The 286752-nt window shown below is 39.6% G+C and overlaps 17 protein-coding genes, 2 long non-coding RNA genes and 1 other non-coding gene across 28 annotated transcripts in view; 16 read left to right on the top strand and 4 right to left on the bottom strand.

Moving 5' to 3' along the window:
• slc5a10 (solute carrier family 5 member 10) overlaps positions 1 to 11686 on the bottom strand; it is a 52897-nt gene extending 41211 nt beyond the window's left edge. The window contains exons 1-2 of the mRNA XM_046837767.1: positions 9788 to 11686; positions 9346 to 9517 (exon numbers count right to left, since the gene is read on the bottom strand). Of these exons, the coding sequence (XP_046693723.1) occupies positions 9346 to 9476 (131 nt within the window). The 5' untranslated portion in view covers positions 9477 to 9517; positions 9788 to 11686. The remainder of the gene's footprint in view (positions 1 to 9345; positions 9518 to 9787) is intronic.
• The window catches only part of si:dkeyp-9d4.3 (caskin-2), a 27534-nt gene extending 7762 nt beyond the window's left edge, over positions 1 to 19772 (top strand). The window contains exons 2-22 of one of the 2 annotated variants that reach the window (XM_046837763.1): positions 1949 to 2000; positions 3262 to 3359; positions 3444 to 3589; positions 4831 to 4926; positions 5011 to 5132; positions 6949 to 7057; positions 7662 to 7770; positions 8261 to 8355; positions 8898 to 9012; positions 11716 to 11955; positions 12896 to 12997; positions 13294 to 13475; positions 13564 to 13633; positions 13843 to 13952; positions 14097 to 14207; positions 14484 to 14585; positions 14692 to 14830; positions 14930 to 15714; positions 15817 to 16402; positions 16532 to 17255; positions 17392 to 19772. In XM_046837763.1, coding sequence (XP_046693719.1) covers positions 1949 to 2000; positions 3262 to 3359; positions 3444 to 3589; positions 4831 to 4926; positions 5011 to 5132; positions 6949 to 7057; positions 7662 to 7770; positions 8261 to 8355; positions 8898 to 9012; positions 11716 to 11955; positions 12896 to 12997; positions 13294 to 13475; positions 13564 to 13633; positions 13843 to 13952; positions 14097 to 14207; positions 14484 to 14585; positions 14692 to 14830; positions 14930 to 15714; positions 15817 to 16402; positions 16532 to 17255; positions 17392 to 17488 — 4190 coding nt within the window. In that variant the 3' untranslated portion in view covers positions 17489 to 19772. The remainder of the gene's footprint in view (positions 1 to 1948; positions 2001 to 3261; positions 3360 to 3443; positions 3590 to 4830; positions 4927 to 5010; positions 5133 to 6948; positions 7058 to 7661; positions 7771 to 8260; positions 8356 to 8897; positions 9013 to 11715; positions 11956 to 12895; positions 12998 to 13293; positions 13476 to 13563; positions 13634 to 13842; positions 13953 to 14096; positions 14208 to 14483; positions 14586 to 14691; positions 14831 to 14929; positions 15715 to 15816; positions 16403 to 16531; positions 17256 to 17391) is intronic. The other variant, XM_046837764.1, reaches the window with a different exon arrangement.
• Positions 19773 to 24298: 4526 nt separating this feature from the next.
• LOC124377920 (interferon-induced protein 44-like) lies at positions 24299 to 32662 on the top strand. 2 transcript variants are annotated; one of them, XM_046837301.1, is made up of 9 exons: positions 24299 to 24841; positions 27416 to 27507; positions 27773 to 27806; positions 28136 to 28334; positions 28829 to 28978; positions 30939 to 31110; positions 31390 to 31490; positions 31650 to 31811; positions 32248 to 32662. In XM_046837301.1, the coding sequence occupies exons 1-9, from the start codon at positions 24621 to 24623 to the stop codon at positions 32260 to 32262; spliced, it is 1146 nt and encodes a 381-aa protein (XP_046693257.1). In that variant the 5' UTR covers positions 24299 to 24620; the 3' UTR covers positions 32263 to 32662. The 2 variants fall into 2 exon arrangements, with proteins under 2 accessions (XP_046693257.1, XP_046693258.1); XM_046837302.1 differs by having other exon boundaries at positions 24704 to 24969; positions 27773 to 27804; positions 28134 to 28334.
• Positions 32663 to 35530: 2868 nt separating this feature from the next.
• On the top strand, positions 35531 to 42279 carry LOC124377922 (interferon-induced protein 44-like). The gene is made up of 7 exons (XM_046837303.1): positions 35531 to 35611; positions 36025 to 36058; positions 36902 to 37100; positions 37497 to 37646; positions 39897 to 40068; positions 41610 to 41710; positions 41867 to 42279. The coding sequence occupies exons 1-7, from the start codon at positions 35566 to 35568 to the stop codon at positions 42032 to 42034; spliced, it is 870 nt and encodes a 289-aa protein (XP_046693259.1). The 5' UTR covers positions 35531 to 35565; the 3' UTR covers positions 42035 to 42279.
• A 3210-nt stretch (positions 42280 to 45489) lies between these two features.
• LOC124377905 (interferon-induced protein 44-like) lies at positions 45490 to 47390 on the top strand. The gene is made up of 5 exons (XM_046837277.1): positions 45490 to 45711; positions 45968 to 46166; positions 46434 to 46583; positions 46767 to 46938; positions 47386 to 47390. Exons 1-5 carry the CDS (start codon positions 45701 to 45703, stop codon positions 47388 to 47390), a joined length of 537 nt encoding a protein of 178 aa, XP_046693233.1. The 5' UTR covers positions 45490 to 45700.
• Positions 47391 to 51266: 3876 nt separating this feature from the next.
• Positions 51267 to 68841, top strand: LOC124377904 (interferon-induced protein 44-like). The gene is made up of 15 exons (XM_046837276.1): positions 51267 to 51353; positions 53833 to 53915; positions 54028 to 54057; positions 54993 to 55026; positions 61757 to 61955; positions 62423 to 62569; positions 62669 to 62834; positions 63740 to 63814; positions 64120 to 64129; positions 65811 to 65893; positions 66719 to 66891; positions 67083 to 67254; positions 67766 to 67866; positions 68402 to 68669; positions 68724 to 68841. The coding sequence occupies exons 2-14, from the start codon at positions 53858 to 53860 to the stop codon at positions 68594 to 68596; spliced, it is 1443 nt and encodes a 480-aa protein (XP_046693232.1). The 5' UTR covers positions 51267 to 51353; positions 53833 to 53857; the 3' UTR covers positions 68597 to 68669; positions 68724 to 68841.
• Positions 68842 to 90973: 22132 nt separating this feature from the next.
• LOC124377903 (interferon-induced protein 44-like) lies at positions 90974 to 97282 on the top strand. Its single transcript, XM_046837275.1, has 8 exons — positions 90974 to 91031; positions 91242 to 91310; positions 91749 to 91782; positions 94010 to 94208; positions 95473 to 95619; positions 95793 to 95964; positions 96532 to 96632; positions 96850 to 97282. The coding sequence occupies exons 1-8, from the start codon at positions 90974 to 90976 to the stop codon at positions 97036 to 97038; spliced, it is 969 nt and encodes a 322-aa protein (XP_046693231.1). The 3' UTR covers positions 97039 to 97282.
• Positions 97283 to 106658: 9376 nt separating this feature from the next.
• On the top strand, positions 106659 to 118421 carry LOC124377902 (interferon-induced protein 44-like). The gene is made up of 12 exons (XM_046837274.1): positions 106659 to 106802; positions 108953 to 109027; positions 110414 to 110447; positions 112280 to 112478; positions 114056 to 114097; positions 114835 to 114910; positions 115299 to 115332; positions 115539 to 115737; positions 116477 to 116626; positions 116818 to 116989; positions 117503 to 117603; positions 118145 to 118421. Exons 2-12 carry the CDS (start codon positions 108982 to 108984, stop codon positions 118337 to 118339), a joined length of 1248 nt encoding a protein of 415 aa, XP_046693230.1. The 5' UTR covers positions 106659 to 106802; positions 108953 to 108981; the 3' UTR covers positions 118340 to 118421.
• Positions 118422 to 129491: 11070 nt separating this feature from the next.
• Positions 129492 to 141158, top strand: LOC124377842. The gene is made up of 8 exons (XM_046837153.1): positions 129492 to 129560; positions 135277 to 135357; positions 136714 to 136747; positions 138627 to 138825; positions 139308 to 139452; positions 139623 to 139794; positions 140371 to 140471; positions 140680 to 141158. The coding sequence occupies exons 4-8, from the start codon at positions 138755 to 138757 to the stop codon at positions 140863 to 140865; spliced, it is 675 nt and encodes a 224-aa protein (XP_046693109.1). The 5' UTR covers positions 129492 to 129560; positions 135277 to 135357; positions 136714 to 136747; positions 138627 to 138754; the 3' UTR covers positions 140866 to 141158.
• Positions 139596 to 143210, bottom strand: LOC124377843. Its single transcript, XR_006924120.1, has 3 exons — positions 143152 to 143210; positions 142265 to 142403; positions 139596 to 139725 (listed from the first exon to the last, which is right to left on the bottom strand). It is a non-coding gene; the product is annotated as an uncharacterized LOC124377843 (long non-coding RNA).
• Positions 143211 to 146565: 3355 nt separating this feature from the next.
• LOC124378608 (tripartite motif-containing protein 16-like) lies at positions 146566 to 151756 on the top strand. The gene is made up of 5 exons (XM_046838338.1): positions 146566 to 147193; positions 148678 to 148773; positions 148947 to 149180; positions 149971 to 150133; positions 150238 to 151756. Exons 1-5 carry the CDS (start codon positions 146609 to 146611, stop codon positions 150777 to 150779), a joined length of 1620 nt encoding a protein of 539 aa, XP_046694294.1. The 5' UTR covers positions 146566 to 146608; the 3' UTR covers positions 150780 to 151756.
• A 1038-nt stretch (positions 151757 to 152794) lies between these two features.
• Positions 152795 to 160346, top strand: tuba8l2 (tubulin, alpha 8 like 2). The gene is made up of 4 exons (XM_046838340.1): positions 152795 to 152920; positions 157564 to 157786; positions 158818 to 158966; positions 159166 to 160346. Exons 1-4 carry the CDS (start codon positions 152918 to 152920, stop codon positions 160138 to 160140), a joined length of 1350 nt encoding a protein of 449 aa, XP_046694296.1. The 5' UTR covers positions 152795 to 152917; the 3' UTR covers positions 160141 to 160346.
• Positions 160347 to 161508: 1162 nt separating this feature from the next.
• On the top strand, positions 161509 to 169820 carry stk16 (serine/threonine kinase 16). Its single transcript, XM_046838341.1, is given in 9 exon segments — positions 161509 to 161620; positions 164952 to 165073; positions 165199 to 165418; positions 165614 to 165747; positions 166359 to 166479; positions 166573 to 166668; positions 167332 to 167422; positions 167425 to 167452; positions 167952 to 169820. Coding segments are annotated over 8 exon segments (918 nt in total). The 5' UTR covers positions 161509 to 161620; positions 164952 to 164987; the 3' UTR covers positions 168094 to 169820.
• Positions 169821 to 172163: 2343 nt separating this feature from the next.
• mnx2b (motor neuron and pancreas homeobox 2b) lies at positions 172164 to 180115 on the bottom strand. Its single transcript, XM_046837272.1, has 4 exons — positions 179878 to 180115; positions 174896 to 175210; positions 173267 to 173427; positions 172164 to 173165 (listed from the first exon to the last, which is right to left on the bottom strand). Exons 1-4 carry the CDS (start codon positions 180113 to 180115, stop codon positions 172875 to 172877), a joined length of 1005 nt encoding a protein of 334 aa, XP_046693228.1. The 3' UTR covers positions 172164 to 172874.
• A 7069-nt stretch (positions 180116 to 187184) lies between these two features.
• atic (5-aminoimidazole-4-carboxamide ribonucleotide formyltransferase/IMP cyclohydrolase) lies at positions 187185 to 193656 on the top strand. Its single transcript, XM_046838337.1, has 15 exons — positions 187185 to 187316; positions 188198 to 188324; positions 188809 to 188952; positions 189134 to 189222; positions 189320 to 189471; positions 190586 to 190742; positions 190902 to 191027; positions 191140 to 191247; positions 191362 to 191447; positions 191655 to 191744; positions 191826 to 191951; positions 192029 to 192121; positions 192380 to 192562; positions 192884 to 193039; positions 193284 to 193656. The coding sequence occupies exons 1-15, from the start codon at positions 187301 to 187303 to the stop codon at positions 193401 to 193403; spliced, it is 1773 nt and encodes a 590-aa protein (XP_046694293.1). The 5' UTR covers positions 187185 to 187300; the 3' UTR covers positions 193404 to 193656.
• An 819-nt stretch (positions 193657 to 194475) lies between these two features.
• cpo (carboxypeptidase O) lies at positions 194476 to 254652 on the top strand. Of its 3 annotated transcripts, XM_046837177.1 has the most exons (10): positions 194476 to 194588; positions 194691 to 194754; positions 250706 to 250766; positions 251624 to 251725; positions 251895 to 251999; positions 252079 to 252195; positions 252518 to 252611; positions 253454 to 253656; positions 253795 to 253879; positions 254190 to 254652. In XM_046837177.1, the coding sequence occupies exons 1-10, from the start codon at positions 194489 to 194491 to the stop codon at positions 254453 to 254455; spliced, it is 1197 nt and encodes a 398-aa protein (XP_046693133.1). In that variant the 5' UTR covers positions 194476 to 194488; the 3' UTR covers positions 254456 to 254652. The 3 variants fall into 3 exon arrangements, with proteins under 3 accessions (XP_046693133.1, XP_046693135.1, XP_046693134.1); XM_046837179.1 differs by lacking the exons at positions 194476 to 194588; positions 194691 to 194754 and adding an exon at positions 243672 to 243739; XM_046837178.1 differs by lacking the exons at positions 194476 to 194588; positions 194691 to 194754 and adding an exon at positions 250534 to 250631.
• fn1b (fibronectin 1b) lies at positions 195542 to 221061 on the bottom strand. 5 transcript variants are annotated; one of them, XM_046837172.1, is made up of 45 exons: positions 220734 to 221061; positions 217969 to 218097; positions 217457 to 217594; positions 217051 to 217182; positions 216067 to 216204; positions 215330 to 215500; positions 214385 to 214573; positions 213965 to 214147; positions 212971 to 213147; positions 212233 to 212385; positions 211338 to 211466; positions 210951 to 211091; positions 210476 to 210588; positions 209665 to 209833; positions 209294 to 209470; positions 209068 to 209196; positions 208408 to 208497; positions 208122 to 208316; positions 207621 to 207902; positions 207270 to 207536; positions 207011 to 207105; positions 206485 to 206653; positions 206314 to 206400; positions 205622 to 205813; positions 204657 to 204935; positions 203665 to 203853; positions 203329 to 203418; positions 202976 to 203242; positions 202766 to 202882; positions 202468 to 202641; positions 201800 to 201955; positions 201571 to 201690; positions 201266 to 201471; positions 200966 to 201053; positions 200074 to 200253; positions 199845 to 199934; positions 199568 to 199756; positions 199323 to 199412; positions 198344 to 198783; positions 198093 to 198231; positions 197863 to 198024; positions 196968 to 197093; positions 196630 to 196736; positions 196441 to 196533; positions 195542 to 196334 (listed from the first exon to the last, which is right to left on the bottom strand). In XM_046837172.1, exons 1-45 carry the CDS (start codon positions 220879 to 220881, stop codon positions 196257 to 196259), a joined length of 7173 nt encoding a protein of 2390 aa, XP_046693128.1. In that variant the 5' UTR covers positions 220882 to 221061; the 3' UTR covers positions 195542 to 196256. The 5 variants fall into 5 exon arrangements, with proteins under 5 accessions (XP_046693128.1, XP_046693129.1, XP_046693130.1 ...); XM_046837173.1 differs by having other exon boundaries at positions 198102 to 198231; XM_046837174.1 differs by having other exon boundaries at positions 215345 to 215500.
• Positions 202111 to 202182, top strand: trnak-cuu. Its single transcript has one exon. It is a non-coding gene; the product is annotated as a tRNA-Lys (tRNA).
• On the top strand, positions 209848 to 210944 carry LOC124377854. Its single transcript, XR_006924121.1, has 3 exons — positions 209848 to 210275; positions 210387 to 210439; positions 210804 to 210944. It is a non-coding gene; the product is annotated as an uncharacterized LOC124377854 (long non-coding RNA).
• Positions 254653 to 257597: 2945 nt separating the features above from the next.
• On the top strand, positions 257598 to 271716 carry efnb2b (ephrin-B2b). The gene is made up of 5 exons (XM_046838207.1): positions 257598 to 258072; positions 262068 to 262357; positions 267321 to 267413; positions 268629 to 268724; positions 269475 to 271716. The coding sequence occupies exons 1-5, from the start codon at positions 257963 to 257965 to the stop codon at positions 269837 to 269839; spliced, it is 954 nt and encodes a 317-aa protein (XP_046694163.1). The 5' UTR covers positions 257598 to 257962; the 3' UTR covers positions 269840 to 271716.
• The last annotated feature ends 15036 nt before the right edge of the window (positions 271717 to 286752 follow it).

Here is a 286752-nt window from a genome sequence, read left to right as displayed (position 1 = left end):
ATCATCATAATCAACATCCTCCTCATCATCATCATAATCAACATCCACCTCCTCATCATCATAATCATCATCCTCCTCATCATCATAATCATCATCCTCCTCATCATCATCATCATAATCAACATCCTCCTCCTCATCATCATCATAATCATCATCCTCCTCATCATCATCATCATAATCATCATCCTCCTCATCATCATCATAATCAACATCCTCCTCCTCATCATCATAATCATCATCCTCCTCATCATCATCATCATCATCATCATCATAATCATCATCCTCATCATCATAATCAACATCCTCCTCATCATCATCCTCCTCCTCATCATCATAATCATCATCCTCCTCATCATCCTCCTCCTCCTCCTCCTCCTCATCATCATAATCATCATCCTCCTCATCATCATCCTCATTATCATCATAATCAACATCCTCCTCATCATCATCCTCCTCATCATAATTATCATCCTCCTCCTCATCATCCTCATCATCATCATAATCAACATCCTCCTCCTCATCCTCTTATGATAATCACCACCATCGTACTCAACATCATCCTTATCACCACAATCATCACTGTCATGATGAAGGTCAAGGTTTCCATGGAAACCGTCTCCTAGAAACATGTAGTGATATAAATGTGAATAATTTATCATGTCTGACTGTTTCACAGACGCTTCCTGCTGAGGGTGCATGTGTTCACGTGTGTGTGTGTGTGTGTGTGTGTGTGTGTGTGTTCCTTTCCTATTTCTACCACTGACACACCTATGTTGATGTCTTAGGTGGTGTGTGTGTGTGTGTGTGTATTTCTCTCACCTCAGTACATGTGTAAGTGTGTAACTGAAGATATTTATATATATTGATGTAATACTTTTAAACATATGTAAAGCAATATGACATCCTTCTTTAACCAAATATTTCATTAATTACATATTCCTCCAATCTTCTTTCCTCAACACACACACACACACACACACACACACACACACACACACACCCCATCTCACTCACAATTTCAGTCTCGCACTCCCTCGGAGAAAGCCGCCATCTGGACCACTCTCATTTTGCGAGCAAACACTCACACACACTCACACACACACACACACACAGCAAATTTGGCATGCTGTGTTCACATCTGGAGACTGGAGTGATTGGGAACGGAATCTGATTCTTAAATATGAAATGCCGTTCTGTTCTGGACCATCGGGCGTTTTTACTCAAACGGAACTGTTGTGTGTGTGTGTGTGTGTGTGTGTGTGTGTGTGTGTGTGTACATGATGCCAGGTTCCTGCATGTGACATTAATAGAAAGCTCCACCTGATGCTGTAGGATTCCCTTGAGTAGCTAGGAGTAGTAGCTAAAGACTCACATCATCTGGATGTTTTAAAACTGAACATCCTGTTTTTATTTCCTAAAAATTGTTTCCTGATTATTGATAAATTACTACATTAATACTAAAAGATGAAAAGCACTGGATCAGCATTATATAGTCGCACTCCTCTAAATCATTTATTCATCTTAGCGCCCTCTAGTGATGATGATGTAGAACATCTTCCCAGAAGAGTGAAGGTTATAATTGTAAATGGGCAGGAAATGTGGAATGGGATGTTCAGGTTCCACTTCTGAAAAGTGCAACACTGCAGAATACCATGTGCTGCATCAAAGTGCTCTTCAAATAACAATAACTATCTGCCATTGTTTATATTGCGCGCTGAGAGTTAATTGTAGTTATGAGATACTAAATCGAGGTCATGAAATGATATAGTGTGCAGTTTTGAGATTTTGCAGAATAAAGTTTCTACAGGTCGAAGGACAAACTGACCTGCAGTAGGAACATCTCACACGAGATTCAGCAGCTCAGATTAGTTTACAGTTTACTGAAATCTCGTCATGTAACAAAGCTTTACTTTTCTTTGACTTTTCCTTCCTTGTTTCTCCGATTCAGAGCTCCTGGGTTCAGCCAAGCGGATCAACGTGAATTTTCAGGACACAGACGGGTAAGTTTATTTTGAACGAGACGTCGCAAAGTGATTGGTTTATTTTCCAAATGAGCACATAAAAAAAAATTAATAAATAAAAATCCTTGAGTTGCAACGGAAACAGAATTGAGAAGTTCACCTCTCGACTCTTCTAGTCCAAGTTGTTTGATCTTTTTTCACGTGACTCCTATATGTGTTATGCAGTTAAATACACGTATATCAATTATTGGACCTACAGTTAAAGTTGATGTATGTAGATGTGTTGGGATCTGATTATTGATAGCGTAACATTCTTATTTCTGATCAAAGAAATGAACTAAATGACAAAAAAAACAAAAAAATAGTCACTAAAATGATCCGATCTTCACATCACTACTTTAAAAACATTTACCATCAGTCCTAGTGCTCTGTGCGTAGTGGGCGGGGTCTAGTAGAAGAAACCACACCCACCCGGATAGAACCATTTGATTATAGCGTACAGTTCATCAGTCAGGTGGAATTTTTCTTCATTTACTTTTACGAATGGAGGCAAAGTAACGCAATGACATGAATAAGTGCCTCCTGCAGCAGAACAGAATCTAATCTAATCATTATTATTATTGCTATTGCTATTAACTCAACATTTGACAATAAAGATTATTTTTACATAGTTTGTTCTTTTTCTCAAAAAAATACAAATAAAAAAATTTGCTTCCTGGTTGCAGTGTTTCAATTTTCTAGTGTCTGATGATCTGATGCCTACTGTACAAACCTCATCGAAATCATTCGTGATCTGAGCAGACCTGCATGTCCGAGCTTGTAGCTGAACATAAAAAAAAAAAAAAAAGCTTTGGTCTTTTCAAAGCGCGAGATAATTATTAACACTTCACATGTGAAAATGACATTTCCTTCCTGAGAAGTGGACCGGCGCAGTAAACGCGAGGGTGTGCTCGTCTGGGTCGAACAGCAAATACAGACATTTTTAGAAAAAATAAAAAAGCATGTTGCATTAAAAACCCTGCTGAAGAAAGCGTTTCATTGAGATTTGGGGAAATCATCTACTCTGGAGCGGTGACTTCATTTTGCTACATAATAAGTGGTTAATGGGGTAATGAATAAAAGTAGGATGTACAGTGTGTGTGTGTGTGTGTGTGTGTGTGTGTGTGTATGTTTCTTGCTAATGGAAGTAGGTCAGAGTCTGGTGCTCAGTTTGTTTGAGGAAAAGAACAAACAAAACTCTGTACAAAAAAATGTTACAATTTCATTTGTTGGGGAAGAAAATAATTGTGTCACATTGCAGATTCTCGGCTCTTCATCATGCTGCTTTAAACGGTAACGTAGAGCTGATCGCACTGCTGCTCGAGTCCCAAGCCGTCGTTGATATCAAAGATCAGAAAGGTGAAAGCAATGGACACACACACACACACACACACACACACACACACACACACACTGTTTACGACCTCTCCTTCTCCTCATCAGGGATGCGGCCACTGCACTACGCTGCCTGGCAAGGAAAATGCGAGCCAATGAAAATGCTGCTAAAGGCGGGATCTTCGGTCAACAGCCAATCAGATGAGGGACAGATTCCGCTGCACCTCTCATCCCAACACGGCCATTACGATGGAGTAAGTACTCAGTGTATGTGTGCAAAAAAATTTTTTATATAATGCAAATGTTACTATGTAAAACTCAGACTCTATAAATAAAAGTGCACAATATTACTAGGGGCGTTCAAGTCAAGTATAAAAATGGATGCTAGCATGGCGGCACTACACGCAGTAGTAAGTGGTTAGTGTGCATTACTGATCCAGAGGTCAGTCCAGAGACCATTAATTAAAAGGTCAAGGAACAGTTTTGGTGCCTAATGGAACAGCTTGTGGTGAAGTTTCTTGCTATAACTAAGGCATAAAAGTTGCGGATATCTACAGAAGGAGCACTGGTTGCTTTAGGATGGTTCAGGTGTCATGACAAATCTTTAGTTAAACACGGGGATGAGTGTTGAAATGTAGCAGGGGAGTATGTAAAAAAAAAAAGAAATGCAGTTTCCAAATTTTTGTTATTTTCTTGTTTTGACTTAAACACCCCCTTATAATAACAGGGCTGAGACGTGATGGAGATGACAAACTTATCTGCAAGCGAAAAATGTATAATTCGTCCGTAAAAAAAAATCTAAAGTGTGACCACAATGTTCATATAAAGAAGATAAAAAAAAACAAAACAGTGTTAACCACAAAACCATGAAAAACCATTTTTTATAAATACACAATGCAAAAATTCTCCTTAGATCAACAGTAAACTAACAGGAATTTATCCTGGAGGCAAAAGGAGCATACAAACAGCTGAACTTATTGCACATTAAACGTGTGGAAATAAGAGACACGTGGCGATAATGGTAGTAAATTAATAGAAAAACGCGGAAGCACATCAGAGAACAATGGTGGCCTCTAGTGTCCAAAATATGATACAACAAGCCCTGTATCAGGCGCTATTTTAGAGTCTGCAGATTAACAAGTGTGGAACCCATATTGTTTAAATAAACCCAGAATGCTCCTAATGCAACATTATACTCGACTCCAAATGAATTTAGTTCATTGTTATTTTTATCTAGTTGTTATTTTGTATTATTTGATAGAGTAAGATGTGAAATAATAAATAATCTCCTTTTACAGTCCATATTTTCTATCCCACAAGTGCTTGTGATTAATATTTGTGTTCCAGACACTTAAACCTGCATTTTCTGTTAAAGAAAATTTCTATGAACTGCATGATGATTACAATAAATTCTCTGATACCCACATAATACGTAAACCTGCTTCTGAATAGAAGGAACTGAGGACAACTAAGGATTGTGGTGATGTTCTTGCAGAGCGAGATGCTGTTGCAGCACCAGTCCAACCCCTGCATCAGAGATCAGGCTGGAAAAACCCCTCTGGACCTGGCCTGCGAATTTGGACGCGTCTCGGTCAGTGTCTCTCAAATAACTGACTTTTAAGGTCATCTAAGCTGAACTAAAAGAATTCCCTGTGTGTGTGGGGGTGTGTTATAGGTGGTGCAGCTGCTTCTGAACAGCAATATGTGTGCCGCGATGTTGGAGCCGAAGCCTTCAGATCCCAACGGCATCAGCCCTCTTCACCTGGCCGCCAAAAACGGACACATCGACATCATCAAGTGAGACACGAAAGCTAAACATCTCAACCTGATATAACTGCAGTGACAGCAAATGTACCTGGCTATCATCATTAGAGGTCGAATGATAGTGGATTTTCCCGATAGCTGGTTTGGATCGTACTTGCCGATAAGCGATTAAACAACCGATAGATTTAATAACCGATAAAATGGATACTGGATTAAAAATAACACTCCATGTAAAATAGTACTGATATTTATTACAAAACTAAAAATGCAGTACTGAATCAAGAAAATGTGCTAAAAAAATATTCATTAATAAATATAATTATATAATAAATGATGAATAATAAATAGTAATAATAGGGCTCTCCGTGCAGCACGCGGTCTTGTATATTAAAACAAACAGCACGTGACCTCAGTGATTCGCCTCTAGAGGCCGGTGTGTTAGAAAAGTGCCCATATTTATTTATGATTATAAATAGTTAAAAATAAGCATACATTTTATAGAATTATTATTTTTATTTATTTATTTATTTATTTATTTATTAAATGAGTTTCCAGTTTTGGCATTTTGCAGCAGTCAGTACATTTTTCCCGCCCCACACTTCATCGTCTCTCGAAACCCCCCCACACTTTATATCATTGCATTAGAGTGAATAAGGTCAAGTGAATAAACGAATGAAATCTCGGAGCAGAGGCCAAATTAAAACCATTTCGAAGGCCTGAATAAAGAGGCCGTGGTTACAAATAAAGGCGTTCTATAAATAGAGCGCTGGCTAATTAGTGGTTTGTACAAGCTAGTGCTCTAAATAAATGAAAAACCCTCTCAGCTGAGTGATGCAGAAAGGGTTGAGGAAAGAGGAACAAGTAGAGTGAGGGCATAAATCTAAATAATACTGAAGAATATTAAATGTAGTTGTAATAAAACTTCTCTATAACTCGTCATCTCACACTATTTGGATAAAAGAATTCTGACACCTGACTTTCCATATATATGTGGTTTATCCCCAAATTGTTAACACAAACTTAATTGTGTAGGACGCCTCTGGATGCAGTAACAAAATTTTCCCTTCACCTGAACTAGGAGACCAAAGAGCACCATGATCAGGTGTCCACAAACTGGTCCATATAGTGAATGTGTGACTCGAGGTGATCTGTGACCTCATCTGCTTTAAATCCCATATGATTTGGTGAAATGGAATGAAACAAACATGAAATGTTATCCCTCTGGTCAAATGTTCCATTAAATGCAGGGTTGCCAGGTCACAGCAAAACTCATAATTACAAAACCTCAAATTATGAGAGTTAAAACTAGTCTTTGAGTCTTAGCCGAACAATAACCTTAATTTAAAAAATACCATAATTTAAGGGGTAAATAAGTCACACCTGGCAACCCTGGAAGTAACCCAGCTCTCAGTCACTAGAATGTCCTTTTGAATTCTGCATTTTCCTCCAAACACACACACACACACACTATATTTCAGCTGAAAATTGCGAGCAGGGGTTTTGCACCATGCCTGTAGCAGTAAGCTAGCATAGTACAATCAGCATGTCATTTCATTTGAAATGTTTCCTCCTGCCAGCTGACCCAATATAACCTGCATTTTAAACTCTAAGCCAATTTTCCTCAAAGATCACGGATCGAGGTATGATACCGTGTACCGTATCGTTAAACCTGGATTCAGATTCTATTTTAAATTATTCTTTGCTCTAATTCCGATAGCTGCAGGCGCAAATGCACTCGGAGGCTCAGTGGGTTTGCAGTAGATATGAGAATAAATCCTGAGCTGTGTTTGTTTTTTGTGGTGGCGTGTGTGTGTGCGTTTGTGCTTGTGTGTACGCACACTTGTTCCAGGTTACTAATCCAGGCTGGCATAGACATAAACCGACAGACGAAATCTGGAACGGCCCTGCACGAGGCTGCACTCTGCGGAAAAACCGACGCTGTTCGTCTTCTTTTAGACGTGAGTTTTCACATGTTTGTGTTCTTTATATTAAAACAATAGCGCTTTAGTGCCACATTTAAAAAGTCTAAGATTACAAGATTAAATTTGTAGCAATGTGGAAATATTTGAACCGCAGCTGAAGCACGCCAGTGTTTAACTCCTTTAAATCATCATCATCCTCATAGTCTCTGAGAAACAACAAATCTCCTTCAAATAGCACACAGATGTAACACTCGATATCCTGCAGCCTGCACAGACGAAGAGATTTTTATATTCTATATTTTATATTTTTTATATAAGTTTCCCACATAACCGCTGCAGTGTCCGTTTACTACTAATACCAACAACAACTTCCTTATTGTTTAACCCAAAGTGGAATTTAATTAAATCCTCCAAATCCTTTCAAAATATCACCACTTTAATCTTGTAATTGCTACAACATTATTCTTAAACTATTTTAACGTTATTCTTGTATTCAGGTAATCTTAGATTCGTGTTTTTACATCAACATTTCATCTACATTAAAAAAATTGTAATAATTGTGTAAAAAAAAGAAAAAGGTTTCTCAAGGTGCTATTTTTAGCCACAGTTTGTTTTTGATAAAGATCTTGTTTCTCCTCAGAGCGGTATTAGTGCCAGTGTGAGGAACACATACTGCCAGACGGCACTGGACATCGTAAACCAGTTCACCACCACACAGGCCAGCCGAGAGATTAAACAGATGCTGAGAGGTAAGGGAGAGAGAGAGAGAGAGAGAGAGAGAATAGATTTGACTCAGTAAAACAGTATATAGTAAATTGCTATATAGAGGGTTTCATTTCCTTTTGTATCCTTGTACCTTTATATATATTTACATTTAATATTTAATAATACAAGTTTTGTATGTTATAATCATTTCCATACATTCTCTTGAGGTTAGAAGAAGTTCAGACACTGGAGACTCCTTCCATTTATGTTAAACATGCCCTACTATTTCTTTCATTTTTATATTTATATTATATATATATATTCTATACAACTATAACTATTGCTACTATAGAAACAGTAATGTATATGATCATGGTATGCTATAAAAGCAGGACATTTGGTCCAATCAGCATCCAGAATTCAACCAGTAACACACAATTCAGGTGTACACACTGGTATACATGCCTACATGTTTCAAGATGCAAATAAATTAGTTTTCTACACAAAACCTTGTGTGCGTTTGTGTGTGTGCAGATGCCTCAGCAGCCATGCAAGTAAGGGCTCTCAAAGACTACTGCAACAACTACGACCTGACGAGCCTCAACATCAAAGTAGGCGACATCATCACGGTAATTACCCAGAGTGCAACACATTTAGGGAGAGAAACTCCACTGAAAATAGCCTGATGTTATGCAAGTAGAGTTTCGGAAGGTGCCTTTTTTTTCCAGACTTGGTGCACAGTGCCCTCTGGTGGATCTTTTTTTTAAACACCCAAATTAAAAAAGAAAACAGGCACAGTTGGTGGTAAGTAATAAGGTGATGGGATATGAATATGTATGAGAAAATGTACGAGTGATACAAATAGTCATACAAATAAATTGAGTTTAGTGTGATGCTAATGTATCGCTGCATAAGTAATCTTATTAACTCAAACCATAATCATAGAAAACAGCTTCTATACCAATTATTCAGCAGTGTAGAGAATAGCACATGCCCTCATGGTAATTGTATGCAGAAAGATATAAATGTTTATGGTCTGAAGGCTAATCTAAACAAGTAATGCTAACAGCTCACGATAGCATCATTTATATTTTTATTTTCTCATCACGTGTAGCTTCAGGTGACCTCTTGTAGTTAAATATTTTTTTTTATATCTGCGTTTTATTTTCAGGTCCTGGAACAGCACTCTGATGGCCGCTGGAAAGGCTGTATCCATGACAACCGGACCGGGAATGATCGTGTCGGCTACTTCCCCTCCAACATGGTGGAGGTCATCAAGAGGGCAGGTGCGCCAGCGCGTAATCACATGACCTTCGTTGTCATGTGACCTACGCTACTGTCCTAGATCGGACTAACTCATCTGCACAACTTCAGTGTTTGTTTGTTTGTGTTTGTGTGTGTGTGTGTGTGTGTGTGTGTGTGTGTGTGTGTGTGTGTGTGTGTGTGTGTGTGTAAAAATGCCTTTGAGTCCCACACAGATTTAACTGGAAAAAAAAAACAAAAAAAAAAATTTTTCTTCAAATAAATAAATAAAAATAAATATGGTGAATCTGGGTGTGGGAAGATACAATATAGCTTTGTGTGTGTGTGTGTGTGTGTGTGTGTGTGTGTGCACTCACCACCTCTTGAGCGTGCAGCACTTCCACGCAGTGATTTTAACTAGAACGGTCAGCCAGATGGGAGGAGAGAGAGAGAGATGGAAAGATGATGACGAGAGTCCATTTTTATTCAGTCGTGTCTTCATTTCCATTCTTCCTTCTTCCTCCTACTCACATTTCACCATCATTCCATCTAGAAGCACACGTCACATCATAATGCACAAAGACACACATTCACTGTCAGGTACAGGAGAAGGACAAATTCATTAGAGGTGCTTTTTAGGGTGTCGGTCTGTTTTCTTCTGAGCTCAAATCAGAGTTTGGTTCGATTTGGATTCCTATTGCATATAATTATACAGTATAGTAACTAAAAGATGAACACGTTTTTATTAAGTGGGTGTAAATCATCCATGGAGAACATTTGAATAATGAGAGTAAATGATCATGCGCAGCAATGACTTACCGGAATTTTTAACCACTTGGTAGTTTTGGAGGACGTCCTGCTGTTATGTCTTTCGGCTTAGTTTTTGTTTCACAGGTCACTTTAGCAGCTTGCATCTTAAAACATTATGCTGAAGCTTAAAATACATGGCATATTTGGTTCAATTTATGCAGCTGAGTTTCAGCGCCAAACTGCTCTCAGTCAACTGTGCTAGAGTTTACTTGGAACTTGATTGAGACCACCTGGAGATACTTGAAATGGAGTGATTGGGTGGATGGTCTTCCTGGATCTGAACCCAAGTGATGAAAGATTATTAAACAACCCGTTTGAACACACTTGTGTGTTCTGTTTGAACTATTTTGATTTTGTGATTGTGCCATCAGATTTGGAGCAAAGATGAGTTGAATTTGACATGTATTACTCGCCCCAGATTTACCTGTTAAGTTAAAACCAACGTGATCCTCCCAGGTTGGCTGAGAGACTGACAATGAAACGTCAATGAATCACAAAATGAAACAAACCCAATAAACAATTTCTCCAGAATACCAAGAGGCAGTTGTAAAAATCTGACTGGTGTAACCTCTGCACATGCTGGTGAATGCTAAATGGTGCCACTGGTGGGATTTTGGAATTTGGATCTGAAGGTCATGAGTTTAAACCCCAGCCACACCAAACTCCAATTCCAGAACTCATGAGCAACCCCATAGCAGTCTCAGTTGTATAAATGTGATAGATGTGAGTTACTATGAATAAGGGCATCTGTCAAACTCCATCAAATTAATATAATGTTAACGCCATCAAGTTAAAGAAATTTCCAAGTACTGCTCTTCTGATATAAGAGCCAGATGTCTGCTGCAGAAGCAGTTGCAGAAGTTAAAGCTCAGGCATGGAAAGAGCTAGGAGATGCCATAAAAGGCGGTTTTTAAGAGCGGTTTGGACTATGTACCCCAGTGATCAGGTCATCACGTCATGTGGCATTGCTATAAATCTCTGATGTTTTAGAGTAACCTCTTGTTAAGGTTACTATGGTGGTTAGTGGTATCCTTCATTACTACATTGGAGTAGGAATTGAGAAGCAAAGATACTGGACCAAAAAACTGCTGTTGTGTTATTAGCATGTCTCTTCAGAGATCTTGATCTGATTTATTGGCTCTGTCTGACACGCCTTTACCATTCATGGCTCACAATAAAACCTCTGGCATGAAATTTACCATCTTCAAGTCAGAGGCCACGGTTCTTTTCCAGAATCAAGCGAGAAATTCCCATTAGATAAGGGTGGAGACCTTCACCTTTCTGGATGAGTTTAAGCATCTCGAAATTGGGTCATAAATCGGGTATGTGTCAGTCATGTCCTTCTAGAGGAAACCTTGTACAAATAGAACTTGCTGAACAGATTATTGTTGGCTTGAAAAGATCTGGGGATGCAAACAATTCAGGATGTGATCGAACACTCCGTCTGGGAAGAGAAGAGTGTGGAGCCTGCTGCTCCCGAGGAAAAGTGTAGGGAAATAAACAAATTCATTAAATGCCATTTTGAAACCAAAACCTCCAGTATCGCTCAGTTTGAGCTCGGAAAATAAACAAATAGTTGTGAAAAAGACGTTCACTTATAAATCCATGCATTTCCTCACCTTTTCTCTGTACATACATGACTCTAGAAGGCATGCTATGCTACATTTTGTTATGGTTGATTGCCATACGTGTGTCTTTTGCATCGGAATGACTGTCATTTTATCGTAGCACACATATGCGCATTTTGATTTCCTCCTCGCATGCTATTCAAAAAGCTCTATTTAATTTGTTAAGTTTTTAGGATCTGTAAAGTTTAGTGGCTAGCACTAGCTGTTTATTTTCTTGAACATGTTTTATTTTGTGTTTCCTTTTCCTGTCGTGTCGTATTGTGTCGTGTTTTTTGGTGTCATTTGTCTTATTATTTCCGTCGTGCCCAGGACCCTCTACTCAGCAGTATCTTAAGATACACATCCGTCCGCCGGCAATTTCCTCAGTTGCCATGGTGAACGGTGACTCCCACATTCTCTCTCTTCCCCTGAACTCCCTGCCCCCTATTCCCTCCCTGATCTCTTCCCATCAGCCCCTGTTCACCTCATTCGGGTATAACACACCCACCTGCAGCTCATTTGTGTTCGAACCGCCCTCCTCGCGCTCAGAAGGGCCGAAAAGAGAGACAGGTACAAACACACACATGAGTGGACACACACACACACACACACACACATAATGGGCTTGTAACATGAATTATTCTATCAATTTCAATTCTCAGTTCTTAACCGTTCTATTTTGTAATAACAAAAATGTGATTGAAAGAAAAGTGTTTATATGTATATGCTGTAGTAAACCTGTGGAGGGCATTTACTTTTACACGCTCACACTAATCCCTTAATTATAACATGCCAAGGTCATGCTGAGGCCCCTCCCACTCAACTCTGACATCATTTGCATGTCCAAACCCCACTTTTTGCAGCAGTCCCCATGTTTTGGATTTTTTTTTAAACAATATGCCTCCAACGGTATCAGTCACTCCTTGTGGGGTGAAACTTAATAAAGTCAAAGCTCTGTAACTTGACTAGATTGAGAGTGTAGTCTTGTATAAGGGGTGGAGTTATGCTTAAATATACTGTTGTATGTGTTGCTCAGTATGGTAATTAGCAATGAATACGGAAACAGACTGAAAACGTCGGCAACCCTTGATCCATCCCCTCGCCAAGCACGAGCAGTTCCGATCTGACTGGGAGACGTGACTCATTTCAAGGCCTGAGTTGAAATTAATATGGAATTGAAATGCGCCATGTTTTATGCTTATGTTTAAACTTGACCTGATTGTGTGTGGTCTTTTAAACCTTTAAACTAAAGATAACACCCAATAAAAAGTCATGGTAGGTGGGCTTTAAAACTTACAATAAGGGTTGAATTAGATGCTTTTGCTAAAGGTAACCTCTAAAAGGCATAGAGCACAAGTGTGTATATATTATATTAATATATTGTAATCTATAAAGTTGTATTCTGCTCTTTGCTTCACCTAATACGATTATTTTTGTATAGAATTGTTGGCAGTGGAATCCTGGGGTGTGTATAAATATTTCCGTGTGTATGTATGTTTGTGTTTTTCAGGTTCACGAGGTTCTGTGTCCAGCCCCCATGGCTCCCCGACATTAAGTGGGCAGCAAAGCAGTTCCAGTGAGGAAATCTGGGTCCTGAGAAAACCTTTAGCAGGTAGAGAGATACACATACACACTGTGGACTGTATTCAAAATCAACATTTTAAGTCCAAAATTTGTTAATAATTGCATGTGGAAATTTCCCAGTGTTGAGAGTTGAATTATGCACTTGTTTTTCTGAGCTCCTGTGTTTAGTGTACAGTAGTTTATGCCTCCAAATAAAATAATGCTCATTAGTATTTGGAATATTTAGAAGTGGAGTCAAGAAAATACAAAATGGAGACAAAAGGCAAACTATGTCTTCTTTGGTTTCTTTGCTTGCATGTTATTTGTTCCTAATTTGGTCATTAGGTGCTGGCAGTACAGGGAGTCTGACCAGTGGGCGATCTTCAGTCAGTGGTCCAGCAGACAACGCTAATGCACATCTTGCAAGCTCACCAGTGCCCGCCCCAACCACCCCAACGCATTCTCCAGTGCTTAACACACATGGCGTAAATGTTCCTGGGCTGCACGCCCAAGCAGAGGGGGTAAAGGTGCGCCAAACACATGCAAACTCCAAATCTTAGAGTCTTCCAGGTGACTGTTGCTCTCATTAAAAAGGTTGGTTTTGTTGTGTTGTAGCTGTTGGCCACTGTGCTGTCCCAGTCTGCCAAAGCAAAAGAACATCTCCTGGAGCAGGACCCCAGTGCAGGTATCCTACAGTCTGGTCCAGACCACTGCTAGGAACTGTGTCTATTTATTAGATATATATGAGTTATAATTATTATTCAGAATTAATTTAGCGAGACCTCAAATGTAAATTAGACTCTATTAAAATGTTACACAAGCTTGAACTTCTGTTAATTTTTCTTGCGTGAAATCCGCTGGTCTGAAGCAACATTATTTTGTTGTGTACTGCAGCTTCCTCACAACTTACCCAGAGTGCACCTGGTGGTCCACATCCAGAAAAGAAAAAAAAATTTGTGGATCCTTTACTACAGAGAAAAGACAGTGCTGCAACAGAAAGCAAGGCAAGTTAATGTGTTTTTGTCCAAATTAGTGGTTTACGTATTTAAGAATTTTTTTTTATTAAATAAAATGATAAGCAAAAGCAACAAAACATGTGTATATGATAAGGAAATATATTGAGAATTTCTGAATTGTTTGCAATTTAGAGCTCAGAAGCCGTGGCTGAATGGCTTACTAGCGCTCAGCTGCAGTTTTACACAACAAACTTCCTGACAGCTGGTTATGACCTCCAGACCATCAGTAGGATGACACCAGAGGTACTTGCACTTACTTACATACTGTATATGTAAGCTATACCATTAGCAACCACCTAGCAACCTCTAAGCAAGCAAATGGAAATCCACAGCAACCACATGGCAACCCTAATGCCCATCTAAAAAACTAGAACACCTGGGGTATCATAGTAGCTATGCAGATATAGCATAACACCATAGAAACCATTTAGAAACCCCAAAGCTATAACTTGGAATCCACCTAGCATCTCTAAATGATAAAGAAAATTGTATTATGTTAACAATATTTTTGAATGCCAGGATCTCACAGCAATTGGGGTGACAAAACCTGGCCACAGGAAAAAGATGCTGTCTGAAATCACCAAGCTGAGCATTCCTGACTGGATACCTAAAGAGAAACCAGTAAGATGTTTAGGAAAAGAAAAGTTAAAAGTAGTGAATGTTATGTTTTCCTCTCATTGTGGAGACAGGTGATCTTCATGGCCTTCTTATCTTCATGTTCTTGTAGACCAGCCTAGCCGAGTGGTTGTCACTGATTGGACTCAGTCAGTACTATCAGACTCTTGTCCAGAATGGCTATGACAACATGGATTTTGTCAGTGACATCAGCCTGGAAGACTTACAGGAGATTGGCATCACCAAGCTGGGTACTAAGGGTCTAATGCTGGCACTAGTATTAGTTTACTGTACTATTAACTGTAAAACTATAGCAACAATGTATTTTTGTTTAATCCATTGCACTGCAGGACATCAGAAGAAGCTAATGTTAGCTGTTAGCCACCTGGGAGAGCCTCTAAAAGAGGAGGATGTTTACAGTAAGGAAAGGCAATCAACCGAAAGCACAACTTTGAAACACCATGCTGCTCCAGAATCCACCCCTGCTCCAAAAACACGGCGAGGAATGGAAGGGCATGGCTCTCCTCGGCACACCACACATGGGCGAGGTATACAGAGAGCAAATGCCCCGCCTCCTTTAAAAAAGCCTTTTTCATGCAGCAGTCCATCCCACACGCCTCCACATACGCCCACTAAAGTCAAAAGCTCCTCCCCTCGCTCGAATTCTCAAGCCCGCCCAGTCCCTTTGCTCTGCCTTCCCCAAGAAAGCCCAGCTGAGGAAGATGAAGATGGCACACCTCCTTTACCCAGACGAAAAGACCCGCCATTTCCCGACTCATCCATGAAGTATGCTACGGTGAGTGGAAGCAGCCGTAGTGTGTCCTCCCTGGATGTTGGAGGAGTAAACCGTAGCCAGTCCTTCGCTACCACCCGACCTCGCAGAAAGACACGCCCTCCAACACCGCCAAAGCGATCTTGCTCCTCCATCTCCACAGGGAACCTGCAAAATGAAGATGGAGTTAACCAAGGAGAGCATTGTGATTCATTTCTTAGCGTGACCTACAGAGAACGGCGCCGGAGTGACTGTGGCCCTGCATCCGAATCGGGGGTTTTAGGAGGAAGCGTTCGAGACATTGCTGCTATGCTGGAAATGTCTACATTAGGAGGCATAAGTGCTACTAAGAATTACTTACAGGTAACACAGTTTGTAAGTAAAATTGTTGATGAACTAATACTAAACCATTTCTATATTTAAGGTTATGATTTGCTAAATTTTTATATTTCCCCCTATCTCCAGGCAAGCCCGGACATCCTCAGACGAAACCGTGATGCTCTGAGTTTAGATGAAGAGATCCAGAATCGCCGTCGCACCATCAGTGGCCCCTTAACTGATTATGAGAACCCCGTTGCACAGCAGGATGGCACCCAGCAAGAAGTTACAAAGCATCCACCAATTACTGACGAAGCAGTTGAAAACCTCCCTGTGAGACGAACCCCAGAGCCTCGCCCACGCTCCATGCTCACTCAAGAAGAGTGGTCACGTGTGGATGCCACGGCCACCCTGAGGAGGCCCCGCCCACCTCACGACTCAGCTGACGAGAGATTCCAGCTTACAGAGACCAGCACTGTGAGACGACGGCCAAAAGTAATAGCTCCCTCTCAGAGTGATGATGTAGCTGCAAATGCTCCAGATACTACTATTTGTGTAAGACCTGTATCAGCGGTGGAAAATTTATATCGGGAAGGTGATATGAGTGACGAGTTCAGGCGAGCACTGAAGCCCCCAGTTTCCCCTAAACCAGCTGTGGGCCCCAGGAAGCCTGAGCCTCCTACACCAACTCGGAGAGTCCCACTTCCAGGACCAGAAAACCATCACAGCACAGGTATTGCTAGAGGAAAGTATATATTATTTGGATAGAAAAAATCAGTGTTGAATATACATACCAATATTTAAGCTCATACCATTATTTATGATTGTATATCTTAACCCTGTTATTTTTTTGTCTCTTTAGCGGAGATTAAGAAAGTTCCACCGCCTGTGTCTCCAAAGCCAAGCCCTCCTCCTACGCTTCCAAAGCCAATCAAAATTAAGCCCTTACCAACACACACAATTACCCCACCCAGTGACCTAAATACACACCCCACCTTGCCTAACATTCTCCATGAGCAAGTGGAGCATTCTATACTCAGTCCATCAAGCTCACAACCCGCAGAATCTCACACTTTGTCCCCACGACCTTTAACATCTCCAGTTCAGAGCCCACAAACCCCACAAACTCCTTCTACCCCAGGGTGCGGATCTGCACCGGTCAAACCGCCGAGGTCTTCCATGGCAGGGCAGTCAATGGACATTCCCAGCCCTTTTGAGGCAGAGCCTCGAGAGGTTGAAAAATACAATGATGAGGATGAGCAGCAGAGACAGAAGGAAGCAGTGGTTAAGAGGCAAGAGATGGAAAATAACATTGAGGTCACAAGGCCTACAGAGGGATCAGGGCAGATGATAATCAGGCGCAGGAAAGTGGGTGTTGCCAGACAGATGCCGATTGAGACTGAAAGTGAAAGTACTACAGAAGATGAATGTGTAATTGCAGAGAGAATTCGACAGGGGGCGCCAAATGCCACAGGAACAGATGAAGCCAGAGACGAAAGAATAAACCAGAGATGGCTGGATGAGACCAGTGCCTCCTTAGCTGCAGCGTTTGAGGTTGTAGAGGAAACCATCATGACTGAAGACAAGTATTTTCTTTTCATTTTTTCATTAAATATTACAATAAATTAATAAAATTTGTTATTGCTAATATTTATTTTAAACATTAAGACAATATTGGTGTCTTGTTTATTATGTAAATTCTTGTTTGTCTCTGTTTTACAGGTCTGCAAAAGAGAATAAAAGCACAGTAAACATTCTTGATGACATTGGAAGCATGTTCGATGACCTTGCTGACCAGTTGGATGCCATGTTGGATTAAAAAAAAAAAAGCACAACATAAAATACTAGAAAAGCACAGCATAGTCTTCATCTGAGCACTGGATCTGTCAAATGATCAAGCTAACGCAAGGAAACACGAGAAACAATACGATAAACACAGAATTGTTGATTTGTACGTCACAGATAAAATGTATGGATCATCTGGAAGGCTTAGCTCATGGGTTTCAATTGTTAAATTCCGAACCATTCATGTTCGGTGAAGATTTTGGAGCCGGGACTGCTCTCATGCCGCTTCCAGAGATAAGCACAATTAAATGCTAAACTATTTAAACATTGTTAAGGTCAAGAAATGCTAGCAATGTGTCAGAGTGTGTGTGTGTGTGTGTGTGTGTGTGTGTGTGTGTGTGTGTGTGCTTATGTTTGTACTATGTTTGGGCTTTCCTTCACTGGTGATCAACATGTGTGTATTCATTTTTCAATAATAATTGGAAACATCATTTTTTTGTGCTTTAATGTGAAACCATCTACAAGGTTTGGCAATTATTCAGTTTCAAAGGGGAACATGTGACAAAATTAGAAAAAATTTAAATGATGTTTTAAGGAATAAGGTTGAAAAACATTAGCTAGCTAAAAGTATAACAAAAAAGAATGACAAGCCATTTAATGGGTTCCCCTTTGAATCCATATTTTAAAGCAAAAAAAAAAAGAGATATTGTGATCCTTATGTTGTCACCGTAGTTGTTTGTGTGCGTGAATGTGTTTAATTGTGTAGTTTCTGCATTGACAAATCCCAAATTTAAGCAGATACAGCGGTGTAGTTTATGATTTATCATTAATAGATGCTGTGTGATGTAGTGTAAATGTGACATATAGGTTACAGAGTAGGATTTGGAATGCAACAAAGCGCCCATTCAGTCCCAAATAATGTGAACGAGAATTACGGGCCGCATTCAGAGTCCAAAATTCATGCAGGGAAAGTTACTCATATTCAGAGTCAAGTTACACACCTGCCTAAGTCCAAGTTCTGATTGTGAGCCATTCAAATGATTCAAAATCACCTGGGTTTAGTTGTGTAGTTAACGCCAGAGGTCGAGCGAAAGTGGATTTTACCGATACCGATAGGATCGTACTTGCTACCGATTATTCAAACCGATGGTTTCAAATAGATACAAAAAACTCCATGTAAAATTGTACTGAACTTTATTACAAAAAGTTAAATAAATAAAATACATTAATTATATCAAAAAATATTAAGGGGAAATAAAAGACGTGTTTAAACCGAAACAAAAAGTTATAAATAAAATTAGTTACATCCAAAGCGTGGTCGCTCTCATACCATATAACACAACCCGGAAAAACTATATCGGTATGGATTTTCGCTGATAGTTGACAGTTCCAGCAATCAACTATTTGTGCTGATTAATAGCAAAACCAATCGGTTCACCTCCAGCTAACACCTTTAAGGTTGCCAGATGTTTCTTAAGTAGATATTTTTTCACATGTTCCAGTTCACTGTATTATTTTACATTGTATTTTTAAAAAATTGTTCTCAGAATATTAACCGTGTGCAAGATTTAACGTGATATTGAACAGAGGCCATGAAATCTCAACATCTGGACAGAATGAAAATTAATTTGAATGAATAAACACGACAATATTTGATAATCCAATTACAATTATAAAGAAAAAATGAAGGATAAGATGCCACAATTTATGCTAGGTGCTGTAAACAGCGTCTCTGATTAAGATGCGTCTCCTCCAATGTCATCCATTAAGAAAAAAATCGTAGCTTGAGTTTTAGGTAAACTCTGTGTACAATTACACTCTATATGAGCAATTTCAATAGTAAATCAGTACTTAAGTCTGAATACAACCCCCTGAATGCGTGTTTAAAATGCAAAAAAATAAATAAAAAAAATGATATAAGTATTTTTATGTTTTGCATATGCAGTGGCCCACTGGAGAGAGCTTGCTGTCCAGACAGTAGTGGCCAACAGAACATTGTTTAGTGACATGTTCTCTAATTACAGAGCAATATTTCTATCAACTCTCCATGTTGGTAATTTTAGTTTTATGACAATCCTTTATCATATTTGTTTAATTCTGCTAAAAGTAAACATTAGCAAGTTAAACCTTATGTCCTGTAAAAATATATAAATATAAATATATATATATCTATATATGTAATATTTGAGTTATTTTGTGTACATGCTCGACTGGATAATGTGTTTAACCCCGGTGAAATGATCCTTGGAGACAGCGTCCATGAAAAGCATATTGAGAGTTATGTGGAAGTACGATAAATAAACTTTATGAATTATGGACACCATGCACAATCATGCATTTATTTATCCTGGTCTCTGTCATGATCAAACCGCAGTCTATCCAAGTATTGAGGGCCAAAATGGAACCTGGTTGGAAAATTTTGGTCATCAAAAACAATAAGCATGCAACTTTTTTTACTGCTAGTGGCAATTTCTCATAACAAATCCACCTGCTGGGAGGAAACTTTAGAATCCAAAGGAAACATCCTGTGGAGCTTTTTAAATAAACTAAATATACATTCCTGTCGAGAGGGAATGGCTGTTTGTAGCTGCTATAGTGTAAATTTTAAGACGGACTGAACCAGAATTCAACCACATGAATTAAACTTTTTCACGCAAATCAAAATCCATTACAGAGATGTTGATCCGCTCTTCGCATAAACCTTCTCTTTGCTCCGAAAACATCTTACTTTCCCGAGAAATAAATCTGGATTTTTTAGGGCTTTTATTTAGGGTTCTAAATTTTTTTTATTTTAAACCCTAACCTTTTAAGTCTAAGAGAATAATTGAATGGCTACCGGAAAACGCCAAATAATTATTTGCAAATTCCAACAATGTAACAGCAGAAACTCCTGAACCAGAAGCTGGTCCAAATCTTCTATTCAATGTGACCATGCAAGTGAACACCACATTACTGTTCCCAGGTGAAAGACAACTATTAAAGATAACATTACAAATCCTACCACAGTCACAAGCACTTTGTTTTCTTTTTTTTTTTTTTTACAAATCTGAAGGAATTACATGCAAAACAGGAATAGACAGAAAAAATTCTCTAAAGAGGGAATCCATTTATGTGAGGTTCTCTTCCAGAACTTATTGTTCTTGACTCTCTCCACAGAGAAGCTGCTGATGTTTAGTAGGAAGTGAACACTGTGTGTCCTTCTGAAGTCAATAACCATGTCTTTGGTTTTATTCACATTCAGAGATGCAGCAGTCTGTTAACCTCTGTACTAAAATATACATTTTCCCCCTCACCTTCATGTACTTTAATACACACACACACACACACACACACACACACACACACACAAACACACATACAAAGCATGTGCAGAATATTACACTATAACAAAGCAAAATACGGTATACTATACATCAGTACATGCTGTTCCTGATGATCTATTTTAACATGAACTACCTTCACCACCTGGAGGATGTGAACAGAGGAAATCTGTTGGTGGGATCTGCAGGGCAACTGCTGGAGAGTAGAACATTTCTTTTGGGGCAGTAGTTGAGATTTTAGGGGTTGTGGTGGAGAATGTGCAGACTTTGAGGACAGGACAGTGTAGGTAATTTCTTTGAAATTACGGTAAATTGTTATATCAAATCAAATTTTATTTGTCAGATACACATACATACAGGGTACGACATGCAGTGAAATGCTTATTACGACGGTCCGGCATGAGGGAATAGGATGGGGAGAAAAAAAAGAAAGAGAAGACTAATAAATAAAGTATAAAAACTATATAAAATAAAATATAAGAATATGTGAAGATATAAAGAGATAAAAAGATGTACAGTGGAACCCGGTTATATCGATGTCCTAGGGGGTCGCTAAAAAGCATCGAGGTAACCAATGATCGAGATAAACGAAAATCAATATGGCGGCAATATATTAACATGCTTGAAATTTCTTTATGTACATGATGTGCGTTAATAAATGAGAATGTGCATGCACGTGTTTTTGAAGGGTTTTTTACACAACAGCCTTGCCGCGATTTGTTTGATGAAGGCATGCTATAAAAATACATACAGTACATGTCTGTTACTGTCAAAAATCCGAAGGGGGCGTGGCAGGTGTTTTCTCGGCCGCTTTCTCTAAAGTTCCCGGCTTCAATCGCGCTCATTTGGTGCTCGTTTAGCATCATTACCAGCTCCTATTTAAACTTCCACACTCTTACTGTCCGTTATTGTTGGTATATGTTGGTTCACGGCGGTCGTTGTTATCGCTCATGCGTATCCCGGTACGTGTCTTCCCACCGGCACTCTCTCAACGGCTGCTCTTTTCTTCCCAAAGCCCATCGCGGATTTCCCCCTGATCCTGCCGTTGTTCATTCTATGCTTTTGCTGCTAAGCCCACGTTCTCCCGTGTGCTGTTCAGCGCCGTGCTTCTACTTTCGCCTCCCGTTCATCGCATAACATTTAACAACAAAAGACATATGTGCACTAACTAACAGCAGAGATTCACCAGTATACAATACAACACCTGTAGCGGCTGCACCGAGATAACCGACGTTAAATGGCAAATTTTTTCCCCCTTGTGCTCGAGATATTAGGGTTCGGCGACATAAAAAAGTCGACATAACCGATAAAAAATGCTTGGACAAAGCGAGAATTTAGCGGTTCCACTTCAAAAACGTTGACTTAATAGGGTTGCCGAGATAACCGAGGTCGAGATAACCGGGTTCCACTGTATATACAAAAAATTTAAAAAAATTCCAACAAAAAATTTTTATGGCAGTAAACAGTGAAACAGTAAAACAACAGTAAACAATAAACAATTCAAGGTGGTTTAGATTGTCCATAAAGTGTCTGTGAGCGGTATGGTGTGGTTTAAAGTGTCTGTGAGCGGTATGGTGTGGTTTAAAGTGTCCGTGTGTGGTATGGTGTGGTGTAAAGTGTCTGTGAGCGGTATGGTGTGGTGTAAAATAAAATATAAAGTGCACTGTGCTGTGCGAGTCCAGAGTTTAAAGTGTCTGTGAGCGGTATGGTGTGGTGTAAAGTGTCTGTGAGCGGTATGGTGTGGTTTAAAGTGTCCGTGTGTGGTATGGTGTGGTTTAAAGTGTCTGTGTGTGGTATGGTGTGGTGTAAAGTGTCTGTGAGCGGTATGGTGTGGTTTAAAGTGTCCGTGTGTGGTATGGTGTGGTGTAAAGTGTCTGTATGCGATATGGTGTGGTATAAAATATAAAGTGCACTGTGCTGTGCGAGTCCAGAGTTTAAAGTATCGTGGTGCGAAAGGTGAGATATGTACAGAGAAGAAGTGTGATGATGGAGAGAGTGGGCCAGTTTGCAACATCTTGCTGACGTTCAGGAGAAGGTTGTTCTCCTGGCACCATCTCTCCAGGTTTTTAACCTCCTGTAAGTAGGCCATCTCGTCGTTGTTGAAGATCAGGCCCACCACAACAGTGTCGTCAGCAAACTTGATAAAGATGGTGGAGTTTGAAGTGGCCACACAGTCATATGTGTACAGTGAGTACAGCAGGGGGCTCAGAACACAACCCTGGGGAGCTCCAGTGCTGAGGGTGAGGGTGGATGAAGTGTGTTTTCCCACCTGTACGGCTTGTGGTCTGTCTGTCAGGAAGTTTGAGATCCATTGACACAGCGGCAGGCTGAGTCCCAGGACCTCCAACTTAGAGGTAAGTGTGGAGGGAATTAGTGTGTTAAATGCTGAACTGTAGTCCCAAACAGCATCTTTGTGTAATTCCCATTTCTTTGGTCCAGGTGGCTTATCGTGGTGAGGAGGAGATGAGCAATGGTGTCCTCAGTAGAAGAGTTCTGATGGTACGTGAACTGTAAAGGGTCCAGTGTGTCTGTTAGTGAGGCAGTAATGAAGTCTCTGACCAGTCTCTCGAAGCGATTGATCACTACTGAGGTCAAAGCTACAGGGCGAAATTCGTTATGGCTGGGGTTTCTTCGAGACAGGAACAATGGTGGACTGTTTGAAACATGAGGGGACAACAAACTGTTCCAGTGAGAGGTTGAATATCTCAGTGAACACCGGTGCTAGCTGGTCAGCGCAGGCTTTCAGAACCCAACCTGTGATGCCATCTGGTCCTGCTGCCTTCCTGGTATTCACACTCTTGAATGCCCTCCTCACGTCATGTTCCGAGATGGCGAACGTGTTTACCTCTCTGGCTCTCTCGGTGTGCACGCTAGTTGTGCTGCTAGCGTGGTTAGCTGCAGCCTCAAAACCAGCGTAAAAGGTGTTTCGCTCGTCTGCCAGAGAAGCTTCAGCATTTACAATCCTTGAAGATGGTGTTCTACAGTCCGTGATTGTTCTTAGTCCCTGCCACAGGCTCGTAGAACCACCATGTTGAAACTGTGACTCTAGTTTCCTCCCGTAGCGCCTCTTTGCCTCCTTTACCGCTCTGTGAACACTGTAAGATGCAGACTTGTACTCTTCCACGTCCCCGGAGGCGAGCCCCGTGTTGTAGGCAGCGGAGCGGGATCTCAGAGTGTCGCAGATGGTTTTATCCACCCACGGCTTCTGGTTGGGAAACGTCCTGATTGTGTTGTTTTGCACCGTATCATCCGCGAGTTTCCCGATGAATCCCACAACCGCTTCCGTAAACATGTTGACGTCATCAGAGCTGCACCTGAACATGTCCCAGTCTGCGTCATCCAAAGCGTCCTGCAGAGCGGCCACCGATTGGTCAGTCCAGCGTGCGACCTCCCTCTGAACCGGAGCTTCCTGTTTCAGCCTTTGTTTGTAAACAGGCATGAGAAAGATGGCGGCTTGGTCCGATTTCCCAAACGGTGGACGTGATTGTGCCTTGTAGCTGTTCTTTAATGTTGTGTAACAGTGGTCCAGTGTCCTTTCGCCCCTGGTGGGGCAGGTGATGTGCTGATGAAAGTTCGGTAGTGCACGCTTGAGGTTGGCACTGTTGAAATCTCCTACCACAATAAGCGCAGCGTCCCGATGCTGTGTTTGTTGAAGTGTTACTGTCTCATGTAAATCCCATACTGCAGTGTCCATGTCCGCTTGAGGTGGAATATAAACGGCACTGACTATGACCGAGCTGAATTCCCAAGGTAGATAAAAGGGCTGACATTTGATGGTCAGTAGTTCCAGGTTTGGTGTGCAGTGTTCTGTCTATGCGGTAAACTGAGAAGAACTCGGCCGGCTGGATGTCGTGGTCAGGTACCGCTGGATTCAGCCATGTCTCAATGAAGCAGAGAAGGTTGCAGTCCCGAATGTCCCTCTGGAACTTGACCCTTGCCCTGAGGTCATCGAGCTTTTTTTCCAGTGAGTGGACGTTGGCTAACAGGATACTAGGTAAGGGAGCGCGGTGTGCACGTGCCCTCAGCCTGTTCCTGATGCCGGCTTGTTTCCCTCGCGGACGGATGGGGTGAGACATCGAGCAGGATTAAATTTATTGCAAGTGAATTTCCATCATCATAAAAGCAGTATAAATCTGGGGGTGAGTGGAAGAACGGGAAAGTCCAGAGTGCAAGATGATGCAGAAATTTGATTAAGGTAAGAAGTAAACATGGAAACTAAGCATCTCAGTAAAATGAAGGGGCTCAACTGGATGATGCAGCGAGCACAGTCATGGTGTAGTTTATGTATTGTAGGGAAATTCCAGGGCATTTCTGGAAGAGAACCAAGAGGAGCAATTGGACGAGGACGTGATGTCCAGTATAATAATATTATTATTATTATTATTATTATTATTATTATTATTATTAGATTAGTTGATATACATTACTGTGCAAAAGTTTTAGGCAATTGTGGATGAAATGCTGTAAAGTTAGAATGGTTTAAAAAATAAAATTATTAGTTTTTAATAATTATTTTTTTATTTTTCTAAAATTAATTTTTTTATTAGTTTACCATGAAAAGTAAATGAACAGAAGAGAAATTCAAAGCAAATCAATATTTGGTGTGACCACTGTTTGACTCAGTTCTCACACTTGCACACTTTTGGGATTTTGTAGGATCAGAGTAAGGTTTATGATTAGCAATTCTACCAAGCAGGTTCTATTGGTCAATTTTATATGTAGGTTGAACTAAAACAGACAGTAGGAGCTGTGGCAGACTGGGGTTTCAAGATGTGCTGTTCAAGCTATTTTGAAAATGCACAAAGTTGCTCTGGACAAGAGCGTATTTATAGAATGTATGTTTTTGCAATATTGGTGATATGATTTTCAAAGAAGAAAATGTTGTGTCTAAAATAACTCCCATGTCTTTTACTGTTAAACTACTAGTTACAGAACCTCCTTCTACATGCAAGTTAAAATGCTGGAGCTTCTGTGTATTGGTTTTTGGGCCAATGAGCAAAATCTCTTATCAGAATTGAATAATAAAAAGTTATGTGTCATCCAATTTTTTTAATTCTTTAACACACTCACATTTTTGGTGTTGAAAAGATTTATAATTAGGTATCATCAGCATAACAGTGAAAGCTAATCACATACCTTCTAATAATATTTCCCAATGAAAGCGTGAATATTGTGAAAAGCAGAGCTCCTAGAACTGAACCTTGTGGCACACCATATCTAACTTGCATTAACCTGCATAGTTCTCCATTGAAATCTACAAAATGGTAACAATCAGACAAGTAGAATTAAACACAGCGTAATGCCTGTCCCTGAATGCCGATGTAATTTTGTAATTGATCCAGGAGGAAAGTCATGATCTATAGTGCCGAATGCAGCACTAAGATCTAATAAAACTAACAGAGAGATGTAGCCTTGGTCTGAACTACAAACAGGTCATTAGTGATTTTAAATAGAGCAGTTTTGGTGCTATGATGGGGTAAAACCTGACTGAAGGAACAGAATTAGACAGACACAATGTTTTCGAAAATCTTGGACATAAGCAGAAGTTTAAAATGGGTCTGTAAATTTGATAGTTCGTTTGGATCCAAATGGGGTTTCTTAATGAGGGGCTTTATTAACTGCCCTCTTGAGAGGTTTAGGGACGTGACCTAAAGATAGTGAGGAGTTAATAATATTCAGAAGATTCTTACCAGCTGTATGTAACACTTCTTTGTTTATTTGGAATGGGATCTAACAGACATGGTTGATTTGATTTTGGTAATAAGATCACACAGCTCTTCCTGTCCTATACTTGTAAATAAATGTAGTTGTGGAGCTTTAGGTGAGATTAGATCACAAGATGATCTCAGAGGTTGGACATCCACAATTGTGTTTATAATACTTTACATTTTCTAAACTGTAATGGAATATAATTTTTAGATATCTGATTTGTAGTTAATTTAGACACTCCACTAAAAAGGAACCTGGGATTGTTTTAGTGGTTTTATGAGTTTATTTAGGTGCTCAGTACTATATCACAGTACTATATCTGGGTTTAAACTGGGAAAACTCCTGGTTGCAGATAAGTACCCAGCAAAACTGGGTTTGTTGCGGAGAAAAGCTCAGATAAGAAATTGTGAATATAATTTTATTTTAATAGAAAATGTACATATGCAGAATTAGAGCTTGCTTTGAACAACAGATTGTCAGTTATTAAATTTTCTTCATTAACAGTCTAGACCAGTAACACCTCAGCACAACAGCAGCTGATGTAAAAGCTGCCAAAATGTTTGCCAGAAAAATACATGAATTAATAAATAAGGGCAAGTCATTATTTAACAGTAAAGTTGGAATTCTGATTGTCTAAAATACTTTCACTTTCAGTTACCATTAAATTGTGTTCTTCGTGGATAAAGCAAGTGTGTGTGTGTGTGTGTGTGTGTGTGTGTGTGTGTGTGTGTGTGTGTGTGTGTGTGTGTTTAAGTGAGTGGGAGAGAGAGAGAGAGAGAAGGAGATACACATCTGTAAATTAAATACTATTATATTATTATTTATTTATAGAATATTTGGAGTTAATTTCTGAAAATGTCTTGGTTTTGACTACATTTACATTGTTGTTGCTGGAATTAACATCTTTCTATATTCTCTATTTTTTACATCAGAATTGTTTTTCTGGAAATCACTAGATTAAATAAAATGGGATCTGCCGAGTCCAAATCTCCTCCACCTCCACCTCCACCTCCTCCACCTTCAGGTGAGTTTAGAGAGACAGACACCATAGCTTTTTAAATATATGTGAGATGATGTTCAATGTGTTTAAATTAATGTTATATATTGCAAAGTTTTATTATTCCCTTATCATTTGTCAATTTTTTTTTTTAATTGTAATTAGAAAATAAAACAGTAGGCATCTAGTGATCAGGTCCAGGTACTGAAAACTTTGTATTTTCACTGACTTTAAAACATACATGCTGGTGAAATTTCTCATATTAATGCAAAACTGGCATTTCTTTCCCTAGAATTTGAAAAGCCATGGAGGACAATAAATTGGGAGTAAGTTACATTAATGTCCATAAAATGTCTGTCATCATTTAAGCAACCACCTGAGATTAAATAGAGATTAAATCGAGAGGACTGGGGAAAAAACTGGAGACAGATAGACAACAAATATCTGTTTATTTGAACCTTTGGTAACCTTTATTTTTAACACCTTTAGAGATTTCTAAAGCTACATTGTATTTCTATAAACCAAGAACCTGAATATGTTAAAATGGCACAGCCAATCTGATAAAATATTAAAAACCCTGGACATTTGTCTTTTAGAAAGAACTATTTTACCCGTGTTAATGTTTAAACTGTGAACTTATTTTCCTCCTAAACAGCACAAAAAAACTCCTGAAATCTGAATTACGCGAGATTCCTCTTAACTGTCCAGAACTCAGCCATTTCAGAATACTGCTTTATGGACAAGTTGGAGCTGGAAAATCCTGCTTCATAAACTCTGTGCAGAGTGTCTTCCAAGCAAAAATTGCAATCAAGGCAGAGGAAGAGACATCTGCAGGAAAAAGCTGTACAAAAAAGGTAAAAACTTTTACTGTGATGTACAGAAAATATTATTCTCATTATGTTGCTTTATTAATGAGGAAAGTATAACAAATAAATTTGATTTAAATCATTAAAATCTGAAAAACTTGGGTCATGTCTCACACATATTACAATCATAGTGTATCAATAATATTCAGCCATTGTACTATACATGTACTGAACTATTTAACATGCACAGTATCTGAAAGGTTTACTGTATTTTCTGAACCACTGACATTTTTTTCTTTTAAATATTTCTCTCAACATATTTTTCTTTTCTCATCAGTTTCTTGACTTTTTTGGACTTCACTTACTTATGAGAGGGAAAAAATAAAAATAAAAATAAAAACTTTTTCCCCCAGCAGGGAATATGAAAACTAAACTCATTCTGAATCTCTTTTGTTAAGAAAATTATTAGAATGTTTCTGTGAGAATGATCTCAGTCTACAGGAGATTTTGTGTTATGTTACATTTTGCTTTTCTCTTCGCAGTTCAAAACGTACAAGATCACTGATGTTAAAGGTGCGGCTTTGCCATTTGTCCTCAATGATGTTATGGGTTTGGAAGGTTCTGAGGAAAATGGAATTCATCCTGATGACATCATTAAAGCCCTGAAGGGTCACGTTAAAGAAGGTTATACGGTAGGAAAAAACAATCATTCCAATCAATCATTCATCTGTGCTTTAGATATTTACACAGGACAGAGTATAACCAGCCAACACAAACCACTCCAGACATACAGCTAATGATGCAGTAAGGTAGAATATTCATGCTATTTTTGTTCAACATTTACATTAACAGCATTTGGCAGATACTCTATTTTATACTTCTTTTATTTTACGGTGACAATAGTAATACAACAAATTTGTACAAATAATACAATATTTAATATTTGATTCACATAACCCAGCCATTAGGGTTGCACAAGCCCGTGCACTCTTAGTGCTGGTCCCAAGCCCGGGTAAATGGGGGGGTTGCGTTAGGAATGGCATCCAGCGTAAAACATGCGCCAAATCAAACATGCGGATAACGAAAGAAAATTTCATACCCAATTGGTTGATGCCTGGGTTACCAAAGACCGCCACAGGTATCTTGGCCAACAGGATACCGGTGGAAATTGGGCAAGGAAGGTGCACAGAAGATGCAACCTGAAGGAGATTGTAGACTGTAAGGTGTTGGCAAAGGACAGTGTAGCTAGACAGCATCGGATGGTGGTCTGTAGGATGGGTTTGGAGGTAAAGAAGAAGAGGAGGAGAGCGAGGACTGGAAAAAGAATAAGATGGAGAAAGCTGAAGGAGGAAGACTGTAGTGAGAGATTCAGGAAGAGGTCAGACAGGAGCTCGTGGTGGTGAAGAGGTGCTGGATGATTGGGCAACTACTGCAGGAGTGATAAGGAGACAGAACAGTACTTTGTGTGTGACATCTGGAAATAGAAAGGAAAACAAAGAGATGTGGTGGTGGAATGAGGAAGTGCAGGAAAGCATAAGGAGAAAGAGGTTGGAGAAACAGAATTGGGTTTAACAGAGTGATGAGGAAAGTAGGCAGGAATACAAGGAGATCAGCAGCAGGTAAAGAGGGATGTGGCGAAAGCCAAGGAAAAGGCATATGAGAAGCTCTATTAGAAGTTGGACACTAAGGAAGGCAGAGGAACCGAGCTGGGAAGGATGTACTGCAAGTTAGAGCAATACAGGATGGAGATGGAAATATGTTGACTCGTAAGAGAGTGTGTTGAGAAGGTGGAGGGAGTATTTTGAGCAGCTGATGAATAATGAGAATCAGAGAGAGAAGGTTGGATGATGTGGAGATGGTGAAGCAGGAGTGAAGTATGTTAAGGTGGTGCAGGACATGTATGAGGACAGTGTGACAGCAGTGAAGTGTGCAGTAGGAAAGACAGACTGGTTCAAGGTGGAGGTTGGACTGCATCAAGGATCGGTTTTGAGCCCTTTCCTGTTTGCAGTGGTGCTAGACAGGTTGACGGACGGGGTCAGACAGGAGTCTCCATGGACTATGATGTTTGTGGATGATATTGTGATTTGTGGTGAGAGTAGGGAGCAGGTTGAGAAGAGACTGGAGAGGTGGAGGTACACGCTGGAGAGAAGGGGAATGAAAGTCAGTAAAAGGCAGGTGTAGAGGACAGGGGGGTATGGAAACGGATGAATCGCTGTAGCGACACCTAATGGGAGAAGCCAAAAGAAGAACAAGAAGATTTGATTTACATGGCAGGCAAACGTAACAGTTTAGTCTCCACCCTCCACTCACAAACTAGCGCTCATCCATGCACCCGCTTCCACATACATATATACTGTATAGTTTACAGTACGACACTATAAACTTTTTTGTTTAATTATGCACAGTAATTTGTTAAAGTATAAACAGTAGACTACCCCATACTGATCACTATTTATTAAGACTCCTGGGGTGGCTAGGGTATTTCTAGAAGTTGAGGGTCAATGACTTGCTCAAAGACCCAGAAGCAGCAGCTTGGTACTGCTTGGGTTTGAACTCATGACCTTTTAATTTAATTACTCCCTCTTCAAGAAATTATTGATAAATTTAATGATGATTCTGTGAATTCTTTCTTTTAATTTTCTTTGTCCTCAGTTTAATCCAGTTTCTCCACTGAGTACGAATAGCCCAGACTACATAAAAGAACCCAGTCATAATGATAAAGTCCACTGCTTAGTGACTGTAGTGGCTGCAGACACCATCTCCCAACTAAGTAAAGAGGCCTTGCAGAAGATGACAAGAGTCAGAAATGAAGCAGTTTTATTGGGTAAGTTAATAAAAGATGAAATATTATGCATATATGACATCATCATAGTGAGATAAAAATGGGAACATGGGCACCTAATGACTCATAAAGCAATAAGAGCTTAGTAGGGGTGTAATCAGAGCATAACATAAATGTGATGTGATGTGGCTGATGGGTAATAATGCAGTAATAATTTTTGGATGAGTTTTGGGTTTTTATAGTTTCTCTGTGGTGTTCAGTTTTATTAGTGACACACTATAACAAAAATGCCTACATTTTAATTTTACCTGTGGTTGCCAGGTATCCCTCATGTGGTTCTGATGACAAAAATTGATAAAATCTGCCCCCTGGTTAAGGAGGATCCAAACAAGGTTTACACTAGCAGGAAAATTAAAGAAAAGGTTCATTGAAACAGATTCTTGTTCTTTATTTGCAAATCATTTTCTAATAATTAGCACATAATTGTTCCTGTTTTTTACTTTCTTGTGGAAATTACAATGTTATTTTTTTATTATCTTTTACTATTTGTTCATGACTATTTGTATTTCCTCTTTGCATAGATGGAGGAGTGCAGCCAGAAACTTGGTCCACCACTGAAATGCGTCTTCCCTGTCAGTAACTATCATGAAGAAAGTGAAACAAATGACAAAAAAGATGTACTTATTCTGATGGCATTAGAGGGAATTGCAGACATTGTTCAAAATTACTTCGAAAATGATAACGTGAGTTACCTGCTGATGTATTTTATTTAATATATATATAACAATCTCATGAAAAGTGGTCAAAACAGCTCTAGATCACAATTCCTTAAAATAATATATATATATATATATATATATATATATATATATATATATATATATATATATATATATATATATATATATATATCTAGAGCTGTTTTGACCACTTTTCATGTGTGATTGTTAGTATCACAATATAACAGCATTAATTTTACTCCAACTCCAGCTTACATTTATAAGTCTATTGTAAATTGTGAATTTGAGTACCTGTAACTGACTCTGAACAGATTTCAGTGCATACTTCCATATTGACACTTGCAATGATTTTGTTCATACTGCATAGATTGTTTCTTATGATTATAATATTGTCCAGATATACCACAACTAATTGTCTAATTGTCTTGACTCCTTACAGCAACAACTGGTGTGATACAGGATGTGTGTCAAAGTAGAAGAGGCCTGCAATGGCAACTGGTTGACTCCGGGCCACACCTGGACAAATCGGAATGTATGGTAGACAATTAATGTCTTCTAAATAGAGGGGGATTGTAAATAGAGGAATCCCCCTTTATTTAGAAGCCACTTATTGTCTACCATACATTCTGATTGCTCTTTGTGTAATCTGTTTCTATGTGTAATCTGAATAGGCCAATTTTCCACTTGCTAGCCCGCACACTCATACAGAGTGCTTGATGTCCACAGCAGTGACTTGTGGTTGTGTCTGTGCTCCCCCTGCTCCCCTATCCTCCACAACAATGTATTTGATGCTATATTTGTCTCACTGAACTCCCGTAACCTCTTGGTCTTCAATAAATTTCCCTTATATTCAACCTTTGAATTTGTGTTCTACTCCTGGGTCCTGATCACAATTAATGTTTCACAATGCAAAAATAGTAATCATTTAAAATGCTGACAAAGGTCAAAAACTACTTTCACTTTCAGTGTAGAGGTGCGTGTCTGTGAGGCATACAGGAAAAAAAGGAAGAAACTGAATGATAAGAATTTATTGTCACTGTACTGCTGTTCAGCTACTTAAAAACAAAGTAAAATGTAAAGGTTTTATGATATAATGGTATTAAGTTACTATACGGATCAAAACAAACATATTTTTATAACATTAAAAGTAGTTTTGATCTGAACACAAGGACATGAATTAGCGGACAGTCGACATGCCTGTGAGTAGAAATGGTGTGTTCTTACAGATTTATGAATTGACAAACCATACTGCATATTATATATGTTGTCCCTCTAAACCATCAAGGCATGGACTCCAAAAGCACCCATTCATGCAAGATCTTTATGTATCTGACTTTGTCTAGCACCATTCCACAGACGCTTAAGCAGATTGAAATTTACAAAATTTGAAGACACTGTGAAGTTATGACCTTTAAACTCATGTTCCTCAAAAATTCCACAAAAGAGTGTGCCACATCCTGCTGAAATAGACCCAGCATGTACATGAGTTTGAATAGGCACTCTTTACATGTGAGATCTTCAACATCTCCCTGAGCAGCAACTTTGTTCCAACATGCCTCAAGATGACAACCATTGTCCCTGTGCCAAAGAATTCTACTGTCTCCTGCCTCAATGACTATCGTTCCACCACACTCACACCCATCGTGAATAAGTGCTTCGAAAAGCTCATCATTAGGCACATCAAGGCCCAGCTTCCCTCACTGGAACCTATGCAGTTTGCGTATCGTCCAAACCTCTCAATCGACGATGCCATCTCCACAAACCTCCTTTTGGCCCTCACCCACCTGGACAACAAGGACATGTATGTATGAATGCTGTTCATAGACTTCAGCTCAATCATCCCTCAGCATCTGATTGATAAGCTGAGCCTACTGGGCCAGAACACCTCCGTCTGCACCTAGATCCTGGACTTCCTGACTAGGAGACCTCAGTCAGTCCACAACCATCTCCTTGGTTTTGTCAACATTCAGAGAGACTTTGATGATCTCCTCACTATCCTCTGTAGGGTCTTGCAATCCGAAACGGTGCAGTTCACAAACCAGGCAATGAAGCAGCTTCTCAGGATGCTCTCAATGGTCCCTCTGTAGAAAATAGTTAGGATGGGGGAGGAAGATGAGCTCTCCTCAGCCTTCTCAGGAAGTAGAGATGCTGCTTAGCTTTCTTAGTGAAGGAGCTGGTATTGAGTGACCAGGTGCGGTTATCCGCCAGATAAACAGCAAGGAATTTGGTGCTCTTGACTATCTCCACTGAGGATCCATCGATGATCAGTGAAGAATATGGAGAATACGGAGAATGGCCGCTCTGTGATCCCCTGAAGTCCACAACCATTTAACACCCTGGTGTTTAGTCAACAACCTGTCTCTGAACGTTGACAAAACCAAAGAGATGGTTCTGACTTCAGGAGAGCACAGAGCGGCCATTCTCCACTGATCATCGATGGATCCTCATTACTCATCTTAATCCATTCCACCACCATTTATATATTATTTATACTTAACCATATTACACCATTTACATGCTTTTTGTTCTTTGCACCTTTCGACTGCTCCATTCGATGAACTTTATGTAGCTCTATGTTGTTTAGTGTAGCACCAGGGTTCTGGAGAAACGTTGTCTCGTTTTTACTGTGTACTGTGTACCACTGTGTATAGTAGAAATGACAATAAAAGCCTATTGACTTGACTTGGTTATTCCTGCCCTTGTATTTGCAGAACTTTATTACTTTCCAATTGACCAAAGGCCAAATGATAGACTACATGTCCATGTATGCAATAAAAAGAGTGGACTAGAGTTCATGTTGGAGTAAAATATTTAAAGTGACTTTTGTAATATGTCTGCATGATTATACATTAATTATATAAAAAAATATTGAGGGGAAAATAAGACGTGTTTAAACCAAAACAAAATGTGAAACTCCAGATAAATATGAAGGTCTTCATTCTTGTCTTGATCTCAACATCATCGATTCTGTCTGATGCTGTTTTGCAGGCAAGGGGTGATTTGATGATATTGATTTGATATGGATTTCTCTTCTGTATTTATTGTATATTTTGTTAATTGATAAACTATTTAAGTGTTCTTACTTTACACCATATTTCCCCATTCGCCCAAAACGTCTCCACAGTACAATATCTGGGTTAAATCTGGGAAAACTCCTGGTTGCAGATCAGTACGAGGGTTGGATCAAAGCCAGGTTGTTGAGGTATAAGACCTCAGATAAGACATTGAGAATATTACAATGTTATCATTATAATATATGATATTATTAAATGTATATATGCAGTATTAGAGATGTGTTTCTAACAACAGATTGACAGTTATTGCATTTTCTTTATTAACAAAAGACCAGTAACACCTCTGCACAACAGCAGCTGATGTAACGTCTGCAAAAGGGGTCACCATTAAAACACTTGAATCAGTATTAAAGTCCAAGTCATTATTAAAGAGTAAAGTTGGAATTCTGATGGTCTAAAATACTTTCACTTTCGGTTTATTTTAAATTGTGTTCATGGGTAGAGCGCACGTGTGTGTGTGTGTGTGAGAGAGAGAGAGAGAGAGAGAGAGAGAGAGAGAAAGAGAAAGAGAAAGAGAAGAGTATAAATTTTGGGAGTTTTATTAAGTAGAATATTTAGAGTTAACTTAATACTTTTTACTTAATATTTCTTAGTTTTGACTACATTTACATTGTTGCTGGAATTAACATATTTATATTCTCTACATCAGAATTGTTTTTCTGGAAATCACTGGATTTAAGGAAATGGGAAAGATTTGGTCCAAATCTTCACCACCTTCACCTTCTCCAGGTAGGTTTTGAGAGCAATAGGACAAACACCGTAGCTTTTTAAATGCCTTTAAGATTATGTTCAATATGTTGACTTTTATGTTAGATACAGTACTGAAACTTTTTATGTTCCCATACAATTTGTCAACTTTTTTTTTAACTCTAATTACAAAATAAAAGTCAGACAAAGCATAGAATTAACATGATTTAAAACATTATTATATCACACACAGCTGTTTCTATTGCTTTATGGGTAGAATAGAATTTCAGGAATAGAAACTATTCCTCTACAAAAACAACAAGTACATTGCTTGTGTTAACAAAATATAATCACAAATTGTTGGGATCTAGTAACCAGGTCCAGGTACTGAAAACTTACATGCTGGTTAAATTTCTCATATTAATGCAAAACATTTCTTTCATTTCTTTCCCTAGAATTTGAAAAGCCATGGAGGACAATAAATTGGGAGTAAGTTACATTACTGTCCATAAAATGTCTGTCATCATTAAGTAACCACCTGAGATTGAATACCATTTCACCCAGAAACACCCCATCATCAACTGAAATCACACAACAACCATCTAGAAAACAGCTGGAATATCACACAAACTGCCAAGCAAATACTGGCGTGGTAAAACAAATAACTAGCAAACATACTGGCAGACCAGCAGGGACAAAGCAATCAACTGGGACTGCGCATCATCCACTATGAAAAAAAACAACATATAATCAAGAGTTTAGAAAGATCCACGGCTTATTTGATGGAAGCTGTTAAAGTATTATTGGCCAGATGCCACACAAAGCTGGGGTTTATGGGTAGTAATTAAAAAAACATTACTGAAAAAAGAATATGGAATATTTAACAGAATGGAAACATGATCACTGTTCTGATGAGAACAAAACACTGCTCATCACACTGAAAGCATGTTAGTGGTCTCATCAGATTGTGGACTGCTTTTCATCAGCAGAAACTGGGAAACTGCTCAGGGTAGATGGGAAAACGTATGCAGACAAAAACAGTTATAATCCTTAAAGAAATCCTAAAAGTGATCGAGGGGACTGGGGACAAAACTGAAGACAGGAAAAGATCAAATATCTGTTAATTTTAACCTTTTGTAACCTTTATTTTTAACTAACTTTAGAGATACATTAAAGCTACATTGTATTTCTTTGAATTCTTTGAACCTGAATATGTTAAAATGGCACAGCCAATCTGATTAAATATTAAAAACCCTGAGCATTTGTCTTTTAGAAAGAACTATTTTACCTGTATTTCAGTTTAAACTGTGAACTTAATTTAATCCTAAACAGCACAAAAGAACTCCTGAAATCTGAATTACGCGAGATTCCTCTTAACTGTCCAGAACTCAGCCATTTCAGAATACTGCTTTATGGACAAGTTGGAGCTGGAAAATCCTGCTTCATAAACTCTGTACTAAGCGTCTTCAAAGCAAAAATAATAAACAAGGCAGACGAGGAGTCATCTGGAGGGAAAAGCTGTACAAGAAAAGTAAGAACTTTTACTGTGATGTACAGAAAATATTCTCATTATGTAGCTTTAAAAAATTAGGAAAATATAACTAAATTTGATTTAAATCATTAAAATCTGAAAAACTTGGGTCATGTCTCACACAGTTTACAATCATTGTGTATCAAAATTATTCAGCTATTGTACTATACATGTACTGAACTATTCAACATGCACAGTGTCTAAAAAGTTTACTGTATTTTCTGAACTAGTGACATTTTATCTTTTAAATATTTATAACATGTTTTCCTTTTCTTGTAAAGTTCTTGACTTTTCCCCCAGCAGGAAATATGAAAACTAAACTCATTCTGAATCTCTTTGTTAAGAAAGTCTACAGGAGATCTTGTGTTCTATTACATTTTGTTTTTCTTCTCACAGTTTAAAACGTACAAGATCACTGATGTAAACGGTCCGGTTTTGCCTTTTGTCATCAATGATGTTATGGGTTTGGAAGGTTCTGAGGAAAATGGAATTCATCCTGATGACATCATTAAAGCCCTGAAGGGTCACGTTAAAGAAGGTTATACGGTAGGGGAAAAAAACAATAATTCCAATGAATCATTCATCTGTGCTTTAGATATTTACACAGGACAGAGTATAACCAGCCAACACAAACCACTCCAGACATACAGCTAATGATGCAGTAAGGTAGAATATTCATGCGATTTTTATTCAACATTTACATTAACAGCATTTGGCAGATACTCTTTTCAGAGTCACAATATTTATACAGATGGTCCCTAAGTTACCATGGTTCTTATGAATTTTTTATCTTATGATGATGATCATGAAAAAAATATTTGTACAATTTTGTTGCAAGTGTCACATATCAGGCAAACCAGTGCTCCTCCATGCACCTGCTGCCACATACATATATACTGTATAGTTTACAGTATGTAACTACAGTGAGGAAAATAAGTATTTAAACCCCCTGCTATTTTATAAGTTCTCCCACTTAGAAATCATGGAGTTGTCTGAAATTGTCATGGTAGGTGCATGTCCACTGTGAGAGACATAATCTAAAAAAGAAATCCAGAAATCACAATATATTATTTTTTAACTATTTATTTGTATGATACAGCTGCAAATAAGTATTTGAACACCTGAGAAAGTCAATGTTAATAAGCCTTTGTTTGCAATTACAGAGGTCAAACGTTTCCTGTAGTTTTTCACCAGGTTTGCACACACTGCAGGAGGGATTTTGGCCCATTCCTCCACACAGATCTACTCTAGATCAGTCAGGTTTCTGGCCTGTCGCTGAGAAACACGGAGTTTGAACTCCCTCCAAAGATTCTCTATTGGGTTTAGGTCTGGAGACTGGCTAGGCCACGCCAGAACCTTGATATGCTTCTTACAGAGCCACTCCTTGGTTATCCCGGCTGTGTGCTTCGGGTCATTGTCATGTTGAAAGACCCAGCCTCGACCCATCTTCAATGCTCTAACTGAGGGAAGGAGGTTGTGCCCCCAAATCTCGCAATTCGTGGCCCCGGTCATCCTCTCCTTAATATAGTGCAGTCGCCCTGTCCCATGTGCAGAAAAACACCCCAAAGCATGATGCTACCACCCCCATGCTTCACAGTAGGGATGGTGTTCTTGGGATGGTTCTCATCATTCTTCTTCCTCCAAACACGTTTAGTGGAATTATGACCCAAAAGTTCTACTTTGGTCTCATCTGACCACATGACTTTCTCCCATGACTCCTCTGGATCATCCAAATGGTCATTGGCAAACTTAAGACGTGCCTGGACATGTGCTGGTTTAAGCAGGGGAACCTTCCGTGCCATGCATGATTTCAAACCATGACGTCTTAGTGTCTTACCAACAGTAACCTTGGAAACGGTGGTCCCAGCTCTTTTCAGGTCACTGACCAGCTCCTCCCGTGTAGTTCTTGGTTAATTTCTCACCTTCCTTAGGATCATTGAGACCCCACGAGATCTTGCATGGAGCCCCAGTCTGAGGGAGATTGACAGTCATTGTTTAGCTTCTTCCATTTTCTAATGATTGCTCCAACAGTGGACCTTTTTTCACCAAGCTGCTTAGCAATTTCCCCGTAGCTCTTTCCAGCCTTGTGGAGGTGTACAATTTTGTCTCTAGTGTCTTTGGACAGCTCTTTGGTCTTGGCCATGTTAGTAGTTGAATTCTTACTGATTGTATGGGGTGGACAGGTGTCTTTATGCAGTTAACGACCTCAAACAGGTGCATCTAATTTAGGATAATAAATGTAGTGGAGGTGGACATTTTAAAGGCAGACTAACAGGTGTTTGAGGGTCAGAATTCTAGCTGATAGACAGGTGTTCAAATACTTATTTGCAGCTGTATCATACAAATAAATAGTTCAAAAATCATATATTGTGATTTCTGGATTTTTTTTTTTTAGATTATGTCTCTCACAATGGACATGCACCTACGATGACAATTTCAGACCCCTCCATGATTTCTAAGTGGGAGAACTTGCAAAATAGCAGGGTGTTCAAATACTTATTTTCCTCACTGTATAAACTGCTGTTTTGCTAAATTATGCACAGTAATTTGTATAATTATTAACAGTAGACTACCCCATAGTGATCACCAAGACTCTTGGGGAGGTGAGGGAATGTAAAGGACATGTCTAGACAGCTAAGCAGTTGAGGGTCAATGACTTGCTAAAAGGCCCAGCAGCAGAAGCTTGGTAGTGCTTTGGTTTGAACTCATGAGCTTCTAATTAAATTACTCCCTCTTCAAAAAATGATTCATTCAATAATGATTCTGTAAATCCTTTTTTATTTTCTTTGCCCTTAGTTTAATCCAGTTTCTCCACTGAATACGGACAACCCAGACTACATAAAAGAACCCAGTCCAAATGATAAAGTTCACTGTTTGGTGACTGTAATGGCTGCAGACTCCATCTCCCTATTAGATAAAGAGGCCTTTCAAAAGATGATAAGAGTCAGAAAGGAAGCTCTTTCTTTGGGTAAGTTAATAAAAGATAGAGGATTATACATATTTAGCAGCATCATAGTAAAGCCAAAATGGGCATATGGGCACCCAATGACTCATAAAGCAACTAGAACTTAGCAGGGGTGTAACTTATTAGAACATAACATAAATGTAATGTGATGGGGCTGATGGGTAATAATGCAGTAATAATTTTGGTGTGAGTTTTCGGTTTTTAATAGTTTTCTGTGGTGTGGTTTAGTTTTATTACAGTGGAACCCGGTTATGTCGATGTCCTAGGGGTTTGCCAAAAAGCGTCGAGATAACCGATGATCGAGATAAACGAAAACTAATATGGCGGCAGTATATTATCGTGCTTGAAATTTCTTTATGTACATGGTGTGCGTTAATAAATGAGAATGTGCATGCACGTGTTTTTGGAGGTTTTTTTACACAACAGCATTGCCGCGATTTGTTTGATGAAGGCATGCTATAAAAACGTTTGTTAACAACAAAAGGCATATGTGCAACAACTAACAGCAGAGATTTACCAGTATACAATACAAACCACCGTCGATTCTCAATACTGTCAGGCTGAAAGAACGAGCAGAAGCCAAAGTTCAACAGAACAAAGATGTGTTTAATAACGAAGGGAATGTTAATAAACCAACCCAGCATTAAGCATGGGAAGACAGCATGCACAGGCAAAGAGCAGTTCAATAGATATATCCACTGAGGTGAGTCTCAACGAAAGAAATCCTTGGTGGTGATCTAATACGGAATAGTCCAAGGAACAGAGCAGTCAAAAGGTCCAGTGAAGTTCTCCAGACTATTCGGTAGCACAGACAGGGAGTGTTTGGAAGTGTGTGCTTATGTAGCGTGAGCTGATGATAGTCAGGTGTGCATGATAGTAGGACGGGGAGCTGCTTGGAGGAATGCGTGAGGGTGTGGCTGGTGGATCCCTGACAAATACAAACCTTTATTATATTCTCCAACATTGCAAACACATAGATCACTCACAAAATCACAAAAAACGTGCGGGGTGTAGTTCGTTTTTACAAAAACCTAACCAGTGTCAAAATAAAATTCTCGAGTCATTTCACTCTGACACACAGCTCTGAAAAGTAACCTACACTTCCAACATAGCATCTGTAAGGCTTGATTTTTCCACCACTTCCGCGAGTTCTTCTGCGGCTGCACAGTGCCGTCTCACTACCGTATTTTCGCGTATATGAGACGCACCCTGGGTGAGGGGTATGTAAAAATTTCTATAAGACGCGTACGGAAGTGAGATGGTGACGTGGCAAAAGCCAGCGATTGGTCATGCGGATTGAGATAACCGACATTAAGTGGCAAATTTGCCCCCCTTGTGCTCGAGATATCAGGGTTCGGCGACATTAAAGAATCGACATAACCGATGAGAAAATGCTAAGGCAAAGCGAGAATTTGGCGGTTCCACTTCAAAAACGTCGACTTAATAGGGTTGGCGAGTTAACCGAGGTCGAGATAAGTGGGTTTGACTGTAATGACGCACTATAACAAAAATGCCTACATTTTCATTTCACCTGTGGTTGCCAGGTATCCCTCATGTGGTTCTGATGACAAAAATAGACACAATCACCCCCCTGGTTAAGGAGGATCCAAGCAAGGTTTACACAAGCAGGAAAATTAAACAAAAGGTTAATTGAAACAGATTCTTGTTCTTTTATTCAACTCATTTTCTAATAATTAGCACATAATTGTTCCTAATTTTTACTTGCTTGTGGAAATTACAATGTTTTTTAAATTTTCTTTTACTATTTGTTCATGACTAGTTGTATTTCCTCTTTGTATAGATGGAGGAGTGCAGCCAAACACTTGGTCCACCAACAAAATGCGTCTTTCCTGTCAGTAACTATTATGAAGAAAGTGAAACAAATGACAAAAAAGATGTACTTATTCTGACGGCATTAAAGGGAATTGCAGACATTGTTCAAAATTACTTCGAAAATGATAACATGTAAATTACCTGCTGATGTATTTTTTATATAATTTTTTTTTAAGGAATTAGGATTTAGAGCTGTTTTGACCACTTTTCATATGTATTATTGTGAGTATCAGTGACCAACTAACAACAAACTGTTAACATGTCATCAATGGTGTTCTTTTGTTTTTGATTTGTTTGTATTAAGGCACTTGCTGTTTTTCTATTTACTTTTTCTATTCGCTATAAACACTATACAGATCAAAATAAATTGAAAAAACTGAATTAATATTTTATTTGTCTGTTATCACATGCTCTATTCAGAGTTAGCAATATATTTATATTAAGTTTATATTAGATGGTCGAATAGGAAAATGGCATAAAATAACATTTCTTTTACTTTCTGTTTGCAAAAACGGCTCTTTTCTAACGGCGCAGTTTTCTGATTTAATGCAAGAGCACTTTACATTCAAACCACTGAGCAACCGCAGCTGAAGATGTTGCAGATTACAGAGTTCCATGTGACTTTCAGTAAAAAGAAAGTGAAAGTATTCTGAGAGCAGCTTTAAAAAAACATTCGTATTCAGTGTCCAGTAAACCATGTCAAGGTCTCGTAAACAATGTGTGGCCAAATATATGTTGACAACTGTTAAATTACACCTCGGCATACTTGAAGATTACATTCCAAAATTGTTCCCCTTTTTGCTGTAATAATAAGCGCCACATTTTTGCAAAGACTTTCCAGTAGATTTTAGGACTAGGTTTTGTAGAAATTAGGCATTGATGCTGATGTCTTCCGGTTCATCAACCTATTTTATCAAATGTTGCATCAATATTAAGTTTCAGTAGGTCATCTACTACTTTACCCAGAGCTGTAATAAGACTACGCTAAGGATATGTTATATGCTATGCTCATATCCTGCTGTGCTACAACCCATTCTATGGTCTTAGAAATCCTTGAAAGGGGAGGCTTGATATTGGCCTATAAATATAACATTACTCAAAGCTGAAGAAAAAATAAATAAATAAATAAAAATAAAAAAATCAGCACCTTAATGTCCTAAGCTTGTTATTTATTCCGAAAAATGCTGGGATACTCTCTAGACCATGCTACACACTGATAAGTGCATCTTATTATTGGGGAATAGACAACATATTGCCAAATAATACAGGTAACATTGTACTGACATTATCAGAGAGTCCCGCCGACTAAACCCTGGAGTTATGTAACTTTTTGTCTTAAAATTAACAAATATATTTCCACTTAAAATCAGTTTGTTTAAAGATCTGTTTGTTTTCAATATTTATACCAGATACAAATAATAATAATTAACTTTAAATATGGTTTCATATGTACTACATAACTTTATATATGTGCTCTGCTTCTGGGTCTTTATCACAACTAATGTTGCACAATGTAAAAATAGTAATAATATAAAATGCAGACAGTGGTGAAAATAATACTTTCACTATCAGTTTAGAGGGTGTGTCTGTGAGGCATACAGGAAAAAATAGAAAGAAACTGAATGCTACTTAAAAAACAAAGTAAAATGGTAAGGTTTTATGATCAAAATGGTATCAATTTGCTATATGCATCAAAACTACCATGTTTAATAACATTCAATGTAATTTTCTTAACACAAGGACATGAATTTGCTGAGTCAACATGCCTGTGTGTAGAAATGGTGTGTTCTTTCAGATTTATGAATTGACAAACTAGGTATCTATGTTGTCCCTCTAAACCATCAAGGCATGGACTTCAAGAACACTTATGCAAGGTCTTTATGTATCTGAATTTGTCCAGCACCATTCCACAGATGCTGGAGCAGATTGAGATCTGGAAAATATGAAGGCACCTTTAAGTCATGACCCTCAAAATTTCTGAAGTGTGTCACATCCTGCTGAAAGAGACTCAGCAGAACATCTGTTTTGCTGTATATGTACATGAGTAAGAATAGGCACTCTTTACATGTGAGATTTAAAAAGACTGGTTAGGCCTCACTCACCAACTTGCATCAATGAGTCTTGGGCATCCATGTTTCCATCACTCGTTCACTGCTTGTTCTTTCCTGTACTACTTTTGGTAGCTACGACCCAATACTGCTATTTTGTAAATTCTTTGGACCGCCCAACCTCCAGCCATTAAAGTACAAGTTACAGTGCATACTAGTTTGTGATGTCATAGATTGTTTACTTTCGAATGCATTTCGTAATAAAAAAATAAACAAAAAATTTACATTCATATCAGACCACTATTAGATTAATGCACAGCAGCAGATCTACAAGCACACCGGATAGTGTAAAGTGCGAGTAAAGGTATAAATGTGCATTTAAAATGCTAATAATGATGGTCATGTGGTACACAAATGTTTATTACCTGAGGAAACTCCTGTTTGAAGGAGCATGATTTACTGTAATCCGAGAGTGAATGTATTTTAGACCGTGTGTTACTATTAGTGGGCAAGAATTCAGAAACTGAAAGTATAAAAGTGAGAGCTGGGAAAAGCTATTCCACAGTCAATCCATTCAGGAGCTGTGAGTAAGTACAATATCTTCATTTAAATGGAAATGAAAACAGTTCATTTTAAAGCATATTATTTGTTATTTAATATAACATGTCTGGAATACATCTTTTACATCTTTTAATTACATATGTTTATGCATATACATTTATAGAATTCTTTATAAAATAAATAAATAAATAAATAAATAAACTATTTTTTACATTTCACAGCAGGTTTGTTCCTTCGAATTCATTGGATTAAATAAAATGGGAGGGCAAGCATCCAAACCTGCAAGTAGACCTTCTACACCACCTCCATCTCCAGGTGAGTTTAGTGAGCAATAAAACAAACATGAATTATATTATGTCTGCCAGATGATGTTCAGGATGTTACCCCTATTATTACACACTATGGCTATTTATTATTTACTATTTTTGATAGTTTGATTATTGCTCCACTTATGGACGTTAATGCAGAAGTACAAATGTGTAATTCACAAGCAAGTGATCTAATAGTAGTCTTTTAAAAAAACTGTCATGAATGACATGAATCTAGCAAACAGGTGCCTCTTCATTTCATGGTCCTGAACATATAGTGCATACACATTTTTTTACTTTTAAAATGGAATACAGTGGTACCTTGTCCTACGTGTTTAATTCGTTCCGTGGTCGAGTTTTCCCCATTGAAAATACTTATAAGGGCATTAATCCATTCCAACCCTCAAAATGACACCCCGTTTTTATGTTTCATGTTATTAAATTAGGAAAATACATTTCTAAATAACAAATCTCGTATAAAAACATAATAGAGAGAGTATGTAAAGATATAATAAAGTTTTATTCAGTGTATTTACCTTGGAAATGAGATGACTTGAGCTAACGAAAATGGCGGTGGAAGGGGGGGGTATTGGTAGAGGCGATAAGCAGAGGCGGAGGGAAAACCCGTTTTTTTACTATCACTACTGTACACTACGTATCCCTAAACATTTAATTTTGTACTTTTTCTTCTTTGCCTATCTTAATTTTTGTCACAATCTTCACTTTCTGGCTTCGCTTCACCATCTAGCAGCAGCGTGTCGAGCTCGTACCTCGGAAAACTCGTACATTAATGCATTCATAGGTCAAAGTACCACTGTTTAACCATAACCAGAATGACTGTTTTTGTTGTTGTTGGCTTTAGAATTTGAGAAGCCATGGAGAAAGATGCCTTGGGGGTATGTAGTATTAACATTTATAAAATAAACCAGTCTGCATTCATTTGTTTATTTGATCTCTTATTTACTGTTACATCTTTGAAAGTTAGCCACATGTTCTTATTTCAGGTTCAAAACCTGTCAAATCTCAAAACTATTTATGCTTACATTGATATATTATCATTTTATTTTATTCATATTTTGTTTCATATTTCCAGAGAATTAAATTGTAAGATGTTATTATAGATCTATTGTGACTTTCTGCATTTGTGATTAGGAGCAAAGACATTTTAGAAGAGAAACTGAGGAACTTTGAGCCCTCCACTCCTGATGCTGAGTTTGTCAGGATTCTTATTGTTGGTGAAATTGGAGTAGGAAAGTCCAGCTTTATCAATTCTGTCAATAATGCTTTCCAAAAGCGAATCACCTGTGGGGCTCTGGTTGATGTGGAGGGTGGACACAGTTTCACAAAAATTGTAAGTAAATTTGTAGGTATAAAACATTGTGTTTTAGGTGAACAGTAACGCAGTCCAACCCTAACTATTGAAGTGTTTTGTCTCTGACTTGACTGTAAATGTCTGGTACAAAATAATCAAATTGGAATTATAAATATTATAATTATAAAATATTATAAATTTGGATGTACTAAAGGCACAACAAATGTATGTACATGTATTCTGAGACAGAATGCACAGCAAAAACATTCCACTACATCATATATAATTAATGTCTTTGTGTTGCAGTTTAAAACCCACTACATCAAGCGGAAAAATGGCTCCAATTTGCCTTTTGTCTTCAATGATATAATGGGACTGGAATATGAAGACGAACATGGTGCACGTGTACAGGACATTATCTCAGCCTTAAAGGGCTGTCTTAAAGAAGGATACAAAGTAAGGAGAGAATTCAACATTTACTACATGAGCCAATTACATTTAGCATTCTGACAATATATCAGTTAATGTATATCATAAACATGATACTAGAATGTTATTTAAAGTGTCACTGTGAGCTCTGTGGTAACACCCACACATTGTAGAAATGAAGTAATTTTAAATTCTTTCACCAATTTTCAGTTTAATCCTGCTACGGCCGCATCTAAAAACGACCACAACTACAAAAAAAATCCCAAAGTTTCTGATCAAACCTTCTACGTGGTCTACGTTATAACAGCACACAAAGTGTCATTCATGAGGAAGGAGGTTATTCAAAAGCTGAGAATGATTCGTGAGGAAGCTTCAAAATATAGTAAGCATTCAAAGTTTCAAATGTCTTGCTATTGCAGTTTAAAATAATACTCAAACGTTGTTTTGCTCAGGAATGGTTTTTCACTATAATATCTTGGACAATTGTTCTAACTGAAAAGCAAATCCTGGTCTGCTTTTAGAAGAACTGGCTGTATTTTAAAATATTAATAGAAGGATTCTCTAGAGTCAGAACTTACAGGTTAAGCTCTAACAGTTTCTGATCTTTATGACAGAAGTTCATACTTTGTGGTTTCCCTATAACATGACAATCTACATATATTATCTTACATTAGCAGAGATAAAATAAATGCTGTAAGAGCATTAGTAAAACTTGTTTTATTTTTTTACAACACTGACTGCAACTTATAAATAAAACGTTAATTACAATTTTTATGATGTCAAATTATAATAAGAAAAGAATTAAAGACTGTGGGGTGTGTGGTTACAGGATAAATGTGAAATATATTTGGAGTGGTAACAGTTACAGGAATTCTGCATGAACATCCCGCTTGACTATTGTCCCATCAGAGCATGCTCTTACTGTAGAACTTTATTTCTATTGTACAGATTTGCCTCAAGTTATCATTATGACAAATGTGGATCGTGCCTGTCCACTAGTTCAAAAGGATCTAAGAAAAATCTATACCAGCAAGAAGATCAAGGAAAAGGTAACAGATTGGATTGATGTGTTCTAAAAGAATGTAAATAAAAAAACAACTATTCATTTGCAACTCTGTTTAATCAAATCAAGTTTTATATCCTATTTTTTCCCAATTTGATGATAATAAGCTGTCGTTATTAGAAGGAAACATTTATTAAAATGTAATGATTTATTCAGTCCAGTAAATTTTTCTAACATTTCTGGAATGCAAAACCCACAAACTGACAAAATAAATTACAAGGTAGGTTGTGTGAATTAAAATATATTTGTAAAAGCCCTTTTTACAAGTGTTGCTATTTTACTGTTTAATTCCTAAGTACAGTGGAACCCGGTTATGTCGATGTCCTAGGGGGTCGGCAAAAAGCATCGAGGTAACCGATGATCGAGATAAACGAAAATCAAAATGGCGGCAGTATATTAACGTGCTTGAAATTTCTTTATGTACATGATGTGCGTTAATAAATGAGAATGTGCATGCACGTGTTTTGAAGGGTTTTTACACAACAGCGTTGCGATTTGTTTGATGAAGGCATGCTATAAAAATACATACAGTACATGTTTATCTGTCAGGAATCCACCTGCCACGCCCCCTTCGGCCCCCTTCAGCGTGTTAGTTGTTAGTTAGCGGTTAGTTGCCGCTTTCTCACATATGGTGCTCGTTTATCATCATCACCAGCTCCTATTTAAACTTCCACACTCTCACTGTCCGTTATTGTTGGTATATGTTGGTTCACGGCGGTCGTTGTTATTGCGCATGCGTATCCCGGCACGTGTCTTCCCACCGCACTCTCACTCTCTCTCTCTTCCCACCGCACTCTCTCACTCTCTCTCTTCCCACCGCACTCTCTCACTCTCTCTCTTCCCACCGCACTCTCTCACTCTCTCTTCCCACCGGCACTCTCTCACTCTCTCTTCCCACCGGCACTCTCTCACTCTCTCTCTCTCTTCCCACCGCACTCTCTCACTCTCTCTTCCCACCGCACCTCTCACTCTCTCTCTTCCCACCGCACTCTCTCACTCTCTCTCTCTCTCTCTTCCCACCGCACTCTCTCACTCTCTCTCTTCCCACCGGCACTCTCTCACTCTCTCTCTCTCTCTTCCCACCGCACTCTCACTCTCTCTCTCTCTTCCCACCGCCACTCTCTCACTCTCTCTTCCCACCGCACTCTCTCTCTCTCTCTCTCTCTTCCCACCGCCACTCTCTCACTCTCTCTCTCTCTTCCCACCGGCACTCTCTCACTCTCTCTCTCTCTCTCTCTTCCCACCGCCACTCTCTCAACGGCTGCTCTTTTCCTCCCAAAGCCGCACCGTGCCCCTACTAACACTACGAACACTAGCACTAACTAACAGCAGAGATTCACCAGTATACAATACAAACACCTGGAGCAGCTGTAAGACTTGATTTTTCCGCCACTTCCTGAGTTCTTCTGCGGCTGCACCGAGATAACCGACGTTAAATGGCAAATTTTCCCCCCTTGTGTTTGAGATATCAGGGTTCGGCGACATAAAAAACATAACCGATAAAAAATGCTTAGAAAAAGCGAGAATAGGGTTGTCGAGGTAACCGAGGGCGAGATAAGCGGATTCCACTGTAAATAAATGGTTTAATATATTTGGGTGTTTTTACAGATGCAAGAGTGTAGTAATCTGCTGGGTGTTCCAATGTGCAACATCTTCCCTGTGAAGAACTACCACGATGAGGTGGACACAGACAATTATATAGATGTTCTGATCCTCAAGGCACTTGATCAGATTGTGAATCTTGCCAATGATGCTCTAGTAGAACAAACCTCTTCTCACATGCATGAGTAAAGGCTGTTTTTCACTTCTATACTGGTGTAAAGTGTCCAAAGAAAAAAAAATGATTAAGTGTAAAATGTAGTGTACATCATAGATAGCATCTTAGACAGGATGAATAGGTTTACAAGAACATTCAGAAGCACTGTGTTATATATAAATACAAATATATAAACCAATAGCATGTGTAATGTAGATATTATCTAAGTAAATCTAGAAATGTTTTATGCTTAACTAATAACTGTTTTGTGTTTCTGTTTACTGACATTATCACTGAGTTATGCCGACTGAACCCTGGATTTAAGTAACTTTTTCTCTTAAAATGAATAAATATAATCCACTTAAAATCAGTTATGTTTAAAGTTCTATTTGTTTTCAATATTTACACAAATATGTATATCAGATACAAATAATACAAATAATTCACTTTAAATATTGTTCTATATGTACTACATAACTTTATATATGATTATTTCAGAAGTAGAGAAAATAGCTAAAACCATTAGAAACAAATACCTCCAAAGCAGGGGAATACAAAGTGTTACAGCCCACAAAGTGTAAATTTAATGTAATTGATCAAAAACAAACACTCACTTTCAGTTTACTGTGAATTATGCTCTTTCAAGGAGTGTGAGTGTGTGTGTGAGTGTGTGTGTGAGAGTCTGAGAAAAGAGGTGGGGTTTGTAAACAGGGTTCTTACACATTTTTACCAATAAAATTCCATGACTTTGGGGTCCTAATGTTTTATGAAATGTCTGTGTACATGTTAAATAAGAAGAAATCCATGTTGAAATTTACTTAAGCATGGCTGTGTTACAACCGGTTGCACATAAAAATCTATGTGACAGGCAGGGCAATTGTGGAACAGGCAATACAAGTGAGTGTGTTGTGTTCATGATCTGGGAGCAGGTGTCAAGTCAGTCACACAGGTGAAAAAGCCAGTGATCGGGTTGGTAACGGTCAACCATGCAGCTACAACAGCAGACTGGTGCATTGCATCTTTAGCATGGCTACATAGTGCTGTTCAAAATGTCGGAAGTTTTTACAGCACAGTGAACATTATGCACGTCCAGGCTCTGGATCTCTCTCAATTCAACCCTTTTTTATCCTATTTCCTGAGTTTACACAAGTACAAGTTGCAACTGCGAGTTGCCAGTACTGCACACAGAGAACATCATGTGAGGTCCCTCCTCTGCACATGTCCAAACCATCTCAATCACAACTCCCTCACCTTGTCTCCAAAACGTCCTACATGAAAAGCTAATTTACAAAAAAAGATTTTAGTGATGCTTTTGTTTAACAGTGTTAAAGACATAGTAAAAAAGACCACACCCACTAATCACAAACACATATGAATATTAACAACAGTTGAACTGTTGGTACAATGCAGTGTTCTTGGAAATCCCCTGACTTCCAGTAAACAGAAAGTGAAACTATACTGATAACAGTTTAAAAAAAAAAAAACATTTAATATTCTGCAAAGAATTGGCCCTAGAGCAGGGCTTTGGAGATTTGTTATCATTCACCAAAATCAAGTATTACAAGTATATTTTTCTATGATGTTGAAGATGGTATGAAATTGGCATATGCAGACAGCTAAGAAGGGTCAGCTCCAAAGTGCCATAAGAGGCAATTTGAAAGACGCATAAAAAAACGGTAAAATCTTTAAGTTGCAACATTAAATACTGCAAATAGAACTTGATAAAAGTATGCATGCCTTTAGATATAATTACATTTAGATCTAAAGGCATGCATACTTTTATCAAGTTCTATTTGCAGTATTTTTACAGTATTGAAAGGATTATTTTCCTTTTGACTTTCTGAGACTGGCTGCAGGGGCGGAGCTTAGTGCAGAGGAAGACAAACAACTCAGTCTAACCACACTCTAGACAAGCATAAACATTCAGAAAGTCCAAAAGAAATATCATTTAGGCAAAGAAAACATTTAACTTCACCTGGTAAGTACAAACACTCATTCTTCCATGTCAGACACTTAAATCAAGATAGCATTATTTTTCTGTTATTGATTTCATGAAAAAGGGGGCAGGAAACTTTTATATAAAGAGTTTAACAGGCAGGAGAGATGAGGCACAGTGACAGTTTAACCCTCACGCTCTTTCTTCTGTATTTAATGTTGCAACTTAAAAAAGATTTTACCTTTTTATGCATTTATAGATCAATATCATCATGACCCACAACACTGTGCTTAAACAGTGCATCCGGATAGTATTCACAGCGCTTTGCTTTTTCCATATTTAATACATTTACATTTGCGGCATTTAGCAGACGTCCATGTCCAGAGCGACATACAAACGTGCTTTGAGCCTCCAGTAATGAATAAATCTACACTGGTATGCTAGATTACAAGCTAAAATAAATCAGTTGATACACTCTGTTAAGGGAATTTTTTATTTTTTATTTTTTTTTTATTTTACAAAGCATACTTGGAAAAGTGTTTGTTCAAATGTTTTAGGAAGAGGAAGGTCTTCACCCGTTGCTAAAAGAGCAGCAGTGGGGTGGTGTGGGAGAACATGGACAGATTGTTTTGGATCATTTGCAGTGGACGAATATCGTTTAGTGGAAGGCCTGGCAGCAAAGAGGTGCAGTAGTCTAAAATGACGAGACTAAACAAGAACCTGAAGAGCATGTGTGGACAGAAATAATCGAATCATTCGGATGTTGTAGAGAAAAATCGACAAGAACAAGCCACATTAGCAACATATGAGAAGACGGACAGGATTAACCATGGTCACCCCAAGATCATGAGCAGTGGCTGAATGGGAGAGCAGAGATGTAGTTGATAAACATTCATCCATAAAAGATATGTCTGTAAGGTATTTCGAGATTTGAGAGGAAGCAGTGATATCTGAGGGAGGGAAAGAAAAAATGAGTTGAGTGTCATCAGCATAGCAGTGGTAAGAAAAACTATGTAAGGATGTAAGGATGACTTCACCAATGGAGTGGGTATAGACAGAGAAAAGGATTTAATACCTTTGCAAATGTATTATAAAATAATAATAATAATTAAATACAACATAAAACCCACATGCACATAAGTTTTCACAGCCTTTGCCATGACACTCAAAATTGAGCTCAGGTGCATACTGTTTCCACTGATCATATTTTAGATGTTTCTAGAAACTTGATTAAAGTCCACCTGTGATAAATTCAGTTGATTGGACATAATTTGGAAAGACACACACCTGTCTATAAAAGGTCCCACAGTTAACAGTGCAAGTCAGAGCACAAATCGAGGCACAGATCTGGGGAAGGGTACAGAAATATTTCTGCATCATTGACTGTCCCAATGAGCACAATGGCCTCAATCATCAGTAAATAGAAGAAGTTTGGAACCACCAGGAATCTTCCTAGGGTGAAGCCACCCGGCAAAACTGAGCGATCATGGGAGAAGGGCCTCAGTCAGAGGTGAGGTGATCAAGAACCCGATGGTCACCCTGAAATTGCTCCAGCATTACTCTGTTGAGATAGGACAACCTTACAGATGAACAACAATCTCTGCAGCACTCCATCAATCAGGCCTGTATGAAAGAGTGGCCAGACGGAAGCCACATCACAACCCACTTGAGTTTTCCAAAAGGTACCTGAAAGACTCTCGGCCCATCAGAAACAAACACTGAACTCTTTGGCCTAAATGCTAAGCATCATGTCTATATGAACCCATTCACCGCTCATCACCTGGCCAACACCAATACCATCTTTCAGCAGCAGGAACTGGAAGACTCGTCAGGATCTAGGAAAGATGAATGCAGAAATATACAGAGATGTCTATGATAAAAACAGAGCACACTGGACCTCAGACTGGGGTGACTTCCAACAGGAAAATGACCCTAAGCACTCAGCCAAGATAACAAAGGAATGGCTACAGGACAACTCCGTGAATGTTCTTCTTCCAGCCAGAACTCAGACCTTAACCCGATTGAACATCTCTGGAGAGATCTGAAAATGGCTGTGCACTGACTCTTCCCATCCAACCTGATGGAGCTTGAGAGGTTCTGCATAGAAGGAGAAAACTGCCCAAAAATATAGGTGTGCCAAGCTTGTAGTATCATACTCAAAAAGACTTGTGGCTGTTATTGGTGCCAGAGGAGCTTTAACAAAGTGTTGCTGCCTTATAAGGCGAATGAGTTCACCCTATGTCAGAGCTCGCCTCAGGCTGGGTCTGAGTTTGCCTCGTAGTTTGGCTCCATTGTCAATTTTGTGACCATTTTAAGAATAAATTTGCATGTGAATGAGGTCCTAATTTTTTATTACTAAAACTGTAAATATTATATCGCACACGCACACACACACACACACACACACACACACACACACACACACACTTTCAAAATAAACCATGTTCAGAATATTAGAATACAGAGCTTTAGTCCATTCTGTTCACTATTTACCAATTTAACATGAAATAACCATCACCAGGTGGATCTGAACAGAAGAAGGGGACATGGCAGGAATATTTAACTTTATTCGTGACCTTTTGGGTGACACTCGACCTTCCTGTGGTAATTCAACTACAGTTATTGTACACAGATTTTTATTTATTCCTGAGTTTTAATATTCAAACATTTGCATTGTTGTTCAAACTTTTACATTTTTGACTTTTTGGATCCTCAGACTCAGAAAGCAGTCCTCCAGCTTCTAAAGGTGAGTTAGCTGTAGAGTCTGTAGAGTTTGGATGTGCCAGGAATGTGCATTGCTTCATTGTTACTTGGGGATTGCTTCAGTATTAATGCTCTTGAGGAGGGTCACTGCCACAACATATTGCAGGTTAAAGGCCAAATCAAGCCGCTAGCTTTTACATTTCTTCCTTTGCTTTATTTTCTCCCTGATTACTTTTTAATTCTAGACAATGTTTAATAGACACTTTTGTCTATGGTTACAGGAGTCAGAAGATCAAGCTTCCCTTAAGGTTTATTCAAATAAAGAATATATATATATATATATATATATATATATATATATATATATATATATATATATATATATATATATATATATTACAGCAAAACATGTATCCATAATATCCTAGAGAAAAGAAAAACAAATATGAAAGGAATGAAACAATGGACAGAAAAAGGGGACCACTGGGGTCTAAGCGTATCACTACCGGTACATAAATTCAACTTTTACAATAAACGTGTGGTTATTGTAGATCATTTGCTAAGCTGCTAAAACCAGTTGATATTGTAGCAAACACTTATTGTTATTCTAGCATTTTATTTAGAAATCTGATAAACCCGTAGAAAACAAATTTGTGTAAATTAATAGAATATGTTTTTTATTAAGAATTTTCACAGTAGTGATTTAAAGACAAAGTGCTGACTGGCAGTGTACAAGAAGATTGTGTTTGCTTTCTTATAAATTTTATATACCTAGATATACGCCTATATTTTATTTTTTAAAGTCAAAGACAAAAATGCAGACGTTTTTATATATTAAAAATAACAGTGCGAAAACCATGTTTAAATAAATGTCACAAAGTACAGCTAATATTTACTGCATATGAGCAGTGCTTAAAATGTTGTGAAATATACAAGTTCAGTAAATAGCAATAATACTGTATATTATTTATTTTTCAGAATTCGATCAACCATGGAGGACAATGCCTTGGGGGTAAGTGCTTAGGTTTTGTTGAAGAAAAGGGAATTGAGAATAATAGGTTTATAGTTGTTTTTTTTTTTATTTAGTTATTAAATAATGAAATAAATATAAGTAACTTAATTAAGATGGTTTATACAGATAAAATGTAAGACCATTTCAGAATAGGCCTGTGTGTTCCTCTTAGGTATTTATGTGTGCTTCTGTCTGTATGTTTTGGAATATCATGTTGAGAAACTCATTAGCTGCCTTTGTCAGACACAGCAAAGCAGCTACAACCTCTAACAATAACAAATCAGGAAGCAATGCCATAGAACAGGGGTGACATCTTTTCTATAAAGGTTCAGTGTAGACCATAAGCATCTTCCTGCCTTGGTCCAGTCCCATCTGTTGTAGATAGACAGCAGGTCAGGGAGGGGAGCTCCTTAGCTTATTGTACCAGCCTGTCCTGTTTGGTGCTGTTGGTCTGTCCTGATTGGGGGTGTTCCCAAACCAGGTGTCTTAGAGGGTGTTTGAATTCTCAGTCATCCAAGGTGGAACAGATTTTGATAATCCTCCTTTACCAGGGTGTTGATGTAACAGTCATCAGAAACTGTCCATGCCCTCCACTTGGTTCACACTGATCTCAAGTGGGTGGCTGTTCCTTTCTTTTACCAAGCTACCATCCACTAGCCTTCAACCAACCAACTGGGATACAATAGCAACCACCTGTCAAACATCTTGCAACTAAATAGTATATCAGTGCCAAGCAAACACATTGAACTACAACACCCTAGGAGCATTTCTGATATTGTTTACAGGGCTCTGCCAAGCCAACATCAAAGCTTCACCAGGTATGTACCCATACACAGAGCACCTCCTTGGCATTAGCATAAGATGGAATGTATACTGCAAGTATGATAATGGTGGTGAATTCCCAGAATAAATAAAAGGGTCTACATCTCAACCCTAGACTTCACTAGCGGTGAGCAGTAGGTGTAGACGAGGGCAAAGTTCTTACACCATTTCGTGTTGATGTAAACACACAGTCCGAAGCTGTGAGTCTTACCGCACAGTGCTGCATTTCTGTCTGCACGAAACGCGGCTAGCCCATCCAGCTGAATGTCAGCTTCTGAAACTCTGTTGCTCAGCCACGTCTTCATAAAAAAGACGGAGCTGCATCTGAACTCATGCCGTGTAGCTTGCTGGTGTCTTTATTGTCCAGGGAGCAAACAATTGCTATCAGGATGGATGGTAGAGCAGGCCAGTTAGGGTTAGCTTTAGCCTAGCATTAGCCCCCATTCACTTTCCGCGCTTTTGTTCCCACGTGCACCTGGACTTGCAAGGCCTTCCCTTATAAAGTTTTCTGGATGGAAGCATTTGTTGCTCTAAAATGGGGAAAACATTGTATTCTTTTTTTCTTTATATTTTACACAGTGCCCCAATGTTTTTAGAATTAGGGTTCAGGAACTCGAGCTGCGTCGAAACGCTTTGGGAACGAGTGTCCAATCACGCCAGACTGACCAGTACCTGCCCAGTGTGTATGTGACCACAGCTAGAGGAGGACCGAGGGGCCAGGAGTGGCACTGCGGTCCAGGTTATAGAACCGCACAAAGGTCAGTGGGGCGGACCAACCCGCAGCGTCACATATGTCCTGGAGGGGAACTCCAGAGGACCAAGACTTAGAGGCAGCCACACCGGGTGGAGTGAGCTCTGACCTCAAGGGAGCGGGAGACCAGATGACTCATAAGACGACGTGATAGCGTCAACAGTCCACCTGCTCAGAGTCTGCTTATTAGCAGGCAAGCCTCTCTTGTGAGGGCCGTAGCAGACAAACAGCTGATGGGACCTTCTCCAAGGACCCGTCCTGCGGACGTAAGTGTCCAGAGCACGCACCGGGCAGAGCCGGTTAAGCTTCTCCTGGTCTGGGGCCTGGAATGGAGGAGGATAGAATGCCTGTAGCCTAACGGGCCGTGGGACGACCGAGGGCACCTTGGGGATGTAACCCGTACGGGGTAAAGGAGGGCACCAGCCATACCTGGGGTAAACTCCAGGAAGGAGGGGGCCATGGAGAGGGCCTGCAGGTCCCCCACCCTTTTTTTAGAGCAGATGGCCAACAGGAACGCGGTTTTGATAGACAGGTGCCTCCAAGATGCCTCGGCTAGAGGCTCAAAGGGGGGCTCAGAAAGGGCCCCCAAGACGACGGCCAGGTCCCACCCAGGCACTCTAGGCCGTACCGGGGGCCTCAGCCTCCGGGTGCCGCGAAGGAAACGCGTCACAAAGGGGTCTCTGCCCAGAGATTGCCCAGCCACGGAGGCATGATTTGGCCGAAATGGCAGACGCGTAGACCTTTAGGGTGGAAGGAGCCAACCCCTTGGCGAACTGTCCCTGGAGAAAATCCAGCACTGAACCAACTGGGCAGTGGACTGGATCCAGCCGGTGGTGCTCACACCACGAGCAGAACAGACGCCACCTGCCGGCATACAACCTCCTAGTGGAGGGAGCTCTGGAGTGGAGAATGGTCTCTACCACCTCGGTGGAGAGACCAGAACCTCGGAGCCGTGCCCCCTCAGGGGCCACAGCTTCCACAGCTCCGGGCGGGGGTGAAATATGGCACCCCATAACTGAGAAAGGAGGTCCCTCCTCAGAGGAATCTCCCACGGAGGGTGCTCGAGGAGAGCCACCAAGTCTGCGAACCATGGTTTGCGCGGCCACCTCGGAGCTACCAGGAGGAGCCTGACTCCATCCCGGCGAACTCTCTCCAGAACTCCCGGAAGCAGCGCGACGGGGGGAAAAGCGTACAGATGCAGCCTCGGCCACGCCCAGAGGGGCCGGAGGCATAAGGGAGAACCAGAGGGGACAGTGCGACGTCTCGAGACGCGAACAGATCCACCTGGGCTCTGCCGAATTTCTCCCAAACTTGTTCCACCACATCGGGGTGCAGCCGCCATTCCCCGGGCCTCAACCCCTGCCTCGACAGGGCGTCCGCTGCCTCATTCAACCGGCCCGGGATGTAAACCGCTCTTACAGAGAGGAGTTTCCCCTGGGCCCAAAGGAGGACCTGGCGCGCCAGCCTGTACAGGGGGCGTGAGCGCAGACCTCCTTGATGGTTGATGTAAGAGACCACCGAAGTGTTGTCCGTACGGACCAACACGTGGCGACCTCCGAGGTCTGGGAGGAAATGCTTCAAAGCTAGAAGCACGGCCAGCATCTCTAGGCAATTGATGTGCCACAGTAAATGGGGCCCCTCCCACAGACCCCTGGCGGAGTGACCACTCATGACCGCTCCCCACCCTGTGAGGGATGCATCCGTCGTTAGCATTAAGCGACGACCGGGGACTCCCAGCACAGGGCCTAGAGATAGGAACCGGGATCTCCAAACATCTAAGGCACGAGGCATCGCCGCGTGACCTTGATGGTACGGAGCGGATTGCCCCTCCGTGAGAACCCGCGGGTCCTGAGCCACCACTGAAGGGGCCTCATGTACAGCAGGCCAAGTGGAATCACACTGGACGCAGCTGCCATAAGCCCTAGCAGTGTCTGGAACTGCTTGACAGTGAGAGGCTGCCCCTCCCTGACCTTCCAGACAGCCGCAAGGATGGCCACAATGCGGGCAGGAGAAAGCTGCGCACGCAAAGTAGTCGAATCCCATATGACGCCGAGATAGGTGGTTCTCTGAAAAGGAGTAAGCACACTCTTCTCGGCGTTCAACCGAAACCCCAAAGCCTTCATGTGGGCGAGAACGACATCTCGATGCCGGACCGCCAGCTGCTCTGACTGAGCTAGGATGTAGTTGAGGATGCGGATGCCCTGAGACCTCAGGGGAACCAGAGCCGCATCCACACATTTCGTGAAGGTACGGGGCGAAAGGGCAAGGCCAAATGGAAGAACCCGATACTGGTAAGCTTCGGCCCCGAAAGCGAACATCAGGAACCTCCTGTGAGAAGGTAGGACGGACACATGAAAGTACGCGTCTCTCAGATCCACCGTGACAAACCAGTCCTCGGATCTGATTTGAAGCACGACCTGCTTGAGGGTCAGCATCTTGAACCTGAGTCGCATGAGAGAGCGGTTCAGCTGACGTAGATCTAAAATAGGACGCAACCCCCCGTCCTTTTTGGGAACTATGAAGTACCGGCTGTAGAACCCGGACTCGCTCTGAAGGAGGGACCACCTCGATGGCCCCTTCCTGAGGAGAGTAACTACTTCCTGTTCCATGACCAGAGCCTGCCGTCGTCCCACCAGAGTGGGAAGAACCCCATAAAAACGGGGCGGAGGAGACCCGAACTGAATCGAGTAACCCCGCTCTACAGTACGCAGGACCCATCGAGACACATCTGGGAGAGCTTTCCAAGCTCCCAGAAATGCCTCAAGGGAATCAGCCTCGAGACTGACCTCCGAACGCCCAGAACCAGGGCCGTGCCCTGAGATGGTCCTAGGGGAGGCGAGATCTCCTGGACCACAGCGATGCCGGGTGGAGACCAAGGAGAGAGCTCGCTGGAGCTGGCCGCGCCCTGAAGCACCGAGGGTGGCAGGGTTAACGGACCAGGTCCCTGAGGGGGCTGGGACAGGGCGGGCACCGGAAAAAGCGGTGTGACACGCCCCCCCACAGCCAGATCCCCAGAAAGTTCCGTGTCAGGATCTTCTTGCCGAAGCCTTTTTGTTGGAGATGACAGTCCTCAGATCTGTCACCTCACGAGGCTTCGACGCCGAGCGCCGCGCAGGATTCCTCACAGGGGGAGAGCGAGTCGCGACACTGCGTTTCTGAACCTCCCGATGGGAGGCGGAGGGCTGCGGCTGGGGCTGAGCCTGCCGAGCAGCCCCTTGCGAGCGGCGTGGGAGGTAACGCTGCCGCCTGTTTCCTATTTTCCTGAAACCTCTCGACCACCGAATGTACGGAATCGCCGAAAAGGCCAGAAGGAGTTAGCGGAGCGTCCAGTAACACGGCCCTGTCCCTATCAGACATGTCTGACAGTGTGAGCCACAGGTGCCTTTCCGTAGACACCAGGGCAGCCATAGACCGGCCAATAGCCCTAGCGGTCTCCTTAGTGGCCCTGAGAGCCAGATCTGCCGTCTGGCGCAGCTCATCGAACTGGCCATCCACAGCACCCCCACATCCAACTCACGCAGCAGGTCAGTTTGATATGCCTGCAACACCGCCATGGTGTGCAGGGAAGAAGCAGCCCGACCCGCCGAAGCATAGGCTTTACCTACGAGCGCAGAAGTGCTGCGTAGGGGCTTTGTAGGCAACGTCGGGGTCTTAAGGGAAGAGACGACTCCGGGAGAAAGATAGGTGGCAAGTGTCTCTTCAACCTGAGGCATAGCCTCATAACCATATTCTCCGCCCAAATATGTGGGAATACACAGTAGAAGCGGGGGTGAAGGGGCGGGCTGAGTAAGGTCTAACCCACGACCTAGACACCTCGGTGTAGATCGGGAAAAGGAAGACCCCGCGCGGAGGTTGTGACACAGGTGTCAGAAAGCGCTCATCTAATTTACTGGATGAAAGCACTTCCTGCTCATGAGCCGGCCAAGTTATATCGAGCTTGGCAACAGCACGCGTCACAACCTCCGTAAGCTCCTCGGCTTCCGTATCGCAGCGCCCGGCCCCGCCCCGCGGCAGGGGGAAGAACCCGCCGAAAGGCGTGCTTCCGAATCCTGCGAGCGAGCGCTAGACAGAGCAGGTGAGGCTGGAGATAGGGAAAAACCCGTCTCGAAACCCTCTGCAAGGTCCATCTGCGAACCCCAGGATCTGGCACGCCGCTCTGCCTCAGCGAGAGCGGGACCAGACCCAGAAGGAGTTAGAGCACCCATTTTATTGAACAGAGCCGAGCGAGCGCGGAGCGAGCGCAAAGACATGCGAGCACAGTGAACACACTCAGCTCTCTCTTCGAGAACCGATCTCGCATGCTCCGCACCCAAGCAAGCAACACACAAGCTGTGCGAATCACCCCCGTAATATAGCGGGGGCAGGAAGAACGCACGGCCGAAAACTGTGCTTAATTTTTCCGCCTGCTTTCATGATTTCTCCGCTTTTTTTTTTTTTTTGACAGACAATATGACGAACAATCACACAAACACACAGAGCGCTTTCTGAAAACACAGAAGCTGCCGCTGGCTTCTCTCATATGCGTTTTATACTCCTGGTCGTGACGTCACCTCATCGATAACGGCCAGCGTCCAATTTTTGACTGATTACACACGTTATTCAGAGCACGAACACTCAGGCGCGTTCCCAAAGCGTTTCGACGCAGCTCGAGTTCCTGAAAGGGAACTGGAGGTACCTCTGAAAGATCTCCAGACTGTGGCAGCAGTGTAGTAGGAAGTAGAAATGATACCCTAGTGCACAAGGAAAGGAAAGGATACTAAGTGATTAGTATGGATAAATACAGTAGGTTATCAAGTTTTGGGCATATACTGTATTACCAGTGGCAGGAACGGACTGCAGTCCTACCGAATTAGTTACATACAGTTTACATACACCTAAGATGAAACCTCCATTATTTAGTACTACACACATTTCATGCTAATAGAATACAGATTTTTGTTTTCTATCATACATGGACTGGTTGGATTTTATTTTAAAATACTTAGTCTGGGTGATCAGATGCAAACTTCATTCTGCTGTTTAATGCATTTTTAGAATAGGAACTGCTACACATTTATCTACATGCATGCTTACTGGCTGTATTTACACTGCAAAAACCTACCTGCATGTTTACAATTTTGTTTTACATCAATTATGTGTATTTATTTATTTATTTAGACAACAAGATGAACTGAAACAGAAACTGAGGAACTTAAGGATCAACCACCCAAATGTTCAGTTTGTGAGGATTCTGCTTGTTGGCGACGTTGGAGCAGGAAAATCCAGCTTTATAAACTCGGTCAATAATGCTTTCCAAAACCGAATTACAAGTCAGGCTCTTACTGATGGAGTTAGTGGAACAAGTTTCACAAGAAATGTAAATATTGTACTAATTACTTTAATATATATATATATATATATATATATATATATATATATATATATATATATATATATATATATACACACAAACATACATATATATATATATATATATATATATATATATATATATATATATATATATATATATATATATATATATTATTTTATTACATTTTTATATAAAACAAGTTGCTAAATAAAACAACAAAATTTAGCTGTATAGCAACATTAAATTGAATACAGAAGCTAAATTAAATGTTACATAATATACTTTATAATTATTTTTTTAAAAGTATTCACCACTAGACAATAGCTACTGTACTGATCTGCTTTGTCTCAGATACGTCTCTATGAACTTTGCATTGGTACCATTCCCCCAGCAAAACAAAACAAAAATCACCACTTGGTGAATACTTTCTAGAACATATTATATTTAATACCTTTGACTTTGTCTTACAGTACACAACCTTTTACATTGAAGGAAATGATGGTTCCACTCTGCCTTTTGTTTTTAATGATGTCATGGGATTTGAAGAAGGTGAAGCTGGTGCATATTCAAAGGACATCATCAAAGCCTTAAGTGGCTTTCTTCAAGAAGGATACAATGTAAGATATTATTATTGATTATACCTTGCATTTTAAACCACTGTTCACATATCATGTGATTTATGGGTTGTTGTTTTTTTCTCTATGGCATGCATTTAGTTTGAGCATGCCTCTGCTATGAATAACCCTGGCTACAGAAGTAACCCAAGTCTTCAGGATCAAACCTCCTGCCTGGTCAATGTTATGGGAGCATCTACTGTATCGCTGATGTCACAGGACATCATTAATAAAATGAGAAAAATACGTGAGGCAGCTACAAAACTGAGTAAGTAAAATATCATCAACTATAATTTTGTCTTAAATATAGAAAATATCAGCGTGGTAAAATTTCCACTCTGAGATTTAGTTTGGTTTTGTTTACTCAAGTTATGATTATGCTTCTTCTGAGCAAGTCTAAAACCTATTAAGCATGTTCAAACACCATCTACTTTTTACTACTGCAAAGGTAAAGTGAGAGTAACCCCAACAAAACAGGAGCTGCCACCCATCTCCCCCACAAATAAATAAATAGATAAATATTTTAATAAAATGTATTTATTTATTTGTGGGGGAGATGGGTGGCAGCTCCTGTTTTGTTGGGGTTACAATATTATATTGAACAACATTGTATTAAAATATTTATTCCCTTATTATTTATTCTTAAGTGTCAAGAAAGTGATAATGTCCTAATAATAAATCAAGTATGTTTAATAGGCTTTGAAACACATGGGTGCAGGCCAATATGGGGTCTGTAAAAGGGTTGAGCTTGTGAAGGTACAAGCCCCTGTGAAAATCTAAGTGTTTGCCTGATCAAGTCAATCACCACAGTGGAGTTTCATGGAAAAACTAAAATTTCTTTCATTCAAAAATATTCAATAGAAGATTCTAGAGCACGGACCAGTGCCAGTCAACAGCCCGGGGGTTGGGGACCACTGTTCCACAGAATCTATTCTCTATTCTTTAATGCCAGTTTCTGCATGCATTAATTTCAGACTCAAACATTTGTTTAGAAATGCACTCAAAATAAACATGTTTGTATTTTGCAGTAGGCCCGACATCTAAATATATATTGGTGCAGTCGTTATATAATCTTAACTCAATATAGCAGTCAGTGCAAACTGAAATACTGCCAATAAGGATTCCATAGAAAGTTGTTCATGTTGCATTGATTGCAAATCTTTTATCATTCAGACATACCACAAGTAATCATTATGACGAAACCGGATGCAGCATGCTCACTGGTTAATCGCGATTTAAAGAAAAAAGGTAACTGTCTGGTTATGTACAGTGCTTTGCAAAAGGTTTTGGCCTGTGTGATAATGTTATAAAGTAAGAATGCTTTAAAAATAGAATGTTCATTTTGATAAACAAATCTGTATTTGGTGTGACCACCCTGTGCCTGCAAAAATGCAACAGATCTTTTAGGTACACAGTTTTTGAAGGAGCTGGGCAGGTAGTTTGTTTGTTTGTTTAGCCTTCTTCTGTAAATCACATGCAGCAGTGAGTAAAACAATTATGGAAAGCCTTCACTGGCCTTTAGCATCAGTTGCTATATGTTTGTATTTATCCAGATGGAAGAGTGTAGGAATCTGGTTGGTGTTCCAATGAATCACATTTTCCCAGTGAAAAACTACCATGAGGAGATGGACACAAATGATGTCATGGATGCTCTGATACTCAAGGCACTTGATCAAATTGTGAACATCGCCTGTGACGCAGTGAAAAAAAGACCCTCTTACCATGTTGACGAATCCGAGGTAAGGATTTAGATCTCAAAGCCTCAGGGACATCAATATAACACTGTGTGGCTTATGAAGTATAAATATATTCGTATACACACACACACACACACACACACACACAGTATACAGTATTATCACGGTAAAAACAAACCAACTTCAGCGTTTTCTTCCTACAAACAATTTTAATTATTTTAAATTAAAAAGTACCTCCAACATTTTTTTATTTGTTTTTAAATATATTTAATAGCAAAATAAAACAACTCTAAAATATCAACAAACAAACACTTCCAATCAATTCCTGGTATCTCTTCTGGTCTTCCATAGCTAGTGGAGTTCTAGGTTATTCTTAAACTACGCTGAAACAAGCTACATGTCAAATGGAAATAAGAGTTTATGTAATTTTAACATCCTGTACTTCAACTAGTTTTTATTTACACGGGAAAGAGCAGAAAAACAGCAGTTAACCTGTATTTCCCTGAACTGCACTGGATGGTTGTCGTGAAGATGAGGAACATGTTACATGTGTTCCTGTGTATGGCTGCCACTTTCCGTCCACATGTCTAACATGTCTTCTTCCACTAGCAGTCAGTAGCAGTAAATTTTACATTTGGATCTATAATTATTCACGGTATCTTTAAGTGTCCGCGATAACAATACCGTGCATTTTCATTACCACATATATATTCATTACCATAACCTCGTGAGATGTTAAAACCTCTCTACATGTAATAACAGTGTGAAGTGTGGAACATAAAAATAAGAATGAAAGCTGTAGGAATTTATTTTTGGAATATGCTTGTGTTTGTATCATCAGGAGTGTTCATCTCGATTCAGTGGATTAAATATAACGGAAAAGTTCAAACCTGCAGATGAACCTTCTCCAGTTCCAGGTAAGTTTAGTGAGCAATAAGACTTTTTAGCCTTATGTCTTTTAGATGATGTTTAATATTTTAATTTTACGCTTGTATGAGAGTTAGTCTGTGGCAGGAATGTGTTAGGGATAAATATTCATCAATAAACAATTCATTTAAAATGTATATTTGGATACTGTTTCTATGAGATTTCTATGGGCCTTTGGGAAAATGTCTACTGTTAAATGTGCTATACAACTACAACTGAATTAAACTGAATGTCTAATTCACAAGGAAGTGATGTGACTTGACTAAAACCATGGAGCACATTTAGCATTTTCAGATGTAACATCTATGTTGGCTTTATTTCATAAATTTTTATAAATGAACAAAAATATATAATCTGTGTAACTTTTGGTTTGTTTTTTAGAATTTGAAAAGCCGTGGAGGAAAATGCTTTGGGAGTATGTTGTATTTACATCCATACTAGAAAAGTCTACATCCTTTTGATCAATTGAGCAAACTTAATTAACTATGTGGTTTTGCTGTGTTTTTATTCAGCCTCAAAAATTGTCATGTCTAAATTTATTAATACTTTTATGCATGAATTTTATTTTGACATTTGTCTTTCTCTTTGGTAACATTTTTTGTGACTGTGTTCGTGATTAGTAAAAAAGACACTTTAGAAGAGAAACTGAGGAACTTTCAGCTCAGCTCTCCTGATATTAAGTTTGTCAGGATTCTGGTCATTGGTGAAATCGGAGCAGGAAAGTCCAGCTTTATAAATTCTGTTAATAGTGTATTCCAAAATCGAATCACCTGTGAGGCTCTGGCTGATTCAACATCCGGAACCAGTCCCTTAACCTACACTGGTTTCATTTTTAATTCAAACAAATGTACTACAGTTTTATTTAAACAAAGATCGTTTTCACAATTACAGACAAAGGATGATTTATGAAGTGTAAAAAAACATCTTAAGCTCAGTAGTGATCCAGATAAGCAATCTTTAGTTCTCTTAAAAAAAAAAACGGTGCTCTAGAGCTCATTTTAAATGAACACTGGAGCAGTCCAATGTCATGCCGTTTAATAAAATGTTTCTATTTTGCTTAAAAACAGTAACAGTGAGTTAAAAAATGATTTTATATAAAAGCAAACTCTGGGGACTCTGGTCTCTGTTGTAATGCAGCTCTGTAGTCTAGTGTAGTTTGGAGGAGGACACAACAGTACATCCAGGTCCAAACACACACAGTGACGAGGTGCTGAAGTAGAATTGTTTTGACTCCGAATTAACTAAAACTTTGGCTCAAACTAAATCAAACATCAAATTATTAAAATGTAAATATTTTAATTAATGTATATAAATTTTGATCCAATTCATGGCTAACGTTGCTAGATGTAACTAGATAGAGGAGCATCTTTGTCTTGTGACATAAAGAAAGGACAGGCAAAAGTTTATTTATATAAAAGGCAAACAATCCAAATCAGCAGGCATGAATATAATAGAACTGTCTACGCCCGAGCTAGAATGAGCAGCAAATAAATGTCATTATATATACTGTTACAATACAAATCATATATAATTTGTGTCTTTGTTTTGCAGTATAAAACCCACTATATCAAGGGGAAGGGCCGCTCCCATTTGCCTTTTGTCTTCAATGATATCATGGGACTTGAACCTGCAGATGGTCATGGTGCCCATGTAGCAGACATTGCTGCAGCTGTAATGGGTAGCCTTAAAGAAGGACACAATGTGAGAACAGTCTATAGTCACAATATAAAACATGATTACTTTTAGCATGGTTTGCTATACAATGTTAATATACATTGCCTGTTAAAACATTGTCCAAATAGTCAATATCAGAGTACAACTGCAGTTCTGTAGAAACCTGCCAAATGCACAGAGGAATGTCACTAATATTAATTTTTTTCACTAATTTTCAGTTTAATCCTGCAACTCCCGTGTCAAAGGACGACGTAAACTACAGAGGCAACCCTAACATTTCTGATCAAACTTTCTGCTTAGTCTACGTCATGGCAGCAGACAAAGTGTCACTCATGAAGGATGAAGTTATTCAAAAGATGAAACTGATCCGTGAAAAAGCTTCAAAGTACAGTAAGTATTTACTATAGAAGCAGCCCTGAAATAACTTCAAATCGTATGTTTGTAGTTTCTAAAGTAACAACTCAAAAAGGAACCTTTAACATCGATGGAAGGAGTCACCAGTGTGTGCACTTTGTAACAGTCAGAAGTAAAACTAACAGATCTCTGACCTTTAGGAAAGAAAAGTTTATACTTTCTGGTTTCTCTGTAACATGAAAAGCTGGACTGTTTGTATTAATTACACCAGGAAGAGTATATAAAAGAGGACTGCAAGGAGATCTGTTTATAGCTGCTACAGCATTAATGATAAACCTATCTTATGGATCTTTCAGAATGAAGTTTAATTGTAATCATTGATTAATTCAATTAACGTAATTGGACACAAGAGGAAGACACTGCAGGAAGTACAGTTTTAACATCCAGCATTTGATACTTTTCCAATAATAGCATTTTTCACAATCATTTACTCGTTTCATATCTTATAATAATTATTAGATTTTAACTTGTTCTTACTACTGTACAGATTTGCCTCAAGTGATCATCATGACAAAGGTGGATGATGCCTGTCCACTGGTTCAAGATGACTTAAGAAAAGTCTACACCAGCAAGAATATCAAGGAAAAAGTAAATGGGATTAAATAGTTATGGTCGAAATAAACAAATTATAAATGAATAGAAAATGTATTTTTTATCAAATCAACATACCACATTATAGAATATTACCTTTAACATGCCATCATTAAAAAAAGAAACTCCTGTAAATCATAAAGGCTTTAAAATAGACCCCAGTTTGGCTCTTTGCAGCACTGCATCATATCTTTAGGGGATTTTGAAAAAGTTCAAAAAACTTCTGACATTTATTTATTGTGAGAAACCCCTGAAACTATTTAATTTAATTATAAAGTATTAACTTTTTCAATGAATTTTTATTAAGTTGCTGCTGTGACCAGAAAAAAGCTTGTCAGAATGTTCCACATCCGGATAAGAAGTTCTTTTCAGTTTACAAATGCATTTTGCTTTTAATCATTTGTGAATGAACCTGTTTAAAGCTCTGTTTTGTTCTAGTGTTTGGAGCATAGTGGTAAACTTTTTTTACATATACATGCGCACACACAAATATAAAAATACATAGTAATGCTTTTTGTTTGTTTTTTAACAGATGAAAGAGTGTAGTAATCGACTGGGTGTTCCAATGAATAACATTTTCCCTGTGAAGAACTATCATGAGGAGGTGGACACAGATGATGATCTGGATGTTCTGATCCTGAAAGCACTTGATCAGATTGTGAATATTGCTGATGATGCTCTTGTAAAAAAAATGTCAGAACAAAACACTCCTGAACAATATGAGTGAAGGCTGATTTTAACTGATACAGGAACATTTACAAGCTTAGCACTATTAAAGCTATTATATATATTATATATATATATATATATATATATATATATATATATATATATATATATATATATATATATATAACTATACTAAGTTTGTGCTATTAAAGTTAAACATTTTTATGCTTAAAATCATAACTACTGCACACTGAACATGTGTAACTTTCTGCCATTAAATGAATAAATGTCTGTCAAAATCAGATTATGAGTCCTACTTATTTTTACCAGTACACAAAGCATGTTTTGTGATATAAATAATAGGTACACAAATAACTTTGTAGTATTGCTTTACAGATATTACTTGGCTCCCATAGATATAACGTTGGAAACCGAAGCATTTAAAAAGTCATTTTTATGAGCTACCAATAAGATTTACGCATTGAGTATTATATGCCTAGAGAAGTAGGAGTAGGCCATTGGAAATAATCTTAGAAAAGAACCCAAGGTACCCAAGACTCGAGAGTACTAAGAAACTTCCTTCAAATCTTCTTTTTAATCATTCATTTTCTGTATCAGGTGGGAAATTCATTGATTACATCAGCACAATGTTAGATTTGTGGGGGAGGTGGAAGCTTAGTGGTTAAGGTATTGGACTTTGGATCCGAAGGTCGAGCAATCAAATCCCATTCACACCAATGTGCCACACTCCTGGGCCCTTGAGCAAGGCCCTTAACCCCACTGATATAAATCACGTCTGCCAAATGCCATAAACATAAATGTCAGATACATAGTTATATTAAAAAAATATGTACAAATATAAGAGTGAACACATTGTAAAGCCGTGGCCAAAAGTTTTGAGAATGACAAATATTATTTTTGTCAGTTTTTATAATGCCAATTTGCAGAATGTTATGAAAAGATATCAGATTCGTTGCAATTAATTGCAAAGTCCCTCTTTACCATTAAATCAAACACAACCCCAAAAGATTTTTCCAGAGCATCTCAATCGTGCCACAAAAGGACTAGCTGACATCATGTCAGTGATTCACAAGGATATTGCTGGTAAAATTGAACCAAAGTCAACCAATTTTCTAATCATCAAAATCTTGAGAGAAAAGGTTCAATTGTTGTAAAGAAGGCTTTAGGGAACCCAAAAAAGTCTGGCAAGCACCAAGACCATTTCCTAAAGTTGATTCAGCTGCAGGATCAGGGCAACACCAGTGCAGAGCTTGCTCAGTAATGGCAGCAGGCAGGTGTGAGTGAATCTGCATGCACAGTGAGGCAATCATGTGTGGGGTTGCTACTCAGCCAAGGAAGTGGGCTCACTCAAGAGCATAACCATGAGTAAAGAATGGTACAAAAACAACCTGAGAGCAACTTCTCTAAACCATCCAAGAACAATTTGATGACCAACAATGCCTTTTCTAACCATAAGGCAAACGTGATGCCTAAGCTTCTCGGAAAACAAAAACATCTTAATTTTGGGTCCATGGCCAGGAAACCTGCAGACCTTATCCCCATTAAGAACATCAAGAGGCAGAGGGACAAACAAAAGCCAACAAATTCCTTCAAAATCCAAGCACGGGCTGCTATCAGTCAGGATATGACCCAGAAGATGACCGACAGCATGTCAGGGTGAACTGCAGAGGCAAACATCCACACTTTTGCATAAACTTAATGTAATTGTCAATAAAAGCCTTTGACAGTTATGAAATGTTGGTAAATGCCTGATACTACGGTATACCACATTAACGTCAAACAAAACAATCTAACAACAATGAAGCATCATTGTAATAATTATTACTATTTTGCATGTATGTCAGTTTATGACTAGGGATGGGTATAATTTACATTTTATCAATACTGTTACTGATACGTAGATACTGTTAGCAATTCCATTCTATACTTTGGTGCAAAAGACATGATGAAATGGAAAGTGAAAAGAAAAATGCTGGGTAAAGAAAGCCAATGTGGTGTTAGCTTTATTTTAACTGCACACATCCAGCTTTGTTTATGGTCTCAACCAGAGCTCAACTGATATGGGTTTTTCTTTGGCCAATGCCGATGCAGATGTTTAGAAATTAGCCTCAGTTTGTCTCATTTTGTCTTTTATGCTCAGGTTTATTGTCTTATGCATGTGCCTAGATATGTTTTCTAGAACATTTCTCTGAATACAGGTGTATTATCTGACACACTGACTTTCTGCAGCTCCTGTATGTAAATATATCTGAAAAGTTGGAAACAAATTGGAGGTTGTGCAATAATCAATATTAATCTTAAAATTATTTTTAAAAGAATATGATTAGTAAATTAACTTAAATTCATTTTAATTTACAGAATTTACATTTACTTTCACTTTCCATTTACAGGAAATGGTCCATATTCCAGAAAAACTGCCAATAGGTGGTACTGCAGATGTCTGGGGGGCCGGGGGAGGGTTTGAGAGTGCTGCAGGATGAGACTGCACTACTGCAGAAGGAGGAGGAGGAGGAGGAGGAGGAGGAGGAGGAGAATTCTAGAATGCATACAATAAAACTGCATACTGAAAGTGTCACTAACAGTGGAGCTGCTCAGCCATATACAGTAAGTACATTGTTTACTATTTTTTAATAACAGAATAACTTTTATAAATACTGTATTCCTGATTTCTTTTTTCAATTTCTAATAGATATTTTACGTTAAAGTTGACTTCTTACTCTTGTAGTATTTGGTGTGTCAATGAAACCTTCTTTTGCACTTATTATTTTTCTATAAAGCAAAAAAGTAACATACATTTTAGACACAACCGCAAATAATTTAGTTTATCTTTGCCTCCATAAGAAAAATAACTGCCCTGAATGCTGCAGCTGGATACAACATTGTACATCATGAGATTGCACTGACAGTAAATGTAGATACAGTTTCAGTTCAATAACCCACAATTGGAAATATGTAAAATATGTAGTATTAAATTACTATAATGCTGTCAACAACCAAAACCTTTTTGTTTTGGTCTGCAGATAGTCTTGCACAGTTCAGGGAATGTTGTGTTTGTTTCTTATCTTAAACTCCTATAATTGCTTATATTAGAGTTTAAGAAAGAACCAGGGTTAGTGGGGAGCCAGATGTTCTCCACCCTGCTGTTACTTGGAGCTCCTGTTATATGCTCCGCTCTGCTCCAGGAGGGTGAGGAGCGACTGCTCTCCTTATCAGAGACCAGCCATATCTGATTCAGTCACCCCTCCCCTCTGTCATGTGTGGGCTTTCTTAAACACGGGTGCTGAAGTGGCGCTGTCCTTTCAGCAACCATCTGAGAGCCGTTTGCGGAGCATCTGACATTTTTGAGTGTTTACAATAAACAGGAAGATAACCCAAAGGGAGAATGGTTACCATAATCCAGGTATACCATAACTGTTGCATTTCACTGCATGTCGTACTCTGTATGTATGTGTATGTGACAAATAAAATTTTATTTGATGTTTAATCTAATCCAAACGCAAGGACAAACAGTGAGACTGTAAGCAATATCAAAGCTGTAAAAAAACAGCAGCTATTGGTAGTCACTTGGTAGTTGCTATGAAAGAAGTTATTTACAAACACAAAAAGCTAAAGAAGGAGAATTTAATCATTTAATCATTAGGAACAGCTATGTAAAAAGACACATGATTAGAAGGACCAAAGATGGGGTGGAGAAGTGACATGAACAAAAACATCACCACAAATACATCAAAACGTAAGTAGAAAAACAAAAGCACATTGCCAGGATGGGCTGTGTTGTCGGCAGTGCAACATGGGTTGTAGGCAAAGAAGAATGAGAAGCCACACAGTCAACCGCAGGTGTGGAGCAGGCATGCAGCGTTATGTAGGAAGGATTTTGCCTCATTAGTAAATTTAATTTTATTGATGAGCCTGATGGAACTTTCCTGCTGTTTTATGAGGAAAAGAGAGCAAACAGTTTGGACTCATTTCCATCTTGGCCAAAAAACCTAAATGAGCAGACTGACAAACCCAATCCACAGTGCCAGCCTTCACATTACCTTGGGTTATCCAGATACCACTGACGAGCTATGCTGAAGAGCTCTAGTCCAGTATACTCTCATAACAAACCCACAACTGCATAAAAACCCGCAGTTGAAACACGCCAATATACTGAGCTGCAGATCTTAAAAACATCCACTGTGGGAAACAGAGTCCTGCACAGGCATGAAGATTATCCTGTGCTTAGCCACTGCATCTAATTTAATGGCCAAGTTAACCTTCACATTTTTGTGCATGAATCTGTGCAGAACACACAACAGCAGAAAAGGTTTCAAGTGTTTATTAGAATATAAACAGGAAGAAATCCAATCAAAAATGATCAGGCAGATTTGTAGATGTAATTCAAGTCAAGTCAAGTTTATTTGTATAGCGCTTTTCACATTGTCTCAAAGCAGCTTTACAGAAATCAACAGTGATGGTGAATGGTGTGCATTTATCCCTGATGAGCAGCCGTGGCGACTGTGGCAAGGAAAATCTCCCTTAGATGTTATGAGGAAGAAACCTTGAGAGGAACCAGACTCAAAAGGGGAACACATCCTCATTTGGGTGACATCAAGAGTTTGATCATAAATCTTTTAACAATACAGAACACTGGAGAGTGAGAACTAACATGAGTACTGGAGTATAAGATTATAAGTAAATGTTCTTTCAACAGTCTTTGGTATAAAAGTAGGAACAACTGAGCTCAACATTTGCGATCATCACAGATCCAGCTTCTCCACGCCAGAGCCTTTAAACACTCCAGGAGGTCCAATGTCAAACTCCACACATGTAGTGGGATCCAATTGGCACTGGTATGTCTCTAGATGGTTCGGGATGTTTGCGAGTTCAGCATCTACTTCTTTAAAGTCCATAATCATCATGAGGTGGGACGTGACTGGAGCTGGAGCAACCTCAGGGTGTCTCGGGATGGGGAGAGAAAGAGAAGCAGTGGAGAGGAATTAGCGTAGCTGCTGTTCATGATATTAACAGCACAAGATGATCATGTGCATGTGATCAGATGTTCTGGAGCACAATGTTATGATGTGATGTGTGTTATGTGTAGGCTTTGCTAAAAAGATATGTTTTTAATCTGCACTTAAAGGAAGACTATTCCAGAGTTTAGGAGCTAAATGTGAAAATGCTCTACCACCTTCAGTGGACTTTGCTAAAGACCAGAGTTTTGAGATCTCAGGGAGCGTGACGGATTGTAGCGTGTTAAAAGACTGGAGAGATACATGGAGAAACCATTTAGTGCTTTATAAGTGAGAAGCAGTATTTTGTAGTCTATTCGAAACTTAACAGGAAGCCAATGTAGGGACGATAAGATCGGGGTTATATGATCATACTACTAGAGATTTAAAGCACGTTTGTACGTCGCTCTGGATAAGGGCGTCTGCTAAATGCCGCAAATGTAAATGTAAATGTAAATCATATTTTCTTGACCTTGTAAGAACTCTGGCTGCTGCATTCTGGACTAACTGAAGCTTGTTTATTAATGATGCAGGACATCCACCTAGTAATGCATTACAGTAGTCTATTCTGAAGGTTATGAATGCATGGACAAGCTTCTCTGCATCAGATATAGACAACATGTTTCTTAGCTTAGAAATATTTCTAAGGTGAAAGAAGGCTGTTTTTGTAACTTGGTTGATATGATTTTAAAAGATAAGTTGCTGTCTAAAATAACTCCCAGGTCTTTTACTGTTGAAGTCAGGCTAAGATCAGGCAATGATCAAACTATACTAAAGCAATTTTGGGATGAATAGTTGTATTTTTAGACACATGAATAGATTTTTTTTATAAAAAAATAATATAAATTTTTTGTAACCCGGCATTAAAAAACTTTCTATATTCTCTATTTTTTCTCTGCAGGATTGTTTACTTGGATTCATTTGATTAATATGGGACAATCTGCACCCGCGCCTCCACCTCCACCTCCACCTCCACGTAAGTGTAGTGAGCAACAGGACAGACACAATCTGTTAGAAGTCAGCAAATAAAACAGACTAAAACTGCTTATTTAATTACTTGGGTCTAGTACAGACATGGGCAAACTACGGCCCGCGGGCCACACACTGCCCGTTGGGTTTATTAATCCGGCCCGCCAAACGTGACTAAATTCTATTAAAATAGGTACGGGTAAACCTTGTTCAATTTACCTTTCCCCTGTAATGCCCACGTTTTCCCTAAAGATGTCGCACTTCAGCTACATTGACCTTGTTCACGTGTATTACTCTCTTCTCTTATGAGCCCTTCTGCAAAAATGATCTTATCAAAGAAAAGTGGATCGTGAGCGCAGAGTGTTTAATACGGAGCGGACAACAAAGTATTTTTTCACTGAAGTTTGATCAAAGGCTGTATGCCTAATATGCCAAGAAACTGTTGCGGGTTACAATATCAGCAGTCACTTTGCACTTTTCAACTGGTCCCCTGTCCCAAGATCCTGAAACCCCACCACAAGAAGTGCAATTGGAACTGATCGATCTTCAGTCTGACTCCGTCTTAAAGGAGAAGTTCAGCTCTCTTAAACTGAATGACTTTTATGCTTCACTTAACGAAGCCATGTTCCCAAACCTCCGGAAGACGGCACAGAAGATGCTGACTTTGTTTGGTTCAACCTACGTATGTGGGCAGACATTTAGCGTCATGAACATCAACAAAGCCCCTCCAGATCCTGACCAACACCTCGGATCTATCCTAAGAATTTCCACAACAAAACTTACTCCAGACTTTGATGAACTGATAAAATAAGGAGTTCAACAACACTGTTCCTACTGAATCTGAACTTGAGTTTTTCTGCTGTATTTATTGATGCACCGGCAAAAAAAAGATCAAGTTGTTGATCTTTTTTGGCACTTGATGAAAGTGAATTTGCCAAATCTCTTATGTTACATACACACACACACACACACACACACACACACACACACACACACTCCCGGCCCCTCTGTCAAATTTTAGAACCCATTGTGGCCTGCGAGTCAAAAGGTTTGCCCATCTCTGTTCTAGTCTTTTATTCTAATTATGAGAGTGTAAGTGTAGGAGTGAATAATTTAAAAAGTGAGGGATATGACAAACTGTAAAAAGCACAGTCTAGAATTAACACAACCTGTTTCTGTGTTGATCATTTAAGGGTTTTTAAAGGTAGATATTTTTATTAGAGTCACTGTCTCTGCTGTAAATGAGAAAAAATGCAGCCACAAATTGTATATGTGTAGAAATGCATTTTTTAAACTTCCTCACAAATATACTGAACACTGTTTCCCTAACAAAAACAATAGCCATCAAATTTGTTTTTTGTTTTTAAAGAATTTGATAGACCATGGAGGAATATGCATTGGGAGTAAGTTGCATTAATTTCAATTTAAAAAAGTAACCATTTTGTCATTTAAGCAAACATATTCATATCAACTCATCTAGGTTTTCCCAAACATCTTGAAGAACTAATCACACATCTGTGGATGTACGCTACCTCAAATCCTTCCGTTTCTTCATGTAATCCCAGACAGACTCAATGTTGTGATCAGGGACAAAACTATCACTTCCAGGACTCCTTGTGCTGCTGCAGAACTAGTTTGCGCCAATCAGACCCAGTAGGGTCAGCTTCTCAATCAGGTGCTGATGGATGATTGTGTTGCATGCTGAACTGAAGTCTATGAACAGCATTCGTACATATGTGTCGTCATTGTCCAGGTGGGTGAGGGCCAGATGGAGGGTTGTGATGATGGCATTGAAGTCCATGCCTTAATGGTTTATAGGGAAAACATAGATAATATGTAGTATGGTGTAGGCGTGTGCACAATGGGCGAATGTGACGGGACGATAGTCACTGAGGCCAGAGACTGTAGAATTCTTTGGCACTGGGATGATGGTCGTTGGGTTAAGGAACATAGAAATAACTGCTCTGCTCAGGGAGATGTTAAAGAGGTCAGTGAAGACATGCAATTCGTGATTGTTTAAAATGCCCTGTCGCATGCGCCAGGTGTCTCCGCTGTCCTGAAAGTGGCTGTGAATTCTCTTTGTGTACACGTTCACCTCTCCAATGGCTCGGGACAGTTTGGCCCTTGCTGATCTTAAAGCAGTCTTGTCCACTTCTCTGAAAACAAAGTCTCTAGACTTTAGTAACGCCTGCACCTTCATCAACAGCTTCTGCATGGATGCACTTGTCGATGTAAGGGGAGGTAGCTCAGTGGTTAAGGCTTTTGACTTTGGTTTGGAAGGTCACAGGATCAAATCCCACTATCACCAAGCTGCCACTGCTGGGCCCTTGAGCAAAAGCCCTAAGACCACCCCCTGCTCAGTTGTAAGTCGCTCTGGTTAAGGGTGTCTGCCAAATGCCGCAAATGTAAATGTAATGTAGCTGGTCACTGATTGTGTGTGCTCTTTCAAGTCAGTGAAGTCTCTGTTGGTTGCAGCCTCCATAAACATGTCCCAGTCAGTGCATTCAAAGCAGTCCTGAAGAGCAGACATGGATCCTGCTGGCCAGGTTCTCACCTGTTTTCGAGCTGGTCTTAAACGACTGTTGATTGGCCTGTATGCTGGGATTAGCAGTGTAACAATGTAAATGAATTGGTAAACAGGTTTTGGGGATATAATGCACATGGAGCAATATATGAACAGGTGCACTGGTCAGTTTAACCCATACAATTTACACAGCTAAAATGGTGCTCCTCAGATTAAGATTCAAATTTTTTTCTCCAAAAATGACAGAGATTGGCTTCTTATGACCAAAAGAGACCTCCTCCAAAATACTAGGGATCAAACTTCAGTCTGCTTTTGAATGTAGGTTTTAGAATGGATATACATCCATCTACTTGCATAACAAGTCTGTGTATTTACACTACAGAACTCACTTGAACATTCCAAATATGGTTTTATCCTTCATTAAAACGCCATGTGAGGCTGCTCAGATTAAACGAATGCTTAGGTGGTTTTTAAATGATACATACTCCTTGTGGGTCAGTATGGAATCTTTTGCATGTGCGCCAAGACTGCTAACATCCCTTCCATTTATCCATAACTTTAAGGAGGTCCGACCAGTAGCTGGGAATTTTATGCTTTTGAACACTCTTTTGGCTTAGGATGATGTCAGGAGATATCTCAATGTTGCCAAGAGTTGTCCATTCGATCCCCAATTGTTTTGAACCCTGAATTCCCTGACTCCTTAGCCGGTATTGGCTTTCTGGCCTGGGCAGAAAAGGGTATATATAATTTGGCTGATTTATTTACAGGGAAGGTCTTTAAATCTTTTGAGACACTTAGGATAGATTACCAGATCCCCAAAACAGATTTTTTAAAATTTCTCCAATTACGTCATTTTATTCAGTCTAAAGGGAGACAGGGAAAAATTTGCTGGGAACTTTCTGATGTTGAAGATAATCTTCTTCTTCCAAGCTCTGTGCATGAACAAAACTTCAAATTTATATACAGGATATATCTTACCCCGGTGCGCCTCCACAAAATGTACCCAAATGTATCTCGGATGTGTTTTAAATGCAAATCTGAAATAGGAACTTTGATGCATTTATTTTGGGACTGTAAGAAAATTAAACCTTTTTGGCAGGAGGTACATGATATGGTTTAGAAGACGCTGGATAGACAATTTACTTTGTCTCCAACTATTTATTTACTAAACTGCAAAACATCATTGGATTTCTCTACTGACTCTCAGTCTTTGTTAAATATAATTACTTATCTGGTGAGGAAATGCATACTTATTCTCTGGTCATTTCCAAAGGTACCAACTTTAAAGATGTGTTTAGCACAAATGGCTAATCTTCTCCCTTTGGAAAAACTTACGTACGACTTACAGAATAAATCTGATGTATTCTGGCGGATATGGGCCCCTTTGTGGGATTTACTGACTCTGTAGGCAAGACCCTAGCCCTGATTTATGTTCTAATTTTTTGTGTTTTGTTTTGTTTACCCATTTGTAGTTGTTTCCATCCTGTTTTTATTTGCCCTTTGCCTTTCCATGGTCACTTTCCTATATTAGCATTATATTGTTGTTATTAATGTGCTTGAGTGTGTGCTGTGTGTGTTGACTGATCGGCTCTGTTGTTATTTTGTTTCAGTGAAAAAAATATATATATATAATTTAAAAATAAAAATAAAATAAAATAAAAAAACTCCATGTGATTTATCTTTTTACTAGTAATAAAGATGAACTTGAAAAGAAACTGAGGAACTTCAACATCAACCAGTCAAGTGTTCAGTTTATCAGAATTCTGCTTGTTGGTGATGTTGGTGCAGGAAAATCCAGCTTTATAAATTCAGTCAATAATGCTTTTCAAGGAAGAATCACCTAACTTTCTCTTGCTGATGCAACTGGGGGAACAAGTTTCACAAAAAAAGTAAGTATTTATCACATTTTAAAGAAAAAAGTGAGTGCGTTATTGTACTGGTAACAAAAAAAGACTACTGTGGACAGATGACAGTTTTTGATATTCTTCATATTCTGTGTAGTTGTCAATCATAGCAGTGACAGTGATCAATCTTTTCCAATTGGGGTGTGTGTGTGTGTGGGGGGTGTCCTTATAACAGTGCAAGTCACTTCAGTAAGTAGACTTCACAAGCTACTCCAGCAATGTTAGCCCCCCATCTCATACTAAACCTATAACTACTACAGCTCTAAGTGAAAAATAAAGAAAAGGAGACAGGATAAGACATGGTTAATTTGTGCATGATTGTAATTTTCAGTCTTTATTAAATCAACACTTACGGCATATGCAAACTAGAAAAGTGTTAAAGTATATAATATCTTTATGTATGCAGTACAAAACCTGTCACATTGAAGGAAAAGATGGGTCACCTCTGCCTTTCATTTTCAATGATGTTATGGGACTGGAAACAGGTGATGCTGGCGCACATTCACAGGACATTATCAAAGCTTTAAGTGGCTTCCTCCAGGAAGGATACGATGTGAGAAAATACAATTTAATGACTTATTTTTAAATTATATTGATTAAACATTGCATTTTGGCCCGTTATAGCTGAAGTTGCTACTGAGAGACTTTTTTATATTATTAGATGCTCTATTTAAACAGATTAATTTCTTTTTTGCCTCCTGCCCCACAATAAACACATTTAGTTTGAGAACAAATCAACAGAGTGTATGAACAGCCCTGGCTACAGAAGCAACCCGAGTCTTGATGATCAAATCTACTGCCTTGTGAACATTATGGCAGCAAACACTGTAACACAAATGTCACCGGAGGTCATTATGAAGATGGAAAAAATACGGGAGGCAGCTGCAAGATTGGGTAAGTCTAGCTGGTCTTGACTAGTTTCCTATAGAAAATCTAAATATTATCATGCAAGTTTTCCCTCATAGTTTCCTCAAAATTTTACTATGCGCTTAATGTCCTGCAATAACGGAGAGAAATACAAATAAAGATTTAGAAAATTAATTAAATGATTAGCAAAACAGCCAAGGTTCTGATTTAATACAGATTTCACACAAGTTATTCATTATTAACAATGGTATTTAATAAAAATAATAAGTAAAAGTTTTTATGAAGCATTGAAATCTTTACAGCCTATTTTAAGTTAATTCATATCCTTAGTTTGAAAACTGTCTTTGATAGTTAACATTTGACATTAAAGTCAGTTAATGTAATATGAGCATTGTAAGCTATTCAAAATGCTGCTGAAATTAAAGCTGCTCATCACTCAAACAAAATCACACGAAAAAATACATACACAACTCTTCTCAAACTTCTGAACTTAAATCCTTGCTAATTGTGCTGTACTGTGAATATAGAACTCAGTACACATTTGCAATACTGTCTATAAAGGTTTCCATAGAAAGTTGTTCATGTTGCATCTTGTGTCGTATCATTTAGACATTCCTCAAGCAATAATCATGACAAAACCAGATTTAGCATGCCCACTGGTTCATGGTGACTTAAGGAAGATATACACCAGCAAGAAGATCAAAGAAAAGGTAACTGTAATTAAAAAAAAAAAATTAAAAATCCAACAAATACCATATTTATTTTCTTTAACCACATCTGAAGTAAGCTTTATTTTATATTAAAATTAAACAGAAAAAAAAGAAAAGTTATTCTTTGATCGAGTGTGAAAGTGAGTAAAACAATTATGAAAATCCTTCACTTGCCTTTAGCATCAGTTGTTATATGTTTGTATTTTTCCAGATGGAAGTGTGTAGGAATCTGGTTGGTGTTCCAATGAATCACATTTTCCCAGTGAAAAACTACCATGAGGAGATGGACACAAATAATGACATGGACACTCTGATTCTCAAGGCACTTGATCAAATTGTGAACATTGCCTACGATGCAATAAAGAAAAAAGCTCCTAATTCCCATGATGAATCTTAATAACTCAAGATTCCAAAACCTCAATGACAATATTACAACACTGAGTTTAGGATTAGGTATTTGTAAATGGAAAAAGTGTACCAATGTTGCATTGCTACATAAAGTATCATGTAAAATTAAGGTATTTATCAGGTTCATTATATTATGAATAATTCTGTGCAAATAAACACCTTACCATTAAAAAATAAAGTTCTTCTCAAATTAAATTGTCCATTAAGGTCTGTGTTTTACTCCATTTGTCTGCGGTTCTCCATGTTTTAAGAAAATTGCCTTTTATTATTTATTTTAATTTCCATCTTTATCCACCACGTATGAGATGTGAACCGATAATAAAGACATTTTTATTTTTACATTATTATTTATTTTCATTAACAGACGTACTTTGTGCTGCTTTTAGATTTTATGGCTTTATTCAAGAATTTCTATACATTAGTTCAGTGTCATGTATGTGATGTTTTAAAATGTATAAAGTAAAATTATTAACAACTTTTAGTACAAAGCCTCGTTATATCTATGATAATTATGATTAACACATCATATCCCTTCTGTGCTCTAAAAAAACATTTAGAGTTTATATTTAGATCCAAACAACTAGTTCAGTGTAGCTGATCAGCCACAAAATAATCAGAATTAACCAGATTTGTGCCCGTCATTGGTTTAAAATTGTTCCCTCCATTTTGTATTCTTTTAAGGATTTATTCTTTTTCAGCATTCATCATAAATTACACAAACAAATAATACCGGAGAAATTAAAACTCAACCATTTTACGATCATCACTGCACAGAAGTGACTGATGTAAAAGTACACTGTTCACGTGGAAGACATCAACTAATGTAAAGTTTAACCGTGCATTTGGTAATGGTTATTGTGTGTGTGTGTGTGTGTGTGTGTGTGTGTGTGCACGCATTAGTAAAATTGGAGGCAAAAGGACAGAAAGAGGAAACCGGGTAATGCTCCATTGGTATCCGACTGTGTATAATTTCTATGTTTAATATGATGTAACTTACCTTACAAACTTACCTGAAACTTTATACACATTCAGAGAAGTATTGGGAGTAAATAAGTAAATTGTGGCTTGAATTATTAACAATTTACTCTTCACACACAATGACAGTGTTAAAAAATGTTAAAAATAAAAGTAATGATAGCACAGGCTGAATAATAAAATCTATTTTCTGATCTGTAAAGTAAGGAGAGTAAACGTCATTAGATTAAACTAGTGATTTGTTATATTTATGTTCATGCGGTTCAGTGCTACAGTTAATGCTCATATTAATGTGATTTCAGTGAATGTCGAGTGATTTGAAGGCATAAGCAAAAAACAAATCTTTTTTTTTAACATTAAAATAGATACACATGATTGTTAAGATGGATTGTATAAACCTCTGGTGAATATGAAATTACATCTCATCCGTAAGAGAAGAACACAAATGTGTAGAGAAGTGTATGTAAAGAGTTGCATCCTACCTTGGAAGAACACTAGGAACCTGGTGCTTCGAGCTTGGAACTTCTGGTGGAGGCCAGTAACCTACCTTTGAAGAATGTGATGATACTGGTCGGAATCATCTTTCAAGGATGAAACACCTGGAGAACCCTTTTGGAACATCTGGATTCATTTCCACAAAAACAGATGTAGGTGAACATGTAAAATATTATCTGGCATTAGATAAACACACTTACAGCTCGAAATGAGTAAAAACTAGAAATATATATTTGCTAAAACCTACTGTACAGCTGCAGTAATGTGGAGAAATGATCAGAGCATCATTAGTTAATAAGTTGATTAATTACTGAACTTTATAAATTTGTTACCAACATGTAAATCAGACACACAAAACAATAATGTGATTATTTCTGTATCTTGTACAATTCATTCCAGACAAAATAGCGTGCGCACACAACCCCCCCCCTTAGAATCTTCTAGAACCACGGCGCCATCTTGTGTCGTTTCCTCACAGAGCTTCAGCTTCTCCAAATATTCATATCGTCTCAAATATTCCCCAGAAATATACATAATAGCTTCAAAAATAACAAAGCCATTAAACTTGAAATTATTTCTTAAATAAATATGAGCTAAATCGTTAAGATCAGTAAGACATGTGCAAAAAAATACCTCACGAGAAAAACATTTATATGAAACGAAATATAAAAAATATGACATTAAAAACTAACAATTTGCCAATTTTTTATGTGTAAAATGTACTTTATTTCGGTTTAACTCATTACTGGTTCATTCATCAACCACAAGACACTTTTGTCAACCCTCAAGAGCCTTGGTATCTGCAGAACAGCATGGGAATGGTTTGCTTCCTACCTGGAAGGTCGCTCATACCAGGTAACATGGAGGGGATCCACATCTGCCCCGTGCAGACTCACCACTGGTGTCCCACAAGGCTCTGTACTTGGTCCCCTCCTTTTCTCCCTCTATACCCACTCCATTGGTGAAGTCATATCCTCAAATGGGTTTTCTTATCACTGCTATGCAGATGAAACTTAACTCATCTTTTCTTTCTCTCCATCAGGTACCACAGCTTGCGCTCAGATCTCAGCATGCTTGTCAGACATATCCTCATGGATGAGTGCTCGGCAACTAAAACTCAAACCCCAGCAAAACAGAACTGCTGGTCATTCCAGGTGATTCATCTCCAGGTCAAGATCTCCAAATAACACTTCATGTCTCTCTGCTCTCCCCTTCAGCCACTGCTCGTAACCTTGGGGTAACTAGGGACAATAAACTGTCTTTCTTCCCACATGTCCCTAATGTTGCTCGTTCTTGTCAATTTCTTCTCTATAACATCCGAAGGATTCGACCATTTCTGTCCATACAGGCTGCCCAGATGCTTGTTCAGTCTCTTGTTATTTCAAGACTGGACTACTGCAACTCTCTGCTGGCAGGTCTTCCCCTGAACGCTATTCATCCACTGCAAATGATCCAAAACGCCACTGCACGACTTGTGTTCAATCAGCCCAAGTTCTCCCACACCACCCCACTGCTGCGCTCCCAACACTGGCTTCCAGTAGCTGCACGTATCAGATTCAAAACACTGATGCTTGCCTACAAGGCCAAAAATGGACCAGCGCCATCATACCTCAGTGACCTCATCACATCTCGCACTGCACCACGCTGTCTGAGATCCTCCAGCACTGCTCATTTTAGAATGAGAGGTAAGTACACTTCAAGGCTCTTCTCTGTTCTGGCACCGAGGTGGTGGAATGAACTTTCCCTAGATGTCCGTACAGCAGAGTCCCTGATTATCTTCAAACGACGACTGAAAACCTACCTCTTCCTGAAATACCTAAATTAGCACTTTCCAAGTTTGTAGAATTCGAGTTATATTTATATTAAGTTTATAATTTTGTGTACAGTGTAGATTTATTCATTACTAGAGATTTAAAGCACTTTTGTACGTCACTCTGGATAAGGGCTCTGCTAAATGCCGCAAATGTAAATGTAAATTTAAATCCGAGGCTACCTGCTAATAATGGATTTACCGTCCAAACGTGTATTTTTTTTTTAACAACTGTATTTTTAATTCAACCATACAAAAGTGTCATTTTATGTAAACTTTAAAAACATACCCTTTTAATGGAAAAGGAAGTGTTCCAGTCGAGACTGTAAAATCTGAAGCACTCAATCAGTCAACACTAAGATCTAATTTTTCATGCACATTTTTATATCAAGGTGCGAATGAATACTTGATTCTGATTGGCTGAAGGTGTGCATTCAAATTGTTGCACTCAAAAGTAGTTCTAGTCATGTTAATCACCGTTCAATATTAATGCGCTGCCTCAGGAACTACTGGTGCTGTAGTAGCAGGCAGTCAGAGCGGAATACAGAGTGACTGGGGTGCGTTCACATTCATCCTAAAGGTGTTTAATAGGGATGAGATCAGAGCACAAGGAGCTCACTTTGTGCACAGGAACAGGTTTCCAAGTTCAAGTGAATGCAAAATTGTATTATAGTGCATCTAAAGACGTTTTTGTCAGGATTTTCCGGGCACACAGCTCGCACTTCCGGTCGGCGGGTATCTTGCTGTTTTTCCCCACGCCACCTGGTTTATAAGGGCATCTAGACTTTATCTCGAGGCCAGATTATTATTCTTTTTTTTTTTTTTACTACTTTTCTAGTCCATGAGATGATTCCTTTTATAACCTGACCCCGACCTTGACCATGAACTCTGTACTGCTCCTGGATGGACTCTGGAGCCTGCGTCTCAGCCTGCATTACTCTGTGTTTTGACCCTGGACTGTTTTATTGGACTTTGTTTTTGACTTGCCCTGTTGCTTAGTTTGTTTTTTATTAAAGCCTGTATTTTCTGTGCCCCCTGTCGTATCCTGCGTTTGGGTCCTCACTCACCGTGTCACCCTGCAGTTTCTGACACTTCTATAGAATTTAGTTCCTCCAGCTTTGTGGTAACAGTTTGAAAAAGAACACCTATAGCAGGAAAGGTCAGGTGACCCAATACTTTTGGCAGTATAGTGTACCTGGACACTGTGCACCTCTCTGCTGTATTTTGTCAGTAGAAATGAAAGAATAAAACATGAATGTTAATTTGATTGTAATTTTGAAATCCAGACAGTAGAAACTAGTTTTATTATCAGAAACTGCAGCTGTGTGATCTTTGTGGTAAATTAAAGAAGGGTAACTAACACAGGAACTACAGAAGCCAAACACCTCAAAACTGACAAAATTACAGAATACAACCCTCATGAGACTTCCTGACAAGTAATGCATCTACTACCCTTAAAGTCATTCCATTTAACTTCATTTGTAATTATTTTGTTTTCTTTACCTCCTTGCACTGTTGTTTTTCTTTTGTATCTCATACTTATTCACCCACTAACTGTATACTGTAGTCAAACCTATATTGAATTTAAGTGGTTCAGGTTGGAGTTTCCACATGCGTCTCACTGAGCAGCACAGAGCACAACGGTTCCTATTAATGCAACAGGAAATCATTAGTTTGTACTTACAAAATCACACCCTACAACCATACAGTATTTAGTTATTGAGTTCCAAATTTAGAAATATTGAGTATAAAAAGCATATTGTATGACCAAACTGATTAAAATAAACTATATTTTTTGTTTACAACCAATCAAAGGTATTTTTAATGTACTAATATAAATGTATTATATATATATATATATATATATATATATATATATATATATATATATATATATATATATATATATATATAAAGAAACACCTTGCAGTATTCTGCATGTTATTTGTCAGAGTAATGGTCCTAGATTTATGTAAATATATACACTACAAATATCTTATTTCTTTAAAAAAAATCTGCAACATCTACAACCATGTTCACAAACATGAACCAGCAGAAGCTTTTTTGTTTGTAGAGCAGGATTTCCTGTTTTCGCTTCCTCTCGCTTACCCTCAGTCTTTCTCTCCATACCCCCACCCTCACAAATGAAACCAGGAAGCCACATCTTCTGATTTCAGAGAAATTCAGGCTGATCTCTAAATGACACTCTCACGGTCTCAGTGTGTGAGCACAAGAAAATGGCAGAGGCCAATATTGTAGAATGGTTTTCAAGAGATCAATTCAGTTGTCCACTGTGTCTTGAACTCCTGAAGGACCCGGTGACTACCCAGTGTGGTCACAGTTATTGTAAGGTGTGTATTAATTGTTTCTGGGATAAAGAAGATCAGAAGGGTGTCTACAACTGTCCTCAGTGCAGAGACATTCTTCTCTATGCAGAAACAACATGCTGGTTAAAGTGGTGGAGAAAATCAAATCGAATGAAATCCAAGATTCTGTTTGTTGTGCTGAAGATGGAGATGTGGAGTGTGATTTCTGCACTGAGAGAAAGCACAAGGCTTTAAAGTCCTGTCTGATGTGTCTGGCCTCCTTTTGTGAAGATCATCTTAAACCTCATCTTGAAAGACCTGCTTTTAAAAAGCACACCTTAATCGAAGCTTTGTCAAAACTTCAAGAGAAGATCTGCTCTCAACACGGAAAACTGATCGAAATGTTTCTATTTTGCTTGAAAACAGTAACAGTGAAGTTCAGAAATGATTTTAAAATAAAGGCAAACTCTGGGGACTCTGGTCTCTGTTGTAATGCAGCTCTGTACTCCAGTGTTGTTTGGAGGAGGACACAACAGTACAACCAGGTCCAAACACACACAGTGACGAGGTGCTGAAGTAGAATTGTTTTGACCCCGAATTAACTAAAACTTTGGTTCAAACTAAATCAAACATCAAATTATTAATGTAAACATTTTAATCCAATTCATGGCTAACGTTGCTAGGTGTAACCAGATAAAGGAGCATCTTTGTCTTGTGACATAAAGAAAGGACAGGAAACAGTTTATTAATATAAAAAGGCAAACAATTCAAATCAGCAGGCGTGAATATAATGAAACTGTCTACGCCCGAGCTAGAATGAGCAGGAAATAATGCAGTATAAAACCCACTATATCAAGGGGAAGGGCGGCTCCTATTTGCCTTCAATGATATCATGGGACTTGAACCTGCAGATGGTCATGGTGCCCATGTAGGAGACATTGCTGCAGCTGTAATGGGTAGCATTAAAGAAGGACACAATGTGAGAACAGTCTATATTTACAATATAAAACATGATTACTTTTAGCATGGTTTGCTATACAATGTTAATATACATTGCCTGTTAAAACATTGTCCAAATAGTCAATATCAGAGTACAACTGCAGTTCTGTAGAAACCTGCCAAATGCACAGAGGAATGTCACTAACATCGATTTTTTCCACTAATTTTCAGTTAAATCCTGTAACTCCCGTGTCAAAGGACGACGTAAACTACAGAGGCAACCCTAACATTTCTGATCAAACTTTCTGCTTAGTCTACGTCATGGCAGCAGACAAAGTGTCACTCATGAAGGATGAAGTTATTCAAAAGATGAAACTGATCCGTGAAAAAGCTTCAAAGTACAGTAAGTAATTTCTATAGAAGCAGCCCTGAAATAACTTCAAATCATAAGTTTATAGTTTCTAAAGTAACAACTCAAAAAGGAACCTTTAACATCGATGGAAGGAGTCACCAGTGTGTGCACTTTGTAACAGTTAGAAGTAAAACTAACAGATCTCTGACCTTTAGGAAAGAAAAGTTTATACTTTCTGGTTTCTCTGTAACATAAAAAGCTGGACTGTTTGTATGAATAACACCAGGGAAGAGTATATAAAAAGAGGACTGCAAGGAGATCTGTTTATAGCTGCTACAGCATTAATGATAAACCTACCTTATGGATCTTTCAGAATGAAGTTTAATTGTAATCATTGATTAATTCAATTAACGTAATTGGACACAAGAGGAAGACACTGCAGGAAGTACAGTTTTAACATCCAGCATTTGATACTTTTCCAATAATAGCATTTTTCACAATCATTTACTCGTTTCATATCTTATAATAATTATTAGATTTTAACTTGTTCTTACTACTGTACAGATTTGCCTCAAGTGATCATCATGACAAAGGTGGATGATGCCTGTCCACTGGTTCAAGATGACTTAAGAAAAGTCTACACCAGCAAGAATATCAAGGAAAAAGTAAATGGGATTAAATAGTTATGGTCGAAATAAACAAATTATAAATGAATAGAAAATGTATTTTTTATCAAATCAACAAACCACATTATATAATATTACCTTTAACATGCCATCATTAAAAAAAGAAACTCCTGTAAATCATAAAGGCTTTGAGAAATCAAATAGACCCCAGTTTGGCTCTTTGCAGCACTGCATCATATCTTTAGGGGATTTTGAAAAAGTTCAAAAAACTTCTGACATTTATTTATTGTGAGAAACCCCTGAAACTATTTAATATATATTTTAATATATAATATATTTTAAATATTATATCTATTTTATATATATATATATATATATAACTATACTAAGTTTGTGCTATTAAAGTTAAACATTTTTATGCTTAAAATCATAACTACTGCACACTGAACATGTGTAACTTTCTGCCATTAAATGAATAAATGTCTGTCAAAATCAGATTTTAAGTCATACTTATTTTTACCAGTACACAAAGCATGTTTTGTGATATAAATAATCAGTACACAAATAACTTTGTAGTATTGCTTTACAGATATTACTTATTTTTATGAACTACCAATAAGATTTAAATCATTGAGTACTACATGCCTAGAGAAGTAGGAGTAGGCCATTGTAAATAATCTTAGAAAATAACACTTTCAGAAATGAGAAAAACAAAAGGTTTATTGCCGAGCCCAGTGAGCTACCAACCTGGCACAAACAAATCAAGAAGAGAACACATTTAGAAATATTTCATAATATAGCCGTCACAAGACTCCAGGGTACTAAGAAACTTCCTTCAAATCTTCTTTTTAATCATTAATTTTCTGTAACAGATGGGAAATTCATTGATAACATCAGCACAATGTTAGATTTGTGGGGGAGGTGGAAGCTTAGTGGTTAAGGTATTGGACTTCGGATCCGAAGGTCAAGCAATCAAACCCAGTCACACCAATGTGCCACACTCCTGGGCCCTTGACCAAGGCCCTTAACCCCACTGATGCCCCGCTGTATTGATATAAATCACTTTGGACAAGGACGTCTGCCAAATGCCATAAACATAAATGTCAGATACATAGTTATATTAAAAAAATATGTACAAATATAAGAGTGAACACATTGTAAAGCCGTGGCCAAAAGTTTTGAGAATGACAAATATTATTTTTGTCAGTTTTTATAATGCCAATTTGCATCTGCTCCAGAATGTTATGAAAAGATATCAGATTAGTTGCAATTAATTGTAAAAGGGAGGAGGAGGAGGAGGAGACTACTAGAATGCATACAATAAACCTGCAAACTGAAAGTCATGAACAGTGGAGCTGCTCAGCCATATACAGTAAGTACATTGTTTACTATTTTTTTTTATAACAGAATAACTTTATATAGGAATACAATATTTATTAAAGTTTTTCAATTTCTAATAGATATTTTACATTAAAGTAAAAGTTGTAAATTAAAAAATTAAAAAGTTGTATTAAGTCTTTTGCACTTTTTATTTTTCTATAAAGCAAAAAAAAATCAGAGTAACATACAATTAAGACACAACCGCAAATAATTTAGTTTATCTTTGCCTCCTTAAGAAAAATAACTGCCCTGAATGCTGCAGCTGGATACAACATTGTACATCATGAGATTGCACTGACAGTAAATGTAGATACAGTTTCAGTTCAATACCAGACAAGTGGAAATATGTAAAATATGTAGTATTAAATTACTAAAATGCTGTCAACAACCAAAACCTTTTATGTTCTCTGGTCTGCAGATAGTCTTGCACAGTTCAGGGAATGTTGTGTTTGTTTCTTATGTTGAACTCCTATTATTGCTTATATTTGAGTTTAAGAAAGAACCAGGGTTAGTGGGGAGCCAGACGTTCTCCACCCTGCTGTCTCTTGAAGCTCCTTTTATATGCTCCGCTCTGCTCCAGAAGGGTGAGGAGCGACTGCTCTCCTTATCAGAGACCAGCCAGGTCTGATTCAGTCGCCCCTCCCCCAGGGAAAGCCCCAGGGCTTTCCTAAACACGGGTGCTGAAGTGGCGCTGTCCTTTCAGCAACCATCTGAGAGCCGTGTGCAGAGCACCTGCCATTTTTGAGTGTTTACAATAAACAGGAAGATAACCCAAATCAAGGCAGAATCGTTACCATAATCCAGGTATACCATAACTGTTGTATTTCACTGCATGTCGTACTCTGTATGTATATGTATGTGACAAATAAAATTTTATTTGATGTTTAATCTACTCCAAACCCAAGGGCAAACAGTGAGACTGAAAGCAATATCAAAGCTGTAAAAACCAGCAGCTATTGGTAGTCACTTGGTAGTTGCTATGAAAGAAGTTATTTACAAACACAAAAAGATAAAGAAGGAGAATTTAATCATTAGGAACAGCTATGTAAAAAGACACATGATTAGAAGGACCAAAGATGGAGTGGAGAAGTGACATGAACAAAAACACATCACAAATACATCATGACGTAAGTAGAAAAACAAAAGCACACTGCCAGGATGGGCTGTGTTGTAGCCAGTGCAACATGGGAACAAGAAACCACACAGTCAACCGCAGGTGTGGAGCAGGCATGCAGCGTTATGTAGGAAGGATTTTGCCTCATTAGTGAGGTTTAATTTTATTGACAAGAATAATAGAACTTTCCTGCTGTTTTATGAGGAAAAGAGCGCAAACAGACTCATGTCCGTCTTGGCCAAAAAACATAAAATACATTTTTTGGAAACCGGCATTAAAAATCTTTCTATATTCTCTATTTTTTCTCTGCAGGATTGTTTACTTTGATTCATTTGATTAATATGGGACAATCTGCACCCGAACCTCAACCTCCACCTCCAGGTAAGTGTAGTAAGCAGCAGGACAAACACAATCTGTTAAAAGTCATCAAATAAAACAGAATGAAACTGCTTATTTACTTACTTGGGTCTAGTACATAATTTATTCTAATTATGAGAGTGTAAGTGTAGGAGTGAATAATTCAAAAGCAAGGAATATGACAAACCGTAAAAAACACAGTCAAGAATTAACATTACAAGGGGTTTAATACGACCTGTTTCTGTGTTGATCCTTTAAGGGTTATTTTATTTATTTATTTTTTAATTAGTATCACTGTGTCGGCTGTAAATGAGAATCCATAAATTAAAATAATACGTCCACAAATTGTATAGAATGTAGAAATGCATTTTTTTTTCTTCAGAAATATACTGAACACTGTTTTACTAACAAACAATACCCATCAAGTATGTTTTGTTTGGGTTTTTTTGTTTGTTTTTAAAGAATTTGATAGACCATGGAGGAATATGAATTGGGGGTAAGTTGTATTAATTTCAATATAAAAAAATTTAACCATTTTATCATTTAAGCAACCATGTGATCATATACAATACGGTGTAAAAGGCAGGTTTTCGGCATGTGTGGAAAAAAATGCAAAGTAAAACTTCTGTTAAATGTATTGTCTGTTTTTGGTAATTGATAAAATGCTTTAAAAAAATAGAAAAATCCAAACCAAATATTTTGTGTGACCACCCTTGCAAAACAGCAGCAACTCATCTAGGTTTATCCCGAAACATCTTGAACTAACATCTGTGGATGTGCGCTACCTCAAATCCTTGTCTCTTCGTGTAATCCCAGACAAGACTCTATGTTGTGATCAGGGAAAAACTTCCAGGACTCTTTATCCTGCTGCAGAATTAGTTTGTGACAATCAGACACCTCCCTGGTGGTACTGCATGATGGACCAGTATCTGCCTGCATTTCTCAGAATTAAGGACACCACTATTCCTGACCTAATCTCCAACTCCATTTGTAGATATGCAGCCCCAAATAGGAAACCTGCATTATGCTTCACTGTTGTCTGCAGGCACTCATCGCACTAGTTGCAAAATTTATCAATGAAGATCTTTGTTGATGGCACTGCAGAGACCTGATGTCGAGGGGAAGTAAGCACAATGGGTGTTTCATCCACTACATCAAGTTTCCTTGAACTATCACTGCTTCTACAGTCTTCAATCCTGCCTTTGTTGTGCTTTTTTTTTTTTCCAAACAGCTTAAACAGCTCGTTGAAAAACAACTTTGAAATCTTTGCCTGAAAGAGACCTTTCTGATCAAGTACAGCTACTTTGTGTCTTGTTAAACGGCCTCAACCATTCACGACCTCACCTCAAAACCAGAGTTTGGCTGTTTTAAACCTACTACACAGCTGTTTCACTTTCAGTTACTGACTGCACTTACATTTACAGCATTTAGCAGAGCCCTTATCCAGAGCGACGTACAAAAGTGCTTTAAATCTCTAGTAATGAATAAATCTACACTGTACACAAGATTAAACACTTAATATAAATATAACTCGAATTCTACAAACTTGGAAAGTGCTAATTTAGGTATTTCAGGAAGAGGTAGGTCTTCAGTCGTCGCTTGAAGATAGTCAGGGACTCTGCTCTACGGACATCTAGGGGAAGTTCATTCCACCACCTCGGTGCCAGAACAGAGAAGAGCCTTGAAGTGTACTTACCTCTCATTCTGAGAGAAGGCGGCACTTCAACCTCCATATGAAATTGCAGCAGCTTTGTATGATTACCTAAATCACACACTTTATTCTAAACCTACAAAATGCTCGACTGTTGGTTGCAGCCTCCCTAAACATGTTCTAGTCAGTGCATTCAAAGCAGTCCTGAAGAGCAGACATGGATCCTGCTGGCCAGGTTCTCACCTGTTTTAAAACTGGTCTTAACTGCCTGTTGAGTGGCCTGTATGCTGGGATTAGCGCTGTAACAATGTAAATGAATTGGTCACCTGGTGCAATATATAGACAGGTGCACTGGTCAGTTTAATCCAGAAAATTTATGCTGCTAAAATGGTGCTCTTCAAATTGGAATAAAAGATTTCTTCAAAAAGGATTGTGAGATTTGCTTCTTATGACCAAAGAGACCCACGTCAAAATACTAGGGATTTATTAAACTTCAGTCTGCTTTTGAAAGAAGGTTTTAGAATAGATATAAATCCATCTAATTGCATAACAAGTTTGTGTATTTACACTACAGAACTTGTAGAAAACGACTCGGGAGTCACAGAATTTGCTTCCAGAAGATAGCAGCCTTTATCAGTCAACAAAAGCCGGAGTTGGTCTGCAGAACGACTGACTCTCCAGTCACAATCCAACTTTATTTATACCTGGACCACAAATGCATGTCTATACATCCCACTTCTCCATCCATAAATTGTTTACCCAACATCTGTGTCTTATTTGGGGCCCCCTTATTATATAATGGTGGTGCGCAAATGTCTAAAACACACACACACACACACACACACACACACACACACACACACACACACACACACACACACAAACTATACTATTTCATGCATAAATACCACACATGGCACATTCCTGCATGCACACATCAGACATATATTTTTAATAGAAGTTACAAGGACATATTTGATTTGATTAAACTGTGTTCTTCCACAAACTCACTTAAAAATTCCAAATATGGTTGTCATTCATTAAAACTCCATGTGATTTATCTTTTTACTAGTAATAAAGATGAACTTGAAAAGAAACTGAGGAACTTCAACATCAACCAGTCAAGTGTTCAGTTTATCAGAATTCTCCTTGTTGGTGATGTTGGTGCAGGAAAATCCAGCTTTATAAATTCAGTCAATAATGCTTTTCAAGGAAGAATCACCTCACTTTCTCTTGCTGATGCAACTGGGGGAACGAGTTTCACCAAAAAAGTAAGTATTTATCACATTTTAAAGATAATAAAATAAATATATAAAATTGGGAAAAGATGGGACAGCATACCAAAAAAAAAAAGAAAAAGAAATTGTTCTGGCACAGTCACAATTTAGCCTTTTCTTTCAGGGGTGTGAGAAAAAATTTTTTTTTTTTTTTGGGTTTTATGAATAATGATAATCAACTATTTTTTGCTGAGTGCGTTATTGTGCTGGTAACAAAAAAGGACTACTGTGGACAGTTGACAGTTTTTGATCTTCATATGGTCATATTGTGGTTGTCAATCATAGCAGTGACCGTGATTAATCTTTTCCAATAAGGGGGGGCCTTATAACAGTGCAAGTCACTCACCGCAAATGGGTAGATTCATGAACTACTCCAGCAATGTTAGAAAATTATAAAGAATTTATAAAAGGAAGTTTTAGTTAATTTTTCCCCATCTCATACTAAACCTATAACTACTACACCTCTAAGTAAATGATAAAGAAAATGAGACAGGATAAGACAGGGATGGGCATACTTTTTGACTCACGGGACACAATGGGTTCTAAAATTTGACAGAGGGGCCGGGTCATTCATACACACACACACACACACACACACACACACATTATATATATACATACACAAACACGCACACATATATATATATATATATATATATATATATATATATATATATATATATATATATAAAAACATTAGAGATTTGGCAAATTTAGTTTCATCAAGTGCCAAAAGATCAACAATTTGTTGATTTTTTATTCTTTTTGCCAGTGCATCAATAAACACAGCAGAAAAAGAAGTTCAATTTCAGTATGAACAGTGTTGTTGAACTCCTTATTTTGCCAGTTCATCAAAGTCTGGAGTAAGTTTTGTTGTGGCAATTCTCAGGATAGATCCGAGTGACAGAAACTGTTGCAGTTTTTATAGAGTATCAGATTAAGCTCGCTTAGAGAAGAAGAGAGTATTGCACGCGAACGTCAATTGAGCTGAAGTGCGACATCTTTAGGGGAAAGGTAAATTGAACAATGTTTACCTGTACCTATTTTAATATAATTTGGTCACGTTCGGCGGGCCGGATTTATAAACCCAACGGGCCGTGTGTGGCCCGCGGGCCGTAGTTTGCCCATGTCCGGGATAAGACATGGGTAATTTGTACATGATTATTATTTTCAGGTCTTTATTAAATCAACACTTACGGCACATGCAAACTAGAAGATAGAGTGTTAACGTATATAATACCTTTCTTTATGTTTACAGTACAAAACCTGTCACATTGAAGGAAAAGATGGGTCACCTCTGCCTTTCATTTTCAATGATGTTATGGGACTGGAAACAGGAGATGCTGGCGCACATTTACAGGACATTATCAATGCTTTAAAGGGCTTCCTTCAGGAAGGATACGATGTGAGAAAATACAATTCAATGACTTATTTTTAAATTGATATCGATTAAACATTGCATTTTGGCCCATTATAGCTGAAGTTGCTACTGAATTTTTTTTTTTTTATGTTATTAGATGCTCTATTTAAACAGATCCATTTCTTTTTTGCCTCCTGCCCCACAATAAACACATTTAGTTTGAGAACAAATCAACAGAGTGTATGAACAGCCCTGGCTACAGAAGCAACCCAAGTCTTGACGATCAAATCTACTGCCTTGTGAACATCATGGCAGCAAACACTGTAACACAAATGTCACCGGAGGTCATTATGAAGATGAAAAAAATTCGGGAGGCAGCTGCAAGATTGGGTAAGTCTAGCTGGTCTTGACTAGTTTCCTATAGAAAATCTAAATATCATCATGCAAGTTTTCCCTCATAGTTTCCTCAAAATCTGACTATGCGCTTAATGTCCTGCAATAACGGAGAGAAATACAAGTGGAGATTTAGGAAATTAATTAAAAGTTTAACAAAACAACTAAGGGTCTGATTTAATACAGATTTTACACAAGTTATTCATTATTAAGAATGTTAGTCAATGAAAATAATGTATCTTTTTGTATCTTTACAGCCTATTTTAAGTTAATTCATATCCTTAGTTTGAAAACTGTCTTTGATAGTTAACATTTGACATTGAAGTCAGTTAATGTAATATGAGCATTGTAAGCTATTCAAAATGCTGCTGAAATTAAAGCTGCTCCTCACTTACACAAATCACACAAAAAAAAATACATACACAACTCTTCTCAAACTTCTAATCTAAATCCTTGCTAATTGTGCTGTACTGTGAATATAGAACTCAGTACAAAATTGCAATACTGTCTATAAAGGTTTCCATAGAAAGTTGTTCATGTTGCATCTTGTGTCATATCATTTAGACATTCCTCAAGCAATAATCATGACAAAACCGGATTTAGCATGCCCACTGGTTCATGGTGACTTAAGGAAGATATACACCAGCAAGAAGATCAAAGAAAAGGTAACTGTAATTAAAGAAAAATAAAATAAATATATAAATAAATCACAAGTTCCACATTTATTTTATTTAACCACATCTGAAGTAAGTGTTATTGTATATTAAAATTAAAGAGAAAAAGAAAAGTTATTCTTTGATCGAGTGTGAAAGTGAGTAAAACAATTATGGAAATCCTTCACTGGCCTTTAGCATCAGTTGCTATATGTTTGTATTTTTCCAGATGGAAGTGTGTAGGAATCTGGTTGGTGTTCCAATGAATCACATTTTCCCAGTGAAAAGCTACCATGAGGAGATGGACACAGATGATGACATGGACACTCTGATTCTCAAGGCACTTGATCAAATTGTAAACATCACCTACGATGCAATGAAGAATAAAGCTCCTAATTCACATGATGAATCAGTTTAGGATTAGGTATTTGTAAATGGAAAAAGTGTACCAATGTTGCATTGCTACATAAACTATAACATAAAATCAAAGTATTTATCAGCTTCATTACATTATGAATAATTCCATGCAAATAAACACCTTACAGTTAGAAAAGTTCTTCCCAAGTTAAATTGTACATTTAAGTCTGTATTTTACTCCATTTGTCTGCGGTTCTTCATGTTTTAAGAAAATTGCCATCTTTACGTATCAGGTGTGAACGATACTAAAGACATTTTTAATCATATATAATTTATGTTGTCACCAGGTGTATTTTAAATTCTGTATAATTATGCAGAAAGATTTGAGAAATTAACAGACGTACTTTGTGCTGCTTTTAGATTTTATGGCTGTATTCAAGAATTTCTATACATTAGTGCAGTGACATGTATGTGATGTTTTAAAATGTATAAAGTATAATTAATAAAACAACTTTCAGTACAACGCCTCGTTTTTTCATCTATGATAATTATGATTAACACATCATATCCCTTCTGTGCTCTAAAAAAACATTTAGAGTTTATATTTAGATCCAGACAACTAGTTATATTGTGTTAGACATGTCAGTTATGAACGCTTCATAAGGAACCTGAATAAGTACCATCACCGGCACACATTTCTTTATTCCTAGAGGACAGATTTGTTCATTGAATTAAAGCTACAATAAAAATATTATCTACTCTCCCATTAAAGTTAAATAAGTAAAATAATTACCAAGAAGCCATGTGTACAGAAATTCAGTGTAGCTGATCAGCCACAAAATAATCAGAATTAACCAGATTTGTGCCCGTCATTGGTTTAAAATTGTTCCCTCCATTTTGTATTCTTTTGAAGATTTTTTGCATTTACAAAACCATTCATCATAAATTCCACAAACAAATAATACCGGAGAAATTAAAACTCAACCATTTTACGATCATCACTGCACAGAAGTGACTGATGTAAAAGTACACTGTTCACGTGGAAGACATCAACTAATGTAAAGTTTAACCGTGCATTTGGTAATGGTTATTGTGCGTGTGTGTGTGTGTGTGTGTGTGTGTGTGTGTGTGTGTGTGTGTGTGTGTGTGTGTGTGTGTGCGCATTAGTAAAATTGGAGGCAAAAGGACAGAAAGAGGAAACCGGGTAATGCTCCATTGGTATCCAACTGTGGATAATTTCTATGTTTAATATGATGTAACTTACCTTACAAACTTACCTGAAACTTTTTACACATTCAGAGACGTATTGGGGGTAAATAAGTAAATTGTGGCTTGAATTATTAACAATTTACTCTTCACACACAATAACAATGTTAAAAAATATTAAAAATAAAAGTAATGATAGCACAGGCTGAATAATAAAATCTATTTTCTGATCTGTAAAGTCTTCTTCTTCTTCTTTCGGCTGCTCCCATTAGGGGTCGCCACAGCGGATCATCCGTCTCCACACCACCCTGTCCTCTACATCTGCCTCTTTTACACCAACTACCTGCATGTCTTCCTCACCACATCCATGAACCTCCTTTTGGCCTTCCTCTTTCCTCCTACCTGGTGGCTCCATCCTCAGCATTCTTCTACCAATATAATTTATGTCCCTCCTCTGCACATGTCCAAACCATCTCAATCTCGCCTCCTCACCTTGTCACCAAAACATCCTACATGCGCTGTCCCTCTAATAAACTCATTTCTAATCTTATCCATCCTCGTCACTCCCAACGAAAACCTCAACAACTTTAGCTCTGCTACCTCCAGCTCCACCTCCTGTCTTTTACTCAATGCCACTGTCTCTAAACCATACAACATCGCAGGTCTCACCACAGTCCTATAAACTTTCCTTTCAATTTTGCAGATACCCTACTATCACAAATCACTCCTGTCACTCTTCTCCACCCACTCCACCCTGCCTGCACTCTTTTCTTCACTTCTCTAACACACTCTCCATTACTTTGCACTGTTGAACCCAGGTACCTGAATTCCTCCACCTTCTGAAGCTCTTCTCCTGCAACCGCACCACTCCACTGCCCTCCCTCTCATTCACACACATGTACTCTGTCTTACTCCTACTGAGTTTCATTCCCTTCTCTCCAGTGCATATCTCCACCTCTCCAGGCTCTTCTCAACCTGCTCCCTACTCTCACAACAAATCACAATATCATCCGCAAACATCATAGTCCAGGGAGACTCCTGTCTGACCTCGTCCGTCAACCTGTCCATCACCACTGCAAACAGGAAAGGGCTCAGGGCCGATCCTTGATGCAGTCCAACCTTCACTCTAAACCAGTCTGTCGTACCTACTGCACACTTCACTGCCGTCACACTGTCCTCATACATGTCCTGCACCACCCTTACATACTTCTCCGACACACCTGACTTCCTCATACAGTACCACAACTCCTCTCTTGGCACCCTGTCGACGCCTTCTAAATCCACAAATACACAATGCAATTCCTTCTGTCCTTCTCTATACTTCTCCATCAACATTCTCAAAGCAAATATGGCATCTGTGGTGCTCTTCCTCGGCATGAAACCATACTGTTGCTCACAGATGGTCACCTCTTCTCTCAGCCTGGCTTCCACTACTCTTTCCCATAACTTCATGGTGTGACTGATCAACTTAATACCCCTGTAGTTACTGCAGGTCTGCACATCTCCTTTATGCTTAAAGATCGGTACCAGCACACTCTTTCTCCATTCCTCAGGCATCTTCTCACCTTCCAAAATCCTGTTAAACAATCTGGTCAAAACCCCACTGCCATCTCTCCTAAACATCTCCACGCTTCCACCGGTATGTCATCTGGTCCAACCGACTTTCCACTCTTCATCCTCTTAATCGCTGCTCTCACTTCCTCCTTACTAATCTTATCTACATCCTGCTTCACCATCTCCACATCATCCAACCTTCTCTCTCTCTGATTTTCCTCATTCATCAGCTGCTCAAAATACTCCTCCACCTTCTCAACACACTCTCCTCACTAGTCAACACATTTCCTCTCCATCCTTTACTGCTCTAACTTGCAGTACATCCTTTCCAGCTCGGTCCCTCTGCCTGGCCAATCGGTACAAATCCTTTTCTCCTTCCTTAGTGTCCAACCTCTCATACAGCTCCTCATATGCCTTTTCCTTGGCTTTCGCCACATCCTCTTAACCTGCTGCCGCATCTCCTTGTACTCCTGCCTACTTTTCTCATCACTCTGTCTATCCCACTTCTGTTTTGCCAACCTCTTTCTCCTTATGCTCTCCTGCACTTCCTCATTCCACCACCACGTCTCCTTGTCTTCCTTTCTATTTCCAGATGTCACACCAAGTACTTTTCTAGCTGCCTCCCTCATCACTCCTGCAGTAGTTGCCCAATCATCCAACACCTCCTTAACACCACTGAGCCTCTCTCTGACCTCTTCCCTGAACCTCACACTACACTCTTCCTCCTTCAGTTTCCACCATCTTATTCTTCTTTCAGTCCTCACTCTCCTCCTCTTCATCCTCGCCTCCAAAACCATCCTACAGACCACCATCCTATGCTGTCTAGCTACACTGTCCCCTGCCAACACCTTACAGTCGCCAATCTCCTTCAGGTTGCATCTCCTGCATAGCACATAGTCCACCTGTGTGCACCTTCCTCCACTCTTATACGTCACCCTATGATCCTCCTTCTTTTAAAATAAGTGTTCACCACTGCCATTTCCATCCTTTTAGCAAAATCTACCACCATCTGCCCTTCCACATTCCTCTCCTTAAAACCATACCTACCCATCACCTCCTCATCACCTCTGTTCCCTTCACCCACATGCCCATTAAAGTCCGCCCCAATCACTAACCGTTCTTTCCTAGGTACACCATCTACCACTTCATCTAATTCACTCCAGAATCTTTCCTTCTCCTCCATCTCACAGCCAACTTGTGGAGCATAGGCACTGATGACATTTATCATCATCCTTCAACTTCCACCTTCACGATCATCACCCTATCAGAAACTCTCTTCACCTCCACTACACTCTTACTGTACTCTTCCTTCAGAATCACCCCTACACCATTTCTCTTTCCATCCACACCATGATAAAACAGTTTAAACCCACCTCCAATGTTCCTGGCCTTACTCCCTTTCCACTTGGTCTCCTGAACACACAACATATCTACCTTTCTCCTCTCCATCATATCAGCTACCTCTCTCCTTTACCCGTCATAGTACCAACATTTAAAGTACCAACCCGAACCTCCACTCTCCTACACTGCTCCTTTCCCTGCCGTCTCTGTAGACGTCTTCCTCCTCTCCTTCTCCTCCTTCGGCCAACAGTAGCCCAATTTCCACCGGTACCCTGTCGGCTAACGATACCTGTGGCGGTCGTTGTTAACCCGGGCCTCGACCGATCCGGTATGAAATTCTCATTTGTGATCCGCATATTTGATTTAGCACGTGTTTTACGCTGGATGCCCTTCCTAACGCAACCCTCCCCATTTACCCGGGCTTGGGACCGGCACTAAGAATGCACTGGCTTGTGCCTCCCTAATGGCTGGGTTATTTTCTGATCTGTAAAGTAAGGAGAGTAAACGTCATTAGATTAAACTAGTGATTTGTTATATTTATGTTCATGCGGTTCAGTGCTACAGTTAATGCTCATATTAAAAATGTGATTTCAGTGAATGTCGAGTGATTTGAAGGCATAAGCAAAAAACAAATCTTTTTTTTACATTAAAATAGATACACATGATTGTTAAGATGGATTGTATAAACCTCTGGTGAATATGAAATTACATCTCATCCGTAAGAGAAGAATACAGATGTGTAGAGAAGTGTATGTAAAGAGTTGCATCCTACCTTGGAAGAACACTAGGAACCTGGTGCTTCGAGCTTGGAACTTCTGGTGGAGGCCAGTAACCTACCTTTGAAGAATGTGATGATACTGGTCAGAATCATCTTTCAAGGATGAAACACCTGGAGAACCCTTTTGGAACATCTGGATTAATTTCCACAAAAATAGATGTAGGTGAACATGTAAAATATTATCTGGCATTAGATGAACACACTTACAGCTCGAAATGAGTAAAAACTAGACATATATATTTGCTAAAACCTACTGTACAGCTGCAGTAATGTGGAGAAATGATCAGAGCATCATTAGTTAATAGGTTGATTAATTACTGAACTTTATAAATTTGTTACCAACATTTAAATCAGACACACAAAACAATAATGTGATTATTTCTGTATCTTGTACAATTCATTTCAGACAAAATAGCGCACAAGACAACCCCCTTAGAATCTTCTAGAAACACGGCGCCATCTTGTGTTGTTTCCTCACAGAGCTTCAGCTTCTCCAAATATTCATATCGTCACAAATATTCCCCAAAAATATACATAATAGCTTCAAAAGTAACAAAGCCATTAAACTTGAAATTATTTCTTAAATAAATATAAGCTAAATCGTTAACATCAGTAAGACATATGTGCAAAAGAAAATACCTCACGAGAAAAACATTTATATGAAACGAAATATGAAAAATATGACATTAAAAACTAACAATTTGCCAATTTTTTATGTGTAAAATGTACTTTATTTCGGTTTAACTCATTACTGGTTCATTTAAATCCGAAGCTACCTGCTAATAATGAATTTACCGTCCAAACGTGTATTTTTTTTTTAACAACTGTATTTTTAATTCAACCATACAAAAGTGTCATTTTATGTAAACTTTAAAAACATACCCTTTTAATGGAAAAGGAAGTGTTCCAGTCGAGACTGTAAAATCTGAAGCACTCAATCAGTCAACCTCAGAGCAATAAGATCTAATTTTTCACGCACATTTTTATATCAAGGTGCGAATGAATACTGATTGGCTGAAGGTGTGCATTCAAATCGTTGCACTCAAAAGTAGTTCTAGTCACGTTAATCACCGTTCAATATTAATGCGCTGCCTCAGGAACTACTGGTGCTGTAGCAGCAGTCAGTCAGAGCGAATACAGAGTGACTGGGGTGCGTTCACATTCATCCTAAAGGTGTTCAATAGGGATGAGATCAGAGCACTAAAGATCTCTCTCTTCCAATGAACCCACTTTGTGCACAGGAACAGGTTTCCAAGTTCAAGTGAATGCAAAATTTTATAATAGCGCATCTAAAGACGTTTTGTCAGGATTTTCCGGCAGACGGCGCCACTTCCGGTCGGCGGCCATCTTGCTGTTTTTCCAGCGCCACCGGTTTATAAGGGCATCTAGACTTTATCTCGAGGCCAGATTATTATTCTTTTTATTATTAATAATATATATATATTTTTTTTAAACTGGCTTCCTAGTCCTCTAGATTATTCCTTTCACACCCTGACCTTGACCCTGACCCCTGTACTGCTCCTGCTTTGGACTCTGGACTGTTGTTTTTCTGTTTTTGTGTCTGCTCTGTCCTTCCATGTTCTGTTTTGCTGGCTTTTGGTTTTGGACTGTTTTTGGATTTGTTTGGATCTCAGCCTGCATGTTTGCCTGTGTTTTGACCCTGGACTGTTTTATTCGACTTTGTTTTTGACTTGCCTCATTGCTTAGTTTGCTTTTTATTAAAGTCTGTATTTTCCGTGCCCCCTGAAAAGAACCCCCTATATCAGGAAGGATCAGGTGACCCAATACTTTTGGCAGTATAGTGTAACTGGACACTGTGCACTTCTCTGCTGTATCTTGTCAGTAGAAATAAAAAAAAAATAAACCATGAATGTTAATTTGGTTGTAATTTTGAAATCCAGACTGTAGAAACTAGTTTTATTATCAGAAACTGCAGCTGTGTGATCTTTGTGGTAAATTAAAGAAGGGTAACTAACACAGGAAATAATCTGTAATTTTTCTGAAACATCAGTGACGGGAGATACTACAGAAGCAAAACACCTCAAAACCTGACAAAATTACAGAATACAACCCTCATGAGACTTCCTGACAAGTAATGCATCTACTACCCTTAAAGTCATTCCATTTAACTTCATTTGTAATTATTTTGTTTTCTTTACCTCCTTGCACTGTTGTTTTTCTGTTGTATCTCATACTTATTCAGCCACTAACTGTATACTGTAGTCAAACCTATATTGAATTTGAGTGGTTCAGGTTGGAGTTTCCACATGCGTCTCACTGAGCAGCACAGAGCACAACGGTTCCCATCAATGCAACAGAAAATCATTAGTTTGTACTTACAAAATCACACCCTACAACCATACAGTATTTAGTTATTGAGTTCCAAATGTAGAAATATTGAGTATAAAAAGCATATTGTATGACCAAACTGATTAAAATAAACTATATTTTTTTGTTTACAACCAAAGGTATTTTTAATGTACTAATTTAAATGTATTATATATATATATATATATATATATATATATATATATATATATATATATATATATATATATATATATAAGCCACATCTTATGATTCCTTCTCTACGCAGAAACAACATGCTGGTTAAAGTGGTGGAGAAAATCAAATCGAATGAAGTCCAAGATTCTGTTAGCTTCTGCTAAATGCCGCAAATGTTTGTTGTGCTGAAGATGGAGATGTGGAGTGTGATTTCTGCACTGAGAGAAAGCACAAGGCTTTAAAGTCCTGGTCTGATGTGTCTGGCCTCCTTTTGTGAAGATCATCTTAAACCTCATCTTGAAAGACCTGCTTTTAAAAAGCACACCTTAATCAAAGCTTCGTCAAAACTTCAAGAGAAGATCTGCTCTCAACACGGAAAACTGATCGAAATGTTTCTATTTTGCTTGAAAACAGTAACAGTGAAGTTCAGAAATGATTTTAAAATTAAGGCAAACTCTGGGGATTCTGGTCTCTGTTGTAATGCAGCTCTGTAGTCCAGTGTAGTTTGGAGGAGGACACAACAGTACAACCAGGTCCAAACACACACAGTGACGAGGTGCTGAAGTACAATTGTTTTGACTCCGAATTAACTAAAACTTTGGTTCAAACTAAATCAAACATCAAATTATTAAATGTAAAATGTAAATATTTTAATCCAATTCATGGCTAACGTTGCTAGGTGTAACCAGATAGAGGAGCATCTTTGTCTTGTGACATAAAGAAAGGACAGGCAACAGTTTATTAATATAAAAAGGCAAACAATCCAAATCGGCAGGCGTGAATATAATGAAACTGTTTACCCCGAGCTAGAATGAGCAGGAAATTATATTACATTAAATATACTATTACAATACAAATCATATATAATTTTGTGTCTTTGTGTAGCAGACGTTGTTGCAGCTTTAATGGGTAGCCTTACAGAAGGACACAATGTGAGAACAGTCTATAGTCACAATATAAAACATGATTACTTTTAGCATGGTTTGCTATACAATGTTAATATACACTGCCTGTTAAAACATTGTCCAAATAGTCAATATCAGAGTACAACTGCAGTTCTGTAGAAATCTGCCAAATGCACAGAGGAATGTCACTAACATCGGAGTTAAACTTTCTGCTTAGTCTACGTCATGGCAGCGGACAAAGTGTCACTCATGAAGGATGAAGTTATTCAAAAGATGAAACTGATCCATGAGAAAGCTTCAAAGTACAGTAAGTAATTTCTATAGAAGCAGCCCTTCAAAATCGTAAGTTTATAGTTTCTAAAGTAACAACTCACAAAGAAACTTCTATTTAACATAAATGGAAGGAGTCACCAGTGTGTGCACTTTGTAACAGTCAGAAGGTTGGAAACAAATTGGAGGTAGCGCATGTTAAATAATAATCAATATTAATCTTAATTTACTAATCATATTCTTTTAAAAATAATTTGAACTTAAATTCATTTTAATTTACAGAATGTATATTTACTTTCACTTTCCATTTACAAGAAATGGTAAATTTTCCAAGAAAACTGTCAATAGGTGGTGCTGCAGATGTCTGCACTACTGCAGGAGGAGGAGGAAGAGGAGGAAACTACTAGAATGCATACAATAAACCTGCAAACTGAAAGTCACTAACAGTGGAGCTGCTCAGCCATATACAGTAAGTACATTGTTTGCTATTTTTTAATAACAGAATAATTAATATAGGAATACAGTATTTAATAAAGTTTTTCAATTCCTAATAGATATTTTACATTAAAGTTGGTTTCTTACTCTTGTATTTAGTCTTTTGCACTTTTTATTTTTCTATAAAGCAAAAAAAAAAAAATCAGAGTAACATACAATTAAGACACAACCGCAAATAATTTAGTTTATCTTTGCCTTCTTAAGAAAAATAACTGCCATGAATGCTGCAGCTGAATACATCATTGTACATCATGAGATTGCACTGACAGTAAATGTAGATACAGTTTCAGTTCAATACCAGACAAGTGGAAATATGTAAAATATGTAGTATTAAATTACTAAAATGCTGTAAACAACCAAAACCTTTTATGTTCTCTGGTCTGCAGATAGTCTTGCACAGTTCAGGGAATGTTGTGTTTGTTTCTTATGTTGAACTCTTATTATTGCTTATATTTGGGTTTAAGAAAGAACCAGGGTTAGTGGGGAGCCAGTTGTTCTCCACCCTGTTGTCTCTTGTAGCTCCTTTTATATGCTCCGCTCTGCTCCAGGAGGGTGAGGAGCGACTGCTCTCCTTATCAGACACCAGCCATTTCTGATTCAGTTGCCCTCCCCGCCATGTGCCCCAGGGCTTTCCTAAACACGGGTGGTGAAGCGGCGCCGTCCTTTCAGCAACCATCTGACAGCCGTGTGCAGAGCACCTGCCATTTTTGAGTGTTTTACAATAAACAGGAAGATAACCCAAATCAAGGCAGAATCGTTACCATAATCCAGGTATACCATAACTGTTGTATTTCACTGCATGTCGTACTCTGTATGTATGTGACAAATAAAATTCGATTAGATTTTTTATCTAATCCAAACACAAGGGCAAACAGTAAGAGTGAAAGCAATATCAAAGCTGTTAAAACCAGCAGCTATTGATAGTCACTTGGTAGTTGCTATGAAAGAAGTTATTTACAAACACAAAAAGCGAAAGAAGGAGAATTTAATCATTAGGAACAGCTATAAAAAAAAAAATAAAAAAAAAGACACATGAATAGAAGGACCAAAGATTGGGTGGAGAAGTGACATGATCAAAAACATCACCACAAATACATCAAAACGTAAGTAGAAAAACAAAAGCACATTGCCAGGATGGGCTGTGTTGTCGGCAGTGCAACATGGGTTGTAGGCAAAGAAGAATGAGAAGCCACACAGTCAACCGCAGGTGTGGAGCAGGCATGCAGCGTTATGTAGGAAGGATTTTGCCTCATTAGTGAGTTTAATTTTATTGATGAGCCTGATGGAACTTTCCTGCTGTTTTATTAGGAAAAGAGAGCAAACAGTTTGGACTCATTTCCATCTTGGCCAAAAAACCTAAATGAGCAGACTGACAAACCCAATCCACAGTGCCAGCCTTCACATTACCTTGGGTTATCCAGATACCACTGACGAGCTATGCTAAAGAGCTCTAGTCCAATATACTCTCATAACAAACCCACAACTGCATAAAAACCCGCAGTTGAAACACGCCAATATACTGAGCTGCAGATCATAAAAACATCCACTGTGGGAAACAGAGTCCTGCACAGGCATGAAGATTATCCTGTGCTTAGCCACCACATCTATAGTGTGCATTTATCCCTGATGAGCAGACTGTGGCAGGGAAAAACTCCCTTAGATGTTATGAGGAAGAAACCTTGAGAGGAACCAGACTCAAAAAGGGGAACCTCATCCTCATTTGGGTGACATCAGGAGTTTGATCATAAATCTTTCAACAGTACAGAACACTGAAGAAAGAGAACTAACATGAGTACTGGAGAATAAGATTATAAGTAAATGTTTTTTCTACAGTCTTTGGTATAAAAGTAGGAGCTACTGAGCTCAACATTTGTGATCATCACAGATCCAGCAACAGCTTCTCCATGCCAGAGCTTTAAAACACTCCAGGAGGTCCAATGTCAAACTCCACACATGTAGTGGGATCCAATTGGCACTGGTACGTCTCTAGATGGTTCGGGATGTTTGCGAGTTCGGCATCTACTTCTTTAAAGTCCATAATCTTCATGAGGTGGGACGTGACTGGAGCTGGCCAAACCTCAGGGTGTCTCGGGATGGGGAGAGAAAGAGAAGCAGTGGAGAGGAATTAGCGTAGCTGCTGTTCATGATATTAACAGCACAAGATGATCATGTGCATGTGATCAGATGTTCTGGAGCACAATGTCATGATGTGATGTGTGTTATGTGTAGGCTTTGCTAAAAAGATATGTTTTTAATCTGCACTTAAAGGAAGACTATTCCAGAGTTTAGGAGCTAAATGTGAAAATGCTCTACCGCCTTCAGTGGACTTTGCTAAAGACCAGAGTTTTGAGATCTCAGGGAGCATGACGGATTGTAGCGTGTTAAAAGACTGGAGAGATACATGGGAGCCAAACCATTTAGTGTTTTATAAGTGAGAAGCAGTATTTTGTAGTCTATTCGAAACTTAACAGGAAGCCAATGTAGGGACGATAAGATTGGGGTTATATGATCATATTTTGGCTGCTGCATTCTGAACTAACTGAAGCTTGTTTATTAATGATGCAGGACATCCACCTAGTAATGCATTACGAAGGTTATGAACGCATGGACGAGCTTCTCTGCATCAGATATAGACAACATGTTTCTTAGCTTAGAAATATTTCTAAGGTGAAAGAAGGCTGTTTTTGTAACTTGGTTGATATTATTTTAAAAGATAAGTTGCTGTCTAAAATAACTCCCAGGTCTTTTACTGTTGAAGTCAGGCTAAGATCAGGCAATGATCAAACTATACTAAAGCAATTTTTGGGATGAATAGTTGTATTTTTAGACACATGAATAGATTTTTTTTATAAAAAAATTATATAAATTTTTTGGAAACCGGCATTAAAAATCTTTCTATGTTCTCTATTTTTTCTCTGCAGGATTGTTTACTTGGATTCATTTGATTAATATGGGACAATCTGCACCCGCGCCTCCACCTCCACCATCACCTCCACGTAAGTGTAGTGAGCAACAGGACAAACACAATCTGTTAGAAGTCAGCAAATAAAACAGACTAAAACTGCTTATTTAATTACTTGGGTCTAGTACAGACATGGGCAAACTACGGCCTGTGGGCCACACACTGTCCATTGGGTTTATTAATCCGGCCCGCCAAACTTGACCAAATTCTATTAAAATAGGTACGGGTAAACCTTGTTCAATTGACCTTTCCCTGTAATGCCCACGTTTCCTCTAAAGATGTCGCACTTCAGCTACATTGACCTTGTTCATGTGTATTACTCTCTTCTCTTATGAGCCCTTCTGCAAAAATGATCTTATCAAAGAAAGTGGATCGTGAGCGCAGAGTGTTTAATACGGAGCGGACAACAAAGTATTTTTTCACTGAAGTCTGATCAAAGGCTGTATGCCTAATAAGCTGTAGAGTCTGTAGAGTTTGGATGTGCCAGGAATGTGCATTGCTTCATTGTTACTTGGGGATTGCTTCAGTATTAATGCTCTTGAGGAGGGTCACTGCCACAACATATTGCAGGTTAAAGGCCAAATCAAGCCGCTAGCTTTTACATTTCTTCCTTTGCTTTATTTTCTCCCTGATTACTTTTTAATTCTAGACAATGTTTAATAGACACTTTTGATTATGGTTACAGGAGTCAGAAGATCAAGCTTCCCTTAAGGTTTATTCAAATAAAGAATATATATATATATATTACAGCAAAACCATGTATCCATAATATCTGGCTGGGACAACAGGATATGGTTTAGAACATATTTGAAACTGCTCAGCCATATATGTTACACCATAAGAATCCAAGATAATAAGGCAAATCTAGACAGAAAAGAAAAACAAATATGAAAGGAATGAAACAATGGACAGAAAAAGGGGACCACTGGGGTCTAAGCGTATCACTACCGGTACATAAATTCAACTTTTACAATAAACGTGTGGTTATTGTAGATCATTTGCTAAGCTGCTAAAACCAGTTGATATTGTAGCAAACACTTATTGTTATTCTAGCATTTTATTTAGAAATCTGATAAACCCGTAGAAAACAAATTTGTGTAAATTAATAGAATATGGGTTTTATTTAGAATTTTCACAGTAGTGATTTAAAGACAAAGTGCTGACTGGCAGTGTACAAGAAGATTGTGTTTGCTTTCTTATAGATTTTATATACCTAGATATACGCCTATATTTTATTTTTTAAAGTCAAAGACAAAAATGCAGACATTTTTATATATTAAAAATAACAGTGCGAAAACCATGTTTAAATAAATGTCACAAAGTACAGCTAATATTTACTGCATATGAGCAGTGCTTAAAATGTTGTGAAATATACAAGTTCAGTAAATAGCAATAATACTGTATATTATTTATTTTTCAGAATTCGATCAACCATGGAGGACAATGCCTTGGGGGTAAGCGCTTAGGTTTTGTTGAAGAAAAGGGAATTGAGAATAATAGGTTTATAGCTGTTTTTTTCTAATTTATTTATTAAATAATGAAATAAATATAAGTAACTTAATTAAGATGGTTTATACAGATAAAATGTAATTATTTGGCAAAGAACCCAGGAGATTTGTTAGAATTATGTCTCGTGAATAATTAGCTTGTTCTTTTTTACTTATTTATTTGTTTGTTTGTTTGTTTTAAAAGTAGCAGTGTTTTGTTACACAAGCCTTCCCCAGACCCCATGTTCCAACTCTTTCCATATCTGCTGAATAGGATTTAGATCAGGGCTCAAAGAAGACCATTTCAGAATAGGCCTGTGTGTTCCTCTTAGGTATTTATGTGTGCTTCTGTCTGTATGTTTTGGAATATCATGTTGAGAAACTCATTAGCTGCCTTTGTCAGACACAGCAAAGCAGCTACAACCTCTAACAATAACAAATCAGGAAGCAATGCCATAGAACAGGGGTGACATCTTTTCTATAAAAGGCTGGTATGGACCATAACCATCTTCCTGCCTTGGTCGAGTCCCATCTGCTGTAGATGGACAGCAGGTCAGGGAGGGGAGCTCCTTAGCTTATTGTGCCAGCCTGTACTGTTTGGTGGCGTCTATTTGTCCTGATTGGGGGTGTTCCCAAACCAGGTGTCTTAGAGGGTGTTTGAATTCTCAGTCATCTAAGGCGGAACAGATATTGATAATCCTCCTTCACAATGGTGTTGATGTAACAGTCATCAGAAACTGTCCATGCCCTCCACTTGGTTCACCACTGATCTCAAATGGGTGGCTGTTCCTTTTCTGTTTTGTACTAAAACCCACAGCCACTTCGGTTGTCTTGAGGATGTTCAAGGAGACTGTTACCAAGCTACCATCCACTAGCCTTCAACCAACCAACTGGGATACAATAGCAACCACCTGTCAAACACCTTGCAACCAAATAGTATATCAGTGCCAAGCAAACACATTGAACTACAACACCCTAGGAGCATTTCAGATATTGTTTACAGGGCTCTGCCAAGCCAACATCAAAGTCTGTTCATAAACATTTGCCAGCTTTTCATTATCTTTGTACGGGACACAGTTAGTACATTCAAAGCAGTCCTGAAAAACAGAGATGCCTCCTGCTGGCCAGGTTCTCGCCTGCTTTCGAAATGGTTTTCAATGGTCTGTTGAGGGGTCTGTATGCTGGGATCAGCACAACAGAGATGTGGTCCGAGTAGCCGAGATGAAGTGGGGCTTGGGAGTGCTCCAATGTTTTTAGAATTAGGGTTGTAGAGATGACAATTTAATGAAAGAATCTCTAAATACAAATAATCTGGAGGTACCTCTGAAAGATCTCCAGACTGTGGCAGCAGTGTAGTAGGAATGAGAAATGATACCCTAGTGCACAAGGAAAGGAAAGGATACTAAGTGATTAGTATGGATAAATACAGTAGGTTATCAAGTTTTGGGCATATACTGTATTACCAGTGGCAGGAACGGACTGCAGTCCTACCGAATTAGTTACATACAGTTTACATACACCTACCCATACACTCCATTATTTAGTACTACACATTTCATGCTAATAGAATACAGATTTTGTTTTCTATCATACATGGACTGGTTGGATTTTATTTTAAAATACTTTGTCTGGGTGATCAGATGCAAACTTCATTCTGCTGTTTAATGCATTTTTAGGATAAGAACTGCTATACATTTATCTACATGGATGCTTACTGGCTGTATTTACACTGCAAAAACCTACCTGCATGTTTACAATTTTGTTTTACATCAATTATGTGTATTTATTTATTTATTTAGACAACAAGATGAACTGAAACAGAAACTGAGGAACTTAAGGATCAACCACCCAAATGTTCAGTTTGTCAGGATTTTGCTTGTTGGCGACGTTGGAGCAGGAAAATCCAGCTTTATAAACTCGGTCAATAATGCTTTCCAAAACCGAATTACAAGTCAGGCTCTTACTGATGGAGTTAGTGGAACAAGTTTCACAAGAAATGTAAATATTGTGTACTAATTACTTTATATAATTATTATTTTTATTATATATATATATATATATATATATATATATATATATAAAATATATCAAACAAGTTACTGATTAAAACAACAATTTTGCTGTATAGCAACATTAAATTGACTACATAAGCTAAATTAAATGTTACATAATATACTTTATAATTATTTATTAAAAAGTATTCACCACTAGACAATAGCTACTGTACTGATCTGCTGTGTCTCAGATACGTCTCTATGAACTTTGCATTTGTACAAGTCTAAAACCTATTAAGCATGTTCAAACACCATCTACTTTTTACTACTGCAAAAGGTAAAGTGAGAGTAACCCCAACAAAACAGGAGCTGCCACCCATCTCCCCCACAAATAAATAGATAAATATTTTAATTAAATGTATTTCTTTATTTGTGGGGAGATGGTAGCTCCTGTTTTGTTGGGGTTACAATATTATATTGAACAACATTGTATTAAAATATTTATCCCCTTATTATTTATTCTTAAGTGTCAAGAAAGTGATAATGTCCTAATAATAAATCAAGTATGTTTAATAGGCTTTGAAACACATGGGTGCAGGCCAATATGGTGTCTGTAAAAGGGTTGAGCTTGTGAAGGTACAAGCCCCTGTGAAAATCTAGGTGTTTGCCTGATAGTCTGCGGCATCAAGTCAATCACCACAGTGGAGTTTCATGGAAAAACTAAAATTTCTTTCATTCAAAAATATTCAATAGAAGATTCTAGAGCACGGACCGGGCCAGTCCACGGCCGGGGTTGGGGACCACTGTTCCACAGAATCTATTCTCTATTCTTTAATGCCAGTTTCTGCATGCATTCATTTCAGACTCAAACATTTGTTTAGAAATGCACTCAAAATAAACATGTTTGTATTTTGCAGTAGGCCCGACATCTAAATATATATTGGTGCAGTCGTTATATAATCTTAACTCAATATAGCAGTCAGTGCAAACTGAAATACTGCCAATAAGGATTCCATAGAAAGTTGTTCATGTTGCATTGATTGCAAATCTTTTATCATTTAGACATACCACAAGTAATCATTATGACGAAACCGGATGCAGCATGCTCACTGGTTCATGGCGAAAATCTATACCAGCAAGAAAATCAAGGAAAAGGTAACTGTCTGGTTATGTACAGTGCTTTGAAAAACTTTTTGGCATGTGTGATAATGTTATAAAGTAAGAATGCTTTAAAAATAGAATGTTAATTTTGATAAACAAATCTGTATTTGGTGTGACCAACCTGTGCCTGCAAAAAAGCAACAATTCTTTTAGGTACACAGTTTTTAAAGGAGCTGGGCAGGTAGTTTTTTTGTTTAGCCTTCTTCTGTAAATCACATGCAGCAGTGAGTAAAACAATTATGGAAAGCCTTCACTGGCCTTTAGCATCAGTTGCTATATGTTTGTATTTATCCAGATGGAAGTGTGTAGGAATCTGGTTGGTGTTCCAATGAATCACATTTTCCCAGTCAAAAACTACCATGAGGAGATGGACACAAATGATGTCATGGACGCTCTGATACTCAAGGCACTTGATCAAATTGTGAACATCGCCTGGCCTCTTGCCATGTTGACGAATCCGAGGTAAGGATTTAGATCTCAAAGCCTCAGGGACATTAATATAACACTGTGTGGCTTATGAAGTACAAATATATTCGTATACACACAGTACACATAAAGGCATGTGCAGTATCACATTTTCATGCTGCGATTAATTGATTAAGATTTTATCCTGGTATACAGTATTATCACGGTAAAAACAACCCAACTTCAGCGTTTTCTTCCTACAAACTCTTCTATCTTCCTACTATCTCTTCTGGTCTTCCATAGCTAGTGGAGTTCTAGGTTATTCTTAAACTACGCTGAAACAAGCTACATGTCAAATGGAAATAAGAGTTTATGTAATTTTAACATCCTGTACTTCAACTAGTTTTTATTTACACGGGAAAGAGCAGAAAAAACAGCAGTTAACCTGTATTTCCCTGAACTGCACTGGATGGTTGTCGTGAAGATGAGGAACATGTTACATGTGTTCCTGTGTATGGCTGCCACTTTCCGTCCACATGTCTAACATGTCTTCTTCCACTAGCAGTCAGTAGCAGTAAATTTTACATTTGGATCTATAATTATTCACGGTATCTTTAAGTGTCCATGATAACAATACCGTGCATTTTCATTACCACATATATATTCATTACCATAACCTTGTGAGATGTTAAAACCTCTCTACATGTAATAACAGTGTGAAGTGTGGAACATAAAAATAAGAATGAAAGCTGTAGGAATTTATTTTTGGAATATGCTTGTGTTTGTATCATCAGGAGTGTTCATCTCGATTCAGTGGATTAAATATAACGGAAAAGTTCAAACCTGCAGATGAACCTTCTCCAGTTCCAGGCAAGTTTAGTGAGCAATAAGACTTTTAGCCTTATGTCTTTTAGATGATGTTTAATATTTTAATTTTACGCTTGTATGAGAGTTAGTCTGTGGCAGGAATGTGTTAGGGATAAATATTCATCAATAAACAATTCATTTAAAATGTATATTTGGATACTGTTTCTATGAGATTTCTATGGGCCTTTGGGAAAATGTCTACTGTTAAATGTGCTATACAACTACAACTGAATTAAACTGAATGTCTAATTCACAAGGAAGTGATGTGACTTGACTAAAACCTTGGAGCACATTTAGCAATTTCAGATGTAACATCTATGTTGGCTTTATTTCATAAATTTTATAAATGAAAAAAATATATAATCTGTGTAACCTTTGGTTTGTTTTTTAGAATTTAAAAAGCCGTGGAGGAAAATGCTTTGGGAGTATGTTGTATTTACATCCATACTAGAAAAGTCTACATCCTTTTGATCAATTGAGCAAACTTAATTAACTATGTGGTTTTGCTGTGTTTTATTCAGCCTCAAAAATTGTCATGTCTAAATTTATTAATACATGTATGCATGAATTTTATTTTGACATTTGTCTTTTTCTTTGGTAACATTTTTTGTGATTTTGTATTCGTGATTAGTAAGAAAGACACTTTAGAAGAGAAACTGAGGAACTTTCAGCTCAGCTCTCCTGGAGTTAAGTTTGTCAGGATTCTTGTCATTGGTGAAATTGGAGCAGGAAAGTCCAGCTTTATAAATTCTGTTAATAGTGTATTCCAAAATCGAATCACCTGTGAGGCTCTGGCTGATTCAACATCTGGAACCAGTTTCACAAAAACTGTAAGTCCCTTAACCTTATACACTGGTTTCAAACAAATGTACTACAGTTTCATTTAAACAAAGATTGTTTTCACAATTACAGACAAAGGATGGTTTATAAAGTGTAAAAAAACATCTTAAGCTCAGTAGTCATCCAGATAAGCAATCTTTAGTTCTCTTAAAAAAAAAACGGTGCTCTAGAGCTCATTTTAAATGAACACTGGAGCAGTCCAATGTCATGCCGTTTAATAAAATGTTTCTATTTTGCTTAAAAACAGTAACAGTGAGTTAAAAAATGATTTTATATAAAAGCAAACTCTGGGGACTCTGGTCTCTGCCGTAATGCAGCTCTGTAGTCTAGTGTAGTTTGGAGGAGGACACAACAGTACATCCAGGTCCAAACACACACAGTGACGAGGTGCTGAAGTAGAATTGTTTTGACTCCGAATTAACTAAAACTTTGGCTCAAACTAAATCAAACATCAAATCATTAAAATGTAAATATTTTAAATAATGTATATAAATTTTGATCCAATTCATGGCTAACGTTGCTAGGTGTCACTAGATAGAGTAGCATCTTTGTCTTGTGACAAAGAAAGGACAGGCAAAAGTTTATTAATATAAAAAGGCAAACAATCCAAATCGGCATGCGTGAATATAATGGAACTGTTTACCCCGAGCTAGAATGAGCAGCAAATAAATGTCATTATATATACTATTACAATACAAATCATATATAATTTGTGTCTTTGTGTTGCAGTATAAAACCCACTATATCAAGGGGAAGAGTGGCTCCCATTTGCCTTTTGTCTTCAATGATATCATGGGACTTGAACCTGCAGATGGTCATGGTGCCCATGTAGCAGACATTGCTAAAGCTTTAATGGGTAGCCTTAAAGAAGGACACAATGTGAGAACAGTCTATATTTACAATATAAAACATGATTACTTTTAGCATGGTTTGCTATACAATGTTAATATACATTGCCTGTTAAAACATTGTCCAAATAGTCAATATCAGAGTACAACTGCAGTTCTGTAGAAACCTGCCAAATGCACAGAGGAATGTCACTAACATCGATTTTTTCCACTAATTTTCAGTTTAATCCTGCAACTCCCGTGTCAAAGGACGACGTAAACTACAGAGGCAACCCTAACGTGTCTGATCAAACTTTCTGCTTAGTCTACGTCATGGCAGCAGACAAAGTGTCACTCATGAAGGATGAAGTTATTCAAAAGATGAAACTGATCTGTGAGAAAGCTTCAAAGTACAGTAAGTATTTACTATAGAAGCAGCCCTGAAATAACTTCAAATCATATGTTTGTAGTTTCTAAAGTAACAACTCAAAAAGGAACCTTTAACATCGATGGAAGGAGTCACCAGTGTGTGCACTTTGTAACAGTCAGAAGTAAAACTAACAGATCTCTGACCTTTAGGAAAGAAAAGTTTATACTTTCTGGTTTCTCTGTAACATGAAAAGCTGGACTGTTTGTATTAATTACACCAGGGAAGAGTATATAAAAAGAGGACTGCAAGGAGATCTGTTTATAGCTGCTACAGCATTAATGATAAACCTATCTTATGGATCTTTCAGAATGAAATTTAATTGTAATCATTGCTTAATTCAATTAACGTAATTGGACACAAGAGGAAGACACTGCAGGAAGTACAGTTTTAACATCCAGCATTTAATACTTTTCCAATAATAGCATTTTTCACAATCATTTACTCGTTTCATATCTTATAATAATTATTAGATTTTAACTTGTTCTTACTACTGTACAGATTTGCCTCAAGTGATCATCATGACAAAGGTGGATGATGCCTGTCCACTGGTTCAAGATGACTTAAGAAAAGTCTACACCAGCAAGAATATCAAGGAAAAAGTAAATGGGATTAAATAGTTATGGTCGAAATAAACAAATTATAAATGAATAGAAAATGTATTTATCAAATCAACACACCACATTATAGAATATTACCTTGAACTTGCCATCATTAAAAAAAGAAACTCCTGTAAATCATAAAGGCTTTGAGAAATCAAATAGACCCCAGTTTGGCTCTTTGCAGCACTGCATCATATCTTTAGGGGATTTTGAAAAAGTTCAAAGAACTTCTGATATTTATTTATTGTGACAAACCCCTGAAACTATTTAATTTAATTATAAAGTATTAACTTTTTTAATGAATTTTTATTAAGTTGCTGCTGTGACCAGAAAAAATCTTGTCAGAATGTTCCACATCCGGATAAGAAGTCTTTTCAGTTTACAAAAGCATTTTGCTTTTAATCATTTGTGAATGAACCTGTTTTGCCAAAAGCTCTGTTTTGTTGTTTGGAGCATAGTGGTAAACTTTTTTTTTTTTACATATACATGCGCACACACAAATATAAAAATACATAAAGCTTTTTGTTTGTTTTTTTAACAGATGAAAGAGTGTAGTGATCGACTGGGTGTTCCAATGAATAACATTTTCCCTGTGAAGAACTATCATGAGGAGGTGGACACAGATGATGATCTGGATTTTCTGATCCTGAAAGCACTTGATCAGATTGTGAATATTGCTGATGATGCTCTTGTCAAAAAGTTGTCAGAACAAAACACTCATGAACAATATGAGTGAAGGCTGATTTTAACCGATATAGGAACATTTACAAGCTTAGCACTATTAAAGCTATATATATATATATATATATATATATATATATATATATATATATATATATATATACACATACATACATACATACATACACAGTGGAACCCGGTTATCTCGCCCTCGGTTATCTCGACAACCCTATTAAGTCGACGTTTTTGAAGTGGAACCGCCAAATTCTCGCTTTTTCTAAGCATTTTTTATCGGTTATGTCGACTTTTTTTATGTCGCCGAACCCTACTATCTCGAAAACAAGGGGGGAAAAATTTGCCATTTAACGTCGGTTATCTCGGTGCAGCCGCAGAAGAACTCGTGGAAGTGGCGGAATAATCAAGTCTTACAGCTGCTACAGGTGTTGTGTTGTATACTGGTGTTAGGCGTGGTGCGGAGGCGTAAGCCGGAGTAACGGCAAACAGAAACTTTATTTAACAAAGGCAGAGCCAACACAAAATACCCGCGTAGATCGGGATAATCCGGCGAACGGCAGTCCAATGACAACATCAACGGTGCGTTATCGAGGAAGCGCGGCGCAGAGGAAGCGACGGGGAAGCGTCGAAAGTCCGAGGTGCGCTGGGGAAAGAAAACGCAGCCGTGGAGTGAGCGAGGAGTCCGGGAGGAGACAGTATGTAGCGGGTGCAGCATACACACGACCACGCACGAACACATATAATAACGGACCCCGAGAGTGGGTGAGTGAGCGGTTAGTATGGGAGCCGGGAGTGAGTGAGTAACGCGCTTCAGCTGTGCATGATTTGCGCTGCGAGCTTGTTAGCGCGCGGAGGCAATGACAGCCTCTGAAGAAGGCGTGGCAGGTGGATTCCTGACAACTGGTGAATCTCTGCTGTTAGTTAGTGCACATATGCCTTTTGTTGTTAAATGTTATGCGATGAACGGGAGGCGAAAGCCGCGCTTGGCGGCGCGGAACGTGTTATGACCATCCAAAAGCATAGAATGAACACCGGCAGGATCGGGGGGAATCCGCGGTGCACTTTGGGAAGAAAAGAGCAGCCGTTGAGAGAGTGCTGGTGGGAAGGCACGTACCGGGATACGCATGCGCGATAACAACGACCGGCGTGAACCAACATATACCAACAATAACGGACAGTGAGAGTGTGGAAGTTTAAATAGGAGCTGGTGATGATGATAAACGAGCACCATATGTGCGCGATTGAAGCGGAGCTTCAGAGAAAGCGGCCGAAAAGGCACTTGCCACGCTAAAGGGGGCCGAAGGAGGCGTGGCAGGGTGGATTCCTGACAGATAAACATGCACTGTGTGTATTTTTATAGCATGTTTTATATATTTATATATATATATATATATATATATATATATATATATATATATATATATATATATATATATATATATATAAATGATTGTGCTATTAAAGTAAAACATTATGCTTAAATCATAACTACTGCACACTGAACATGTGTAACTTTCTGCCATTACATGAATAAATGTCTGTCAAAATCAGATTTTGAGTCCTACTTATTTTTACCAGTGCACAAAGCATGTTTTGTGATATAAATAATAGGTACACAAATAACCTTAATATTGCTTTACAGATATTTCTCGGCTCCCATAGATATAACGTTGGAAACCTGAAGCATTTAAAAAGTCATTTTTATGAACTACTAATAAAATTTACTCATTGGGTACTATATGCCTAGAGAAGTAGGAGTAGGCCATTGGAAATAATCTCAGAAAATAATACTTTTTCAAAAATGAGAAAAACAAAAGGTTTATTGGCGAGCCCAGTTAGCTACCAACCTGGCACAAACAAATCAAGAAGAAAACACGTTTAGAAATATTTCATAATAAAGCTATCAGTCACAAGCCTCCAAGGTACTAAGAAACATCCTTCAAATCTTCTTTTTAAATCATACATCAGCACAAATGTTAGATTTGTGGGGGAGGTGGAAACTTAGTGGTTAAGGTATTGGACTTCGGATCAGAAGGTCGAGCAATCAAATATAAGAGTGGACACATTGTACAGCCGTAGCCAAATGTTTTGAGAATGACAAATATTACGTTTGTCAGTTTTTATAATGCCAATTTGCACCTGCACCAGAATGTTATGAAGAGATATCAGATTAGTTTAAAATCAATTGCAAAGTCCCTCTTTGCCATTAATCAAACTTAACCACAAAAGATTTTTCAAGAGTATTTCAATCGTGCCACAAAAGGACTAGCTGACATGTCAGTGATTCACAAGGATATTGCTGCTAGTAAAATTGAACCTAAATCAACCAAATTCAATACATTTTCTAATCATCAAAATCTTGAGGGAAAAGGTTCAATTGTTGTGAAGAAGGCTTTAGGGTGCCCAAAGAAGCACCAGGACCATCTCCTAAAGTTGAGTCAGCTGCAGGATCAGGGCACCACCAATGCAGAGTTTGCTCAGGAATGGCAGCAGGCAGGTGTGAGTGAATCTGCATGCACAGTGAGGCAATCATGTGTGGGGTTGCTACTTAGCCAAGGAAGTGGGTTCACTCAAGAGCATAACCATGAGTAAAGAATGGTAAAAATAAACCTTATTCCCATTAAGAACATCAAGAGGCAGAGGGACAAACAAAAACAAATTCCTTCAAAATCCAAGTGTAGTGGGACGAACTGTGGGTGTCCCTTTAAATTGTCATGAAAGCATCAGTTGTCCAATCAGATACATGCAAGACTATATAAAAGGGGACTTTTAATGCACCATGTTGTGTGATCACCGCTTGTGTGTCATTGCCCGAGGCCCGCCCCTTCCTGGTTTGGACTCTTCCTGTCTCACAGTTTCCAACGTGTAATCATTCCATGTGGCTCGGCGACTGCTTTTAAACATGAACCCGCCGTAATCCTGTGCCTTCTTGCCGGTTTGATGTCCATTTGCCTGTGCGGCTGGACTTGTGGTCGAAACGACAATATTAAGGTGGAATAGTTTTAAGAGGAGTCATTCAGTGCGGCCTGCGGGGCAACGTACTTTGATGCTGCTGCTTTGTTTTTACTCTGCTTTGCTTTATTTAACTTTGTATGCTTTTGTTTTACTTAACTTTGTCTGCTTTGCTTGCTTTGTTTGCTTTGCTAGCTTTATGCTTGTTTGCTCTGTTTATGCTTTGTTTCTTGCTTTTGTTTTACTTTACTTTGTTTGTTTAGGAACCGAGGCTTCAGGCAGACGGCTAGTTGGCCTTCGCGTGCGGTGGTGGGACTCTATCACAGGGTGCAGTGTGTTCACGCTTGGTCTTACCGTGTTTGTGTGAGTGTGTGTGTGTGTGTGTGGTGCGTTTTGTGCACTTGGCGTTATGCTCCTGGCGATATAGTAGCCGCATACTCATTAAGCTAGTTTACCTGCTTTAGGTAAGCCTCGGTTTCCTTTTTGTTTTTATGCCTATTTTATTCCAGCCCATAGTCATGTTTTAAAAGTAATACCCATATTTATTGTGAAATAAAACATTTTTTGTATCTTTGGTATCCACGTCTCTTGCCTCTGTTTATTGAAACCACGTACCTGTGTGTCTTTTGTAGATGATTAATCTATAATAGTGTTCCCTGTTAACAGGGTGGCGTAGTCAGCTGAGTTATAGTTTCTGTCTAATTAACGTCCGCCACACTTTGGCGTAGTCGGCAGGATTGCGTTTCTCTTTGTTGGGCTGAGACGTGGATGCTTATTGTTATTTTGTTAAAGGTTTTAGTTGTGACTTGTGGATGGATTAGAGGTTTTTTTTTTGTATTTCTTGTGTGCTTTTCTTTCTTTTGTTTTTGTGTTTAGAGTGTGTGGAACAAAGCAGCAGTGTCATTTCAGTGGACTTGGAGCGTTCCAGCAGTGGGTTTCCATAGCTTTTACTGACTTTGTTCGTTAAGTTTCCCGTAAACAAATGGAAGCGGAATTGCAGGAATTAAGGGAGCTTGTTGCTCAATTAAGGGCGGATAATGACAAATTGCGCCAGGAGCAGAGTCATGCTGCTCCATCCAGTCCCATAGCTGGCCCCTCTCGAGAATCTGTGGTGCCACCTATTGATCAACCAGTTAGTGCTGGTGCCACGTTAACGAACGCCTTGTGTTTATTCCAAGGGATAGAAAATGTCCAATATTCGATGGTAGATCGGGCATTGGCATTAATGAGTGGATCGAGGAAGCAAAAGCTTGTATAAGAACTCGTCATTTGTCAGTGGCAGACCAGGCATTTTTCCTATTTGATCATTTAGGAGGGAACGCACGTGAGGAGGTTAGACATCGCCCTGTTATTGAGCGGAGACCCAGAGAGAATTTTTCCATTTTGCAAGAGTTATATGGATGCTCCCAGTCTTATGTTGCCCTGCAGGAAGCCTTTTTTTCTAGGAAGCAACAGGAAGGCGAGACCTTGCTGGAGTTCTCTTTGGCCTTATTGAGCCTCTTGGAGAAAGTGAGGCAGAAGTCCCCAAATGCCATGCCAAATGCAGAGATTTTATTAAGGGACCAGTTTGTCGAATATGTTTGTGACCCTTCTCTTCACCGTGAATTGAAACAATTGGTTCGTCGACAGCCCATTCTACACTCTTGGAGGTGCGTGGCGAAGCTATTCGTTGGGAGCGGAGGAATGCCGGGCGGAGCAAGGGGTCGAAGTCTTTCTGTCCCTTTGGCGCACGGGTTTCAGTATGAAGTTCAGGGCCGTTGTAGCTCGTCTGAGAAGTCTGGAATAGGGGAGCTTAGAGAAATGTTAAAATTACAACAAGAGCAATTAAATCAGCTTACCCAGAATATTGCCCGTTTGCAAGGACCCCATTCTCGTCCTCGTACCCAAACTTTTCGTAGTGGGCCCATGATCTGTAGGCGTTGTCAAAAACCAGGCCATTTTGCACGGAATGCGAAGGGGAACGTGTCATGTCCCGGTCACCATTACGTTCTCGTGTTGATCAGGCCATTGGAGGTGTGCAGTCGCAAGCTAATGTGTCGGAAAACTAATTCCGGCCGTGCTGAAGAGTCACAGCTCGGCTGGGAAAATGGCTGACTCAGATGGTAAGAAATCTAGTTCAGTTCCAAACTTAATGTCTTCTTGCCCGCATCTGAATGTTTCAATTAGTGGTGTGTTAGTCCCTTGTTTAATTGACACTGGTTCGATGGTATCAACGATTACGGAAAGTTGTTTTATTCAACATTTTGAGCCATGGGGTCAGGAGCACTTGAGGTCGTGTTCCTGGTTGCAGCTAAGAGCTGCAAATGGGCTCTCAATTCCATATATCGGTTATATGGAATTGGATATTGAGCTCTGTGGTAGGATAGTTCAGCGATGTGGGGTGCTGGTGGTCAGGGATCCTCCTGGTGGCTTGCTCTCAAGTCCCTGGTGTGTTGGGGATGAATGTACTTGGGCGATGCTACCAGGAGCTCTTTGGACAGCATGGCCCCGCTTTGTTTGATTTTCCTCCGGTTTCTGGTGCGCCACTTTCAGTTTTTCAAGCCCTACAACACTGCCATCAAGGTAGCGAGCAATCTCGCGTTGAGTGTATGACTAGGGTAAGAGTGCGTGGTCCTCGGGCATGTCGTGTCACAGGTGGTACTATTAAGTTGGTTGCGGCAACTTGTGCAGAACAGTTGGCAGGTAGTACTGTACTGTTCGAGCCCATTGAGTCTGGGTTACCCGAAGGGTTGCTGGCATCCCCCGCCTTGGTGCAAGTGATTGGAGGCTCAGTTTATGTGCCAGTGGTCAACATAGGCACGTCTGATGTCCTCCTTTTTCCACGCAGAGTATTAGGTACCCTGGGTAGAGTGCATGTTGTCAGTTTGCCAGCAGGTGTTACTGAAGTTAGATCCACTACAGCAAATGTGTATTCTCAAGCCACTCTAGCAGTTAGTGCCCCTGTTTTAGAGCAGATTGCAAAAGTAGACCTGACTGCATTGCCAGAACTGGAACAGGGCAAGGTGAGGGCCTTGCTTACAAAATATCAGACGGTATTCTCCGAACATGATGGTGATTTGGGATGTACAAGTGTTATATCTCATGATATCCCCCTCTTAGATGATATCCCTGTGCGGCAGCGACATCGCCGGGTACCTCCCTCTGAGTATGAGGTTGTTCGAGCCCACATCAATCAGCTGCTGGAGTCTCAGGTAATTAGGAAAGTTGCAGCCCATATGCCTCCCCAATTGTCTTGGTAAAAAGGATGGTAGTCTACGCTTATGTGTTGACTACCGCCAGTTAAACGCCAAGACCAGGAGGGATGCATTTCCTTTGCCTCGGATTGAGGAGTCGCTGGATGCGTTGACGGGGGCCTGTTGGTTTTCCACTATGGATCTAGCTAGTGGTTATAACCAGGTCCCTGTCACAGAGGGGGATAAGCCAAAGACCGCTTTTTGCACCCCATTTGGCCTGTTTGAATGGAATCGTATGCCTTTTGGGTTGTGCAATGCCCCTCTACCTTCCAGCGACTTATGGAGAGGGTATTTGGGGACCAACAGTGTCAGTCCTTACTTTTATATCTAGACGATATCGTGGTGTTCTCCACCTCAATTACTCAACATTTGGAGAGGTTGGAGGTTGTTTTAAGCCGTCTGGAGCAGGAAGGGTTAAAGGCTAGGCTAGAGAAGTGCGCCTTTCTTCAGCAAGAGGTGAAATATTTGGGTCATGTTATCTCTTCCAGGGGTGTGGCAACTGACCCTAGTAAGATCGAGGCTGTGGCCCAGTGGCCTCGTCCTCTAGCGTTACAGAGTTAAGATCCTTTCTGGGTTTTTCCAGCTACTATCGGCGGTTTGTGGAGGGTTTGCCAAGTTGGCTGCCCCACTGCATAAGCTGGTGGGGGAATTTGCTGGTGTAAAGGGTAAGCAGAAAAGTAGGAGTTTTGCTAGTGCCTGGAGTGAAAACTGTCAGGTGAGCTTTGAGGGGTTAAAGGAGAAACTGACTACCGCCCCAGTACTTGCGTATGCGGATTTCTCTAAACCGTTTATTCTGGAGGTGGACGCCAGTTATCAAGGGTTAGGGGCAGTCCTTTCCCAGGAAACTGAAGGCAAGGTAAGACCAGTGGCATATGCTAGTCGCAGTTTAAGGCCCACTGAGCGCAACATGTCAAATTATAGCTCTATGAAGTTGGAGTTTGTTGCGCTCAAGTGGGCCATGACGGAGAAATTCCGTGAATATCTGTTGGGTAATAAGTGTGTGGTATTCACAGATAATAATCCCCTTAGCCATCTGACCTCTGCAAAGTTGGGGGCGACTGAGCAGCGTTGGGCTTCTCAGCTGGCGGCTTTCGATTTTGAGATTAAGTATCGCTCTGGTAAGAGTAATAGAAATGCAGATGCGCTGTCACGGAGGGATCCCTGGAACCTGGTGGGTTGGATGGGTTGACCCCCGGCACTGCAATTCCTGAGTCTTTGTGGCCATTAGCTGGGGTAGATTCTGTGGGTATAGCGACCCAGTGTATGGTCTCTACACTTCCTGGTTATTCTGCTGGTGACTTGCGTTCTTTGCAGGCAGCTGATCCAGTTATTTGGGAAGTGTTGCGATTTTGGAGACAAGGAAATCGCCCAGGACCTAATGAGCGCGCCAAATGACTAAGGCAGCCTTAACCTTGCTCCGCCAGTGGGATCGGTTGAGGAGTTAGATGGTATGCTGTATCGTCGGGTTCACTGCCCTAATGGTAAGGAAGAGATGTTGCAATTGGTTTTGCCTGCTGCCTTGAGACCAGAGGTGTTAAGGCAGTTGCATCAGCAACATGGACACCAGGGCAGGGAGCGCACCATGGAGTTAGTGCAACAGAGGTGTTATTGGCGGGTGTGTCCTCGGATGTGGCAAGTTGGTGTCACGAGTGTGACCGGTGCCAGGCAGCCAAAGACACCCAGCCACTGGCTCAGGCTTTTATGGGGCGGTTAATGTCATCTAGGCCAAATGACATCTTGGCAGTGGACTTCACAGTGTTAGAGCCCACAAGCTCTGGCATCGAAAACGTTTTGGTGATGACTGACGTTTTCAGTAAGTATACCCTTGCTGTTCCAACGAGGGATCAGCGGCGGAGGCGGTGGCACAAGCCCTGGTGACCGAATGGTTTTACAGGTTCGGTGTTCCGGGCCGTCTCCACTCGGACCAGGGTCGAAATTTTAAGTCTTTGTTGATACGTCAGTTATGTGAGCTTTATGGTGTGGTGAAGTCTCGTACTACCCCCTATCACCCGGCCGGTAACGGCCAGTGTGAACGCTTTAACCGCACTCTACATAATCTGTTGCGTACTCTGCCAGTGTCCAGGAAACGAGACTGGGTAGCGTGTCTTCCCCAGGTAGTGTTCAGTTATAATAGCACCCCTCATCAGAGCACAGGGGAATCGCCACACTTCTTGATGTTTGGACAGGAGCCACGATTGCCTGTAGATTTTCTGTTGGGGAGAGAACCACAGCTAAGGGAGGGTAGTGTGCATGACTGGGTCTTGGAACATAAAACGAGGCTCCAGGTGGCCTTTGCAGGTGCAGGAACGGTTGCAGGTCATGGCTGATAGGCGCAAGGCCAATCATGATCAGCACGTCCGAGATGAACCATTGGTGGAGGGTCAACTGGTGTACCTCCGTGATTATGGGGTAAGGGCGCCATAAAATCCAGGACCTATGGAGCCCAGTGGTCTACCAAGTGATAAGGGCACCCAAGGAAGGTGGTGTAGTGTACACCATTGCGCCTGTAGATGACCTGACCAAGGTAAGGAACGTGCATCGTTCACTGCTAAAGAGAAGAGTCTGTAAGGACACAGTTGGTACTAACCATGGCAGTCCTTTACCTGACCCAGTTGTGGGCACATCATCGTTAGCTGAGGAAGAGGATGAGGTAGATTTATTAGCTTTGGTCCAAGAACGGGATCAAGTTGATGTCGAATTAAGAATTGGTGGGCTGGCATCTGGGGTGGAACATGGTCCACAGGAGAGGGTGAGTGTTACGGGACCCGTTCCTGCTAACTGGCCAGGATTACAGGCTCCAGCTAGGGATACAGCTATGTTGCCGGAGCCACAGCCTGAAGCCCTGGTTAGGGTGGATGAGGGTGCGTTACGCAGGACAAAACGTGCAAATGCGGGCCAACATCCAAATGTACACCATCTTCCCCGTTCAGTAGGTGGGACAGGTGAGGGCTCCCAGCAGCAAATGCATGGCATGGTGCCAGGCATTTTTAGGCCATGGGATTAGGTAATCCTGACCCTAGTAGTAGGACCGTCGGGGCGACGATCCGTCAGTGGGGGGTAGATTGTAGTGGGACGAACTGTGGGTGTCCCTTTAAATTGTCATGAAAGCATCAGTTGTCCAATCAGATACATGCAAGACTATATAAAAGGGGACTTTTAATGCACCATGTTGTGTGATCACCGCTTGTGTGTCATTGCCCGAGGCCCGCCCCTTCCTGGTTTAGACTCTTCCTGTCTCACAGTTTCCAACGTGTAATCATTCCATGTGGCTCGGCGACTGCTTTTAAACATGAACCCGCCGTAATCCTGTGCCTTCTTGCCGGTTTGATGTCCATTTGCCTGTGCGGCTGGACTTGTGGTCGAAACGACAATATTAAGGTGGAATAGTTTTAAGAGGAGTCATTCAGTGCGGCCTGCGGGGCAACGTACTTTGATGCTGCTGCTTTGTTTTTACTCTGCTTTGCTTTATTTAACTTTGTATGCTTTTGTTTTACTTAACTTTGTCTGCTTTGCTAGCTTTTGCTTGCTTTGTTTGCTTTGCTAGCTTTATGCTTGTTTGCTCTGTTTATGCTTTGTTTCTTGCTTTTGTTTTACTTTACTTTGTTTGTTTAGGAACCGAGGCTTCAGGCAGACGGCTAGTTGGCCTTGGCGTGCGGTGGTGGGACTCTATCACAGGGTGCAGTGTGTTCACGCTTGGTCTTACCGTGTTTGTGTGAGTGTGTGTGTGTGTGGTGCGTTTTGTGCACTTGGCGTTATGCTCCTGGCGATATAGTAGCCGCATACTCATTAAGCTAGTTTACCTGCTTTAGGTAAGCCTCGGTTTCCTTTTTGTTTTTATGCCTATTTTATTCCAGTCCCATAGTCATGTTTTAAAAGTAATACCCATATTTATTGTGAAATAAAACATTTTTTTGTATCTTTGGTATCCACGTCTCTTGCCTCTGTTTATTGAAACCACGTACCTGTGTGTCTTTTGTAGATGATTAATCTATAATAGTGTTCCCTGTTAACAGGGTGGCGTAGTCAGCTGAGTTATAGTTTCTGTCTAATTAACGTCCCGCCACACAAGCACTGATTATGCAAGAATGGGCTGCTATCAGTCAGGATATGACCCAGAAGATGACCGACAGCATGTCAGGGTGAACTGCAGAGGCAAACATCCACACTTTTGCATAAACTTAATGTAATTGTCAATAAAAGCCTTTGACAGTTATGAAATGCTTGTAAATAATACTACGGTATACCACATTAACGTCAAACAAAACAATCTAACAACAATGAAGCATCATTGTAATAATTATTACTATTTTGCATGTATGTCAGCTTATGACTAGGGATGGGTATAATTTACATTTTATCAATACTGTTACTGATACGTAGATACTGTTAGCGATTCTATTATATAATTTGGTGCAAAAGACATAATGAAATGGAAAGTGAAAGGGAAAATGCTGGGTAAAGAAAGCCAATGTGGTGTTAGCTTTATTTTAAAATCCACGCATCCAGCTTTGTTTATGGTCTCAACTAGAGCTCAACTGATATGGGTTTTTCTTTGGCCAATGCCGATGCAGATGTTTAGAAATTAGCTTTAGTTTGTCTCATTTTGTCTTTTTTTGCTCAGGTTTATTGTCTTATGCATGTGCCTGGTTATATGTTTTCTAGAACATTTCTCTGAATACAGGTGTATTATCTGACACACTGAAGACACTTTCTGCAGCTCCTGTATGTAAATATATCTAAAAGGTTGGAAACAAATTGGAGGTTGCGCATATTAAATAATAATCAATATTAATCTTAATTTCCTATTTAAATTCTTTTAAAAATAAATTGAACTTAAATTCATTTTAATTTACAGAATGTACTTTTACTTTCACTTTCCATTTACAGGAAATGGTCCATATTCCAGGAAAAACTGGAAGGGGGTTGGGGACGACTGCAGGATGAGTGCTGCAGGATGAGACTGCACTACTGCAGGAGGAGGAGGAGAAGAAGAAGGAGGAGGAAACTACTAGATTACATACAATAAAACTGCAAACTGAAAGAGTTACTAACAGTGGAGCTGCTCAGCCATATACAGTAAGTACATTGTTTACTAATTTCTAATTACAGAATAACTAATAAATGCTGTATTTGTGATTGTTTTCTTTGTTCAATTTCTAAGAGATATTTTACAGTGAAGATGATTTCATACTCTTGTATTTGTTCTGTCAATGAAACCTGTCAACCTGTATCTAACATACATTTAAGACACAATAGCAAATAATAAAATTTATCTTTGCCTCCTTAAGAAAAATAACTGCCATGAATGCTGCAGCTGGATACAATATTGTACATTATGACATTGCACTGACAGTAAATGTAGATACAGTTTCAGTTCAATAACCCACAACTGGAAATTTGTAAAATATGTGGTATTAAATTACTAAATTGCTGTTACCAAAACCTTTTTGTTTATGTTCTCTGGTCTGCAGATAGTCTTGAACAATTCAGGGAATGTTGTGTTTGATTATGTTGAACTCCTATTATTGCTGATATTAGAGTTTAAGAAAGAACCAGGGTTAAGTCAAGTCAAGTTTATTTCTATTGCGCTTTTCACAACAGACATTGTCTCAAAGCAGCTTTACAGAAATCAACAGTGAAGGTGAACGGTGTGCATTTATCCCTGATGAGCAGCCGTGGCGACTGTGGCAAGGAAAACTCCCTTAGATATGAGGAAAAAACCTTAAACGGAACCAGACTCAAAAGGGGAAACCATCCTTATTTGGGTGACATCAAGAGTTTGATCATAAATCTTTTAACAATACAGAACACTGGAGAGTGAGAACTAACATGAGCACTGGAGTATAAGATTATAAGTAATGTTCTTTCTACAGTATTATACAGTCATTAAGGTTATAAAACTAGGAGCTACTGAGCTCAACATTTGTGATCATCACAGATCCAGCATCAGCTTCTCCATGCCAGAGCCTTTAAACACTCCAGGAGGTCCAATGTCAAAACCACACATGTAGTGGGATCCAATTGGCACTGGTACGTCTCTAGATGGTTCGGGCAGGTTATTTATGAATCTGTCCTTAGTGGTCGGAACAATAGTCCTACCAGGTTGATAACGTGGTGAAACACGGCTAATCTGCTCTACCGGTAGTGTGTACAGTATGAGGTAATGGTCTGTGATGTCATCACTCTGAGGTAAAATATCTATATCAGGGACATCTGCTCCATGGGATATTATTAAGTCTAGTTTGTGGTTAAAACGGTGAGTTGGTCTGGTGACGTTTTGTTTAACCCCAAAAGAGTTTAATAAGTCGACAAATTATAATCCTAGGGCATCGTTTGCATCATCTACATGAATAATAAAATCACCTACAAGCAGCACTTTATCAAAATTGATCAAGAGGTCTGATAGAAAACAAGCAAACTCTTGAAGAAAATCAGCGTAGTGAAAATCAGCGTAGTGACCCGAGCAAATTTTCTATGCATGTCTGAAAGTACATTAGTATTAAGGTTAGTGGGGAGCCAGACGTTCTCCACCCTGCTGTCTCTTGGAGCTCCTTTTATATGCTCCGCTCTACTCCAGGAGGGTGGGGAGCGACTGTTCTCCTTATCAGACACCAGCCATGTCTGATTCAGCAACCATCTGACAGCCGTGTGCAGAGCACCTGCCATTTTGCAGTGTTTTACAATAAACAGTGTTTTACAATAAATAGCTCTGTGCGGTAAGACTCGCGGTGGTGGCGTGTGTTTATATCAACACGGAATGGTGTAAGAATTCTGTGCTTGTCTCACGCTACTGCTCATCGCTAGTGGAGTTTGTGACTGTTAGATGCAGACCTTTTTATTTACCACGGGAATTTACCACTGTTTACATCGTCGGAGTGTACATTCCTCCCAGTGCTAATGCTAAGGAGGCACTGAGTGAACTCTACGGCGCTATTAGCGACCTGCAGAATGTTCACCCCGACGGATTGTTTATTATTGCCGGAGATTTCAACCATGCGAATCTCAAGACTGTGCTTCCTAAACTCCATCAGCATGTGGACTTTGCAACACGCAAAGGAGCAAACACGCTGGATCTTGTTTACACAAACATCCCCGGCGCGTATCGTGTGGAGCCCCGCCCCCATCTCGGATACTCAGACCACTGCTCTGTTATGTTAATTCCAGCATACAGACCGCTCGTCAGACGCTTTAAACCAGTTCTGAAACAGGTGAAAACCTGGCCAGAAGGAGCTACTTCTGCTCTTCAGGACTGTTTTGAGTGCACTGACTGGCACATGTTTAGAGAGGCTGCAACCAACGGCGATTCCATCAACTTAGAGGAGTACACGTCATCAGTGACCTGCTACATCAGCAAGTGCGTTGACGATGTGACCATCTCCAAGTCCATCACTACACGCTCCAACCAGAAGCCGTGGATGACTGCAAATGTGCGCTGCTGAAACAAAGAGACTCTGCCTTCAGAACAGGGGACAAGACGGCTTTAAAAACAGCAAGGGCCAAACTGTCTCGTGCCATCAGAGAGGCGAAGCGCGCACACGCGAAGAAAATCCACGACCACTTCCAGGACAGTGGAGACACTTGGCGCATGTGGCAGGTCATCCAGGCGATCACGAATTACAAGACCACATCACCTGCTTGTGACCGTGACGCCTCCCTCCCAGATGCGCTGAACGACTTCTACGCGCGGTTTGAGGTACAGAACAATGTGGTGGCGAGGAAGACCATCCCTCCTCCCACTGACCAGGTGCTCTGTCTAACAACAGCTGAAGTGAGGAAAACTTTATGCAGAGTTAACCCACGGAGGTCTGCTGGACCTGACAACATTCCTGGCAGAGTGCTCAGGGAATGTGCAGAACAACTAGCAGATGTCTTCACTGACATCTTAAACATTTCCCTGAGCAGCAACGTTGTTCCCACGTGCCTCAAGGCAACGACCATTGTTCCTGTGCCAAAGAAATCGACTGTCTCCTGCCTCAATGACTATCGTCCCGTCACGCTCACTCCCATCATGATGAAGTGCTTCGAGAGGCTCGTCATGAGGTACATCAAGACACAGCTTCCACCCTCCCTGGACTCCATGCAGTTTGCGTATCGTCCAAACCGTTCCACGGACGATGCCATCTCCACAACCCTCCATCTGGCCCTCACCCACCTGGATAACAAGGACTCATATGTACGAATGCTGTTCATTGATTTCAGCTCAGCATTCAACACAATCATTCCTCAGCACCTGATCGAGAAGTTGAACCTTCTGGGCCGGAACACCTTTCTCTGCAACTGGATCCTGGACTTCCTGACTGGGAGACCTCAGGCAGTCCGGATCGGGAACAGCATTTCCAGCACCACCACACTGAGCACTGGAGCCCCTCAGGGCTGTGTGCTCAGTCCACTGCTGTTCACTCTGCTGACTCACGAATGTGCACCAACACACAGCTCAAATCATATCATCAAGTTTGCTGATGACACGACCGTGGTGGGTCTAATCAGCAAGAACGACGAGTCAGCATATAGAGAAGAGGTGCAACGGTTAACTGCCTGGTGTGGAGCAAACAACCTGTCTCTGAAAGTGGACAAAATGAAAAAGATGGTTGTGGACTTCAGGCGAGCACAGAGTGACCAATCTCCACTGATTATCGATGGATCCTCTGTGGAGATCGTCAAGAGCACCAAATTCCTTGGTGTTCATCTGGCAGACAACCTCACCTGGTCACTTAACACCAGCTCCATCACCAAGAAAGCCCAGCAGCGTCTCTACTTCCTGAGAAGGCTGAGGAAAACCCACCTCCCTCCCCCTATCCTGTCCATGTTCTACAGAGGGACCATTGAGAGCATCCTGAGCAGCTGCATCACTGCCTGGTTTCGGATCGCAAGACCCTACAGAGGATAGTGAGGACAGCTGAGAAGATCATCGGAGTCTCTCTCCCCTCTATCATGGACATTTACACTACACGCTGCATCCGCAAAGCACACAGCATTGTGGAAGATCACACACACCCGTCACACACACACTTTTCACACTCCTACCATCAGGAAAACGGTTCCGAAGCATTCGGCCCGTCACAACAAGACTGTGTAACAGTTTCTTTCCACAAGCCATCAGCCTTCTCAACACAAAGAACTGAAACAGAACTCACACACACACTCACTCACACACACACACTCACTCAAATGTGTGTTACCGAACTGTACAACCTGGACTAAACACAATCATCACTCATCTCGATCCACTCCACCACCACTTATCTATTTATTATTATTTATACTCGCACCTTGTATTCAGTAGAATGTTTCATGCTGTCTTTGCACCTCCTTGCTGCTGTTTTTTTGCACTACATTGTTCTGTTCTGTTTGTATTCTCTCCTGGGTATAGTTTTTACATTTCTCCTTACACAGTACTGTATATTCAAGTATACAGCAGGTTTACTAGTCGGCACTATACTTGTTTTTTTGTCTTTTGTCTTGTCTTGTGTTGTCTGTCTGCACTGTCTGTCTGTACTGTTCTTTTGTTTGCACTGTTTGCAACAGGTTGCACTCGATGCACTTTATGTTTGTGTTGTAGCTCTATGCTGCTGTTGTTTTGTTGTTTAGTGTAGCACCAGGGTTCCGGAGGAACATTGTTTCGTTTTTACTGTGTACCACTGTGTATAGTAAAAATGACAATAAAAAGCCTCTTGACTTGACTTGATAATCCAAATCAAGGCAGAATCGTTACCATAATCCAGGTATACCATAACTGTTGCTATAATCCAATCCAAACACAAGGGCAAACAGTGAGACTGAAAGCAAGATCATAGCTGTAAAAACCAGTAGCTATAGGTAGTCACTTTGTAGTTGCTATGAAAGACGTTATTTACAAACACAAAAAGCTAAAGATGGAGATTTCAATCATTTAATCATTAGGAACAGCTATGAAAAAAAGACATGAATACAAAGACCAAAGATGGGGTGGAGAAATGACATGAACAAAGACACATCACAAACCAAAACTAAAAGACATGGAACATAAGTACAAAAGCACACTGCCAGGATGGGCTGGTGTTGTAGCCAGTGAAACATGGGTTGTAGGCAAAGAAGAACAAGAAGCCACACAGTCAACCGCAGGTGTGGAGCAGGCATGCAGCGTTATGTAGAAAGGGTTTGCCTCATTAGTGAGGTTTAATTTTTTTATTTATTGATGAGCCTGATAGAACTTTTCTGCTGTGTTATGAGGAAAAGAGAGCAATCAGGTTAGACTCATGCCGTTTTGGCCAAAAAACCTAAATGAGCAGACTGTCAAACCCAATCCACAGTGCCAGCATTAACCTTAGGTTATCCAGAAGCCCTGCCCACTGACTAGCTATGCCAAAGAGCTTTGAAAGAATGAGCATGATCCTGCGTAGAGTCCAGTAGACTCTCATAACAAAACCAGAACTGCATAAAAACTTGCAGTTGAAACAGGCCACTATACTGAGCTGCACTGTGGGAAACAGAGTCCTGCACAGGCATGAAGATTATCCTGTGCTTAACGACCACATCCATTTTAATGGCAAAGTAAACCTTCACATTTTTGTGCATGAATGTGTGCAGAACACACAACATCAAAAGGGGATGCAAGCAGTTATTAAAATATAAACAGGCAGAAATCTAAAATGATCAGGCAGATTTGTAAATATAATTCAAGCTAAGATCGGGCAATTTTTGAAATGAATATTTGTATTTTTAAAACACATGAATAACATTTTTATAGAAAATGATGTACATTTTTTGGAAACCGGCATTTAAAAACTTTCTATATTCTCTTTTTTCTTTGCAGGATTGTTTACTTTGAATCATTTGATTAATATGGGACAATCTGCACCCGCGCCCAGGCTGCCACCTCCACCTCCACCTCCAGGTAAGTGAAGTGAGGAACAGGACAGACACAATCTGTTAGAAGTCAGCAAATAAAACAGACTAAAACTGCTTATTTAATTACTTGGGTCTAGTACAGACATGGGCAAACTACAGCCCGTTGGGTTTATTAATCTGGCCCGCCAAACGTGACTAAATTCTATTAAAATAGGTACGGGTAAACCTTGTTCAATTTACCTTTCCCCTGTAATGCCCACGTTTTCCCTAAAGATGTCGCACTTCAGCTACATTGACCTTGTTCACGTGTATTACTCTCTTCTCTTATGAGCCCTTTTGCAAAAATGATCTTATCAAAGAAAAGTGGATCGTGAGCGCAGAGTGTTTAATACGGAGCGGACAACAAAGTATTTTTTCACTGAAGTTTGATCAAAGGCTGTATGCCTAATATGCCAAGAAACTGTTGCGGGTTACAATATCAGCCGTCACTTTGCACTTTTCAACTGGTCCCCTGTCCCAAGATCCTGAAACCCCAACACAAGAAGTGCAATTGGAACTGATCGATCTTCAGTCTGACTCCGTCTTAAAGGAGAAGTTCAGCTCTCTTAAACTGAATGACTTTTATGCTTCACTTAACGAAGCCATGTTCCCAAACCTCCGGAAGACGGCACAGAAGATGCTGACTTTGTTTGGTTCGACCTACGTATGTGGGCAGACATTCAGCGTCATGAACATCAACAAAGCCCCTCCAGATCCTGACCAACACCTCGGATCTATCCTAAGAATTTCCACAACAAAACTTACTCCAGACTTTGATGAACTGATAAAATAAGGAGTTCAACAACACTGTTCCTACTGAATCTGAACTTGAGTTTTTCTGCTGTATTTATTGATGCACCGGCAAAAAAAAGATCAAGTTGTTGATCTTTTTTGGCACTTGATGAAAGTGAATTTGCCAAATCTCTTATGTTACCAAGACACACACACACACACACACACACACACACACACACACTCCCGGCCCCTCTGTCAAATTTTAGAACCCATTGTGGCCTGCGAGTCAAAAGGTTTGCCCATCTTTGTTCTAGTACATCTTTTATTCTAATTATGAGAGTGTAAGTGTAGGAGTGAATAATTTAAAAAGTGAGGGATATGACAAACTGTAAAAAGCACAGTCTAGAATTAACACAACCTGTTTCTGTGTTGATCATTTAAGGGTTTTTTTAAGATAGATTTTTTTATTAGAGTCACTGTCTCTGCTGTAAATGAGAAAAAATGCAGCCACAAATTGTATACGTGTAAAAAAAAAAAAAAAGCATTTTTTAAACTTCCTCACAAATATACTGAACACTGTTTCTCTAACAAAAACAATAGCCATCAAATTTGTTTTTTGTTTTTAAAGAGTTTGATAGACCATGGAGGAATATGCATTGGGGGTAAGTTGCATTGATTTCAATAAAAAAAAGTAACCATTTTGTCATTTAAGCAAACATATTCATATCAACTCATCTAGGTTTTCCCAAACATCTTGAACTAATCACACATCTGTGGATGTACGCTACCTCAAATCCTTCCGTTTCTTCATGTAATCCCAGACAGACTCGATGTTGTGATCAGGGACAAAACTATCACTTTCAGGACTCCTTGTGCTGCTGCAGAACTAGTTTGCGCCAATCAGACCCAGTAGGGTCAGCTTCTCAATCAGGTGCTGATGGATGATTGTGTTGCATGCTGAACTGAAGTCTATGAACAGCATTCGTACATATGTGTCGTCATTATCCAGGTGGGTGAGGGCCAGATGGAGGGTTGTGATGATGGCATCGTCCGTGGAACGGTTTGGGCGGTGCACAAACTGCATGGGGTCCAGTGAGGGTGGTAGCTGTGTCTTGTGCCTCATGACGAGTTTCTCGAAGCACTTCATCACGATGGGTGTGAGCGCGATGGGACGATAGTGATTGAGACAGGAAACAGAATAATTCTTCGGCACAGGGGACGATGGTCGTCGTCTTGAGGCACGTAGGAACATCGTTGCTGCGCAGGGAGATGTTGAAGATCTCACATGTAAATAGTGCCCATTCTAACTCATGTACATCAAAACAGATGTCCTGCTGGGTCTCTTTCAACAGGATTTTTTGTGGAATTTTTAAGAAACATGACTTAAGGGAATGACATTCACGGTGCCTTCAAATTTTCTAGATCTCAGTCTGCTCAAGCATCTTTGCAGTGGTGCTGGACAAATTCAGATACATAAAGACCTTGCATGAGTGAGTGTTCTTGAAGTCCATGCCTTAATGGTTTATAGAGAAAACAGAGATATGTAGTATGGTGTAGGCGTGTGCACAATGGGCGAGTGTAACGGGACGATAGTCACTGAGGCCAGAGACTGTAGAATTCTTTGGCACTGGGATGATGGTCGTTGGGTTAAGGAACATGGGAATAACTGCTCTGCTCAGTGAGATGTTAAAGAGGTCAGTAAAGACATGCAATTCATTAATGTTAAACATGCCATCGCATGCGCCAGGTGTCTCCGCTGTCCTGAAAGTGGCTGTGGATTCTCTTTGTGTACACGCTCACCTCTCCGATGGCTCAGGACAGTTTGGCCCTTGCTGATCTTAAGGCAGTCTTGTCCACTTCTCTGAAGGCAAAGTCTCTAGACTTTAGTAACGCCTGCAGCTTCATCAACAGCTTCTGCTTGGAGCGTGTTGTGGAGGTCTTGAAAATGGTCACGTCCTCCATGCACTTGTATGCACTTGGATGTAGCTGGTCACTGATTGTGTGTGCTCTTTCAAGTCAGTGAAGTCTCTGTTGGTTGCAGCCTTCAAAAAAATGTCCCAGTCAGTGCATTCAAAGCAGTCCTGAAGAGCAGACATGGATCCTGCTGGCCAGGTTCTCACCTGTTTTCGAGCTGGTCTTGAACGACTGTTGATTGGCCTGTATGCTGGGATTAGCAGTGTAACAATGTAAATGAATTGGTAAACAGGTTTTGGGGATATAATGCACAAGGAGCAATATAACAGGTGCACTGGTCAGTTTAACCCATACAATTTACACAGCTAAAATGGTGCTCCTCAGATTAAGATTACAATTTTTTCTCCAAAAATGACAGAGATTGGCTTCTTATGACCAAAAGAGACCTCCTCCAAAATACTAGGGATTTATCAAACTTCAGTCTGCTTTTGAATATAGGTTTTAGAATGGATATACATCCATCTACTTGCATAACAAGTCTGTGTATTTACACTACAGAACTCACTTGAACATTCCAAATATTGTTTTATCCTTCATTAAAACTCCATGTGATTTATCTTTTACTAGTAATAAAGATGAACTTGAAAAGAAACTGAGGAACTTCAACATCAACCAGTCAAGTGTTCAGTTTATCAGAATTCTGCTTGTTGGTGATGTTGGTGCAGGAAAATCCAGCTTTATAAATTCAGTCAATAATGCTTTTCAAGGAAGAATCACCTCACTTTCTCTTGCTGGTGCAACTGGGGGAACGAGTTTCACAAAAAAAGTAAGTATTTATCACATTTTAAAGAAAAAAAATTGTATACAAAATGTATTAAATATATAATGTTATTTATTATATATTAAATATATAAAATATGGAAAAGATGGGACAAAGTCAGTTGGAATAAAACCGAGTACTGACTGTTCCCAAGAAATTCATCTTTGCAATGCAGAGGAAACAGATGCTGCATCTGAAGATGCACTTAATGAGCTACTTCAGCAATGTTAGCGAATTGTAAAAAATTTATAAAAGGAAGTTTTTGTAATTTTACCCCCAGTCTCATACTAAACCTATAACTACTACACCTCTAAGTAAATGATAAAGAAAAGGAGACAGGATAAGACATGGTTAATTTGTACATGATTGTAATTTTCAGTCTTTATTAATTCCACACTTAAGGCATATGCATACTAGAAGACATTGTTAAAGTATATAATACTTAAAAAAAATTATGCATCGAACAACTAATATCTTTATGTATGCAGTACAAAACCTGTCCCATTGAAGGAAAAGATGGGTCACCTCTGCCTTTCGTTTTCAATGATGTTATGGGACTGGAAACAGGTGATGCTGGCACATTCACAGGACATTATCAATGCTTTAAGGGGCTTCCTCCAGGAAGGATACGATGTGAGAAAATACATTTTTAAATTATATTAATTAAAAACATTGCATTTTGGACTATTATAGTTAAAGTTGCTACCGAGAAATTTTTTTATTATTATTATTATTATTATTAGTTGCTCTATTTAAACAGATCCATTTTTTTTTGCCTCCTGCCCCACAATAAACACATTTAGTTTGAGAACAAATCAACAGAGTGTATGAACAGCCCTGGCTACAGAAGCAACCCAAGTCTTGACGATCAAATCTACTGCCTTGTGAACATCATGGCAGCAAACACTGTAACACAAATGTCATCGGAGGTCATTAGGAAGATGAGAAGTATACGGGAGGCAGCTGCAAGATTGGGTAAGTCTAGCTGGTCTTCTTTAGATTTTCTATAGGAAAACTACTCATCATGCAGGTTTTCCCCTCATAGTTTACTCAAAATTTTACTATGCGTTTAATGTCCTGCAATAACGGAGAGAAATACAAATGAAAATAAAATAAAGAAAATTAATTAAATGTTTAGCAAAACAACTCATTTAATACAGGTTTCACACAAGTGATTCATTATTAAGAATGTTATTCAATAAAAATAATATGCAAGTTTTTATGAAGCATTGGTATCTTTCCATCCTATTTTATGTTAATTCATATCTTTTGAAAGACATTCTTTGATAGTTAACATTTGACATTAAAGTCAGTTAATGTAATATGAGCATTGTAAGCTATTCAAAATGCTGCTGAAATTAAAGCTGCTCATCACTCAAACAAAATCACACAAAAGAAAATACATACACAACTCTTCTCAAACTTCTGAACTTAAATCCTTGCTAATTGTGCTGTACTGTGAATATAGAACTCAGTACACATTTGCAATACTGTCTATAAAAGGTTTCCATAGAAAGTTGTTCATGTTGCATCTTGTGTTGTATCATTTAGACATTCCTCAAGCAATAATCATGACAAAACCAGATTTAGCATGCCCACTGGTTCATGGTGACTTAAGGAAGATATACACCAGCAAGAAGATCAAAGAAAAGGTAACTGTAATTTAAAAAAAAAAATTTATCCAACAAATACCATATTTATTTTATTTAACCACATCTGAAGTAAGCTTTATTTTATATTAAAAATTAAAGAGAAAAAAAGAAATGTTATTCTTTGATCAAGTGTGAAAGTGAGTAAAACAATTATGGAAATCCTTCACTGGCCTTTGGCATCAGTTGTTATATGTTTGTATTTTTCCAGATGGAAGTGTGTAGGAATCTGGTTGGTGTTCCAATGAATCACATTTTCCCAGTGAAAAACTACCATGAGGAGATGGACACAAATAATGACATGGATGCTCTGATTCTCAAGGCACTTGATCAAATTGTGAACATTGCCTACGATGCAATGAAGAAAAAAGCTCCTAATTCCCATGATGAATCTTAATAACTCAAGATTCCAAAACCTCAATGACAATATTACAACACTGAGTTTAGGATTAGGTACAGTATATATAAGTGGAAAAAAATTTACCAATGTTGCATTGCTACATTAAGTATAATGTAAAATTAAAGTATTTATCAGGTTTGTGATATTATGAATAATTCCATGCAAATAAACACCTTACAGTTTACATGTTTTACTCCATTTGTCTGCGGTTCTCCATGTTTTAAGAAAATTGCCATCTTTATCCACCATGTATGAGATGTAAACCGATAATAAAGACATTTTCAATCATATATAATTTATGTGTCACCAGGTGTATTTTAAACTCTGTATAATTATGCAGAAAGATTTGAGAAATTAACAGACGTACCTTATGCTGCTTTTAGATTTTATGGCTGTATTCAAGAATTTCAATACATTAGTGCAGTGTCATGTATGTGATGTTTTAAAATGTATAAAGTATAATTATTAAACCAACTTTCAGTACAACGCCTCTTTTTATATCTATGATAATTATGATTAACACACAATAAAAATATCTACTGCTCCCATTAAAGTTAAATAAGTAAAATAATTACCAAGAAGCCACATGTGTACAGAAATTCAGTGTAGCTGATCAGCCACAAAATAATCAGAATTAACCGCTTTTCATTTTTCATTGGTTTGAAATTGTTTTCTGCATTTTGTATTATTTTGAAGATTTTTTAGCATTTACAAAACCATTAAATCATAAATTACACAAACAAATAATACTCATGTAAAGTTTAAACGTGCATTTGGTAATGGTTATTGTTTTGTGTGTGTGTGTGTGTGTGTGTGTGTGTGTGTGTGTGTGTGTGTGTGTGTGTGTGTGCGCGAAACCGGGTAATGCTCCATTGGTATCCAACTGTGGATAATTTCTATGTTTAATATGATGTAACTTACCTTACAAACTTACCTGAAACTTTTTACACATTCAGAGACGTATTGGGAGTAAATAAGTAAATTGTGGCTTGAATTATGGACAATTTACTCTTCACACACAATGACAATGTTAAAAAATGTAAAAAATAAAATAAAATAATAAAATAATAATAATGATAGCACAGGCTGAATAATAAAATCTATTTTCTGATCTGTAAAGTAAGGAGAGTAAACGTCATTAGATTAAACTAGTGATTTGTTATATTTATGTTCATGCGGTTCAGTGCTACAGTTAATGCTCATATTAATGTGATTTCAGTGAATGTCGAGTGATTTGAAGGCATAAGCAAAAAACAATTTTTTTTTTACATTAAAATAGATACACATGATTGTTATGATGGATTGTATAAACCTCTGGTGAATATGAAATTACATCTCATCCGTAAGAGAAGAATACAGATGTGTAGAGAAGTGTATGTAAAGAGTTGCATCCTACCTTGGAAGAACACTAGGAACCTGGTGCTTCGAGCTTGGAACTTCTGGTGGAGGCCAGTAACCTACCTTTGAAGAATGTGATGATACTGGTCAGAATCATCTTTCAAGGATGAAACACCTGGAGAACCCTTTTGGAACATCTGGATTAATTTCCACAAAAACAGATGTAGGTGAACATGTAAAATATTATCTGGCATTAGATGAACACACTTACAGCTCGAAATGAGTAAAAACTAGACATATATATTTGCTAAAACCTACTGTACAGCTGCAGTAATGTGGAGAAATGATCAGAGCATCATTAGTTAATAGGTTGATTAATTACTGAACTTTATAAATTTGTTACCAACATGTAAATCAGACACACAAAACAATAATGTGATTATTTCTGTATCTTGTACAATTCATTTCAGACAAAATAGCGCGCGCACACCCCCTTAGAATCTTCTAGAAACACGGCGCCATCTTGTGTTGTTTCCTCACAGAGCTTCAGCTTCTCCAAATATTCATATCGTCACAAATATTCCCCAAAAATATACATAATAGCTTCAAAAGTAACAAAGCCATTAAACTTGAAATTATTTCTTAAATAAATATAAGCTAAATCGTTAACATCAGTAAGACATATGTGCAAAAGAAAATACCTCACGAGAAAAACATTTATATGAAACGAAATATAAAAAATATGACATTAAAAACTAACAATTTGCCAATTTTTTATGTGTAAAATGTACTTTATTTCGGTTTAACTCATTACTGGTTCATTTAAATCCGAAGCTACCTGCTAATAATGAATTTACCGTCCAAACGTGTATTTTTTTTTTTAACAACTGTATTTTTAATTCAACCATACAAAAGTGTCATTTTATGTAAACTTTAAAAACATACCCTTTTAATGGAAAAGGAAGTGTTCCAGTCGAGACTGTAAAATCTGAAGCACTCAATCAATCAACCTCAGAGCAATAAGATCTAATTTTTCACGCACATTTTTATATCGAGGTGCGAATGAATACTGATTGGCTGAAGGTGTGCATTCAAATCGTTGCACTCAAAAGTAGTTCTAGTCACGTTAATCACCGTTCAATATTAATGCGCTGCCTCAGGAACTACTGGTGCTGTAGCAGCAGTCAGTCAGAGCGGAATACAGAGTGACTGGGGTGCGTTCACATTCATCCTAAAGGTGTTCAATAGGGATGAGATCAGAGCACTAAAGATCTCTCTCTTCCAATGAACCCACTTTGTGCACAGGAACAGGTTTCCAAGTTCAAGTGAAAGCAAAATTTTATAATAGCGCATCTAAAGACGTTTTTGTCAGGATTTTCCGGGCAGACGGCGCCCACTTCCGGGTCGGCGGCCATCTTGCTGTTTTTCCAGCGCCACCCGGTTTATAAGGGCATCTAGACTTTATCTCGAGGCCAGATTATTATTCTTTTTATTATTAATAATTTTTTTTTTTTTTTTAAACTGGCTTCCTAGTCCTCTAGATTATTCCTTTCACACCCTGACCTTGACCCTGACCCCTGTACTGCTCCTGCTTTGGACTCTGGACTGTTGTTTTTTTCTGGTTTTTGTGTCTGCTCTGTCCTTCCATGTTCTGTTTTGCTGGCTTTTGGTTTTGGACTGTTTTTGGATTTGTTTGGATCTCAGCCTGCATGTTTGCCTGTGTTTTGACCCTGGACTGTTTTATTCGACTTTGTTTTTGACTTGCCTCATTGCTTAGTTTGCTTTTTATTAAAGTCTGTATTTTCCGTGCCCCCTGAAAAGAACCCCCTATATCAGGAAGGATCAGGTGACCCAATACTTTTGGCAGTATAGTGTAACTGGACACTGTGCACTTCTCTGCTGTATCTTGTCAGTAGAAATGAAAAAAAATAAACCATGAATGTTAATTTGGTTGTAATTTTGAAATTCAGACAGTAGAAACTAGTTTTATTATCAGAAACTGCAGCTGTGTGATCTTTGTGGTAAATTAAAGAAGGGTAACTAACACAGGAAATAATCTGTAATTTTTCTGAAACATCAGTGACGGGAGATACTACAGAAGCAAAACACCTCAAAACCTGACAAAATTACAGAATACAACCCTCATGAGACTTCCTGACAAGTAATGCATCTACTACCCTTAAAGTCATTCCATTTAACTTCATTTGTAATTATTTTGTTTTCTTTACCTCCTTGCACTGTTGTTTTTCTGTTGTATCTCATACTTATTCAGCCACTAACTGTATACTGTAGTCAAGCCTATATTGAATTTGAGTGGTTCAGGTTGGAGTTTCCACATGTGTCTCACTGAGCAGCACAGAGCACAACGGTTCCCATCAATGCAACAGAAAATCATTAGTTTGTACTTACAAAATCACACCCTACAACCATACAGTATTTAGTTATTGAGTTCCAAATGGAGAAATATTGAGTATAAAAAGCATATTGTATGACCAAACCGATTAAAATAAACTATATTTTAACTAGCACTTTGTTGCCATCCATTTCTGGGTGCTTTTTGAAGTATGTTTGGGGTCATTGTCCTGCTGGAAGACCCAAGATCTCGAACACAAACCCAGCTTTCTGACACTGGGCCCTACACTACGCCCCAAAATCCTTTGGTAATCCTCAGATTTCATGATGCCTTGCACACACTCAAGGCCCCCAGTGCCAGAGGCAGCAAAACAACCCCAAAACATCTTTGAACCTCCACCATATTTGACTGTAGGTACTGTGTTCTTTTTTTTGTAGGCCTCATTCCATTTTTGGTAAACAGTAGAATGATGTGCTTTACCAAAAAGCTATATCTTGGTCTCATCTGTCCACAAGACATTTTCCAAGAAGGATTTTGGCTTACTCAAGTACATTTCGGCAAACTGTAGTCTTGCTTTTTTATGTCTCGGTGTCAGCAGTGTTGTCCTCCATAGCGTTTTACAGTGGAACCTCGGGTTACGAGCGCCCCTGGATACGTAAAATTCAGGTTAAGAGTCGCAATTCATAAAAAATGTTGCCTCTAGTTACGAGAAATTTTTTATGATACGAGCGTTGCGCACGGAAAAATTGCAGGCAGGTTAGTTTTTTTACGTATCGCCACGTGCTCTCGCTGCGCTCTCGTGCAGCACATACACATCCGCTCGTCGCTCTAACAGTGTGGAATTACTGAACTTTAAATACTGTACGTATTCCAAAATTTGTATCGGGATACGAGCTTTTCAGGTTAAGAGTAAAGTGATGGAACCAATTAAACTCGTAACCCGAGGTTCCACTGTATTTCATTTAAAAGTTGACGGATAGTTCGCGCTGACATGGACGCTCCCTGAGCCTGCAGGACAGCTTGAATTTCTTTGGAACTTGTTTGGGGCTGCTTATCCTTTTATCAATTTTTCTCTTCCGTCCATGCTCAGGGAGATTAGCCACAGTGCCATGGGTTGCAAACTTCTTGATAATGTTGCGCACTGTGGACACAGGCAAATCTAGATCTCTGGAGATGGACTTGTAACCTTGAGATTGTTGAGATTTTTCCACAGTTTTGGTTTTCAAGTCCTCACACAGTTCTCTTCTGCTCTTTCTGTTGTCCATGCTTAGTGTGCCACACACATTGCAAGACTAAGGGAAACTTCTCTCTTTTTTATCTGCTTTCAGGTGTGATGTTTATATTGCCCACACTTGTTACTTGCCCCAGGTGCGTTTAATGGAGCATCACATCCTTGAAACAATCTTGTTTATTCACATTTTTCAAAGGGTGCCAACAATTTTGTCCAGTCCATTTTTGGAGTTTTGTGTGACATTATGTCAAATTTGCTTTTTTTTCCTCCCTTTGTTTGTTTTGTTCCAATACATGCAAAGGGAATAAACATGTGTATAGCAAAACGTGTTAATGCAATACTTTTCTGTGAAAATACTTGATTTTCTGGAAAAATTCCAGGGGTGCCAACAGGGGTGACTGTATATATATATATATATATATATATATATATATATATATATATATATATATATATATATATATATATATATACACTGTATATATATAATATAAGAAACACCTTGCAGTATTCTGCATGTTATTTGTCAGAGTAATGGTCCTAGATTTATGTAAATATATACACTGCAAATATCTAAATATATTTAAAAATAAATCTGCAACATCTACAACCATGTTCACAAACATGTTACCAGCAGAAGCTTTTTTCTATGTAGAGCAGGATTTCCTGTTTTCGCTTCCTCTCGCTTACCCTCAGTCTTTCTCTCCATACCCTCACCTTCACAAATGAAACCAGGAAGCCACATCTTCTGATTTCAGAGAAATTCAGGCTGATCTCTGAGTGACACTCTCACGGTCTCAGTGTGTGAGCACAAGAAAATGGCAGAGGCCAATATTGTAGAACGGTTTTCAAGGGATCAATTCAGTTGTCCACTGTGTCTTGAACTCCTGAAGGATCCGGTGACTACCCAGTGTGGTCACAGTTATTGTAAGGTGTGTATTAATTGTTTCTGGGATAAAGAGGATCAGAAGGGTGTCTACAGCTGTCCTCAGTGCAGAGACATTTTCACTCCAAGGCCTTCTCTACGCAGAAACAACATGCTGGTTAAAGTGGTGGAGAAAATCAAATTGAATGAAATCCAAGATTCTGTTTGTTGTGCTGAAGATGGAGATGTGGAGTGTGATTTCTGCACTGAGAGAAAGCACAAGGCTTTAAAGTCCTGTCTGGTGTGTCTGGCCTCCTTTTGTGAAGATCATCTTAAACCTCATCTTGAAAGACCTGCTTTTAAAAAGCACACCTTAATCGAAGCTTTGTCGAAACTTCAAGAGATCTGCTCTCAACATGGAAAACTGATCGAGATTTACTGCCGTACTGACCAGAGGTGTATTTGTTCTTTGTGCATGTTGGAGAATCACAATGGTCACGAAGCCGTGTCACTTTTAACAGAGAGAACTGAGAAACAGGTGAGAACGAAAAATCTCAAAATGATTTTAGCTGAATTATATTTCTTATCTCAAATCAACTGCCTTAATTATTTGAAGTTGTGAATTGAAAATTGAGATGATCAAGATTGTGGTGTGATAAGGGCTTCATTCATGTCAGCCATCTCTGAGATGAAAATAACAGGTGATCATTTATGAATGAGGTGTAGTCTAGGGCTTTTAAGCCGCTGCTGAGCATTTCTTTAGCATGTTCATAGTGCTGTTAGGAATGCTGCTGCCTCAAAAAGTGGTGCAGAAGTGATCCTCTAGCAGATCTATACAGTTAGTGCTGGGAAAGTGGTGGTGCTTTTGTATACTTTACATCAAGTAATGTTAGGAAGCTACGGTCAGACATGATACAGCACCCCTGGAGCACAGAGGGTTAAGAATTTTGCTCAAGGACCCAAAGAGTGGCAACGCCGAGGCTTTAACCCACAACCTTCTAATCAGTAACCCAGAACTTTAACCACTGAGTTACCACCTGGTGCAGAGGTCCCCAAACTTTTTTTCTGCAAGGGCCACATAATTTTTCCTTTTTCCTTATTATGCTTTAGAAACGAGTTTATTAGAGGGACGGCGCATGTAGGACGTTTTGGAGACAAGGTGAGGGAGGCAAGATTGAGATGGTTTGGACATGTGCAGAGGAGGGACATGGGGTATATCAGTAGGAGAATGCTGAGGATGGAGCCACCAGGAAGGAGGAAAAGAGGAAAACCAAGGAGGAGGTTTATGGATGTGGTGAGGGAAGACACGCAGGTAGTTGATGTGAAAGCGGTAGATGTAGAGGACAGGGGGGTATGGAGACGGATGATCCACTGTGGCGCCCCCTAATGCGAGAAGCAGAAAGAAGATGCTTCCTAATGCTGGATCAGTTTATTATTTTGTTCTGCACTGAACAGACAAACTTTTCAAGAGATATATCACCTATCAAAAGAGTATTATTACTATCATATTAACATTTCTTTACATTCATTGCTATTGAAATCAAAACATTTCAATCAACAATAATAATAATAATAATCATTTTACAATAATGGGTAAAAAAACAAACACTCCATGTAAAATTATACTGAACTTTATTAAAGGAAAAAGTACTAAATCATAAAAATGTGTTAAAGAAATAAATATGAATATATTTATAAATAAATATTATTATATAATTATTAAATTATAACTAATAGAATACAGCGCTCTTTGTGCAGCGTGCAGTCTCACATAAAACAAACACACGTGATATCAGTGATTCACCTCTAGAGGCCGCTCTTGGGCCAAACTTGGGACCCCTGAACAACTGTGTGCTGCGATTCCGTCTAAATAGTTTAGTGAGAATATGAAATGTTACAGAGATCCACCAGCAAGTGCAGGCTGAAGAACCAATGTCTTTTAATCACACAAAAGAGTGAACTTCAACTATTTAGTTTCCAACTACTTCAGTAACCAACTGAATATAAATGATTTGTTCTCAGAATGAGCTAAAAGAGGAGCAGAAGAAATCCCATCAGAGAATCCAACAGAAGCAGAAGAAGATGCAGGAGCTGAAACAGACTGTGTACATGATTAAGGTGAGCTGTGAGCCAGGAAAGAACCACACCTAGAAACACACACATCATGAACATCCAGAGTCAATAGACAACAATTTCTGTGTTGCTGAGTCGATTTGTGGAATCTGTGAATGCAGTGTGTGTGTGTGTGTGTGTGTGTGTGTGTGTGTGTGTGTGTGTGTGTTTCCTAACAGTCCCGTGCTAGGACAGCAGTAGAGGACAGCGAGAAGATCTTTACCGAGATGATCAGTTCTGTAGAGGAAAAGCGCATGGAGGTGATGGAGCTGATCAGAGCTCAGGAGCAAGCAGAACTGAATCAAATAGAACAACTCCTGGAGCAACTGGATCAGGAGATCACTGCCCTTCAGAGGAGAGTCAATGAGCTGGAGCAGCTTTCACACACACATGATAACTTGCAATTCCTCCAGGTAACATTCAAACGTATTTCATGTCAAACGTCTCTGTTGCAGATTTGTCTAGTTTCGTGCCGAAATTCACGTTTGCACTTTGTTCTAACCTTCTGTCCATGATGAAATCGCAGCCGTGGTCAGAATAGCACCAGTTACACCATTAGTCTCTAACTTTTCATTTTCTTTTTAAGACTCCATTAGATGATTCGGTTCATTTTTACTGCTCTTCACCTTCTTATTCATAGATTGTCATATTATTGACCATTTATTTTATGTCTTTCTGCATCTATCATCTCCTTCTCTACATTTCTACTGGCTGCTGCAATTTCTCCAGTAAAAGTTGGTCTTTGGAAGTGTGCCTGATAGCAGTCTGTTTTCCATATAATATCCACCCTGACCATATCTTATAGATCTTTACTGATTAGTCAATGTCTAAAGCTCCACTATGGTTGTATTGAAGAGCAGAATATCCCCTGAATCTCCAAGCTTATATGCACTTGTTGGTTTTATGATTCAATATTCAGCTTCATGAAGCAGAACCCTGAAATGGAGATCATAAATAAAGTGGATCTTCTTGAACTTCCAGATGGTTTTTAATGTACTGATGTTTGCTTTGTTTCTCCTAATGTAATGTTTTCCACATTATCTCCAATCTTTAGCTCACTACAAGGCAAATAATTCTTCTTCATCTGCAATATTCGGGACTTGAACCCCCAACCTTCTTATCAGTAACTGAGACCCTTAACAATTAAACCACTTGCTTAATAATTCAGCTTTATTTCACCCCATTCTATTTTTTTCTCTGTAGAATTTCCAGTCTCTCAGTGTCTCTTCAGGATGGGAGTCTCTCTGCATCTCTTCACACACTGTCCAACATCTCTCATTTGATGGATTAAGGAATTCTCTCTCGGATCTCAAAAAGCGATTCAAGGAATTCTGTGAGGAGGAATTCAACAAAATTCCTCCGCATGGTAAAGGAGCTGTCCGTGCTGAAAAAACACTGCCATTGACATCATTTACAATCTCAGGAAATACACAATGATTTCAACTGAACTGTTTGGTTTTTGTGTTATAGATTTCTGTTATCTGACTCTGGATCCCGAAACAGCACATCATGACCTCTGTCTGTCTGAGAAGAACCGAGTGGTGACCTTCAACGAGAAAAGTGAGACGTACTCTAGAAGAAAACAGCTGTACTCCAAACATCTCGACAGATTTGACTCCTGTTGGCAGGTGTTGTGCAAAGAGAGTGTGTGTGGACGCTGCCACTGGGAGGTGGAGTGGAGCGGTGATGTGCACATCTCAGTGTCCTACAAGAAGATCAGGAGGAACGGAGGGGGTAAAGACTGCCGATTTGGACTGAACAGTCAGTCATGGAGTCTGTGGTGTTCTCCTTCTTCGCTTTCTTTCTATCACGACGACGTTAAAACCGAGCTCGGAGTTCCTTCGTCCTCCAGGATAGCCGTGTATCTGGATTACAATGCAGGAATGCTGTCCTTTTACAGCCTCTCTGAAACGATGAGGCTCCTCCACAGGGTCCACACCAAATTCACCCAGCCTCTATACGCTGGCTTTAGGGTTTACGGAGGAACTGTGAGGTTGTGTGACTCAAAATAACAGTGGATGGGGAAATGATCATTCTCGTTTCCTTAGTATCGCTGAAGTGTTCTTTTGTTGAGAATTGTCCCTCATGTATCCTGCTTCTAGTGTTTACAATAAATATAAATTGGTCACAGTGAAATTTTTTATCATTCTTAGATCTTTATACTGATGATATATGAGTAATAAATTGCTGAGTGAACGATATATCATCAGCATTTTGTGGCCTCGTGTAGTCAGATAATGCTTTTGCGTAAAACACAACATGTAATTTTAAACAGACTGTAATAGAAAGACACCGTCACTAGAGGGCAGTAAAGTCATGCAAGCACAGGATACTGACTCGTTTCCTGTCTCAGTGTTGTGGATCATGTAGCATGTATAATAAAAGCACTAGAGAAGGTTTTATTTATTATATGTAGGGCACAGATTGTTGCCTGGTGGGAACAGAGGGCTATTTCTTACTCTAGCTGAATATTTAGTGCATGTATAGGGTGGAAAAATGAATTGTTTGTGCCTTACACAAACACTACACTGTAATATAGACACAACTTTACTGTCATTGCATTGTACAGGTACAGCAACAAAATGCAGTTTGGCAAAAAGTAGCAATAGTGCAGATAAATAAGTATCATATTTACAGCAGGTGATATATATGTAAGCATATGTACAGTAAATAAATATAAAGGCTATAACAGCGCAGAGATGTTTGGTTTGAGAAGTACAGATAGATGTTCTTCTTCTTCAGATCGTGCAAAAACGCTGGAGCCTCCGTACCATACAGTGATGGAGTTGGTCAGGATGCTCTCGATGATGCAGCAGTAGAAACTCTGTAAAATCTCTGGGGACAGATGAGCTTTCCTAAGACTTCTCAAGAAGTATAGGTGGTGTCGTGCTTCTTAACTAGAGCTGAAGTGTTCTGGTGCCAGGACAGATGCTCAGAGATGTGAACTCCCAGGAACTTAAAGCTGGAGACTCGCTCTACCTCAGTTCCATTGATGTTGACTGGAAAACGTCTCCTGCTGTTGGATTATCGAAAGTCCAGGATGAGCTCTTTAGTCTTTGAGGTGTTGAGGAACAGGTTGTTGGTGGCACACATGCTGTCAGTCTTCAGATCTCTTCCATAATGCAATACTAAGAGGTTTATACACTATAAATTATAGTCTTTAAATAAGTACTTTAAATCAGTGGAACTCCAAAAAGAGTCATTAAGTAAATTAATACTTTGTATTTGCATGTTTTCTTTTATATTTCCATTATAATTATTATTATTATTATTATTATTATTATTATTATGTAAACTATTCCTTTCATATGCATACTATCACATTCAAAAAGAATTAAACAAACATCTGGTTTTCTTTCCTGTAAATGTTTATATCTATGTTCAAACCCTTAATGACGTAAATATTTTATAGTTATTTTTTCCATATTGTCCTAAAGAACATAAAGTGTGTGTTTGTGTGTGGTTTTAAAGTGTAAAATATATTTTTTTTATATCACTGATTGTTTTGTAAAAAAAAAAAATACAAATATTTAAAAAGCAAACAAATACAAAAACCTAAACAATGATGGTTTTATATGATGATATATATTATCTCATATCAGCATAATATTGAAAATATATAATAATAAATATGTTGCAGATATGATAAAAGTTTGTAAATATGTATTATAGTGTTTTTAATAATATATATATAAATATATACAGGATTATTCCAAAAGAATGAACCGATTTCATTACGCAATATTTTATTAAGGAAATGTTATTTATTATTTTATTATTAATCAAATTTAAATGATCACTGACTCATTCCATGCTGATGTTTGAGAACGGAAGCGTTGGGTCTTGATATCAGTTTATTCTTTTTGAATAATTCTGAATATAAATATAAAATTATAAATATATAAATATATAAACTATTAGTTGTGTTCTTTAAACCATTTATTTGGTGTGTTTCACGTGTTTTTATTATGAATTGTGTTTTATTTTTCAAGGCGTTGCTCGCTCCTCCTCCTTTTCGTGCGCGCGCGTGTGTGTGTGTGCGCGCGCGCGTGCACGCGTATAAAAGGCACCGTTTGCGTCAGAGGCACATGTTCGCGTCTCACTCCTTTACCCCATTGCAGGTACATAGTGAGAGAACACAAGAGCAAAAATGGTGAGTACAAATTTTACACATTTTTTAATTTATTGTGATTAGAAATAAAAATGATCTTAATGTCAGCAGACGTGTGAGAAGCGAATATTAAAGAATTAACTCAAAATAAATGCATTAAATTCCACAAGCCATATGACCTTTTATTAACCGATTATACACTTTAATATATGAAGGAACAATGAAATCTTGGTGGATTTATGTCTCTCGATCACATAACGATTATTACGCATTAATAACGTTCTGCTACTCCGGGGAGGGGTGTGCGCATGCGTGCGCCATCTCGCGCATGCGCCGTGCCGCATTGAACGGGGAAGGATGACTTGTTGTTTTACAGGCTGTGCGACATTTCTCACAGAAAGTCCTGCTTTACTGATAATCAGCAGTTTGTTGTTGTTTGTAGTAACGGCTGATGATCAGAGGTGACCACGAGCAAGTTCTGGTTATTTACAAATTTAAAAAATGAAATTTAAAAATCGATTGGTTGTTTTTCACTTTTCAAAGTCAGGATCCGCGGTTTTTTTCTTATTGGCGTCAGCGATTGGCTGGATTTCAAATTTAAATAATATTTGCATATTTTAGGCGGGATCAGCTCTCGGTCGCTTCTCGGAGGTTCTATTAGTCAGTGGTTGGGTGTGTTTTAGTGGTGATCAGTGATTGGTTTATACAGTTTGTGGTGGTCAGCAATTGGCTGGTTTTCAGTAGTGATCAGCGGTTTCTGGTTTTTAGTCATGATCAGTGAATGACTGGGTTTTTGGGGGGGGGGCGGTTGGTGCTCAGTGGTGGTTGGTGATCAATGGGTTTTTTGTTTCAGTCAGGATCAGTGGTTGGTATCAGACTGCTTGTTTGTGTGGTGGTCAATGACGAGCCATTTTCTGTAGTTGGCTGTTTATAGGGGGTTCATCTCGATTTGTTTTTTGGCTGGTTGTTTTTCCAAGTGGGTCAACAATTGGACATTTTACAATGGTGGTCAATAAATTATTTTTATAAAAAAAATTTTGCATGGCTCTCACCCATTCATTCTAACATAACCAATTTAGTACAGTAGATCAGAGATAGCTTCTTACTGACGTCATCATTGCTGAAGCTATACTTTATTAATGCACTGACCTTATCCCAAATGTTTCTCTTTGGACATACAGTGCAAAACCTAAAAAAACATCCAAAGTGACGGAGCATCAGACCATGTATTGTTAGTGCGGTTAAAAAGGACCTAGTCTTTCGTTCTACTGTCTGTTAAGCTTCTTAGGGTCTGAGTTGTGTAATTAGCGGGCGTGTTTGTTAGCTTTACCACTTCCTGTTTAACTGCTTACTGACCAGCCGTTCAAGTCAATTTTTACAGCTTTTTCACCACTGTGTGTGGGGGGTGGGAATGACAAGAAAACTCAAATTTAAATGCTCTCGGATGTCCAGCTTCAGAAGGGTGACCTTTTTAAAGCTGAAACACACCTTTTCACAGCTTTCTCAAACCAGATGTCATTTGTTCCCTACAACCCCGCCCCAGCAGCTGCTTCATTTGTTTGCCTAATAAATGAATGACACTGTAAATAACTGATAAGCATACACACCTACACACCCTTACACATACACTACCTTCATTCATCTTTAGTAACTTTAGTTTTGTCCTGGTCAGTCTTATAGGCTTTAGGAGGTGGGGCCGTGACCAGAGCGTAACCTTTTTGTGAGGTCCAAATTCCAGAGGTTTAATATTCAATAATAATAATGTACTACATCAGTCATATATTTGTTATCCAGCCATTCTTTGGTGAATTTTCTCTTTAGTTGTGTAATTGTCATATAATTTGAACATTGCGACACGCAGTACTGGAGCGCTTGGGCTTGGTGCGGTAATCCCCCGCTTTAGCGCTGTTCAAATCTCGTGCCACCGGTTTATCGCGGATTTGCATTTGCCACATAACTAATTAGTTTGCCTGATTTTCCTGGTTTCTCTCGGAGAGCACGATGGAACAAAACATTAATAAATAAAAAGCATTTTTGGGTGGCGTCTGTTTATCGCAGGCGGTTTTGGAATGTACCACTGCAATAAACCAGGGGATTACTGTATCTTGTAGGAGAACTTTGGCCTTGTGCTGCTCTTGCAGAACCCTCACCTCAGCAAGTATAAAGCATTATGTGCCTTAACTTGATCAGCTACCTATTAGCACCATTATTCTGAATGTAGGTGTGAGCCAGTGGTCACTGTTTGCAGAATATCATCAAGACTTTGTTGTTGATCGAAACTGATTAAAAATGTTTAAAAAAAAAGACAATCGAAAAACGTACAATCAAATGTAACACAAAACCGGTTAATAATTTACTACAGCCAGTGTTTAGTGTGTCAATAAAGTCTGACAAACTCGACCCATATTGACCAATATACAGAGTGTGATCTGCTTTTACACGTATAACTAGAACATAGTCCTTGTACATTGAATTTGACATTTTTAACCTTACATTAATTTCTGCAAACTGTGCACTAAGGTCTTAAAGGTTTTATTTGGGCTTTATTAAGGTGCTGGTGCTTAATTGGGATCTGGAGCCAGTTCTTAGCTGGTAAAATCGGTCTGGTTCAACAAGTACTACAGTTTTCTTACATGTTTTATGTTAGGGGATGTGCCAAGAAGTTTAACATGAACCTCATCCTGAATCAATAGAAGGGATGATGATTCAATCGTTCTTCAGACTGCAATACAGTCTACATAGCAGTGGATTATTTGTTTGGAATTTGTGGACACGTTGAAGGTTCTCGTTCTCAAGAGCTGCCATGGGTTAGAAAACTTCAACTTTGGAAGTATGTTGGAAATAGGTTTCACTCAAGGGTTCTTTGATGGACTTTTTAGGTTCTTGAGTGGGCATTACACAGCAATCCTTAAAGCTTTCCCAAAGAGGGACAAACCGAAGACTGCTTCATGGTTCTAGATTAAATTTTTTTCATTAGCGGTTAGTTGTTCTACCATCCAGTGTGAGCCAGAAGGAGAAACTTTTCTACACCAAAATGTTTTTTTTTTTTCCTCCCCTTTTCTTTTACCTAATTTTCAAAATCAAGAAAATAATCCACATCTTAAACTCATACAAATGCTGCTGTGGGCAAAACCAAGTCAAGACATGATGCAATCAACGAATAGAACAAGTGCCGGACTTTAATGCTCGCCATGACAGTATTATGAAATACCTACGAAAGCAATATTGGGTAACACTGGGTAAAATGTTGACGCTCACGAAAGCTTAGCAATCGGGAAGTTAGTATAAAGGAGAAAGTGGCTCATCCTAGCATGCCATAAATAGCTTCCTGACCAAACTAGGCCGCTCCCATGCGCCTGACTAATGACCTTCCAGAGAAACATGGCGCTGCAGGGGGGCAGGAGGGTAAAAATAGAGGATAACCCCAACAAGATGAGAAGCTGACTCAGAGACGAACATAGGCACTGTTTCGGGAAAGTCGCTAAAGTGGGACGGCTCTCCGGAGCACCGTCCCAGATTCCGAATCATTACTGGGCATTTCGAATTTGTTTTGTTTTTTTTAGGCGCGACATGATGTTATGTCTGACAACGTGTGCATGTATGTACGTGTGTTTGAAAGAGATTCCAAATTTGACGCACGTCTTAAGCAGTAAATTTTATTTGCTGATCCATTTATAGCACTGAAAATTCCCATTAAAAGTCCAGGATGTTTGCTAGAACCTAATAGAAACCCAAATCTCTCAAGATGATCCATATTGTCCATATTCATTCATGTACGCGGTCATTCTTATAATACTACACTCTTGATATGAAATATTCATCACAATATTTTATTAGTATCATATCCGCACTTCATGGACGTCTCTTCAGATTTAGATGTCGTCCGTTTGTTTTTCCATCTCGCACCCTTTCTCCTGCTCGCTCCCTTTTTCTCAAGGGCATGTTGAAGATTCCATGGAAGGGCGGAGGCTTCACCTCTCACCCAAACCTGCTGAGACACAAATGTTTAACGTTTTAGGCCTTTTAGGCTCGTCAAAGGAACCAAACTGGAGGGGCTTCTTCATTCTCTTTATGCTTAAACACGTTTAGCGTCTTGGATCAATGACCGTTCCGACGCCTCTATTTTCATAGCGATCCATAACAAGCTTGTGTGGAATTCGCCGGCTTTATGGTGGCTGGTGGTTGTGCAAACCGGTTGGAAAGTGTGTGTGTGTGTGTGTGTGTTTGCATGTGTTAAACGGATTAGTCACCTGCATAAGTCAGTCAAATGTTATAGAGAAACTCTCAGAGAGACTAGAATGACTTGTCTCTGCCACCCGATGGCTAAAATGATAAATATAAAAAAATAAGTTAGAATCACAGATGCCAATCCAAATAGAGGTGTGTGTGTAAGCGTGTAAGCATGTAGTCAAATTTGCATAAAGAGACCATGCTGTTGTACATCTCTGTGGCGCAAGGTATTAATAGGTGTCGGTAGAAAACTGACTTTTATGAATCCGTGTCTTTTCTCTCTACAACAGTTTCTTTATTATATTGTATACCTATTTTACCAAAATGGAGAGATACAATGACAAGACCTCAGAATATTCTTATGTAATCCAGATTTGCTAATATCGTGCTAATCATCATATTAACCTATTGGTGTTTATTTTTTTATTTATTTTTATTTTTTTTTTGCCTTTTAGCGTGAGTGCATATCCGTCCACGTTGGCCAGGCTGGTGTTCAGATGGGAAACACCTGCTGGGAGCTGTACTGTTTGGAGCATGGCATCCAGCCTGATGGTCAGATGCCAAGCCAGAAGCCTGTTGGTGGCCATGACGACTCCTTCACTACCTTCTTCAGTGATACTGGAGCTGGCAAATATGTTCCCCGTGCCATCTTTGTGGACCTGGAGCCAACTGTCATTGGTAAATAATGTTATGTTGGACTGGAAAATCAACAGATCTGTCTGTCTGTCTGAACAGATATTTAAAAGCACATACAAACAAAATTTTTTTTTTTTTAAAGTTCATCCTCATAGTAGGAATGACCCCAAATAATAAAAGATGCAACGCTTCGATCTCCCAGTGGAATCTTCGTATTTATATAAACACTATAAAACTAGGATCATGCCATTTTAGTTACATAGGGGTGCTCAAAGTTTTTCCAATTATTTCACATAGTACTACTGGTTTTCTCCCTTAGAAATTAATATACAGCCTATTATGATAATGCTATAAATAAAAATCTGAAAAGAAAGAAGAGTATATTAAATATATTTTTAACTGTAATGAATAAATCCAAATGAAAGTTGCTCTGTAATTGGAGCGCAGGCAATTTAGATTTTGTTTGCCGAAATTATTTAAACGCAAATGCACACGCACACACACACACACACACACACGCATGATTTGACAATAGGCAAAACATGACTATTCTGATTCGACTATGTAAATCCTTAGTCAGCAACACACCTACCTCATATAATACGCTATATATCCAAAAGTATTGGATCATCTGGTCATAAGTTTGGTATGTGATTTTTGAGCATTGCATTCCACATTTAATTTGTTCTTCTAATTCCCTCCACTCTTCTGGGAAAATGTTCCAATTAATTTTTGGTTAATGGTTATTTGTATTCATTAGCCACAAGGGTGTCAGTAGGGTTGGAGCTCTACAAACCATGTAAAGCAAATCTTCATGGAGCAGGGCATTGCCATGCTGGAACTGGTTTGGGTTTCCTAATTCAAGTGAACGCAATATTATTACACTGCATCTAAAGACGTCCTGTACAATTGTGTGCCTCCAGCTTTGTGGTAACAGTTTGGAGAAGATCCACATATGGTAGGAAAGGTCGGGTGTCCCAATACTTTTGTCCATATAGTGTATCTCTGCGTACATGTCAGTCAGAATCTATACAATGTCAAATCTTATATTAAATCCTATTTTCTTGTTCCAGACGAGGTCCGTACTGGTACCTACCGCCAGCTCTTCCACCCAGAGCAGATGATCTCTGGCAAAGAGGATGCTGCTAATAACTACGCCCGTGGTCATTACACAATTGGCAAGGAGATCATCGACTCTGTCCTTGATCGCATCCGCAAACTGGTGAGACTGTCAAGAGCTTAGAGAATATGAAACAAAAGATTTATCTTTAGTCATGATAGAATCTTTAATGAGAGTAAGTCGAGACAACTGGACATCTCATCCAAGTGGCTTTGTTTATTCCGCTATTTCTGATTGTATTCATTTCTGAGAATCTCCTAGCCTAGCATCAGTATTACATCTAGAAATTTCTTCTGTACAGGCTGACCAGTGTACAGGTCTTCAGGGCTTCCTGGTCTTCCACAGCTTTGGAGGAGGCACTGGCTCTGGCTTCACTTCCCTCCTGATGGAGCGTCTCTCTGTAGACTTTGGCAAAAAGTCCAAGCTGGAGTTTGCCATCTACCCAGCACCACAGGTGTCCACGGCTGTAGTGGAGCCATACAACTCCATCCTGACCACCCACACCACTCTCGAGCACTCTGACTGTGCCTTCATGGTGGACAATGAGGCCATCTATGACATTTGTCGCAGGAACCTGGATATCGAGCGCCCGTCATACACCAATCTCAACCGGCTCATAAGCCAGATCGTGTCCTCTATCACCGCTTCTCTGCGCTTCGATGGTGCCTTGAATGTTGATTTGACGGAGTTCCAGACCAACCTGGTACCATATCCCAGAATCCACTTCCCTCTTGCTACTTATGCGCCGGTCATATCTGCTGAGAAAGCTTACCATGAGCAGCTCTCCGTGGCTGAGATTACCAATTCTTGCTTTGAGCCATGCAATCAAATGGTTAAATGTGACCCAAGGCATGGCAAATACATGGCTTGTTGCCTTCTGTACCGTGGTGATGTGGTGCCCAAAGATGTGAACGTGGCCATTGCGGCTATCAAGACCAAGAGAAGCATCCAGTTTGTGGACTGGTGTCCCACTGGATTCAAGGTGGGAATCAACTACCAACCACCCACTGTGGTGCCCGGAGGCGACTTGGCCAAAGTCCAAAGGGCTGTGTGCATGCTGAGCAACACTACGGCAATCGCTGAGGCCTGGGCTCGCCTGGACCACAAGTTTGACTTGATGTACGCCAAGCGGGCCTTCGTGCACTGGTATGTTGGTGAAGGCATGGAAGAGGGTGAATTCTCTGAAGCCAGAGAAGACATGGCTGCCTTGGAGAAGGACTACGAAGAGGTTGGGATCGACTCTTTCGAGGACGAGGAAGAAGGAGAAGAATACTAAGATGTGAGGCACCTCTGGAAACGTCTTGCCATCTATACCGAAGAAAGCACAATGCGCAATCTTGTGGTATCTTCATTAAATAAATAAAAATATATATATAAATATATATATACAGCTAGGAAATGTTGTTTCTCATTTGGTCATTTGTTTTTCTTCTTACCAGAAGTGTCAGAAAAGTATGGAATAAAAATAAAGCTGTAAAATAATCTTTTGGCTCTTTTGTATATGTTTTCAGTTTGGTATGGAAGCACACCGTGTCCCAAGAGTCTCTCGAAATAGTTCATAAACTCAAATTGCACTTATTTCTATTTTTTTTTCTCCATAATATTTTGCTACCATTTTCAATTACTGATAGATCTGATAACATTGGATAGCATTATTCATGCTTGTGTTACATGTTTTGCTAGTGGTGGAAATGATCCTAATAATCTGCATTATGTCGCAATCTAAACAATTATATAACTTATTTAAATCTTAGTATTTGTTCATAATCAATTTTTGAATTTATAATTATGAATGTGAAAATTTGACAAATATAAAGATTAGTATTCATTTACAAAGTATAAGGTTGTCTGGTCGAAATAATTCTGCATAAACCAATAAAGGATCTACTGGGATGTCCTCCAAGGTGTATAACACTGTGATCCACCTTCATGAAGACCTTTCCAGGCCATAAACTCCAAAGTGGACATGAACTTCTCCATGGTAGTGCTTCATTAGTGACCAGAGAACCAGCTAACTGTAATTAATGATGTTAATGGTATTTTAAAGATAAGTGCTTCATCGGTGTTTGTTGAACTTGAAACCCGAGGAGACCATCTTCATCATCTGAGTTCTTGACTATGAATTCCAATGAGAAGGTTGTGCTTTATTGTCTGTTCAGAGGAAATGACGAGAATCTCCTTTCCAGAAGATAAATATCAGCTCTATAAACAGGGTTTTCACCTCCACATCTCATCTTTATTCACAACACATTTCCTCTGAGGACATGGGGGTAAACCTACAAAAGTCCTAAGAGGCCCTGCATTAAAACAATTTTTTCTTTCTTGTTTTATTGTGATCATGACTTAATTTTCACGTGATCTCGACGTAACAAACACTGTTTTCACGTGATCAGGGGTCCACGTGCAACAAATAGTTATGATTATTAACCCTGATGCTGCTTTAGAACATGCTCTTACGCCGAATACACAGAAAAAAACGAAGTATTGATCTTAGGAAACGATGTTTATGTCGAGATCATGAGAAGAATAAGTCGTGGTCACGAGAAAAGCGCACTTTTATTAGGTCGAATTCGTGAAAAAAAAAACAGATTGCATGGAGTCTTGCATGGAGAATAACGGGCTGGCCCTAAAGCGTGGTTAATACGCATGCGCTAAACGTCACGGGCACGTCATAACCCGGAAGTGCGTCCCTGTAGTGGATGCGGAAGTGGCGAGACAGCCGTGGAGGTCGGAATCCTTAAACAAAAAAAAAAAAAAAGGTAATTTTATTATGTTGTATTTACGTTTGTTTTTTAGTACTTTTATATTATTATATATAAACAACTGATTATTAGCAGTAGTGTTGAGCATTGTGTTGTAAATAATGGACAGGGAAATGGACAGTTATAGCGGTTTGTTGCTGATATTCAGGTCTCAGTGCAGTGTTTTGGGAGAAATGGAGGTGAAAATGTTTCAGGAAGAATAAAAAAAAGAATAAATATCACGAGTTCATCAGTAAATTCAGGTTATGATGATTAATTTAATCATCATACAACGGCTGCGTGTAAAGTAGTGCACTTTGATCACGTGTACAAACCTGACTGTCATTAATAAGGATTCTCTGTGGGCAAAAGTATTGGGACACCCTCAGATGCTCAAGCATGAACATTTACCCTTCACTGTAACTACGAGACCCAAATCCTGTTCCAACTCCATGAAGATCTGCTTTCCATGGCTTGGAAGTGTGTGAAAGATCTCCTGCTATAGATCCAAACCCTAACACCTCTGAGAACATCTTTTCACCCTGACTGCAGTCCAGGCCACTTCACCTCACCTCACCTCCATCTCCATCTCCATCTCCATAAAATCTAGTGGAACATCTTCCCTGAAGAGTGGAGCACATTATAAGAGTGAATAGAGACACATATCAACCTTATGGTTGGGTTTCCACAAACTATTATATATTGCATATGTATATAAAACGATATTTTATTGTACGTTTAAAAACATGGTTCTATTATTCTAGGAATTAAAAAGTACAACTAGATTGAACTACTGATAAAAGCATGAGGAAGAAGATAGCGGACTTTAGGGAACTCTGCTTGAACTCTACCACGCGTTTGGTTGGGATTTTCCAGAAAGTATTTCATTATGTAGACCATTGAGCTTAAAAAAAAACACAGGGCAAATTATGTTCATGTGTATTTTATAGAGATGTAACGGTTTCGGTACAGGACTTTCGCTGTGGTGCACGTGTTTACCCAATGCAATCCTTTTACTGTGTGAAATGATTCAACTAGAAAACACAACAATGCCAGAGTTCTAAAAAACAAAAGGGGGAACTAGAGTTAGCGCAGTGTCACTGTGGCTGCTCACTCCCTACTGGAAACACGATTTGTAGTGCGAGATCGCGCCACTTCCTGCCCTCGTGACCGTTTTTACGACAGTTTAGCGATCTGGATTCTTTAGTGTTTTATGTCCAGCTTCAAGAATTTCTCTTTAAAGGAGAAAATCCTGACAATTACACATATCGATGAAGTCAAGGAATGAAGACATTTTATTAATGTCGATGTCCTAGGGGGTCGCCAAAAAGCATCGAGGTAACCGATGATCGAGATAAACGAAAATGAAAATGGCGGCAATACATTAACGTGCTTGAAATTTCTTTATGTACATGATGTGCGTTAATAAATGAGAATGTGCATGCACGTGTTTTTGAAGGGTTTTTTACACAACAGCGTTGCTGCGATTTGTTTGATGAAGGCATGCTATAAAAATACATACAGTACATGTTTATCTGTCAGGAATCCACCGGCCACGCCCCCTTCGGCCCCCTTCAGCGTGTCAGGTGCTTTCTCGGCCGCTTTCTCTGAAGCTCCCGGCTTCAATCGCGCACATATGGTGCTCGTTTAGCATCATCACCAGCTCCTATTTAAACTTCCACACTCTCACTGTCCGTTATTGTTGGTATATGTTGGTTCACGGCGGTCGTTGTTATCGCGCATGCGTATCCCGGTACGTGTCTTCCCACCGGCACTCTCTCAATGGCTGCGCTTTACTTCCCAAAGCGCACCGCGGATTCTCCCCCGATCCTGCCGTGTTCATTCTATGCTTTTGCTCATCCCACGTTCCGCGCCGCCAAGCGCGGTTTTCGCCTCCCGTTCATCGCATAACATTTAACAACAAAAGGCATATGTGCACTAACTAACAGCAGAGATTCACCAGTATACAATACAACACCTGTAGCAGCTGTAAGACTTGATTTTTCCGACACTTTCGCGAGTTCTTCTGCGGCTGCACCGCGATAACCGACGTTAAATGGCAAATTTTCCCCTTGTGCTCGAGATATTAGGGTTCGGCGACATATAAAAAAGATAAAAATCGACATAACCGATAAAAAATGCTTAAAAAAGCGAGAATTTGGCGGTTCCACTTCAAAAACGTCGACTTAATAGGGTTGTCGAGGTAACCGAGGGCGAGATAACCGGGTTCCACTGTACACTGAAATAAGTAGAACATTTACTAGATCATATCTTGAGATAATAAAATATTAAATGTAAAACACACCATATATACACACTGCATTACCCAGATGAAGTCTAACAATGTAAACTATTTCCTTTTATTTTCATTTTGTGCCAATTTAATTGAATTCTCAATGTAATCAACATAAGTGTATTGCCTTCATTTAATTTATTTTTTTAGAATTATATATTTCATTTTAATAAAATATTATTTTATATCATTTAACCAATCGGACATTTTATTTAAAATTGTTTAAAAATTTTCCACTTTTAATGTTTGCAAAAGTTATAGATAATAAACTGTGTTAATAATAAAAACGCAGTTTTAAGTTCTCGCATTTCTTCCCTCTAAACGTACCGAAATTGAACCGAAAAACGAGGATTTTCACTCCTAATATTTGATATTTAAAGTCACATAATGATGTATTTCTTTTCTGCAGCTTCAGTATACGTTACTATAAACCGCAGACTCGCTTGCTGTGATTGTGTTGCAGTTATTTTAAACACAAAGTTCATGACTTTAGCGTTTTAGTCAGTGATCTATATAATGAAGCAACCTTCAGGAAAATTCCCGGCACACACTTATAATTAGCATGAAGTGATTCAGCTGGTGATTCAACAGCGATAAATAAATAAAAGTTTAATTAACATTCATTTTTAATGTCAGTTTGAGGTTCTACAGACTCTTCTCTTCACTCTCTAACTGCAACCTGAAGCTGGAGTTCAGACTCGTAAATATTTAAGTCGTTACCAAATTTATTTAATTATTTTTTTCCTGAGAGGAAAATTCTGGTCCCCCACACGCTCTTTAAACGCAACTGAGGTCTAGGGACAGCTGCTAACTAACTTCATGACCAAATATTCCAGGCATCTACTCTCCAGGGCATGCTAATCTATCTCAGGAAGTTTAAACACGGTCTGCAGGGGTGACCATGGTCACTGTAAGATCATCTCTCCATGACATCTGATTGTTTACTTCAGAAATTGATCACCTGAGATAGACATTATGCTTGTGTGTGTGTGTGTGTGTGTGTGTGTGTGTGTGTGTGTGTGTGTGTGTGTGTGTGTGTGTGTGTGTGTTGGCAGTTTTTCTGGATGACTGAGCAATGCTAGGTCGAGGATGGGACACGCCTTGTGTATCTGCTCTCGCAGTTCCATCACCATCGACAACAAGAGATACTACTTCATCCAGAAACTCGACGAGGGGTAAGACTTGATTTCATGCGTTTGAAGGATCTCTGAAAGCTTTGTAGATTGTATGGGTTTTTTTTTAGGTCCATGTTTAAAGTCTGAGAGGTTTCTCGCGTTTCTCCGTTGTTCTCCTCCTTCAGCGGTTTTAGCTACGTCGATCTGGTTGAAGGAGCTCAGGACGGCCGTTTCTATGCTCTGAAGCGAATCCTGTGTCATGACCGAGAGGGAAGGAAAGAGGCGCAGACGGAGGTGGAGATGCACCGGATGTTCAACCACCCCAACATCCTGAGTCTGACGGGCCACGCTGTCATGGAGCGTGGAGGAAAGAGCGAGGCCTGGCTCCTCCTGCCGTACATCAGTGTACGCCACGCCTTCCTCAAATAGATCAGTAACGGAAAAATATTTGCTCAGAGAATCACGGGACGAGGGTGTTCCGCTCGGCAGGGGGCGAGGTGATCCGCTGGAGGGGTGGGGTGGGTGGATGGGCGGCGAGGGTCTAACATGTTCACTTCAGACGATATAAGGGTTTGATTTTTGTTTGTTTTTGTGTTGCAGAAAGGAAGTCTGTGGTCCGTCCTGGAAAAGCTGAGGGATAAAGGTAGCTCCATGCCGGAGAGCCGGATCCTGCACATTTTCCGTGGCATCTGTGAAGGTCTGAAGGCCATCCACGACAAGGGATATGCACACAGGTGGCTACAACTACAAGGCTAATCCAGCGTTCTATAATCCAGCATTCTGTAATCCAGTGCACTAATTCAGAACTGTTATTTATCATACTGTAACCAGTGCATGAATCCCTCATGCTGTAATTCAGTGTACTGTAATCCAGCATTGCCAGTCATCATAACTGACTGCTAACCTTTACCCCGTGTTCGCAATTCTACAGTAGCTCAGCATTTTATCTTAATTTACTATTGTTATTAATTCGGTTAAAATTTTCCTAACAAATGTATACGATGTCCTTACACCAGGAGTTTGCTAACCAGGCTGCTAACTCGTAAACACCTTCTGTAGAAGATACCACAGCCAGAGCAGTTGGTTAAATGGAATTTTCAGACTGTAATCTGTCAACATGAGTAAGATCTCAGATGAACGCCGTGTGTGACGTCATGAAGGCAGCCATGTTGCATACTGTGAGTTTACAGCAGGGAGCTTTCAATAGTCACATTTTAGAACACGCCCCCTCAGGCCCCGCCTCCTAGAATTAGCGAAAAAGGAAGTGTAGATAACAAATGTTTTGCTCATTTGCATGTGTGAAAGCAGATAAATTTGCTGTCCCTGTTTTGAATGTGATGATCAGAGACTTGAAGCCCACCAACGTGCTGCTGGAGGAGAACGACAAGCCGGTGCTGATGGACCTCGGTTCCATGAACAAAGCCCGGATCGAAGTGAAAGGTTCCAGAGAGGCCATGACCGTGCAGGTGGGTAGAGTTTTTGGTTGCTGATTGATTGTACGGGTGTTGTTTATTCTCATTCTAATGATCGCTCTGTTTGGTTTTCTTTCCCTCGCCCAGGACTGGGCAGCTCAGAGATGCACCATCTCCTACAGAGCACCTGAGCTTTTTAACGTGGAGAGCCACTGCATCATTGATGAAAAGACGGATATTTGGGTGAGAAACCTACATCATGCGAGATTATTACCTGGAGCGATCAAGCTAACGCCCCAGTGAATGGCTGCTAGTTCTTGTTTATTTTATCTAAATTATGTTTAGGGTATATTTATGTCTATACACTCACACACACACACACACACACACACACACACAGAGTAAAATAAGTATTGAACATGTCACCGTTTTCTCAGTAAATATAAGTTTTACCAGATGTTGGTAATTGTGACGCAGTTCTGCCCCGTGTCAGTGCACATTAATATCAGATGCTGCAGTCACAACTGATGGCCTGTTTTTTTTTTTGTTTTTTTATTAAATATGACTCTTTTACAATTATTAACATGTAGAACTATGGTTCAGGTGTAGAAATCTGTAAATAAATTATTATTTAAAATATGATTTGATTAATATGATTATAATAATGTTTTAATAATAAATAAGTAAACATTAAATACTTTATTAAAAAATATATTTTTTTTTCAGCCAGTTAAAATAAGGAAACAACCAACAGGACACTAAAAGGAAAAACCCCTCTCTCTTTCTGTCCTTTAAAATCAGACTGATTTTTTTTGAAAAAAACATCCTTTGTGTGTGTGTGTGTGTGTGTGTGTGTGTGTGTGTGTGTGTGTGTGTGTGTGTGTGTGTGTGTGTGTGTGTGTGTAGTCACTAGGGTGTGTACTATACTGCATGATGATGCTGGAAGGACCGTACGACTTGGTGTTTCAGAAAGGAGACAGCGTCGCTCTCGCTGTCCAAAACCGGTCGCCATTCCACAGTCATGCAGGTCAGAAATCCTGTCCCTTGTGTCCTCTAGTAACATCAGTAACAAAAAGAAATGAGTAAGAAATGAGGTTTCCAGGTCGTATTTTTATTTTTAAATCACAGTGAAATCCTGTCAGGTTCACTTGACTAGTTAGCATCAGTTTTTATGTTGATTTGTTATAACAGATTTTACATTGTGAATCTTCTCAGAAACCCGGTCGTTAGCGAGCTAGCGTTAAAGATTATGAACACACATGAAAGGCGATCTCGTTTCTAGCCCTAGTTAGTGTTGCAGTGGAGATTGATTCTCTCTTCAAGCAAAATTAATTCATTTAAATTCTGTCAGGTTTCATCCAGCGTTAGTGAACATCAGCAGTAAAAGTGATGAATGTTCCTCAGATCCTGTCAGGATATCATTTTATATTAGCATTAGCAGTGAAAAGGTGCATTCATTTAACTTGTATAGAAACCATCTCCATCACGCTAACCTGCCTGATTTAGCACTGCTGTCTCTGTACCAGCTTCTCTGAAGGACTCCAGACGCTCCTGAGCTCCATCATGGTGACGAACCCTCAGGAGCGACCCGACATCAACTGGGTCCTCGAGCGGGTCAGGAACCTCCAGAGTTTAGATGGAGCAGCGATGGAAACTGACCGAGTATGATGAAGGGAGAGTTCTTTTTATCTTCTTCTGTGTGGACTGTTCTTTTTATTATTATTATTACTTTTACCTCAGTAAACACATTGAGTACATGTCTTACATCATGCAGGCCCACACACACCTGAATCATCTCCTGTCACATCACACTAGCCTTTTTGCTAACTCAGTGTACTGATTAGCATCAATAGATTGTGAGCTACATTAGCCATCCAGGTTAAATTCATCTACCTGTTATTAATAGTACCTCAGCCACAGCTAACTACTGCTAGCAAAACTATTACTATATATATATATATATATATATATATATATATATATATATATATAATCTCTATCTGTGTGTGTGTGTGTGTGTGTGTGTGTGTGTGTTACTCGACTCGGAACCCAGAACTAATTAGCTAGAAGCTAGTTAAAATAGGCTAATTATTATATATTGTAATTATAGACAGACAGCTAACGGTGATATCGGAGTACAATTAGACTGGTTATATTTTGCGGCTAAGATCAATAGCTAACTAAAAAAAAGGCAACTAAAATATAATAATTAGCAAACAGTGAATAGCTAAATATAGCTGGGGGTCACTATTTCTTAAGCTTGCTAATATCATGCTAATTATATGATATGAAAATTATATTATACTATAAAGCAGGAATTTTTTTTATGGTTTGATGACCAGGAGCAGTGTTTTATGCTGTTTTATTTAAGTGTCTTATTCTAGAAATGTATTTTCTTTTTTATTTGTTAAAACTAAAGATTAATGAAGTGAACAGTGAAAGTGTGTGTGTGTGTTTGTGTTTGTGTTTGTCAAGTTTTTAAATCAGGCCAGTGAACAGATATTCGCCAGTGCTGGAAGTCACGCCCGTTCTACTTAGCTTGTCTGAGAAACTTAACGCTATAGACCTAGCTAACATTAGAATCGTACATGCTGAGTTAGCGGTATTTATTCGATACGCATCAAAAATTCATACATCATTCTCCTCCTGTCCCCGATGCCTCATCGATGTATCGTCCCAGCCTTACACTGAGGTACCAGGGAATCATTGGGTTTAAAAGGCGTGCGTTTACGTTCTTCATCGTTCCAATTCTTAAAGTTTCATGGCATCTTCACATTTTTAACTGCATAGGACACGGGAAGCTTGGAGGTATTAGCCAATAGAAAAAGAGTAGGCGGGGCCGTGGCTACTTGGGAACAAGGTACTGTTTATTCTGTGGTGATTTTCTTACTAACAATTCCACATTGTTTGGCCACACGTTCTGTAGCTTTACTTTAAAACTTTATTTATTAGCAAACAATATTTTCTCCTTTTCTTTTAAAGGGAAATTGGTAAAAAATAATGCAATGATTTTCTCACTTAAAAGTAAGATATTGTTACATATCAGGTTTTTTTTCGCACAGATTTTGTGATAAGTTGTTGCTCAGTTGGTGAATTACGTCAGCTAACGTTCATGTCAACCATGATGTGGTTCTGAGTATCACGATGTGTGATGGAACCGAATTTCTGTTTATGCATTTCTTGGGACCTCTTTCTTGACTAGTTTCATTGTTTGTTTTTTTTTTTTGTTTGTTTTTCTTAAACCTTGGGGTTCATTTGAGTGTGAACGAGTTTCTGAGGTTCGTATTGTCATTGTATTTTATCTGTACGTATTTTGACAGAGGATCAAGACTGTAAATATACGTCTCTTGTTTTGTTTTTACTTCACTTTGATTAAAAGGAATTCATGCTTTCAACTTGTTGGTCTTTTTTTATTTATTTATTTATTTATTTATTTATTTAAGAGCTAGAAGGTGTTTATGGGTCCATTGTTAGAGGAGAAATACTGGTTTTGGCCAGCAGAGGGAGCACTTCTACTTCCATCAAACGTGTACAAATACTACAGTGTGGTTTAGAAACAGATTCAGAATCATTGTGTAGCACGTGTACAGAATTATCACACACACACACTCCTTATACTCTCTTTACGCTGTAGACTTTTATTACGCACTTCTATGTTAGTCCTGATGTCTATTCCTCCTCCTGGGAGACCCACATGATTGAATTCTTGTTAGCTAGAGCATTACCCATAATGCACTGTGTATAAAAGTTGTTTCATAACTCTAACATGTTTGATGATTGTAATGAAATGAAAGTGAACACACTAATGGATAATGAAATGAATAGTAGATAAATTATCACAAAATAATCAGTGTAATAAATATTTATAAATTCATATAATTCATTTATAAATATAAAAGTCTATAAAGTTCCAGATGCCCAATTTTCATTGAGAAATCTTCCCTTAACATGAATTCCAGATTTCCTCACACACAGCATCCGGACACATCTCCAAACGTTCAGCTGAAATACTTTACGGTGTCTCTTGTTACTCGCTAAAGAAGTTCTTCACTAGATGGAGATTACTTTCTTTCTTGTTCATCCAAGAGCAGTTTAATAGGATTTAGGTGTGGTGACTGGGCAGGTCGCTCCATGATGGATATCACACCAGGCGTCTGGTTGCTCTTTAAATAGGGCTCTGGCTGATCTTCTTGCTGTGGAGGGACGTCGGATCTAATGAGGTGCAGTTCAGACGGAACTGCATGGTGTAATGTTGAAATATGGAACAGTAGCCATGTTGGTGCCTTTCACCCAGAATAAGTCTTTAACCTTAAACCCTGCTCCAAAGCAAACCCCAAACCATGAAGCTTCCACTGTGGAGGTGAAAAGTCTGATCACACCTCTGACATAATATGTAAATGCAAATTTAAATACTGTAGAGTAAATCACTGCTAACATTATCTTTGCTGAGGTATATTTCCACGTTCATGACCTCAAACTCGATTTTATATTTATTCTGAAGATCCTGCTCACGATGGAGAAAAAGCCCTGGTGTTCTAATACACTTTATTACCTCAGAACCAGACCTTTTTTATTAATTTTTGCTTGTGAAATACGACCTGCTGCTTTTTTTTTTAACCGCCCCATTAGCTTAAGTGGCTTAAGGCCGAGGCAAATTCTTAAGCAATATGGCGATTACTTTAAAAACCTCCTGCAGTCTGTCCGTATTCTGACCAAACAAACATGGATGCCTCAGTGTCCGTCTTTTGCTAGCAAGACAAGTAATGTGTCTTAGCGCTCGTTACTAGGTCTAAATTTTTACCTTTATACACCCACCTGTGTATCCCATCTAGCTAATTTATAAGATGTAGCATATAGCTAGTTCACTTTTAGCATCTTTATTTCCTGGATAGTTTTGTAACCCCAAATATTTGCTAAAAAGTCAGCTATTTAGCACACAACTGAGAGAATGCTAGCCCCCTGGCTCTTACTGTGTCAGATTTATCGCTTATATCACCGATAAAAAAAACACGCCTGGGTCTCATCGCGTCCCGGATTATTAATTAGCATCCAGTTACATGGACTAGCCATGATGACATCATCGTTATTGTGTGTGAGGGCATCTTTATTAACACTTCATGAACTTATCGTCTGTAGAAGGTGGAGGAAGTAATTCAGATTTAAGAGGTGCACTCGTAAACAAGACGCGTAACAGGTTTACTACGCTGCACCGTCTTCCCTCTGTTCTTTAGCATGCTAATCAGGCTAGGTGTTTCCAGCGTATCGAGTCGCGACGTCAAAGACAAGGAGTGGAAATGATTTTCTTCCTCATCCTGCACTATGAAACACCCTTCCAGACATTGTACAATTTCTCCACACACATTACAATGAATCAAACGGATCACCTCAGGACTCCACATGTGACATCAATGCAAACAGATTTTCCCTCATAATTATGGCTAATTCCCTAACCAACAGAAAACACCAATGTCTGCTAGCTACTCGACAAGCTAGTTCACCAGAAAGTTAGCGACATCTGAGCTCAGAACCAGGTTTAGCTGCATGCTGGACTTAGCATTCTTCCTGTGGCGAGTATTTAATTGTAACTAGCGAACACAAACCGAGATCAATGACCCTATTTATAGTACACGAAACGGTTGCTAGTTTGCTAGCTAACCCACAACCCTTCACTAGTACTGATTCGTGTGTGTGTGTGTGTGTGTGTGTGTACAGCTGAGTAAATGAGATGTCGCACATCGTTTAACAAAAGGATTCCATTTATTTCCATTCATAATTTTTTGTATCTGCATTTGTTTCGCAGATGAATTAGACCGTGACACGCCTTTATAAAGTTGTGAACATGTATTTAAAAAAGCAGCAACATTAAGACCATGCTAATTTTTCTAAACATGCTATTTAGCTTCCATTGATCATGAGTGTTGCAATAAGCTTAGCTTAGCTAATGAAATTGTGAATGTCCTGTTTTTTATGTTCCATAATTCCTATGAGAATTGTTTTCATAAATCTGCTAACGGTGTGGTGTAGCTGTAGCGTTAGCACATGTTAGCATTTCTAAAACGCCGCTTTGGTAAACTAAACAAAAAAATTATAATAAAACCAACAACAAGGAAACATTTGAAAATGTTCATAAATGAGAATTGGGTTTGTAGTATATTGTGTTAGCCAGCTAGCTAATCTAAGATAACCTGACAGGATTTGTACATGGTTTTGCTAACTGCTTAGCAAATTGAGAAAACATCTGGTTCTGAACTGTAGCTTTGTGTCACAGAGTGAAGAAACAGTAGTGACAGATGTGAAGAGACGTGTTAATGCTGCTGTTGTTAATGTTCAGTCCTCTGGTGTAACATTTACATCAGTTCAGTCGTTCAGTATTTCACAGTATCTTCAGGTCAAGTCCACGTTTCGGAGCCGACGCGCTCGTCCTTGTCTCTGATTGGTTTATAAGCTCATTATAACCCCGCCTCTTTTTCTTTGTCGCTTGTTTCGTCCTCCTCGTCGTCTGAAGCACAGCGTACATCGACGTCCTTCTGCGTAAAGTCTGAGTGTCGCGTGTCAAAATCACGTTCCTCGTCCTCGGGGTCGTCGTCTTTCTCTACGTCCTGCTTCCTGAGCTCCGCCCGCTGAAGCTCTGATGCCGGATTCTCATTGGTCGGTTTGTGCTCTCGGGCCGCTTCCACTTGTTCCTTGACTTTGCGACTTCGTTTCCACTTCATTCTGCGGTTCTGGAACCAAATCTTCACCTACACACACAATTAAGAGTATTTCTTATATTCATGTTGTACTGCTTAAGCGCTAACGTATACACACACACACACACACACACACACACACACACACACACCTGCGTCTCTGTTAGCATTAGCGACGTGGCGACTTCGAAGCGTTTGGGCCGTGAGAGGTATTTGTTGAGTTTGAACTGGTTCTCGAGCTCGAGCAGCTGCTGACTGGTGAAGGCCGTGCGTGGTCTCCTGCATTTTCCCATCAGCCCCACCGAAGGAGACGCTGCGATTAGTCAGAAAGGGCTCGTTAATTCCACACGCTTGCTCTAACACGCTATCGTTTCTATAGTAACAACATGTGTGGGAGAAGTCTCCAGTGTCAGACTGTACGTTTTATATGAAGTGTTCAGTACAAACGAGTTTAGGCTTCAGAGCTTCCTGTTCATTATTATTCATAAAAACTGCGGTGGTGTTCGGACACAAAAAAAATCATACAAAAATGTACATAACTAAAACAAATAAATTATTTATTTAAAGATAAAAAGTTATAATAATAATAATAATAATAATAATAATAATAGATACTGGAGGGTAATAATTATTACAGATTTCTGTGTGATTAAATACAATATTTAATGTTTGTAAGAGAAAATAATTTTGACATCAAAGATCTCTCTCTCTCTCACACACACACACACACACACACACACACACACACACTCATCATTATTCATTAGTCTTTATTCTTTTTATGATTATTATTATTATTATTATTATTATCCAGCTTCATTGTTGATGTGACTGCTATAAACACCATTAACCTAATGAAAACTCCATGAACACACACACACACACACACACACACACACACACACACACACACACACACACAGAAAGGTGTTTACTGCATAGAATTTAATTTGACTTTGAAAAGATGTTTTTTTTTATCTTCCTGTCGTGTCCTGATTGTTTCCTTATTAAAAAAACGATTTATTAATTTGAATAAATAAATGATTTATTTACAGAATTCTACACCGCAGAACTTCATGATGTTCTTCCTGAACTGAAATTCTACACGTTCATCATTTCTGTAAAATAGTAATAATAATGTATTGCTAAATATTGTTTTATATTTTTTATCAAATGCAATTATTTTATTTCAATTTGAATTTATATAATATTAAATATTATTTTATATTATAAGAATATATAATAATTTGGTCTCCTTCAAGCCAAAACAAGATCATTAAATAATTATATTAAAAAATTGTCAAATAGAAAAGAGAAAAGTTATTAAATTGACAAAAGTAACTCAAAAATGTAAATGATGAAAACAATGAAATAAATCCATTTTATTAGACAAAACATTAAACTCAAACCAAAAAACAAAACAAAAAAATGTAATCAAATGTAATCAAAAAGAAACTAAATAAAAATAATAATAATATTGAAATTAATATTTAATGCCTGTGGTATTCACACACGGGGAAATAAAATTTTAAGTAAAATAACAAAGAAAATACATATATAGCAAATATAATAATATAACAAATATAATAAAATGTACACAATAACAATAATAAAACAATATAATATAAAAATTATATATATACAATTATAAAATAATATAAAACAATTTGAAATAAAAATAATAATATAATAAAAAACAATATATAATGTAATAATAATAAAATAAAGAGGTGTCATGTATAAAGGAAATAAAGTGTGTGCTGAATGCAGAGTGAACACACCGGAATACGGGTGGAATCGGGGCAGCAGCAGGCTCGCGCGGATCCACGGCTCGTAGGCGGGGCTGATGTGGGGGATCCCCGCGTAGTGAAGCGCGTGCACGGAGGGGAGCAGCGGCGCTCGCGCACACCCCGGCAGTGGGCATCGAGAACGGGACGGCGCGCGAGGGCGGGGACTCGCACCTGGTCGCGCGCTCCCCGAGCAGAGCCTCGATCCGGAAGTTGTTGGATTTCTCCATGGAGACGGAACTTCAGGCGTGGACCGGGTGCCGTGATGAACAGGGGCGCGCGCTGGATCGATTGATATATTAATGAATTTTCACTGCGAGTAAAAGAATCTCCACATGTTCAGGGCGAAGTTCCGCTCGGTTCCACCTGCTGGGTGTAGAACACGCTGAGGTCCAGCTGAGATGCAGCCTGATGAAGCGCTCCTGAGCCTCTGACGCTCACTGAAACTTTCCATCCAGCTTTGCTCAGCTTGTTTACATAACCGCCCCAGGCAGACGCGCTGATTGGCTTAGAGGAGCAGTTAGGTTCCTAATTAACCAATCAAAAGCTCGCACCTGGGCGCGCGCTCTGCTCTGTGAGTTGAAAGAAAAAAATATATCTATATCCAGTGTGAAAGGTCGATTTCCCGCTCCTGACTTGACACCACGTGACCCAGGACAGTCAGTGGTTCAGGTCATCAATTTCTGCATCACACACACACACACACACACACACACACACACACACACACACACACACACGAAGCACAAGAACAAGTCATTTTACTATGATGCCTGTTTGCCAGTTTACTGTAATGCTAGCTTACATTACAAACACTCCACCGAACACACACACACACACACACACACACACACACACACACACACACACACACGAAGCACAAGAACAAGTCATTTTACTATGATGCCAGTTTGCCAGTTTACTGTAATGCTAGCTTACATTACAAACACTCCACGAACACACACACACACACACACACACACACACACACACACAGTATCTGGCACTGCGCTACAAAGTCAGAGTTTTTCAGAAAATGGCGGCTGTAAACTTTAGTGCGGGGGTAATTTAGAGAACTTATCAGTGATTACTAACGTATTTATCATCATTACTGAAATTAGATTTTTTTACTTTCATTGTTGAAATTAATTTGTAATTCGTAACGTGTTGTTTTTAAGACGTTTAGTACACAAGCAGTATATTTATTAGTTAATATTCGCACCTCTTTCACTTGGATAAACAAGCAATAAGCCACGCCTCCTTCACTTAAACTGATGAGCAGAGAAGCCACGCCTCTTTCACCTCCATGACCAGGTTTTTTTTAATCTATGGATATTTAATTTCTACATCCAGCTTCAGATCGTTTTCTTTTCCGCTCTACTCTCACTTCACTTTCTCGTAGATTGTTTGTTTGTTTGTTTTTCTAAACGGGTCGCTAGGCTCGTTAGCCTTTACAGCCGTTTAATGAGCGCTACACTTTACACTCCTCACACAACTGCTTCATTGTGTTTGTCGGCTGATAAATGGAGCTTATCGCTTTTATTACACACGAATGAGGCCTAATTACTTTTCGACTTACAGTGTCGGCTCTTTATTCTGAACTGTCATGTGCTTTATGAACGAGACACTTTCACTTTTACACATTCTGGTCCTTGATGTTTTATGGAAATGATCCTGTGATGAAAAAAAACTTTCCCTTTTACTGTACAGTGGCTGTGAAAAGTGTGGAATCGCAGAGGGTTTTATGATTTTTGAGACACATGTATGTTCCTTTGAATGCACAAAACACACCAGAATTGAACTGATGCCTGGAAGAAAGATCTGTGGAGTGATTTTTTCACTCTGACAGAAGAACTTCATGAGAACTTCACTGTATGAGATGGAGAACAGGAGAGTAGATATAATCAGACCCCTACAGTCACACATGGAGGTGGAAGAATATTAGTTTGAGGTTGTTTTGGAGCAGTGAAGGTTTGGAGACTTATTCAGGGTGAAAGGAACCAACATGGCTGTCATTCATACTTCAACACCATGCAATTCTGTCTGGACTCCAGTAAGCTGCAGCGTACGTCCAAGCACCAGCAGTGAATAATATTACAATAATATTTTTAATACATGAATCGTTTCTACAGTAAAAGCTCATTCACATTTGATAGAAGCTCGGCATAAACTAATGTATTTTCCAGGAAAAGACCTTCAGTTAAGAAGCCACTTCACTCGCTTGTCCCACACCAACCATTGAGGAGAAAAACCACCATGAACTTCACAGCATCCATGTTGAAAAGTCTCAGAGATTTCGAGATGCTGTTTTCTAAACTTTCTAAAACTTTCTAGTACCAACTTTCTCTTGGTGTCACCCAAATGAGGATGGGTTGCCCTTTTTGAGTGTGGTTCCTCTCCAGGTTTCTTCCTCATCCCAGGTTCACTCAATGGGAATAAATACACATCAATTTAAATATACGTGAAATTAAAGCATGGATACTAGGATGATTTTCCCATGAACGGCTTTGAACCTTTCATTCAGAACAACGTCTTTATGGCTGCACGATGTAACACTAAGTACACAATGAAACTACTGTCGCACAGGGATTTATTACCCGCTGTTCACTCGTTACGCCTCCAATCATTGGCGTAATTTAGCGTTAAACACCTTTGATGTGTGGCTCGTTATCAGTTCGCGGTGTGATCGTGATTGAATCCCACACTCGAGACTTTACAAAGATTTTGTTCGATTTGATCGTTTTTTTACTACGAACAGAAACTTTTTGTTCTTATTGGGTGAAATCCGAAGGGTGGCGCTGATCGTTTCTTCAGAAACGATCAACTCAGTTCAGTTTGTAATGTTATTCGAAAAGATTGTGAACTTTCAGTGCAAGTCGATGAACATTTGTGCTTCTGAGGTGAGAATATTCTGGAATTCTGATTGTAAAGGTGAAGAAGTCAATAAAGATCAGACGAGGCTGAAGGTTGTGGGAAGTTCAAGTTGATCTCTAGGAGACATAGTGTGAATAGTCTTAATAGTGTTAGCTAACCATCAGTACAACCAGATGTTTAGTAGTTAGCAAGGTCAATGTGTATTTTCCATCAATAATTACAAACAAACAGCTATGAGGAACTACAGTGATGTACCACAATAGCATGGTTATCTGTAGAACCTATAATTCATAAAATCCTACCAAACACTTGGTAATGTCTGCTTGGTTTTAGAAAGAACTTTAGACTATTCAACTCAGAGTTGTTTCAATTGTTTCTTTCTTGTTTAACCAAAAAGAAGATTTGTCATGTTGGCAAGGTCAGAGGAGAACGATCAGACTGGATTGGAGCAGAGCAAAGAGCTACACTTACTCAGAACATCACTCTGTCCAGCTGTGGTGAGCAGAAAAGCATCTCACAGTGCACATGATGTCGGACCTGGAGGTGTATGAGCTACGACATGAGAAGATTACAGAGAGTTTCACTCCGGTCAGCCAAGAACAGGAATCTGGAGCTAACTTAATGTCTCTCTTTCGCTTTCACACACACACACACACACAATCAGCTAATTCTTCCTCACACTCACATCCTCACACCTAATCTGCTCTAATGAAGTCCTGATGCACCAAATTAAACTCTTTCACTTCTAAGGGAATAAATATGGTGCCTGTCAGGGCCAGAACAGTTATTAGTTATTAGCCTGATGCTAAAACATTATAGATACCTATATTATAGATATTGTTACAAAAATGTACATAACTAAAACAAATAAATTATTTATTTAAAGATAAAAAGTTATAATAATAATAATAATAATAATAATAATAGATACTGGAGGGTAATAATTATTACAGATTTCTGTGTGATTAAATACAATATTTAATGTTTGTAAGAGAAAATAATTTTGACATCAAAGATCTCTCTCTCTCACACACACACACACACACACACACACACACACACACTCATCATTATTCATTAGTCTTTATTCTTTTTATGATTATTATTATTATTATTATTATTATTATCCAGCTTCATTGTTGATGTGACTGCTATAAACACCATTAACCTAATGAAAACTCCATGAACACACACACACACACACACACACACACACACACACACACACACACACACACAGAAAGGTGTTTACTGCATAGAATTTAATTTGACTTTGAAAAGATGTTTTTTTTTATCTTCCTGTCGTGTCCTGATTGTTTCCTTATTAAAAAAACGATTTATTAATTTGAATAAATAAATGATTTATTTACAGAATTCTACACCGCAGAACTTCATGATGTTCTTCCTGAACTGAAATTCTACACGTTCATCATTTCTGTAAAATAGTAATAATAATGTATTGTTAAATATTGTTTTATATTTTTTATCAAATGCAATTATTTTATTTCAATTTGAATTTATATAATATTAAATATTATTTTTATATTATAAGAATATATAATAATTTGGTCTCCTTCAAGCCAAAACAAGATCATTAAATAATTATATTAAAAAATTGTCAAATAGAAAAGAGAAAAGTTATTAAATTGACAAAAGTAACTCAAAAATGTAAATGATGAAAACAATGAAATAAATCCATTTTATTAGACAAAACATTAAACTCAAACCAAAAAACAAAACAAAAAAATGTAATCAAATGTAATCAAAAAGAAACTAAATAAAAATAATAATAATATTGAAATTAATATTTAATGCCTGTGGTATTCACACACACGGGGGAAATAAAATTTTAAGTAAAATAACAAAGAAAATACATATATAGCAAATATAATAATATAACAAATATAATAAAATGTACACAATAACAATAATAAAACAATATAATATAAAAATTATATATATACAATTATAAAATAATATAAAACAATTTGAAATAAAAATAATAATATAATAAAAAACAATATATAATGTAATAATAATAAAATAAAGAGGTGTCATGTATAAAGGAAATAAAGTGTGTGCTGAATGCAGAGTGAACACACCGGAATACGGGTGGAATCGGGGCAGCAGCAGGCTCGCGCGGATCCACGGCTCGTAGGCGGGGCTGATGTGGGGGATCCCCGCGTAGTGAAGCGCGTGCACGGAGGGGAGCAGCGGCGCTCTCGCGCACACCCCGGCAGTGGGCATCGAGAACGGGACGGCGCGCGAGGGCGGGGACTCGCACCTGGTCGCGCGCTCCCCGAGCAGAGCCTCGATCCGGAAGTTGTTGGATTTCTCCATGGAGACGGAACTTCAGGCGTGGACCGGGTGCCGTGATGAACAGGGGCGCGCGCTGGATCGATTGATATATTAATGAATTTTCACTGCGAGTAAAAGAATCTCCACATGTTCAGGGCGAAGTTCCGCTCGGTTCCACCTGCTGGGTGTAGAACACGCTGAGGTCCAGCTGAGATGCAGCCTGATGAAGCGCTCCTGAGCCTCTGACGCTCACTGAAACTTTCCATCCAGCTTTGCTCAGCTTGTTTACATAACCGCCCCAGGCAGACGCGCTGATTGGCTTAGAGGAGCAGTTAGGTTCCTAATTAACCAATCAAAAGCTCGCACCTGGGCGCGCTCTGCTCTGTGAGTTGAAAGAAAAAATATATCTATATCCAGTGTGAAAGGTCGATTTCCCGCTCCTGACTTGACACCACGTGACCCAGGACAGTCAGTGGTTCAGGTCATCAATTTCTGCATCACACACACACACACACACACACACACACACACACACACACACACACACACACACACACACACACACACACACGAAGCACAAGAACAAGTCATTTTACTATGATGCCAGTTTGCCAGTTTACTGTAATGCTAGCTTACATTACAAACACTCCACCGAACACACACACACACACACACACACACACACACAGTATCTGGCGCTGCGCTACAAAGTCAGAGTTTTTCAGAAAATGGCGGCTGTAAACTTTAGTGCGGGGGTAATTTAGAGAACTTATCAGTGATTACTAACGTATTTATCATCATTACTGAAATTAGATTTTTTTACTTTCATTGTTGAAATTAATTTGTAATTCGTAACGTGTTGTTTTTAAGACGTTTAGTACACAAGCAGTATATTTATTAGTTAATATTCGCACCTCTTTCACTTGGATAAACAAGCAATAAGCCACGCCTCCTTCACTTAAACTGATGAGCAGAGAAGCCACGCCTCTTTCACCTCCATGACCAGCAAAGGCGTTTGGTTTTTTTTAATCTATGGATATTTAATTTCTACATCCAGCTTCAGATCGTTTTCTTTTCCGCTCTACTCTCACTTCACTTTCTCGTAGATTGTTTGTTTGTTTGTTTTTCTAAACGGGTCGCTAGGCTCGTTAGCCTTTACAGCCGTTTAATGAGCGCTACACTTTACACTCCTCACACAACTGCTTCATTGTGTTTGTCGGCTGATAAATGGAGCTTATCGCTTTTATTACACACGAATGAGGCCTAATTACTTTTCGACTTACAGTGTCGGCTCTTTATTCTGAACTGTCATGTGCTTTATGAACGAGAGACACTTTCACTTTTACACATTCTGGTCCTTGATGTTTTATGGAAATGATCCTGTGATGAAAAAAAACTTTCCCTTTTACTGTACAGTGGCTGTGAAAAGTGTGGAATCGCAGAGGGTTTTATGATTTTTGAGACACATGTATGTTCCTTTGAATGCACAGAAACACACCAGAATTGAACTGATGCCTGGAAGAAAGATCTGTGGAGTGATTTTTTCACTCTGACAGAAGAACTTCATGAGAACTTCACTGTATGAGATGGAGAACAGGAGAGTAGATATAATCAGACCCCTACAGTCACACATGGAGGTGGAAGAATATTAGTTTGAGGTTGTTTTGGAGCAGTGAAGGTTTGGAGACTTATTCAGGGTGAAAGGAACCAACATGGCTGTCATTCATACTTCAACACCATGCAATTCTGTCTGGACTCCAGTAAGCTGCAGCGTACGTCCAAGCACCAGCAGTGAATAATATTACAATAATATTTTTAATACATGAATCGTTTCTACAGTAAAAGCTCATTCACATTTGATAGAAGCTCGGCATAAACTAATGTATTTTCCAGGAAAAGACCTTCAGTTAAGAAGCCACTTCACTCGCTTGTCCCACACCAACCATTGAGGAGAAAAACCACCATGAACTTCACAGCATCCATGTTGAAAAGTCTCAGAGATTTCGAGATGCTGTTTTCTAAACTTTCTAAAACTTTCTAGTACCAACTTTCTCTTGGTGTCACCCAAATGAGGATGGGTTGCCCTTTTTGAGTGTGGTTCCTCTCCAGGTTTCTTCCTCATCCCAGGTTCACTCAATGGGAATAAATACACATCAATTTAAATATACGTGAAATTAAAGCATGGATACTAGGATGATTTTCCCATGAACGGCTTTGAACCTTTCATTCAGAACAACGTCTTTATGGCTGCACGATGTAACACTAAGTACACAATGAAACTACTGTCGCACAGGGATTTATTACCCGCTGTTCACTCGTTACGCCTCAATCATTGGCGTAATTTAGCGTTAAACACCTTTGATGTGTGGCTCGTTATCAGTTCGCGTGTGATCGTGATTGAATCCACACTCGAGACTTTACAAAGATTTTGTTCGATTTGATCGTTTTTTTACTACGAACAGAAACTTTTTGTTCTTATTGGGTGAAATCCGAAGGGTGGCGCTGATCGTTTCTTCAGAAACGATCAACTCAGTTCAGTTTGTAATGTTATTCGAAAAGATTGTGAACTTTCAGTGCAAGTCGATGAACATTTGTGCTTCTGAGGTGAGAATATTCTGGAATTCTGATTGTAAAGGTGAAGAAGTCAATAAAGATCAGACGAGGCTGAAGGTTGTGGGAAGTTCAAGTTGATCTCTAGGAGACATAGTGTGAATAGTCTTAATAGTGTTAGCTAACCATCAGTACAACCAGATGTTTAGTAGTTAGCAAGGTCAATGTGTATTTTCCATCAATAATTACAAACAAACAGCTATGAGGAACTACAGTGATGTACCACAATAGCATGGTTATCTGTAGAACCTATAATTCATAAAATCCTACCAAACACTTGGTAATGTCTGCTTGGTTTTAGAAAGAACTTTAGACTATTCAACTCAGAGTTGTTTCAATTGTTTCTTTCTTGTTTAACCAAAAAGAAGATTTGTCATGTTGGCAAGGTCAGAGGAGAACGATCAGACTGGATTGGAGCAGAGCAAAGAGCTACACTTACTCAGAACATCACTCTGTCCAGCTGTGGTGAGCAGAAAAGCATCTCACAGTGCACATGATGTCGGACCTGGAGGTGTATGAGCTACGACATGAGAAGATTACAGAGAGTTTCACTCCGGTCAGCCAAGAACAGGAATCTGGAGCTAACTTAATGTCTCTCTTTCGCTTTCACACACACACACACACACACAATCAGCTAATTCTTCCTCACACTCACATCCTCACACCTAATCTGCTCTAATGAAGTCCTGATGCACCAAATTAAACTCTTTCACTTCTAAGGGAATAAATATGGTGCCTGTCAGGGCCAGAACAGTTATTAGTTATTAGCCTGATGCTAAAACATTATAGATACCTAAAGACAAGGTTAAAGTGTGAAAGAGTAACTTTGCTAATGTACTTTTGCTTTTGCTCTGTTTACTTTTTTTTTCTTACAGTGATGTTTACAGACTAACAGTTTTCATACAGCTAAGATATAGCCATGTACCACAACAGCGTCGGTGTCTGTAGCTACCATCCACTTTTCTACTCAGGGTTGTTTGAGCTTTGGTAGAAGACCATCAATATTCTCTAATAGTTTAGTAATAGCTCCCCCCAACACCCCCCCACCCCCCATTTTAATTCCATTTTTATTTAAAGCATTACAATAAAAAATCACACAAAAACCCAACATGAGCACCAGACAGATGGGAGGCGGAGTTTTGGTTCGTTTTGAAAGAGTCGTCTCAAACAATGATTCGTTCATTATTGTTACAATAATTATGCGAATCACGTGACAAAAGGAAATAAAGACACGTACCTGAAGGTATGAGAGGTAAAGCGACTCTTTCTGTTTATCATAATCTGTCGGGGATCTGCTTATTATTTTATTTCTGATCGACGGAACGAAATGAACTAAATGACAAAATAAGATTCGTTCGATTTCATGAAAACGATTCGAGGAACCGAATCACTAAAAAGATCTGATCTTCTCATCACTATTGTATTTGCCAATCAGTGATAGCGAGCGAACGATCATTTCAAACTAGCATAACGTGTAAGTCAGCAGGTTCACCAGGTACCATCACACCAACACCGAGCGTTCTTTTCCTCCTGTGCCCCTCAGTGCAGAAGGGAATACCCCCCTGTCTCCCTCCTGTAGAAGGAGATTGTTTAGACAATGGACGAATGAAATTGTTTGTGTGTTAATGGGGCAAATCGTGGCTATAAACGTCATATGTTTATCGCAATATAACAAACACCTGAGCATTGATACCACTGTACACATCAGCTGCTTGGACTATCCGCTTATATTTACTACATTTCATGTATAAATGTTTAATATCACCTGTGAGCTTTTTTGCCTTTTAGTTTCTTGTGTCTTTCGCAAAGTCACCTGGACGATCCCAAAGTTTTGGGCTGTTAAGCGATGATGAAGAACGCTCCCTGAAATTCATCCATCAACTCTTACGACTTTTTATGGCTCTCCGGACGTGTTGGTGTGTGAGCGAGCCGGTGGTTTACGTGCTCTTTCTTGCCCACCTCAGCGTTTAGTTTTTTTTTCTCGCGCGGTGATGCATTTCGGAGCGTCGGTAACGGCTCACCTATGCCGACCCGCAAGCAAATAAAACGTTATTGATTCTCCCACCTTCCCCTTCCAAATAAGACTTATTGTTGCTGCGCTTTTATCTAATCACTTGGCGAAACAGAAATCAGCAGCACAGGAAACAAATTAAACCCGCAGTAAGGGTGGGGGGATGAAAGGTGCTAGCAAGGGTTCACCTTTGAGAGATGAAATTAGCCCGAAAGCCGTTACAAATCAATGAAATCGATGCAATCAGCTGTAACTGACAGGAGCGGCGCTCACCTTCCTACCTCGCTCTGGCTTAATCGCCCCTGAGAGCCTCGTTTACGCAGGTTGCTTGTGCACTTTAATTCAATTAACAAAAAGGGTACAGGTTTCCAGGGAGGTCTGGCACTCGTGCAGCAATCCGGCGTGATTGCTGTAATATTCCTTAATGAAGTCTTTACGCATCTGAGACAAAAATATAAAAATGTCTCACTTCTTCTGGCAAACAGGACTGGTGAGAGAGTTCGAGTGGGACAAGCGGGAAGGTCCTTCGCCATTTTGTGATTTTGTTAAATGGATTGCAAAGAGATTCAGGGGTTTCAAATCTGACCGTCAGAACGCATGACTTCCATTGGCCCCATTCTTATGGCTGTCTATGTTCAGGCATTCTTATTTTGCACTTTGTAGCTCAACCTAATAACTGTCATTTTGATCAAGATCAAAGATCATGATCAAACTCTTGATGTCACCCAAATGAGGATGGGTTCCCCTTTTGAGTCTGGTTCCTCTCAAGGTAGTTTTTCCTTGCCACAGTTGCCATGGTGCTCATCAGGGATAAATACACACCATTCACCTTCACTGTTGATTTCTGTAAAGCTGCTTTGAGACAATGTCTGTTGTAAAAAGCACTATAGAAATAAACTTGACTTGACTAGACTCATTTTGTTGATATGATCAATTATTTTTGTTGTTGGGAAAAGGGGCAGCTCAGTGGCTAGCTCTCTGGGTTACTGACCGGAAGGTTGGGGGTTTAAGCCCTGGTATCGCCAAGCCGCCACTGTTGAGTCCCTTCAGGAAGACCCTTAACCTTCTGTGCTCTAGGGGCGCTGTAACATGGCTTACCTTGGATATGCGAAGAAAGAATTTCACTGTGCTCTAATTTCTTGAAAGACCACCCTCCAAAAACTAGATTTTATAGCACTTATCCTACACAGAGCCACTGTGGATTCTGGAGCCAGGTATCGGATATCCTAGACGGTATGTATAATACAGGCAAATTTGTAAATACCAGTCATTCTGGACTGGAGAAAACCAGGGGACCTGTGGGCAACACCCAAAGCACAGGGAGGACACGCCAAATCCAAACTGGAATCGATCTCACATCTTCAGAGGTTGAAAGCCTGGAAGAAATGTTTCACTAACTTGGCACTGTTGTGGATCAGCACCTGCTTTGCCTCCATGACCAGATTTAACTCCGAATGAATTCCCGTTTACACAGAAATGCTGTGTGTACGGTCACATATATCTTCTATGTTCAGTAGAGTGAAAATCCATGTCCTTCATACCATTCACATCCTTCACATCCACAAAGGCTGTTGGTAACCTGGCAGATGTTTGTGTGGTACTGTGTGATGGGGTGTATTCCTGTCTACTCGTACCAGTGTTCCGGGGATCCACCACAACCCTGGAATGAAACCCGGATACATGAACGATGGAGTTTCATCGAATCAAAAGTTCAACCAGTGCATTGTTATCAGTGGTGAACATTCAGGAAGGAAATGTAATTTGTTTCTGTACTTAAGTAGCTTTTCTTCACATATCTGTCCCTTCCTGAAGTGTTTCCATTAGGGGAGATTTTACTTTAACTTTAAAGTCAAATATCGTCCTTTTTATTTAACAACAAATCACCAATCAGTGTTTTGATCGCCGCTTGATGGACATACAGTTCAGCGCCAGTTCTACAGCAAGCAGAACATTTACAGAGGAATAAACGCTGGAACTCGATTTCGCCACAACACCCGTGGCCTCATTTCTGCTTTATTTAAAGTAGTTGAAAAGAAAGGTTTTGGGCTCATGTTAATTTGATCAGATATCAGTCAGACTCTTTGATTTCATTTTATTAATAGATCAGTGTGCTGAGAGTCACATTCGAGTTTTTTCATGTAAACGCAGATGTCTAAGCAAGAAGTTGTGACAAAAATGATCAAAGGAACATTAAAGCCGTAATAAATCATAGTACTTTAAATACTTTTGAAGGCTTTTGTACTCCATGAAAAAAGGGAGTCATATTTAACCGTGTGTTTAACTACTTTATCTTAACTGCATGATTTGTGTGCCTCGTCCACCACTGAATTAGTGTGTACTTATTTTCCTGCTCAGTGGCGCCATCTCGTGATCATTAATGCAAACAACACTATACTTGTTTGCATTGCATTACATGGGTGGAGGGAGGGGAGGGGACAAAATACATTTCCCATAAGACAGTTCGGCGGATTTGGTTAAACACCCCCTTTTCTCTCTCTCTCTTTACTCCCACGTGTTTACAGCTCGCGCGGTTTGTCCTGCCAAACTCCAGTGGACCCACTTCTCACCGTTCCACTCTTTGTCCAGAGACCCCGGATCTCAGCAGCATGTCCACTGAACTCGGTAACAAACTTTTTTTCTATGCACTTTTCTTGCTATTGCACGAGCTTTTCAGTTGTTCAGGTTATGGCGGATTGCAGGGATTTTTAGTTTTGTTGATGCACCGCCATGCTGGATTGCTGCTTAAAGTTCACCAGGCCACCGCGAGCTTTCTAAGTGAATCTATAACGCGTGTGAAGTGTGAACATGATTTTTTTGCACGTTTAATTAGATGAGTTAATTGGCTGTGCGCGTGCACAAGAAAAAGTTTGTCGTGGACTGGAAAGACGAGTAAAATTAAAGGTGCAATTATCCAACAGTATATTTTAGAAAGTGACTCATTTACACTTCCGAAACTTCCGTTCTTCCTGGTTTTGTACAACTCAACAATTAAGGGTTAGGGGCCTTACTCAAGGGCCCAAAAGAGGAAGCTTTGGAAGTATGTGATTTAAACTTGACTTGTTTCCAACTTCTTAACCATTGACTCACTATTTCTTTTTTTTTTTGTTTTATAATGCAAAAAACCTATACTTGTTTTCCCAAAGGAAAGTAACTGTTACTCAGTGGTAAAAAGTATTTGAGTTAAATGTCCTTTGTTACTGTAATCTTTTGCCTACTTTCTAGTTTTACTGAGTAACAGTGCTAGAAGCAGCGTTGACTCTATGCAACTTCATTTATGATTTAAAAAAACAGAAGTTTATTACTCCACTATATTATAATGGACATTTACATTTTGCACCTCTGTCGAAGAGGTCTTAGTCTCAACACTCCCCACTTGCATCCGCTGGCCTCATTTTCAGTCTAAAAAGAGCTCGAATCAACTCCAAAAAAAAACTAGCTTTTGTTGAATTTAATTCTGCCATGTTGAAGATCATGTCTAATCATCTGTGATCTGTGTGTCTCAGCTCTCCTGAGTGTGTCTGATAAGACAGGGTTGCTGGACTTTGCGAAGCGGCTCGTGTCGGTCGGATTGTCTCTGGTGGCCTCGGGCGGCACCGCTAAAGCTCTGCGAGATGCCGGACTCACAGTGAGGTGAGGAATGGAACAGGACAGGATATTGGTCGACCGATTAATCGGTTTTGCAATTAGTCAGCACAGATTGCTGGGACTAAATCCATACTGATAGTTTTTCCGGGTTGCGTTAGACAGCACTGGAGCGGCCTCTAGAGGCAAATCACTGATGCCATGTGCTGTTTATTTGAAGTCTTTTTAATTTAAGAAATATGTTTTGGTAACAATGTAACTTCATTTATTTGGAATGTTACTGTGTTTCAGTTTGAACGCATGTCTTTTAATTTTTTTAACTTTTATTAAGATCGTTCATGTCTGTATTTATTTTATTATTAGCACATTTTTATTTAAAAAAACATTGGTTGATTAATCAGTTATCGAAAATCCAGTATCTAGGAGGAATATGCTGTAGGACACGGATTTTGATTGTAATCTATATTTACGATGACTGAACACAAAGGATGTGCTTGTGGAAAAGTCGACTTTTTCTCCTGTATGGTTTTAGAGACGTGTCTGAGCTCACGGGTTTCCCCGAGATGCTCGGCGGTCGCGTTAAAACCCTCCATCCTGCTGTTCACGGAGGAATCCTGGCCCGAAAAACTCCGTCTGACCAGGCTGACATGGAGAAACTCGGCTTTAATCTTGTGAGGTAAGATCACTATAAGCATGATTCTGCTAAATATGTTCATTTTGGACACTAAAATGCGAGTACTGTTGGTGGGGGAAAATAATTTAGCCCAGCAGGCTTCAACTTATCATGTGACACCACATGATGCCTAATGAAATGTTTGGCCTCCTCAGCATTTGCTCCTGTTGTTTTTTTTGGTCAGAGTGGTCGTATGTAACCTGTATCCTTTTGTGAAGACGGTTGCGTCCCCAAATGTGACTGTATCTGACGCAGTGGAGCAGATTGACATTGGTATGCTGGACGTTTGATTTCTGTCCTCTTTTCATGGATTAGTGGACAAAGTCTTCATGCAAAACATAAATGAGATGATGAACCATTTCCTGTGCAGGTGGTGTTACTCTCCTCCGTGCTGCGGCGAAGAATCACGCCCGAGTGACGGTGGTCTGCGACCCAGCTGACTACGAGCTGGTGGCCAAGGAGATGGAGGGCTCGGGTGAGAGCGACACGTCCGCCGAGACACGCAAAACTCTTGCACTGAAGGTGAGCAGAAACCCCCGGATGGGCCATGCCCACTTAGTGCTTGGTTTAGGTGACTCCCCTCAGTGCGCTGGTCGCTGGACAACTCCCGTTCAGCACGAGCTTCATCCTATCAATGCTTTGTTTACTAAGCTCCACCACTTAACATTTCTTTCCCAAGCTCCACCCTTTATGTGATCTGCTTATTAAGCTCCACCCACTTGGTTCTCTTACAAAGCTAATTTTATCCAGTGCCCTGCCTACTAAGCTCTTCTATAAAGGTAGAGAATGTGATGAGGTAAGGAAAGACGGTCATGTCCTGTACTCGTTCAAGTCAGTCAACGCTGCTACTACTTGTTTTTACAGCAGTGCCCTCGGGAAACGGGTGGATATTAATGCTTATATTAGCGGCGTGCTCTTATGCTAGTACTTCCTATCCATCTAACGTTCGGCATACAAACTCTAAACAAAATGACTGCTTTGAATGTTGTATAAATTTCTATTTTTTATATCGATATTGTGTTTGAGAATCGAAAGCGTATCGGCATACAAAATATCACGATGCTCACGCGTATTGATCTTTTCTTACACCCCCAACATTCTGTAGGTGTATCTACTACCCAGAGTGGTTATTGCGCAACGTGCGATTTCCTCACGAGCGCTTGCTTGAGCAACACATGATTTATTGGAAAACCCGTTGTTTGACATGGCGAATACTTTAGTTCACTTCAGAACATGGAACAAAACGGATTTTCAGGTCAGACCTCGTCCGCGGTGGTGTGATGAGTAAAGTGTAGGGTAAGAAGCAGCATGCCTGTAGTCATACATGCAGACATTTGGACCCTGGTGTACTCGGAATTCTCCGATTTGCTGCGGTGTTAAAGTCCACGTGGAAAACGTCTATCAGTGTTTGTCCTGCTCGCCCCCTGACTCCGCATTCTGACCTTTAGTGTGGAATCACTGATGAGCACAAAATGGGCAGTTTATACTTCTCTTGATGTTGGGCATCTGTAGGTATTATAGTGCAGCTTAGATATACATACAAATGTGTGTGTGTGTGTGTGTGTGTGTGTGTGTGTGTGTGTGTGTGTGTGTGTGTGGTTTTAATTTTTTTAAATGACTGTCCTCCTCTCTGCAGGCGTTCACACACACCGCGCAGTATGACGACGCGATTGCCGATTATTTCCGGCGCGAGTTCAGCAGCGGCGTTTCTCAGCTGTCGCTGCGTTACGGCATGAACCCGCACCAGAGTCCTGCACAGATTTACACGCTGAAGCCCGCGCTGCCGATAAAGGGTACACACACACACACGTCTACAAAAGCTGTATGATTTTACATAAAGATGCTCTACTCAACTGTGTGTATAAGAAATTGTTCTTCGGGAATACTTTTGTAAGTGTGTGTGTGTGTGTGTGTGTGTGTGTGTGTGTGTGTGTGTGTGTGTGTGTGTTCAGTGCTGAACGGAGCTCCAGGCTTCATTAATCTGTGCGACGCTCTAAACGCATGGCAGCTGGTTAAAGAGCTCAAGAGTGCGCTACTGATGCCCGCAGCCGCGTCGTTTAAACACGTCAGTCCTGCTGGTAAGAAAAACGTGTGTGTAAATTTTTTACATATTGACTCAAACTTCTTTACACTGCCTTATATTTATCGATCCGCATACACAGCCATGTTTTCTTCGTGTGTGTGTTTCAGGTGCGGCTGTGGGTGTGGTGCTTAGTGAAGACGAGGCTAAAGTGTGTATGGTGCACGACATGCTGAAAGATCTCACACCACTTGCTACGGCTTATGCACGTGCCAGAGGTACACACACACACACACACACACACACACACACACACACACAGACGGATGCAGCCTTTAAAGTTGTTTGTTAATGATAAAAAAAGTGTGTGACTGCTCAGTGATGTGTCTCAGGAGCAGACCGAATGTCCTCGTTTGGAGATTTCGTCGCTCTTTCGGACCCGTGCGACATTCCTACTGCGAAGATCATCTCTAGAGAGGTGTGATTCCGTTTGAATGTTTAGAATTGAAATGATTAATCAGGCTAGTTTGCTTTGTGTTACTCAGCAATGCTAATCACATGGCTAGGTGTTGAGAGCGCAAATCTTTTCCCTGGATTTTAGCAAGGAAGTTTTTCCTGACTGGTAACTAAACGCTTGTTTGACTCTTTTGCTAACTTATTTATTTTTTTATCTGACTATTGCTAGGTTTCGGATGGAATTATCTCTCCAGGTTACGACCCCGAGGCTCTGCGTATTCTCAGCAAAAAGAAGAACGGGAACTATTGCGTGCTTCAGGTACCCATAATTTCAAAAACGCCTCACGTTCAAAACGTGTTCTGAAAGAAACGTAGATCCATATAGACGTTTCCTCATCAGATGGAGCCCAGCTATGAGCCGGATGAACAGGAAGTCAGGATTCTGTTCGGGTTGCACCTGAAGCAAAAGAGGAACAACGGTGTGGTCGACAAGCAGCTCTTCAGCAATGTCGTTTCCAATGGCACGGTGAGTGTACATTTTCATGACCACCATTTCCCTACTTGAAATACCACGTTATTAATCTAGTGACTGTCTCCTGTTAGCTGTCCGAGACGGCTGTGCGCGACCTGATAGTAGCCAGCGTCGCTGTGAAGTACACGCAGTCCAACTCTGTGTGTTACGCCAAGGACGGCCAGGTAAGTACAAAGATGTGGTTTGGAGGCCATATTGGTTGACCAGACAGACGTTTGTTCTACGTATGACTGTTCGGCTGTAGCTCTTTGCTCCCCTTTTTCTTAATAGAGGTCATTTGATTAATCGGATCATCAAATATTGGCAAAAATCCATACCAATAGTTTTTCCGGGTTGTTATACTGTACAAGCATGTCCTCTGGTTATAAAGCTTCAATCCTTTTAATATGGTCATATTTTCCTGCTCTTGCGCACTCGTGCAGGTGATCGGCATTGGTGCAGGTCAGCAATCTCGGATCCACTGCACCCGTCTGGCAGGTGACAAAGCCGACAACTGGTGGCTACGCCACCACCCCAGGGTTCTGGGCATGAAGTTTCGTGCCAACGTAAAACGTGCGGAGATCGCCAATGCGATCGACCAGTACATCAGCAACACCATTGGAGAGGTGAGAGGGTAACTTGTTTCTTTTTAATTATCCTGAGACAAGTTATCTTAGCTGGACTAATTAGTGTAAATGAGACTTTGAGCTTGAAAGCACTTTCACTCCGATGCAAATCCGTTGCTATAATTTATATTAAGATGACCTGAGGTGAGCTAGCATATTTTTCTGCATAATTGTAAAGTGGTAGGGGATGGACGGTTTTGCTAACGAGTGATTTATTTAGTTTGATTAGTTTTTACCTCAGGTTACCCCAATGCAACGGTTTTGTTCTCTAACTAGCTGTGTGTGTGTGTGTGTGTGTGTGTGTGTGTGTGTGTGTGTGAGGGTCCTGACCTGGCTGTGTGGGAGGCCCTGTTTGAAGAGGTTCCCGAACCTCTGAGCGAGGGGGACAGGAAGCAGTGGCTCGGCTCTCTGCAGGCCGTCGCTCTCAGCTCTGACGCGTTCTTTCCTTTCAGAGACAACATCGACCGTGCAAAACGGGTACGTAGCATCTAGCAGGCTAGCATTCCTCTTCAGCCTGTAGGCCACACTGCACTGGAAGTTCTCACTGGGGCTAGGTGTGCATGAATTACTTTCAGGCTTGCTGATGTTAGCCAGACAGCCAGAACTACTTATAAAACCACATGTGGCAAACTTCAAAGTTGTAAAACGTAAGACGTCTGAAGTAAGGTGTATGCTTATTTATTTATTGAAAGGAGTTCTTGATCGTGGCTTTCTTTTTCAGAGTGGGGTCGAATACATCGCCGCGCCATCCGGTTCCACCGCTGATGAGGTCGTCATCAAAGCCTGCAACGAGCTGGGCATCACTCTGGCGCACACCAACCTGCGTCTCTTCCACCACTGAACCACATCGCAACATCGTCCTGACTGCTGAGCCTGAGGGAAAGGACCAAGACCTCTTAGCACTTCTTTAGCACATTCCATTGTTTCACTGTAACTAATAAAACCTTGTGCTGAATCACAATTTGCATTATATTTAACACAAGGCAGATCATGTTTCATAACACTACACCACACCTTCCTCACATTCCATCTATTACACTGTCTGAGGCAGCTGATGCACCTGGAACAGAAACCATTAAAAAACTCAATTGAAACTTGTGTTTTCGTGTCTACTCCTTTGTCCTGTGATTAGTTCTAGCAAACACTATACTGTCTTGCTAAGAAGCAGTTAGCTACTGAACTGAGAAAGAACTCCTTATTTGCTAGCTTTGTGAATCATTTCTCATAGTTTAAGTAGATTGTGTTCTGGACCTTAGCAGGATAGCTAGTTCTTATTTACTAGTTCATTCATGGCTTACATGTTAATATTTTTTTTTTCACCATGAATATGTAACAGTCTTCCTTTATTCTTTGTTTCTGTTTCCTGGAGTTTGTTTGATTCTATCTAATCAGATTTTAGTTGTCGCGTTGCCTCGGAGCCTTAACCAATCAGATTGCGAGTTGGCAGCTCCAGGACCATCTAGCAGGCGTCCAGTAACGTCAGCGTTTTCACGTCTTTGATTGGATGAGCTCTAGCAAACCGCACAGTCTCAAATCTATTCATGTGAATTTAATTCTTATTTTAATTACACGATTTAATTCTTTTATTTTTGATTACACTGATTTTAGTGCAGATACACTCACAAGGACATTTACAAGATGGACTTTTTAAGAAAAAAGCTGGAGATCGTGAGGAAAAAAGGTCGCCAAAACAGTTCAAAACAGTTTACACTTTTTGTGTTTTCTTTCCAGTAGAATGTGTTTTGCACCGAAACACAATTTGCCGGAAGTTTAAATCCCCAGGAAAAAAAGTAATGCACAAAAGATGCAGGGAAAAACATTTATTTACTGCGTACAAACAGCGTTGTTTATGAACGAGTCACTCATTTTAAACGACTCTTTTATATGACTCGTGACTAACGAGTCGCCTCAGAGAGCAAATCTTTTATGCCGCGCATGCGCGTCAGCAATTGTTTGTTTAGTTTGATTTACACAGCAAACAGGCTGCATTATTATTGTAATTACTGCTTCATCGGAACACAGAGAGGTTTGTTCACTGAATACAGAACAACTGTCATTTTTATCTGCTTAAATTAGCGACATGACTTATTTACAAATAAGTAAAATAATCCGATTTTGCCATCACTAGAGCCCCAAGCCGCCATCATCATCATCATCATTCTCACCAGCTTTGGTTTTCCCTCAACAGAAAGGTGTGTTATATTTATTTAATACCTTGTTATGATTTGGCCAAATCTGTAAACCAGGAGGACATTTTTTATCTAGCTATATATTCTAATCTAATGTAGTATAATGAACATAATGTAGTATACTGTAGTTTTAATAAAATATTGTTTATTATTACAGATGATCTAAAAGGCCATATTATTTTCCTTCTAGTTTTTTCCTTATCATGACTTTATGTTGCTGTGATTTCGACATAAAAGTTGTTTTTTTGTTATTAAGACCAAATTTCCTCGTGATCAGTGCTTGATTTTTCTGTGTATTCAGCGAAAAGAGCATGTCTTTAAGGCAGCATCATGGAGCAGTCATGTGGACACAAATGATGCTGCTTCTAGAACATGCTCTTAGGCCGAATTCACAGTAAAACAAAGGACTGATCACGAGGAATGTTCTAGATGCAGCATCATGGATAATACATGGATGTGCCCGCTGCCACAAATGGTTATGGCTATTATTCATGATGCCTCTAGATTCTAGAACATTTAAATCTAGAAAAGGGTCTTATAGGGAATACAAAAATGAAGTTGTGATCATGTCGAGGCAAATCGTTGTAAGTAGTAGCTCAGTGGATAAGATTGGGTTGGACTTCTGGTTTGGGTTCAAATCGGAGCAACGACCACTGCTGGGCCCTTGAGCAAGGCCCTTAACCCTCAGCTGTATAACTGAGTTAACTGTAAGTCTCTGTATAAGGATGCATGCTAAATGCTCTAAATGTAAGTGCATTTATTTATTACATAAAACACAGACATGTCGAGATTCTTTGTAAAACTTTATTACAAACGGGAATTGGACAGTAGTGACAGTAGTGACTTTTGGCACCGACAGTAGAATTACCTTCCTAACGGCATTTAACGAAAACACTTTTGGGGCCAAATGGATAAATAAATCACAGAGCGTTCAACAATCAGACGCGATCAGAAAAATCATGTGTCCATCTAAAAAAAAACAAAAAAAACAACAGTGCTGGCTCGGAGAGAACTCGCGCCATTGGGGAAAAAACAAAAAAACATTGTTCTAAAATATCCTGTAACATTCCAATAAATCAGTGCTCGATTGTTTTAATTCGTTGATTAAAGTTAATTTCTTAAAAAAAAAAATTGTACTTGGTAACATTCTTCTTGGGTGTCTCTTAAAAGTTAAATGTTTAATCCTCTTTATATATTATATATAAAAAAAAACAAGATGAAAGCCAATCAAACACCTGAACGACAGCCGAGCCAATTAGAAGCAGTGAAAATCGCTATGGCAATCGCTATGGCGCCACATTGCCTTTTGCTGATTGGTTGGAAAGCAGCAGCGGTGATTGCAGTAACCAGTAGGAAGGATTTAAGGCACAAGGTTGAGGAGGTTAGAACTGTCTCACAGACATGACGTCTCAGATCAGAGCCGGGGTAACGGAAGGAGGGGGTGGGATAGCGAGTTTGGGGGGTGGAGGTGGAGCTGAAGGTCGAGTTGGAAGTCAGGAATCGATTTACTCTCTCGGGTTGTGATTGGCCACGGCGTCAGCGAGGATATCCGGCCGGAGACACTCGATTGGGCAGTGGATATTCTGAAAAGAAAAGCTGGTTGATGCGATATATATTGCACTAGTATATGAATATAAATGTGATGTGACCTGGTGTCGTGTGCTAACGTGAAAAAAATACCGAACTCACCACTCTGGCGGTTCCATCTCCATAGCGGACCGGCTTTAGGAGGTGAGTGTTGATCTCGCTTCCGGGCTTTTTACAGTTGTCACAACGCCAACCCTGACAGACACAATCATACGTTCATGCAACAATTCAAACGCTGGCGTATGGTGTATACGTAAGTAAAGATCTAAATAACGTGGTACACGTTCTCACCTGCTGTCCTCCATAGCAGGTGCAGGTACAAATCGTCCCGAGATACTCCTTCTGCCACTGGTTTCCCACCTGGTAAGTCTTTCCGTCGTCGTAACACGTCGACTCGTCTGTAAATGCAAAAGGAGCAGCGTTCCCAGACTTGTTTCGTTCAGGTGCAATATTTCATTTTATTTGATGAGAAAAACCTCTTTGGAGAACGCTTGCTTTAGATGCTCTACCATAGATTTTGTTAGTTAGTGGACACAGGCAGGAATGATTACAAAGCCACGCCCACCAAACCACCACAAACAAACCTGGAGCACCTTTAATGTAATGTAATGTAGGGAGTCGGCACTCACGTGGCTCGCACTTGAACTCTCCTTTGCCGTTGCCGAGGCAGGTGCAGCTCAACATGTGGCCGTTTTCCGCCCGTCTCTCCCAGCGCTCGCCGATGAGGTAGTTATGGCCGTTGTCGTGGCACCACTCTGATGAAACAAAAGCAAGTTTAGACAAAACACACACTTCATCGCACTCTGGTTCGCTTTTTCTTAGGGGTGTAACGGTACACAAAATCCATGGTTTGGAACGTAGCCCGTTTTTGAAGTCGTGATTCGGTTAAATTTCGGGGGCAGAAACGCAAAACATAAAACCGCTTTTTGTTTTTTATTATCGTCGTTTATTATTAACATTTGTGACCATCTAGAGTTTTCAAACAGTTAAACAATTTTAAATAAAATGGCTGCTGAATAAAAAAAATTTGTGTGTATATATATATATATATATATATATATATATATATATATATATATATATATATATATATATATATTAGCACAAATTAAATTGATTCAATAAAATTTATAAATAGAAAAAATGTAATTGTTAAGACCCCTTTTGGCTAATACAGATGTGTGTGTGTGTTGTTTATTTTTATTCTTTTATTTAATATTTTATTTTCAAAAGATATGTTCTACTTATTTCAGCATACTTTAACAAATGTCTGCATTCAAGTAACAAACAATATAGTTAATTTATTCATTTATTCATTTACACCCCTCGATGTAAGGAATTGTCTGAAGTTAAATTCTTGAAGCTGTACATAAAACGCAAAAGAATCCATATCGCTGGACTGTTGTTAAAATGTTGGAGATGCACATTCGTTACGGGTGCACCGTGTATACCGTTACACTCCTACTTTTAGACTTGTGGATAACACCGTTTAGAACTCAAAGCCGTTCTAATGAATGTACGTACTGGAGGAGTCGCATCGGAAGTGACCACTGCCCAGGCCCATGCACCTGCACCACAGCTTGAAGCCGGTCTCGGACATGCGCTCCCACTCATCCCCGATTTGGTGATGAGTACCCGTTAAAGTATCGTAGCAGGAATCGTCACTGCTTGAAACTCCGGATGATTCTGAAGAAGAAATTTCATTTACTTGATGTATTTCAGATTTATAATTTTAAAGATGTTTGCTCTTGTACCTGTGTTACCCAGGGTGATGACCTCGTCAAGAATTTTGTACTTGAGCGCATCCTTGAGAGCCTCGACGAGGACACGGTACGAGGCCCCGGCCGTGAGGCCGATCAGTGTGGCACTGGTGGTGGTGGCAGGAAGTTGCACCTGCAACCAAACAATTAGTTTTCTTACAAAACAGACCAATTGCATGTGTGACGAGTGACCAGTTTTCATTAACAACCAAAAGTCTGTCCAGATTTCTTGTTGGCTTGCTCACCTGGAACATCTTTTCATTGTGCTGAGTGACTGGATGGCAGGTCACGAGGTAGGACTTGCTCTGCTTGAAGGGTTGCCAGCTGACCGTGGTCTGAGTCTGAGCCTCCTGCGGCGTCCCTGTTTTATTTTCTGGAAAAAGGAAACTGAGTGTGTTTCTGTCACTCAGAGGCACCACTTTGGGCCTCCGTGAGCCGTCCGGCCCTGGGGCGGACACGTAGATTAGAGTTTGGCCCGTCCCAGGGGTGTTGGGGTTTGGTCGGTGCCCGCTGTGTGGCAGAGTGGGCTGGTTGTTGAATTCTGTGTACTCCATGCCCTGGCCGCCCGAGCCTGGTCTCGGCTGCACCGTTGGACCCAACACGTTCACCTCTGTCTCGGGCACGTCAAGGGGACCAAGGTTGTTGTTGCGCGGGGGTATAGGCAGCGGAAACGTCTGTGTTTCCTCTGAGAGCAGAAAAGCCATTAGTAGCAAAGCGTGCAGATAAACAAGGAGATAAGACATCGGCCAACAGTTAGCGGAGATCCATCCGAGGTGAAAAGACCTTCCGGAACATTCCCCCATTTATGTCAATGGGGACAAAATCTAACTAGAGTTGTTGCTGATATAATAATTGTATATATTCTTGTATTTTTATCATTCTTGTGAAAAGCCAAACTCTAGAAGGTTTCCACCTTTTTTCGGATGAAGCATTAGCCACTGCAGCTTGCTTTCCTTTAACACCTCACAATTCAATTCTTTTAAGCGGAAAAATAAACAGCATTGCATGTCTGGTTGCACACACAGCTCTATTAGCATTACATTAGACATCCTTGCTAGCTTTGATAGAAGCCGGCCATGATGCAAAGGCTAACAGTCATCATGCTAGAGAGTCAAAACTTTTTTTGTCTGCTCTTACCACTGAGCAACAAAAAGAGAGTTTTGAAGAAGTACACCTTTATCACCTGTGTGTGTGTCTGTGTTTGTGTATGAAGTGTGTACTTACGTGTTCTGGCCTTGCCCACCAGTGCTGGACTCCTCAGTGAGTTATGCAGAGCGACAATCTTAATGATGTATATGGTGTCTGGTTTTAGATCTACAATCACAACAACACTGAACACTTAAGCTCCTCACAAGGCAACATTTGTACGTCATCAACACACACTGTAATCTGCTTCCATCCCATTGTATCACATGTATGAGGGATGTAAGGAGATTGTAAATAGGTGAAAGTGTATATGTTGTGCATACCTGTAATGGTGGCGTAGTTGCTGCCGGCGTGTGGGCGGGGCGTGAGCTCACGTGGGCTGCTTCCTTCTTCCTCGTAGGTGATGTAATATCCTGTGATGCGGCTGGTGGGCGGCAGCCAGTTGAACGTGATGGTGTTTGGGGTAAGAGCCAGGAAGCGGAGGTCAGTAGGGGGCTGAAGGGATGAACCAACTGGACACACACACAGACAGTTAAGAGGATGTATGACCAAATCAAATTTCTAGCATTGAAGCTTGCAAGGTTGTGTGTGATGTAGTACTTGTGTTGGTTGTGAGGACAAATGGTTCACTGCGTCTGTTTCCGTTCAGTGTGTAGATGTTTATGACGTAAGCGGTGCCAGGCTGAAGACCTAAAACAACCCGAGAAGAAAGGATTCTGAATTTTATTATACATAAAATGTATCCGTTACACTCTGCATTTGTAATGAGGCTAAAAGACCAGCTATGGTCACATCAATCGTCCAATCTTATTGTTCATTATTAATTTACCTGTAATTTCGGCTTGCCGTTGTTCACCTGTAACCTCCTTCCTGATGACTGGATAGATTCCTGTGGTGGGCTGGGCCTCAATCAGGAAGCCCGTGATTGGCTCGATCTTGGCGCGCCAGGTGAGTGAAATGCTCCTGTCCTTCACATCGGTGATGCGAGGGCGCCGGGGAGGGCTGATGTCTGCCAAGCCAATCAGAGACAGGCTTTTGGTTGCTCTTGTTTTGTCCACACACTCCTACACCGTCTAACCTCGCCAGCACTAGACACTTCCTTTTAAGTCTGTTATTATACTAAACCACGGCATCTGTCAGGAAGCTAATATTACCAGGTAAATTGTTTACTGGACCATATGTGGTGTTTCAAATCGCTGTAAAATGCTGCAGAGACACACTTTATTGCATGCACGTGATGTGGGCTTCACGCAGCTAAATTATAAAAGATGCGATTTTACACAGATACTACTGCCGATCGTTGATTGCTTAAAGTGCTCACTCTGTTGCTTTACAACAATAAAAAAAAATATGAACGTTTGCGAAATATGCCCACAAGGGGGTGCTACAACACCAAAACTGTCAACCTGGCATGCTTTCCCTACACTGGAAACCTGCTCCTGCCTTAAAATATTTAACAGAAACATTATAGTATAGAGAGCAGTAACAACTTCTTTCCACTCTGAACAAACACACTTTACAGACTTGGTTGCATTAACACATTGGAAATCTGGGTCTGTTTGCAAGTTAGTGCTTGGGCCCTTGGTCATAAATGATTATAAAGACATTAAAGCTCATAACGCATGCTGACTCAAATTGAGTAAAAGCTCAAATCTGGATCAGTATTAGTCAGATTGAACTGTTCCTGGACCAGAAATTTTATATTGTATAAAATTTCTTACCTTCAATTGTAGAGATCTCTCCAATGAGCGGTGGGCTGCTCTCCAAACCCTTCAGCGCATACACATGCACCTCGTACGCTGTAGACACCTGGAGACGGACACCGGTAAACAATGATCCCTTTAGTGTATTGTGAATAAAATGCACACATTTCAAACAGGCAACAGGGGTGGAGTATGGGGCCATTTCAACTGCTAGTTTGAGCAGCAAATCCAAACAATACCAACGTAGATAAGATTGAATCCGGATTATTAAATTACTGGGAATAAAATATAAAAAAAAAAAGGTAGGTAAATTCTTACCAGAAGTCCAGAGACGGTCACTTGCATGGCATCAGGAGCTACGTTCATCTCTTTTGTTTCCTCAATGTTGTTTTTGGGCCTCACGAGGATGCGGTATCCGTTCAGACTGGCGCTTGGTGGCCTCCAGAGCACCACGAATGATGAGGGGCCCACGTCTCCGAACTGAATGTTGGTAGGGGCGGGGATATTTGTACTGGTTGGGGGACCTAGAATTGTAAGAAGAAGACAGAATTTCCATCACTGTACAATTAGCAGTGTATTAATATCATAAATCCAGCAACAGCACCAACGTTGTGTCTACTCACTCTTGATTGTGGTTGCTCTCTCCACCACTGGTGAGCTCTCTCCATCATGGCCGATGGCGTAGACGCTGATGACGTACTCTATTGTCGGCACCAATCCCGGTATTCTCAACTCGGTCTGATCTGAGAACGAACAGAACAAAAATCCTCTCTAAAAAATATACGTTTGCAAGTTTCCTGGATAACCTCTGCTTAACCTGGGATTTTTTCCGGTGCATCCAATGAGACTCACCAGGTCCCACCTCCTTCGAGAAAGTGGGTCCCACTCCGTTTTTGGGTTTCCCTGTGACCCTGTATCCGGTGATTGGGCCTCTGGCAGGTGTCCAGCGCACGAAGATGGCCTGGTCCTGGATATCAGTCACGTCTATTTCTGAGGGAGATGGGATGCCTGGGAGAAAACAGATGGACAAATCACAACTGCAACTTATCCAAACATGGCAAGCAGGACCAATATCCAATGGTGGATCTCTATTCAGCTGGAATTATTTAGTAGTAGAATTGGGATCACTATTTTTTCATAATTAACTCTTGGAATATCTTTGTTCCCTGGTGGTCTAGTGGTTAGGATGTGGCGCTCTTACCGCTGTGGCCCGGGTTCGATCCCAGGTCAGGGAACCAACCCCAGCCATTAGGGTTGCACAAGCCTTAGTGCCGGTCCCAAGCCCGGATAAATGGGTAGGGTTGCGTTAGGAAGGGCATCCAGCGTAAAAACGTGCCAAATTAAAACATGTGCGTCCCCTAACGGGAGAAGCCTTAAAAGAAAGTTTTAACTCTTGGAATATCTTTGTTCCTGGATTAGTAATTGTTCTGGAACTGGACTGCTCTCAAAACCTTACTGTTCTGCTTGATATTCCTTTCTAGAGAAAGCTTAATCCAATAGTGATTCCAATAGAAACTGACCATGGCTGCCAGTGCGGTGTGTGATGATGGTTGGCGTGCTGGACGCTGGACTGTCTCCTCTGCCAGTCACTGCGTAGATGGTGATGGTGTAATCGGTGCCCGGCTGCAGGCCACTCACGACGGCTGTCGACTCGGTGCCTGGCACAGTGAACTCCTGGCCAGAGCCGCGCTCTCCTGGGGGTTCATTGTTAAATCCCATGTCAGAACAATTTCCTGATTTGGAAATTTTATCGCAGTCTTGAGATGTATGTTTATTTCAATAGGCTTTAAATTGAATGTTTTGCTATCACACACATACCGGTCTGTTTGTGGTTAATCCGGTAGTAGCGCACTGGAATTGCAGGAGCATCCCAGGAGAGGGTGATGCTGTTCTCGTTGGATGAGGTCACCTCCAGGTCAGTGGGAGCATCTGAGACTAGAAAAATAACGCAGCATTAGTATGATACCTCAGATTTGGCTTTAAAATGCATTTTGTTTCTAACAAGGAAACGTGTGTGGGTGTACTCACTGGTGGACTGTGTGCCGGTGAGTGGTTTACTCTCCTGTCGGCCGCTGACAGCGTAGACACGCACTGTGTACAATGTGTTGGGCTGCAGGTTATTCAGGGAGTAACGCCTGCGGTTCGGGGGCAGATTCTCCTCTTGACGGTGCCCTCCACTGGTCTCCTCGTACACCAGCCGGTAGCCTGTGATTTGGGCACGTGGGGCCTGCCAGTGTGCCGTGAAGGAGTGGGTGAACACGTCAGAGAAGACTAGGCCAGTGGGAGAGTCGAGGGCTGAGTGAAGGATAAACAATAGCACACGTTAGATGTTGCACGTATTGAAATGGAATGTGGTTGGATGAATAGAAAACGGGACTCACTGGTGGTCTGCCTGCCCGAGACCGGGGTGCTCTCTCGCTCGCCATACACACAATACACACTCACAGTGTACTCGGTGACAGGAAGCAGGTCTGCGTGAAACAGGAAACCGTACGATTAATCCAGACTGTGGTGATCGTCCAACACGATATATCATTACATACTTGCATATAAACAACATGTAAATGTATTTAATTACATATACACTATATGGATAAAAGTTTGTGGACCACCAACCCCAAGTCTTTCCAAGCTACATTCTGAACAATCGTGTGCTTCTAACTTGAAGGTAAACAAGTTAGGTAAATCTCTATTTAAATGGAAGAATATGGTCGTACTTTGGAGGAGATAGGTGCTGGTGGCTCCGCCCACGTTGACTTCTTGTATTCTGTCGTCATCGTTGCTTGGGTGATAGCGGATCACAAAGCGGCTGATCTCTGCTTGGCGGACCGATGGGCGGGTCCAGGAGAGGCGCATGGAGTCCGGACCGACCTCTCCGAAATTCAGGTTGGTGGGAGCGGGAATGCCTGAGAAACAGAGGACACGCACAAAGAGAGAAAACACATGCACAACGAACATACACACACACACAAACACACACATACACATGTTAGAAGTTGAATGGGTTGAATTTTATCTTTATAGAAAGATAAACCATGAAACGGAAATAGCTTCATATTTCCCAGCTCCAAAAATACACAAAATATGACAGCGTAGAAATTATAAACATTATCTTTACATGCTGTGAAGGTCACTGAAGTAATAATAGAAATAACCTTAATTTCTACTTTATTTCCTTTTCAGACTCTGCTAGAATAAAGTTTAGTTCAAGTTCAGCCTGAATCTTATATTAATGCATCTTATATTCCTTTTTATGTATGTATACACGTTTGCTTTTTGGGTGCAGCGTCCAGGTTTTCCTTTGCATTTTAAAACATTTATATATAATTATAGTTTAGCTTAACTTTTGAGGTAAACTAAAAGAAAAAAACAATTAAAACTGGATTATAAGCTAAACTTGTTTTTTGTTTTTTTTATTGATATATCATCTAAAGCTGAATCTTTAATTTAGTTAGAATTTTTGTCTATTTTTTAAATAGAAATTATATATTTTAATTTTTTTTAATACAAATTGTGTTTACTAAATAAAACCTCTAAAATGTACACACATTTTCACTGCACTTAAAAGAAAAAAATGTTGAATATAACTACAGCCCTTGAATTGGATTTAAAATCGGAAGGAACCACGTATTCAAACCGTTTTTTGTAAAAACCAAATGAGCCCAGGTTCCGGGCGTACAGCCTCTGTAGCACGTTAAAATTCATTCACCAGCATGTGTCTGTTGCGTGATGGTTGCTGGCTCGCTCTCGATCTCCTCCATTAGCACAATGACGTTGATGTGGTAGTCGACACCGGGCTCCAGCCCCCGGACCGTATAATAATTGGTGGACGAATCGAGTGAATCCTCCAGGATGGGCAAACTCTCCCCGGCGGCCAGTACCGTGATGCGGTACCCCGTGACGGCAGGGTGCTGTACAAGAGTCCAGCGGATTCCGATGGTGGTGTCAGTGACATTGACGTAGCCGAGGTCTTTCACCTGCGGCACGTCTGGAGATCGAGACGTTCAAAAAGGCGGATGGGGGAGAGAACAGAGGGTGATCGTGTGCAGTTAGAGATTAGATAAAAAAAAAAAAAAAAGCAATTTTAGACTGGATAATTACATTTTTCATGCAAAAAAAGAATCCATGCATATATTATAAACACAGGCACAATTACAAGAAGGATGGTCAGCAATGGAAGCGGATGCGATTACATCTTAAATTCTCTGCTTCTTATACAGATACACTCGATTATATTTATTACACAAAACAAATCACGCAATTAATGCAGAATTGACAGACAGCTAATCTGTTGGGTATAAAGCAGCAACAGTAATTAAAGTCAAGGCAGCAGGGTTGGAAAAGAATTTCTGGCAAGTTCTTGGGTACTCCATCACCACTGTTCCGTACTTCAGTCCGCCATTGGGATTTTTTTCTCGCTGGGTCATTGATGTTGAATAATTTTTTTTCCGTAGATTTGGAGGGTTTCTGCCACCCCAAGGTAAAAACCGGTGAATTGCAAACTGGATACCCAGTGAGATAGTAATGCTAATTCTACTCTAGCTCAAATTTTATTGTTAGCATCACAAACTAGCACTTGTATGACACGATTTAAAGGAACGCATGATGGTCATCTACACCGTCACTTGACAGGAGCATAACCAGAATCTCTGTGCGGCCGTGCCCAGTGGTTACCTTGTCTGATCACGGAGGAGACAGGTTCGCTCTCCCTGTCGTCTTTAACAGTGTAGACGCTGACGTTGTACTCAACCCCGGGGCTCAGGTTCTCCAGCGTGCGTGAGGTCTGCCTGCCTAGGACAACCTCCTCCAGAGAATTCCCACGTTGACCCGAGGTGGGCGTGCACGTCACACGGTAACCTGTGATGTCTGAGGGTGTTGTACAGGGGGGTTAGACAAATGACATTGGAATTGGAAAATGAATAAGAAAAAATGGGCTAAAACTTTATAATAAACATATAGAATATATGAAATATATCAACAAAAAATGATTAGCATAAAGTAAAATAAAGCATCAATATATTTTCAATGAAAATATCAAGAGAAAAAAATAAGAAGGGAAAAAGAAAGAAAAAAAGTAAAATCTTTCTATGGACATAAAATAAAAAAATTTATAAGAAAAAATGTTTAAAAAAAAAAAAGAGTTTAAAATGTTTGTATTTAGAGTTTTAAAAAACATACTTCACATTATGTAAAAAAATAGTGTACTGAGCGTTGATGACAGTTTTTCTAAAAAATAAAAGTAAAAAAAGTTGTGTAATAAAAATTATAAAATTTCTGACCTTTTCATTGTCAAATCTAAAAAAAATTATGATTATGAATATTCAGTCAGACTAACAAACACACACACAGGTAAAGTGTGTATTTACCAGGGGTGGTGGTCTCATGCCACTGTACGGTGAGGTCTCCCGTGTCGGGGTTGGACAACAGGTTCAGGTTGGTCGGTGGAGACAGCGCTATAGAAATGACATGTTAATATTCACGCCAATAGAGACGTTTGGTTTTCTATCCTACACGTCTTGCTGTTTGGTATTTCTTACGTGTAACGACGTTGCGAGTAATGGGGGTGCCCTGTTTGCGGCCATTAAAGAGGGGCTGCAGGCTGTAGGTGTACTCCACTCCAGGGGTCAGGCCTGAGATATAGATGCTTCCTGAGTCCGAGTTCACGACCCTGGGAGCCTCACCACCCTGACTGGGCTTCACCGACATCTGATGTAAACAAACACATCACCAGAATGGGGTGAATTGTGATGGCATTGTTGCAGTACAGACAACATAAAGGCAGGGTGATGATATAAATGCAACAAACGTGTAGAGAAAGTTCATATTTACCTCAGATGTGCTGGTCAATTCTTTATACAAGACATTTTACAACCAACATGACACTGTAATTATTACACTTTGCATCAAGTGCTAACCAAACAGCCCTGATTTCCACCATTTTGTTGGTAGAAATGATATAAATGTGTAGAGAAAGTCAATATTTTTCTCAGGTGTGTTGGAAAATGTGACAAAAAATGGTTCTGTACAACTAAATTTAGAGCTAAATCGATTGTGCATGTTTACCCTGTAGCTGAAGCGAGGAACTGGAGTCCAGGAGATGATGATGGAGGTGTCTGTGATGTCCGTGGAGAAACGGGGAGCATTACCTATTGGCACAGCTGAGCAAAAAGAACACAAGACATGAAAAGAAAAAAAAGTTTCAATGCTTATATCACAAAGAGTGCATTACGGCTACTATGGCTAACTGCCTATGCAACATTTTTAAAACAATGTAAAGATCTTTGAACTACGTGACTAATAGGAGACGTTTTCACAGACTCACTGGTGGTGACGGTTCCGGAGATGCCCTCGCTCAGCGTGTTGCCCTGCTCAGAGTGCACGGTGATTGTGTAGGTGGTGTCTGGTTGCAGGTTTTTGATGGTGTGCTGGGTCTGCTCAGGGCGGACCCTCAGTTGTTTCGGAGAGATGGAGTCCTCCGATGTTACATAGAGGCGATACCCGGTGACTTGGGCCTGTGGGGCGGACCATACCACCAATACAGTGTCTTCTGTCACATCGGGGAAGTGCAAATCTGTAGGAGCATCAGGGCCTGAAGGAACAAGAGGTCAAAGGTTAACAGTGGGGCTGCCGATAAATAAATGTGTACGGCTCGAGTTGATACTCGCAGACTCACGGGTAGACTTCTCTCCCACCAGCGGCTGGCTCTCGGCTCCACCGTAGATGGTGTAGACGTAGAAGCGGTACAAGGTCCCGGGCTGCAGGTGTGTGATCTCCTCGTAGGCGTTGGGCGTGGTGGGAAGCAATAGTGGCCTCTGCGTCGCACGGCCGTCGGAACCCACAGGTTCGTAGCTTACACGGTAGCCTGACACCTCGCTGGGCGGCCCAGTCCAGGTGATCGTGATCTTCACATCAGTGACCTCGTAGAACTGCAAATCGCTTGGAGCCTGGACTTCCTCTGAGGGGCGGAGTCACAAATTTACATCAAATGAAAATGGAATGAAAATGACTGAAACGAACATAACGATGGTGCTGTTCTTCAGTGGGCAACATTGCCCATGATTAAGGATAAATAATTCAATTGTAATTAAGCTCCACCCATTTCAGCGTTACAGTACTCTGGCCAGATGTTGCTTATGGCAACTTTAATTTCAATTCAGTTAGTTTAGTCTCTCACCAGGTTGAGGCTCTCCAGTCGTTTGGACCTGCAGCACCACTGCTTCGCTCTCTAGGTTTCCCTCCACAGCATAGATACTGACGTTATATGACTGACCCGGCTGGAGGTCACCCAAGGTCACGGAGTTCACAGTGTGGGGCAGGATGAGCTCGGTGCTGCTGCCTTCAACAGATGGGGTGTACACCACACGGTAACCTACACACACACGCACGCACACACACAGTAAATACCTCTGTCGAGCTCCAGATAAAAGGAAAATTCCAGAAATAGTAAGTTTGGAATGTACTTGTGATGGGTGCTTGAGGTCTGGTCCAAGAGATCTCGATGGATGTTTCTCTGACGTCTGTAACTTGGTGATTGGTTGGAGAATCAGGAGCTGAGGATCACACCCACATGCCATTATGTACTCGTGAGCCTCTCTGTAGCTGCTCTACTCAGAGGTAGCACTTGATTTCAGCATGTTATCTCTGCTTGTAACTTGCCGGCTAAGCAGCCATAATTAGAACTAGCTGCTTTTTTTAAAGCTAGCATACAATGCAGGCTGTTGTCTGTGGCTTGTTCACCAGTTATGCTAGGAATGAATAATTACATGCAAGGATCAGGTTAAAGGAAAGGAGAGCTAGAATAGTAACTATCCAGCTAGCAGTTAGCTTTGACAATAGAGTTCTTCCTTATTATTGCTGTGTTTTGTTTTGTTTATGATATGCTAGAAATTCTTGATGGTTTGCTTGAGAAGCAGCTTGCTAACTGTCACTGTTCTTTGGAGACATAGCAGATTGGCAAGAATGGCTAAGTGCAGTAATTTTGCAGATAGCTGCTTGCCAGGCTAGTAGTTTTAGTCATGTTGATTGGCTAACCAGCTTGCAATTAGCTGGTTAGCATATAAACAGATAGTAGTTAGATACTGCTAACTACAAGATAAATAATAATAATAATCAGTCTGTACCAGTGGTCTGAGTGGTGGTCAGGATAAGTTTAGTGTCTCCTTCTGGCTCGACTTCGAAAACCTGAACTTGGTATGTTCGGCCCGGCAGGAGATTGTCGAGGTTCAACGACGTAGTTGTGCGAGGCAGCTCTGAAAGAAAATGTAATAATAATAAAAATTGTCTTGAAACACTGCTGTTTGGTTTTGTGTACTGTGAATATGTTGAGTTTGAAAGCGTTAGAGGTACCGATCACAGTGGGCTTGGATCCCTCCTCGTACAGTTCGTACTGCACCTTGAACCCGGAGATGGTTTCAGATGCTGACGTCCAGGAAACAACAAAACTGCTGGATGTGATATCGGTGGTGGACTCGGACGTGTCCAATACTCGAGTGGGCTGAGTGGTCTCGCCTTCTGTTGGAATCACTAGACACAAAAACGCAAAAAACATGAAAAAGTGCACGTTCAGATGAAAATAAAGAGAATGAGGCTTATGAAGAGGATAAAGAAGATGAGGCAGATGAGAATCAGACAGGTGAGGAGCATTAGGTGGATGATGGGGATAAAGAAGATGATGAGGATGAAACAGTTGAGGATTAGGTGGATTAAAGGATACGTACGTGAGCCGTACGACGTGGTGAAGTCGAATCTGGTCACCTCTCTGTGACCGTAGCTCAGGATGCTGATGAGTTGGCCCTCATAGGTCAGGCCGGGTTTAAGGCCTGAGATGGTGTAGGAGTTGATGTGACCCGGAATAATGATCTCCTTCCACGGAGTGCGCGTGTTCTTCTGCTCAGCAGAAATGGCACAACGTTTACCCACTATATACACCTCCATCCCTTTCCCTTTCCTTTCTTATTTTCATCTTTGTTTCTAACACTCAAAAATTCAACAATCAAAATCCAAATGGAACTCATGTGCGTAGGTGTGTGTGAAGTTCAAGGTCTGTGTGCTTGTTTGTGCGCAATGTTCTGCACTCCTGTACCTCTGGGCAAATATTTCGAAATGTTCCCTGGCCAATGTGAGTTTCAGGACACATCACACTCTGAAGTCTTTATATCCTACACTGAATATAGTTCTTTCAAATATTTTAAAATTTAATTAATATTTTACTGTTCTTGATTGACAGCTCTTACATTTATAGCATTTGGCAGATACCCAAGTTTATAGGCTTTTTACAAGGGCCAGCAGTGACAGCTACCACTTCTCAAACTCTGGTCCAGAAACCAAGGTAAATGGGAATGACTAACTTTGCACATTTTTACTAAGGGATCCCAAATGAAGACCCCTGAGGCATCCCGTAATCATACTAACTGATCATAAATTACTTCCTGTGGCACAGATCAACATGAGCAAGCTGTGATTTCTGTAACAGTCCTGTTACCCGGCCCTGAGGTACACCGCTGTAAAAGCATGCCAGTTTGAACCTACCACTCTCCACTTGAGGATGTACTGGGTGATGTGGGCTGATGCCGGGGGGTTCCACTGGATGGGGTGCGAGTTGGGCTGGGTTCCTGTCTCTGTGATGGTCACGCGTACTGGCACTAGTGGAATGGACACAGCAATGGAATTAGCATTGTATTGTAGTATACACACATTTGCACTTCTTTCTTTCACCCATTTCCTGCTTTCCTAACACTTTTTTTGAACCAAATAAATTAATCAGACCTGCACGAATACAATAGAAAAACACTTTGGAGATATGCATGTGGCTTAATTACTGTTCTTAATTGACATCCCTTGTATTTATGGCATTTAGCAGACACCCAAAGTTAAGTGCCTTCTTTCAAGGGCTCAGCAGTGGCAGCTACCACTTCTCAAACTCTGGTCCAGACACCAAGGTCTATGGGAATTATAAGCCCCACCCATTTTACCACCAATCAAAGATCTAGAGTTTGTGACTCACCCCTGGACTGGAGAGGCTCGCAGGCATGTTCTCCGATCCCGTTTCCATAGCAGGTACACCGATACTGGACGCCGTGGCTCACTTTATCCCAGGACTCGCCGATTTGATAGAACACTTTGTTCTCGGCTTCTTGGCACTGATCTGCAGCCAAAAAAAAATATTTATTTTATTAAAGTGCAGATGTTCGCATTTTCTTGCAAGCTGTCAAACTGGTTAGGAAACATCTGCACTAGCACGGGTTCCAAAAAAGCTCTCAGCTACTCTGTCTCCCGGACCGAGTCCAGACAGTTGTAGACTTTAGTTCTCTTGAATGCAGAGAAAACATGGTGCTTTTTTTTTTTAACCTCTTTTGAACGGTGCAAAAAAAAGAGGAGAGGGTGTAGGTACCAATGGCGTCACATTTCCAGCGGCCGCGGCCCTGGCCGAAGCATGTGCAGTTCATCATGTAGCCCTCCTTGTGGCGCTTGTCGAACTTCTGGCCTACTTCGTAAGTGAGTCCGTCTACGATACACTGATCTGAGGGCAAAAATAAAAAAATTACTTTGAAAACAGTGGTGTGGCAGAGACATATTTAGGGAATTTGTTTTAAGTTTTGGTGATGGTAGTGTCAGGAAAATGATACTGAACACTGCTAGGTAAGAAAAGAACTCAAGATTCACTATTTTTCCAGTGAAATGGTTTAGAGGTCTGACTTCCAGCAGACCTTTTTTAACCCTTTATATAGCAAAAACACTGATCAGGTCTTAGGTCTGGACACCAAATCCTGTACTTGGTGTCCAGACCCAAGACCTGATCAGTGTATTTGCTATATAAAGGGTTAAAAAAGGTCTGCTTCCCAGCTCTATATTTGTAGAAATAAGTACAAAGTTTGGGTTATTGAAGGTTACAGAATAATTTATTAGTTTGGGTTACGGTATGAAGACAAATATACATATTTTGTGATGTATAAAATAGTATAATAATAAAATTGGAATGCAGTAGCTATAGAAAGGAGTACCTACAAAGTTTGGGTTTTGCTAGCTATAAAATGTACGGTAAGGTATGTATAGAAATAAGTATGTAAATAGTATTTGTAAACAGATAAAAATTAAACTAACTAGTTAACTATTTGCACAAATTATTTAGTGCTTAAGGTGAAAAACGATGCAATATACAAAATTATATATAGTCTTAGTAAGCTACAGGATTATGTCAAGTAAAATTTTTACGTCAAAGTGTCTAATGCTAAATGGGTTGGAAATTTGAGCTATGCTAGCTTGTCGGATGGGTTTAAGGTTTGTACCTCGGAGCTGCGAGTGAGCGATGCAACTCCACTCGCCCCGGCCGTTACCCTGACATGTGCAGCGCATCATGTGACCCAGGGTGTCATGGCGCTTGTCCCACTCGTCCCCCAGGCGATACATGACGTCGTTCACTGTGCAGACTTCCTCATGAGCTAGAGAATGCAAGAAATCATGGTTAGATTTGTGTACATACATACATACATACATACATACATACACTATGCCAATGGGTTTATTTTGAGTTTGTGGTTTAGGCAGGGATTAGTCTGATGTAAGGGCTTAGTTTGGGTTCAGTCCAGCTATTTGGATCCAGTTTGGGTTCCTTCAGGGTTTACTGAGTTTTATCTGGATTTAGTGAACATTTTGTTTGGGTTTAGTCCTGTATGTGTGTGTTAGATTATTTGATTTAAACAAAAACTCTGAAGAAAAAAAAAGGGTGGAACATGTTACTCTGGCCGAGGCAGCTACAAAACAGCAAGCCGTTATAGCCAATGTTTATGCGCTCATAAAGACTCCCTCTCATAATGACATAACAGCCCTTAAATTCTGCACTCGGATTTTGACGAGCTGAACTTGGTCATAGCTGCATTTTTGGAAAAAGTCTGTAAAAGCAAACCGCATGAACGAGATTTGGAGGAAAAAACGATGATTAAGTGGTAGCGCCTGGCTAGCTGGGTGTGTGTTTAACTGGGTGTTGGCATCCACAGTTAACTTAAAAAAACATGGACTCGACGTACCTGCCATGGGACAGAATCCGTAGCGTCGCTCGTCGTCGTAGTTGGTTGTAGTCCCGCACCACTTCATGCCGTCACGCCGGCCGTCGGCTGTGCAGTCGGTGTAATTGCGGCCGTTGTACAGGAAGGGAAACTGGCACAGGGCACCGTTGGAGTTTCCCCCGCGCGTTGTAACCATCACTGCAAGGAAAGCAGAAAACATCTTGTACGCTACAAGTAAAGGGTTTTCGTGTTAGCACTCAGAATCCTTTTGGTTCCAGCGGACTATAAGAAATTTCTTAGCGAGTTTGCTGTTTGTAAGTGGCTCCAGGTTTGCTGGTATCCTTAAGCTTTTATGCCAGCTTTGAATTCTCTGTTCAATCCCACAACTTTGGGTTCAGTCTTAAAGTGAGATTAGGCTAAATCGTAGAAAAAAGGACTTGTTTAGATTCTAGACAAGTCTAGAACCTTCCGTTTAGTACTGATAATTTACAAATCTAAAACTTTTAATTAAATCAACAAATTTAAGTTTAATACAAAAAGCCTGGGTCCTTGGTTGCATTTCCAGAGCTGGCATTTTAAATCCATTTCTGTGTCTCAGACTTTTTTAATAGTAGGACTTTAGCTCTAATCTCAAAGTAGGGATTTACCTTAATCCATATGGGATTCCCAAAAGTAGTGTTTTGAATCAATCCCAAACCCAAAAGATTTCTCACTATCTTATTTCTCACTATTTTAACCTAAACATTGTCATCAAGAGAAGAGTTGAGTAGTTTTCCAAAGCTTTAGCTGCAATCCCCAAAGCCGGAATTTTACATCTGGTCCCTTCAATTTCGTTTCCATATCTGTAACATTGGGTCCAAAAAGCGAAATCTTAGTTCTAGTCCAGAAGGTGTAATTTAGGGTCCAGTTTGAGTTAAAGCCTGGTCTTGCTGATTCTAAAGGAGTCGGAGTTCAAACCCACAGCTTTGAATTTGGTTTTCTAGGAGTGTAGATGTTGAATCTGTGTTCTACTTACGGTTCCTCTGAGTACAGAAGGAGTATTGGTGATCATCGTCATAGTTGGAGGTGGTGCTACACCACAGCTGGCCATCGTTTCGGCCTTCCGAAATGCACGAGTGGTGTGTTTTTCCTCCGAACACGAAGGGGAACGCACACGGCTGGCCGTTCGAGTTGCCACCGTACACCTGAGACTGCCCCTCTGAGCGCACACACACACACACACACACACAAAAACAGCAGAATTCAAAATGCGAGCCAAGTTTGAAGCTTCTCTGACAGCAAGTCATAAACTCAAGCCATCAGAACAGCGTGCAAGCTTCTGGATGAGGATGAAGGAGGTTTTCGAAAGTTATTGCACTATATCTCAATCCTTTTTATTTCACGTTGTTATTCCCGCTTCAAAATAACCATGTACGAGTCTTGCTCATGAACATACCCCATTGTTTGCAGCCGATGCCCCCGTTGACACATGTGCAGATCATTTGCTGGCTGCCCTGAGTCTGGATCCAGCGCATGCCGCTGTAGTAGGTGGTGCCGGATCCAGTTTGACACAAGCCGCTCTCCAGCAGCTCGGGCAGAAAGTTCACCTGATGAGTGACTGGAGTAGACAAGCCTGAGCCAGAACCTAAACAGAGAAGAAGGCCAGAGTAGGAAGAGACAGAAGGGGGAAAATGTTAGTATGTGGGTTTTTTTTTTAAGTTTTAGGAAAATATTGTATAAAATAAAACTTCAAGAAATATATATAAAAAAATTGGACTGGATAGAAAGCAATGGAACGAAATTAAAATATAATTAAATATATAATCGATTTTTCAAAAAAGATATAAAATATAATTTTCACCAACATTTTCAGACACAAACGTGGATAACATTTTGAAATTTTTTTTTTTTACATTCTTTGATTAAATACAATAAAAAAATAAATAAGTGGCACAAATCAGAAATGGACTCCTATAATGACAAACAAAAACAACCGTTTTGATGCGTAAATAAATTAAAAATAAATTAAATTATAATTATTAAAGATTGCTCAATGAATCCTCTCTTTTGTTTGAGAGAAATAAATATTAAATAATTAATGATTTATTTATTCATTAAAGAAGTTTAAAGATTAGTTATTTGCCCCCGTTTTTTTTGGTCCTTTTGGTTACAATACAAATATACGCACTTACTTTGTATAAAAAGCCACAAATATAACTAGAAATCCCAGTTCCTGCACTGTGTGAACAGCACCATGTGGATAAGAGCTGTGAATGCTGGGATAAGCAGAAAGCGTTAGTGGTGATGGTAATAATGGTGGCTGTTTGCTCAGTGAGCTTGATGTGAGTTATTGATGAGAGAATGATTGTGGGAAAGAGATTCGGAGAAATCATGCTGTTACCTGTGTCGCACTCACCGAGGGTCGCTTGCGCCGATGAATGACTCTCGCACTTCCACTCGCCGCGCCCGTTCCCCGCGCACACACACTGCTGTGTTCGGCCTTTCGAGTCCGCTTTGGTCCAGGTCTCGCCGATACGGTACGATTTCCTCATGTCCTGGTCATTACAGCGGTCTGAAACGGTCACAATATTCATCATTATTAATACGAGTAATAGTAGTGTGCATCTGTACCTGATTACCTTCACCTACCTTCAACTATGGAACATAATTAGCACAGCTTGTGTAACGATGCCAAAAGTATCGGGACACCTTACCCATTCCACACACGCCTACATGCGATTCCTTTAGATGCAGAAGAATGACATTTTCCTTTCACTTGAACTAGGAGACCCAAACCATGACAATGCCCCTGTGCACAAAGCCAGCTTCATGAAGATCTGCTTTACATGGGTTGGAAGTGTGTGGAAGATCTCCTGCTATAGAGCTCCAACACCTTTAAGATGGATTTTTCACCCCAACTGCACACCAGGGCTTTTCAGCTCCCTGTACATCAGTAACTGACTGAATAAATATTTGCAAATCTTCACAAAATCTATTTGAACATCTCCCAAGAAGAGTGGCACTTGTTATAACAGCTAATCGGCGCTCGATGTGGAATGGATTGTTCAAACTTTAACAATCAAAAATGTAGCTGGGGAACAACTCAAACTCGTAATGAACTTGTGATGCGTCACTCACTCCTGGAGGTGCAGGTGATGCGTCCGTTTCCTTCACCCACACATGTGCAGTCAACGACCATCCAGCCTTGATACTGTTTCTCCCACGTCTGCCCCACCACGTACGACGTGCCCAGTGACGTGTCGTAGCAGCGCTCGGCTGTAAAACAAACGCACACGACTCTCACATTATGATTTAGTACGATCCCATTTCCATTCAGTTCAACACAATATGATGCAATGGAAAAAATCTGCAATGCGATATGCTACTTTTATTGTTTCGGTTCAGACAGACAGCAGATCGTCAATTTACTTAAACGCCTTTTGAGTTCTAACAGGTGGTACTTTCACAAAAAAGATGGAAAAAACCAGACGTTTTTTTCCCCGGTTCTGTCTCCAGGAAGATACAGCTCTACCTCTGCCATGTTAATCTGTATTCTATGTGACTCTTAGGATACGCCTCGTGTAGTGTTGTGACACGTCGTATTCACGTAGCAGCAGTTAAGAAACAGTGTAGCAAAGAGAAATCAATTGACGTCAAAAATATTGAACACAAATTATTAGTCACTCTGTAAATGATAAAAGTATATTCTATATAATCAACTAATAATTATATATAAATAAATCGTTTTTTTACCAATGCGAATATGTTCAAAATGATGCACCGCGATTCAAATGCCAACCTGAGTCCGATGCAATCTTTTTAAACCTTTAACTTTTTCTGCAACACAGTTAGCTAGATCGAAACACACAAATCATTTTAGCATCACAGGGTTACCGGGTTTGTTTGTTGTACTGTCGATATTGACCGCTTGTCCTCTCGATATTTGCTCTGAGATTAAACATTATCCCCGACTGGGCAGAATCCTCACTCCTCAACATCGTGGGTGAGATTATCCTGAGTTTGTGCATGCTTATCGCTTATCGTCGGTCCACTTTAAGAAACGCTCGGACCATGTTAACCGTTGACCCCTGGGGGGGGGGTGGGGTGCTCTTAAGCGCTCACCGATAGGTTTGCAGGTCCATTCGCCTTTTCCGTTCCCAAGACACACACACTCAAGCATGTAGTCGCCGCTGTCATGGGGTCGAGTCCAGGTCTCGCCGATTCGGTACGAGCGACCTCCTTCGTGGCAGCGATCTGTCGCAGACAGACCAAAACAAGACGCCGGTTTGATATGTAGCCGTAAACACAATAACAAAAAATGAGACATTTCCTATAATCCTAGCTCATGAGTCTGATGAGCACTATTTTCTACCCTGTTAAATACTAGTTTCTACAATAGTCTTCGATTATTCATTCATTTATATGTAATCTTTTTTTTGTTTGTTTGTTTGTTTTTTTTAACATTTTTTACTATAAGACCAATTTCCTAACACAAGATTTCCGGTTATTCTTCACAAACGGGACCCACTTGCGATGGTGCAGCTGATTTTGCCTCGGCCCGAGCCGATGCAGGTGCAGTCCCAGATCATCCCGTCCTTCGGCCGCTCGTACGTCTCGCCCACGCGGTATGACCTGGTGTTGATTTTATCGAAGCACGTCTCTTCAGCTAGATGCACATAACCGGCACAGTTAAAAGGAGCACTGCATGTTTTAGCAATATTTTTATTTGCTTTAAAAAGTGACTACAATAATGTAATAAAGAAAGAAGACATTAATGGCTTCTTCTAAAGCTACATAGTGTATTTTTTTTTTATACAATATAAAGTGTAAAAAATAGTCAAATGTTTTATTCATAAAAAAATACATTACTCATAGATCCAATAGTAATAGTAATAAAATTAATAGTTCTAAAAATGTTGTGCATAAGTGTCACATTTTTCAATTGCAACTTTTGTGTTCTCTATAAAGAAAAAACTTAAGGCTACTCAAACACACATTGGAAACGAATTTGAAAACCTGGTATTTAGTTTTTGTATTTACCTGTTTGTTTGGATTCACATTGGATGCCCCCAGAAGGTCCCTTGCATGTGCACAGTAACGTGCTGCCCATGTAGGGTCGCTCCCATTGGTCATTGACTCGGTAAATACGCCCATTCTCCGTGCAGCCCACTGCGTGGAAAAAGAAATGACCCATGAACCACTGCGGGTTCAAACAATCTGAAGTACCTCGAAGTATTGCAGTGAATGCAAGTAAAATCTTTCGGTGAGTTTGGATGTTTGTTCGATGAAAGAATTTTTTTGTTGCTTGCTACACAGTGCTCGTTTCCACAAACATTTACATCAAAGTAGTAAAGTAGCGATGCTAAGAACGGCAATTTTGCAATTGAAAAATTAACAGAAAATTGTAGCCAGACAAGTTATGCTTTTCCCATAACAAGTTGCAGTTGCACTAATGCCTTGTTTGTTTGTTTTTTATAGCTAGATTTATGTTACATTCTAGTGCAAAAATTTTCCAGACCTTCACATATGACACACAATACAACAAGGGCACAATTTGGATAGGAAGATAGTTCAGTTTATTCCTCCCAGAGAAAAATGTGGACATTTAAATTACTTTTTCTGAGAGTTTTACCTTGAAACATGATCAAAATTAGACCTACACCCATCAAATTTCAAACCTATAAATGAAGTTCTTACGATTTATAATTTCTGCTATTTATAAAAACAGTCTTTTTTATTATACTGTATAACCCCAAGAAAATGATACAAAATTGAGAAATTGCATCAATCAATTGCATTTTATTGGTCAGTTTTTCAGTATGGCACAGAAATGTCCACATCTTAAAAAACAGCCACTAAAGATATAGAAATGTTACATATTTTGCATAAAAACTAAACATTAATACAGAAAAGTCGGTTGTTGTATGAAGTAAAGTTCCATAACATTGTGTGGTTATGAGTCATGACTAAAGCGTCGATACAAAATCCTGTGATTATTTGCCACTATAGGTATACAATGAGATTTCATAGCTACATAAGTTAAGTATAGAAATAGATGTTTGGTTGTAATAGACATCCATTACTTTCTAGCAAGTTTACAAAACACTTGAGTGTCCATATTGATTTTTACAATTGGGAAGCAAAAAATTTTGTAGCTACAAAAATGTTGTTTAAAGTAAGTTTTGTTGCTTAAATTCAACTTGTATTACTTTTGAAACACATAAGTCATAACTTTGTGTAAATACACATTCTCCTTGTTATTTGGTAGCCTTTTAGCATTGTAATACTTTTTTGTAGGTACACAATTTTGCTTAAAGTACGTATTTTTGCTCAAATGAAACTTGTATTACTTTTGAGTGACATAAGTCATAAGTTCATATGTAAATACAAACTCACCACAGTTATCTTCTTGACAAAATTTAAAATTGTAGCCAAATGATATTGTTTAAATGATGTACAGGAATATACTTTACTATTTAAACAGAATGCTGGTATAAGTACATATAATCAAACTTTTTAACTTTACACAAGCCGGGTTTTTTTTATTTATTTCTGACTTGGTATCAGTGCCTTTTTGAATCACTGAATAGACAATAGAAGTAACTCATCCTGTAAGGAGGTGAGAAGATCTGAACCAATCAATATCATTCTTGTGACGTTAAAATGCAACATATGTGAATTTATGAGAAGATACCCATAGACATCGAGAAATAAAGATGCCAAACAGTAGTTTCTTGTAGCCTGTGTTCACCTTTTGTCCATTTAACATTCCTTCTTTTTTTTTACTTGGGAAGTTGTATGTGCTGTATATTTAATTAGCTTTATGGGTGAGTATTTGTCTTTAAAATCTTAATATCTGCTTTCAATAAAGGGCTGAAAGAACAAATCAGGCTTCCAGGGTGCCATCACTTTTCGTCGGTCACGAGTCAATAAAAAACGAGATTTTGTAAATAAAACATGTACTGGCATTGATTTTTGGCCAAAATGTCAGTTTACATTTACAGCATTTGACAGATGCCCTTATCCAGAGCAACGTACATTTTATACACCTGAGCAGTTGAGGGCAGTTCATAGATCCAGCAGTCGCAGTTTTTTGGTGCTGGTATTTAAACTATCTGAAAATTGAGGTGAATAATTTCAGGTGAAAAAAATTAAACTTATGCATTGGAGTAGAGTGAAACACTTTCTTTGCATATCCGACATTAGAATGCTGAGGTCAGGGAGCAGGATCAGCCATTATACATCGCCCCTGGAACAAAGAGTGTTAAGGGCCTTACTTAAGGGCCCAACAGAGGTTCCTTGGACGTCCAAGGGCTCAAATCCTTGACCTTCTAATGAGAAATGCAGGAAATTAATCATTGAGCTACAACTTTGATAAAAAAATTTAAGTTTGGGGAAAATGTGGAGGTGGTAGCTTAGTGGTTACAGTGTCTGCTTTCTGATCAGAAGCTGGTAAGTTCGAGTCCCATCACCAGCACACTGGTGAGACCGCTGGGCCCCTGACCAAGGCCCTTAACTGCTCACTTAAATAAATAATTGGAAAAGGGGTGTCTACCAAAGTATTTGTATCTGATTATTTTAAGGTGGAAAAATTTGTATGATTTTGCTCATTTTTTGTGCAAAATATAAATTCGATATGAAATTTAACGTTTTTAATATGAAAATGAAATTCTGTCGCTGTTCAAAGAAAAGCTGATTTGCAGTTTGCGCAAACTGGAAACACTTTCCTGCCGCTCCGTTTGGTGTCTCCATTTGAATAAAGAGACCAATAAAGAGTGTGTGTGTGTGTGTGTGTTGTCCCTCACCTTGGCGTGTGTGTGTCACCTCGTCCAGCGGAAACTCCAGAGCGTGTTGCTGTTGTCCCTGCCGCTTATTCCTGCCTGTCTTCGGCAGACACATCACCGCGCTCGACGCGCACAGCGCCAACAGCGCCAAACGCACCAACCGCTTCATCACCGCGCACAGAGAACCAAACACTTACAACTCGATTTTAAACCAAGTATTATTTAAAGAGGGAAAAATATTAATATTTCTCTATGTATATAATAAAAAGATCTTTTCCGGGCTGAGTGTAGAGTCTCGGTGGCGGTGCTGCGCTCTGAACGCGTCCAAGCAGCGCCGTGCGCAATCCGCGTCCCAGCCCAGGCTTTTATACCGGACAGACCTGCACGCACTTCTGGACAGAGGAAAGGGTGGTCGGGAGGGGGGCGTGGTTTATCTGATCAAAAGCCTGCTTTCTGAATGGTGGAGTGTTTTTATTTCTTCTCATGACCATCTTCCTCGACGTCTAGAAGTGACTCAGCTAGCTTTAGTGGGCATGTGGAAAAATGAAAGAATTGAAAGAGTTGTTTGCTGGAATGCATCATTTTTGCACTTTTTTCTATGTGGATTCGTCTATCGATACATTCAGTTGCTGAATTATTAGTACCTGGCACCGAAATGTGGCATGAACTGGATTTATGTTGCGTACAAACCCCTCGAATTCCTATTATACACGGAACAGTGACGGGTGGTGGGAGATTAGAGGTTTGGAAAAATTGGGACTTGGATCTGAAGGTCTTGAGTTCAAATCCCAGCCACACCAGGTTGCCACTCCTGGGCCCCTGAGTGGGACCCTTAACCTCATAGCTGCTCAATTGTATTTAAAAACGGATCCGGAGGAATGATTGGAAAGTCGTGGCAGTCGCCGGGGCATGGGGTATGGCCTGATTTAAAAACAGGAAAATATTCAATGTTCATTTTACCGAATATATATGAATTTATTATGAAAGCACTTTCTTTGTCTAAGTTTACACACCATCACCTTCAAAATAGTTCCACTGCACAGCAATACAGCGCTGAATAGCACCAGTTGCGCAGCTCCTGATGTACAAAGGAGGAGGACTTTTGGCACACTGACTTATGAATGTTGGTGCGCCCTGTGACTGTGTGCATATGTACAGAATGCGTGTGTGAATATAATCGCATGCATAGGCCATGGTGATTGTCTTTACATTGATGAAATTATTACAGTACTTGTAAATAGAACCACCCCAGCTAATATTTATAAATGGGATGCATGTGCACAGAGCATCAAATCATAGCAGTGCATGCCTTCGATCACGTCACGATTTTTCAGCAGTCAGCAATTTTACATCATTCGATGTAGCAAGGTCTTCCCAATATCCAGTCGAGTTCCTAATATTTAATATACAATAATGGTGGTGTTTCATTCTAAGCAGAGAATCCTTGTGAAGGTAATATAACTAGTTTCATGCAGGATTGGGCGTCTGGACTTATCATGTAAAGTAGGTTTTCGAGACAATTTGCCTCATGTTGCGTTTTGTCAGACGTGACGCAAAAAGAACACTGACACGGGTGTAGTCTACCGAATCCTACCCGAAACGATAACGTATGAGTCTGAGCCCATTAGCATGGAGCAGATGTACGAGCTGTTTCCTGAGCACTTTTGGAAATGTCTAGCGTGCGCTTGTCGGGAAACTTCTGCGCTCCGTCAAATGTCGAGGGGAAAAGTTCACCGTCCCAGGAGGAGGACTCGTCTTGTCATTCGGGCCTAATATCGAACTCTAAACAAATTCAGTTTCATACGGAGCGGAGCTCTTAGCGAGACGTTTTGTTTGGTTATTAACCTCGACATAAAAAAACGTTTGCAAAATGTTTGAAAGAGATGGATTGTGAAAAAAGAGACGGGAGGCTACAGACTGAGAAAACACTGAGTATGAGCAGATGTATTCATGCTAGTATGTGTTCGTGTGTGTGTGAGCCACTACAAAACACACACAGGTCTTTCCTAGAAGCAATTTGTCTTATTATATGATTTCCACCTTGATGAGTTCACCTGTCTAGGCTGTGTTAGTCACTGCCTGTATGTGTGTGTGTGTGTGTGTGTGTGTGTGTTTGCCTCTGATTCACTTCTCTGAGAATGACAAACCTGTTCACTTGTATATTTACTGGTTCAAAGGCCACTCGAGGCACACGTCCCTTACTGTCTGAACTACACGGCCCGTCTGAGTGAGTGCACAGCAAACATGACCTCGACGTCCAACGGTATCCGAGTACGCCTCGAGTCTCTAGCTAAACGTCGCTTTCATATCCTTGCTAGCAATTATTTATCGATTAGCGCTACTTTACGCGGGGGAACAAACATAATATTGAGGGAAATATCCAAAACTGACAAAGGAGCATGTACATCTTTTTGGACTGTAACCTTTCAGTTTTTTGTCTTATGTAAAGTTGAAATGTCTTATACAGTCATTTAAATGCTATGGATTTGAGGATCTGCCACATATGAGGCTCTGATGCTAACATGACATTAAAGCTTAATGAACAATCATACAAAGGAGCACCTAGACTGAGATGTTGTGAGATGCTGTGCTAGTGAATTCATTCATTCATACTCTTACAGCTAATAATAGCCATGAACAAGATCTTGTCCATCTCTTTGACTCACGTAAGTGGACATGAGTTCCAGGAACCAGGCATTATGATGGACCTCGATCTCATTCCTTTTGGGATTTGTAAAGACATTTTTTTATGCTTTCCCGCTTCGTGTGGCAGCCAAGTGAGGGGGGAAAAAAGCAGCATCTGCCAACAGCGTGCCACATTTTCCAGCAATAAAACAAATCAAGCAGCGGAGCCATGAGGTGCACTGAAGTGGATCCAGAAGAGGGCTGGACGCACCCGATCGCTTTTCCTAATCCACACTGCACAATCCCTCTCTGGGTGGACGTACTTTCGGATGTATACTCGTTCCTGTAGGAAGTTTATTTAGTATGTAAAGAAGGAGTCTCCACTGTCAGCAGGTTCTCTGTTATTTTGTATTAGACAGGCTATAGGTATAGGTAACTATAAATGGATTAAAAATGGTACACTTTGGGTTTTTTTTCTCCGATATCTTTTTGGTTAGAAAACGAAGTACCCTATATAAAGTAAATATCGGAGGAGGGTAGTACAGTGGTGACAAGTTAAAATCCCAGCACCCCCAAGCTGCCATTTCTGGGCCCTTGAGCAAGACCCTCAAATTCTCAGTTGGAAGTCACTCTGGATAATTACGCCAAATGCTGTAAATGTAGGTGACGCCAAAACACCATGTATGGTTTGTTGTGGGCGTGTCTGTGTTTAAATTGTTTCTAGAACATAATCTAAACGTGGCAAATGTTTTTCCTAACGAATATTAAAGCTGGGCCAATCAACATTTGCAACATCATCGATATTTACTGATGCATCTTGGAAGCCCCTCCCATCCCTTTATGTTCATTTGTGGCCACGTTTTTGCATTTTGCGAACTAGCAAAAGCCTTTTCTTAAACATAATTCGAAAGTGCCAAACGAGTTTTTTTTTGTATTTTTATAATAAGTATGAAAGTTGAACCGACCGACTTTCACCGATCGGCATCATGGATATTTATTGGCCCTCTCTGGAAGCCCCGCCTTATCCCTTTATGGTTCTATGATCATTTGTGGTGACGCTTATGCAGTTTGCGAACAAACGAAGATCGTTTCTAGAACATAATTTGAATTTACCAAACACATTTATATATTTATAAGTATGAAAGTTTAGGTGATCGACATTTGCGGCATCACAGATATTTCTTGAGACTCCCCGGAAGCTCCGCCCCCATCCAAATTGAACTGACAAATGAGTAAGCAGGATGCAAGGGATCGGTAAAATTGTTACTTGTTTTTTGCTGTGTGGTTGAGCTTTATTTGGCTAGACGAAGTGTTACGTCTTTAACCGCTATTGGCTGCATGACTGTGATTTTCCCTTCCTGGATTAATGAAGCATCCATCTGGCTCTATATCTACCTGTCTGTTGCCATGGTGATATGAGTAAACAGTGGTTTTGGTCTGTAATTTTAGGTCTGGTTTGCTTAAACACACAGATGTGGTGCTACAGAAACGGTTGCACCTCTGATTTGTTTCCAACTAATCAAGTGTGAGACGCCAACAGCGTTCCAGAATCAGGAACCAGGAAGGACCACGGACTCAAAGGAGTACTCATAAATCTCACAAAAGTTCGGTAAAAGTGTAGACTCCCTATCCGATCGTTTTCCACCAGCACCACGGATTCAGTTAAAGCGAAAACATGGCACTTTAACATCATTGTGACAGCAAACCGATGCAAATTGATTCATATTTATCTGGACATGTGTAAGACGTGAAGTCATTTGTCGAATAGAATTTGCCTGTGTGTAGTCCTCAAAACTCCTGGATCCGAAAGGTCCAAGCGCTGATGAGTCTGCTGCCTAAAATAAATACCGTGAATACGAAGAACACTCCAAAACAAAAGTAGCATTCAGAGGAAGGATGGACAAAATAATTCCCTAGTCACTGATTCTACAGAGAAGTTAAAAAAAAAAGTCTGGAATTAATTTTGGAAGATAAACATAAGTTGTTGTTTTTTTCTTTTTTCTGTTTTAGGTTTCAACAAAAAATCTAGAAATAATAAAGGTTATAATCATTTATTTTATTATAGATACATTTATTTGTCTATGGGACTTTTGAACATCCCATTCCACATTTAGTTCCTCCATTCTTCACTCGTCATCATCTTTGCACCCTTTTGTCCATCCACCAGGTTCCTCCATTGATCTGTCTTTTTTATCCATCTAACCATACCCTGCATAGCATCTCTGTCTATCCATCCAGTCTGGTCCACCCATCTATCACTTTGTATGTCTATTCATCTTCATCTATCTGTTTGTACTTTCATTCTGTTCATCCATCATCTTATTCTTGCCACCTGATTGTACCCTGTTCAGCCATAACATTAAAACAGTTACTGACGGGTAAAATCGCTAATGTTGATTAGTTTCTTACCGGTAAACCTTTAATAGGTGATGTTTATTAGGTATCAAGTGATCATTAGGTTCTTGAAGTTAAAGTGTTGGAAGCTGGAAAATCTGCAGTATCCATTGACCAAGATGTGATGTTTACATGACTGGGAAAGAGCACCCCCAAAGCATGAACCCTACCGGTTCACCAGTTGTCCGTTCTCTGTCCACTTTTGGTCGGTTCTAAGCACTGCATTCCAGGAACACCCCTCAGATCGTGTTTTGGGGATGCTCTGACCCAATCATGTAGACATCACATTTTGTTTTTTGGATCCTGCAGATTTTCCTGCTTCCAACACTTCAACTTTCAATGACTGAATGATCATTTGTCTTGTCTTGTCTTGCTGATGTAGATTGACACTAGTAGATAGTCTCCTTAAAGAAAGTGCATGTTGTGCTTTAGGGCTATATACAGTGAGGAAAATAAGTATTTGAACACCCTGCTATTTTGCAAGTTCTCCCACTTAGAAATCATGGAAGGGTCTGAAATTGTCATCGTAGGTGCATGTCCACTGTGAGAGACATAATCTAAAAAAAAAATCCAGAAATCACAATGTATGATTTTTTAACTATTTATTTGTATGATACAGCTGCAAATAAGTATTTGAACACCTGAGAAAGTCAATGTTAATATTTGGTACAGTAGCCTTTGTTTGCAATTTCAGAGGTCAAACGTTTCCTGTAGTTTTTCACCAGGTTTGCACACACTGCAGGAGGAATTTTGGCCCACTTCTCCACTCCTGTTTTCTAGATCAGTCAGGTTTCTGGCCTGTGGCTGAGAAACACGGAGTTTGAGCTCCCTCCAAAGATTCTCTATTGGTTTTAGGTCTGGAGACTGGCTAGGCCACACCAGAACCTTGATATGCTTCTTACAGAGCCACTCCTTGGTTATCCTGGCTGTGTGCTTCGGGTCATTGTCATGTTGGAAGACCCAGCCTCGACCCATCTTTAATGCTCTAACTGAGGGAAGGAGGTTGTTCCCCAAAATCTCGCAATACATGGCCCCGGTCATCCTCTCCTTAATACAGTGCAGTCTTCCTGTCCCATGTGCAGAAAAACACCCCCAAAGCATGATGCTACCACCCCCATGCTTTACAGTAGGGACGGTGTTCTTGGGATGGTACTCATCATTCTTCTTCCTCCAAACACGTATAGTGGAATTATGACCCAAAAGTTCTATTTTGGTCTCATCTGACCACATGACTTTCTCCCATGACTCCTCTGCATCATCCAAATGGTCATTGGCAAACTTAAGACGTGCCTGGACATGTGCTGGTTTAAGCAGGGAAACCTTCCGTGTCATGCATGATTTCAAACCATGACGTCTTAGTGTATTACCAACAGTAACCTTGGAAACGGTGGTCCCAGCTCTTTTCAGGTCATTGACCAGCTCCTCCCGTGTAGTTCTGGGCTGATTTCTCACCTTCCTTAGGATCATTGAGACCCCACGAGGTGAGATCTTGCATGGAGCCCCAGTCCGAGGGAGATTGACAGTCATGTTTAGCTTCTTCCATTTTCTAATGATTGCTCCAACAGTGGACCTTTTTTCACCAAGCTGCTTGGCAATTTCCCCGTAGCCCTTTCCAGCCTTGTGGAGGTGTACAATTTTGTCTCTAGTGTCTTTGGACAGCTCTTTGGTCTTGGCCATGTTAGTAGTTGGATTCTTACTGATTGTATGGGGTGGACAGGTGTCTTTATGCAGCTAACGACCTCAAACAGGTGCATCTAATTTAGGATAATAAATGTAGTGGAGGTGGACATTTTAAAAGCAGACTAACAGGTCTTTGAGGGTCAGAATTCTAGCTGATAGACAGGTGTTCAAATACTTATTTGCAGCTGTATTATACAAATAAATAGTTTAAAAATCATATATTGTGATTTCTGGATTTTTTTTTTTTTAGATTATGTCTCTCACAGTGGACATGCCCCTACGATGACAATTTCAGACCCCTCCATGATTTCTAAGTGGGAGAACTTGCAAAATAGCAGTGTGTTCAAATACTTATTTTCCTCACTGTAAATATATTTGTTTTACTACAGACACTTTCACGCTTAGTAATAATCCTGACTAGACTACAGCCTCAATACCTACCATTATCATCACATCTCATAGACTCAGAAGCTCTCATCCACAAACAGGAGATCATCAGTAACCTCCATTACCCTGCTCTGTTGTCTCAATCTCAAACAGCAGTGTTTGGCACGTTCTGGAACCTGGCAGAATGGCTGAATTCATTACAGACTTTCTGGCACTAGGTAAGACCTGGATATCGCCACAGAACTCGGCTAGATCTGTCTTTTGCATATGCTTTCTCTCACAAACTGCTGAAAACATAATGCTTAAATCTTGCTTCATATGGGGTTAGATAGAAGCAGTGCAGTCAGTGTGCCCATACAGAGTGCCCCGTCAACCACAAAGGCATGTGAGCATAAGAACTAGACCAGAGAGCGATGGAAAAAGGTGACCTGGTGAGCTGGCAAAGGCCGTCTGATGTTCTGCTGGGAAATTTTAGGTCCTGGCATTCACATAGATGTTACTTTGACACATACCACCTACCTAAACATTGTTGCAGGCCAAGTACATGGCAAACGGTATTCCCTAACGGCAGTGACCTCTTTCAGCCGGATAATGCTTGATAGACAAACTTGTTCAGAAATGGTTTGAGGCTCATGACAGAGTTCAAGGGGTCAATTTTGGCCTCTAAATTTCCCAGATCCAAATCCAACTGAGCACTGGACAAACAAGTCCAATCCATTTAGGTCCTAATTTACAGAACATGAAAGATGCGCTGCTAATGTCTTGGTGCCAGATACCACAGCACACCCTAGAGGTCTTCTGGAGTCCAGGCCTTGACTGATCAGAGCTGGTTTGGGGTCAGATGAGTTGAGTCACCGGTTGCCCAGGTTTACTTAATGGTACTCATCTGAATGATTTATAGGATAAAAAGCCAGCATTTTATCTTTTGGTGAAATAGATTTCTCTCTTAATTCCCTGCTGAACCCACTGGAGAAGTGTTCGCTCATTTCCATTTCTCAGCTGAATTCACATACGAATGTAAAACCACTGTGAAGTGAAGCTGTGAATCACTTAACACCTCCCTTCTTTCTCCCTCGCTTTCTCTCTCTCTCTCACAGTCTGTCTGCTGACCCTAAATGACTTCTGCTAGGTGTGACAAGGCCATGACCGGATGAAACAATTTGAAATCCATAAAAAACCTTGCTTTTTTATCTTCTTGCAGGAGCACCAGCAAAGCACCTTCAGACTATCACACCTCCATGTTCCACAGTAGGAACCACATGTTTAGGAACCATATGTTCACCCTCTGTAGAGTACGTGTAACAAAAACCATGGTGGTTAGAACCAGAAATCTTGACCAAAGGACAGCTTTCCATTGATCTAAAGTCCATTCCTTATGTTTCTCAGCCCAAGCAAGCCTCTTTTACGTATTGTTTTTCCAAATGAATGGTTCGACCTCTGATCAGTCAAATTTGAAATATGTCTGCTACTTTATGCATATATGTAAATTGGTTGTTTCTGAAACTGGTAGCTGTAATAAACTTATCTTCTGCAGCAGAGGTAGCTCTTAGTCCTCCTTTCCTGGAATGTTCCTCATGAGAGCCTGTTTCTTCATGGATATTCATGGTTTTGGAGACTGCACTTGCATTTAAAGTTTTTGAGATGGTTCGGATTGACTGACCTTCATTAATGAAAGTAATGATGGATCTTTTCTCTTTCCTTAAATGAGTGTTTCTTGCCACAATATGAATTTGTACAGTTGTTGTAGTAGCACTGGCCCTGTGTAGCCGTTCCACACAGGGCCAGTCTTCACACTCTCAAATCAACACCCACATGACCATCCTTAGCAACTCCTGGGCACCCCTGCTCACAACCCCCAGTACAATCTTCCCCTGAAACCAGCACACCACCCTCACTGATGGTGACAGCTAGCCAGGTGAGAAGGCAGCTGGAAAAACTTAACCAAAACGAGGCTGCAGGCCCTGATAGTATTAGCCCCAGGATTCTAAAGTCTTCTGTTGCTCAGTTGTCTAGTATCCTGCAATATACTGTATCTTTAACCTGAGTCTGATGTAGGAAAAAATACTGGCACTATGGTATACAAAACATTGTGTGTAGTACCGGTACCTAAGAAGGCTAATCTGGCCTAAACCACTTTAGACCCATCGCACTAACGTCACATGTCATGAAGGTGTTGGAGTACCTAGTTTTGTCACAGGTATGACCACTGGTTAAACCTTCTCTGGACCCACTACAATTTGCCTACCAGCCTCAGGTGGGCGTGGATGATGCGGTGATCTACCTGTTGCAGTGGGCTCACTCTTCCATAGATGGATGTAGTGGTATTGTAAGGATAATTTTTTTTATTTCTCCAGTGCCTTTAATACAATACAACCATTTCTACTGAGTGAGAAACTGCTCAGGATGGGTGTCAGCATGTCCATTGTGTCCTGGATAGCTGACCATCTGTTAGATAAGCCCCAGTTTGTAAGGTTGGGTAATTCACTGTCTGATGTTGTGGTCAGTAACACACGAGCACCTCAGGGGACTGTACTTTGTCCATTCCTGTTTACTATGTACACCTCGGATTTCCAATACAACTGGACTGCCAACAATTACGCGATAGAGGCTACCTGATCAAAGACACGAAACAGGTGAACACAACCAGGTAACAAGCCACAACGACAAGAGGGGAATAGGGGCAGAAGTAAAAAATCAAAACAAAATCCTCTGTCTTGCAGACATAAAAAAAAAGTTATGACTTTACCTTAGACTGTAAAAAAGCACTGACACTGATGACCCCTCCCTTACAGTCACCATAGCACCAGTTTTGCAGGAGGCCAATACACTTGACACCAACAAAGCATTTGTTCTCTTTTTTCCTGCCTGTACTCTTTCACCTTTAGGTAATTGCATTACACTTAGCATTTTGCTCAGGAAGTTAATCATTTATTATTCATTATTCGATATTTTTCCATTGTTGTCATGTTTCTTCATTACATTTCCTATTTATTTTCACCTCAGGTTTTTTTTTTGCTAATCTTCTTTAATGCTAAATCCTGAAAGAATATTATATATTTATTGAGTGTTTTCTTTTTTTCCCTCTTCCCTCCTCTCCTCCATCTACTTGCTAATCATTTTCAAAAGCCCAGCACTTTGACGCTCGGCAGTCAGATTTTCGCTGAGGTGTTACATTTCCCACAAAGTCCCACTTCCTGTTAGCAGGGATGCTAAACTAGGTGTGAGGCGGTGACGCTAGCTGGCCCGGCTAGGTCTAGATCAATGGACAGGGTGATGTGTGGGTGTGTTGACAGTTTGTCAGTTGACGAGGTCAAGGCAAGACTGTGACGCTCAGTTTGATCACTGGACAGTGTCAGGGACGTGCGTTCGGACCATGCTGTGTCGGCATCCGCTAGCGCTGAGGCGTTTCTTAGCTTTATTTGTCCAGCAGTTTCAGTAACAAGAGCGTTCTTTCTTATTTGCACACGACACACACCATGACACACTGACGTCTAGTAAGTAGCTATTAATCAAATTTTGACAGAACATTAGGATACTTTTTTTAAATAATATTTAAAGTAGCGCACACACACACACTGTGTGTACTGCTTGCTATGTGTTATATACTTTCAGCTACTGTATGTATACCTTTTGTTAAATATTTATGCTTTAAAATAAATAAATTTATGTATAAAATATACTGTTTTTATCTTTTTCACTGCTGACTTTATTTAATCGAACAAATATATATATATATATATTAATTATAAAGATATATTTGAAAATATATATTTTTAATAAAACAATTCATTTTCTGTATTCTAATAGTAGTTTTTTTTTGTTATCCACTTAATTAGTTTTATTTGTTTAAATATTTTTAAATGTCTAATATGTGTGTCTATTTGGTTACAGGTGGGGTTTCTGGTTAAATCACTATCATGCTAAGAAAAAGGCATGCGTGAACATGACCCAGAAATGCCACCATCCTTTCTGGGCCAAAGCTTGTTTCAAATGTACTAAAACAAAGTAAAATACAGTTCAGACGAATCAAAATTTTTATTTCTTTTTGGAAACTGTGGACACCACGTCCTCCGGACTAAAGAGGAGAGGGACCATCTGGCTTGTTATCAGTGCTCAGTTAAAAAAGCTGCATCTCTGATGGTTTAGGAATGCATTATTGCCTGTGTAATGGGCAGCTTGTACATTTGGAAATGAGCCATCAATGCTGAAAGCTATATACAGGTCTGAGAGCAACAAATGGGTAAAGGCCTTGCATATTTGAGCAAGACAATGCTAACTGCTTACTGCATCTATTACAATAGCATGACTTCATATTAGAAAAGTCTGGGTGCTGAACTAACTTGCCTGCAGTCTAGTCCTTTCACTATTTGAAAACATTTTTTACATCATGAAAGAAAAACATAACAAAGGAAACCAAGAACTGGTGGGCAGTTACAATCCTGTATCAGGCACACATGGGACAACATTCCTCTCAAAAGATTTCAGCAACTGGTCTCCTCAGGTCCCAGATGTAAAAGTACAGAAGACATGGTGCTACACAGTGGGAAACGTAGCCCTGTCCAAATATTTTTGAGACATCAAATTTGAAATGACCTTATTTTTTCTTTAATGGTAAAATTCTCAGTTTAAATATATTTTATGTTTAGTTTTTTTGTTGTTGTTGTTTCATTGTGAATAGAATATGGATTTTTGATATTTGCAAAACATTGCATTCTGTTCTTATTTACATTTTTCACATCTTTTTTGAAATTAGGTATGCATATTGTAATATAATATCAAATATTTGACTATTCTGTAGTATAATGAGGTATAATGTTATATGTTAAACTGATGGCTACTTGTTAGCGCTGTTCTTGTAGCACTTCAATATTTTTCTACTAGTGTAATATACATATTATATGATTCAATAATTAAAATATTGAATGTTTATGTTCAATCAAGTTTGATTTCCTGCTCTTTTATTGTAACAATGAATTCGGTGTGAAAACATGACGTGTTTAAACACTTTACCTGATTAAACATCTCTGCTTCCTCGAGATAAGATTGACATTTGACCTTTTTTGGGGGGAAAAAAGGAGTGTAGGCACTTATCACACTGATTAATACGCCAATATTGTGTGTGTGTGTGTGTGTGTGTGTGTGTGTGTGTGTGTGTGTGTGTGCGAGAGAGAGTTAACAAGTGCACTTTGACCGTATGAGCTCATGCCAGAGCATCAGATAAATGTGTTATTTAATAAGTTGAATGAAAAGCAAAAGCTGTTTCGAATGAACCTGTTTGGGTGAAAGGATGGATTACTCAAGCATTTCTGTCTAGACGCTGAGCTCGGGCCTTCAGGTGAGACAGAATCTGCGGTACACACCTCAAGCAGCAAGTCGGCTTTTACTTGCTAGCATGAATGGGATACGATTAACTTGTGACGGTCAAAAAAAGGTCAAACTTATTAAAAATATAACCACAAATTACATTAATAAACAATTCGTAGCTGCTTATGGTGCCATCTAGAGGCATAGCACAATATTACCCCACGTTTAATTACTTTAATTACTTTTTAATTACTTTAAGAATTATACGGAATAATGGCAGCATTTGATTCTGAAACAGTCCTGGTTTTACTTAATGTCATAAAAATGTACCTAATAAGGATGCTATGCTACACAACAGAATGACGCACAAATTCTGACCAATTTCTTATCACTTATATCTGACAATTTATTCTCCACAATCATTTATTTCTTTTCATCTTATTTTATTTTTATTTATCTTTGATATTTATTTTTTAAAGATTGATTTATTTGTATTTATTTATTTATTTGATAATTTTTTTTCTTTTTCTTTTCCGCTCAGTTCTTCCTTTTTTTAATTTCATTTGTTTTAATTTCGCAAGATTGGATCTGGTTCATTGGTACATGTTTAATGTATTTTTCTGTCAGAATGATAACATACAGAAGACCCACGTTTGCTGCAGTAACGAACCACTACTGTAGATCAAGACACGTCTCTGGTGGCGAAACATACACTTGCTGGAAGTAGACGTAGGTTTCCTATCAAACCTTCGAAACTTTTTGCTTACACAATCAGATTTGTGTCTGTAATACTAATGAACAGGGACAAGATGTAGGAAAAAATATAAATAATAAAATATTAGGGGGAAAAAATGCCAAGCTAGCATGCCTCCACCAATGATAGGAAGCTCAACCTGTGTGTACTGACTATATATATATCTGTACTGTAACCATGTACTGTGTGTGTGTGTGTGTGTGTGTGTGTGTGTGTGTGTGTGTGTGTTTAAAACTGTGCAATAAGGACTCGCTTTGACATGAAACAAGCACAGTTAGCTTGTTTCGCAGTGTAGTGTGTGTGTGTAGGGTTTGTCCGGCGACACCTGAGGAAAATCTAAACAACGTCTGGAAACTTTCACTGCCAGCCCAACCCCCATCCCCAATCCAAACACACACACACACACACACACACACACACACACACACACAGAGTACCTCAGTCCTTAGAAGTCGGTGTGTTCAGATGTCTGAAAATGTTACCATGCTGTTAGGGTCCGTCAACAAATCTCTATATCCTAGTCCTTTTTTAGTCCTGCACCATCCCACCCCAAACATCTCGAAATATGGTGCAGTAAAGCTCCAGTTACAGGATATACCCCAGCAAAAAACACCATTTTGGAAAAGTTTTGGACCAAAGCCACAGAGACGGATAAACATGCGCAGGCTTTTCCGAGACGCTGAGTTTACGATCTTCGGCCTTTAAAATAAAATGGATTCGATGCAAAAATACGGTTGGAATAGTTTTCTGCTGTCGGCATATGAAGAAAGAAAGAACGCCAGGCCGCTTTGAAGTGCACTGAAACTTTTCTCGTTATAGCAAGGGCTAGTTTACGAATAAGCTAATTGCTAGTTAGTGAAAGTTGTTTGTTATCAAGGACTAGCATGTGGTGCATCATTAATGGATAATGGATCAGCTAGAAATGACTAGTGTCATCAATTAGTCATAACATGGGTATAACCTGGTGTGTCATAACCTGGTCTATCAGTCATAACCTGGTGTGTTATAACCTGGTCTATCAGGCATAACCTGGTCTATCAGGCATAACCAGGTGTTTCGTAAAATCCCCAAAATGTCCTAATTAAATCCCCATTAGATGGATTAAACCTATGACTGCAGCTAGCATTGACCACAGACCTATCTTTCCTTAACTTTGCTAGTGAACTCTACTGTAATATGCTAGCTAAGGTACAGTGTGGGTTCTATCAGACTTGTTTATTCATGTGGCTAATTATCTCATCTCTATGCTAGCTAAATCTAACCTAACAACTGAAAAGACACAAAGCTGTGACTGCATTTTTCCTGGTTCCTAGCATGAAATGCATCAAACCCTAGAGTTATTTTAGCCCTGAATGATGTAGGGATGAGTCAGCAAGAACTTGCTATCTGCCTAGCTGACCACAGTCTTCTTCAAGAAATGGTTGTTGTTATTTAAAAAAAAAAAAAAAAGGAAAAAAACAACACACTCTTTTCTCTTGTTCATGTCCCAGACAGCTGCGGTCTTCCTGTGTTTGGCTACGTCCAGACGTCCAGACCAAGATGCTGGGCTTGTGTGCCCACTTGGAGTTGACTTAGCGGGCGAGAAAGCTCCCGGGGATAAACTGAGAACTGTTCATATCATGCCAAGTGTACAATTGGTGTACAAGCCAGCAAGAACACACACCTATTCACACACACACCTACTCACACACACACTGAGGTTAATTCCAAAATCCAGATCCAAAGAGCAGAATGTCCTGAGTCATCCTCGTTAGTCACAGGACACTTAATAAACCTGCTGTACTTTTCACATTACAGCTGTTTGTACCAGCAGCTGGCCAACATTTGCAGAACACTGCAGTAAAAAAGCTAATAATGTAGTGTTCTAGTAAAACAGATATCTTTAGGCTCAAACTAAAAGTCATAGCAAGTTAGTGTTCTCAGTAGAATGTCAACTATTTGTAAGACACACAAGTTTTCCGCAGGTCATTTCTATAACGTTTTCTCAAAAGAAATAACACTCAAAATGTGCTACGCCGAGTAAACACTAGCTATGGAACGCTAGTTTCATTAGCATGTTTGTTAGCAACGCTAAAGCTATCTAGCATAAACCTGCTTGTATGATTTCTTGTAAATTTTACCTAGTTTTTTGGGTCAATCGCAATAGCTAACAGCGAGCCACTAGGTTGCAGGCTAGCATCCTCTAACATGGTCAAATCAGTATTTTTTTATGTTCTGCTTGTTCAACAGTGCCAAGTGTGTCACGAACTAGCCTAGGGTAAGAATTAATGCTAAGGAACTAAAAAGAATGTGGCTAGCAGTTTAGATGAAAAAACAAAGGAAATAAGTAAAAGAAATATCTGCTATTTAATGCAGACAGAGTTCGCTAATTTACCGTCTTGTTTGAGGTGAATATAGTAGTATGGTGAGAGAAAAAAAGGAATGCTAATTTTGAACATTTACATTGTTCATAGCCACATAAAGATCGAAACCGTGTTCCTTTGAGCTCACAAATGATGGCCATAATACCCGATCCTTGACTAGCTTGTGCATGCCTAGAAAAAAGAATGAGGCTAAAACCCTTGAAGACACAGTCAAGCACACTTCCCATTTGCATACCAGAGCCTGGTTTCTAATCAGACCCGAGAACATTTGGACGTCTTGAACATATTTGGGAGTTTTTAGTACCGTACAAGGTGCTGCTGATGTGGAATTCCTGCGTGACTACAACCCTTTCTTTCAGCCAGACAGACGGTCAGACACCGAAACCGAGGGAAAGTCCACCAAGAATGATAAACTGTACACAGTAATGTGAATGTAAAACAAAAGATCCTCTGAGACGTTCCTTTTTTTCATTTTGAAAATGGGTTTAAAAAACGCAATCAATAACACTAGAATGCACAATGAAGAGCAAAAGCCCACGATGACCTACAATTCCATGTTTTCACCTCCTACTCATCCTCCTCCTCATCCACATTTTTATCTAGTTCATTCAGAGCGCTCTATATTAACTCTCCTTCCACCCATCGCTCAGCCCCGGTCCCTTCGAAGACAGCCGATCCCGCATATGATCTCTTTCTCGTAGTCATAATAGTACAGACTGCTGGCGTGGACGGAGAAAAAGGAAATGATCTGGCCTCACAGTATTTCTCAGGCCTCCTTAAATGGCCGCTGTGAGAAATACCACACACCATTAATAACAGAGTGAGCAAGGCTGGACAAACCACGGGCCAGGCTTGGCGCTCCGGTTCTCTACTCAGCGCTAAGTTAATTAAGATGGCAGATTTTCCCACAGCGCTGACATCAGGACTTTCGGAGACTTTTGCGCCACCGAGTAGCAGGGATCATTTAGCGTGATTGGCGTGAATGACTTCTTTCATTAGCAACTGGAAGGAAGAGAGAGAAATGGTTCTACTACACTATGCTTATTTTCTCATACAGATTTAGCATTTAGCTGCCAAATTGGATACGGCTGAACGGCTAAATGATCTCACGCTAGCAGCCAAAACTTGTCAGCCAAAGCTGTTTTAATCACTCATTCCTGGAATGCTACGTGGGAGAATTTACCTTAGGATCAACCTTTTTTTCCTACAGTTTTCTACGGGATTAAAGAAATGCAATAGAATTTCTAGAACACGTCCAACTTTTTGGGAAGGTGTCTCTGTGTCACATCGCAGCTGTTTAGAGCAGAAGCTGGACAACATCTGCTAAACAACGTCTTACTCAAAGGTGTTTCAAACTTGTAGCAGGTTAGCTAGCACTGTCAGGAAAAATGTTTAATTATCAGCATTTGAACAGTTTACATTAAAAAAGAAAAACTAAAACACTCCACTCCATGCATGTAGGAAATGCTAATAGATACTGAAGTTGTGGAATGCTAGGTTTCTTTATCAGGTTAATGGGAGATAGCTCTCTAGTCTTTTAAAAAAGGTTAAATTGGCAGACTAGCTAGCTATGGATTTTGCTGCTACAGTTGTAGTATATTCAGATGGAATGACCTATGAACTTAGCTAACTAGCTGTCCAAGGTTTTGCAAATCCTGGAGACAAGAGTTTGAGAGTAGGACTGATCTGCAGTGGGTTGGGCAATGCTGCAGACACACAGTGCGATTTTTAATATCCCTTTGTGATTGTGGTTTATCAGACACTGTCAAACAGAGGATCTCAGTTGTCATAATGTTAGACTGTACAACAGTCAAATAAACTGACGCAAACAAGAATAACACTCGTCCCAAAGTTTTGTCGTCAATCAGTGACATTTAGACCATCGTTCTCTCACTAATGTTAGCTAGCAGCAAACAAAAACAATCTGTAGCATAAATTCATTAAATGCCTTAAAAAAAATAAAAAAGTCGTACAACTCCCCAATCAATGAAGTTTCTCGCTTTGCTGTATTGTACAACTGACTCATTTCAACATGGTGTTCCCTGAAGTGGTTTGAAGTTGTCCTGCTAATCGCATCATGATGTTCAACGCTCCTGTCGGTTCTTGGTTCGATGGTCATTGGAGGAGAAGTTACAGCAAAGACTACAAAGATTTTAGCCTTGAATTATAGAAATCTTTTAGGATTTTCAGAATTTGTTTTAGACAACCAATTTTTGAGCAAAATCACAGTTTCCACCTTGCTTACGTTTTTGTTTTGAAGGATTTCCACCTAGCACAAATTTTAGCTTGGATTGAAACAGAAGAAGCAGCCCAGTTTTTTAATCGAAATTACCTTCCTGTGTGAGTTCCGGGTTCAAATTTGAAGTCCACAATCATGCTGGCTCAATCCCTCAAGCCTCCAAGCTGTCAGCAGTCACAAACATTACCAATCCTAGAGAACTGGAAATTATTGACCTGGGTGCTGCTGCAGGGTGCGTTTAAAACACCATAATCAGCATTGATCCAGAAGCCTGAGGAGGTACGAACACTGAGATCACAGCTTGGATAGGTTTCTAGATCGGAATGGAATCATGTGTACCATCTTTGTCCGTGACTCACTGTCTGCTCATGGAGTCATAGCTAATTTGTTGTTTTCCCAGCAGCTGTAACTTTGACACAGCCGGAGCTTCTGTAAAGACTTGTTTGGGTTTGATCTTCATTACAGATGTTTCCTGCAAGTCACGTTAAGGTCAGTGTGTGTGAAGAGGTCCGGTCAGAAACAGTGTGATTGACACGGAAGAAACAGCAGCTCCATTTTTATCTTGAGAAAGTAAAATATGATAGAATATGTATGTAACATTTAATAGAAGGAAGGAAAGGAAAGCAAAAAAGAAAGAAAGAAAATCTTGTGTGCCAGATTGTGATGCTGATCACTGAAATAACATTTTCTTATCACGCAACGTTTTTTAGAATCTTGCTAATTCTGTAATATAAGATGACAACATTTTCAAATCGGGGTGTTTCGCATCATCATGGGTGGTCATGTTTAGCTGCCTGGCAGTAGCTCCTGATACTCTTGAGTCAAAATTCTAAAATATTTTACATCCAATTTTATACTTAGCTAAAATAATGCAAGAAAATTGGGGTGATTGTGTGCAGGGGCACATTGGGGCATGCCCAAGTGTACCAAAACTATGACTTGCTTGCATGGCAACAGCAACAGCAGTGAATAGAAGCTGCAGTCATTCTAACCTTCTTCATTGAGTTCAAAGGCGGTGAATTTAATTGCAAAGAATTTCTGAAAGGTCGCAATAATCGTGACATGTTTTGTTGCATCTGGTTTGAGATTCGCCGATAAGGCAGAACATAATGACATTATAACATTATGGGCGGTGAAGTAAATAAACACTGATTATCTCTTCATCATGGCACCTGTTAGTGAGTGGGATTTATTAGGCAGCAAGTGAACATTTTGTCCACAAAGTTGACGTGTTAGAAGCAGAAAAAATGGCCAAGCGTAAGGATTTGAGCGAGTTGAACAAGGGCAAAGCTGTGACGTCTAGACGACTGGGTCAGAGCATCTTCAAAACTGCAGCTCTTGTGGGCTCCCATTCTGCAGTGGTCAGTATCTATCAAAAGTGGTCAAAGAAAGGAACAGTGGTGAATCCTCATGTTTCTCAGGAATAGCTCATTGATCTTGTTGGAGGTTTAAATTTGCGGAAGAGCCAGGCTTGGATCAAGGTTGCCAGGATGGAACCTCTTGTTACCAGGTACAAAAGTTGAAGCAGTGACATCTGCTCTAGAATGTGAACATGATCCAACAGTATGGCAACTGATTACTGTCTCATTCAGGGTTAAGGGCCTTGCTCGAGGGCCCAATAGGGGCAGTTTGGTGATGCACCAACATTCTGATGAGTAACCCAGAGTCTTAACCACTGAGCTACCACTTCCCATATATGAAGGTGGATGCAACTTCACTCATACTGCAGCTTGGATACACCAAGTACTGTTATCTTTGCGAGTGGAATGGTAAAAGCAAAAGAGATTTACATTATGTGATAAAGGAATGACCACCTCACAGGAAATTGGTTGCTGGTCAGAAGAATGTTGCACATGACCCACTGGCCAATCTGAAGAACATATATTCCACTTCTGTGCACCAAACTAAATGAAAAACTATGAACAAGCAAAGTGAAGCCTTCACATACTTGTGACAGATGTAGGCGATGCCAAGCTTTTTGTTTGCCTACAGTTCCAACAACTGATGGATAGTCAATTTGACGGCCTTCTGCAGGTTGCCAAACGTGTTGCATGTACCGCTTTCAAAAATTTAGTTTCTGGGCAACTACAGGGCACCAAACTACTCCAAACAGGTTCAACGTCTGCTCCAGGGATACAAATCGACGAGCTGCAACTTGTCACTAAGGATACATTTTCTTCATTCCCACTTGGGGGTTTAGTGGAGCACTTCTATGATTGGAGACTTTTATTGGACACTAATACAAAAAGAATTGTCACTACTGAAAAAAAAGATTTTATCTTTTTCTAATGCTGAATTATCCTAGTGTATGAGGTCGTATCTCGCTCTGTTTACAAGAAAATACTTAATTTATTTACATTTCCACACCTTCATCTTTAAAAGAGTCCCCTTGCAATACAGTGCTCCCAGTGTTTAATTTTTTTAATGTGTCCTGGAAGTCTTCTTTTTGAAGCGTGTTGAGCATCTTTTGCGATTTGCGCCAGATATCCACAATGGTGTAAAAACGGCAATATTTGAGTGAGATCGTCATCTTCGGGAAGAGGGCAAAGTCAGCAGGAGTAAAATCTGGAGAGTAGGATAAGTGCGGAAGTGAGATCATGTGGATTGTTCTCTGACAATCATCATCATGCACAAGTTGCCGAGTGATCTCTCCAATGATGTTCTTCCACTTTTGAAGCTTGTGTGCACCTCAAAACACCTCAAACGACCCTTTGCAGCATCGCCATATGTCAAACATATATCATGTCAAACGTCTCTGTGGCAGATTTGCCCAGTTTGATGAAATCGTAGACGTGATCAGAATAGCACCAGTTGGCAGGTTTATTAAACGTAATACAAAAATTACAAATACTTCGTTGTTCACCAAAAATGTTTGTATCACAAAAAAATTGCAGAGGAAACCATTTCCGTCAAATTTCTTGGCCTGTGTATTTGACAGTCCGTGTTTTCTAGTAGTGAATGGATTGCGTGCTGGGGTGGGGACTGGACCCCAGTGGAACAAATTCTCTATTTGCATTTTCACACTTACAGTAGGGTGTGTGTGTGCGTGTTTGTGTGTGTGTGTGTGTGTATACAGTGGACAAAATCCAGACTGGAATAACATTAGCCAGAAAAACACAGTGTGTCTGAAATGCGGGAAGGTGGTGACGGGTAATTTCCTGGGTTCACGTGCATACCTTTCAGCACAGTTCCTGAAACAGTGACATCATGATCGTGAGACGGCGTGAATTTTACAGTAAAAACAAACCGCAGGAACTGGTATAGTCACAGTACAGAACTTTCCCCCTTCAATACTCATCACGCCTCCTGATATTTTATACCGAAGCTATATCCCCAACAAACAAACACACACACACACATGCACGCACATACACACACATATACACACACACAGACACGCGCACACACACACACACACACACACACACACACACACACACACACACACAGACACACACACACACAGACACAGACACACACACAGAGACACATCTGAGTCGGACATGAGTGCATGCTTAAACAATGTTTTTATAAACCACAGCGGTGAGATCGTGAAAATCAAGATTTAAACACGATTCACAGTGAGAAAAGTGCCGTTTATCCACCGACTCTGCAAATCCTGATGGAGAGATAGAAATAAAAATCTAAAAGAAAAAAAAAAGTTAGTGTAAATGTGTATGATTTAAATAAGGAGAGAAATTGCAGAAAAAGTGAAAGGAAGGAAGACAGGAGAAAAATAAAGAAGGAAAGAAGGAATTAGGATCAAGTAAAAGATTTGAGAAGGAAAAAAGACATGGAAAATTAAAGAAGGAAGGAAGAACTTATGAACATTAAGGAAAAGGGAAACATGACGCAAACAAATAAAACACAAAGTATTTTAAAGTATTAAGTACATTAACCATATCCAGCTAATGTGGTGTGTGTGTGTGTGTGTGTGTGTGTGTGTGTGTGTGTGTGTGTGTGTGTGTGTGTCTGCACACATGTTTAGAAGCCCCAAACTAAATGTTTTCTACATGACAATGATTATGAGGTAATGGTTCTTTCCTCCATCTCGCTCTCTCTCTCTCTCTCTCTCTCTCTCTCTCTCTCTCTCTCTCTCTCACACAGTCACACACACACACACACACACACAGGCTCAAATCCAAGAACACTGCCTGAAGCATATAGCCATAATTGCCCAAACAAACCAATCTCACCAAATGCACACACACACACACACACACACACACACACACACACACACACACGCTCACCACATTAAACACTCAGTCGCAGTGATGTCTCCGAATAGTCTGTAAAAGAACACACTGCCCCTGTGAGTCACTTTAATGATGATAAATGGTGTGTGTGTGTGTGTGTTTGTGTGTTTGTGTGTGTATAGCAGTACTTATAAGGACATAAGAGAGGTACTATCCAGACAGTATTGTTTAAAATAAAAAAGCATAGCATCTTACATAGCTGAGAACATATTCCTTCTTTATTGTGGCACAAAGTGCTCAATAATGTTAGCAAAATTAGCCATGAAGTTGCAGGAGTTAATACGGTGTGGCTGATTCAACTGTTCACTTACTCACTTTTTAACTGATAGTAAGAGTAAACACAAACATAATTATGGTTTTAAATGGACATATATAATTACAGTAAAGATTTCTGGAAGGATGTTCCTGGGTCCCTGGAAGGAGTCTCTAGTGTAAAGCTGTAATGTTTCTTGAATGTTAAATCTAACCATAAATGGACTTCTCAAAGCAACTTGCTGTGCTCTGTGAGGGATAAAGCACTTTTGGTACTTGCTATTATAGGTAAGTAATCAGAACCTTATTTTTTAAGTGTCCAATTTTCCCAGAAACTTGCATGAACAAGGTCCCATATTCTATAGACCCTATATACCCACGTTCCAATATTCCAAGGACATTATACACTCAGGGTCCAATATTTTCAGGACCATATACACTCATTGTCCAATATTAATAGGACACCTTATATATCCAGGGTTTAATATTAATGGAAAACCAACACTGATGGTCCAATTTTCCTAATACCTTATATGACCAGTGTCCTAAATTCCCAATACCTTATATCCAGGTATATAGTTAACCGTGAGACATATATATACCTTACATCCCTTATAGCCACATTACTTGTTCCTACCTGTGTCAGCTGCCTCTATCTCTGATTATCTTTGTTTAGGTCTGTAGTGTTTCAGCAGCTGATGCCTGTCTGAGGAGAAAATCTGTCTTAGTTAAGGATCACTTCTGTACCTTTGACTGAAATCTTCAAACAGGTAAGATACGCGTTGCTGTGTTTTAGCTACAGGTATATACAGTACCTGGTTTATGAGTTAGCAACATATTGCACGCTCATTAGCATGATAGTATTTAATATATTTTTTCAGGTATGACAGATTTTGGTCTCTTCGCTAGCTAGTTGATTAGCTGCTAATCCTAACGTACGCTAGCACGAGAGCTATAAGTGCACACTGAGTGGGCGTAAACTGCATGAGTGATGAAAGACCGTGGGGGGGGTCCCTCATCGTAGGAGGACAAGTGTCCAATTTGGCAGCATGTCCCACCCACTGTTGCTTGGTAATAGCTGCAAATTAAATGTATGGACAACAAAAATAGAGTTAATTAAACCAGAACAGAAAATAAACGTCTTTTGATAGTAATAGATTCATGATAAGCTAATAGCATGCATGAGTAAAAAATGGAAGCTAGGAAAGTCTCCAGGGTGAAGGGTTGCTTGGCTAAGCCATAAACCTGTTATAATGTTTTTGTTGGGGAAAACACAAAATGAGTGCTGGAAGAAATAAAGTCCTTAGAAACGGCGGTCTTGTGTTTGGGTGCGTACATGCTTTCATGTGTGTGCTGGAATATTTTTATGTCCACTGGAACAAACTGGACTCCTACAAACTCTTGCTAATTCTATCCATTCGCTAATTCTCCTTAGGACATGTGGGAGTTCGCCCACATCGCTCGCTAATACTGGAACGTCTGTGCAACACTTTATTGCGTGAAGCCTTTAGTTGAACGTTTATTATTGCCCAGCACTTAAGAGAGGACACTGGAAAAATAATGTAGTCTCATCGTCAGGAAACTGTGTGAAGCAGATAAACATTCCTCGTCATCTTTTTTTTTTTTTGGTCATCCTTTTTTTTTTGGGACGAGAGGCAGAAAGTTCATGCAAAGGAGGCAACGATTACATAATCCACCCAAAATTTATTGCAAATAAGACATTTTTCATCAGATCAGCCAATTTAGTGGGTTTGGTTTGGAGATAAGCATCTGAGTGGCTTCACAGCCAAAGGAGCAAAGCATTGCGTCTGAATGACTTTCATACATGCAGGGGGGTGTTTTTTCAACATGGCCAAACTGAGTCATCACAGGAAGACTGGAGGTCTTGATAACATCTACAATTACAGAGACAATATTATGTAGCTGTGTATTCTTGCTGCTTCTTGGCAAAGTTTAATGGATCATTCCACTTCTCTGGTGTCACTATTTTATAGCTGATGGATTAATGCTTTGGTAAACATTATACTAAAAAAAAACTAGCTTTTGTGCAAAGGAAAAGAATGATATATGACTAAGAGAAGTGCAGGGAGAATTAAAATAGTTTGTATACAAAAAAAATGTATCCTGTTTGCTGCTAACACTTTCCGGCTGTTTGGAGCAAAATCAAACAAATCTCTCAAGTGGCACGTTTAAGTTCCTTTCCTAATCCTTCCATATCCTTAAGATGCCACATACTGATTATTTCCCTGTTAAGTAAAGTATATTGCAGCTACTCGACTAATGGGATACTTGATGAAAGGCCAGAGTTCTTGACATAAGGAAAAAAAAAATCCAAAGATGATCTTGTCTTTTGTTCACTCTGTTTAGCACCAAAAATTCATAAACTGGAAATGATCAAGCTGTACACGTCACTTTGATATGATTGATGGCATTAATTCCAAAACGGCAACATTTACTGGAATATTTTGTTAAAGTTGAAACTTTTGATGCAGACAGACATGTATTTGTGAGTCATAACGTCTCTGAGGAACCCTTCCTTAAGGTTTTGTTGTTGGAGTTGAATTCTTTTCGTTGTTTTTTTTCTCTATTTCATAAAAATAGTGGCGATTGCAAGACTTCAAACTTATGACACCTGAGCCTTTTATTGGGACATTTGGCCTGTCAAAGATTTTTAGCCTTTCAATAACTTAACACCATTAGGAAATCTAGATGATGATGATGCTTCCTTCTACAATCCCAAAAAGAGAAATCCATTTCGCATTTGAAAACTAGCTTGCAGGTTTAAGCTAGCTAAGTAATCGAAGGAAGAAACTTGTTAATGTTAGCTTACCACTTAGATCTAATAAAATCTAATAGTTTGAAAATGTCCGAACGTTTGACGTTGTGTGCTAAAAGTTTCAACAATATTCAACAATTATTCGGCTCTCACTTCAAAAAGTTTCATTTAGTTTTGCGTTCAAACCACAATTTGAATTCAAGTGATAAATATCTACATCCTAGCAAAAACGGTCAGCTTGAAAGCTCAACTGCAAAAATTCATTACTACAAAGCTCTTTCAGTTCCTATAATAACATCAATGAAGAAATCTAAGTATTCCATGTGAATTTTGATCATATGAGCCAGGTTAGTTACACCGATCAAGTTAGCGAGGCTGGTTTATTCCTAAAATGTTATAGTAGGGATGATAAATTTAGAATATAAGAATAAAATTGATGCAAGATTTAATACTATAATTTCATCATCTGTCAGAACTGTGACTTTGATTTGGACTTTTTTGTTAATAGCTAACTAGCAGCAGGTATGCTAGCTATTGGATAGGCTACAATGGCTCAGGGTTTTACGACCACAGAGCTGACTTTAACATTTATTTTGGCTAAAAAGGCATTTGACAAGAGCGACATTTTTCTAAGGTCAAGTGGAACTGTTTGTTCAGAACTCTTTGTTTACTCCTGTGGAGATATGCATCGTGCTCGGAGAACCACTGATGGCGTGTCTGTGCTTTTGGATGCGTTGCTTGAACATGCCAGGCCTTTTTGTATTCATTTACGATCTGATAAACACTCGGTGGGACCAGAGGAAGTCCTGAGAACAATGAGCTGAATGAATCCAAGCAGCCTGGGGATACCGATTGCAGGAAGAAAGAACGTCAAGAAAGAAAGATCAAGGCATAGCTGTTACAAAGTGCAGGGGGAAAAAAATCTGTTTTCATTGTTGATGTTCATCATTAATTCTGAAATATACTTTTGCTATTATAGCATGAGAAAACTTACTGATTTTTGAAAGACCCAGTAAGAGATTCCTGATGAGCTACAACTTATACACTGAACATTTTTACACCAGTGGTTTGTATCTCTGGGGAACCTGTGAAGAACTAACTGTCTATTCCTCTGTCTGTCTGCTTGTCTGTCAATTCCCCTGTGTCTGACTGTCTGACAACATGCCTTTTCAGTCTACCTGTCTATACATCTACCTATTCCATTTATCTGTCTCTGTTTGGATGTCCATTTGTCAATTTCCCTGTCTGTCTGTCTGTCTGTCTGTCTGTCTGTCTGTCTGTCTGACCAGCTGCCTAGTTTACCTGTCTATCCATCTGACTATTGCCTCTCTTTGTCTGTCTGCCTGCATTGTAACATTCCACTAATAAAATTTCCACTGTCCCCTGTCTGACCACCTGTCTATTCCTCTGTCTGTCTGTCTGTCTGTCTGTCTGTCTGTCTGATCATCTGTCTATACATCTATCTATCTGTCTGTCTGTCTGTCTGTTTGTCTGTCTATCTGACTGACCGTCTGTCTATTCCTCTGTATGGCTGACTGACCGTCTGCCTATTAATGTCTGTCTGTCTGTGTGCATGTTCTGTTTATTCCTGTGTGTGTCTGTCTGTCCGATCATCTGTCTATTCCTCTGTCTGTCTGTCTGTCTGTCTGACTGACCGTCTGCCTATTAATGTCTGTCTGTCTGTGTGCATGTTCTGTTTATTCCTGTGTGTGTCTGTCTGACTATCTACCTATTCCTCTGTTTGTTTGTCTGACCATCTGCCTATTTCTTTCTCACGTTTAACTGTCTTTCTATGCCTGTCTGTCTGCATGTCCATTTAACTATTCCTCTGTTTATCCGTCTGCCTGCTTGTACCATTCCACCAGTGAAATTTCCTTTGTCACTTGTCTGTCCATCTCTCTATTCCTCTCTTTATTTTGTATGATTATTATGACTAACCCTATATCCCTGTCTATCCTGTCTTTTTCTTGGGATGTTTGTCTGTCAATCTGTCTATTCCCCTGCCTCAGTCTCTATGTCCTTTTGTCTGCCTGCCTGTGTATTTATTTGTTCGTCTGTCCAGCATCTGCTATTGATGATGGCAATGTTATTTCCAGCCCATGATGACTTTGCTGAAGTGAAAGCTGTTACGTGAGTGTTGGCCTGGTAACATGTCGATGTTAAATCACGTGTTTACGGTGATGAGTAGCATGTTTGGTATTCACAGCGCTGAGGCATTTAACGCTCTTACACGCTGGAACTCAAAGCCAAAATGGGCTTAAGTGCTTCTCTTAGCAGATGTGTTTGGAACGAACATATACAGAGCATGTGTGTGTGTGTGTGTGTGTGTGTGTGTGTGTGTGTGTGGCCTGCTGGTAATCTAATCTAATATTATATAATGCAATATAATGACTGAAGTTTTGGTCTAAAATGTAAGTTCAAAATGTCAGTGTGTGCTGAATGAGCACGAGGGTTAAAGGTCAGCGCAGTTCCAAAGAGTTCCTTCCTCCCATAACAAATACTTTCCTCCTTCTTTCTCTCTGACCCACCCTCTAACCTTCCCTCCCACCATCCATCTCCCTCTCTCTCTCTCTCTCTCTCTCTCTCTCTCTCTCTTAGTTAATAGTGACTCAGGCCTAATGAAGACACAAATATTTGTCATCCAGTACATGAAGTCTAATGTAAAAACACACCCACCCTCCCACCATAGCACTCCCACCCACACACACACACACACACACACACACACACACACCTCCCACCATAGCACTCACACACACACACACACACACACACACACACACACTCCCACCATAGCACTCACACACACACACACACACACACAGACAAACACACACCCTTCTATCATAGCCCTGACACACACACACACACACACACACACACACTTTAGTGTGTACAGCATTAGGAAACAACATTTTTGCTTGCTCCATTTGCATTTCATGTCTTTTGATGTTTTAATGCCCATGAAAACTATATTTACACATAATTGGACCATGATAATAATTTTCTGTTTTAGATTTAGTTTCTGCTCAAACTAAAGAAATTTACACACTTCAAATAAATAAATCGACAAGAACGCAACAGACCCCATTGTTCTCTGGTCAATGTCTCCGCCTGCTGGTTAATAAATGAAATGCAAGTGTGTATATTAATAATATACATATCTATAATATATATTTAATATTAGATAAATGAAAATCCATTTAGGAAGATATTAAGATATCTTGGTATAGAAGCACAGACATGTTCAATTATTGGTATTCGTTCCTTAGCTCCTGAACTAACAAAGGATTTCTGAGAGACATCGATTTATAAACGTCCATAATCTTGACTGTGAAACACTATCAAGAGATAACTTGACAGGATTTTTGTTTCTTAATAGTTATAATTATTGTTACTTATACACTTCAAAACTGGTGCTTACAAGCTACAGTAACAATGCCATATTTATAAAAATATTCATTCTTCACCTCTAATGCTAGCTAACTGGATACTTTAATATAAGATAACATTAGCTAATCTGACAGGATTTCCAGAATAGTTACAATTTTCACTGAAGCTAATATTGTCATATTCCTAAATGCTCCTAATCGCAATGCTAATTCTAGAGATATATACGAAATACATTTATTCATCGCCAACTGACGCTGTTCTTCACAATCTATGTCCGTGAGTCAATTATAAAAGAGACACTACTTAAGAATAGATTATTTTGGATCTTGTAGCTTGTTTAGCTGTTATAAAGACTACAGAATGCAAAAATAACAATGTCAGCATTTTATCTCACCAGGAGCTAAATTTAGCCACTTATAAATGTTTATAGGTTGGAATTCCCACTAGCTGCAAAAGAAAAAAAAAAGAAAAACACCTGGAACATTATAATCAGATCAAATGGAGTAATAAAATGAGATAAGTTAGTAATCTGTCTCTCAAACTTGCATTTACGACTGGAATTTATTGCGCTTGCTTGCATCATGCTATCTGGTAAATATGCTCATGCGCGAGCAAGGTCGAATCAGGTGATTAGCACTGCTCAACTTTCATGCTTGCTTCTTAGAAAGTGACACAATGTCACATTCCAGCTTTCGATTTAATGCCACGAACGATTACTTCATATATAATTATTCAATTAATACTAAAGCTGCAAGCAGCATTGTCGGGGGGCCAAGTACCCAGACTTGAGTTGCACATTCGCAGGTTCCCTACAACAGTTGCACAGAAAAGCTGAGCCAAAGATTTATGGATTCAACAGTGATTTGTAGATGGTGATTTGATAATAATAACAGCTTTACGTCATGTTTGGTGATTTTCCTGTCAGATTGTTAGTTCATTACAGCCAATTCTTTTCGTCGTGTTTAAATTTACTTTAATCAGATTTTCTCGGAAAAGGAACGTTTGCCAATTTAGTGACGATTAAACAATCAGGTCCGAATTTGACCCAATGGTGGTGCTAGAGAGAATGGTGTCTAACTGGTGCTTGGCCCCCGTAATATACATTTGTGCTGAGGGGCAAAAAGCATCTCCTGCTCTTTATTAATTCTTCATAACTGGTTAAGTCTATTTTTGTTATCTTTCTTTCTTTCTTTTCTTTTTTTTTTTACAAGATACAGATAAAAAATGTACTTCAAATGTTATCAGTGAGTGACGAAATAACAAGGCGTGTAAAAGATAATTATTTTATTGGATTATAGTCTCTGCAGCGAAAGAGGCCTGATTTAATTATTCAACTTTGCGAGCTTAATCATTGACTGTAGAATCTTTATAAGAAGTGAAGCCTCCAAAGAGCCACTCAGTAATATCAGTATCTGAGCTCTTCAAGGTGCGAGCAACATGTTGGGATCGGTTTTATCTGTTCTGCTCATTTTAACCCTGCAGGGCCATGACAGGTAATTATTTTATCATCATCGTGGATTCTGTACGTTTCTCTTATATATTTACTTTGTATGTATTAATGTTCCAGGGTGGTGGAGGGACAAATGCAGCGGGCTTATGACTACACCAAGTACCACACCATGGATGAGGTCATTCTTTTATTCCTAATTTTAGTATTTTATTGATGTTTTTGCTCAGCATACCTTCATTTGAATGCATTTGTTCATCTGGTTTGACTTATACTGCAGTATATATGTACAATAGAATATTTCTAATTTATTTATTTTTTGCGATAGTTCCCGAATCAATTCGACTGGGATCCGAGTAAATTGTTTATTTATTTGTTTTCTTTGTTTGCTTGTGTGTTTTATTAAAGAATCAATTAAAGAATAATTTAAAAAATCTGTATTTCATTTCTTAATTAGTGTTTTTTTATTGTATTTTTATGCCAATGAAAAGAGAACGTTCAGTTAATACCAAAGGTTTGAGTCTGAAACACTGTCACACAAATAATTTTGATATATTTCAATCTATATTCTGGTTATTTATTCAGCTGTTCTATTTTTTGATAAAGCCTAGATTTGTTTTTTCCTATAAAAAATAAAAATAAATGTTTAGAGGTATTTTATTCTTATTGTTTTTTTTTCTTTTTTTTTTTTACAATTTGCTATATTTTTGTTATATTTATTTAAACTCACTTTTCTTTTCTTTTTTATTCCTTTACATTTCCTTCCTTTTCTTTTCTTTTCTTTTCTTTTCTTTTCTTTTCTTTTCTTTTCTTTTCTTCCCCATTCTTTTTCTGTTTTAATCTCGTTTAATAAGCATACACAACAATAAATGGTAAATTTTTTGTTTACATTTTATAAAATTTTATTTATATTTTTATTTAATTGATTGGGTAAATGATCCTTTTTATTCCCCTTTGTTGATTTTTCCTGTCCGTTGGCTGATTTCTTTATGCATTTATTCAAACGAATGAACTTTTTTCTTTGTTTTTCCCCTGAAGATCTTGGCGTGGATGAAGATGATGGTAACTGATCATCCTGACGTGGTTTCCAGCCTCGTCTATGGAAGCACGTATGAAAACAGGAGCATCACGCTGCTGAAGGTAGTGTTCCTGTAAAGCTGCGATTCATTTACTTGAGATAATCGTCTCTGAAATATTTGATTATACTGCAGGTTCCTGCTTAATGCAGTGGCTTTTATTCTATTCTACGGCAGAGTTTTTTTTTATATGCTGATGAGCGTGTGTGTGTGTGTGTGTGTGTGAGTTGCAGGTTGGACTGAAGAGCGCCGAGCCGAAGAAGATGATCTGGATGGACTGTGGGATTCACGCTCGAGAATGGATCGCTCCAGCTTTCTGCCAGCACTTTGTGAAGGAGGTGTGTTCATAATTGTTCACATGTTCATTGATTCCATTAAACTGGCTCTGGCATTACTGGAGTTTTTTTATCTTTACAGATCCTGGGCTCCTACAAGACAGACCCAAAGATCAGCGAGATGTTGAAAAATGTGGACTTCTACATTACGCCGGTGTTGAACATGGATGGATATGTGTACTCATGGAAGGACAACACGGTGAGTTTACAGCCAATAAAGTGTTATCTAAAGCGAGTCTAATCTTAAACACGCTTAAATGACAAAGTTCAAATGAATTGAGATTCTTATGTTGCTATTGCAGCTTTAGGATTCAAAATGATCCAAAATCATCAGTAATCAGAGACCAAGTCAAAGATTATTCACAGCAAAGCATTACTGAGGAAAAACTAAACATTACTGAACTTTATTACATTTTTTCAAATAAATGTTTGCGAAGCATTGTTACCAAACTATAGCCGTGGTTTTCCTAATGATCAGTCATTCTCATTAAGTATGATTTTGCACCTGGTGTGGAATTCAGACAAGGTTATGGAGGAAGACGAGGTCTCCTGGGTCTGGAAACTGCACGTGTCTTGGCACCGATCTCAACCGTAACTTCTACGCCAACTGGGGAAGTGAGTGATTATATCAATTATATCAATATACTAACGACTCATTTTTGTTTTTGTGCCTATTTATAGTTACATTAGAAAAAAAGCTGATAAATATATAGAGGCCACACCTCCTTCACTGTGATTGACAGATATATAGAGGCCACACCTCCTTCACTGTGATTGACAGATATATAGAGGCCACACCTCCTTCACTGTGATTGACAGATATATAGAGGCCACACCTCCTACACTGTGATTGACAGATATATAGAGACCACACCTCCTACACTGTGATTGACAGATATATAGAGACCACACCTCCTACACTGTGATTGACAGATATATAGAGACCACACCTCCTACACTGTGATTGACAGATATATATAGACCACACCTCCTACACTGTGATTGACAGATATATAGAGGCCACACCTCCTTCACTGTGATTGACAGCTATATAGAGGCCACACCTCCTACACTGTGATTGACAGATATGTAGAGGCCACACCTCCTACACTGTGATTGACAGATATATAGAGGCCACATTTCCTTCACTGTGATTGACAGATATATAGAGGCCACACCTCCTTTACTGTGATTGACAGATATAGAGGCCACACCTCCTTTACTGTGATTGACAGATATATAGAGGCCAAACCTCCTACACTGTGTTTGACAGATATATAGAGGCCACACCTCCTTCACTGTGATTGACAGATATATATAGACCACACCTCCTTCACTGTGATTGACAGATATATAGACCACACCTCCTTCACTGTGATTGACAGATATAGAGGCCACACCTCCTTCACTGTGATTGACAGATACATTAGATCTTCATGTTGTTGTGTTGTGCACAGTGGTGGGAATTTCCAGAGACTGCTGCTCAGATATCTACAATGGACCCTCTGCTCTTTCGGAACCCGAGGCCCAGGCTGTGACGGACTTCCTGAGCACCAATCGAGACATGATTCTTTGCTTCTTTACCATCCATTCGTACGGTCAGCTGATCCTGCTTCCTTATGGCCATCCCAACATCACCGCCCCCAATCAGGAAGAGCTGGTGAGAGCTCCAGTCTCTCTGTATCTCTTAGTGGCATTAAAGGAATCTGATCATAGTATTTTACTGTCTTAACTATAACTGTGTGTGTGTGTGTGTGTGTGTGTGTGTGTGTGTGTGTGTGTGTGTGTGTGTGCGTAGATGCAAGTGGGTCTGGCTGCAGCAGAGGCCATTAAAGCTGTTCATGGAACGGACTACACCGTGGGAACGCCTCCTAAAGTGCTGTGTGAGTTTGACCACTTTTTCTTTTTCCCCATAAAACAATAAACACAAATCATTTATTTATTTATTTATTCGATTGGTCTTGAATTCTTTGACTGAAAGCCTGGATTTTGATTGTATTTTTGAAAAAAATGGGTGTGGGTTTTATTTAAATTATGTATTTTTTTTTCACACTTCAATCTGTCATTTATTCTGTATATTTTCTTTTCTTTTTCTTAATGTTGTGATTTAATCATTTTAAAAGCTTATCGTTGAGAAAGTTGGAAAGATCTCTCGCCTTTCTTTCCACATCAACTTTTCTTTCTATCCTTCAGACCCGAATTCGGGTTCGTCTCGAGACTTTGCTCGGCTCATCGGGATCCCGTTCTCCTTCACCTTCGAGCTCCGTGATAAGGGCGAGCACGGTTTCGAGCTGCCGCAGGACCAGATCCAGCCCACGTGTGAGGAGGCGTATCAGGGTGCCATGTCTATCATCACGTACGTCCACGACAAATCCTACCTCCGTGGTGCGGCTACGAGCCTCGCAGCTACACTGTGGAGTGTGCTTCTGGCTATGTGGCTCTCTAGCGCCACCGTTTGACCTCACACCTGAACTGAAATCGATCAGATACCTTAAACAACCAGGCTTATTATTATTATTATTATTATTATTATTATTATTATTATTATTATTATTATTATTATTTTATCTCTGTCATTATAAATATATTATAAAAAAAACTCGGGAAATTCAGTGTAAATGGTGCAGTTTTGTTTCAGGAATAAATTATCACACATTTTTAGAACTCTTGCATTCAGATTCATCTCAAAGGTGTTTAAAAGTTTTGGAGCTTTATAACAGGAGATCTTCTACTCCAACCCATGTAAAGCAGATCTTTATGGAGCTAGCTTTGTGCACAGGGGAACTGTCATGCTGGAACAGGTTTGGGACTCCTAGTTCAAGTGAAGAGAAAATGTCATGTTACCGGATCCAAAGATTCCTTTAAAGTTGTGGGTCTACAATTTTTGGTAACAGTTTGGAGAAGAACCACATGTGGTTCAAGTATTGAACACTTGCAACATTTTGTTTAAACTGATAGAATGTTTTTTGTTTGTTGGTGGAATGGAGCACCGGTGAGAGAAAAGGATTGAAAAAAACATCCTCCAGAACCATTACTCCATCCTCCAGAACCATTACTCCATCCTCCAGAACCATTACTCCATCCTCCAGAATCATTACTCCATCCTCCAGAATCATTACTCCATCCTCCAGAACCATTGCTCCATCCTCCAGAATCATTACTCCATCCTCCAGAATCATTATTCCATCCTCCAGAATCATTACTCCATCCTCCAGAACCATTGCTCCATCCTCCAGAACCATTACTCCATCCTCCAGAATCATTATTCCATCCTCCAGAATCATTACTCCATCCTCCAGAACCATTACTTCATCCTCCAGAATCATTATTCCATCCTCCAGAATCATTACTCCATCCTCCAGAATCATTACTTCATCCTCCAGAATCATTACTCCATCCTCCAGAATCATTACTCCATCCTCCAGAGGGCAGCATTTAGACACAAATCAAAGAGGCGATGTTCGGTCATCATTTCTTTAGTAGACATTAATTCTGCTGCAGTACACTGGGATTTTTTATTTTAAAAAGTCACTCTTAAAATTATAAAAGAGATGATAAACAATAAGCGGAAAAAAATAACCAAAGAAAAGCTACAATTTGAACAGGGCATTATTTATTTCAAACCCACTGACTGAAATAAGGTGGGATGCGAGAAAGAAAACCGAAAGAAAGAAAAAAGATTTAAAAAAAAACCCCACATACATAAAACATTTTAACAAACACACACAATATATATATATATATATATATATATATATATATATATATATATATATATATATATATATATATACACACCCCCCCACAAACTTTTAAAAAGTCTTCATTCCTTTATTCTTCTCTTTTAAAATCTCGCTCTAATACATGGAAATATTAAAATAAAGATAATTATTAAATTAAATTATTAAAATAAATAAATAAAGAAAGAAAGAAAGAAAGAAAGTTTTCAATTATGCAATATAAAAAAATTAAAAGGAGGGATGGATGGAGGAAAAGTGGACAAATTTGAAAGTGCAAAATGGTAAGACAAATAAAAAGAAGAAAAGAAAGAAAGAAAGAAAGAAAGAAAGAAAGAAAGAAAGAAAGAAAAAGAGCGCGTTATTTTTAATGCAATATAAAATAAAAAACGAGGGATGGATGAATGGAAAAATGGAGAACATTGAAAGTGCAAAAAGGGAAAAAAAAGAAAGAAAGTGAAGAAATCGATATTTAACTGGTCGGTTTAATCCACAGTTTTAGAGGAGATCCTGAGGTCGGTTCCTGCTGGAACTTCCAGGGTTTTTTTTCTTCAGCTTCTGGAACAGTTGAGATGTTGCAGGATCTGATGAGGAGAAGTGAATCCACATCAGGGCGCTAATGAAACACCCGCTAATGAGCTGATTTACTTATGCACACTTCTGCGAACGTGTGTGTGTGTGTGTGTGTTTTAGCAGTCTGACGCAAAGCCCGTCGCGTCCTCGCGCACCTTCACGGCCAATCCAAAGGGGATTCCAGCACGCGCTGCCAATACGCAAACATTCGACATTTGTTCGCACCGTATGTTTGTTGTGTGTGTGTGTGTGTGTGTGTGTGTGTGTGTGTTTGATCTTGAAGCAGACAGGATGGTCACACTCAGGGTCTTCTGATGGAGGTTTACCCTGCAGAATGAAAGGCAGAAAGAAACAGACAAATACAAAAAGCAGTAAATGAATTAGTCTCTCTCATGCAGCTGTTCCAGCTGTTGGTCTCTGATTGTCTCACCCAGGCTCAAGGTGAAAAGGAGGGAGGGAGTGTTTTCTTTTTCTTTTTCTTTCCCCAAAAGCACATTTAAACAAGTGATTTATATTTACACGAGCAGTCTTGTGGATTCTGCGGAAAATCGGTACTTCATTACTTTCATTCAACGACACACACACACACACACACACACACACACACACACACACACACACACACACACACACACACAATGGGCACCTTTATTATCATCTCACACTTATTCATTCATGCAGTTATCCATCCATCATCCATCATGTTCATATCAACCACCAGAGGGTCATTTAAACCTCTGATCTGATCTAGGATTTCCAACACGAATCAAAGCCACAGATTTGGAGTATTTCTGCTGACCATATGCTTTCATTTATGATCACACTTTACTCTTCTAACTGCTGCCTCCAGCACGATGCACCATATCACAAAGCAAAACTGAACACCATGAACATCCCAATGGGCTCAGTGATCCTCAGTGCTAGATCTAAATCCAGTAGGTCATGTTTGGGATAAGTGGTAGAACTGAATCAGTTGAAGTCAATGTGGAACAGAATCTCAGAGGAACATCTCTAGCACAATGTAGAACAGAATCTAAAAAAAAAACAACCAAATACTTTAATAAATATATATTGTAAGTGTATAGATAGATAGATAGATAGATAGATAGATAGATAGATAGATAGATAGATAGACTCAATTGTAATATACACATCATATTACATTCCATATGCAAGTAAGAACAGCCAAAGCCACGCCCTTTCTAGGAAGTAGTAGGCGGGGTTGAGGCGTGGCTATGCCCGGGGCTCGTGCACGCCAGTCTCAGGCGCAGTTAAAAGCGTTCACGCGCCGGCGGCGGAGGAGATGTGAAGAGCTGTAGAGTTCACAGCTGTTTGTTATTTATTATCTACATGCTTTTCTTTTTCTTGGGGTTTTTTTTTCTCTCAACGCTTCAGATGATGCTCCAAAAAGAAAGTGGATTATTTGGAGAGTTTTAAATAAAAGTGTGGGGGCAAAAAAAAAAAAAAAAAAAAAACTGGATAAAGAAACCAGGACGGAATTTGGGCTGAATTGTTTGTTTACTTGTTTTTTGTTTGGACTGAATAACTAAAATAATCCGACTTCAGCTCTTTGTGTTCTTTTTTTGGGAGATTATTTAGTTGATTTGTAAAGTTGATAATCCCGGGATTGCCTTGTAATCCCGTTTCACGCCCGTCATGGATCCGAGGTGGAGAACGCTTCTCGCGCTGTTCCTCACCGTCTGCAGACTCAAGATCTCCATGTCCATGATTTTAGAGTCCATCTACTGGAACACGTCAAATACCAAGTGAGTCTCAATCCTTAATTGTTTCCTCTAGAAAGCAGACACACTGTAATGAATGGTTTATGGCAATATTTGGGCCATTGCGCGTGCAGGATGGATGGAAGATGCAGGTATGGTGAGGAATTCTGTGGTGTGGATGAACATGATATTTTCCTGGATGTTTCAGAATATTCCATTTCTTTGTAAATTATAGACCATGAAGCATAAAGTGAGTTGAGGTGTTGGAATGTAACATGAATACACATTCTGTTTATAATGGTTAAAATTCAATTCATTTGAGAAGAATTTTTTTTTTGCCCACAGAACATTACGCCCAGTGTTTTCCATTTGAAACGAATGAAAACCAGTTCAAAGTTAATAAAAATGTGCTGAACTCTGCACACTTATTCAATAAAAACATTGATTTTATTTCCAGGTTACATCGAATGCTATGGTCTGGGAATAAAAGGAGTTTGAACTAAAATATCTAATGGTATGATGGTTGATGATTAGTTGCATGTTTAATAATGGTTTAATGGTGATGGTTTAATAATTAGTAACATGTAGTTTATTGTTGCTATGGATACTTGTGTTGGAAATGTATTGGATTGATTTTCCTGAACCCCAAATGGACAGAATCCTGTATCAGTGTTAAACGTGATTAATAGAATAGATTTTTATCACATATACATTACAGCACAGTGAAATTCTTTTCTTCACATATCTCAGCTTGTCCAGAACCTGTGGTCAGAGTGATACACGACACAGCGCCCCTGGGGCACAGAGGGTTAAGGGCCCTGCTCAAGGGCCCAAGAGTGGCAGCTTTGCAATACTGGAACTTGAACCCATGACCCTCTGTTCAGTATCCCAGTGCCTTAACCACTCAGCTTTCACTCTTCCCACACTTTCTTCTTCACTGATGCCAAACATTTTAGGTGAATTGCATGATGCTAATTTACAACCAATCTTAGTCATTATAACTGACTTTAAAACCAAAGATGACTCTCAGAGGGTCAGTCAGTAATTGGTTATACTATATTGCTACAATAGACCCTCCGTCATATTGGCACTTCACGCTTCCCATTTGGCTGCCCACTTAGGCGGTGTCCAATTCGGAAGGCCACATAAGGACAGCTGTCTCCTCAGGTTTCTTATTTTGGGCAAATTCGAAGGTAGCGTGGCATGTGTCCCTCGTGAAGAACTCGGTCCCATAATTCTGACCATCTGTTTGCTCCATCAAGTGAGATCTCCCTGGGTGTCGAGTGAAGAAAAATACGGCGACTGTTTCGATTTTACGACACTTTTACGGCGCATCATTACGAGGCCAAATAAAGGCTTCAGTGGTTACTTTCTCCATTCTTCAACCAGGATTTGGTCTCACCATAAAACCCTTGGAGGTGACTTCAAACTTTTGGACCCCTATACTGAATCCATATTTAGAGGCGACTATCATTAAAAAACGTGAGGATTAAAACGTGCGTGTTATTTTTTTTTATGAGCCGGAGAAGAGCCCGCTGTGTAGATTTTACGGATTCATTTATTTTACGGTAATTAGGCTGTCAAATATAGCAAGGACGAAAGGATTGGGACTAACCCGGCTTAGGCTCGGGGATAAGTTTTTGTTATTAAAGCAAACCCCCCGAAAATCCCTGCATTCTGTTTTCATGAGCTGCAGGAACTCTTTTGTCACGGGGCTTTGGAGACAAAAGGCTTGCAAGGTTCAGAGATCAATCCTAACCAAAACCTCCCCTCACCCCCCCTCCTTTCTCCACACGGTTGGATCTGTATAGCGCAGTTAGAGTTAAAGCCGCAGGGGGGGTGAAGGAGGGGCGCTAACGCTTCCTGACTTCCCAGGGACCCTCAGGAGAGCAAAAACCAGCCAGGGTTTTTTTTGTGTGTCTGTAAGTGCATTTCTAGCTCCTGATAGTTTTACGAGGATATATGTAGGGCCTTAAAAAGTGGAAGTCTGTCAGCCTTGTTTGTTTTACGAGCTCTTAAAGTGGGTAAAAAAATTTGCTTACAAGAGATTCACAATAGTTTTTACACGTGTGTACGGGGTTAAAGATATCAACATTCCTTCCATTATATAGTGAAAAATACAAGACAGGAAACTTATTTAGAAGAACACATCAGGCATGGGGGTGAGGTTACAATATTGTGATATAACGTCTTTCTAATAACCATTTCTGCGTAAAAACCTCAGATTCATAGTATTTTCAATCCGTACTTTTTTCATCCCCCAGATTTCTTAAGATACTTTTGTTGATGGATCGAATTATGAGGTTCTGTTTTTTATTTAATTTGATTACTGTATGGTTCTAGGCAAAACACTACCCCAAGAGGACAAACAAAAAACCTTTAAGGTTCTAAGTTTAAGCAATGGCTAATAAGAACACAATATTTAAAAAACACCCATGCAAACAATTGTGTTGATTATGATGATCGCATTCAATAACTGATTATCATCACAACCCAAGTATAAAGGAGACAACATAATTCATACAAAAAAAAGGAGGAAAGAGAACACATTCTATTGGAGTAAATCTTGCGTCCCAATTGCGTGAAATCAAAACCAGGCCTCTTGGTTTGAATGTATCGCTTTAGAGCTCGAATCGGTCGTGGCTGAATTAAGCTCGAAGCTAATCGGTCTCGTTAGTCTAGGAAATGCCATCAAAAAGGAAACAGATGTTCATGCGGCATATGTGCGCGCTCGCGTGTCGCGTTCGCTACCTGGAAACGTTTAGGGTGCGATCCACACCTGCGAATCCGAGGAAAAAGGGAATGTTAAGGGTTTGCACGTTTTTGTTTTTTTTCCTTCTGTATAAGAAAAGGCGAGAAAAAGCAAATAGAGACCCCCAAAGAATTTTAATAGGATTGCAAATCGCCGTTTTCTGAAAATCTCTCAGAATTGTTATATGGTCACTTTCAAATTCGATGTAGGACAAAAACATGTTTGACTCGGAGGAGGGAAATTGCATGGTGTTATTCGCCCGGCTGGTTTACGGCACAAGGCTTCTTCCTGGAGTAAAACAAAAGCTGGCTTGCTTTGTTTGAAACCACCAGCTCGTAACAGTCTCGAGGGTCAGCGCCTTGAGTGGATTTGGGTTAAGCATTTTAATCAGCGTGTACCGAAGCACCTCTTTAAAGCCCCATGTTTGGACAGGACTACATGATTCAGACTTGTTCACATTCCAGCTTAACTGATCTCGCTAATCACGGCTAATTCTTATTGGAGTCGGATTTCTTGCGAGGTTTCCTTTAGGCGTTCCATAATAAACTTAGCGTATTCTCTTAAGCTGCATGTCAGAATCATGTCTAGAGCCCACTTCTGTATTCTTGTTTTTCTACAACTTGATTTTTATCCGCAGCTACTCCTGCAAAGCCATTTCAGCTCAAGGACTTTGGTGGATTGGAAAAAAAAAGCAAAGGAGGAAAAAAAAACTGCTTCCGCCACCACCTTTTACCTCCATCTGAAATTGTAAACAGACACTCGTTGCATCATTTTCATCCAACGCACATCAGCTTTGCCTTAGTCACACTACTCAGAAATTGTCTTCCATTCCTCTCACAATTCGACCTTTCTATCCATTTCATCCCGTCTCGTTCGTAGGCGTTCCCTTCCAGGAAAACAGCACACATTGTGGCTAGCGCTGACACAAATTACACGCAAACGGACGTCACTTGTAGTTCGCCGTCTTGGTTTTTCCCCCCTGGCAGTTGTTTAGCGCTTGGCAGAGAAACAGACACATGGTGTGGGGAAGTCTGAATAAAAAATGAAGTGCTAATTGACTGATAGTAAATTTTGTGTGCCAGACAGAGTGAAGTTTCCAAGCAAATGACTATTGTCCCAGTGGAATTCACTTGCAGTGTTTAGATCTGAAATTATTGCTTCACCATTTCATCCAACAGGTTAATCAGGTTATAGTTATTATTAAAAAAAAAGAAGGCTAGCAACATTTTGCCCAACTGAAATGCCAAAAGCAAAGTCACAATATTTAACATTTATTGTCATTTTCCAGGTTTGTACCCGGCAAAGGCATCACCGTGTACCCTCAGATAGGGGATAAATTGGACATTGTGTGTCCCCGACTCATGCCGGGCCACACCACCAGCACCCGTATAGAATATTTCCGTGTGTACCTGGTCACACAGGAACAGCTTGAGAGCTGCAAGATGGAAAAAGGCAATGTGGCTCTGCTGAACTGTGACAAGCCTGATCAAGAGGTCAAATTCACCTTCAAGTTCCAGGAGTTCAGCCCCAACCTGTGGGGCCTTGAGTTCATAAGAGGCAAAGACTACTACATCATCTGTAAGTACCAAACCGATTAGCGTCATACTAAGGTGTTGACTGTAGGTGTTGGCAAAACTTTGGGTCTCTTGTATTTTGGCCTCCTAACACGTTTTTTTCCACAGATAAGCTAGGTATAGGTAGCACAGTATCCGAACCGAATACATGTTAGCTACTTGTTTAATTTCTTCCACCTGAAGTGATGAAAAATTGTCTGTGTAATTTACTGTGTTTGTTAAATATTTTCAAATTGCTCAAGCCTCTTCATTACAGTGATACCTATAAGTTAGCTTAGCAACGGCACCTACCAATGATCTGAACTTGAAAAATTTGAGGTAGCATGTGTGTGTGCCCCTTTTGGTTTGAATGGACATGATGCTCCAGATGGCTTCATCCTGTGGTTCTGGCTCTGAGTGCACTTAGCAAAATAATCCATGGCTCAGGCTGTTATTTCTGTTGAGCCCCCAACCTGTGGGGCCTTGATTACCTCTAAGCCAAAGACCACCACATCATCCGTGCGTAGCGAGCCAAATGTTGCTGATTAGACCTACGTCGGACAAATATGCTGGTTTGCGATAAGCGTATCTTTTGGTACGACTAGGTTTTTAGTCATCCGGGCCATTTTAAATGTCATGTAGCAACAGCACAAACCAATTGGTTGGGTTCTTTAATCTTGGAGACAGTTTACTGGCCATCTGTTATCCATCAGATATTCATAGGTTCATCAGAAACTCTTCGGATGAGTGGAGAAGCATCTTCAAGGTTAAAACAAAGTCGCATTGATTCGCTTGATGTCTCGACCGTTTCTTTCTTGAATGATGGCCTCGTCCTGCGTTGCTGGCTCCGACACTTAGCAAAATAATCCACGGCTCAGTCTGGTATTTTTGTTCAGCCCTGTGGGGCCTCAGGTTCCTATAAGGCATAGACTATCACATCATCTGTGCGCAGTGCGCCAAACGCATCTGATTACAGGGTATGTGTGGCGTCTTACACAAGTCTTACATTTAATTGAATTAATTTAAGGCCCCAGAAAGTCTTAAATTTTTGTTTTCTTCCCTGAGGTTTTAAATATGTTGGTTAATGCAGTGTGTATCAGAAGCATTCATTAACATTGTTTCACTGAGGAAAACAGCGAGGCCTGTTTGTTACCTGGAGAAGTTTTGTACATGCAAAAAAACCAAATATCTACCTCTCTTGAGGCAACCACATGACCTTTTCCCCAGTTTTAGCTTTTTAAAACTCCATTTTGTCTAATATATTACCTATTAGTTTTTTTTCAATGCTCTTTCATCTATACTCATTTCTGTAGACTGGCCTATTGATTTGATTTATTTATTTATTTATAGCTCTGGTTTTCTTAAATTATTTTAACATTACCAGCTTAGATGTATGTTTTACCTCAGCATTACTCACTACAAAATTATTATTATTCTTTTTTTACCACCTCAGTGTTACCCAGCCGGTTAGATGTTTTATCTCGGCTTTTCCTGCTTTGTTCAATAGTAGATTTATATCTCACCTTTACACACCTATCTAGATTTTTGGCTTAACAGCCAAAGCTCCCTCTTAGAAAACACATAATTACCACCGGGCAATAGTTTGTGTAGAAATGGCTGTAGAACACATTCAAATGGTATCAAAAAGAGTCTTAAGTTCAGTTTGCCCAAATCTGTAGATTACACACTTACAGCAAAATACAACACTGCTGTAGGTCCATGTCGGATTGAATTGTAGTCGACGTAAGTCATGGTTGACTTGTGCTTCAGTTCTCGACTGATAAACATCTGGTTTTAGGAGCGTCTTCAAGATCATAACACGCCACCTCGCTTTTCCTGCAGACCAAGAACGTCTTCGTCCTGTTTCTGCCTTTGAGTGCACTTAAATTAATCCCAGGCTTAGTTTCTATTCCTGTAGAAGGAGGGACATTGACTAATGCATGCTAATATTGACTTTTAGCACGTGTTGAGCATGCCAACAATTTTGCCACCTATTAATTTGGTTAAGCTCACTTCGAGTCGGTGCGTGCTAACATTTTTATTAGTGGGTAGTCAAGGTTCTTCATTCTTCCGTGAGCATGCTAACAATTTAGCCAATTCACTCTCATGATGAATTCGGTTCGGCCTTGCCAAAGCTGCTTGGCTGCATTAAGGCTATACAAAGAACAGCAATCAGAGTAATTATCATGATTATGGTGATGAGCATAGTTATGAGAAACAGCTGGGCGACGGTGAAATGCATAGCAGGGCGTGTCAAAGACGCTCCATGTCATGATCATCGAGTACCTCGGTACAGGATGTTGAGTGGAAACAGTCGAAGAAAAAGTTTCGTTCACTTTACATTTCAAACTTAAAAAAAAGAAAACCGTCAATGTTATTTTTACAGCACTGAGAATCAAGTGTGTATTTTGTTGCTAGTCTGGTGAACCAGTTTTCCTAGTTTGTGTGTGTGCTTGAGGACCAGGAAATGTTCACCCTAATGCTGTCTCAGGGCGAAAGGAATGATTTGCACGCCCCACATCACCAGGTCACATTGGCAGGATTTTTTTAGCCAACCTAGCAAGCCCCCTCAGGCCTGGGAACATCTGACCTGAATGGTTTTGATATTTGTGTGTGGTGGTGGTGGTGTTGTTTGGTGTGGGTGTTTGATAAATGTGTGAATGAGGTCCCTGGATGGGCAGTGGTTTTGGACAGCATCGGCACCCCGTGTGTTTTCTCTTTCATAATGTTTTAAAATCTAAAGAAATGTGTGTGTGTGTGTGATAAGTGTGTGATTGTGTCACTTGTTTTGGACAGCATCAGCACACAGCATCAGCAAAGCTTTTATTTACTTCCTGCCTTCCTTTTTTCCCTTTTTTCTTACTTTATTCGAGAGAAAATACATTCTCTTAATTTTTCCTTTTCTTTGCTCAATCTCCCTATTTTTCTCCAACTATTCTATTTTTCTTTCATACTTTACGTACTTCCTTCTCTTTTTCGTACCGTACGTTCGTAAGCTCCTTCCTTCCCTTCTTTCTTTCATAATGTTTTTAAATGTAATGAAATGTGTGTGAGATTGTGTCTGTCTACACACACTCACTGTAGCTGGTTCAGGTAGTGTGTGTGTGTGTGTGTGTGTGTAGTTTTGCGCTGGAGGTTGCGGCTGCAATTATGGCTGCACATGTTTAGTCTAAATGAGCCTTTACCGCTGGAATGTGTGCGTCTAATTACACGTTTCCAGCTTGTGTGTGTACACGACAACACGTGCCTCTGACCGAGTGTGTGTGTGTGTGTGTGTGTGTGTGTGTGTGTGTGTGGCAAGCTGTAATGCGTGCTCAGTGACTTTGCGGCTGGCTGCACAGCCTGAGGCCATGGGTGTGTGTTTGCGTGTGTGTCTGTGTCTGTATGTGTCCATGTATATGTGTGTGTGTCTGTGTGTGCCTTCGTTCAGGCGGAATGGTCACATGAACACAAAAATGAGATCGCTCATAGCAAAAGGGGCATGTTAGGTTAATTCTTTCTTTCGTTCGTTCTTTCATTCTTTTGTTCTTTTTTTTCCCCATCCATCCAGTTTCATTTTATTTCAATGTAATTTTTTCCTTCTTCCTTTTTTACTTTATTTCCTTACTGAATTCCATCACAACCCCCCACCCCCGACACACACACACACACACACACACACACACACACACACACACACACACACACACACAATCGTTATTACCTCTAACATAAAACATTTCTTTCTCTTTTGCCTTCTCTGTTCTTTTTTTTCCATTCTATTTTCTGCTCTCTTTTTTTATTCCTTATTTTTTCCTGTTTTTCCCTTCTCTGTTCATTTCATTTTTGCTCTCACATTTTCCTTCTGTTTCTTTTGTTTCTTTATTTATCTTTCCTAATTAATTCCCTTTGTGTTACATTTCTATTCGCTAGTTTGCCAGTGTAGTGTGTATTTGTGTGTTTATAGATGCTTGTGTACAGTTTTTTATGTGTGTGTCTGCGAGTGTGTGTCATGAATGTGTGTCCCACACACTCTTCTCTCTCTCTACATGGGAAACAGCAGAACAGTAAAATAGCTTTACACTCCCATCAGACTGTGTGTGTGTGTGTGTGTGTGTGTGTGTGTGTGTGTGTGCACACGCGTTCGTGTACGTGTTTTATTTCACATGCCTCTTCTTGGCTGTGCATTAATGACTTTTAAAACACAACAAACACAAGAATCCTGAAAAACTCCTGAGTGTCTCTCCTGCTGTGCACACACACACGCGCACGCACACACGCACACACGCGCGCGCACACACACACACACACACACACACACAGCAGCAGTTTTAGTAAACCCGCTGAGCTAAGCAAATTTTCTTTTCTATAAATCACCCAGTGCAGAACGAATGCGCACATAAAAATAAATACACTTACACACTCGCTCATTTAAAATATACATAAACACACACACCAGGGTTTCCAGGGGGTCTTAAAAAGTCTCACATTTACAAATTTACATTTTAGGCCATAAAAAGGTTTAAATTTGCTGTTTTAGGTCTGAAATAATTTAAAACAGGGTTTGATTTTCGGAGGTCTGTGTAACGCCACCTCTGATGTTCATTGAAATGCTCCTGCAGCACTTTAGAAAGTTTTTGTTTGTTAGTTTTAGGTTGTGTTGTAGTTTTTCTTTTGCTGGTCAGTAAATTACAACTACAAACGAGACCAACGTGGAACAGTCAATCAGCTTCCTGTTTATTACCACAGCGATGGGGAACTGCAGGTTTAGCGATGCTTAGCTTAAAGAAATGTCATGATATAGGTCTTAAATTTAATTCTTAATAATCTTAAAAGGGTCTTAAAAATACTTAATTCTGAATTTGTGAAACCTGCATTAAGCCCTCTCTCTCACACACACACACACACACACACACACAATCCACTGAGAACATGGCCACCAATTTAGCCTGTTTGTAATCTTCCTGCTGTAATGTTTCTCATGTTTGTTTCTCTTTGGTTTCCTGCAGCTACGTCGAACAGCTCGTTAGAAGGTCTGGACAACCTGGAGGGTGGTGTGTGTGAAACCAAATCCATGAAGATGATCCTCCGAGTGGGACAGAGTGAGTGTCTCGTCTCTAAACTCATCCTCAGTAACAGAAAGAGAGCAAGAGGAGGACAGGGCACAGAGTAAGGAGGAGACTTGGCCAATTTGAGAGAAGGGAAAGAGAATAAAGAGAGAACTAATCAATAGAGTGAGGGAGAGGGAGGACAGAGAGACATTGAGAGAAAAGGGAGAGAATGAGAAGAAAGATAAAATTGAAGCTTGGAGAAAAAAGGAGAGAATGAAAGACAGTTTATTCTGTCTTTTGAATGGAAAGGGTGAAACAAGGTATGAGAAATGGAAAAGAGGAGTGAAGAACGACAGAAAAGTGAAAATGCAGAGAGCTTATTATTATTTTTTTTTTCTTGCCCCAACATGCCCCATTTGCCCCCTTACACAGTAATGCAGTGCAGTTATGAAGTGTCTGTAACACGTGAACAATAGGTCATATTATTTCATAGTTCATCAGTGACCATCATTTCTGGTGTGTGTGTGTGTGTGTGTGTGTGCTGCCTCTCAGCGTGTAATTGAAATGTCATGTGCAGTCGCCTCCCGTAGCTGCGCCGGCTGTCCTCTTCCTCCTCTTTTAAGCCAATTCATTAAATCTCTCCTCCTCCTCCTGGAACCTTCCACTTTGTCGAAACACACCAGCATCTTTTATCTATTTAGAGTTACATTAGTCGTTCGTCCCTGAGTTTTTTTTTTTTTTGTTTTTTTTTTAATGTTTTTTTTTTGAGGCACATGCATGTTCCTTTTGTTTCTATGCAACAAACTTGGTAACGTAACGGTCTGAAGATTTCCTTTGACCCAACAAATGTATAAATGTCCAGATGTTCCAGTCCTCTCTTAGCATGAATTACAGCTTTACACACTCTCAGCATCTGGACTGTTGAAACATTTAGCTGAAATTCAACTGAAACCTTGAATCTTCGCATGGTTCATCTCAGAGCAGTTCAGTAGGATTTAGGTGCAGTGACTGGGCAGGTGGTTCCATGATCAATATCACACTTTCTCCTGTTTGGCATCATAAGTTAGAGACAAAAATGTCACACTTGGACTCTACAGAACGTTCTTCAAGTCGCTCCATGTCCAATTGTTGTGTGTTTTTAAAAAACAAAAGGAACATGCATGTGCATCAAAAAAAAAAATTCAACTCCTGGTATTTCCACACTTTTTACAAACAGTTTGTCTTGTTCAGGAATTCAGAAAATCTAATTGTGTGTGTTTATCTCAGGGCCCAGTGACACAGCCGCAACCAAAGAACATCCCAAACACTCTGAAACCGACCAACAAAGCACCTCCAGCAACGACGACGTGTTTAGAAAAATCGGTACGTATTGCTTTTGAAAAAATAATTTCTCCTTCATGACCCGAACTCCTGCCCAATGACCCAGACTTAATAGCCACCATGTCACCATATCGATTCAAAACCAATCCAAAGATCAATATAAACAGTAACAAAAGAAATTGAACCCCAGCTTCCCAATGGACTTTTGTTTCACCACCAGAACACGTTTGTTCAATCTTAACAGTTTTTTGTTTGTTTGTTTTCAAAAATGTTTACCTCTTCTAAATAGAGAGAGAAAATCTATTAAAAAAAACAGACCGAAAAAGGAGGGTAAGACATACAGGAAATAAGTAAAGAGAGAAAGAAATGGAAACAAAAAAAAGAAAAATTGGAAAACCGAGAGAAAAGTCTAAGATGTGAAAAGCTCCTTCGCTTTGTGAATGACAAAAAAAGAAAAAAAAAAGGTTGAAGCTGCCAATTCTATGTACTCCACAGTATGAGCTCACAGACATGCCCCCTGATTGGCTGGTGTCACTATGATTGACAGGAGACCAGGCAAATGGCACCCCTCCCACCCAGACAGCATGGTTCTTAAACACCACTGATTGTAGTATCCCCCGGATTGGCACTCGTGATCTCCAGATGCTAGTGCGAACGCTTTTCTAAGCTCCGCGTGTACGGCTTTTACTGTAGAACTGGAAAATACAAGCCAAATGTGTCAAAACCCAAACCTGGAAAAATATGTTTTGTGCCGAACAATTACGTTGACAGGCTATCTATTTTTCCCCCTAGAGCAAGACAGAAATGGCGGTGAGTCGGTGGGTGTGTCCAGCTCCGAGGTAGCCCTGTTCACTGGCGTAGCTTCGGGAGCCTTCGTCTTGGTGGTTCTCGTCATCGTGGTGCTGGTGGTGTTTGTGCGCAGGCGGCGCCGCAAGAACTCGGCCCGGTGTTCGCCTCCGCTTCCGCTGCACCCCATCCCGAAACGCAGCAACAACAACAACGGCTCGGAGCGCAGCGACATCATCTTCCCGCTGCGAGCCTCCGACAGCTACTACTGCCCCCATTACGAGAAGGTGAGCGGCGATTACGGCCACCCAGTCTACATCGTCCAGGAAATGGAGCCCCAAAACCCGGCCAATGTTTACTACAAAGTCTGAACTAATCAGAACCTTGTGACGAGACTAAAAACGTCAAAGGCCTCAATTGAGAGCGCGGAAATAAGTGAATCGGAGATAAATGACTCTTGGAGCAAAGCCAGGAGGCCACAAAAGACCCTGGAATGGTCCGGCTCACCGTCTGGTTTGGGAAATTACTGCTTCTAAAAAACATGGACGCTGTGTGATTTTGTAACATTCGGGGAGCGAACACTTCGAGGGCTGAACGTGTCGGCTGAGGGCTCGTGCTCAGGTTTCAGACTGGCTGTGGAAACGTAACGCACTCCGGACTCACGTCTGCAAATCGGAGAAAAATGACTCTTGGATTGAAGCGAGGGCTTTCTCCCTGCTCTCCAGTCACGGCTTTAATTCATTATGGCAGACTGAGGTGCTACAGTATCGATTCATGACGGCGTTTCACTCAGGGGAAGAAAATGGAGCCAAACCCGCACAGACCTATAGACGTAAAAAAAAAAAAAAAAGAAAGAAGCTTCAACAGATTTATGAGCAGGAAAAAACAGCATCAGGGCAAAAACTTTAAAAGCCACATAATCATTAAACATTTGTGGGACGTTTACATCTCCAAACCTCTTCTCAGGGCAGAAAGAATGATTGGCTGTCTGCAATGGCCAATGAAATGGAGACGAGGGAGAAATTGAGACATGCTGTTTTGTTTTCTTTTTCTCTCAGCCACAATCGGTTCAATGATACTTGACCTTGTGCGTTTAGATTTACATTTATAAATACATTTATACATAATTAAATGGGATCTTTTTTTTAGAAAGAAAGAAAGAAAATCCTCCTACTGGACTATTTTGAAGAGCTCTCAAAGATCATTGGATAGCAAAAATTCTCACATTTGAGAGAAAAAAGAAACCTTGTAGAACCTTTGTACAAAAAAAACTAATTGTTGTACATAATTATTTGATCAAAATTGATAAAGCAATTGATAATTGCACTAAAAGTTGTGCTTTAATGAAAAAAGTAGTATCATTGAAAATATTACGTTCGTTGTAAAATGTTACAATGTTTAAATGACCAAAAAAACAACAAAAAACGGGAACTTGCCTTGATTTTCTGCCCTGAGATAAGATTATATCTCGAAAGAACTTCCTTCAGGCCATGATGTAGATTTCTAAGCAAATCAGAACTATAATATCTAGGCCTGTCCCCGGGTAGTATTATGTTTGACAGTTGGAGGAGGGGAAGGTTATGGGAGCAGATCTGTTTGGTGTGTAAACCCACAACAACTCCCGAACGCCCAGGAAAAAAACGAGAGCCTGCAAGTCTGGTCGAATTTTCTTCAAGAGCCGGGTTTTTAGCAGTTGTCTGGTGAAGCTGAGGATTGAGTCATAAATTTGGATGCATGTTGACAGTAAGGCCGCAGGAGAAATGTTTCCTGCATCCCATACCGAGTATCAGGTTCCTGCCGGTACTCCTCCATATGTTGTTTCTGCATCAGGGTGTCTGACACATCTAGCACGACCCTCCGACGGCATGCGGTCCGGCATCTCGCCTCCTCTGACGCCTCGGCATGTTCGCAATCGGAACCGAAACGCCGCTCTCTCCGTTTACCCCGAAATGTAAATACTACCAAAAGCCTTTTTTCTAATAAATTATGTCCTAAGTTATGTTTTGTATAGATGTGTTGTATAAAAGGCCGCCATTTCCTCATTTCCATTCCGGCGTTAATGCCACTGTCGGTCGCGTGAGACTCCAGAATTGTTGCTCACGCGCTGAAAGAATGTTCCAGAATGTTGCCGATGAATGAATTATGATTGTTCGACTGAATGCATTCGTGATGGTGCTGCTTCCAAAGGAGCTTTGTTAAAAAAAAAAAGACAAAAAAGACAAAAAGAATAAAGCCAGTGCCACAGAAAGTAGTGCCCATGTGTGTTTGCTTCTTACTAATTATTCATTTCAGCTTTTGTGTTCTTTTTTTTTTTTGGCTTAGCATCTTTACTATTGTTAGTCACTAACTTCAATTTATACATTAATATTAATCAATAATACATTATAGTGATTGGTCAGATATGCTAGATTATTCAAATGCTAGTTCATGAATTAGCAAGCTTTCAGTGATGCTAGCTTATGTGGTTTCTATGTTTACTGTAATGCTAGTTTGTTTGGTCAGTCTGTTTTTATAATTAAGGGACGAATAAAGGTTTATCTTATCTTATCTTATCTTAAAATAAAAATTAAATAAATGAAAAGTAATTGTGCTCTAGCTAAAGTTCAAGAACAATTTAACATATGTTTTAATACAGTGATGCTAATTTATGGGTTACTGTAATTATAACAGTATTTCTTTTTCTCCAAATAATTCATGCTAGTTTTTTGAATTAGTTAAAAACGTTTATGAATCAGCGTGCATGCAGTGACGTTAGGTCAAAGGTTACTTATGTATTACCGTTTTTATTACAATATATATGATTTATTGTGCGTACTGAATTAAATAATACTATTAATTCTGATGTACATAAACGCGGTTAATGCTAATTGGGTTAGCATCCATAATGCGTTATTTATTTGTTTTATCTGTTCAGTATAGTACTTGTTCAGTCATATCACATGTTTAAAGTGCTGGTTTATGAATGATTTGTTTACAACTTTTTTGATTTTGTTTTTTAAACTGCTAATTTATAAAATTAGCATGCTTGCAATAAGGCTAAGTCTTAAGATTCTGTTCATACTATAATGCAAGCTGAGAGACTTGTTTACTGTAAGGCTAATTTGTTGGTCTGTTTTATAGTAAAAGTTCCTCAGGTTTTGCGTTCAAAAACAGTTCAAAGCTAGTCTATAATTTTTTTTTTTTTTTTTTTTTTTATACAATGATGCTAGTTTATGGGTTACTGTGCTTATTATAGTTTTAGTTTGTGTTTTTTATCTGTTTGAGTTAATGCTAGACAATGTGTTTACTATTAACATACACTTCATATTTGGTATGTAATGCTATCTTACAGATGAGCATGTTTATTATAATGCGATGAGTGTGTTTAATATAAAACTAGTGGTTGTATTATTCAGGTCGGTGCTAATTTAGGGAACTTTGTTTGCTGTAATGTGGTAGAGTTCAGCTCCAGGCTTCTCTATAATGCTAGTTTGATTGATTACCCTGGTGGTTCAGGATCAACTCTTGTGTCAGCTTTTTTCCGTTTCCGATAAACGGCGGCAGCTGAAAAAAAGGTTGCACCATTTGGTCTAGCGAGAACGTGATACAGGGATGCGTGGTGAAGCGTTTCACTTCTGCGCCAACAGGCCGAGGGTGTTGCAGAGCAAAGCATCACACCTTTTGACCTCGAGCACGCTCCACTTGCTGTTGTCGCACCTTCACAACCACCAAACCTTCAAACCTTCACAGGGACAAATTGCCCACATGGCCAGACTTTTTCCAACAGGCCGAATGAGAATTTTGAGCTACGGGTCGATTAAAACATTACGATTAATGATGTGCTTGGCTACACAGATAAATCGTAGTATGAAAACAGTTCCAGAGTTTGGTTTTTGTCATTGTGTGTTCCTTGATGTTTGGGATATGGGTAATTATTTAAAGGATACTGACCTATTGTTTATACTCATCCATCTCTGTGTTGACATCTGGAAGTGGCTCAAGGGGTATTAGCTGCAGCAGCTTTCAAGAGGAAAAAACATTACTAGAGACTGTTGGGATTAGCTCTATATCGTCATGTCCTTGGAAATGTATTTATGCCAATTCTTGAGAGATTAATTCTTAAATACGTTATTTTTTGTTTGGATGTTTAGTTATTGTGCTTGCTATAGCGGCTGTGACCATAAAATATACTTTGAGATAGTACAAATTGGTGATTTCTACAAATCAATAGCATTTTTCTCAGACGTGTTTCAAATAAACTCTCAGAATGCACTGCAGTAGAGCCTCAACTCAAGCTAGTTAGCCAAGTGTTGAAAGCAGTGTTCGCATAAAAGTTTGAGAAGCTTAAACAGTTTCAGTTGAGGAGGTGAGGGAGCTGGACAGGCTGAAGATTTAAAGCACCGGCGCATCGCACTGTTCGTGACGCAAGGGATAATTCCCATTTCACCATGGAAGTTTGGGTAATGCATATGTTTTTGAAAGGTAGATCATTTGTTAATTGACTGCATGTCGGATTTGTCCTTCGAATTGAAAAATGTATAAAGTGATCATATGATATTGTGGCATCAGGGATTCCTTGGACCTCCTGATTATTATTGGTCACATTTTCCCCGTTCCCACTGTATGGTCAGGTGTTCCCTCTTTTGGTCAGCGCTCCTTCGCTGGGCTCAGGCAGGAAAGGCCGTATTTGTGTTACGCAGGCCAGAACAATGAAGCGAAAAAGGTGCAAAAAAGGTTCAGCTCCAGTCGACTGCCAAAAGAAACATTTCTGTCACTGCAGAGGGCCACGTCCTGTCCGCTCTTTGTTTTGCTTTAATTTCTGCTCCCCCTTTTATTGCATTAGCGCGAATCCGCTTTCTTGGTGTGTTCGGACCTGATCCTGATCTGTAATGCCATCGGAATGAGGCGAAGCAGTGTAAAATGTGGCAGTGTTGATTTTGACACAGTGGAATAAGCAGCACATGATGAGAAAAGCCTGGATCGGGTTACACACACTTCCTGACTATGGGCTCTGGCTTTAACCTCTCTCACAATTACACACATACACTTGTAGCTGTAGATGCTACACCAGATTATCTGGGATAAAATAATGTGTGAACACCGGTTAGGGTTTGACACTGTAGGAAAGATGAAACCGTGGTCTGCAGGTAAGGATCGCTACGTTGCGGCAGTCGTAACATTTAGCCACTGTCTCCCGGGATATCCCGCCGCAGTTACCATCCTAAAACTAATTATCTTCCTATATGAGCACATCTGGAAACATTTCTATTCCTCTTTTAACCACAGCAACTTGGCAACATTTTCATTTTTCAGTTAATTTTTTATTTTGTGGAACAGTCAAGTTCTCAATTACAATGTTATAGAGGCTATAAACACTTTGTTCCCTCACCAGCCATCTTTAATGCTTAAAAATTTAAAAATTTGGTGTTAAACATTAGAGTTTAACTCTAAACTGTCCTGAAGCTCGGACACTAAAGACTCCTTCCCTAAAGGTATAGAGCACATATTATAATCCAAACGCCAACTTTGTAACTTTTTTGTTTTTCATTGCTTTGAATATTAGGTTACATGTGCAAGAGAAATGTAGAACCCTGCCCTCTGATGGAAAAATGTCCACTGTTTCTAGCTTGCTAGCAGATAAGCCATACCCACTAACAATAATAAGTAATCCACACAAGGACCATTCATACTTGCTGCTCCTCTGGAATTCAGAAACATAAAAGTTAGTGAATCTATAGTGAGTCTATAAAAGTGATCAGAAACTCGTTCATGTGCATCACATTGATAGTTTTTGGATTGGACTCAAAACGTTACATGATCGTAAATGTGTTTTGCTGAAATCGCTTGTAAGTGGAGATTAAACAGGTTGCTGAGTTTAAGGTAAATATAGAATTTGAGATTCAGAATGACCTCATTGGAGCTGCTGAAAATCGTCAAATCAGAATCCCCCGGCCAATGAAAATATTTTGTATATTTATGACGCACTTTAAAAGAAACATTGCTGGAAATATCATGGGGCCTGTTCCTTCACGCTGAGATTTACAGTAGACTGCAGGGAGCTCTCTTTCACTCGATCCTTTTTCTAGATGGCTGTTACTCTTTCTTTAAATCTGCGTGACCCTGAGCTCACAGGAAATGGCAACCTTTTGGGGAAAATCGAGACATCATAGTAGCGTTTCCTCTCGGCCAAGGGCTGCAGACTGATATACTGGACTGGAGAAAAGAGAAGAAACTAGGGGGAGGGGACAGGCTATCCATCAACAGGGTGGAGAAAGAAAAGGGAGGGCAGGGTTCGGAGGCCGAGAGTGTTTTTACTCGGAGGGAGAGCCATACATCATCCTGAAAAAAGCTGTCACAGAAGAGTCTGTTAAAATATACTAGAGGACGGAGCGCAGGATTCCTCAAAAGGCCGAGTATAACTCAGACCAAGTCACTGGCTACACCTTGACCAGCCTTAAAAATTTCTCTTTTTATTGCACATCCTTTAAAACACGGACCCAGCGTTCAGGAAGAATCCATAAACAAGACGTATAGCCTAAAAGAGAAAGTTAGATATCCATGGGGGTTTTGGGTTTGATCCTCACACAAAGCACTGTGGGATAGCAGTGAAGTCCCTGTTGGCTGAAAGTTCTATTACCCCTTTCCCCTTTTTGCCCCCGTGCCCTTGAGCAAGGAACTTCTGTTAGGCTTTGTGGATTTGTCTGGATTCTGTAGGCTTTTCAGGACCCACCACCGTAGCAAGGAAAAAACATGTGCAGATAGGAAGCACTTACTGCTGATCAGTATCTATACTTCAGCATGATGGTAGATTATTATCTTTAAATAATGGATATATTGTTAACGGTTTTCTTTACTAATAATGACTTCACACATCAACTTGATTTAAAAGTGTTTTTTGGAGCTAAAACTATCTTCTGAGGTCTGAGTTTTTATCATACCAAAAATGCAGCAGAGATAAGACCTGAACAATAGTCTTGATATGAGAACATTACAGCTGTGTTTTGGTGGCTGTTATCTCTCTATTATCTTGTACACCACAGTGCCTATGCATAGTTTAAACAAACCATGTCTTTGTTTATGCTTATCTCACTAAACAGCAGTCTTCTTGTTATTTAATTGAGCTAACTTCCTTTTTTTTAACCGTACACTCAGACTGTTAATTTTAATTTTTAGATTGTTTACATTTTCAGATAGCTGGTCAGTGGCTATATATATATTGTTACGGATTATAGGGCTGGTGGTTTTATGACCTCTTAGAACCTGGCAAAAAAAAAAGAAATCCAGCAACTAACCATGCTGCAACTTGTCTGAGTCTGACTGAGGTGAATTTGTTTTGTAATGACAAATCACTAATCACCATTATTCCCAATGACCAATTACTAGTCACCATTTTTTGATGACTAATCACCTGATCACCATTCTTCCAAAGCAATCATTAATCACCACTGTTCCCAATGACCAATGAATGATCACCAATATTTCTATGGTCAATCCCTGAGCACCAGTGTCCCTAATATTCAATTCCAGATTGCTATTATGCCCGATAAACAAATTACCACTATTTCCCAACATCTAATCACAAATCATGTAAGTTACCATTGACCTATCGCTACTCATTATTGCTCCTAGCAGCCAATCAATGATCACCAATTTCCCCACTAAAAAAATCATTGTGCCAATATAATCCTTAATGATGGCACGATCATGATCAACACTGTTTCTAATGAGCAACGATCATCATTCTTTACTCTAATCGTTATTGTTTGTTCGTCCTGCACACTTTTTGTTCTTTATTATAAGTTATATGTATTTGTTTTCTTCCTGTCTGTTTCCTGGCACCCCGCTGCTGCTGCTCTTTCTTTAAGTCTGCATTCTTGCTAAAAAATATTACCGTAATAAAAAAAATTTATCAAAATTGTTACTCTACGACATCATCTGATGACGTCTTGAGCACACGTTAGCTGATTTCTGCATAAAGTGTTGCTAATGACGTAACACACAGAATCAGAAGCAGGCATTGTGTGGTTGTATGAGAAATTAAACACAGTGCAAAAAATAGTTTTTTAAAAAGAATGTGTGTTTATGAAAGCTTTTGGAATCAGACATGGCAATTTTCCCCAATCAGACCATATTCAAGTTCGTGAGTTAAGTTTAGGGATTTACAAAAAACATCATGACCATTTTAAAATAAAAATATATATATGACTTGTGTCATGATGGCATTTTCAATATATGTTTTGATATACACAGTGCAAGATGCAATATCCTGAATGCATTATGGAACGCTGTAATGACTTGCAAAGGAAATCGTAGCCAAAAGACAAAATACTCTCTCTCTCTCTCACTCTTAGACACACACACACACACACACACACAAGCTGCCTTTGACTGCGGTCTTCAAAGCTCCCCCCTCCCCATCTTTTTTTTTTTTTTTTTGGCACGTCTCTCAATGCCGTATATCACCCTGATCACGGCAAAGTGACAGCGAAAGTGGAGGAAAGATTAAGGGCTTGCGCACCCAGGAATGTTAAGTGTGGTCTGAGCATGTGAGTAGAGTACGGACTTGGGCACCGTCAAGGCCGAGCAGTTTGGAAATAATTAAAGTAATGGAAGAGGGGGTTGAAAAAAGAGGGTTCCATGGCCCCCTTAGCACCCCTAGAAACCCCCAGACGAGTGACTTATGGCCCCTTGGAGCGCCATCTTCACCTTGTAGCGCTGCTTGTACATCTAATCCCTCACTTTACGTTAGAAACTGGCTAGCCTGGCTTGTTTCATGGGACGGGTGAGGAAACGGAGCGATCTCACTTCTTATAAAAGAGAAACTGCTCGACCTTGAGCAGCACCACAGTTAAAAGTGTGATTAAATCCTCCCTCGTGTCATGGTTGTGTCTTGAGGGGCGCAAGGTGTCGTATAGTAACCTAACTCATAAGCATATGTTAGCCACCAGATGTTAGCTACTTTGCTTTCTTCTTGGCAGCACCGAGCCTTCTGCTCCAGGCTTAGGACTTTAAATTTTTTTCCCCTGCTAAGCTGAAATGACATGACGTCTCTGCCTTTCTTTTTTTTTCTCTTTTAACGTAGACGTCTCTCCTATAGAGGCCGTGTCTGTAATTTAGTCTTTTGTGCCAGAATGTTACACAGGGAAAAAAAAGAATTGTGACAGACTGAAAGCAGTCATTTAAGAGGGTCTAAGCCTCGGTCTGAAAGGAACAATTAATGGTTCCATGCCCCTGATAAAGCTTCATGGAGCTGAACTTTGACCCACGGGGTCGGGGCACAAAATGGGGATTAGTACCCATCTGATTGCTTTTTGTTATAGGACGCTACACCGAGCTATTGGTGTGAAAGAGATGAATTTCTAAACAGGGGAAAGGACACAGAGGGAAAAAAAAGCAAAGGATTGTATAGAGGAATGGAGATAAAGAGTAAAGACTCGATGGCAAATAGATTTACATTTAATACACTTACGTTTTAGGGGTTTGTTGGCAGTTTTTTTTATTCAAATAATTTGTTGTTTATCTCAGAGTCATGTGACAAGCCTTGTTCATGGACAAAGCTGCGTTTCATCGACAGATTCAAAAGCGCAATGTGACAGCGACGCCCGAGACGCTTGAGGGGCCGTCCAGCGAAGCCGATGAAGCCCTAAGATACAGCCATGAGGAACACCGTGAATCTCCTCCACCTCTTTCTTTTTTTCGAGCCATCTGGCTTCACCAGCACCATAAATCTCCAACTCGCTTTTTCTCTAGGTGGCGGATTTCACACTTTGCTAATTGGCAGTAAAAAAAAAAAGGGCGCAGACAATATCAAACATTTGCTCTTCATCCAAACACTTTGACCTTTTGCTCGGCACGCTTTGTTAATTAAATTAGGGGTGTGAAAATGAGACCAATCCTGTCAGCGAACACAATCAGTTACAGAGACATCTGGTGCAAATGATAGCAGTTACAAAAAATAAAAAAAAAGCACTGAAGGGTTTTTTTTTACAGCCCCATATGAGAGGTAAGGAACATTGATGGCTGTGTGTTGTGACAGGACGTCGGAAAGGAATGCAGGCTGAGGCTGAAGTGAATTTTTTTTTTTACTTCCCGCATAGAGTGATATAAATAAATCCTTTATACAGGTCCCTGTGATGTTTAGCTTGAAGTCTGTATGGATTCGGATCTGACTGCCAAAGCCATATAGATTAGATGTCTTAACAAATTTATATCCGATTACTTTACCACAGCGTCGAGTGGATAAGACAAAAGTTGTTATTTATTTTTATTGGATTATTTCTCACAATTTGGTTTGCAATTAGGACTCATAACTGTATTATCTTTCTAGAAATTGATCAGTAATTCCTACAATTCTTACATTGGATTCATACCAATACGAAACTTTTTTCTTTTTTACTTTTTTTTTCCCCCGAATGGTAAATTTACTAACATTTACACAAGTGTTTGAATTAAAATGTGAGAACATCATAAAACCCTGAAATGTCCTACTGACAACACGTAGGATTGTGAATGAACTGAACATATACGTGTAATAAAAGCAGGTGGAAAAACAATGATTACTGAATTTTGAAAAAAAAAAAAAATGAATGTTTTAATGAAAATGAAAATGAATTTAACAAATAAGGATTTTTTTTTTTTTAAGAAAATCACACAAATCAAAAGCAATTGTGTAAAAAGAAAAGCCTGAAAAACAAAAGACAAAATACAAGACATGCACAATAAAATGTATAAAGAAATTTAATAAACTGTATAATGAATTTACATTCATAAGATAAAAACATATAGAAAAATAATTGTGAGAAATGAAATGTAGAAAATTCTCAAAAACATCACATAAAAATAAAGGACTAGATAAAAAAAAAAAAAAAAAAAAAGATTATTCCTGAGAATAAATAATGTGCAAAGAAAAAAATCCTGAATTTTAAAAATGATTGGATGGATAAACTGCAACTTGTGAAAATAAATAAATAAATAACATTTCTCTAAAATATCACATGGAATTTAAAGACTAGTTAAAACTTAATTGTATTAAAAAAGTATTAAATTTTTTAATTAAAAAAAAATCCAAAAAAAACTTTTTAAGTGTAGAAAATACATTGTGGGGGAAAATCAAGTTAAAAATAAAAGCATGAGAGTGAAATGTGAATAATGGTGTAAAAACACAGGTTAGCATTAGAAGTTAAATGCTGGATAAAAGACAAAGCATTGTTCATCTCAGGGAGTTTACGGACTCGCTGCAGGCTGTCGCTGATCATCAGCGGGTTGATGGATGAGGAAAGTGCTCTCCTGGGTGAAGCTCAAATCCTCCATCCTAATCACATTTTCCCCTGACATTTGAGACGGGTCGCGGGTTAACTAGCGTACAGGGACGGCTTGATTTTAATAGCTTTCTACTTCACATATACCGTCTCATCCCAGACATCAGAACGAAACAAAGTGCCTCCTTCCTCCTCTTAATCTTCTTCCTTTTCTTCTTCTTTAGTTTCTCCATCTCAGTCATCATCAGGCCTTGTTCAGACATGATTAAATAATGACCTGATTGTTCATTTTTTTTTAGAAATGGGAGAAAAGTGAACTGATGAAGCTTAGTGAGTTTTCTAGACTGTAGTGGGTTGCAAGAAGATTTCAGGCCGAATATGTTCGGAGCAGTTATGGCCCTGGTTTGGGATCTAAAAGTAGCATTTAAACATTTTCATGGTTTTCACTGGAGAGAGTGATTGTCTAACATGGCTTTTGATTTATGTCTATGGTAAAATAAATAAATAACAGAGACAGAATCCAAAGCTTTAGCATCCATGCATGCAGTTCAGGCTGAAACATCTCCCTCGTCTGACTTTTGACAAATGGGACGTGACCTTGACCGATGAACTCGCACTATTCACTTTATCCAGAACTCATCAATATGGATCATGTGCTTCCGTGACAATTGTTTGACTTTTGACGCAACAGGACACGCTGCCATGTTAAATAGGGTGTGTGATAGAAAGCGTGTACGGAAGAATGAATAAAGAGAAAAGGAATTAGGATAATCAAGCTGAAGAGGTGTATAGTGTGGTCAATGCAGGAGTATATGGAGGGGTGTACGGAGAGGAGGAGTGTATATATAAGTGTATGGAGGGGTGTACGGAGAGGTGTTTGGAGGGGTGTATAGAGGGGGTGTATGGAGGGTTGTATGGAGGGGTGTATAGAGGGGTGTACGGAGAGGTGTACGGAGAGGGGTATGGAGGGGTGTATGGAGGGGTGTATGGAGGAGTGTACGGAGGGGTGTACAGAGGGTGTATGGAGGGGTGTATGGAGGGGTGTATGGAGGAGTGTACGTAGGGGTGTACGGAGAGGTGTTTGAGGTGTATGGAGGGTGTAAGAAAGAAGGAAGGATAGAGAATCAATGATTTACACATGAGAAGTAATATGGGAAGGAATTGGAAGGAATGAGATTAAAGAGAAAGAAGGAAAAATGGAGGGAGGAAGGAGACTGAAAAAATGAGTGAATTGGTCAAAAGAAGAAAGGAGATAATTACATAAGAAAAAATAAAAGGAAGTAAAGAATTATTTACACATTAAACAAAAACAATTGAAATGTATATGAAGGAAAAAAACCTGAGAAAGAAGGTAGAGGAGATGAGGAGAAAACAGAGTAAAAGAAAAAAAAACTCAAAAAGAACAAAATGAAAGGTTTAAAAAGTTGTGAATAAAAAAAACTAACAAAAAAGGAATAATTTCATTCCTGGGTCTGTAAATATTGTGTTTATGTGATAAATTGTACAGTTTGTCACTCTTGCGCTTTCTTCTCCTCCTCCACCACTTCAAGTAGTTTTTTTGGGCCAGTGTGTGAGATCTACCGCAGAAGTGCTGCTCCGGGAGGATGGAGGCCATATGGGCACCCTGTTGCAACAAGCGTGCAATTAATCCCGAATTAGTTGAGCCAATCTGCTGCACGCAGCAATGTGACGGAGCCTCGGCGTGAAGCTCAGCGAGCGAGTCTGTCTTCCAGGACTCATCAGTGCGTCCATGTTACATTCGCTTGACACTGGGACTGAGAATATCCGTCCACACGTCTCTCTGTGACCCCTGACAGGGAATAATTCACACAAATCGTCTAAACATCTACAACTAAAACATATATTCGAATATTTCAATTCGAAATGAGCTAGCTTGCTAACCTGAGAGGATTTTAAAATTCATAAAAGTTCATGACCCTCATTGCTAAAGCTAGACTGCTGGCTAATAAAAACTCAGTTGACAGTTTTCTGGAATGGACTTTTTAAACTCATAATCATAAACATTTATAATCTTCTCTATGCCGCACAATTGCTAGCTTACCTGCCAAACTGACAGGATTTATTAGGGGTTTTCAGGCTCAAATGTTAATTGTTTTCACTGCTCACACTAGTTAGCTGAAGAAGATAGTGTTAGCATTAACCTAACATGATTTCTGAAAGGATTTTGTCACATAAGAGGATTTAATCTTTTTGCTAATTACCTGACTAGGAATGATATTTAGCTATAAATATTCAGTGTTGTCACTAAAGGTAAAGCTAGCCTGCTGGCTAATAGAAACTAGGTTGAAGAGATTTTGGAGTGTATTTTCCTATGTCATAATCCTCAATGTTTATGATACTCATACTACCATACTAGTAATTGCTAGTTAGCTTTCCAATGTAAGCTAATCTGACAGAATTTCTTCCAGGCTATAATGTGTTTTGCCTTCACTGCTAGTACTACAGTAGTTTTTCAGGATAGATAGTGATAATATAACCTGGCTTAGTTTCTGATAGGATTTTATCTTAGAAGAGGATTTCATCTTTTAACTGGTTAGCTGATTAGCTACCCATATTCATTCGTCACTAAAGGTAATGCTAGCCTGCTGGTTAATTGAAACGAGGTTGAATAGACTTTTCATTGTTAACATTTATAATTGCCAATTAGATTTCCAATGTCGGCTAATCTGACAGGATTTCTGAAAGGATTTAATGTGGTTTTCTACTATACTAGTTATTTCAAGCCACTCTGATGGGATTGCTGAGAGGATTTCACGGCCATTTTATTAATATTTAAAAGTATATTGCATATACTAGCTAGTTAACCAGCATGTGCTACTCAGACAGGATTTCGAAAAAGATTTTCAGCGTAATTAATACTTTAACTAGCTATTTAAATGATGTAAACTATTCTGACAGGATTTCTGGGAGGAACTTTTTATCACAGCTTATTGACCTTGGACTTTGGATCAGATGGTCGTGAGTTTAAATCCCAGCCACACCAAGCTCAGACTTCTCTGCCGCTGAGCAAGGCCCTTATCTGCTCAATTGAAGGAGTAAAAGAAATGTAAGTAATTTTGGATAAGGGCACCTGACAAAATTACATAGATCTAAATATTATTGTTCGATTATTTAGAAGTTATGGAGATGTTGCAACACGTGGCATCCTGTGAGCTCCAAACTACACACCTTGGGGTGTCGTGTAAAGATACTGCAGAAAGGTATTTGTTCTATCTACAGAGAAAAATATAATTTCCTGTGACACGCTCCAGCAGCATGACTTCATAACTCAACGCTGATCGTCTCAAAGGTGCTTGCGGCCGGTCTCCATCAACTTCATGGCTTCTCTCCCTCAAAGCTGTAAGGTCCTAAATCAAACTCCAGATCTTTAAGCTGCACTTGAAATGAAGGAAAGTAAGCACATGATGATGAGTGCAATCGTTTACTTTTCCTCAGCTCTCGACTTATTCATCATCCCACATGACGGCTTCCGTTAATCAGCTTTGAAACTGATTAATTAAACGAGGAATCTTTACAGCTCGGATTGAATCCCTCTGCTTTTTAACGTAGATTTCCTATTTTATTTACAGAAAAGTTACATTGTATGAGAACAATAAGGACACTAAGGAAGGAGAAAGAGGATTTGTAGTGTTTGACCAGGCAGAGGAACCAAGCTGGGAAGGATGTGCTGCAAGTTAGAGCACTAAAAGATGGAGATAGAAATGTGTTGACTAGTGAGGAGAGTGTGTTGAGAAGATGGAGGGAGGATTTTGAGCAGCTGATGAACGAGGAAAATGAGAGAGAGAGAGAGGGTTGGATGATGTGGAGATGTGAAGCGGGAAGTGGATAGGATTAGTAAGGAGGAAATGAGAGCAGCGATTAAGAGGATGAAGAGTGGAAAGTCGCTTGGACCAGATGACATACCGGTAGAAGCATGGAGATGTTTAGGAGAGATGCAGTGGAGTTTTTAACCAGATTGTTGTGATTGTGGAAGGTGAGAAGATGCCTGAGGAATGGAGAAGGAGTGTGCTGGTACTGATCTTTAAGAATAAGGGAGATGTGCAGACCTGCAGGAACTACAGGGGAATAAAGTTGATCAGTCACACCATGAAGTTATGGGAAAGAGTAGTGGAAGCCAGGCTGAGAGAAGAGGTGACCATCTGTGAGCAACAGTATGGTTTCATGCTGAAGAAGAGCACCACAGACTATTAAGTAAAATTGAGTAGAAGACAGGAGGTGGAGCTGAATGTAGCAGAGCTAAAGATGTTGAGATGTTCGTTTGGAGTGACGACGATGGACAGGATTAGAAATGTAAGGGAGGTGAGATTGAGATGTGCAGAGGAAGAACATGGGGTATATCAGTAGGAGAATGCTGAGGATGGAGACACCAGGAAGGAGGAAAAGAGGAAGACCAAGGAGGAGGTTTATGGATATGGTGATGGAAGACATGCAGGTAGTTGGTATGAAAGAATCAGATGTAGAGGACAGGGGGGTATGGAGACGGAGGATCCGCTGTGGTGCCCCCTAATGGGAGCAGTCGAAAGAGGAAGAGGGTGTACAGAAAAGTTACAATAAAATAAATAGCTGCTCTGCTGTTACTCTTTTCCATCATATAAATGATTTGTCACATAAGAAATTATTTTAAAATAATAATAATAATAAAATAATAAATTACACGAATTTAAACAATAAAATACAAACGTAACAGAAATAAAAATGAAAATAAATCAAATTGAAAACATATTTAAATTCATATAAATATGATTATATCTTTTTTTCATTAATAAATAAAAAATTAAATGATGCAAATGTAAAAAGATAAAACGCAATGACAAAACAAACAAAAAAAAGAATGATGCAAATGTAAAAGGATGAAAAAAAATCTCAAATATGTAATTATTAAATAATGTAATAATATACATTTATACTCGAATCTGTCGCTCTTTTTGTTTCTCTTTTGTCCATTATCATTTTCCTTTATATTTATTCCCTCTCTCGCATTCTTCTTCTTTAAATGTGTTCTTCCTCTCTTCATTTATCTTTGTAGCTCATTATCTCTTATCTCTCTTTATCTCTTTTTATCTCTCTCTCTCTTTCTCACCTCCCCCTCCTCTTTCTCTTTCTGAAGCTCTGATCCTTTTCTCTTTCTTCACTCTATCTGTCTTCCCATCTCACTCTGACACTTTCTCTCCTCCCCCTTTCTCCATCCATCGTCTGTCCTCTCTCACTCTGTTTTTGTCTGTCTCTCCCTATTTGTCTCTTTCGCTCTCTGTTTCCCCTCCTCCAATTCTGTTTTCATTTATTCCTCCTCTCTTTCTCTCATTCTGTCTCTATTTCCTGTCCAAACTCCTTCCATCCTTCCTTTTTCTTGTTTATTTCCATCTTTCACTTCCTTTTTCTTCTCTCCTGCCTTACGCTATGTCTTTCTCATCCTGTTCACTATTCTACTTTTCCTTTACTTCCATTCCGCTCTCTTTTCTTCTCTCTCTTTTTACCCCATGTCTCGTTTCATCTCTCTCTCTCTCTCTCTCTCTCTCTCTCTCTCTCTCTCTCTCTTTCTCTCAATTTCTCACTCTGCCATTATCCCTTTATTTCTTCTCTGTCTATCTTTCCATCTCCATTTACTTATCTTCTCTTATCTCTCATGCTGTTTTCACTCCTCTGCCCTTCTTCTCTTTTTCTGTTTTAGATCTTTTGCTCTAATTTCTCCTCCTTTTCCCAAATTGTTTAATTCCCCCACACTATTCCTCTGTATTTCCATCTTTCTTTGTCTATTTCTCACCCTCTCTCACTCTCCCTTTTCCCCAGTCTCTCTTCCTTCCTTTTCATGTTTTCTCATCTTTCATCTATTCTCTATTTTAATCTCTCCATCTCACTCTTGATTTGTCTTCTCATTCTCTGTATTCCCTACTTTCTTTCCTATTTCTTTTCTCCCCAGTTCTCCCCTTCTCTTCTCCTCTTTAATTTCTTTTTCTTCTTTCTATCTGTCTTTTTCCATCTTTATTCCTTTTTCTACCTTTCTTCCATCTCTTTCTCTCTGTTCCCAT

Source organism: Silurus meridionalis, chromosome 24, assembly GCF_014805685.1.
Source record: "Silurus meridionalis isolate SWU-2019-XX chromosome 24, ASM1480568v1, whole genome shotgun sequence".
NCBI lineage: Eukaryota > Metazoa > Chordata > Actinopteri > Siluriformes > Siluridae > Silurus > Silurus meridionalis.
Note: the sequence above shows the minus strand (reverse complement) of the source record. Positions and strands in the feature narration are given on the sequence as shown.

What these genes read in the sequence shown, in the direction of transcription:
- LOC124377920 (XM_046837301.1), top strand. Translation starts at nt 24,621, where the DNA reads ATGTCGTGGTCAGGTACCGCTGGATTCAGCCATGTCTCAATGAAGCAG. An exon ending in TCCACCTCCTCCACCTTCAG is followed by an intron (nt 27,508 to 27,772) that starts GTGAGTTTAGAG and finishes TTCTTTCCCTAG; the next exon opens with AATTTGAAAAGCCATGGAGG. An exon ending in GAAAAAGCTGTACAAAAAAG is followed by an intron (nt 28,335 to 28,828) that starts GTAAAAACTTTT and finishes TTCTCTTCGCAG; the next exon opens with TTCAAAACGTACAAGATCAC.
- LOC124377922 (XM_046837303.1), top strand. Translation starts at nt 35,566, where the DNA reads ATGGGAAAGATTTGGTCCAAATCTTCACCACCTTCACCTTCTCCAG. An exon ending in ACCACCTTCACCTTCTCCAG is followed by an intron (nt 35,612 to 36,024) that starts GTAGGTTTTGAG and finishes TTCTTTCCCTAG; the next exon opens with AATTTGAAAAGCCATGGAGG. An exon ending in GGAAAAGCTGTACAAGAAAA is followed by an intron (nt 37,101 to 37,496) that starts GTAAGAACTTTT and finishes TTCTTCTCACAG; the next exon opens with TTTAAAACGTACAAGATCAC.
- LOC124377905 (XM_046837277.1), top strand. An exon ending in GACACAGTTTCACAAAAATT is followed by an intron (nt 46,167 to 46,433) that starts GTAAGTAAATTT and finishes TTTGTGTTGCAG; the next exon opens with TTTAAAACCCACTACATCAA. An exon ending in GTCTTAAAGAAGGATACAAA is followed by an intron (nt 46,584 to 46,766) that starts GTAAGGAGAGAA and finishes ACCAATTTTCAG; the next exon opens with TTTAATCCTGCTACGGCCGC.
- LOC124377904 (XM_046837276.1), top strand. Translation starts at nt 53,858, where the DNA reads ATGGCAGGAATATTTAACTTTATTCGTGACCTTTTGGGTGACACTCGA. An exon ending in TTCTTCAAGAAGGATACAAT is followed by an intron (nt 62,570 to 62,668) that starts GTAAGATATTAT and finishes GCATGCATTTAG; the next exon opens with TTTGAGCATGCCTCTGCTAT. An exon ending in GCAAGAATATCAAGGAAAAA is followed by an intron (nt 67,867 to 68,401) that starts GTAAATGGGATT and finishes GTTTTTTAACAG; the next exon opens with ATGAAAGAGTGTAGTAATCG.
- LOC124377903 (XM_046837275.1), top strand. Translation starts at nt 90,974, where the DNA reads ATGGGCTGTGTTGTAGCCAGTGCAACATGGGAACAAGAAACCACACAG. An exon ending in TCCTTCAGGAAGGATACGAT is followed by an intron (nt 95,620 to 95,792) that starts GTGAGAAAATAC and finishes AAACACATTTAG; the next exon opens with TTTGAGAACAAATCAACAGA. An exon ending in GCAAGAAGATCAAAGAAAAG is followed by an intron (nt 96,633 to 96,849) that starts GTAACTGTAATT and finishes GTATTTTTCCAG; the next exon opens with ATGGAAGTGTGTAGGAATCT.
- LOC124377902 (XM_046837274.1), top strand. Translation starts at nt 108,982, where the DNA reads ATGGGACAATCTGCACCCGCGCCTCCACCTCCACCATCACCTCCAC. An exon ending in GAACCAGTTTCACAAAAACT is followed by an intron (nt 115,738 to 116,476) that starts GTAAGTCCCTTA and finishes TTTGTGTTGCAG; the next exon opens with TATAAAACCCACTATATCAA. An exon ending in GCCTTAAAGAAGGACACAAT is followed by an intron (nt 116,627 to 116,817) that starts GTGAGAACAGTC and finishes ACTAATTTTCAG; the next exon opens with TTTAATCCTGCAACTCCCGT.
- LOC124377842 (XM_046837153.1), top strand. Translation starts at nt 138,755, where the DNA reads ATGCTTTTCAAGGAAGAATCACCTCACTTTCTCTTGCTGGTGCAACTG. An exon ending in GAACGAGTTTCACAAAAAAA is followed by an intron (nt 138,826 to 139,307) that starts GTAAGTATTTAT and finishes TTATGTATGCAG; the next exon opens with TACAAAACCTGTCCCATTGA. An exon ending in GCAAGAAGATCAAAGAAAAG is followed by an intron (nt 140,472 to 140,679) that starts GTAACTGTAATT and finishes GTATTTTTCCAG; the next exon opens with ATGGAAGTGTGTAGGAATCT.
- LOC124378608 (XM_046838338.1), top strand. Translation starts at nt 146,609, where the DNA reads ATGGCAGAGGCCAATATTGTAGAACGGTTTTCAAGGGATCAATTCAGT. An exon ending in CAGAGAGAACTGAGAAACAG is followed by an intron (nt 147,194 to 148,677) that starts GTGAGAACGAAA and finishes ATTTGTTCTCAG; the next exon opens with AATGAGCTAAAAGAGGAGCA. An exon ending in ATAACTTGCAATTCCTCCAG is followed by an intron (nt 149,181 to 149,970) that starts GTAACATTCAAA and finishes TTTTCTCTGTAG; the next exon opens with AATTTCCAGTCTCTCAGTGT.
- tuba8l2 (XM_046838340.1), top strand. An exon ending in CCTGGAGCCAACTGTCATTG is followed by an intron (nt 157,787 to 158,817) that starts GTAAATAATGTT and finishes TTCTTGTTCCAG; the next exon opens with ACGAGGTCCGTACTGGTACC. An exon ending in TTGATCGCATCCGCAAACTG is followed by an intron (nt 158,967 to 159,165) that starts GTGAGACTGTCA and finishes TCTTCTGTACAG; the next exon opens with GCTGACCAGTGTACAGGTCT.
- mnx2b (XM_046837272.1), bottom strand. Translation starts at nt 180,115, where the DNA reads ATGGAGAAATCCAACAACTTCCGGATCGAGGCTCTGCTCGGGGAGCGC. An exon ending in CCGATTCCACCCGTATTCCG is followed by an intron (nt 173,428 to 174,895) that starts GTGTGTTCACTC and finishes GACTAATCGCAG; the next exon opens with CGTCTCCTTCGGTGGGGCTG. An exon ending in TAATGCTAACAGAGACGCAG is followed by an intron (nt 173,166 to 173,266) that starts GTGTGTGTGTGT and finishes TTGTGTGTGTAG; the next exon opens with GTGAAGATTTGGTTCCAGAA.
- atic (XM_046838337.1), top strand. An exon ending in GCCCGCGCTGCCGATAAAGG is followed by an intron (nt 190,743 to 190,901) that starts GTACACACACAC and finishes GTGTGTGTTCAG; the next exon opens with TGCTGAACGGAGCTCCAGGC. An exon ending in GTTACGCCAAGGACGGCCAG is followed by an intron (nt 192,122 to 192,379) that starts GTAAGTACAAAG and finishes GCACTCGTGCAG; the next exon opens with GTGATCGGCATTGGTGCAGG.
- cpo (XM_046837177.1), top strand. Translation starts at nt 194,489, where the DNA reads ATGCCGCGCATGCGCGTCAGCAATTGTTTGTTTAGTTTGATTTACACA. An exon ending in ACTCATGGAAGGACAACACG is followed by an intron (nt 252,196 to 252,517) that starts GTGAGTTTACAG and finishes TGTGGAATTCAG; the next exon opens with ACAAGGTTATGGAGGAAGAC. An exon ending in CCCCCAATCAGGAAGAGCTG is followed by an intron (nt 253,657 to 253,794) that starts GTGAGAGCTCCA and finishes GTGTGTGCGTAG; the next exon opens with ATGCAAGTGGGTCTGGCTGC.
- fn1b (XM_046837172.1), bottom strand. Translation starts at nt 220,881, where the DNA reads ATGAAGCGGTTGGTGCGTTTGGCGCTGTTGGCGCTGTGCGCGTCGAGC. An exon ending in CACGCAACAGACACATGCTG is followed by an intron (nt 203,854 to 204,656) that starts GTGAATGAATTT and finishes TCTGTTTCTCAG; the next exon opens with GCATTCCCGCTCCCACCAAC. An exon ending in GGTGGGCAAGGCCAGAACAC is followed by an intron (nt 198,784 to 199,322) that starts GTAAGTACACAC and finishes TTCTGCTCTCAG; the next exon opens with AGGAAACACAGACGTTTCCG.
- efnb2b (XM_046838207.1), top strand. Translation starts at nt 257,963, where the DNA reads ATGGATCCGAGGTGGAGAACGCTTCTCGCGCTGTTCCTCACCGTCTGC. An exon ending in TGGAACACGTCAAATACCAA is followed by an intron (nt 258,073 to 262,067) that starts GTGAGTCTCAAT and finishes GTCATTTTCCAG; the next exon opens with GTTTGTACCCGGCAAAGGCA. An exon ending in CGACGTGTTTAGAAAAATCG is followed by an intron (nt 268,725 to 269,474) that starts GTACGTATTGCT and finishes TTTTCCCCCTAG; the next exon opens with AGCAAGACAGAAATGGCGGT.